General features: G+C 42.7%; 3 protein-coding genes across 5 annotated transcripts; 2 read left to right on the top strand and 1 right to left on the bottom strand.

The window, feature by feature from the left end:
• Nucleotides 1–32081: 32081 nt before the first annotated feature.
• MSRB2 (methionine sulfoxide reductase B2) lies at nucleotides 32082–61780 on the top strand. 3 transcript variants are annotated; one of them, XM_055428370.2, is made up of 6 exons: nucleotides 32082–32220; nucleotides 41191–41291; nucleotides 48190–48266; nucleotides 54645–54792; nucleotides 58880–58960; nucleotides 60243–61780. In XM_055428370.2, exons 1-5 carry the CDS (start codon nucleotides 32103–32105, stop codon nucleotides 58946–58948), a joined length of 513 nt encoding a protein of 170 aa, XP_055284345.1. In that variant the 5' UTR covers nucleotides 32082–32102; the 3' UTR covers nucleotides 58949–58960; nucleotides 60243–61780. The 3 variants fall into 3 exon arrangements, with proteins under 3 accessions (XP_055284345.1, XP_055284354.1, XP_055284336.1); XM_055428379.2 differs by lacking the exons at nucleotides 58880–58960; nucleotides 60243–61780 and adding an exon at nucleotides 58044–58348; XM_055428361.2 differs by lacking the exons at nucleotides 58880–58960; nucleotides 60243–61780 and adding an exon at nucleotides 55799–56661.
• A 62728-nt stretch (nucleotides 61781–124508) lies between these two features.
• PTF1A (pancreas associated transcription factor 1a) lies at nucleotides 124509–125891 on the top strand. Its single transcript, XM_055424458.2, has 2 exons — nucleotides 124509–125286; nucleotides 125689–125891. Exons 1-2 carry the CDS (start codon nucleotides 124509–124511, stop codon nucleotides 125889–125891), a joined length of 981 nt encoding a protein of 326 aa, XP_055280433.1.
• Nucleotides 125892–135878: 9987 nt separating this feature from the next.
• Nucleotides 135879–244592, bottom strand: C15H10orf67 (chromosome 15 C10orf67 homolog). Its single transcript, XM_088843666.1, has 18 exons — nucleotides 244495–244592; nucleotides 227776–227896; nucleotides 224201–224344; nucleotides 220709–220783; nucleotides 205257–205412; nucleotides 197696–197843; nucleotides 196560–196618; nucleotides 185890–185955; nucleotides 175791–175850; nucleotides 174963–175133; nucleotides 164843–164902; nucleotides 164097–164179; nucleotides 163949–164014; nucleotides 160102–160189; nucleotides 156512–156595; nucleotides 156365–156425; nucleotides 136203–136290; nucleotides 135879–136062 (listed from the first exon to the last, which is right to left on the bottom strand). The coding sequence occupies exons 1-18, from the start codon at nucleotides 244590–244592 to the stop codon at nucleotides 135879–135881; spliced, it is 1812 nt and encodes a 603-aa protein (XP_088699792.1).
• Between the last annotated feature and the right edge of the window lie 43766 nt (nucleotides 244593–288358).

Here is a 288358-nt window from a genome sequence, read left to right as displayed (position 1 = left end):
CATTTTGAATACTTGCATTCCAGATACTGTTCTAGGCATTTGTATACATTCCTTATTAAATTATAGTTACAATTCTTTGAAGGTACTATTATTATCTTCCCCATAGAAATGAAACCTGAGGCTGGAAATTTCGATAACCTGTCCAATTCAGGGTCACTTAGATTGTAAATGATGGGTCTGTGATTCCAACCTGTTTATGCAGAAATATGTGGCCAAAAGTCATTCACTTTCCCCTACAGGTCTTAGCTCAGCCTTGAGATATCCCACTCTGATTTTGTATGAATTTCTTAATTGGTGCAATTTAAGTTACTATTTTAGTGTCTGGAAGACACGATGTCTGGAATTTATAGTCTTTAAGGGAGACTGGAACAATATACAAAAACTATTCACTGTAGTTCACTTTTAGGTGGTGGGGTTTCAAAGGATTTTTACTTTTTTCCCTTTTCTTTGTGCTTTTCTATTATCACAAAGTTTTCTGTATCAATAATATTACCTTTATATTGAATAGAAAATTGAATTTTCCTCATAATTTTTAAATAGATAGAACTTGCAGGGAATTTTCTATTAGTTTTAGATGTACAGTGTAATATATACATACATATATAATGATCACTACAATCAGTTTGTTAACATTCATCACCTCACATAGTTACAAATTTATTATTAATATTTGAAATTATTTCAGAAACTAGATATTTTTGGTAAAAATGTGTTATTTATACACATGAATGGATTTGTTACTATTATTTTTAATGAACCTTATTCTTTATCTTGTGGCTCAAAACTGTCCATAATATTAATAACTACGTGTGATTCTCAAGGGCTAGAAGCGGTAAGAATGCCCTTCTCCGTCTTCACGCCTTGCTTCTGTCAGGCACGCATGGAAGTCAAATGGGCATTGTTATTTTCCAGGAGGACGTGAGCAAGGCAAGTCGTGACTCTAAAACAGAAAAATCAGGGAGCTTGCAGGTTGACACAGGGGCCTGGAAGGACCCTGGAGAGATCCGGACAGCCAGGCCCACAGGCTACCTGAGACCTCCTGCACCTGGGACACACATCCTAGTCTCCTAATTCAGCTCATACCTGGTTCCTTCACTATCTCCTCCCCACTTCCCAATATGGTCCACCAATATACCATATCCCAAGGTCTCTCGAGCGCCCCAGTCCTACAAAAATCATCCTTCCTGCCCATCCTCCCTTCCCTTCTCTGAATCCCCCTCCTCACCCTCCCATCTCGGGGCTGGCAGCGCTCTTCTCTGTCAAACCCATTAACAGACAGATGAAGGCCTTCCAGGAGCAGCTCCAGAGCCTCTGGAGTTAAGAGGCCTCCCAGCACCAGGGCTGGCAACCGGCCTTCTCGGCACAGAGACGAGCTATCCTGAGGCTCTCAGCGCCCCCTAGTGGGCCCTTCCTTGTACTAAATCCCACAGACACCAGCGAAGATGACTTTCCTTAGGAGGAAGAAAGTTACAAAATAATAATTCTGTCTCAATAATACAACAAAGCCCTGAAATCTCTGCTCCCTCTCCAAAATGTTTTTCTAAGTAGGTAAGAAGAAGAAAAGGTTGTTAAGAGTCACCTCACTCTACAACAGTGTTCAATTTGTCCAGTGTGCTCACTCAGTCATGTCCAACTCTTTGTGACCCCATGAGCTGTCGCCCGCCAGGCTCCTCTGTCCATGGGATTTTCCAGGCAAGGATACTGGAGTGGGTTGCCATTTCCTTCTTCAGGGGCTCTTCCCAACCCAGGGATCAAACCTGCATCTCTTGTGTCTCCTGCATTGGCAGGCAGGTTCTTTACCACTAGCACCACCCAGGAAGCCCCCCAGTTTGTGTAAAGTTCCTAGTAAGATTCCCCAACACAAAAACACAGTGAGACAGACTATGGAGTAAACAGGGACGCAGAGATGGTACCGGAAAAAGCAAAGGCAGGAGAGATGTGGATTCAACAATAGCGGAGGCTGGACCCAGCTCTGGCGCTTTGAGCTGCTGCTGTATATTTGAACATGAGTTTAAGATCAGTGAATGGAAGATGGAAGTTCAAGAGCATTAAGAATGCTCTTTGGGGAGATGCACAAGCAGGACAATCAGGATTTCCTCTACACCCTGCTTTTCTGTAGTTGCCCTCCTCAGGCAGTAAAACTAACCACTTCCAGACTAGAAGAGAAAATGTTTCTGAGTATAACACCCAGTCTTTCAGGCTACAGCTGCCTCAGGAGGCGCTGAAGAAATCCTAGCCACAAATTCCAGCCCCTTCCACTGCCAGAGACCCCCCAGTCTCTTTAAATGTCATATTGTTTCGATGGAAAACCTCTTCTGTACCGTCAGCTCAGGATGATAATAGAGTGCTTTCAAAGTCAGGTTGTTATAACCTAGAACTCTGGGAAGCATCGTCATGAAATCATAAGAGCCTGTGTTTAGCCAAAGTGAGGTATGTTCTCGTATCAATCATTCATGCAATCCCATACAAATGCAATTTTAACAGCTGTTAGTATGTACATGAGCTGGGTGAGCACGTCCATTAATAACTGTCTGCTTGTTCTGGGAGAATGGGAAGACCTCTTCTCGGCTACAGGCTCAAGTTCCAGGCAGGCTGGGAATAGTATTTCCACTTAGACATTTTTAAAGTAACATTAGTAGAGGCTTGAAAGTGTCTGACAAATGGCAGGACATAAATATGTGACTTAGTATGATTGTTTTTAACCCATTCATGCAGGCAGTCATTTCTCCTCGGTCTTGGATGTGTGCTAATTCCTACCTTTTCCAAATTGATTTGATTTGAGGTCCCTTGGTCTCTTAGTGACAACAGGGCAACTAAGAGGAAAGGTGACATTTCCTGAGAAAGAATAACAATTTCCACATGAAGAGGCTGCTGTTGGGGCCAGGTGGTGGCTGCTCTGTTTCAGACACAGGGAGAAACCTAGGGCAGGTGGTCAGGGGCTGGAATATCCTGGTTCCAACCTTCTCCTTGGCAATTGCCCATTTCATTAATAGGAAAAAGCTCATGGAGTGAGAAAGACCTCTACTGGGTATAGATGTGGGTTTTTTTTTTAAGATTTTTTTGATGTGGACCATTTTCAAAGTTTTTATTGAATTTGCTGCAATATTGCTTCTGCTGTTCATGTTCTGTTTTGTTGTTGTTGTTTTTGCCACAAGGCATGAGGGATCTAGTTCCCTGACCAGGGATTGAACTGGCACACTCCCCATCGGAAGGCGAAGTCTTAACCACTGGACCACCAGGGAAGTCCCTAGACACTCTTCTGACTATTCCTAAAGGTGAAGGCCCAGGAAGAATCTGTTAAATATGCTGATGTCAGCACTTATCTTTCAATTGCACATTTGATGTACAGTTCTTGTCAAAATGTTATAGGAACCATTGTAAAATGCAGGAATGGACAAATGTTTAAAATGAGGGTCAGGGAGTCTGCTAGAAAGAACAGATAGGGGTCAGAGAGACTGGGTGATTCAAGTGCTAAACTACTTCTGTCTGCAGTATCAAGTTTACTGCAGTTCAAGGAATTTTGCAAGAAAAAAAATATTCTTTTTTAAAAGAAAGAATTTACCCTATAAGATCTGGTTCTTTGTCACCTGTCAGAGTGGCTCTCATCAAAAAGAAGTGCTGGAAAGAATGTGCAGAAAAGAGAATGCTCCAACACTGTTGATGGGAATGTAAACTGGTACAACTACTGTGGAAAGAGTATGGAAGTTTTTCAAAAAATTAAAACCAGAACCACCATACGACTCAGCAATTCTGTTTCCAGGTACCTATCTGAAAGATACAAAACCACTGTTTCAAAAAAATCTGCACCCCAGTGTTTTTAATGACACTATTTACAACAGCCAAGGTATGGAAGCAACAGAACAAATGAATAGATAAACACACACACACACACACACATACACACACACACAATGGAATACTACTCAGTAGAAAAAAGAATGAAATGTTACCATTTGCAGTAACATGGATGGACTTGGAGGGCCTTATGCTAATGAAATAAGTCAGACAGAGACAGACAAATACTATATGTTATCACATGTGTGGCATCTAAAAAAATAACAACAAACTAGAGAATATAACAAAAAAGAAGCTTATTCACAGATACAGAGAAAAAATTAGTGATTACCAGTGGGAAGAGAGGTGCAGGGAGGGGAGAAGGGAAATATAGGGGTAGGGGATCAAGAGGTACAAACTATTAGGTATAAAATAAGCTACAGATATATGTTGTACAACACAAGGAATATAGCCAATATTTTATAATAACTATAAGTGGAGTATAAACTTTAAATATTATGAATCACTATATAGTATACCTGTAACTTATAAAATATTATACAGCAATTATACTTCAATTCGAAAAAGAGATCTGGTCATTTTTCTCTGAAGTGCCCTTGGTCATGACTGAGGAATCAGCTGTGGGCTGTGCCCAGGTTCAGGCATGTCTCCAGAATATTGGCTACTAACCACTGAATTTGTTGACATCATTGTCTAACTATAAACAGTTAAGTAATTACAGATGCCATTAACTTAGGCCACGGAGTTGTGGCCCCAAAACCACAAGGCACTTTAAAGGAAAAGCAATCCTTTATGCTCCATTCATTAACTACTACTTTGCATTCACTAAACCTGGACATACTCCAGTACCAGAAAGGGAAATGAGTTCACTGCTCTCATACCGGGATTCAATTCTGGGCACTTGTTCTCCTACTAGACTCAGAGCAGTGGTGTCAAACATTAGCAGCATCAGAATCACGTATCCTCTTGTGATTACTGGGCCTCACTCTCAGAGTTCTTCATTTGGTAGGTTTGGGGTAAAACCAGAGGATCTGTGGTTGCAACAAGCTCCAGGTTGTACTGATTCTGCTGGTCTGGAGCCACCCTTTGGAAACCAGTGACCTAGAACTGGAAGATATCTCCCACTTAGGCTAAGCTCTTTCTTTCCCAGCATATGGTAATAACAGATACTACTCAATTCTGAAACGTTAACTACTATTTTGACTCATAACTGAAGGATACAGGCAGTTTTGAGAATTTCTAAAGTCTCTTTGCTAATAACCCACAGGGACCTACAGTTTAGCCTTCTTCATGCCCTGGAAAGACTGTTTAATTATATGTGTACGTAATGAGTAACTGTATGCTCAGGGTGCAGCTTTAGCTGAGTCCCTTGCATCAGGAAGATGCCCTCAACCATGAACTCTGCAGTCAGGGTTGTGCAGGTCTGACAACCTCAGCAAAGAGCTTAGCCTACATCTATGTTCATTCACTGATAATTTTCATTGTCACAGTTAATGATGGTGACAATATACCAAAGGCCACCCCTATAAATATGTGGGACTTCATGATTGGATCATTTTTTAAAAAATGACAGAACGAACACATCCAAATTCAGGTGGAGGTGTAAGTTCTAGTGTCTGTTAAAAATTCTGTTAAACTGCTTCACAGTAAAAAACACATTATACTGTTCTACATATTCAATTATATTGATTCATATGGTGAGATTGGGTTTTTAGAGAGGAATGGCCATGTTTTCCTTGAATCTCAAGACTGTGTATGTAACAGTCTAGTAAGGTCATGAAGTCTGGGGTCCTGCTCTTCAGAACTGAAAGGAGGAAGAGGAAAGAAGAAATCATCAGATTCCAGGAAGAGCGTGGAGCTCCAAGCTGGGGGTTCTCATGGGTGCAGACTGGGCAGAAGATGGAAGAGCATGGAAATCCACAGAGGAAACAACTCTGGTGTTCCTGCCACATATAAGGTGATTACATGCAAAGTCCAGACTTACACCTGTTCCCAGCAGGAATTTCCTCAACACTGAAGGGAAAGATGTTTTCTGTCTGAACCCAAATACTATGAGCCCATCTCTTGGCACCTCCAGCAGTCCTGTGTTCACAGCACTCAATATAAAGCAGTTGTTATAATGAAATTTTTCCAGGAACTGACCCTCCAATGCTTTGCAACATCACTAAACATAGCTGGATATTCATCAAAGCACAGGTGAAACGGTAGATGTAGATTTTGTTTTCTAAGACTCAGAACGATAGCTCTGCCTCCAGAAACCTAAAGTTGTCAAATGCCACAAATTTGCCTTTTTTCATTGGTACTTTATATCCTACTTTGTTCCACAAGTAATTTGAAGAGGTTTATAATATGCATGCCACCTTAAAATAAGAAAATGTGAATGAAAAGAATGAGGAACAATGAGGATAGAATGGAAAGGTCTTGTGCGATCTCCAAAATCGGAGACTAGACCAGAAATTGGGCCCTGAGCTTTTCAGCAGCCGTAATATTAATGGAAAATCCGTACTGTCTATCAAACAAAAGCATACCAATTCACCAGAAGAAAGGCTTTTTCCCAATTTTGGGGATGAAAGTACATATCTATGGGAGATGGCCTGGCCATGGTGGGTTTATCTCACCCTTCCGAGTCAAGCCTGTCAGGGAAAATAACAAACAGAATTGATGTCAGAAGATGTGCATCTGAGTGGTGGTTCTAATTGATCTAGGGTTAGTCACTTGTCTCTTATAAAGCAGAAAAACATACTCCACAGCTGGCATGAGTATTAAGATGAGATAAACAAAAATCACTAAGTGCTGTTCAAGGGGAAAGCATTTTAAAATCATGTTTTATTACTCTTGTAGCTTTCCTTGCCATGAGATCAAGCATGCCCTCCCATGCATCCTCCTGGGTCCCTGAGATCTACAGGTGCATCTCTTGTCTCAAAACTAGCCTACATCCTGGAGAGCTGATTTACTTTGGGGGCTTGCTCTCAGTAATCAGTAACTGTGAACAGCCCCTGATTTATTACTGCCCTTCTCAAACTCAGTCTCTTCACCAGCAAGTCAGAGATTAATCTGAGAAACCCAGTCTGTGCTCATTTGTCACAATTTCTGCTTTTCGCCCAGCTCACTCCATCGTCCTTTCTCACCATCCTTTCTTCCTGGGAGCCTGACACATCCGAGAAAACCCCTGCGTGTATCCACAGTTGAGGGCAGAACACTGGCAATGAACTCAATTTTATTTTGTATATTCAATTCTTTAAAAGCCATTACCCTTTGTTACTAAAGCTATGTAGAAATGACATCAGTTGCTTAATGTGAAATGTTCGATATAATGAAAGATTGTTTTTAATCCCAAATTTTCAAATACAAACTATAAGAAAAGTGCTACAAAGCCAAGGTGAAAATTTTACCAAAAGACCATCAAAAACAGAGGCTCCAACTTGTAATATGCTAACATTATGGGAATTTGTCTATATTTACTTTGATATTGTTGGTGGTGACTGGACCATTTAAGATGATAAAATCTCTTTACTCAAAGCAAAGGAATTCACACAAAAGAAAAGAAGGGGTTATCCATTTCTTGTTCTGTAATTTTTCATCAGGTCTACTTCATATTTTTCATGACACATGGGGACAGGTCCTCCAGGTGAGAGGGGGCTCAAGGGCTCAAGTTGTTAAGATACTTGAGTGCATTTCCTCCATGAGATCACCATACGGAAAACTGCTGTTTCAAGACACTGACCATAGGTGAACGAACGTAAGTGGTACTTTCTTCATATTTAAACAGATAAGATGTCTTCTATTTGAAGAATCTACTACTGAACTGAACTTCACTTATTAATAGGACACTATCCATCCCAGATCCCAGTAATTTCTCTGTATTTTATTTTTCAAGACAAGTGATGAAGTAGGAACTGTATTAATACTTTCTCTGAAAAAAAATTGATAACTTATAAATTAACTTTCTAGATAGAGTAATCTTGCTGCTTTAAAATCCCAAACTTAGAAAAAAAAATTCTGCCAACTTGGATGGCAATCTTTCTAAAATGAAGTATATGTGTAAATGATTTACCAAAGAATTTCAATTCTTTGAGAATATAAGGATAGTATTTTTCAATTTCAGTGGTGCTATGTCAACTGAGCTTTTCCCCTTTAATGATGTCCTTCGGCAGAACCTGTCATTGCTGGTTACTTTCAGTCATCAGAACATAGCTAAATTCAAAGCTCCTCCCTGTACCTAACACAGGCTAGACGTTTGGGGGCCAAGAGCTAGGAGTGGGGTCTGGACCATGGTTTGCTTATTCTTTCTTTCTCCCACCCTAGCAAGGTGGATTTGAGTAGTGGCCCCACTCCTGGGTCCAGCTGCTTCCTGGCGGGAAGGGGAGGAAAGATAAAGAAAGTACCGCTGCAGCACTGTGCTCACAGCACTTAATAAGCAGCAGTTGTTGTGATAATAAAATGTTTTTTAGGAACTGATGTTTCAGTGCCTTGCAATAACCCTATATATAGCTGGGGCTGTGCTGTGTGCTCAGTTGCTCAGTCGTGTCCAACTCTTTGCAACCCCATGGACTACAGCAGGCCAGGTGCTCTTCTGTCCATGGAGCTCTCCAGGCAAGAATACTGGAGTGGGTTGCCATGCCCTCCTCCAGGGGATCTTCCAAACCCAGGGATCGAACTGAGGTCTCCCACATTGCAGTCAGATTCTTAACCACCTGAGCCACTAGGGAAGCCCACATATAGCTGGATATTCACCCAATTGCAAATGAACAGATGGGTTTGACATGTTGTTTTATAGAATTCAGAAAGGCAGCTCTCTGACTTGCCTTTGGTTTAGTCTGATAGTTGGTGACTTGGATTGATGGGGTACACTCCTCACAGGGGAATTCCCCCCTTTAGATGGATGGTGTTCAGTTCCATCTCAGCCCCTCTGTTACAGAAGACCCCTCAGAGCAACAGCTCAGCTCCCTCTCTGCCTCTCTAGCAGTCCACATGTCTGACCCCTTCTCAGAATGGACCGCCCCATCATTTGGCTTGAGGACTTCCTGAGAAGCCTCACAGCCCTTACCCTTCCTCCAGGTTCCATATTCCTTCATGTGGAGCCATGGGAATAACTAGAATACTTTCCCCCTTCTCTCAAGAAGCACAGAGAAGTTGGTTGGGGTGGGGCTGCACCCTACTTCTTCCAGGCCACCATCATGGTTCAAGACTTGCCAGTACAGAGTACTCTACTGGGCACCCCGACCTAAAACTGACAACAGCCCTCTTGTGCTTGTACACCCCAAACTCCAGAGAATGCACGCTAAGTATTCTTATGAATTCTCTCGGCATCCTTTGCTCTAACTTGTTAAGCCTCCAGCGAGGGGATCAGAATCAAGTCTATTGCAAGCACTGCAAGTTCTATAAATAATTATCTTGAGGGAAAAGAGACAGTTAAGTTAAAAAACAGATGAAGAAGGCAGAGTTTGCTTAAGTCCTCTTCTGGAATCTATTTGACTTGATTGAAAAAGGGAATAGAGTTAAAATCCTCAGGGAAAGAACTAGAATACTGTTTCACTTCTCTTAGAGTAACTCCTAAAAAGTTCACTATGCAGAAGAAAAAGAGACATATGTGATCTTCAGATTTCCACTAGTGATCAATGAGGTACGTGCTATGGTTTTCTCTTTCGTTATCTCTTAACCCTAGAGAAGAAAGTTCCTTATGCATCATGTCATATGACATGGAAATATTGTCTCATGGCCAAAAGACAACCTTCAACTACCTTGACTTGTCTGGCATTAGTATGTCAGGATTGATGGAGTGTTCCTCAGGGGGCATACGTGACTAAAACTTTTCATTAGTTGTGTGTGTGTGAGTGTGTGTGTATGGTAGTGGGTTAAATACTTTGACTTATACAGTTTGGTCAATGACTCAAGTCTAATTGGAAAACTAAGTAACAGAACTTTCAATTGAAGAGATGGCCTAACAAACCAGAGTTTATACAAGAATTTCATATCATCTATTAAATACACATATACCTCCCAGTATAGTATGGCACCCTCAAAAATACTGCTGACTCGTTATTAGTCCACATGGATACTCATACCCTATACTTTCTCATAGAAAAAGTCTTCTTACTCTTGTGTGTACTTGTTTCCTAAGTGCTAGGATAATTTTACATCCATGAATAAATATCCACAGTTTTGGTAGATTAAAGTATTAAATAATGTATTGTCTTTTGGAGACTAATTAAATACTAGCTAGTATGATGGTATTATTTGTTGGCAATCTTATTATCCTCAGATATCCATCTGAGAGTTCAGTGTTCTTTGTTTGTATATAATGTGACACGTCTGCAAAATATAGGTCGAAATTCAGATGTGATCAAATCTCAGGTTTTACTCTTTATCATAACAGAGTAAAGCAGGACAGTAGGATCCTACTAAAGCCACATTAAACTTTGGCTGCAAGTAGTTCCGGAGAAGGCAACGGCAAGCCACTCCAGTACTCTTGCCTAGAAAATCCCATGGACGGAGGAGCCTGGTAGGCTGCAGTCCATGGGGTCGCTACGAGTCAGACATGACTGAGCGACTTCACTTTCACTTTTCACTTTCACACATTGGAGAAGGAAATGGCAACCCACTCCAGTGTTTTTGCCTGGAGAATCCCAGGGACGGGGGAGCCTGGTGGGCTGCTGTCTATGGGGTCACACAGAGTTGGACACGACTGAAGTGACTTAGCAGCAGCAGCAGCAGCAAGTAGTTCTGACCACCTAATCAGAAGGAATGATTTCCAGCATATATTAACCTGGATGTAAATTTGTACAGCAAAACAAAAATTTAATGCCAGCAAAAAGATTTTTCATGTAACAGGTCCAACCAAAGCTTTTTTAAATTGAAGTACAGTTGATTTACAGTATTATATTAGTTTCAGGTGTACAACATAGTAATTCAGTATTTTTACAACCAGTGGGATTTGGTGAGAATTTTCCTTCATGCCTGTAATGCTTATCAATCACTCCTTCAACTTGACTTCTTCAAGACCTTTTCCAAGTCTCACCTCTTCTATGAAATGGAAGTTAGAAATTCAAAATTGGAAGCTATAATAATCACAGTTATGATAAAATTTCATCCACAACTAAGTAGTGATCTTAAAATAGTGTCGGGCAGAGGGCAGACCTGAGGCTGAAAAGTGGAGTGACGCTGAATTTAAGTCACTTCCCATTGAATGGAATCTAAAATATAATATTAAATGGGTGTAAATCTTCTCAGCCTTCTGGTTTGCAAGGCAGGCGAAAGCATATAGGGATAGTATTGGTGCTATCTGCAAAATCCTAAATCGGGATCAGTCCCATAGTCTCCCACAGTTAATAAGAATAGATATTTCACTCCTGTTATATCCGATCCCCCTTGTGGAAGCAGCATGAGAGCACAATGGTCAAGAGAACATAAAGTGGAGCCAGGCAGCTGGACCATCGAATTCCCACACCTCCCCTCCTCCCCCACCCCTGGCTGTGGAGCCTGGGGCACATCACTTCCATTTGTGAACTTCAATTTCTTCATCCATGATAGAGTGGCAGGGATAATATCTATTTCTGATAGGAGCCACATTCTTGGGGAAGTTAAACAAGATTAGCATGTACTGGAATGGGTAGAGTACCTGGATTTCAGGGAAGCCTAGATGGTATTGGTTCTTCTTGATGTTCTCAACCAATGTAGTTCTCACAGACAGCCTGCCTCCTCTTTGCTCTGCGTCTGTTTGCTGTGCTACTCTTGGTTTGAATGCTTTCCTTCCAACTTCAAAGGTCTCTCTCCATACTTACTTCAATCTCACTACTGTAAAACCATCCCTGACTCTCCCAGCTTCTCCACAGGGACGTTTCTGCTCATGCAGCTGTGCATCTTGACCGCCCAGTTTGGTTAGAGACATTATGAGGACAGAAATACTATCATGTCCTTTATTTTATGAATTTTCACAAAAGTTTATAACTAAAGACTAAATTCATAACTAACAACTAAAGACTTGTTGACTTAGTCCTTCAATGAGGTAGCAGTTACAGTGCTGAGTATCTACAGATGATGTCTCTTATATCATAATGTGAACATATGCTGCTGCTGCTGCTAAGTTGCTTCAGTCATGTCCGATTCTGTGCGACACCATAGACGGCAGCCCACCAGGCTCCTCTGTCCCTGGGATTCTCCAGGCAAGAACCCTGGAGTAGGTTGCCATGTCCTTTTCCAATGCATGAAAGTGAAAGTGAAGTCACTCAGTCCTGTCTGACTCTTCGCGACCCCATGAACTGTAGCCTACCAGGCTCTTCCGTCCATGTGATTTTCCAGGCAAGAGTACTGGAGTGGGTTGCCATTTCCTTCTCCATTGTGAACATATAAAGTTCTAGAAAATTATAAATACTACAGAATCAAGAAGTAAATGATTTTTATTCAAGTGAAGATTATTTATTTACAAAGGTATAAAAATAGATGACACCCTGTGTAGATAATTATCAAATTTGTGTGAACTTAGCTTTCAGAGAAATGATGTGTGAAGTTCTGCTTTTTAGTTTGCTATTCAGTCATTCAAAAGCCCAGACAGATCTGGGTAAGTAAAGCAAGGTAAAATATAGTGAAAATAACCTGCAATGGCCTGCTTATTCAGCTGTAAAGTGGATACTTTAAATAAAATGTATGCGTTCATTACAACAAAAATGAATATGCTCATTAAAACATAGGCCTTTAGAGCAGTAAACCGAGAATAAGGAGGTTAGGATGCATCAGGACAGTCAAGGCAAAATAGATACCATCGTCAGTCATTTCTGTCTCACCATGGCTGCCTACAGAGTTCACCAGCGAGCCAGATCTGCCTCTGATAAGGGGACCCGGAAAAGATGACTCTTCCATTTGCACAATAAAACATAATCTCCATTGTAGGTCTGGAGAAGGCAATGGCACCCCACTCCAGTACTCTTGCCTGGAAAATCCCATGGACGGAGGAACCTGGTAGGCTGCAGTCCATGGGGTCGCACAGAGTTGGACACAACTGAGTGACTTCACTTTCACTTTTCACTTTCAAGCATTGGAGAAGGAAATGGCAACCCACTCCAGCGTTCTTGCCTGGAGAATCCCAGGGACCGGGGAGCCTGGTGGGCTGCTGTCTATGGGGTCGCACAGAGTCGGACACGACTGACGCGACTTAGCAGCAGCTGCAGCAGACTGTAGGTCAGATAACAAATGCTGTCAATCTCCCTCTGATCCTTTAAGTGTGTGAGACTGGGGAAAACATCCTTCTCTCCGGACCCCATTTGACTAAAATGCAAATGAAAAGGTTGAATCTGATGACTCCTAAGCACCTTCTACTCTGATATTCAACACAATTCTTGCATAACTCTGATATAATGCACAATTCTTGCATTATCTTGGGCAGATAAACTCCTGCTATGCTATGTATTATACTCAAGTTCCTAATTATAAATGCTAAGATTACTGCACCTTTTAAAACATTATTTCATGAACTGTAATGGGTTGATTCTCTAGCTTAGTGGTGGTGTGGATAGATTTTTGGGGTGGAGCTTCACTTTAACCATGACCAAATTCAGAATATAGACCATTAAAGTCCTGCGATTCTCTTAGGATCAAGGCACTTTCCTAGACTAGAAAATGAATCAAAAGGCTCAGGGAAGTTAGGAAGCTTGAACTGGGTTCTCATGCCTTTGTCTGAAGAAAAGACAGGGTTTTGAGACCACTCTTGAATACTAAGAAATAAGAATGTGTTCATTTGGACAGGAGAATGGGAGGAAGATCAGGCAAACTAGTTTTCTGCCAGCTGTGTGTTCCTGGTCTTTCTAAAACTAGCTGTTTATATGCTGCATATACCTAAATTCCTCCCCAATTCCTTTTTAGGTATAACTCTAGTATATACAGACTTACTGTTGTATAAAATTTTTCTGTAGCTGCTAAAATTAGAGTTTGCATATAAGCAAACCTTGTGGCACTCCTATTATGGAGAATCAGAGAAAAAGAAAGAACTGGATATAGAGAAAAGGAAAGGACAGAAAAATTAAAGATCAGCAAATATATTTTCAGTACTACCTTAGGAAAATGAATAGACAAATGAAAATATAGTGTTCCTTCCCCCAAATACATGAAGGTTTATATTTCTAAAAACCTTTAAGCTGACTTTTGGGTCTGGTCATGAAGAAGTAACAAGAATCAGATTCACCCTCCCAACATAAAAACTACAAAAGTGAACAAAAACTACAAAACTGTTCTTAGGGAGTAGACAAACAGGCAGCTCGAGGCTGTGATCTCTGAAAGAAAGGAAATGGCACATCCATCCTGCAATCTCCCTCGGGGCACTTTCCAAATTGTGACACAGGGAAATCATGTTAGAGGAAGGAGACTAAAAATCACCATCGACTTCTAAGACACGTTGGAGCCAGAAGTCCATGGAGTGACATTTTAAATGTGCTAGTGTTTAGTTGGGGGACGGGGAGGGTCTGTCAACCTAGAATGTTCTAACGAGCAGAAATATTTTTCAAAACTGAAGGTGAGGACCTCCCTGGTGGTCCATTGGCTAAGAATCCGCCTCCCAATGCAGGGGACATGGGTTGGATCCCTGGTCCAGGAAGATTCTACTTGCCCAGGGTCAACTAATCTGTTGTGACACAGCTACTCTTGAGCCTGTGCAGTGCAACAAGAGAAGCCACCCCAGTGAGAAGCCCGCACACCCACCTAAAGAACGCGCGCACCCAACAACGAAGAGCCAGCAAAGCCGAAAGTAAAGATATCTATACATGTATACTAAAAGTGAAGGTGAACGGGGCAGGGACAAATTAGAAGTTTGGTACTAGCAGATACAAATTACTATGTATAAAGGAGATAAACAATAAGGCCCTACCTCAGCACAGGCAGCTATATTCAATATCTTATAGTAAACTATAATGGAAAAGAATATGAAAAAGCTATACAAATATATGCTATATATATATAAAACTGACTCACTCTGCTGTTCACCAGAAACTTAAAAAACGTTGTAAACTAACTATAGAGTAATTTTAAAAATTGTTATAAAAAATCTAATTCTTCAAAAAAAAAATGAAGGTGAAAAAAAGAAATTAAAAAGAGAGAGACTGTGTTGCTGGCATGTCTGTTTCACAATAAATACTAAAGGATGTTCTTCAAGCTAAAGGGGGAAATAATACCAGCTGGAAACTCAAATCTGCACAAAGGAATGAAGAAAACCAGAAATGATCAACTCTAAAAAAATTTTTCTGGTTGATTATAAAATTTTTCTTTACAGGTTGATTGTTTAAAGCAAAGATAAAACAATGTGCTGTGGAGTTTATAATGTATGCTGAATATGCATTACAACAGCAGCACAAAGTGAGATGGTAATAAGTGGATGCAGATGGGTGAAAATTTTATCTGGGAAATGGTATAATAAGCTGTGATAAGTTAAGGATATATATGGTAATCCCTAGGGCGACCATTAAAAAAAATAAAGAGGTATAACTTTAAGGGTCAAATATCTAAATCTAAACATTGTTTAAAACATGAGCTAACATAATGAAATTAGCACAGCTTTTAGCAAAAAAAAAAAAAACTTAAAAAGCCAACAGAAGGGGGGAAATGGAATCTCAATCCAAAAAAAAAAAAATCTCAATCCAAAAAAATTCAAGAAATGAGATTTAAAAAGAAACAAAAAACATATGGAACAATTAGAAAACAAAAGTAAACAATGCGCAGGCCAAGTGCAATAGTGGCTGGAGGTAGCCCACTTCCTGTGGAAAACGATCTTACAAATATTGTTATATTCACTAAATCACATTAGCATAGTGGCACACAAAATCAACAGCGATGTCTACGCAAACTTTAGTTTTAGTCACTAAATCTCACCCGATTCTTTGTGACCTCATGGACTGTAGCCCAACAGGCTTCTCTGTTCATGGGATAACCCAGGCAAGTATATTGGAGTGGTTTGCCATTTCCTTCTGCAGGGGATCTTCCTGATCTGGGGATGTCCCTGATCTAGGGCTCTAACCCACATCTCCTGCACTGCAGTGATTTCTTTACTGCCAAGCCATGGGGAAAGCCCATGCTAGCTGTGCTAACTTATTAACTTTAATAAGTTAACATATTAAATTAGTATGAATAGGTTCTTAGTAATTCCCATCGACTATGTTGCACTCAAGATAAATTTTTAGGACCTTCTTTCCTAGCACTTTAAACAAAAAGCTTGAAATTCTGCCTTGCCTCAGTTCAGTTCAGTTCAGTCACTCAGTCATGTCCGACTCTTTGCAACCCCATGCACTGCGCCATGCCAGGCCTCCCTGTCCATCACCAACCCCCAAAGCTTACTCAACCTCATGTCCATTGAGTCAATGACGCCATCCAACCATCTCATCCTCTGTCGTCCCCTTCTCCTCCCACCTTCAATCCTTCCCAGCATCAGGGTCTTTTCAAATGAATCAGTTCTTCGCATCAGGTGGCCAATGTATTGGAGTTTCAGATTCAGCATCAGTCCTTCCAATGAATATTCAGGACTGATTTCCTTTAGGAGGACTGGTTGGATCTCCTTGCTGTCCAAGGGACTCTCAGTCTTCTCCAACACCATAGTTCAAAAGCATCAATTTTTCAGTGCTCAGCTTTCTTTATAGTCCAACTCTCACATCCATACATGACTACTGGAAAAACCATAGCCTTGACTAGACGGACCTTTGTTGGCAAAGTAATGTCTCTGCTTTTTAATATGCTGTCTAGGTTGGTCATAACTTTCCTTCCATGGAGTAAGCGTCTTTTAATTTCATGGCTGCAGTCACCATCTGCAGTGATTTTGGAGCCCCCAAAAATAAAGTCTGTCACTGTTTCCGCTGTTTCCTCATCTATTTGCCATGAAGTGATGAGCCCAGATGCCATGATCTTAGTTTTCTGAATGTTGAGTTTTAAGCCAACTTTTTCACTCTCCTCTTTCACTTTCAAGAGGCTCTTTAGTTCTTCGCTTTCTGCCATAAGGGTGGTGTCATCTGCATATCTGAGGTTATTGATATTTCTCCCGGCAATCTTGATTCCAGCTTGTGCTCCATCCAGCCCAGAGTTTCTCATGATGTGCTCTGCATATAAGTTAAATAAGCAGGGTGACAATATACAGCCTTAATGTACTCCTTTTCCTATTTGGAACCAGTCTGTTGTTCCATGTCTAGTCTAACTGTTGTTTCCCAATCTGCATACAGATTTCTCAAGAGGCAGGTCAGGTGGTCTGGTATTCCCATCTCTTTCAGAATTTTCCACAGTTTGTTGTGATCCACACAGTCAAAGGCTTTGGCATAGTCAATAAAGCAGAAATAGATGTTTTTCTGGAACTCTCTTGCCTTTTCGATGACCCAACAGATATTGACAGTTTGATCTCTGGTTCCTCTGCTTTTTCTAAAATCAGCTTGAACATCTGGAAGTTCACGGTTCACATACTGTTGAAGCCTAGCTTGGAGAATTTTGAGCATTACTTTGCTAGTGTGTGAGATGAGTGCAATTGTGCGGTAGTTTGAGCATTCTTTGGCATTGCCTTTCTTTGGGGTTGGAATGAAAACTGACCTTTTCCAGTCCTGTGGCCACTGCTGAGTTTTCCAAATTTGCTGGCATACCAAGTGCAGCACTTTCACAGCATCATCTTTTAGGATTTGAAAAAGCTCAACTGGAATTTCATCACCTCCACTAGCTTTGTTCATAGTCATGCTTCCTAAGGCACATTGACTTCACATTCCAGGATGTCTGGCTCTAAGTGAGTGATCATACCCTCGTGATTATCTGGGTCATGAAGATTTTTTTTGTATAGTTCTTCTGTGTATTCTTGCCACCTCTTCTTAATATCTTATGCTTCTGTTAGGTCCATACCATTTCTGTCCTTTATTGTGCCCATCTTTGCATGAAATATTCCCTTGGTAGCTCTAATTTTCTTGAAGAGATTGCTAGTATTTCCTATTTTATTGTTTTCCTCTATTTCTTTGCATTGATCACTGATGAAGGCTTTCTTATCTCTCCTTGCTATTCTTTGGAACTCTGCACTCAAATGGGTATATCTTTCCTTTTGTCCTTTGCTTTTCTCTTCTCTTCGTTTCACAGCTATTTGTAAGGCCTCCTCAGACAGCCATTTTGCTTTTTTGCATTTCTTTTTCTTGGGGATGGTCTTTATCCCTGTCTCCTCTACAATGTCACAAACCTCCATCCATAGTTTATCAGGCACTGTGTCTATCAGATCTAATCCCTTGAATCTATTTGTCACTTCCACTGTATAATCGTAAGGGATTTGACTTAGGTCATATCTGAATGGTCTATTGATATTCCCCACTTTCTTCAATTTAAGTCTAAATTTGGCAATAAGGAGTTCATGATCTGAGCCATAGTCAGTTCCCGGTCTTGTTTTCGCTGACTGTATAGAGCTTCTCCTTCTTTGGCTCAAAGAATATAATCAATCTGATTCCGGTGTTGACCATCTGATGATGTCCATGTGTAGAGTCTTCTCTTGTGTTGTTGGAAGAGGGTGTTTGCTATGACCAATGCGTTCTCTTGGCAAAACTCTATTAGCCTTTAACCTGCTTCATTCTTTACTCCAAGGCCAAATTTGCCTGTTACTCCAGGTGTTTCTTGACTTCCTACTTTTGCATTCCAGTCCCCTATAATGAAAAGGACATCTTTTTTGGGTGTTAGTTCTAGAAGGTCTTGTGGGTCTTCATAGAACCACTGAACTTCAGCTTCTTCAGCATTGCTGATAGAGACATAGACTTGGATTACTGTGATACTGAAGGGTTTGCCTTGGAAACGAATAGAGATCATTCTGTCATTTTTGAGATCGCATCCAAGTACTGCATTTCAGACTCTTGTTGACCGTGATGGCTACTCCATTTCTTCTAAAGGATTCTTGCCCACAGTAGTAGATATAATGGTCATCTGAGTTAAATCCACCCATTCCAGTCCATTTTAGTTTGCTGATTCCTAAAACGTGGATGTTCACTCTTGCCATCTCCTGTTTGACCACTTCCAATTTGCGTTGATTCATGGACCTAACATTCCAGGTTTCTATGCAATATTGCTCTTTACAGCAACAGACTTTACTTCCATCACCTGTCACATCCACAATGGGGTGTTGTTTTTGCTTTGGTTCGTCTCTTCATTCTTTCTGGAGTTATTTCTCCACTGATCTCCAGTAGTATATTGCGTACCTACCAACCTGGGGAGTTCATCTTTCAATGTCCTATCTTTTTGCCTTTTCATACTGTTCATGAGGTTCTCCAGGCAAGAAAACTGAAGTGGTTTGCCATTCCGTTCTCCAGTGGACCACATTTTGACTGGTTCCTCTGCCTTTTCTAAATGCAGCTTGAATATCTGGAAGTTCTTGGTTCAGGTACTGTTGAAGCCTGGCTTGGAGAATTTTGAGCATTACTTTGCTAGCATGTGAGATAAGTGCAATTGTGCAGTAGTTTGAGCATTCTTTGACATTGCCTTTCTTTGGGATTGGAATGAAAACTGACCTTTTCCAGTCCTATGGCCACTGCTGAGTTTTCCATATTTGTTGGCATACTAAGTGCAGCACTTTCACAGCATCATCTTTTAGGACTTGAAACAGCTCAACTGGAATTTCATCACCCCCGCTAGCTTTGTTCATAGTGATGCTTCCTAAGGCCCACTTGACTTCGGACTCCAGGATGCCTGGCTTTAGGTGAGTGATCATACTATCATGATTATCTGGGTCATGAAGATCTTCTTTGTACAGTTATTCTGTGTATTCTTCCCACCTCTTCTTAATATCTTCTGCTTCTGTTAGGTCCCTACCATTTCTGTCCTTTATTGTGCCCATTTTTGCATGAATGTTCCCTTGGTATCTCTAATTTTCTTGAAGAGATCTCTAGTCTTTCCCATTCTATTGTTTCCCTCTATTTCTTTGCATTGATCATTGATCACTTAGGAAGATTTTCATGGCTCTGATTGCTATTCTTTGGAACTCTGCATTCAGATGGGTATATCTTTCCTTTTCTCCTTTGCCTTTAGCTTCTCTTCTTTTCTCAGCTATTTTTAAGGCCTCCTCAGATAACCATTTTTCCTTTTTGCATTTCTTTTCCTTGGGGTTGGTCTGATCACCGCCTCCTGTACAATGTCACGAACTTCCGTCCACAGTTCTTCAGGAACTCTATCAGATATAATCCCTTGAATCTGTTTGTCACTTCTACTGTATAATCGTAAGGGCTTTACTTCAGATAATGCATTTTAGGACTAAGAACAATTTCCCCAATCATTGAGGTATTTCTGATTCTATGTTTGGGTGTTCCAGTGGCTGCTTGAGACAAAAAGCTTCGGGTATTATCTTTTATTTAAGCTGCCAGGCTTGGTGATTGTGATGTTTTGGCCTCCTGAAGGAGGCAGAGGAAGATGTCAAACTTTGTAGCCAAACAGATCCACAGTTAGGGTGTTGAACAGTCCCCCTGTGTGAACTCAGGTTGCCCCACAGTGAGGTTAAAGAGATAGAAAAAGGGTGAGGTGCGGATGTCCTCAGTGAATGTGGGAGAGTGACCTGAAGGTTGACAGATGGCAGGACAGAGAACCAGGTCCCAGGCACTGTAGGCATAGGCAACCTGAGAACCTCAAAGCAGGGGTTTGTTTGTGGTAGAAAGAGTTCCAGAGGGCACCTCAGAAGAGCCTATGTAGAAGGGAATCCGGGGGAAGAAGGGAGAACCTGGGTACAGTGAAACTGGACTGTGGGTGACATGGGTGAATGAAAAATAATCTTTGTTTCCTTCTGATTTTCTTCTTGCATTTTCTCACACTCTTTAGAAATTGCCCTTCCATCTGTGCTGTGCTCAGGGGAACCCAACACAGTCTTTTACTGTTGTTATTTACAGCAGAGCAAGACAAAGGGGTAGAACGCATCCAATGGGACAAAATAGAGACCCATGTGTGGACTCTCTGCAGGTTGGGAGATAGCCTTTCTACAGCTCTTCTCTATCCAAACACTGGAGGGCTCCAGGTTTCACATATCGAGGCAAATTTTTCCTTTACAGATAATGTCTGCGATTTAATCCCATCACTGTTATCGTAATGTGAACAAGAGCAACTTAACATTCACATGCTTTGCTATCTCCATCTATAAACCGAGGAATAGGAGACTGACAACATTCCCAACTGGTAGGGAGTCTGGTGAAACAAAGTCGTTACAAACACTTTTATGTCATGTGTGATAAAACAGAATTAGAATTCCATTTCTCCAGCATTTAAAAACAACATGTAATAAAGTCAATGCACCATGTTACAATGACTAATAAAATCTAATTTAAATACAAACTTTAGTAATTTATAAAATTGAGAGAGATGCCAAGGACCTACTTTTTTTTTTTTTTTACTTCAGTTCAGATACACTAACACTGCTTTCTTGTTCTCCCATAATTGTTGATAGTCATTAAAAGCCAAGCCAGGTTATGACTTACATAAAAAACATACAATTTTTATAGGGTCCAGAGGTGATTTTTTAACTTCATCATCTTGGTAGTGTATCTGAGGAGGCATTTATACAAGGACTATTCTCTCCTTCATCTGCTTTGTAACGCTGAGATCTTTGTTTTTCCAGTGGAATTTAGGATGCTTCATTTTTTAACCTTGCAGCAGCCATCAAATGAAAGAAAAACATTCAACACCTAATTTTTTTTAAGATTTATTTATTTTATTTTTTAGCTGTGGTGGGTCTTTGTTGCCACATGTGTGCTTTCTCTAGTTGCGGTGGGCAGGAGCTACTCTTCGTTTTTGGTTCTCAGGCTTTTCATTGCAGTGGCACCTCTTGTTGCAGAGCACAGGCTTTAGGTAATCAGGCTTTAGTAGGTGCAGCTCTCAGGCTGTCGAGCACAGGCTCAATAGTTGTGGCACACGGATTTAGTTGCTCCACGGCATGTAGGATCTTCCAGGACCAGGGGTTAAACCAGTGTCCCTTGCATTGCAAGGTGGATTCTTAACCACTGGACCACTAACAAAGCCCCCTAATTTTTTTTGAGGTAGAACTTCCTTTTTTGTACTTGAGTATAAATTGTACTTCTACGACTTGCTGAACGTTGTCTCCAGTTTCCATTGCAGAGTTGTCCCTATAACGAGTTCTAGAAATGTCTTGCCTCAGATTGCCTTGGACCAGAAGCCAATCAAGCAGGCAAAGGCGAATCCAGTTACATGATCACTTCCCATATACAATGCTTTGATGCTTTGTTTTACTTTGAAACATTCCAATTCCAAATGCCTCTGGACTTATGAGCAAAATCAAAATAAATACACACGCTGAAGCAGAACAGAGGGCAACCTTTCTCACACTCAGATATAAGAAAACTCAATCAGACTCAGCTGTCTGCATGGCAAAGGCCCTAAAAAGGGCTCTGCACAAAGCTTTTGAGGTTGAGAAACCCAGGGCTATGTAGAATAATTTGCTCTTTTTTTTTTCCCCATGGTTCTGATTTTTAAGTGTAGAGGATTACCCATTGCCCGCAGCTCATTAATCATGGTAGCTTTTGATTATGAAAAGTGCAGTCCAAAAGATAGTAGTCTGAGGACTTGGCAGAGAAGCTGTATGCCCATACCCGAGATGTGCCAGAACACCCCGCACTCTGCCAACAGTGATTACACTTGGCATTAATTGAAGATGCTGAGAGCTATAAGCCTTCCTGAGTTTAGCCACCTGGAGCAGATTAAAATCTGGGTCCTGTTTGTGAGGAGGTTTGAGGGATTGGGAATACAAGCCTGTTTTAATCTTTTCCAAGTCAGGCTGTTTAGAAATATCCATACATCAAATGTTCGTGGATCTCATACAATTTCCTTCTCAGGGGAGAATTCAATCACCAGTAACACGAAGCGGGATTAACTTGTAGAGAGCCATCTGGAGAGAGAGGATTCACCTTCCCCTGTAAATATGCTCAGAGATTTGCCACCATGGTTCTGAAGAAGTTGCTGAAGTTGCTCAAAGGTACAAGGTACAAATGATATTTCCTCTGAAAACCTTGTTCAGTTGACCCAGTGAAATTAAAATGCAACTGAAGGAAAATCTAGTCCTTCCTTTGTGTTTTAATATTCCTCCGCCACAGGAGGGTGGTATCAGGGTTTCATGGATCGACCTGAATTCCTGCAAAGATGTGATAAAAAGCCAGTGGAAACTGTCCTGAAACTATATTGCACAGATAAAGAGAAAGGCTCATGAAATGGAACAGTGAGCAGAGGGAGGGACTAACAGGGAAATTACTATGAGTCAGAATTCACCTCTCAGGATCATGCTAGTGTGTCAGATAAGGGCTGACTCCCTTGAAGAACACAGAAACAATTGTATGTCTTCTTTTTGGATTGATCCCTTGATCATTATGTAGTGTCCTTCCTTATCTCTTGTAATATTCTTTATTTTAAGGTCTATTTTGTCTGATAAGAGGGTTGCTACTCCAGCTTTCTTTTGCTTCCCATTTGCATGCAATATATTTTTCCAACCTCTCACTTTCAGTCTATATGTGTCTTTAGGTTTGAAGTGGGTTTCTTGTAGACAGGGAGACAAGAATTCTATCAAACATTTAGAGAACAGCTAATGCCTATCCTTCTAAAACTATTTCAAAAAATTGCAGAGGAAGGAACACTCCAAACTCATTCCATGAGGCCACCATCACCCTGATGCCAAAACCAGACAAAGACAACAAGAAAAAGAAAACTACAGGCCAGTATCACTGATGAACATAGATACAAAGATCCTCAACAAAATCTTAGCAAACAAAATTCAGCAGCACATAAAAAAGCTCATACACCATGATCAATTTGGGTTTATTCCAGGGATGCAAGGATTCTTCAATATACAGAAATCAATCAATGTGATACCCCATATTAACAAATTGAAAGATAAAAGTCATATGATAATCTCAATAGATGCAGAGAAAACCTTTGACAAAATTCAGCACCCATTTATGATTAAAACTCCTCAAAAAATGGGCATAGAAGGAACCTACCTCAACATAGTAAAGGCCATATATGATAAGCCTACAGCAAACATTCTCAATGGTGAAAAACTGAAATCATTCTCCCTAAGATCAGGAATAAGACAAGGGTGTTCACTTTCACCACTGTTATTCAACATAGTTCTGGAAGTCCTACCTATAGCACTCAGAGAAGAAAGATATACAAGGAATCCAGATCAGGAAGAAGAAGTAAAGCTCTCACTGTTTGCAGATGACATGATACTGTATATAGGAAACCCTAAAGATAGTATCAGAAAATTACTAGAGCTAATCAGTGAATTTAGCAATCAATACACAGAAATCACTTGCATTTCTATATACTAACAATGAAAAATCAGAAAGAGAAATTAAGGAATCAATCCCATTCACTACTGCAACAAAAAGAATAAAATATCTAGGAATAAACTTACCTAAGGAGACAAAAGAACTGTACACAGAAAATTATAAGACACTAATGAAAGAAATCAAAGATGACATAAACAGATGGAGAGATATTCCATGTTCCTGGGTAGGAAGAATCAATATTGTGAAAATGACTATACTACCAGACTCAATTTACAGATTCCATGTGATCCCTATCAAATTACCAATGGCATTTTTCACAGAACTAGAACAAAAAATTTCACAATTCATATGGAAACACAAAAGACTCCAAATAGCCAAAGCAGTCTTGAGAAAGAAGAATGGAGCTGGATGAATCAACCTTTCTAACTTCAGATTATATTATAAAACTACAGTCATCAAGACAGAATGGTACTGGCATAAAAACAGAAATATAGATCAATGGAACAAGATAGAGAGCTCAGAAATAAACCCATACACCTATGGATACCTTATTTTTGACAAAGAAGGCAAAAATATACAATGGGGCAAAGACAGCCTTTTCAATAAATGGTGTTGGGAAAACTGGACAGCTACATGTAAAAGAATGAAATTAGAACACTTTCTAACACCATACACAAAGATAAACTCAAAATAGATTAAAAACCTAAATGTAAGGCCAGAAACTATAAAACTCTTAGAGGAAAACATAGGCAGAATGCTCAATGACATAAATCAAAGCAAGATCCTCTATGACCCACCTCCTAGAGTAATGGAAACAAAAGCAAAAGTAAACAAGTGGGACCTGATTAAACTTAAAAGCTTTTGCATGCACAGCAAAGGAAACTATAAGCAAGCCCTCAGAATGGGAGAAAATAATAGCAAATGAAACAACTGATAAAGGATTAATTTCCAAAATATACAAGCACCTCATGCAACTCAATACCAGAAAAACAAATAATCCAATCAAAAAGTGGGAAAAAGACCTAAACAGACATTTCTCCAAAGAAGACATGGTGAATAAACACATGAAAAGATGCTCAACATTGCTCATTATTCAGTTCAGTTCAGTTCAGTTCAGTCACTCAGTCGTGTCCGACTCTTTGCGACCCCATGAATCACAGCACGCTAGGCGTCCCTGTCCATCACCAACTCCCGGAGTTCACTCAAACTCATATCCATCAAGTCGGTGATGCCATCCAGCCACCTCATTCTCTGTCGTCCCCATCTCTTTCTGCCTCCAATCCCTCCCAGCATCAGAGTCTTTTCCAGTGAGTCAACTCGTCGCATGAGGTGGCCAAAGTACTGGAGTTTCAGCTTTAGCATCAGTCCTTCCAATGAACACCCAGGATTGATCTCCTTTAGAATGGCTTATTATTAGAGAAATGCAAATCAAAACTACAATGAGATATCACCTCACACCAGTAGGAATGGCCATCATCAAAAAGTCTACAAACAATAAATGTCTGGAGAGTGTGTGGAGAAAAGGGAATATTCTTGCACTGTTGGTGGGAATGTAAATTGACACAGCCACTATGGAAGATGGTACAGAGATTCCTTAAAAAACTAGGAATAAAACCACCATATGACCCAGCGATCCCACTCCTAGGCATATACCCTGAGGAAACCAAAATTGAAAAACACACGTATCCCATTGTTCATTGCAGCACTATACACAATAGCTAGAACACAGAAGCAATCTAGATGCCCATCGACAGATGAATGGATAAAGAAGTTGTGGTACATATACACAATGGAATATTACTCAGCCATAAAAACGAACGCCTTTGAGTCAGTTCTAAGGAGGTGGATGAACCTAGAACCTATTATACAGAGTGAAGTGAGTCAGAAAGAGAAAGATAAATATCATATTCTAATGCATACATATGGAATCTAGAAAAATGGTATTGAAGAATTTATTTACAGGACAGCAATAGAAAAATAGACAGAAAGAATAGACTTATGGACATGGGGAGAGGGGAGGAGAAGGTGAGATGTATGGAAAGAGTAACATGGAAACTTACATTACCATATGTAAAATAGATAGCCAATGGGAATTTGCTGTATGACTCAGGAAACTCAAACAGGGGCTCTGTATCAGTCTAGAGAGGTGAGATGGGAGGGAGATAGGAGGGAGGTTCAAAAGGGAGGGGATATATATATACCTATGGCTGAATCATGTTGAGGTTTGACAGAAAACAATTATCCTTCAATTAAAAAATTAATTAATTAAAAAAAAGAACACAGAAACAAATTTAGACTAGTCTTAGAAAGCAGAGGATCCAAAGGAGTATGGAAGGCAGAGAAAGCCTTCACATTTTAATGGAAGAAAATGAATCAGCATAATCTGGGGATAGAGAGAAGGTGGCCCAGGATGTCAAAGACCAACCTCAAGTTCCCTGGGCCAACCCAGGTCATCTGAAATGATGCCAGTCTTCAGAGCAGAAAATATGTCAGTCTTCTAGAAACAGAACTGAACCTCAATAAAAAAAAGTAAGTACCAGTCATACCAATTTAACCTGAAAACTGCTGTGATATGGAGGCAGAGTCAGATCAATCAGGAAAATAACAGATTATTTAAAGATAGGTTTTATTAAATAGTTAACATCTTCGCTATTAAAATTACAGACAAACTAGACACATAGTATTGCCTTCAATTTGTAAGTTAACTATGATATAAACAATACTGAAGCCATTAAAATTAAGATACATTGATTGATTGTGAACAATATCCATAAGCCTCTAGACCCATTTGGTAGCATAAGTTTGATATTTAGACCATGCAGTGGCACAATGAGAAAAGAAACTTATAAAGTCAACTCAGTTTTGAATATAGATGTGAAAATCCTTAACTAAATATTGGCCAACTGTCTAAAAATGTGTAAAAAAAAAATATTGAGATGGCCAAAAAGTTCATTTGGGTTCTTCTGCAAGACGTTATGGAAAAACCCGAATGAACTTTTTGGCCAACTCAATACATGACTAAACTGGGTTGATCTCAAGATTTTAGTGATGGCTTAACATTAGGAGGAAGTTTATTGATGTAATGCTCTACATTAACGTAGTAAAAGAGAAAGGCCATATCACTAGATACTGGAAAACCAGCAAATAAAATTCAACACTCACTGAAGCAAAATCTCTTAGCAAACTAAGAAGAGAAAGAAGGGAACATTCACATCTTAGTAAAGTTAACCAAAAATCTACAAAACAACATCATGTGCATTGGAGAAATGTTAGAAGCATTTTCTTTAGAGTCAGGAACAAAACAAAGGTGCCTGCTTTCACTACATCTATTCCACGTTTATTGGAAGTCCAAGCCAGTACAATAAGAAATAAAAGATATAAGGGCTGGAAAGAAAGAAAGATGATCTAACAATAAGATTGTTTTCATAGACAATTGAAGAAACTCTTCAAGAGAACTGGGAATATAAGAAGAGAATTTGTCAAGATGACTAGATAAAATAACAATGTATTAGAATTTCATTCAAAAACACAAACAACAAATAATAAGAAATTAGAACATGAAATGAAACACAAAATAGCAACAGAAGTTAAAAATTTTCTATGAATAAATCTAACAAAAGATTGGCAACTCCTTTATCAATAAACTTTATCAACTCCTTTATCAATAAAATAAACCTATAGAAAAATATAAAGTAAAACCTAAATAAATGAGCCATATTACTTTAATAAATACTATCAAAAATAGCAGTTGTCTGCCCTTTAACTTGTAAATTCAATGCAATTTCAATGAACACTTAAATAACATTGTTTTTATACAACTAAATTTCACATGAAAGGTGATCGTATATTTCATTTGGATGAATGAAGAGCCGAGAAGAGCTTTTGAAGAAGGGAGACATATATTCACTAGATAGTAAGGTTTAACATAAAGTTATAGGATTAAAACAGTGGGTATTGGCATAGAAAAAGACAAATAAGATAATGGAACAGAATAGACTGCTTATTAATAAATGGATGTTTAATAAATGGTTCTGACAATTGTCTCTCCATACAGAAAAAGACAAAATTAGATCCTTATCTCACACTAGACACAAAAATTAATTTCAGGTGGACTTAAATATGAAAACAAAACTGTAAGCTTAACAAGATAAGAGAATATCATTATTATGTAAGATCTGTTAAAAGAAATAAAATAGATTTTAAAAATCCACACAGGTAATTAAAAGATACTTGTTCCTTGGAAGAAAACCTATGACAAGCCTAGACAGCATATTAAAAAGCAAAGACATTACTTTGCCTGCAAAGTCCATATAGTCACAGCTATGGTTTTTCCAGTAGTCATGTACGGATGTGACAGTTGGACGATAAAGAAGGCTAAGCACCAAGAATTGACGTTTTTGAACTGTGGTGTTGGAGAAGACTCTTGAGAGTCCCTTGGACTGCAAGGAGATCAAATAAGTCACTCCTAAAGGAAATCAGTGACTATTCATTGGAAGGACTGATGCTGAAGCTGAAGCTCCAACACTTTGGCCACCTGATGCAAAGAGCTGACTCACTGGAAAAGACCCTGATGCTGGGAAGAAGAGGAGGCAGGAGAAGAGGAGGAGGAGGAGAAGAGGACGACAGAGGATGAGATGGTTGGATGGCATCACTGACTCAAATGACACGAGTCTGAGCAAGTTCTGGGAGTTGGTGATGGACAGGGAAGCCTGGCATGCTACAGTCCATGGGGTTGCAAAGAGTTGGACACAACTGAGCGACTGAACTGATTGACTGATACAGGTAAAATGTCAAAACAAAATATTGAGTAAGAAAAGCAAGTTGGAAAAGAATGAATACATTTTGATAACAGTAGTATGTACTGTTTGTGTAAAATTATGTACGCACATGTATGGGAACAAATGCAATAGAAGAACATAAGCAAACTCTAAAGGTATATAACTCTGACTACTTAAAACTTCTATATAAAAGATATAGAAAAAGATAATTAAATTCACACAATAGGAGAAAATAATTAAAACCCATATAATCATCAAATAATTGATATACTTAATAATAAAAAACTCCAACATGGCTGTAACTAACAATCTAAAAGAGAAAGAGACAAGAATGTAGACAATTCACAAAAATTGTGAATTGGTAACTGTCAGACATGACTGAGCGACTGAACTGAACTGAACTGAAGCATCTTCAGGAGTTGGTGATGGACAGGGAGGCCTGGCATGCTGTGATTCATGGGGTCGCAAAGAGTCGGACACGACTGAGCGACTGAACTGAACTTAAGCATCTAAAAAGAGTCTCAACCCCGATAACAATCAGGGAAATGAAAATTGAAACCTGATTTTGAAATTGAAAATGATTTTGCACCCATCATATTGGGGAAAAGTAAATCTCATAACATCAAATATTGGTGAAGATGTAGGGAAGTGGACTCATACAAATTATAGGTACCACAACTTTGGAGAGCAATTTTTGAAGTCCTAGGAAAACGGAAGATGCGTTAATCTCTGATCCAGTAGTTCTAGATGTCTTTTCTAAAGTAATCTTGGGTGAACAAAGAGGTTTGTACAAAGTCATTCATTTGTAACATGGTAGTTTGGTTTGCAATAGCAACGAATGAAAACATCTACTGTCTCTAAGTAGGAAAATGGATATCCTCTGCTTTGTCAGTACAATGCATTCTACACAGCATTTAAAATGAAGTCGATCTGTATCTGTCTGTGTCTTTCACAATAAATCTTGAAAAACCAAAATACTGAATGATAAAATCAAGTTGTAAATGCATACTGACAGATTTTAGAACATATTCCTTGGAAGGAAGGCTATGACGAACTTAGACAGCATATTAAAAAGCAAAGACATTACTTTGCCTGCAAAGGTCCGTACAGTCACAGCTATGATTTTTCCAGTAGTCATGTATGGATGTGACAGCTGGACCATAAGAAGGCTGAGGGACAAAGAATTGATCCTTTTGAACTTTTTTTTTTTTTTTAAAGTTCTTGTAGGGCTTCCCTGGTGGCTCAGACAGTAAAGAATCCGCCTGCAAGGCGGGAAACCTGGGTTCAGTCCCTGGGTCAGGAAGATCCCTTGGAGAAGGAAATGGCAACCCACTTCAGTATTCTTGCCTGGAAAATCCCATGGATGGAGGAGCCTGGCAGGCTACAGTCCATGGGGTTGCAAAGAGTCGGACACGACTGAGTGACTTCACTTTATGAAAAGCATAAATATAAACATCGATGCAAAAATCAGGTGTTTCCCCTTACTGAATTCTTTCCTTGGGATTTGCTCCCCAGAACAGATTTGCCACATGGAAGGATATGATGAATTCTATAATGTTGCAGATTTCTTTCCAGAAAAATTATGCCTCTAAATAGAGGCAATGCATGGGTATGCCTGAGTTTCCAAAGCACTGTTAATTTTGGTTTTAAAAAAAATCTATTATTTAATATATAGGAAGTAGTGTATTAGGCTGTTCCAATTTGCAACTCTTTAATTACTAGGGAAGCTAAACATTTTCCCAAGTGTTTGTTCACTATTTGTATTTTCTCCTGTGCAAAACATCTGCTCATATCCTTTAGCCATCGATCCAATCAGAGCTGAGTATTGTCCACATAGATAATATTAATTTTCCTTACATTCATAACAGTAAATCTTTGTAGATTATTACATCACTCCCCTTATTGTTTTCCTATTTATTTTTCCAATTTGGGACTGTGATGGTTAATTAAACGGGTCAATTTGACCGAGCCAGCAGATTTTCAGGCAATGGGTTAAATATAATTTGGGTGTATCTGTGACGGTGTTTCTGGAAGACAGGAGCCTTGGTGGAGTCTGTAAGACTGGTGGCCCTCCCTAGAATGGAAGATGAAACAACCACTTTGGAAAACATTTAGTAGTTTTTAAAAGTTACACTTATAACCTAGTCATTCAATTCCCAGTTATTTACCCAAGAGAAAGGAAATCACATGTTCATACAAATGAGACAGGCTGGGACCTGGGGCTTGGAACACTTTGCTTGCACCTGGACAAACGTCTCCTCCAGGAACAAAATACAAAGAAACTGTAAGGGACTAAAAAATAAGTGCATGCAATTGGGACAAATTATGAACAACAAGGTACAAAAAGACCAAAATCTCAACTTCCATTGCTGAGGAGCCAGGAGCAAAAGGTACTGCACATACACCCTGCATATAGCACCATCAAGAGAGTGGGCAAACCACCCAAAGAACCCGTCCAGCATGACCCCTGGACCCGCCCCTACCCTCACTCCATATAAGGAAGCAGCTCACTCCTGCTCAGGGAGGGATCAAGGGCACCTGTTACTTGTTTTCACTCTCTCGTGTTGCAGCACAAGTCCCAGTTAAGCCTTGTCTGAATTTTTTATCTGGCCTCTTTATCAATTTCTAGTCCAAGAACTGTGGTCAGTAACACAAAGATTTGTACAGAAATGTTCCCAGCAGCTTTATCTCTAATAAGGAAAAATTGGAAACTGTATACATATCAGCAAGTTACTAGATAAGTACATGTGGTATGGCTATAAATAGAATAGTACTCAGCACTAACAAGGAGTGAACGGTTGCTCCATGCAAAAACTGAAAGGCGCGTCAAGACATTTATTCTGCATGAAAGAAACCAGACCCCCCAAAATGGTTCCATTTACAAGCAATTCTAGAAAATGCAAACCAATTAAAACAGATTAGTCGGCTGGGGGTGGGGAGCAGAGTGGGAATGCATGCAGTTAGCTGGGACCAGAGGAGGAGCCGCAACAGAGAAGGCCAAGGGGAGACAGGTAGGGACAGGAGCAGAAAGGGATTAGGAGGAGGGATGGAGCAGGGGAGGAGTGCGGCAGCAGGAGCTCAGGAAAGTAAAAAAAGGCGGAGCGTCCTGGTGGCTGGAGCGTCGTAGTGGCTGCAGCACCGACAGGAGCGGAAAAGGGGAGGAGGCGGAGCCGAGTCTCGAGGACGGGGGCGGGTTCTACGCGAGTGGGCGGGGCCGTGGCGTGGGCGGGTTCTACGCGAGTGGGCGGGGCTGTCACATGGGCTCCGCCCGGCCGCGCTCAGCGTCATGGCGCGCCTCCTGCGGGCTCTGCGGGGCCTGCCCCTCCGAGAGGCGCCCGGGTGGGCTGCGCGGGGCCGAGCGGACTGCGGCGGCCTCCGCGCAGGTGCTGGATCCCCGCGAGCAGGTAGGCCTCGCAGGCCCCGTCCCCACCTCCCGGCTTTCGATTTTTGTTCTCCCCAGCCGGCCGGTCCTGGACCTGACTCGTCCATTCTCCGGAGGCTCCGTTGGGGCGCTCCTGCCCGCCCACCCCCTGCCATCTAAGGACCGACCGCGGGCTGTAAACTTGCAGGGGCGTGGGCGGGGGAGTCCCTGCCCCGTATGAGCGTTTGTGGAAAAGTATAGGTCCTCTCCTCCCACGTGCACACATACTTGTTTAGTTTTTTTGTATAAAATGTACTCTGGAGCCGGGCTTCCAGGTGAAGGACGGCGGGGTTGGGTCAGCAGCCCGCCCAGAGCGCTCTCTGCTGCAGCCACCCCCTGCTCTGTTAATTACACTGGCCCCCTCGTCCAGTCATGCCTGCTGCTTTCCGCGTCTCAGAAGCAGGCAGTTCTAACTTTGCATGCCTGTGGATCTGCTCCCTGACCTCTATTTCTGTGTTTCCAGGACCCAGGGGAAACGTGGGGACTCGTAATCCCTCCCCCACCTCTAACCTGATAACCATCGTTAGTCAGTGGCTGTGACACAGACCGGGGAAAAGTGTGCATTTCTTCTACGACATGGCTTTGGCTGCTCTGTGGGGTTGGGGCACGCTGACACGTCATCCTTTAGTACAGTCACTAAAGGGGACTCTAATGGGATCTTGGGTCAGTTGGCACTGTATTTCATGTCCAGTTTGGGGGAACACAGTGCCATGTGTTGATTGCCTTTCTGGGCAACTGCCCCAGCTAGCCCATCTTGGAATCCATTTGTTTTATGTCCATTGAAGATATTTAAAGATAAATATCTGTGCTATAAATGTACCCAGTCACTCGGAATTCTTTTTATCCCCTGAAAATTTCAAAATATAGTATTAAATAAATAAAAACCCTGGCAGGGTGCAATGCGAGCTAATCAAATATGACTTGGGGTCACGGACTTCAGACCCCTCCTCGTGTCTCTAGTCAGCCAATCTCCTATTTGTTCTTTGCCCACTCAGTGCTAAGTGTTGATTTCCTGAGAACTACAGGTGGTGGTTCAGGCATCACAGATCTGGGCTGGAGCCCTCCTCACTCCCCTTTAGAGGGTGGTGGTTTCAGCGGAAATTTGCCCTTTATGTTTGTACTTAGTGCTGTCGGAAACAGCCTAATAAATTGCCCTGGAATCTGAGGTTCTTCAGCAACATTAAAATTTGGCCAGACACCAATACTTAACAGGAACTGCTCACTTATCAGACACCCACTCTTGGGAATTTATTCTAAGGAAATAATTCAAAAGAAGAACAAAGTTATATTTGCAGAGATGCTTTTAACAGCACTACTCTCAAGAAGGAGAAACTGGCTATAACCCAAATATCTATCAGTTAAGGAATGCTTAAGTAAACCATGAAAGTTCAATTCAACAAACTAGTAGGCAACCATTGAGAATGATAGGCAGCTAATAGTTTTGTGGTTAAGGGGCTCCAGTGTTGACAGTACCACACCCACTGTGTGTCTTTGAGCATGTCTTAAACTTGGTAAGTGTAAGCCTGTTTTTTTCTTTATAAAATAAGGATAATGATAATAGTAGGGTTATTACACAGAATAAATGAAAAAAACTAAACATGTTTTTTCACAATATTGGTGCTTAGTAGGTATACAATAAGCATTAGTTATAATTACATAAATAAATGGAAAGGATCAAAGTGTAGCTATATTCAACCCTTTGCTGTGGACTTAATTATCCACTTTAAAGGAAAACTAATCAGACATAACAAATACAGAGATATGCTGACAGGGAGACATTTTATAGTCTATACATTTTATCACTTATATACAGTTGTCACACAAGCATTGTACATGTACTTTTAGCAGTAAACTTAAAACCAGCAGTGGTACACATAGTAAGTGATTATACTCTGTGATAACTTCCATCCCAAACACTGGGGTCAAAAATATGCTTTGAAGCAAAACAATACCTTCCATGAGAATTCTTTAAATTTCTTACCCAGTTCAGCATTATGACCTGAAAGTTAATCAAATGTTTTCTATATAATTTACATACCAAATAATCCTAGTTACTTTAACATTTCTTCTGAGATGCCTATAGGCCCTTTGGGATACTCAAAGTTAGCTAGGGATAGAAACTTACAATCTGTTGTCTAAAGCACCTCAATATTCCAGGAAAGTTTTGATCTCTTAACAAGGAGAAAGAAAACCAAATTCTACTTTTATACCAGCTTACTATTAATAACGAAGTATATTTGCCTAGTTAAATCCAGTCTAATCTAACCAGTCCATTCTAAAGGAGATCAATCCTGGGTGTTCATTGGAAGGACTGATGCTAAAGCTGAAACTCCAATACTTTGGCCACCTCATGCGATGAGTTGACTCACTGGAAAAGACTCTGATGCTGGGAAAGGTTGGGGGCAGGAGGAGAAAGGGACGACCGAGAATGAGATGGCTGGATGGCATCACCGACTCTGTGGACATGAGTTTGAGTGAACTCCGGGAGTTGGTGATGGACAGGGAGGCCTGGCGTGCTGTGATTCATGGGGTCGCGGAGAGTCGGACATGACTGAGCAACTGAACTGAACTGAACTGAGTCTTAATCACTCCTGACAACATATAAAACTCTTCTCAGTTCAGTTCAGTTCAGTCGCTCAGTCGTGTCCAACTCTTTGCAACCCCATGAACCACAGCACGCCAGGCCTCCCTGTCCATCACCAACTCCCGGAGTTCACTCAAACTCATGTCCATCGAGTCATTGATGCCATCCAGCCATCTCATTCTCTGTCGTCCCCTTCTCCTCCTACCCCCAATCCCTCCCAGCATCAAGGTCTTTTCCAGTGAGTCAACTCGTCACATGAGCTGGCCAAAGTATTGGAGTTTCAGCTTTAGCATCAGTCCTTCCAATGAACACCCAGTACTGATCTCCTTTAGAATTGACTGGTTGGATCTCCTTGCAGTCCAAGGGACTCTCAAGAGTCTTCTCCAGCACCACAGTTCAGAAGCATCAATTCTTCGGCGATCAGCTTTCTTCACAGTCCAACTCTCACATCCATACATGACCACTGGAAAAACCATAGCCTTGACTAGACGGACCTTGGTTGACAAAGTAATGTCTCTGCAAACTCTTCTCAAAGTTCCCTTTTTTCACAAACCTTTTATCACTTTTTGTATCCATATGAGTTGTCCCCATCCAGAAACAACTGAGGTAGGAGATACATAGGCCCCTGGGTTAGACAGCTGGTGTTTGTCAAGTGGAATAAAATTCAAACTTTTTTCTCACCCAAAGCCTCCAGTGACAAAGCTAGTGGCAAAAACTGAGGTCGGCTAAAGAGATAAGGTGTCGACTCCTGAGGTCAAAGAAAACTTCCCTGTCTACACATGCTCAGGAAGGCTTCTTGGGGGTCGAAAAGGGAGGGGGCCCCACCCTATAATAAGCATGGACATGCACCCCCTGGTCTCTGAGATGGGATCCATCTTAGCAAAAAGTTGTGCACTCATCATGGGGAGGGTCCAAGGACCAGTCAGTTGTGGAAAAAAAAATAATTGGCCAAAAGTAAACAAAGATGGGGAAGGACTGTCCAATTAAGGGATTTAAATCACCTTTTTACTGGCTTCTCATTCAGGAAACCAAATTCTACTCCTCTCTGGGTGTGTATTTCTGCCTTACTTCTTCTGCCCCCCTCCTTGTTAGAGAGAGTACCCATGCCCCTTCTCTCCAGCTGTGTATTTCTTCTTCTGTCTTTAAATAACAAATGATTTATCTGTATGCCCTCCCACTTACTGTGCTGTGTACTCTAATGATAAACTTTATACCTGTTTTTACAGTTTCTGCCTCCTTGAAACATTCTTGCTTTCAAATGAGGGAAGGAGCCAGGACCACTTTGCTTCTAAGCTCTTACCCCTGGTGGTCTGCTGGCTAGGATTCCTGGCTTTCATCCAGGTGAAAGTGAAACTGAAGTCGCTCAGTCATGTCCGACTCTGCGACCCCGTGTACTGTAGCCCACCAGGCTCCTCCATCCATGGGATTCTCCAGGCAAGACACTGGAGTGGGTTGCCATTTTCTTCTCCAGGGGATCTTCCCAACCCAGGAATCGAACCGAGGTCTCCCACATTGCGGGCAGACTCTTTAACCTCTGAGCCACCAGGGAAGCTGGGCAGGAAACTAAGCTTTCTCTTCAGAGCCACTCACTGCTCTCCCCTCCGAGATCACAACCAGCTCCAGGACAAAATTACTATCATTTTTCCTCAACAAAAAACACCTCCATTCTTTATACCTTCTCTCACCAACAACACGTATCCCACTTGCTTTACACACTGAAGTGCCCCCTCATCATTTTTAGTAACTTTAATTACATATTATAATTTTTAACCCTTTAAAGCCTTCAGTTCAGTTCAGTTCAGTTGCTCAGTCATGTCCGACTCTCTGCGACTCCATGAACCACAGCACGCCAGGCCTCCCTGTCCATCACCAACTCCCAGAGTTCACCCAAACTCATGTCCATCAAGTCGGTGATGCCATCCAGCCATCTCATTCTCTGTCGTCCCCGTCTCCTCCTACCCCCAATCCCTCCTAGCATCAGACTCTTTTCCAGTGAGTCAACTCGTCGCATGAGGTGGCCAAAGTATTGGAGTTTCAGCTTTAGCATCAGTCTTTCCAATGAACACCCAGGATTGATCTCCTTTAGAATTGACTGGTTGGATCTCCTTGCAGTCCAAGGGACTCTCAAGAGTCTTCTCCAGCACCACAGTTCAAAAGCATCAATTCTTTGGTGATCAGCTTTCTTCACAGTCCAACTCTCACATCCATACATGACCACAGGAAAAACCATAGCCTTGACTAGACGGACCTTGGTTGGCAAAGTAATGTCTCTGCTTTTTAATATGCTATCTAGACTGGTCATAACTTTCCTTCCAAGGCCTTAAACCCCCCCCCCCCAAAAGTAATTGAACTGTTATACCAACACTTACGTAAGGCAGACTTATGGACATATTTCATAACTGCATATGCAAAAAGAACCAGTTTTGGAATTTCAGAAGAGTTTCATCTTAACCCATTTTTTTCTTGGAGTCTAAAGAATACTGTTGCCATATGTTGTTGAAAAAAATTTCTTTCTTTTCCTTTAATTAGAATCCCAGGGATGGCGGAGCCTGGTGGGCTGCCGTCTATGGGGTCACACAGAGTCGGACACGACTGAAGTGACTTAGCAGCAGCAGCAGCTAAAATTTTTCAAATAAATTGAACCACATCTCCCATTTTATAAAAGGCAAGAAAGATATCAGTCACGCAAATGGAATATACACTCACACACCAGAAGACGGAACTGCTACAAATCCTTCAAGACAATAACCAATACAGAGTCCCCAACACAAACGCTCCTCGACATCACACCCATGTCAGAGCCAATTGGCAAAATGCCCAAACAGTACTTTGTGCTCAAAGAGAAGTTGGCCCAGCTGCACACCGGTGGACTGACTTACTGAGTCTTGGAGTCTTCAGCTCATCCAGACACGTTTCGATTCCACCGAGGAAAAGTGTACGAGCCACGGAGAAACAGGGAGGATGCCCGAAATTGCAAAATGGATTCGGCAGCTGCTGGGAACATTCCCTCATACCCGCCTCTTGGGGCAGCAAGCCAGAGCAGCAGCTCCTCTCGGCCTCCCTGGCGCGTCGTCTTGGCCGCAGCGCTGCTCAGGAAAGCCCTGCGGGCCAGGTGTTGCGAGAACGCGGTGGTGCCCTAATGAGAACCGAAAAGTCTAGCTGCGAGTAGGCTCCCAGTAAAGAGGCGAGAATGGTGGGAAGTTTGCTTGATTTCAGAGGCCAGCAACCTGGGCTTGGCGGGGCAGCGGCGAGGAGGACTCCTGTCCGAAGGTTGACTCCCCCGCCACCCCTTCAGTGCGCAAGAGCTTTTGTAGGTGATGGGAGGGGGCCACATGCAGAAACAGCACGGTCAGCTCTGACAGTCATCTTGAAATTGCTTATGTGGTGATCTAATCAGTGTCACTGATTGTTTCAAGTACAGTTCATCTTCAGCTCCAGGGTAGGTCTGTTCCTATTTCCAGGCCAGCTCTGAGAACTGTGGTGGTTTATGTCATGGCTGCAGTCTGATCACCATGTTTACTTCTTGCACCTGGTGGGGGTTTTGGTCTAAGCTCACAGGCTACATGGCTCAGAATATTACCTGTATCCCTTGAGAAGGAACTAAAAGTCCTTCACTTTGCTTAATGACTAAATTATTATTTTGTCTCATTTGACTCTTGTTTCTGTATTTTCTCACTTCTCTTGATTAAATGTTGTTGTTGCTGTTAATATACTTATTTATTTGGCTCTTCTGGGATCTTAGTTGTGACAGGTAGAATCTAGTTCTACCTGCTACCTGCACTGGGAGCTCAGAGTCCAGGGAAGTTCCTGATTAAACTTATTCTTTGGCTAAAGTTATTTCACAGACAAAAGGCAGACAGGACATGTTAGGGAAGGACCATAGGGCCCTGCTCCATTTCACCAGGACACTGCCTCTCACAGTTTCCTTCCCAGCTCTCTGCTTGCCTCCATGTATCTTCAACCTGTGGATCGAGGAGAGCCTCAGAGTACAATCCTCAGGCCTTTCTGTTTTGTCTACACTCACTGACTTGAGGCTCTTCCAGCCCCCAAGATAAAAAACAGCTTCAGGCTGAGGAATCCTAAAGTTCACATTTCCACCTTAGACTTCTCCCTCTGTGTATCTATATAGCCAACTGCCTACTTGACACCTGCACCTGAATACCTGATTGGCATTTTAAAAGTTAACAAATTCAAAACCATGTTTCCAAACCTACTCCTCCTGAAGTCTTCCCCATCTTCCAGAGCCCAGAAGCTGTGGCTTATGACTCTCAACCTTTGCTTTCTCTCATCTCCACAACTGGCCCGTCGGCAGATTCCCCGGCTCCACCATCAGACTGTGTCCACCGACTGATCACTTCTAAGCCACTGCACTGCTGCAACCCCAATGCAGGTCTCTGCCTTTCAGCAAGGGATACAGATAATATTCTGAGCCATAGCCTGTGAGCTGTCTTACAGATACTGAAACCCCCACCAGATGGAAGAAGTAAACATGATGATCAGACTGCAGCCATGACATACGCTGCCACAGTTCTCAGAGCTGGCCTGCCTCTGTAATGGTTCTTCTGTTTCAGCCTTTACCCTGCTTCATTTTTTTTTTTTTTTTTTGAATGTCTGCCACTAATTCTTTTAAAATATGTTTGATCATTCCATGCCTCTGCTAACCTTCCACTGCCTTCCAAACTCATTGAGAACAAAAGCCAATGTTCTTACAAAAGCCTTCAAGGCCTGAACATCCCTGGTGGGCCAGTGATTAAGAATCCACCTGCCAGTGCAGGGGACATGAGTTCGATCCCTGGTCTGGGAAGATCCCACATGGCTTGGAGCAGCTAAGCCTGTGCACCAGAACTACTGAGCCCACGTGCTGCAACTACTGAAACCCACGCATCTAGAGCCCGTGCTCTGCAACTCAGTGACAAACCCACGCACAATAATAAAACATAGCCTCCACTCACCGCAATTAGAGAAAATCCAGCGCAGCCTCGAAGACCCAGCTCAGCCTTAACTGAAATAATAGTCTTCAAGGCCCTAAGTGATCTGGCCCCCAGATCCCCCAGATCTGTCTGTTCTCATTTCTATTAACCTTCCCTGCTGACTCCACCCAAGTCACTCCGGGCTCCTTGCTGTTCATAGGACATGCCAGGCACACCCAGCCTGTTGCTTCTCTTGCCTGCAATGGTCTTCCAGGTATTCATCTGATGTGTTTGTTTAAATTTCCTTCAACTCTGTGCCGAAATGCCACCTTCCAAGCCTTCTATCACTACTCTGTTTTCTCTTGTGTAAGTTGAGGTGTGCAGATGATACGATCCTTTCATATTAACATTGGATGATTAGAACTATAATAGACGTTAGACTTCCCACCTTCTCCCCACCACCCCGCACCCTTTGGCCAAAGAGAGTATTGTCCTAGTTACTTTGTTTATACTCATTGGAATAAAAGTAACATAGAAGCTGTAGGAAGCAGAAGAAAGGAAGACACAAGTGGATAAAAACCATGAAGCCCAATCATAGATTATGGTAGGTCTCAGTTTCCCTTTCAGGAATGTGTGCTGTAGGAGTCTTCTTTTTTTCACACCAGAAGAATTTTTAATAGAGACCTGCTTTGATGAACAAAATCAGAGATATCTTTATAAACCACCAAGGAAGAGAGCATTAATAACCCAGTGGCTCAATGATCTTTTCTCTCTAGTCTCACAGCTACTCGCAGCTGTATCCTGACAGGAAATACTCCTTTGAACGTAGTAAAGGAAGAGGGACTGATTTCTACCCTTAGCAAACCAAGGAGAATTTATTCTGCTTTATTTCATATTTCAGCCGTCCCTTTAACTTCTGTGCCCCAGTAACTGGAAAACTGGCTCTCTGCTTGTTACTCATCTCTTACTAAACTAATGAGTCAATTACAGCATTTTGTACCTGAACCTTCTGGTCTCTGTGAAGAAGGAAAGGTTGGGAGTGGGCAGGGGGGGATGTTATGGTGTGTTCTGCTGGCAACTGGTGCACTTGAGGAGAGAGGCTTAGCAAGAAAAGGTCATTGTGCCTTCCTGGTTTTTTTCTTGAAGCAAAATATATTTTAATAATATAGAAATATATAAAATCCGTAACTTGATCAAAGACTTCATTTGAAGCCAATAGCACCCATCTAATAATTTGCAGTTTGTCAACCACTGCTATTAAGTACATTCTTACAGAGTAGTTGTTTTGAAAGTCTAATCAATGCAATGAAATACAAAGAAACAAAATACAAATATCTGTAGTGAAGGCATGACTCTCATTCTTTGGGAAACAACTAAATTTTCTTAGACAAATCCAAGGAAGTCAACCTCAGTATTCCTTGCTTTTTTCATTTTTTGAAATTCCTGTTTAACAATACAGGGTCTCTTACAAAACGTCAGCCGGCTCTCTCCAAGAGTGAGTGGCAGAAGAAGCTGACACCAGAGCAGTTCCATGTCACGAGAGAAAAAGGGACGGAGCCGGTAAGCTACACTCATTTCAGTTTCTGAGTAGATGTGTTGGGTGCGGTGCATGACCAATTGGAATCGCTCTCACTACAAAACCTAACTTGTTGCTGTTCTCTCAGATCATCCCACCTTCTCCTTACCATATGTAAAATAGATAGCCAGTGGGAGTTTGATGTATGAAGCAGGGCATCCAAAGCCAGTGCTGGAGGGATGAGGGAAGTGGGAGGGTGGGTTCAGGCGAGAGGGAACACATGTATGCCTATGGCTGATTCATGGTGATGTATGGTAAAAACCATCATGAGGTAATTACCCTCCTGCTGCTGCTACTGCTGCTAAGTCGCTTCCGTCGTGTCCGACTCTGTGTGACCCCATAGATGGCAGCCCAGCAGGCTCCCCCGTCCCTGGGATTCTCCAGGCAAGAACACTGGAGTGGGTTGCCATTTCCTTCTCCAATGCGTGAAAGTGAAGTCGCTCAGTCGTGTCTGACTCTTAGCGACCCCATGGACTGCAGCCTACCAGGCTCCTCCATCCATGGGATTTTCCAGGCAAGAGTGCTGGAGTGGGGTACCATTGCCTTCTCCGAATTATCCTCCAATTGAAATTTAAAAAGCTCATCATTTTATATACTAATCTGGCACCCTCCACAGTTCTCCTCTGGCCATGAATATTCATCCAGTTATGCAAGCCAGAAACCTCTCTCTGAACACTGCCCTCCGGCGGCCAGTCCACCCACTCAGCCTCCTGAATGACCTTCTCATCACCCTGCTTCTCACCGCCGCTCTCCCCTGTAGGCTGGTCCAGGCCCCACCATCCCTGCTCAAAAGCAGCTGCCTCAGCTGTGCTCCTCACAGCTGTCCTTGCTCCTCACCTCGCCTTTCTCCTCCCGGCTCTCAGAGATCTTTTGAAAACAGATCTGACCACATCACCCCCTACTCTAAATTCTTGTTTTCAAAGTAAAAGAAAAAAGTTTAAAAGTGGCTAATAAGGCCCTGAAGCTCTGGCCCCTACCTCCCACCCCCATCCTCAGATCTGGCCATCTTTCCTCATTCAGCTCCAAGACCCTGGGCTTTCCCCCACTTCAGGCCCTTTCACCCTGTGTCCTCCTCCAACTCCAATTCATTCAAACCCACCTTTCAGCTCTTGGCCCCAATCTCACCCCCAACTGGAAGCCTTCCCCCAGCCCAGGCTGGGTTTTCCCTGCTCAGTACCTGCTGTCCTAGCACATGACATATCCTGCAGATAGTGGGTGCTCAAAAAAATCAAGCGTTGGGACTGTTGAATGACTGTAGGCCAAGAGGGGGACATATTACTGAAACTGTCTTCAATAACCTTGGCTTTCTTTCCTTTCCTGAGAAAGCAGCCCTCAGTGGCTACTCAGTATAGTACCATTTTTACCATGCTGCATTTCACAGCAAGTCATTTGTCTTAGGCCCAAATATGACCACTGGAAAATAGCTACTGAGCCAGGTTAGTAGATATTTTCATTTGTGAAGCAGACCCCCTAGAGTGGACCACAGCACAGCGGATTTGAATGTTGTAGGATATTTATATCTTTGAAGTTAGCGGTTCCTGCAAAATTCAGGTAAGCTATCCATGTGCTGGAGCCATATAATCATGGTCTCACCTTCAACTTCACTGCCAATCCAAAGTCATTAGATAGACCAGAAGATCCCATAGATTCTGGTGAAATACTGGTATTATTGAAAACTTCCTGTGGGTGGGATTTTAGTAAAGGCTTCCCTCAGAAAGAGACTGTTGTTGTTGTTTAGCTGGTCAGTTTTGTTGTTGATGGCTGGGTCTCCAGTGCCTGGAAAAGAGCCCAGCATAGGGCAGGTACTCCTTATGTGTGTGTGCGCTCAGTCGTTTCTGACTCTTTGCAACCCCATGGACTGTAGCCTACCAGGCTCCTCTGTCCATGGGATTCTCCAGGCAAGAATACTGGAGCAGGTTGCCACTTCCTCCTCCATGGGATCTTCGTGACCCAGGATGTGAACCTGAATCTCTTGCATTGGCAGATGGATTCTTTACCACTGAGCCACCACGTAAGCCCAGGAAAGACACTTATACTAGCCATTATGCAGATAGCACAAGAGAGCTACCTGTGATTCCCTGAGCAGTTGTGTGTCTTCCCAGAGCATTGTAAGTCAGCCCTATTCTGAAGGATAGAGCCACACAGGGTTTGGAGTTGGAAGTGGCAGCCTGAAGATAAGCTGCCAGATGTTTAGGAGAATAAATACATGGGATTCTCAAACAGATGGTGTGTTATACTCTGCATTTGGCCATTTTACAAAATGAGCATCATCCATTATTTTAAGTAATGTTATAAATCCCTTTCAGTTGATTCATTTCCACATGTAACTTTTTAGAATGCTGCAGAACGATAAGCCTCCATAAGCTCCATGAGGCTAAGAAAAGAGAAGGGAAACACCTCAGCCTTCTATTTGGTGACTCAAAATTAAAATTCAGTTGCATGTGCTTTTTGTTGGGCAGCAGTAACCTGCTAGCCCTCTGCCAGGTACGAAAAGGAGGTTCACAGACTAGTTGAGCAGTAACTAAAAATCAAATATCAGGGACTTCCCCAGTGGTCCAGTGGCTAAGGCTCCGCATACCCAATGTAGGGGGCCCAGGTTCGATCCCTGGTCAGGGAACTAGATCCCATATGCCCCAACTGAGTTCACATGTCACAACTAAAGATCTCATGTGCCACAACTAAGATCCAGTGCAGTCAAATAAATAAATATTTTTTTAAAGTCAAATGTCAGTAGAAGCTAGGTTTTGTGCAGGTTACTGTTTGCCTTCCAGATCTGCCATCCACATGGTTCCCTCTGCTCTGAACTCTGGGAAGGCTAAGCAGCTCCCTTGCCCTCTTGACTCCTGATTGAGTTTGGCCCCTGGGAGATGCCAGCAAGATCAGAGGACACAGTAGAAAAACAGGCATTGAGGGTCCCCTGGGGCTGTGTTCCTCCCACACAGCTTGCAGCCTCCCCGCCCCCCACTCCCACAGGCAGCCCGCCCCTCCAGCTTTGGCCCCATGGGTTCTGCCCACTCTGTGCCCCACAGGCCAGTAGGGCAGTGTGTTCTCAGTCACTGGCCCAGGGATGCTTCACCTTCCCTGGCTGGTATCCACTGGCCCTGTCCCCATCTTTGTAAATAGTTCTCTGTGAAATAACCTGCACGTCATTTAAGTGTATCATCTGTTTCCAACAGGTGTGTAGTATTGACAAGACCAAAGAAGGGAAAGGCTGCGTTGGTGCACACAGAGTCTTAGTCAGTTTGGGGCTTCTCTAGCAGGATGTCCTCGGAGAAGGCAATGGCAAGCCACTCCAGTACTCTTGCCTAGAAATTCCCATGGATGGAGGAGCCTGGTAGGCTGCAGTCCATGGGGTCGCTAAGGGTTGGACATGACTGAGCGACTTCACTTTCACTTTTCACTTTCACACATTGGAGAAGGAAATGGCAACCCACTCCAGTGTTCTTGCCTGGAGAATCCCAGGGACGGGGGAGCCTGGTGGGCTTCCGTCTATGGGATCACACAGAGTCGGACACGACTGAAGTGACTTAGCAGCAGCAGCAGCAGCAGGATGTCACCAGAGAAGGCAATGGCAACCCACTCCAGTACTCTTGCCTGGAAAATCCCACGGACGGAGGAGGAGCCTGGTGGGCTGCAGTCCATGGGGGTTGCGAAGAGTCGGACATGACTGAGCGGCTTCACTTTCACTTTTCACTTTCATGCATTGGAGAAGGAAATGGCAACCCACTCCGGTGTTCTTGCCTGGAGAATCCCGGGGATGGCAGAGCCTGGTGGCCTGCCGTCTATGGGGTCGCACAGAGTTGGACACGACTGAAGTGACTTAGCAGCAGCAGCAGCAGCAGGATGTCACAGACGGGGAGGCTTAAACAACAAACATTTGTTGCTCACAGTTCTGGGGGCTGAGAAATCCGAGATCAAGGTGCCAAGCAATTTGGTTCTGATAAGGACTCTCTTCTTGGTTTGCAGATGGTCACCTTCTTGCTGTGTCCCGACGTGGGGAGAAAGAGGTCATCCCTCCCATGTCTCTTCTTCCCCAGGCACTAATCCCACTCTTGAGGGCTCCACCCTCATGAACTAATCACCTCCCAAAGGCCCCATGTCCAATACCATCACCTTGGGGGTTAGGGCTTAAACATGAATTTGGGGGGGATACACAAACATTTAGGGGTTTCCCTGTGGTAAAGCAGTAAAGAATCCATCTGCCAAAAAAAAAAAAGAATCCATCTGCAATGCAGGAGACACAGGTTCAATCCCTGGGTCAGGAAGATTCCCTGGAAGAGAAAATGACAACCCACTCCAGTATTCTTGCCTGGAAAATTCCATGGACAGAGGAACCTGGAGGACTACAGTCCGTGGCATTGCAGAAGAGTCAGACGTGACTTATCAACTAAACAACACAAACATTTAGTCCATAGGATAGACTTTGAAAACCCAGGGATGGGGATATCTTTCTGCCTCAGTCTCTGTCTCTGACCCCCTCCCTGTACAGTCACTCATTTCAGTTCTCTCTTCAAAACAATTCTTAAATCCATCCTCATCTTTTTATTTCCACTGTTCTTGCCATAGTTAAATCCAGGCCTGAACTGGTGGCCGTTTGACTGTCCTTTGAGTGCTCCTTCTAAAAACCAGCTCTGATTGTGTATGCACCCAGTTTAAAAGTTTCCAATGGCTTTCCATTTTCAGGAAGATGGCACTTAAACTCTTTAGCATCATCGACTCAACGGACATGAGTTTGAGCAAACTCCAGGAGACAGTAAAGGACAGAGCAGCCTGGTGTGCTGCAGTCCATGGGGTGGCAAAGAGTCGGACATGACTGAGCGCCTGAATAACAACGAGAAGCATGGTCTGATCAACGCTGCTATGATCTGGCCCTCCCTGCCTTTCCAGCAACCCCGTCTTCCTTCTCCTCATTGCTCTGTTCTGTGACGTGAGCCCAGCCCAGGCTGCTCTGTGTGAAATTTCTTTATCTGATTAACTCCTTTATCTGATTAACTCCTTCTCATCCTTCAAAACTCACTTTAGTGTCTTGGCATTTTCCTGTAATAAACACCAGTCAGCCATGCAATAAAAAATAATGATGATAAAGGTTAAAGAAAAAGAAAACCCTGATCTCAGACATCTCATACATTACCTGGTCCAGAAAGGTTTCATGGAGACTTCCCTAGTAGTAAAGGGACTAGTGGTACCCCCTACTCCCTGCCAACCTCCCCATCAGAACTGTGGTCACATGGTGTGACCACTGCCAGCTCACATCTCTTCCTGACTTGATAGCAAATTCCTAGTGCAGAAAACATGGGTTAGTTTAGTTCTGTTTTGTTTTTCCATCTCTGCAACCATAGTACCCAGTGCAGCATTGGATACACACTTGGTTTTCAACTAATATTGGAATGAGCACGTGAAATAGAAGCTGAATGTGGCCCTAACTAATATGACAGGACTTGTATACAATTAGGGAGAAAGGATGAGAGGGTGGACAGTAGGAAATCAGGCCAGGAGGCAGAGGAGAGATGTCAATTCAATATGTCAGTGAAGGATTCTTTTATGTCTGATTTTTTTTTTAACTTACTGTGGTACCAGTTCCCTGTCACTTCCTCTGTCCAATTGTCCCTGCAATAACAAACATTATATTGTGAATATTAGCATGCTGTCCGGATCTCATAAGTAGGCCTTTCCAGATCAGCTTCACATCTGGGTAGCCCTTTGGCGTGTTTGTCTCTTCAGCCCAGGTGGGAGGGAGGCGAAACTTCCTCTTCATTCCACATACCCCTTTGTGCCAGCGTGAGGTACAACCCGTCAGGGGGACAGGCCAGAAAAAGACCAGCTCACCACTGTTTGATGTCTGCAGCCAAGTTTAGGGATTTTAAAGAGGGAAACATCCAAGTGTGCCCAGATGGTGGGCTCAGTAGGTTAATTTGAAATTGACTGTTATGCTGCTCCCTGAAAATGTGCTGTTACTCCTACCACAGGGAATGTGAATGTTTGACTGGGCATTTGTCTAGAGAGGGAAGGGTCCACTTGTTTCCTGAATCAGCTCTGGGACTCAGTGACCCATCCCATCCGTGTTCAGCTTCTCTTCCAAAGAGTAGGACAGTGCCTGCCACCAGCCACTGCTTATGGATTTTCACAGGAGGCTCATGCAACAGTTTCTCTTTCTTGAAATTTCTTTGATAGAGAAGATGGAATTGGGCAAAAATGGTCTTTTGTTGTTGTTCCAAACAATGAGATCAGTTTACCAAATAACATTTAAAAAATATATAGTAGTCTTGGCTCACTCATTGATTCAAGTCTCCTGTTCTCGGAACCTGCAAACTCCTTAAGCCACAATTGACGTGGTAATTTCATCTAAGTAGTAACTTAGGCACTGGGAGAATCTCGCTCATTATTTAACATTTATTCAGTATGAAGTATCCTAAACACCATGTGAAGCATATTAAAGGCACAACCCCAACCTCACTGAGCTTTGCTTTTTAATGTAGCTATATCCTGTCTTTAATTGGAGATTTCAGAGTGTTTTAGTCAGTGGACTAGATTCCTCTTGTATTAACTTTTAAAATGGAGGCCGAGATGTAACACAGTCCAGAGGCCCATTCTCTTGCTTTTTCACAGCCTTTGATGTTCTTGGATGAAAGGTGCTATATAAATACAAAGCATTATTAATGTCATAATTTGAATATTTGACACAACAAAGGCCGGTCGTAAACAAGCCTGCAGACTGCTTCACTGGGCATGTTGTAATTTTCTCTCCAGTGATACTTGCACTTTGTGAAATTAGTACAAAAATTCCTTTATTGGAGAACTTAATCTTGGATTTAGATCTGCTATATCATGTCCTGCTGGTGTTATGAGAAAACCTGAACAGTGATATATTTCACTTACTTTCAGCCTTTCAGTGGGATCTACCTGAATAACAAGGAACCAGGGATGTATCACTGTGTGTGTTGCGACAGCCCACTCTTCAGGTGAGATAAAGACCAAGAGGTACCAAAGGAGAGTAGGCCTCAAAATTCACACTGCTCTGTCTTTTGGGGCCTTGGGTAAACATTGGATTGGCTAGAAAATTCATTTGGGTTTTTCCATAGGACCTTACAAACTTTTTGACCAACCCAATACATACCATGTTTTTCATTGCCCTTCCCGATTAACTTGGTTACCATAAGGAGGGCTGTTCATTTAAGATTCTTGCCTGTCTTATTATTATTTATAGTATTAACATCTTAGCCTATATTCTTTCTTTCTGTATCCGCAAGAAATAGCAAAAAGCAAACCAAAAAAAAAAAAAAAAAAACAAAACACTTGGTGGGTACCTTAAGATAAAGCTATTAGTTTTTTCCCTGGGAAAGTATTTAAAGACATCTAAACCATAATGGTATTTGCTTGACCCATGTGATTAAAACTATATCTCTCCCAGGGAAAAAATGGGTTTATAATTTAATTTAGGAAATGTAGAATTTTATGAGGATAGATTCCCCACAGTGCTTGACAGTAGTGAATACCATGCCTTTTCTATGTAGCTAAAAGTAAATTTAATTGTCCCTTGATTTCAAAGCCTCTTTTAAGTCAATCAGGATCTGAAATCTCTCAACAAAGGCTTTTTTGTTTAGACATGCAGGAAACAGTCTAAAAAAAGTGATTCGATGAAGAAGAAAGGAAAACATCTTTGAAGTCCCATTTTTCAGAAGTTCAAAGATGTTTTTTATTTCTTTTGCATCAACCCTAAATTGGTTTAGAATAAAATATAAATCAAGCCAGCTCTGTGAATCTTCCATTAGGCAGTGCTTCATTATGTGCTCTGGGCTTTCAGCAGGCTGTGCTTTCCTGGGCTGCTGGCTGCTAATGGGGGCTGAATTTGGAAAGCCCAGCCCCGCCTACAAAGATGAGCAACAATCAGGATTGATTTTCCTTCATGCTCACAGAAGGGCAGGCCTTTGCCGGGATTCATTCACTCTGTCAGTGGCTGGTGAAGAGACAGCAAAGATGGCAGTCAGGCTGAGAAGATGGCCTGGGGGAAGCTGGGAATGGTAAAATGCATGCAGATTTCTGAACCGTTAGTTACTGTTTGACCTTTGGTTCTGTTTAAAGGGGGAGAGGTGGGACCTTGGGATGGCCAACCTGCTTTTAGCCAAACAACCGTGTTGTGAACATATAAACAATGGCTTTGTGATTGTGCAGTAAGCAGCCAGAGGTTCTGTTTCTAGCTTTTGACTGTCATCCTTGCGAGAACATGTTCCTACATTTTAGTCTTTGTTATTTTGACTTCATTGGTGTTCCAGTTTCTGCACCTGTAAAGATGACACTTTCTTCCTACCCAGTGCCCAGCATGGGCACCTCGCAGGCTCTGTTGGGGAATCAGAGTGTTGGGGCAGGGAGGGACTGGAGAGACCAGAGCAAAAAGCTCTGTCCAGTAGAACTTTCTGCAGTGATGGAAATGTTCTATATCTGCTCCATCCACTTTGGTGGCCACTAATCACGTGTGGCTGTTGAACACCTGAAATGTGGCTGATGTGACTAAAAAACTGAATTTTTTATCTTATTTCATTTAAGGTAATTGAAACTTGAAAGACCACCATGAGTAGTAGCTACTGTATTAGCACAATGCTAGTCCAAATTAAGGAAGTTGAGTGACCATCCCCACGGCAGCCAAGACTAATAAAACCAGCCAGGTCTCCAAAAGCCCTTTCAGCAAGTGGCCAGTTTACTGACCTGCCAATCTGCCAACCTATTTGTTTCTTTTTAATCATTTAGTTTTAGTTGCAGTTTCCATTTTCATTTCTTAAGGACTTTTGAGTTTGTTCTATTTTTTTTCCTCCTCCAGCTTAGTCCGCAAAAAATAAGAATATATTCATAAGAATCTTTTATGTTCTAGAATCTTCTGTGTGGTTAAAGATGCATTTGTTTATAAGAGAGACAATGTAGTGGAGTGGCAAAGTATGTAGATATACATCCTGGCTTAATTGCTGTGTGACCTTGGGCAAGTTTCTTAACCCCTCTGTGCCTTGATTTCTCCACTGGTAAAATAAGCATGTTAGTAGTACTGAGCTCATAAAGCTATTGGGAAGAGTAAGTGAGGTATGCGTTAATACACATGAAAGCACCAGAGCAATGCCTGACACATGCCAAGCACCAGATACATGTTAGCAATGAGATTCTTACAGACAGAGCCTTCTTAGGGCCTTGTACATGAAAGTGTTTTTGCTAATGAGGAACTCCTAAGCAGTCTCTGCTAACTGATGAGAATCTATAAATGAAGACTATATTCCTGACAGTGCTTCCCGTTCAAGAGGGTAGATAACTGTCAGGACTCCTGCTGGGCCTGTCGCTTTCCCGCTCTTCCTGTCCCCAGTTGCCATGCTCAGTAACAGAGAGCAAGGGTAGAGAGGAAATGAACAGCCCTTCAAATACATCCAGACTGGGTTCTCTGCAATCCCTTTTCTTTCCCAAGGGTTCAAAAATATTCATTTGAGCCACTTTGGTCCAGGGGAAAACATTTTAAATATCCTTTAATCATAGCTTTTCCATCCTCAACATTATATATAAACTAGTGATCATTAAAGCAAATCTGATGGAGAATTATGAATATAATAATAGGAGGTGAAAAGTCAACCAAAACTAAACAGTTAAGAAATCAAGTGGATGAGGGATCACAGCCACTTGGCCACTGGGCTCCTCGCTGCCTGCAGACTTCCCTTCGTGCTGAACCAGGGGAGCTGCTGACTGTCCAACTCAGAGTCATTTGATCCAGGGTTTCCAGGTCAAGAGCACTGGACTCCAGACTGTCACTTCATTAACCTTGGAATTATGTGACTTCGACCCCTTCCTCTATTCCCCTTCCTTCCTCCTCTCCAATTCTGGATGTGTTTATTAAAATCTACTGTGAGATCACATGTTTCACAGTCATAAATCTTTTTAGAATAGGAGGAAACCAAGAGCCTGGTGTTAGTTCCCGTTTTACAGTATATCCTGGCATAGTACATGTTGTAGGAACTAGGTAATATTGTTAACCTTTTCTGTGCTCCTTTTCCTTGAAGTGAATGGTAATTCTTCTACCATGAGGACTGTCAGTTATCACCAAATGCCTCTGCTGCTGGTTTGGGGGCCATGGAGTTTCTAGAAACAATGACAAAAACAAAGCAAATAAACATATAACAAAACTAAATAAAAGGAACCCCTTAAAGAGTATACATGATATACAGCTTTACTCCCTTTAAGGGTAAAGATGGTACAGAATGGTTTTAGTTTCTCAAGGGCGGGCCTTACAATCTGCTAATCATTTAAATATTTATATTGAAATTTCTAATTGCCCTTAATATTTAAGTTTTCCCTCTTAAATGATATATGATGGGCCTCTTATATTACCTGTAAAATATCCAGATTCTGTTAATTGCATCAATAAAAGTTTATTGTTTCCCATAAAACTTTTTAAATGACTTTTTATTAGTCTTAGATTCATTCATTAAAAAAATTATTATATTCATAATTCTCCATCAGATTTGCTTTAATGATCACTAGTTTATATATAATGTTGAGGATGGAAAAGCTATGATTAAAGGATATTTAAAATGGTTTTCCCTGGACCAAAGTGGCTCAGATGAATATTTTTGAACCCTTGGGAAAGAAAAGGGGTTGCAGAGAACCCAGTCTGAATTTACGTGTGTGTGCACGTGCTCAGTTGTATCCAACTCTGCAACCCTGTGGACTGTAGCCTGCCAGGCTTCTCTGTCCATAGGATTCTCCAGGCAAGAATACTGGAGTGGTTGCTGTTTCCTTCTCCAGGGGATCTTCCCAACCCAGGGCTCGAACCCACATCTCCTGCATTGGCAGGCAGATTCTTAACCACTGAGCCACCTAGGAAGCCCCAGTCTGAATGTGCAGACACTTCTAATTGGACCAACAGCTGCACAAATTTCATGGATACCTGTTACTACTAGTAATAATGATATTTTTTAAATCATAACCACTAACTTAGGTACCATGTGTCCAACACGATGGTAAAAACGCTAAATGAAGAAAGCATCTCAGTCAATCCTCAGCAACCCTGTGAGGTCACAATGCTGTTATATTCTGTGGACGAGGGAACAGAGACTTTACAAGGTTAAATAACTTGCCAAGGTTGTACAGACATACTAGAGCCCAGATTCACTCCCCAGGCTCTCAGAAGTCATCCTCAGAGCTGTACCTGAGTTCCTGGGATCTTTCCAGGGCTCTTTGAGGTGCTTTCTTTTCTAACTGTGTATCCAGAAGACTGGGGCTTCCCTAGTGGCTCAGACGGTAACAAATCTGCTGGCAACGCAGGAGACCCGCGTTTGATCTCTGTGTTGGGAAGATCTCCTGGAGAAGGGCATGGCAACCCACTCTAGTACTCATGGCTGGAGAATCCCATGGGCAGAGGAACCTGGCAGGCTATAGTCCATAGGGTTACAGAGTCGGACGTGACTGAAGCAACTTAGCACACACCCACACATCCCAGAGACTACATCCTCTTCCTACACTTCAGTCAAAACAATGTTGCAGCAGATTGAATGCATGAGCACATCTGGAGATTCAATTGTCATTTGTTTAAGGCTAGACCTTAAAGAGATTTGCAAAAAGTAGAAATAGCGACAGACATAGAGATCAAACATATGGATACCGAGGGGGAAAGGGGGAGTGGGAGGAACTGGGAGATTGGGGTTGACACATACACACTATTGATACTATGTGTAAAACAGATAACCAGTGAGAACCCACTGTATAGCACAGGGAACTTTATCCAGTGCTCTGTGGTGACCTGAATGGGAAGGAAATCCAGAAAAAGAAAGAACGTTTGTATATGTTTGGCCAATTCATTTTGCTCTACAGTAGAAACTAACACAGCACTGTAAAGCAACTATAGTCCAATAAAAATTAACTTTTTAAAAAGAGATTTGCAAAGTTATAAAACAGTGCAACTTGTCTCACTAAATGTTTGTTTCAGTTTGGAAAACAGAATTATCTGTTGTAACAATAGGTTGTGTTAGCTTGTAATGAATTTATTATTTCTAAAAATAATTCAATGCATAAATGTCTTTAAAACTCTCACTTATAATTTCTAATTTGTTAAGTGCTAATGGGCACAACTCATGTAAACCAAGCTCTCAGAGATAATGTTTTAGTAACAGATGGGTCCCAAGACCGGAGTGTTTGAGTCACTGACTTACCCTAGACTCTTTCTGCTGGGTTTGTGCTCTAAACTGAGCTTCCTTCTGAGTTCATAGTCTAGGGGTTTGGTTATTTGCCACTTTGCCCCTTTTCACTCTTTTTTTTTTTCAGAATTTACAATTCATTTCTTGTCTCTCCCTCAGATAGAGAGAGCCATTTCCCTGCCATTTAAATTTCTGAAATTTGTTCTTCTAGCATGATGTAAAGGAGTTCATCTTTGGGGACTTCCCTGGCAGTTCAGTAGTTGAGACTCTGTACTTCCAATGCAGGGGATGCAGGTCCGATCCCTAGTTAGGGAAACTAGGATCCCACGTGCTGCAAAGTGTGGCCAAAATTTTTTTTAAAAAGAAAGAAAAGGAGTTCACCTAACAAAGTACTTAGAGAGTGGGTCTCTGATGAGTAGATTTGCTTGTTGCCCTCCTGCTCCTTGTGTTGGCGCCTCTGTTCTCCCCACCCCGTACCCCCAGCATCATTCATTCCTGTGGGGCTTTCCCAGGAAGGTCACTGCACTGCAGTGATGAGCCTGGGTACCCCGGCCTATTAATCACTATGTGCTCCACTGCACATAGCTCCCTAAGCTCTCAGAGCATCTCTATAATGTAGATGTTATTGTCCCCATGTTACAGGTAAGAAAACTATGACTTGGACAGGGTAAGCAGCCCATCCAGTTTCACACAGCTAAGAAGTGGCAGAGGCAACTCTTGAATCCCCAAAGGCAGTCAGGCTCTGTGTTCAGATAACCAAAAGTTCCTGTGGCTGAACACGGCTGTTTGATCAGTTCTCACGTTTCTCTGATTCGCTGAACCCACGATACGCTAAACCCTTTGACCACTCATTTCATTCCCTACGTTTCGAACACAGGCATTTAATCTGTTTCCTAACGTGGAGCAGTTCACAAAGCTCCTTGTGTTTTTGGTCCTTGTTGAAGCTTGAGAGGGATGCCTTCAACATCAAAGGAACAAGAAATCTTTGACGTGAAGAGACAGCATCTTGAAGAGTGGAGGTGCAGTGGGCAGATCCCTGTGGTTCAGAGAACTGGCCTTGAGCTCTGGCAGAGAAGGGAATCAATTTGCGCTCTGTAGAGACGTGGGTTGGGGCACACAGTGCTCTTTCTTTGTTCATAGCGATTTTCACAGCTGTAGGTGTCGTGATTTCTAACACAGCTCTGAGAAGAAGTTCTGCTCTGGCACGGGATGGCCTTCGTTCTCTGAGGCTCATGGGACATCTGGTTCTGATGAGAGTAACACGGGGATCCTGAGACGTGCGGACACCTCATTGGGACTAGCTCGCACAGAGGTCGTCTGTAAGCAGGTGGGTGCCTTTGTTTTGTGTGTTTTGTTTTCCCCTGTGCCTCCTGAGTGCAGCGGAGAGCTCACTTGTCCTTGCACATCTGGTGTGAGGGGCAGGAGCACTTTTGTCCTGGAAGCACTTTGGGTTTCTCCTGAGCTGCTGCCAGTTTCTCTCTCCCATCACTCCCGGCACTGCAGACCAGAGAAGGAGCCTTGCCTGGTTCTAGCCTTGCAGAGATGGGAGTGAGCGAGGGTCTGAAAGAAAGAGCTGGCCCTTCACATTCTGTTGTGCAGGGAGAGCGGAAGGAAGGTCCAGGGTGGCTGGCATCTCTCTGCCCCCTTCCTGCTCTTCAGCATGTTGCCTACAAGCAGAGCAGAGCAGTACTAAAGGTGACATCAGGGCTTATTTCTTCTGGGAGCCTGGCAGGAGAGAGTGACTTAAATCCAGACAGCAGATTCAACTGGATATCTTTGGGTGCTCAAATGTTCTGGTTTTGTAAGCAGATAAATATAGCTTAGTCTTGTGTTCAGTGAAAAAAACAATAATAATATACTCACTATAAGATTCACTCACTCAGGAACTGTGCTACTGCCTTTTTTTTTTTTTAATATTTATCTGTTTGGCTGCCCCTGGTCTTACTTTTGGCATGTGGGATCTAGTTCCCTGACCAGGGATCGAATCCAGGCCCCCTGCATTGGGACCAGGGAAGTCCCAATGCATTGTATCAATGAATCATAATAACACCTCTGTTACGTAGGTGTAATTATCATCCCCATTTCATGGATAAGTAAATCAAGGCCTAAGTTAAATCACTTGCTCACATTCTCACTGATCAAGTAGAAAGCTATTTACCACCCCATGCGCTCTACATCCTTTCATTTCTGAATCAAATTCTGATACAATAGACTTGCCCCCAACACCGAGGTCAAAGACAGGAGTGGGCCTGCCATGTGGGGTTCATCTGTCTGAGTTTTACTTAAAGAGCCTTGTCCCTGGTGAGAGATGACGGAGGCTGCTCTCCTTGCAGTGTGAAGCTCACCTCGGCCATGTGTTCCCCGATGGACCTGGGCCTGCTGGGCAGAGGTTCTGCATCAACAGTGTGGCGCTCAGGTTCAAGCCAAGGAAACACTAACCACCTCCAAGAGTTCCCTTCCCTCCCTCGCCACTCCCTCACTTCCAAACTCAATTTGCCGAACTTATGTGAATGACTTTTTGTGACCCCATGAGGTGTAGCCCGCCAGCCTCCTTGTCCGTGGAATTCTCCAGCCAATAATACTGGAGTGGGTAGCCATTCCCTTCTCCAGATCTTCCCATCCCAGGGATCAAACCCAGATCTCCCGCATTGCAGGCAGATCCTTTACTGTCTGAGCCACCAGGGAAGCCCGATGTGAATGACTACCCATTGTGAATGGTAGTTTTATTAACTACCAAACCAAGGCTAAGTTTGCTGCTGGTACCACGCAAACCACACCTTTAATTTACTATCTGGAGTCAACTCAGCCCTGGCTCTGGCTTTGACTGGAATTTCACAAAATGACAGAGGGAGAACTAGTTCCATTAAATCGACTTCTGTGGGCTTTGCCGAGACCAGAGGACATGACTCTAGGGATGCTTGGAGGTAGATGGATAAACCAAAAAAACATTCCTACAAAACGACCCTGAACTTTCCATCGCAGTTAAGTTCTTCCCAGACATATACAGGTGAGAGATGAAGTGAAAAGAGGAAGGAAAACACGGCATTGGAGTACTCCACGGTTCCAGCATGGAAGGAGGCGCTGAGGGGAAGGAGGAGGAGGTTGTGGACAAGGTGGGTTTCAGGAGCACGCCTGCAGATCATGGGATGCGTGATTTTTTCCCCCAAAACGTTAATAAACTATCTTGAACATTCTAGTTCCAACCTCTCTACCTGCAACTGAATTTCAATGGGAATCTGCTAGATTTCAGTGATAATGAATACAAGTGGCTACAAAGTTAAACTTTAAAATGTCCAAATAAAAGGTTTGCTAAAATTTGTTTGCTTTTTGTCTAAATCTGTGAATTTTCTCTCTTACAAAAGTGACTAAATCAAATGCCAAAAAATAATTCGATCACCTGGTAGTAGGTATTGATTACATCAATGGTAATAGCAACTCAAGTGTTTTTTACAAACTGAGTTTTTAATAATTTGTTACTGAAAACATTTACATCATTTTCCTTGAGACTTTATGGACAGAAAGGAAGCTTAAGTGTTCCATTTTTCTCTGTATTACTGTGCAGGTATAAATGAATTAAAGACCTTGATGCAGGGAAATAGATTATCCTGGATTCTCTGATGGGTCCATTCTAATCACGAGTCCTTAGAAGTAGAGAGCCTTTCCTGGCTGGGGTCAGAGAGAGAGATGGTGATGGAATATGGGTCAGAGAGATGCTGCTTTGCTGGCTGTAAAGATGAAGGAAGAGAACCATGAGCTTAAGAATGGGAACAGCTTCGAGGAGATGGTAAAGGCCAGAAAACGGCTTCTCCGCTAGAGCGTCCCTAAAGGAACGCAGCCCCACCAACATCTATTTTATAACCCAGCGAGATGCTCTTCAGACTTCTGTGTAACTGCAAGATAATAAATGTGTTGTCATAAACCACCCAGCTTGTGGTTGGTTGGCACAGCAGCAACAGGAAGCTAATACAAGAATCTTATCCACTTTAGTTCTGGTCACCTCAGAAATGTTCTGCTGCCTGTGGAGATAATAATTTATCATTAATAATTTATAATCTAATAGATTTAGTACATATTTATAAGTTAACAAATAATTCCTTGTTCTGCCTGGCTCTTCTTATTGTCCTGGATGGGAGTGCTGGTATGCTGCTAGCCACTCACTGCCCATGGATAACAGCTCACAATTTTAGAATCTAAAGCCTTTTAACTTTGCTTTGGGTATAATTTATTCTTATTTTTGTAGTTTCTTAAAGTAGAAGCTTACATCATTGAGTTTTAGACTTTGCTTTTCCCACATAGGTATTTAAAATTCCAGATTTCCCTGTGGGACCCTGGAGTTCAGTGGTGGAGAGCCCACCTTGCAATGCAGGGGGCTCGGGTTTGATCCCTGATTGGGGAACTAAGATCCCACGTGTGTGTGTTCTCAGTTGTGTCCAACTCTTTGCAACCCATGGACTGTAGCCCACCAGGCTCCTCTGTCTCTGGAATTTTCCAGGCAAGAATACTGGAGTGGGTTGCCATTTCCTCCTCCAGTGGATCTGCCTGACCCAGGGATTGAACCTGTGTCTCCTTCATTGGCAGGCGGATTCTTTACCACTGAGCCACCTGGGAAGCCCAAGATCCCACAAACCTCAGAGCAACTAAGTCCACTCACTGCAACTCCTGAGCCCGAGTGCCACAACTAAGACCCAACACAGTCAAATAAATATTTTAAAAATAAAAATTAAAAAATAAATTTCCCTGTTTACCTTATTTTTGCCATCTCACAAATTTTGATATGCATATTTTAATTATCATATTTATGATATACTATCAACATATTTTCTAATATTCCCATGACTCCTCTTGGATATTTCTTGTTCCCTGCCCCTGCTAGGGTACACCACAGGCTTTTTTCTTAGCCTCGGGCTAAAATCTGGGCAGATGAGACTTGCTGGTGTGGTTCCACTGTGCCTTCTTCAAGCAAGCTGGCGTTCTTCACTGGAGGTCATCTGCTTCCTTTTACTCTCTGGCACCTCCAGGTTATTGCTCTTTGTATGATGTCCAGTTTTGTAGTTTTCTGCAGAAGCACAATCATCTGAAGGCGTTTTAGTCGTTATTCTTGGAAGTGGAGACTGGCAACTCTCAGTTGCCAGTACTTTTCTTAGTGGTGTATCTTCCTTTCTGGCATAGTCTCCAGAACTTTAATTGGATTTTTGTTCAATGATGTTATACATTCTTCAGCTGATATGTCCTGGGGAATTTGCCAGAAAGCTACACAGATTCAAAATTGATGTTTCAGAGGCTCATCATTGAGAAATTTTTCTAAAGCCAAAGGTTGTTAATTTAAATATTTTCCAGCCTATAAACAAACTCCCATGGCTATGCTTTGTGGCTTCACTTGTTAACCTGGGATCATTTTTCTCCTAAATTCTCAGGAAACGGGTTCTAGCAGCTCAGCCTCCTTTCCACTGGTTCTCATGAAGTGGGCTTCCTGGGTGGAGTAGCATGGGCTTCAGGTAAACCATGTGTCTTTGTTTTTAGCTTTCTTCTTTTTCTGATCATTTTCCTTCATGTGTTTCGGGAAGCTGTCTCAGGTCTGGGAGTGCATAATAGGCTCAGTATGTACATTGATTCTCTTGGCAAGAATCTTGCCCTTGTCAGTTTTCAACACCAAAGTCATGCTAGTGACACTGTAGAATCTTCCAGTTTTGCAATGGGAGCACTGGTGGATGAACATACACATGCACAAACAAAAAAGAATGTGTTGTTTGTTTAATTTTTTGGCCACACCTCATGGCTTGCATCAGGAGAAGGCAATGACAACCCACTCCAGGACTCTTGCCTGGAAAATCCCATGGACGGAGGAGCCTGGTAGGCTGCAGTCCATGGGGTCACTAAGAGTCGGATACAACTGAGTGACTTCACTTTCACTTTTCACTTTCATGCATTGGAGAAGGAAATGGCAACCCACTCCAGTGTTCTTGCCTGGAGAATCCCAGGGACAGGAGAGCCTGATGGGCTGCCACCTATGGGGTAGCACAGAGTCGGACATGACTGAAGCGACTTAGCAACAGCAACAACATGGCGTGCAGAATCTTATTTTCCCAACCAGGGATCGAACCTGAGCCCACTACCGTGGAGTCTCGGAGTGCATTTTTAACAGTCCCCATTCCCCTGACCTCTGCAGTATCACCTTTCTGGCAGATTTGTGTGTACATGGCCAAAGAAACAACTCCATGCTTTCTAAAGGTCTAAAGAACGTATAGCAGGTTCCTCCTCTCTTTTGCTTGAGCCCATCATTTTGGCAAATTACTGGCAGGTGGAGGTTCCAGCCAAAGGCCTTTCAATTCCTCCTGTTGTGTCTGATGAATCAAGATATTTTGTGCTAGATGCTGGCTATGAATACAATTAATGTGCTATATTCTGGCTCCTAAACTTTTTGTGGGTTTTAAAATATGTTCATTATATTACAGCCAGTTCAGATCACATTACAAAAATATAAATCACCATTAACAGCTGGCTATTATCATATTATAAAAAATATAAATCATTATTAAGGATCACAGATTACATTTGCTAGATATTATGTTGTCGGTTAAAAAAAGAATCCCTGGTGCCAATTTCATTGTGCCTGTCAGTTGGGTTCTAATATTTTATTTTTTCATCCCTCTATAAGAGTTTGAGGAAATGTATTTATTTTAGAAAAGAAGGAAGTCCAGGAAGACAAGTTGTATATTTATCTGGTGGCCATTTTTCCTTGATATTAAATGTTTATTTCCATTTTCTTTTCACTTCCAGGGGGCATATTCTGCTTGTCTCTGCTCCTTCTCTTTTTCTTTGCATCTCTCAACTTAAAGAAATAGAAGTTGCTCTAATTGTCAGAGACTATGATTCAAGCTCTTGGGCTCTCATAGCATTTCAGATAGAATCTCCTGGACCAAGAGGGTGGGAAAGACCCATTAGAAAATAATAACTCATCAGAAAAGATCCTTTGCCTCATTCAGAGCCAAGGCAAGTTCCCTGATTTCAGGCATGTTTGCCACATATCTGTTATGTTTCCACTCTGACCATATTTTCATTTAAGACCTTTACTAAAAAATAGAAACAGTGGTTAAGATTTCATGCATCCAATGCAGGGGTTGTGTGGGTTTGATCCCCAGTGGGTGAACTAAGATCCCACATGCCATGTAGCATGGCCAAAATTTTTTTTTAAATAAAATAAATTTGAAAACTAGAAATAGTGATTTCTGCCCTAGTCTACTTTGCTTTCTGGACGCCTCCGACGACACTCATTCCAACCAAGTACTAACTGTGTGAGCATTCTCCCACTGAAGCGCCAAGTCATGCATGCAGAGGAATAATAGCAATTTAATAGAAAGTCATTTTCATTTCCTCTCCAGGCATGTTTTTCTTTGGTCACCGAAGAGAATCTCAATCATTTTTTTTTATTGGATTAGCAACTTTATCGATTAACCTCATATCCAGGAACATGCCTACCCATCACCATCAAATCAGCACATATACACACAGTGTGGAGAAATAGAAGAAAGAGTCATAAAGAAGTTGAAACTCGTTTGAATAGCTACAGAGACTTATGACTGATGAAATGATCATTGGACTGGTGGGCTGGTTACACCTCTGCTCCTCTTTGTTCACAAAACAGCAACAAATAAAAAACAAAACACCCCATGACTATTTCGAATTATATCGAGAATCTGAAAGGAATATCAAACAACTCTTAGAGCAAAGAGATTAAAATATATACTTGTGTTAGAAAATAAAATATTAAATAATGCATAGACTGCAACTCTGCAGTGCAGCTCTGACACAAGCCATCCAGAATTAGCACCCTTTCCACAGGTTCGGGGCATGATCCCCAACGAGGCTGCCCTCATGTCAGATTCCGGTGGCAAATTTTAGGGATCCCTAGCCACCTGCACTTCTGACCAACTGGCTACAATCCAGGGGTGCTCTTACGACGTCACACTCAGCTTCAGCAGTTCACTAGCAACACTCACTGAATTCAGGAATGTGCTATGCTTATTGTTACGGCTTTATTCTAAATGACACAAACCAAGACCAGTCAGTGAAGAGACAATAGGGGAGGTCCCAGCACAGAGCTTCGGCGCCCTCTCCCTGTGCAGTCAGGATGCACTGCCATCCTGGCACATCTCACCCAAGCTCCGGTCTTCAGAGTTTTTATTGGGGTTTCACTACCTGGCATGACTGATTGCATTGCTCAAGTGATTGAGCTCAATCTCTCTTCCTCCTTCCCTACCTGGAGGGCAGGAGCCTGGGCTGGCTGGTATCTCATGGCTCAAAAGAGAAACCCACTAATCACATGGTTGATCTTTCCAGCAAGACCAGCCCCCACCTGAGTCACCTCTTTGGCACAAACTAAGGTAGAATCCAGTGCTCATCATGAATAACAAAGACTCAGACATCACTTGGGAATTTCCAAGAGTTTAGGAGCTCCAGCCCAGGAACCCAGGACAAAGATCAGACAAGTTCCTTATTATAGGACTTTTAGGCAGTAACACTACATATAAAAAATATAGATTTTTAAATACTATATTCATAGATTTAAATGCTTTATTTATAAGAGAAAATAAATGAAGTTAAAAGTGCATATAAAGAAGTTAGAAGAAAAGAGTAAGGTTACCTTAAGGAAAATAGGATAAAGAAATAACAAATTAAAAGGAGACATTAATGAATTAAGAAAGAAACCCAGCAGAGTAAAACATTAAAGAAATGTAGAGTAAAATATCAATGAAACACAACAGTATAAAACAAACTTCTAGTGGTTAATCTAGAAGAAAAGAATATCTGAACTAAAATTAGATATGAAATGTATTAAAACAGATACAGGAAATTTTAAAATTGTTAACATATGCTCTGTAGAGCTCAAATGAAAAATATAGGTGAAATAGATAATTTTAGCAGAAAATATTACATTATCAAAATTACTGTAATAAAATCTATAATACCGGAACAGACTACTGTGCGCGAAGGAGACTAGAAATTACTCACAGTCGCCTGCAAAACTGACTGGGCCTGGAGAATTTCCTGAGTGAGTTCTTTCAGACATCCAGTAATTCCTGTGTCATAACATAGATCCCGGAAGCGGGGCAGAGGGAGAGAAAGTCAACTTAATGTTTGGGAAAATAACATAACAATGAGCATTAAATCATGTCACAGGTAGAGTATAGCACAAAGGAAGGAGATCTATAACCCATTTCACCCAAGAAAATGGGTGTGAAAACATGAAGCAAATTTCTAACAAGATAATTTCAAAGGGTATTAGAATCATTCAGCTTTTACTCTGATCAGTATGAAAAATTAGATTCTTTGGATGTCCCTCCCAGTTCAAGACTAAACAAAACAAAACAAAAATAGAACTTGCATGAAACACTCATGTCTTGAATTACATTGCTTGGCCTACAGGACCTACCAGAGGGCACATTGGGACTGGTGGGGGTGGGGCTCTAACAGGAAGTTAGACAGTGAGCATTCAGAAAAGGCTGGGTTGCCTGGGGGTGGAGAGTAATTAAGCCCACATCATTCATCATTCAGTCATTTATTTAACTAATATTTAAAGGGTACCTGGGCTTCCCTGGTAACCTAGTCGGTAAAGAAACTGCCTGCAGTGCAGGAGACCCAGTTCAATCTCTGGGTCAGGAAGATCCCCTGGAGAAGGAAATGGCAACACACTCCAGTATTCTTGCCTGGAGAACCCCATGGACAGAGGAACCTGTCAGGCTACAGTCCATGGGGTCGCAAATCGGACATGACTTGGTGACTAAACCACCACCACCACCAAAGGGTACCTGCCCTGTGCTGGGCTCTTTTCTAGGCACTGGAGACCCAGCCATCACCAGCACAGTAACTGATCCCTGCCCTCATTTGGAGCATCAATTCTAATAAAGGAGACAGGCAACAGAATCAGTTAATAAATACAATAAAAATTTAGGTGGTTCAAAGAGTCGGACACGACTGAGTGACTGAACTGAACTGAACTGAACTGAAGTGCAATGGAGAAAAGCCTAGAAAGAGGATAGAATGGGTTGAGTGGATTACAGGTTTATGTTTTTATTTAATATTTATTTGGCTTCCTCGGGTCTTAATTGTGTCATGATCTTTCCTTGTGATGCATGGAGGGCTACAAAGCCCATGGGCTCAGTAGCTCCAAGGCATATGGGATCTTAGTTCCTTGATTAGGGATCAAACCCACATCCCCTGCATTGCAAGGCTGGTTCTTACCCACTGGACCAGCAGGGAAGTCCTAGGTTATAGTTTTAGATAGCATAGTCAGGAGATGCATCACTAAGAAGTACCATGAAAAGACCTGGAGCTGAGGGGAGCCATTCCAGGCAGAGGGAGCTACACCCTGTAAAGGTTGCATGGAGGTATTTTCTTTAGAAACAGAGACTTGTGTGACTGAAAAGGAGCCAGGAGAAGAATGGCTTCGAGTCTGAATACACAGTGATGTCTGCTCTTTTCAATGAAAGAAGTAAAAGTTGCTCAGTCGTGTCCAACTCTTTGCGACCCCATGGACTATACAGTACCTGGAGGTCTCCAGGCCAGAATACTGGAGTGGGCAGCCACTCCCTTCTCCAGGAGATCTTCCCAACCCAGGGATCAAACCCAGGTCTCTCACATTGCAGGCGGATTCTTTACCAGCTGAGCCATCAGAGAAGCCCTTTTCAATAGACGGCATTAAATGGAGATGAACTGGGGACACCACCCCACATCCTTCAAGTCTCTGAAAAAAGTGAAAACGTTCATTGCTCAGTCATGTCTGACTCTTTGCAACCCCATGGACTGCAGCCCACCAGGCTCCTCTGTCCCTGGAATTCTCCATGCAAGAATACTGGAGTGGGTGACCATTCCCTTCTCCAGGGGATCTTCCAGGCCCAGGGATCAAACCTGGGTCTCCCGCATTGCAAGCAGATTCCTTATTATCTGAGACAAGTCTCTGAGGGTGGTACTAATTCCCCTAATCTTTCCCCAGAGAGAAATAGAGTCTTGTGCTGTGGTCACTGAACACTGGGGAGGAGAAAACCTTGAACTTTTGAGGTCTGTTGGAGATGGGATCTGAGCTGTCACTGATTCCAGGGACCCCAGAAGCACCGTGGTCACAGGGTATACAGAGCACGTGGGCCTGGTCCAGATTCATTCAACAGGGGATCACTGAGCCCACAGGCCCACCCTGCGGCCATTGCCAGTCCTTACTTACTCAGGATGCATATACCTCCCAGCTGGCAGGACCCCATCTGTGGAGCAAGGGCAACCGTGATAGGAAGGTTCAAACTGTGCCCCCATCTCATCCCAACCAAGACAGTAAACCAGAAGAATACTATCTCCCAGGGAAAATGGCAAAGATCCATTACACTTGGAAACAAATAATTAAAGAATAAAACAGCAGTGAAGCCGAGGAGGAAGGGCTGCTTTTTGTACAGAGAGGTCCATTTTGCCTGTCTCTGACATTCTTCTTGCTCTGTGTATGTTCCTCTGAACTGTGGTTTCCTTTGAGGCAATGGAAGACCTGAATAGTTCTGTGGGCTAATACTGGACTTAGGAAAGGAGGGAGCAGACACAGGTCACATTGCCACCTGCGTATACATCTTGTCCTGACGTTAGGCTTGGCTAAAAAACTGAGCTTAAAAAGTGACCCAGTTTGAGAGTCCCTTGGACTGCAAGGAGATCAGACCAGTCAATCCTAAAGGAAATCAAACCTGCATATTCTTTGGAAGGACTGATGCTGTAGCTCCAACACTTTGACCACCTGATGCGAAGAGCTGACTCATTGGAAAAGACCCTGATGCTGGGAAAGATTGAGGGCAAAAGGAGAAGGGGGTAGCAGAGGATGAGATGGTTAGATAGCATCACTGACTCAATGGTCATGAATTTGAGCAAACTCCAGGAGACAATGGAGGACAGAGGAGCCTGGCGAGCTGCAGTCCATGAGGTCACAAAGAGTCGGACACAACTTAGCAACTGAACAAGACACTCATGCCCTAAAAAGGTGTAGACCTCAGTCTGAAGGCTGGTTGATGACTGGAGAGGTTCTTTCTGTATGTTGGAAAACCCCATTGCTCTGAGGGGTTTTAAGACCACCTATCCTGAGAAATAGCCCAAGGATGTTTCTCAAGGGTCACCATGGCTTGATTCTGCCCTGGCGTAGGTGGGTGAACAGCGTTATCCATCCTCCAAAATGCAAGGGCAATCTGAACACATTATATTACCAGTGACCTTGAGGTTCCCAGGCCTGTCAACCCACTGACATTGTAAGGTGTCCCACAAGATACTCCTGGGGCTGCAGGACTCCAGGAAAAGGCTATTTTCTCAATACCCCAGCAAGAGAGGAATTCTTCCAAGAATAGGCATTCTGCAGACTGGCTGTCTATGTCAGCTCAATTTCCTCATGCTATCTGATCTTTCTCCTATATTAAAACGCACCATCGAGGAGTCCCCGGAGTCTAGTTCTGGGGAGCAGGGATGGAAGACAAAGAGGCTTCTGTTCTTTTCACCTGAATTGGAGGTAATCCCATGAGGCTGCCTCCCTGCCCGGGTCAGGGAGGAGGTTTGTGTGTGTGAAGGTATCCAAGCCAGGGAACTGGAGTCTCAGAGCTCGGGACACCCTTAAGTCTGACCCTTTATCCCCTCCCCACCAAGAGTCGTGAACAAAAGAATAATTCCTGTTGCATTTATATGCTGATTATGGGGGAGGGGTGGTAAGAAATGAGGGTGGGAGGGGGAGATATTCTTAGTAATCGGAGTATTTGACTGATTGGTAACTGTTTACAGCTTATTTCTTTCTAGCGTGTACCCCTTGAAATCATTTTCTTTGTAAATGTTAAAAGCCATATGCAAAAAACAAAACCAACCTTGATTACCCTGCTTTGTACTTCAATCAGCAGCATGTCAGCCTCTGAATAAACTGTAATTCCTTCACCCATGCCTGCGAGGAGAACATTTAGGCCACATTAAAAAAAAAAAAAATTTAGTAGGGGTCTTAAGAACAATTAGCAATTAAAAGCATCTATTTTCTACACGTTACTCTATAAACACGGCTGCTTGATTGATTTCGATCTCAGGCTTTGCTTGGGATCAGCATCTTCATTGATGGCCCAGCTCTCGGAATCACTGAAGGCTTCTCAAATGATGAGGATGCTCTGGTCTGCGAATCTCTTAGCGCATCATTAACTTGAGAACCGGACTTGATGCCTTTTCCTGACGTGCTTCTAGGGGTCACTGGACTCCCCTCAAATCTCCACTACTGGGGACTGATGTCTTGGTAAGAAACCACCTGCCAGGGGGAGTGCTGGCAGAAGGCCAGGGGTATCCATGTTCTCCCTGGTCCCTGACCATAGCCTGCAAAGCCCTTCCTTTGCCTACACAGAATATCCTGTCATCAGGACTGTTGCCCCCGACACCAAGAGACTCCAAACACCGTGAAATGCCACTGAGAGAAGATAATGAGAAGGCACTAGGTCCAGTCCCTGTACATTTTCAGTCAGTTCAGTTCAGTCTCTCAGTCGTGTCTGACTCTGCAGCCCCAGGGACTGCAGCACTCCAGGCTTCCCTGTCCATCACCAACTCCTGGAGTTCACTCAAACTCACGTCCATCGAGTCGGTCATGCCATCCAACCATCTCATCTTCTGTCATCACCTTCTGCCTTCAATCTTTCCCAGCATCAGAGGCTTTTCAAAAGAATCAGTTCTTTGCAAGTATTGGAGTTTCAGCTTCAGCATCAGTCTTTCCAGTGAATATTCAGGAATGATTTCCTTTAGGATGGACTGGTTGGATCTCCTTGCAGTCCAAGGGACTCTTAAGAGTCTTCTCCAACACCAGAGTTCAAAAGAATCAAATTTTTGGCACTTAGCTTTCTTTATAGTCCAACTCTCACATCCATACATGACTACTGGAAAAACCACAGCTTTAACTAGACAGACCTTTGTTGGCAAAGTAATGTCTCTGCTTTTTAATATGCTGTCTAGGTTGGTCATAACTTTTCTTCCAAGGAGCAAGCATCTTTCTGTTAAGCCAACTGAATCCCAGAGAGACTGAACTAGCTCATGATGACTGGGATACCCAAGGTTCCTGAGTCTTCACACCTTACAGGCTCTCCCAAGGTGATCTTCATGGGTGGAAACTGCATTAGGTGGCCTCTCTAGGATGTTAAATTTGCATAACGACTCAGCTACAATCCTGATTTCAGGCAGAAGAATGGACTTGAGGACTTTGCAAGGCTACCATCAGGGGTCACCAGGAGTCTCTGAGACCTTCAAGCTCTGTGCTCCATTTTCAGCCGTGTTCCCCCATGTAAATGGGTGGCCATCCTGCACCCCCTCAGACCCACCTTCCTGGAGTCAGAACACTGAGGACTGAGGCCAAGATCTGCCTCAGCGTCTGGACAGTGTGAGATGGGAGAGGCCCTGCCCTGGAGAAGAGACCATGAGATGCAGCCCATGCTGAAATTCTGCCTCCAGGTGCCTTTCTGACCGCATGCTTGTTCCTGCAGGTACCCCGGAGGGTGTAGGAACAGGGGGATGAACAGGACAAGGGACAGGGTGACCTGCACTGGGGGTGGGCACTGAGGAGGGTCACTAAGAGAAGGGGCAATGGAGAAGAATCGTCCCCAGCAGGAGGGAGCCTCCCTCACCTGGGTCTGGGGTCTGAGCCAGGACTGGCAGGAGGAGCCCCTTTGAGAGGTCCTTGGGGTGGCCATTTCCACTGAGTGTGAAACATGCCGCCTCCCCAGATCCTAGGCTAACACGTGGTTCCAGGACGGGAACAATGACCACAGGGGCAGAGCTGCTCCCTGAGGTCTCCTCCCTGGGCCAGAGACCCTCAGGAAATCCACAAGCAGGGAGGATGGGCAGGAGCACCCTGAGGGGTCCCAGCCCCCATGGCACCCATGGTGATCACACCCCCCAAAATGGCTTCAGTGACACCTCGACCGTGGTTCAGTCTAAGTTCAGCAATGCTTCTAGAATGGCTGAGCAACATGTCACATGTTTTGCCACAGACAGGAAGCAGCCAGGAGCCCAGGGAACCCCCATGGTGGTCTCCACTTAACAAAAGTGGCTCCACCTCCAGACCAAATATGTGATAGCTTTATGACACTGGATAACCAATTGTAAAAGCTAGAGAAGTAAAAAATAGTAAAATAAATAAATAAAAATAAATACAGGGACTTCCCTGGTGGCACAGTGGGTAAGACTCTGCCTGCCAATGCAGGGGACATGGGTGCGATCCCTGGTCTTGGAAGATTCCAAGTGTGGCAAAGCAACTAAGCCCTTGAGCCACAACTATAGGGCCTGTAGGAAGCAACTACTGAAGCCCAAGCACCCCTAGAACCTATGCTCCACAATGAGAAGCCCTCGAACTGCAACTAATGGCCCCCACTTGCCAAAACTAGAGAACGCCCACGTGGGGCAATCCAGACCCAGTGCAACCAGTAAATAAATTAAAAAATCATCAATGCAAACAAAATTCTGGCAAACTTTTATAAGCCTTTCAGTATTCTTTTAATTTACCATGATTTTTTTTTTAATGTAAGAGTTTGAATGAGGATGATCACATTTACAAGTCCTATGAATTTTCTGTATTTTTTAAGAAAATTGTTTCTAAATTGGGGGATATTTTTCCCAATGCTTTTGAAACATTGCGCTTACTCTGCTTGCCTAACACTGTTTTCCATGAATTTAAAATTTCCTCCTTGCTTCTTGGTAAACCTCTGAAAGACTGTTGATCAAAATGAATCTTTCAGATCACTAGTATTTTTTTATTATTAATGTTTGTGCACTCCAGAATAATCTACATTTAAATGTATTTTCCAGTAATTTTGTCTACTTTTGTCAATTATTTTGCCTTTTAAAATGATGTGGGACTTCCCTGGTGGTCCAGTTTTCAGAATCTGCCTTGCAATGGAGGGGACTTGGGTTCCATCCATACCCAGTCTAGGAATTACGATCCCACATGCCCCATAAGCCTGCGTGCTGCAGCTACCAAAGCCTGCCCACCAGAACTAGAGAGTCCATGCGCCACAGTGAAAGATCCTGCATGACGCAATGAAGACCCAACTTGGCTAACTAAATAAATATGGAAAAAAAGATATGGGTGATTCAGTTTACCTTTAATCAATAAATAAACTGATGTAAGTTGGTTTTCAATTACTAATTCCTGCCTATTATAAATCAGAGCCAGCTAACTGTGTATTCTGCTGTGCACTCATGAGACACACAGAGGTGCCCCTGGGATGGGACATTTGGCGTGGGGCAAAACCAGATGCTGTTAGTATAGGTGATGCTGTCAGTATAGGGAACTCATGTTCCTGTATCTGCTTGCGTTCATCCATATGCATGAGAGCATTTGTGTTACAGAGGAAGGCCTCCTGGATGGGGTTTGAACCATCCAGGGAAGGAACTCTTTTCATGAAAATCTCTGTAAGATTTTGGACAAGGATCAGAAGCAGGTCTTCTGGAGATAGTTAAGGAGAATAGTACAAACTAGGAGAGAGGGGAGGAAACAGTCCAGCACAGTGTTGGGTAGCAGCCTTTACACCAGCCTCTTCAGGGGCTCTAGCGGTGTCTCGTTCGCTCCCAGTCAGTGGCAGGGTGAGGGAGTGGTCCGTGTTGGTGTCCTCACAGCAGCCACCACTGATACATCACTGCACCCTGCATCCCAAGACCCTGCATCAGGAGCTGCACAGCAGAGGGGAGGGTGGGGCAGCAGCCGGCTTGGTGACTGCACCAGAGACTGGCTGAGGGCTGCCTCCTTGATCCCTTTCAGAGACTGCCCAGAACAACTGGGAGACATAAAGATAGCTGTGTTCCTTTTAAGGTGTATTTAAGTGTTAGTCGCTCAGTCGTGTCCAACTCTTTGCAACCCCATGGATTGTAGCCTAACAGGCTCCTCTGTCCATGAGATTTTTCCCAAGGCAAGAATGCAGAAGTGGGCTGCCATTCGCTTCTCCAGGGTATCTTCTCAACTCAGGGATTGTACCTAGGTCTCCTGCATCGCAGGCAGATTCTTTACTGTCTGCACCACCAGGAAAGGCACCAAAGAACCTCGAATTATTGTAATTTGGGCATTCGAAGTTAAGAGAGAGACTTCCCTGGGTCCAGTGGTTAAGAATCTGCCATACAAGTGAGGGACGTGGGTTCCATCCCTGGTGGAGGAACTAAGATCCCACATGCTAGGGAGAAACTAAGCCTGTGTGGCAAATAGTCTGTGCGTTGTAACAAAAGATTCAACGAAAGGTGTGCTGCAACTGAGACCCAACCCAATAAACCCAATTTATTTATAAATAAAAAATAAACATTGTAAAAAGATCTTTAAGGAGACTTCGGACTTCCCTGGTGGTCCAGTGGCTAAGACTCCACGTTCCCAATGCAGGGGCCTGGGTCCGATCCCTGGTCAGGGAATTAAATCCCACATGCTGCAACTAAGACCCAGGGCAGTCAAAAAAGTTAATTAAAAAAAAAAAGAACTCATTTTATCTTAAGCAAAATTAATTCCCTAACTGTCCACAAACAGTCCTAGAAATAAGGAGCACGCCAGAGATAGAAGGTAAGATCCCAGCGTCCCTGGTCAGTCATGAATCCTGCATCAAACATTCCAGGCTGATTCCCAGGAAGATCATGGCAGTGAAACTACTGCCCCAGAGGAAAGGGCAGAGCCAGCCCGGCAGAGGCAAGAAGACTGTTTTCATCAGCACCGGATTTGCCCCTGTCTCGTGATGATGCCAGCTGGGTCCCATCACTGTGGGCTCCTCCGCATACAGAATTCCGGGGACACTTGAAAGATAAAACCCTAACACAGGAAGCAGCAAGCAGGAGCTGGGAACATCAAAACCAGTCAGCTCATAAAAAGACACAGAGGGGCCCTGACAGAACACAGCTTCTGGCCCGCGGTGGCATGAGGCCACCAGCAGCACACATCCCAGGACTCCCGGAGTGGGTGCTGGAGCAGGGGTGGGTCCGTCCCCAGGGTCAGCATCAGGAAGGGATTCTCCCCACTCTCTGGCTGCCGTGGAACTCTGGGCACATCCCAGGAAACCAGTGAGTCTGCAGACTGCTTTACTCGAAACCGCCAGGAAGCCTTTTATGTTTTATTGATGTGCTTTGATTTACAATATTGTGTCAGTTTCAGGTAAGCATAGTGATTCAGTATTTTTGCAGATTATATTCTGCTGTAGGCTATTACAAGACACCAGGTATGATTACCTGTGCTTGCTTAGGGTTTATCTTTGTTGCCTTTTTTTTTTTTAATATTTATTATTTGGCTGCACCGGCTCTTCGGAGAAGGCAATGGCAAGCCACTCCAGTACTCTTGCCTAGAAAATCCCATGGACAGAGGAGCCTGGTGGCCTACAGTCCATGGGGTCGTTACTAGTCAGACACAACTGAGCAACTTCACTTTCACTTTTCACTTTCACGCATTGGAGAAGGAAATGGCAACCCACTCCAGTGTTCTTGCCTGGAGAATCCCAGGGATGGCGGAGCCTGGTGGGCTGCCGTCTATGGGGTCGCACAGAGTCGGGCACGACTGAAGCGACTTAGCAGCAGCAGCAGCAGCACCGGCTCTTAGTTGCAGCATGTGGGATCTAGTTCCCTGACCAGGGATCGAATCCAGGCCCCCTGCACTGGGAGCATGAAGTCTTAGCCACTGGACCACCAGGGAAGTCCCCTTTGTTGCCTTTTATTGCCAAGTCAAATACTCACAATGAAATGCAGCTTTCAAGAGCAGGATGGGATTTTTTTTTTCTAATAATATAGGAAAATAAAAAATAAACCAGGCACATGAACTTCTCGTTTGAATCCACAGACATGCTGTGTGCTCATTCTTTTCAACGTGAGAAGGGCCTCTTCTTAGAATCCCCTTTATCCCTCCCACTGGCTTCATTCTTATCTCCCCCTTAAGTCTCAGCTTCTAGTCACTTCCTTGGGAAAACCTGTGAGTTCCTGGGCAGGGTCAGATTCTCCCATTCATGCACCCTGGACTCTCTGAAATCACTTATTACATTTGCAGTTCATATATAATTACTTATTTAACATTCTTCCCCTCTTAGGATATATGTATACGTATGATGCTGGGAAGGATTGGGGGTGGGAGGAGAAGGGGACGACAGAGAATGAGATGGCTGGATGGCATCACCGACCTGATGGACATGAGTTTGAGTGAACTCCGGGTGTTGGTGATGGACAGGGAGGCCTGGCGTGCTGTGATTCATGGGGTCGCAAAGAGTCAGTCACGACTGAGCGGCTGAACTGAACTGAACTGATAGCTGATTTACTTTGCTGTACAGTACAAACTAACACAACGTTGTAAAGCGATTATACTCTAATAAAAATTAATTATAAAAATGTTAAAGTAAATATTGATAGAAAAAAAAGAATGTTTTTATTCTTCCTGTCACAATGATGGACTGCAGACACCTCCATGACGGTTTCCTGGCTTCCATTCAGCTGCAGTCCCTCCCCACCCACTTCCCTTCGCTGGTGTAAACAGCCAGTCTCACGTGTAGCCTGAAAAACCACAGTCTGCCTTGGAGCAGTGGGCCCTAGGCAGGGCCAGTCCGCTCAGTGAAGGTGAGGGGGGGGCCCCTTAGCTCAGAGGGGCCACAAAAGCTGTCAAGGTCACTGCAGTTTTTTCGGGACCTACATGTGTCTGATTCGCAGTAGGTGCCCAGTAAGTACCCCACTGGATGACAATGCATGTTGGGTGGCTGGCCGTCTGGGTCATGGCCGCACAAAGTACTTCTGATGGTTGTCCTTAGAATGACCTTATGTCCCATGTGCTTGGCTGTACTGATCTGTCAGTTGTCCCTTCCCTCCTAAGACTGTCCTAGTTTGGATGACAACATATTTGGACTACTCTGCAGAAATGTCAGTCAAGTCAACATCTTCTTCCTATTAAATAAAAACATCTTAATAAAGAAATGAAAATCCTTTCAAGGTGTTCATATTTTTGAACTAACTTTTATGCAGGTTAACGACAGGTCTGTGTAGTACTGTTGTATGAATACAGCACCTTAGTTCTTCCTCTATTATTAAAATTTAGGTTGTTCCCAACATTTTACTCTTACAGTTGATGCTGCAGGAAATCCCATGCACAAACCACCTCCTGCACTTCTTCAAGAGTTTCTTAAAACTGGAATTTCTGAGTTGAAGGGTATAAATATTTCAAGACTGACCAGCTAGCTGACTTTCAAAGTAATTTTGCCAATATACACTCCCTCCCGTAATACATACGAGTTCCCACACATCTACTGCTGCTTCGTTGACTACACTAAAGCCCTTAACTGTGTGGATTACAACAAACTGTGGAAAATGCTTAGAGATGGGAATACCAGACTACCTTACCTGTCTCCTGTGAAACCTGTATGCAGGTCAAGAAGTAACAGTTAGAACCAGACATGGAAGAACAGACTGGCTCCAAATTGTGAAAGGACTATATCAAGGCTGTATATTGTCACCCTGCTTATTTAACTTATATACAGAGTATATCATGTGAAATGCTGGGATGGATGAATCACAAGCAGGAATCAAGATTGCCAGGAGAAATATCAACAACCTCAGATATACAGATGATACCATTCTAATGGCAGAAAGCGAAGAGTCACTTGATGAGGTTGAAAAAGGAGAATGAAAAATCTGGCTTAAAACTCATCATTAAAAAAACCAAGATCATGACATCCGGTCCCATCATTTTTTGACAAATGAAAAGGGGAAACGTGGCAGCAGTGACATATTATTTTCCTGGGCTCCAAAATCACTGTGGATGGTGATTGCAGCCACGAAATTAAAAGACGTTTCCTGCTTGTTTCTTAGAAGGAAAGCTATGACAAACCTAGACAGCATATTTAAAAGCAGGGACATCACTTTGCTGACAAATGTTCATATAGTCAAAGCGATGTTTTTTTCCAGTAGTCATGTATGAATGTGACAGTTGGACCATAAAGAAGACTGAGCACAGAAGAATCGATGCTTTCTAATTATGGTGCTAGAGAAGACTCTGGAGAGTCCCTTGGACTGCAAGATTAAACCACTGAATCCTAAAGGATATTGCGAGGGTAACAGGCAGGAAGACTAGACGTCTCCAAATGGAGGAAACAGGCTGCAAGTTTCAGACATTTTTTATCTCTCTCTTAAGCAGCAGGAGGAAACAAGCTACAAGTGTCAGGTTTTTTCCCCTTCTCTATACAAAATTAAGGGGCTTCCCTGGTATTCTTGCCTGGAAAATCCCATGGACAGAGGACCCTGCTGGGCTACATACAGTCCACGGGGTCATAAGAAGTCAGACATGACTTCACATGATCCTTTGTATACAAAATTAAAAGGAAGTTTCTCTTAAAATTCTGTATTATACCAATACAGTATATTAGCATATATATGGAATTTAGAAAGGTGGTAACGATGACCCTATATGTGAGACAGCAAAAGAGACACAGATGTAAAGTATAGTCTTTTGGACTCTGTGGGAGAAGGCGAGGGTGGGATGATCTGAGAGAATAGCATTGAAACATGAATATTATCATATGTGAAACAGATCACCAGTCCAGGTTTGATGCATGAGACAGGATGCTCAGGGCTGGTGCACTGGGACGACGCTGAGGGATGGGATGGGGAGGGAGGTGGGAGGGAGGGTCAGGATGGGGATCACATGTACACCCGTGGTGGATTCATGTGAATGCATGGCAAAACCACTACAATACTGTAAAGTAAATAGCCTCCAATTAAAAAAATTTTTAATGTAAAAAAAAATTTTTTGTGTTGCCATGACAATACCTCACTCCACCTGAACTTAATGTTTCTCAAACCTTGAGCTAATGAATGCGTTTTTCTTATGGAAATGTTTTCCTCAAGCTATGTTAATCAACTATGTATTTACCCTAGACTCTGTCTTTCTTCAAGTCTGTTCACTTAAGACTCAGAACTGATAAGGGCTGAACAAATCTGTGTTTTACTCATACATTGTTCTCCTCATCTATTTTAATGAAACCATATATCTACTTGGAAACCTGCCTTTCTTCAAGATTCATGTCATTCATTTTATGGCCCAGGATGACTCACCTGGTGCCAATGTTATCTCAAAATGCATCTTGTGGGTGAGCGGCGTGGTTCCATTCTGAGTTTTGAGATGTCTCCTTTCTCTAATTAGCAGCTTGCTGATAGGTATATAACATATTGCTAAAGGCTAGCAGGGGTGGGCGGGGGAATGCAAAGAAATAGAGGAAAACAACAGAATAGGAAAAACAAGAAAACCAGAGACACCAAGGGAACATTTCATGCAAAGATGGGCTCGATAAAGGGCAGAAATGGTATGGACCTAACAGAAGCAGAAGATATTAAGAAGAGGTGGCAAGAATACACAGAAGAACTGTACAAAAAAGATCTTCACGAATAAGATAATCACGATGGCGTGATCACTCACCTAGAGCCAGACATCTTAGAATGTGAAGTCAAGTGGGCCTTAGAAAGCATCACTACGAACAAAGCTAGTGGAGGTGATGGAATTCCAGTTGAGCTATTTCAAATCCTGAAAGATACTGCTGTGAAAGTGCTGCACTCAATATGCCAGCAAATTTGGAAAACTCAGCAGTGGCTACAGGACTGGAAAAGGTCAGTCTTCATTCCAATCCCAAAGAAAGGCAATGCCAAAGAATGCTCAAACTACCACACAATTGCACTCATCTCACACGCTAGTAAAGTCATGCTCAAAATTCTCCAAGCCAGGCTTCAGCAATATGTGAACCGTGAACTCCCAGATGTTTAAGCAGGTTTTAGAAAAGGCAGAGGCACCAGAGATCAAATTTCCAACATCCGCTGGATCATGGAGAAAGCAAGAGAGTTCCAGAAAAACATCTATTTCTGCTTCATTGACTATGCCAAAGCCTTTGACTGTGTCGATCACAATAAACTGTGGAACATTCTGAAAGAGATGGGAATACCAGACCACCTGACCTGCCTCTTGAGAAACCTGTATGCAGGTCAGGAAGCAACAATTAGAACTGGACATGGAACAACAGACTGGTTCCAAATAGGAAAAGGAGTACGTCAAGGCTGTATATTGTCACCCTGCTTATTTAACTTATATGCAGAGTACACCATGAGGAACACTGGGCTGGAAGAAGCACAAGCTGGAATCAAGATTGCCAGGAGAAATATCAATAACCTCAGATATGCAGATGACACCACCCTTATGGCAGAAAGTGAAGAGGAACTCAAAAGCCTCTTGATGAAAGTGAAAGAGGAGAGTGAAAAGGTTGGCTTGAAGCTCAACATTCAGAAAACAAAGATCATGGCAAATAGATGGGGAAACAGTGGAAACAGTGTCAGACTTTATTTTGGGGGGCTCCAAAATCACTCCGGATGCTGATTGCAGCCAGAAAATTAAAAGATGCTTACTCCTTGGAAGGAAAGTTATGACCAACCTAGATAGTATATTAAAAAGCAGAGACATTACTTTGCCAACAAAGGTCTGTCTAGTCAAGGCTATGGTTTTTCCCCTGGTCATGTATGGATGTGAGAGTTGGACTATGAAGAAAGCTGATCGCCGAAGAATTGATGCTTTTGAACTGTGGCGCTGGAGAAGACTCTTGAGAGTCCCTTGGACGGCAAGGAGATCCAACCAGTCCATTCTAAAGGAGATCAATCCTGGGTGTTCATTGGAAGGATGGATGCTAAAGCTGAAACTCCAATACTTTGTCCACCTCATGCGACAAGTTGACTCACTGGAAAAGATTCTGATGCTGGGAGGGATTGGGGGTGGGAGGAGACGGGGACAACAGAGAATGAGATGCCTGGATGGCATTACTGACTCGATGGACATGAGTTTGAGTGAACTCTGGGAGTTGGTGATGGACAGGGAGGCCTGGCGCACTGTGATTCATGGGGTCGCAAAGAGTCAGACACGACTGAGCGACTGAACTGAACTGAGCAGGGCTGGGGGGCACTCTTTCTGCCTCCTTATGATATGTATGTCAGAAGCTTTCTCTGTTTCTTTATTCTTTAATAAAACTTCATTACACAAAAGCTCTGAGCGATCAAGCCTCATCACTGGCCCCAGATTGAATTCGTCTCCTCCAGAAGCAAAGAATCCTGGCATCTTTCACAGCTCAGCAACAGCCTTTCAATATCAACCCTGAATATTCATTAGAAGGACTGATGCTGAAGATGAAGCTCCAATATTTTGGCCACTTGATGCAAACAGCCAAATCATTAGAAAAGACCCTGATTCTGGGAAAGACTGAAAGCAAAAGGAAAGCAGGCAGCAGAGGGTAAGATGGTTAGATAGCATCATCGACTCAACGGACATGAATCTGAGCAAACTCTGGGAGACGGTGAAGCACAGGGAAGCTTCATGTGTTGCAGTCTGTGGGGTCACAAACAGATGGACATGACTTAGCACCTGAACAACAGCAGCAACACCGTCCACATACCACCAGGATCAGTATTGCCAGAACATTTGCATGTTTACAAGCTAATAGGCTAGAAATCATATTTCATTATTTTTTTCATGACCCTTTCTAGGACTGCACATAAATCTAAGCCACACACTGTTTTGTAACTGCTTGCTGCACTTAATATATCATAAACACCTTCCCGTGTAAATAAATATTCTCCCATGTAATGTTAAAGTGTATTGTTTTGCATGGCTATGCCACTGTTTATTTAACTAACAAATGCCCTGCCCTTAGACGTTTGCCTTTATGTTTACAAGAGTTTGCTACCAGAAACAGCACTTGAGAGCTGGTACAGCAGGGCTCCTTTATATTCAGAAGAAATCTGGCTTTCATTCGGAATCTTTCACTTGCCCTCTGTGCAGCCCAGGGCAGGTCCCTGCAGGATCTCATGGCACAGCAGGTGGCTGAAGTTCAGCCTCCAAAGCCAGCTACTATTTGAATCCTGATTCTGACTCTCAACAGCTGTGTGGCCTTAAGAAAGTCCTTTAACTTCTCTGTGCCACAGTTTCCTCACCTGTAAAATTGGACACAATAATAATAGGACCTAACTCAGAGGGCTGTTGGAAGGAGGGTGCAACATAGCAGAGGGCTTCTCCACCGTGTGGCATATATGAGTAACTAGCATTTAGTTTATACCTATAATTCAAGTCTAACTGAAACCAAATAGAATGTGGGTACCCAAGTGGATCAGCACAGTCAAGTTCGATTTGCCCTGAAGGAGGAAATGCAGCTCAGAAGAATTAATAACTGGTCCCAGGTCACACAGCTAGATGCCAGTCAGCTTGATTTGTGGAAACAAAACAAGGGAGGCCACAGGTGTGCATTGGCTGGTGCTTCAAGCCATTTTGAGACAGGATAACTGGAATCTCGAAAAGTGGTAAATGAGAAGTCCTGTCCCTTCAGCACGCTCCATTCCCTGAAGTCCACACCGCAGTTCTCTGTGGATTCCTGGGCCGCCTTTGCTGGTTCCCCAGTCACCGCTTTCTGGATGCAGATTTGCTCCAGGCACAACCAGTGGGTGTCAACCTGAGGTTTTATCGAACTTTTTGTCACCAAGCCCAGGTGCCAAGGCAGTGGAGGTGCACAGGCCATGTGTTCCGCTCACGGCGGGGTAATAGGAGAGCCTGATCTGTGACTCAGGCCACTGACTAATAGAAAGCTCTAACTATCTGTCAGAGAATCCTCAGGGGTGGAGGGTGGGCACTGTTAAAACATGCAAGTTTTCGGACAGCATGCGACCTGTGTGACCCCCAACATCTTGTTCAGATGACGCACCATCTGGCCCGGAGCAGGCTGGGGCGCACCTGACTGGGTACCTGGTCAGCCTGGGCCAGGCCCCAGGCCCCGGGACGTTGCCAGCAGTCGGGTGGAGAACCTGGGCTGGGGGTCCTTCCTCTGCGTGAGCGCGGGGTTCTCTCGTACTCCTTTTATTCACTCCAGTTTTGGAATAATTCACGTGAACAACAAGGACTTATCAAAAAAGCAATAGATACAGTTTTCCTTTAAGGGGGAGATCACTGGGGCATCCAGAAGATTAGCAGGATCTGGCCAACAAGATTTCTGAAGATTCCTTTCAACCCTGTATCCCTATTTGAGGAAATCTAGGAAAGTGATCTAAGCATCTGTAAACCCCTAGACATCTTAATCACTGTCAACACTTTTCTTTGTGTTTACAATCATAAGAAGTACTGGAACTCATATTTAGATAAATTGAAAAAGTCTCCCCCTTTCAAGACCTTTCTGGAGGAAAAGAGAATATATATATACATTTTTTCTATGTACATGTTATATATATATATATATGTACATTTTGTTTATAGATCCTATTACACCCATGCATATGTGTGTATATAAATTGTTTAATTAAAATCTCTGTCACCCTGCTTCCTTCCTCTTGGGTCATTCTCCTTCTCTGTTGGATCTGAGATCAACTTTATAATTCAGAGTTGATCACTAAAAATATATTTAACAGCCCAAATGCTTAGTGTGTCTCCTTTAAGTTTTCTGTACTTTCTCCCACTGCAGTTAGAAGTTGTATGGGGGTAGGGGTAGAGGGCAGCCCCGGTGAGGTTAGAGAAGACACATGTGGGGCTGAGGAGAAGAGAACGCATGAGAAACTAGCCTCCGGTTTGCCCTGAGTCAGTGGACTGAAGCCAAGGTCTGTGGACAGCGAGACGCCACCAATGACAAACACCCCTTCCCTGGAGTCCCATGGCTCAGCCATCACAGTGGGCTCCAGGCACAACTGGTCCCATCTAATAACATAGCTTCACAGAGAGGTGGGCAGGAAATGGCCCTGGCCCTGGGGGCTGAGGGGGGAGTTCAGAGGACCCCACAGGTAGAAGGAAATACCCAGGGGGTGAGCAGTGTCTTACCCCACCCATTTTTGTCCTCCAGGGGGCATTCCTTGGACCCCAGAAAGCCTTGGCTCCCCTGTGATCTTCCACCTCTGTGATATTCCACCAACAAGCTAAATGCACACACAAGGCAAGAATGCATATTATGCATGAACTTCACTGACTGTTTATAATTAAATATCTTTTATCAAACAATTAGAAACATATAACTAATGGGGGGGGGGCGATCCTGGAAGTCTAAAAGCCTCAGAAACAGCTCTGTTTAGGCATAGATTCTGTCTGAGTATTCCAAATGAAGGGGAAAAAAAATCTCACAAATGTGACTTATCTGAGCCAATAGAGGGCATCATTCACTTTTACAAGTCCCTTGAACACTTTTTTTTTTTTTTTAAGAGGGCTGAGGGGTGCAAGGAGATCCAACCAGTCCATTCTTAAGGAGATCAATCCTGGGCATTCACTGGAAGGACTGATGCTAAAGCTGAAACTCCAATACTTTGGCCACCTCATGCGACGAGTTGACTCACTGGAAAAGAGTCTGATGCTGGGAGGGATTGGGGGCGGGAGGAGACGGGGACGACAGAGAATGAGATGGATGGATGGCATCACCGACTCGATGGACATGAGTTTGAATGAACTCCGGGAGTTGGTGATGGACAGGGAGGCCTGGCGTGTTGTGATTCATGGGGTCGCAAAGAGTCAGACACGACTGAGCGACTGAACTGAACTGAACTGAGGGGTAGTGAGACCCTGAGATGTACTGAATCTGAATGGGCTTTTTGCTGTAGACAAGAATGCTCAAACTACCGCACAATTGCACTCATCTCACATGCTAGTAAAGTCATGCTCAAAATTCTCCAAGCCAGGCTTCAGCAGTATGTAAACCATGAACTCCCAGATGTTCAAGCAGGTTTTAGAAAAGGCAGAGGCACCAGAGATCAAATTGCCAACATCCGCTGGATCATGGAGAAAGCAAGAGAGTTCCAGAGAAACATCTATTTCTGCTTCATTGACTATGCCAAAGCCTTTGACTGTGTCGATCACAATAAACTGTGGAATATTCTGAAAGAGATGGAAATCCCAGACCACCTGACCTGCCTCTTGAGAAACCTAGATGCAGGTCAGGAAGCAACAGTTAGAACTGGACATGGAACAACAGACTGGTTCCAAATAGGAAAAGGTGTACGTCAAGGTTGTATATTGTCACCTTGCTTATTTAACTTCTATGCAGAGTACATCATGAGGAACGCTGGGCTGGAAGAAGCACAAGCTGGAATCAAGATTGCTGGGAGAAATATCAATAACCTCAGATATGCAGATGACACTACCCTTATGGCAGAAAGTGAAAAGGAACTCAAAAGCCTCGATGAAAGTGAAAGAGGAGAGTGAAAAGGTTGGTTTGAAGCTCAACATTGAGAAAACAAAGATCATGGCATCTGGTCCCATCACTTCATGGGAAATAGATGGAAAAACAGTGGAAACAGTGTCAGACTTTGTTTTTTTGGGCTCCAAAATCACTGCAGATGCTGATTGCAGCCATGAAATTAAAAGACGCTTGCTCCTTGGAAGGAAAGTTATGACCAACCTTGATAGTATATTAACAAGCAGAGGCACTTTGCCAACCAAGGTCCGTCTAGTCAAGGCAATGGTTTTTCCCGTGGTCATGTATGGATGTGAGAGTTGGACTGTGAAGAAGGCTGATCGCCGAAGAATCGATGCTTTTGAACTGTGGTGTTGGAGAAGACTCTTGAGAGTCCCTTATACTGCAAGGAGATCCAACCAGTCCATTCTAAGGGAGATCAATCCTGGATGTTCATTGGAGGGACTGATGCTAAAGCTGAAACTGCAATACTTTGGCCACCTCATGCGACGAGTTGACTCACTGGAAAAGACTCTGATGCTGGGAAAGGTTGGGGGCGGGAGGAGAAGGGGACGACAGAGAATGAGAGGGCTGGATGGCATCACTGACTCTGTGGACATGAGTTTGAGTGTACTCCGGGAGTTGGTGATGGACAGGGAGGCCTGGCGTGCTGTGATTCATGGGGTCGCGGAGAGTCGGACACGACTGAGCGACTGAACTGAACTGAACTGAGGGTGGTAGGGTGTAGGAAAGATTGGTAACTAGAAAACTGATATATGAATATTGCTAAAATGCTACATCTCTGTTTCATGGGACAGAGTTTAATCAATTTTATCTCTTCCATTAAGCTCTTTCTCTGGCTAGATTGACCTAAAGACATCAGCCAATTCCCCCCACCCTTGACATACAACTGAGAGTTTGGGTTGGTAACTGTTACATTGCATTTTTCCATTTTCCAAACAAGTGTGAGTTGTTTGCAACAAGGTTTTAGTAGGGGGAATGAGTAATTCTGAAAAAGTCCACCAGAGGGAACCAAATGACTGCTTTAGAATCATTCACTGAGGTTTGGGAAGCTGCTGGCCAACCTCCTCCCTCTTCATCTCTCCCCCTCCCCCAGACATTAAAAAAAAAATAAAATCAGAAGTAATCATAGCGCTAGAAATATGTATTCTGTATCTTCTTACCTAGCAACCCACAGACTTCAAACAAACAAATAATACTACTGTTGTGATGTATTTAACAATGTAAAGATTCTCTGCCTTCTTAACAGGGAGTAGAATAATTAGAGAAATCTTGCCTTAGAAAGACCATTAACGGGATGCACAGTGAGGAATAAATCCTCAAGAATGCTGGGGGTGGGGTGGGGTAGGGGATGGGAGAATGGTTTATGAGTATAAGCAATTTACCAGATTGAGCTGATCACTTTACATATATTTTCAACAGACAACATTTTAAGGATCTGTTTTTAAGGGGACTTGACTGTGATTTTTTTCTTCTGCTGGGAAAGACTGAAGGCAGGAGAAGGGGACGACAGAGGATGAGATGGTTGGATGGCATCACCGACTCAGTGGACATGAGTTTGAGGAAACTCCAGAAGATGGTGAAGGACACAGAAGCCTGGCGTGCGCAGTCCATGGGGTCGCAAAGAGTTGGACACAACTGAGCCACTGGACAACAACAGCAACACTGTAGGGGTTGGCTCTGCATTAAGAACCACCTAGACAAATACATCTTTTCTGCTTCTCTTGTGCTTTAGGCCTAGCAGACTGTCCATCGAGGGCAACAACATCCTCTTGTTGGCATTGGCTATGACTGGCCACTCTGTAGCCAGGAACTGCTGGGAAAACAGTGCCTCTGAATTTCAACCGAATTCTTAAAACACCCTCCCTCCTTCTTGGTGCCCACCCTTAAACCTTTTCAACCCACAGCCAGGGGCTAGTGGGTCCTTCTGAGATCCCACGCACTTTGTAAAAAATTATATCTCAAAGTCCATTATATGATTACTTAAAATCTGAATTACTTATTAAACTGTTAATGTCTTGAGGAAGGAAATTTGTCTTAATTTTCTCCAGAAAGTTTTAGCCTCAGAATCCAACAGTGCAAGGTGCACATTAGGAGTTAATCAGTTTTTATGGAATAAATAATATTCTCATGAACAGGGTGTAAAATAAGAAAAGTTAGGAACAAGCAAGGGCTTGTCTCTGTGTCTGCCTCTCGCTAAGCACTAGATATGTATTAACTCATTTCATCCTCAGAAATGCCCTATGAAATCAGTAATAAGTACTACTATTACCTGGGACTTCCCTGGTGGCTCAGATGGTAAAGAATCCACCTGCAATGCAGGAGACCTGGCTTCAATCCCTGGGTCAGGAAGATCCCCTGGAGAAGGGCATGGCAACCCACTCGGGTATTCTTGCCTGGAGAATCCCTGTAGACAGAGGAGCCTTGCAGGCTACAGTCTATGGGTTCGTAAAGAGTTAGACATGACTGAGTGACAAGCACTTTTACGTTCACTACTATTACCTACATTTTAAAGTTGAGAAGACTGACCTTAGATTGATGAGGAGGATTGAGTACCTTGCCCAAGGTCATGAATAATATAAGCTGAGAATGGGATTTGAACCCCAGGATGGTGCTGCCACTGCCTGGACCTCCCCCCCCACCACCACTGCATTAGCGTAGAGTTCTGTCCGGAAATAAGAGACAGGGTGGTTACACAGGTGTGTGCCTGCTTACTGACTATACACTATGTGAAAGTCGCTCAGCCATGTCCAACTCTCTGCAACTCAGTGGATTATACAGTCCATGGGATTCTCCAGGCCAGAATACTGGAGTGGGTAGCTGTTCCCTTGTCCAAGGGAATTTCCCAACCCGGGGATTGAACCCAGGTGTCCTGCATCACAGGCAGATTCTTTACCAGCTGAGTCACCAGGGAAGCCCAAGAATACTGGAGTGGGTATTACTCACTTTCATAAGGATAGACATTATCAGCTTGTTAAATTAGAGGATGACACCAGTATGGAAAAGAGAAAATATATGTTGGATGACAGATGAAGATTTTTAAAGATTTTTATTTATGTATTTTTGGCTGCGCTGGGTCTTCATTGCGCTTGGGCTTTCCTCCAGGCGTGGAGAGCAGGAGCTACTCTCTCGGTGTGGTGAGCAGGCTTCTCGTTGCAGTGGCCGCTCTTGTTGCAGCACGTGGGCTCAGTAGTTGCAGCTCCTGAGCTCTAGAGCACAGGGTCAGTAGTTGTGGTACGCGGGCTGAGCTAGTCTGCAGGCATGTGGGATCTTCCCAGACCAGGGATTGAACGCCAGACTCCTGCATGGGCAGCTCACCACTGAGCCACCAGGGAAGCCCTGATGAAGATTTTTTCAACTCATAAACTTAGGAAACGGTTCTTAGATATGACACCCAAAACACAGGCAATGAATGAAGAATAAACCGGATATCATCAAATTTAAAACTTTTATGTTTCCAAGGATATCAAGAAAGTGTACAGAATAGGAGAAACGTTTTGCAAATTATATATCCGGTGAGGGACTTGTCAAGTGGGCCTGAGGAAGCATCACTACAAACAAAGCTAGTGGAGGTGATGGAATTCCAGTTGAGCTATTTCAAATCCTAAAAGATAATACTGTTAAAGTGCTGCACTCAATACGCCAGCAACTTTGGAAAACAGCAGTGGCCACAGGACTGGAAAAGGTCAGTTTTCATTCCAATCCCAAAGAAAAGCAATGCCAAAGAATGTTCAAACTACCACGCAATTGTACTTGCACTCATCTCACACGCTAGCAAAGTAATGCTCAAAATTCTCCAAGCTAGGCTTCAACAGTACATGAACTGAGAACTTCCAGATGTTCAAGCTGGATTTAGAAAAAGCAGAGGAACCAGAGATCAAATTGCCAACATCTGTTGGATCACTGAAAAAGCAAGAGAGTTCCAGAAAAACATCTATTTCTGCTTCACTGACTACACTAAAGCCTTTGACTGTGTGGATCACAACAAACTGTGGAAAATTCTTAAAGAGATGGAACCATCTTACTTGCCTCCTGAGAAATCTGTATGCAGGTCAAGAAGCAACAGTTAGAACTGCACATGGAACAACAAACTGATTTAAAATTGGGAAAGGAGTACATCAAGGCTGTATATTGTCACCCTATTTATTTAACTTATATGCAGAGTACATCAAGCAAAATGCCAGGCTGGATGAAGCACAAGCTGGAATCAAGATTGCCAGGAGAAATATCAATAACCTCAGATATGCAGATGACACCACCCTTATGGCAGAAAGAAGAACTAAAGAACCTCTTGCTGAAAGTGAAAGAGGAGAGTGAAAAAGTTGGCTTAAAACTCAACATTCAAAAAACAGATCATGGCATCCAGTCCCATCACCTCATGGCAAATAGATGGGGAAACAATGAAAACTGTGACAGACTTTATTTTCTTGGGCTCCAAAATCACTGCAGATGGTGACTGCAGCCATGAAATTAAGATGCTTGCTCCTTGGAAGAAAAGCTATGACCAACCTAGACATCATATTAAAAAGCAGAGACATTACTTTGCCAACAAAGGTCCATCTGGTCAAAGCTATGGTTTTTCTAGTAGTCATGTATGGATGTGAGAGCTGGACCATAAAGAAGGCTGAGCACCGAAGAATTGATGCTTTTTGAACTGAGGTGTTGGAGAAGACTCTTGAGAGTCCCTTGGACTGCAAGAAGATCCAACCAGTCAATCCTAAAGGAAATCAGTCCTGAGTGTTCACTGGAAGGACTGATGTTGAAGCTGAAGCTGCAATACTTTGGCCACCTGATGTGAAGAAGTAACTCATTGGAAAAGACCATGATGCTGGGAAAGACTGAAGACAGGAGGAGAAGGGGACAACAGAGGATGAGATCTTTAGATGGCATCACCGACTCGATGGACGCGAGTTTAAGCAAGCTCCAGGAATTGGTGATGGACAGGAAACCCTGGCGTGCTACAGTCCATGGGGGTCACAAAGAGTCTGATATGACTGAGTGACTGAACTAAACTGAAGGGACTTCTATCTAGAATATATAAAGAACTATTACATCTTATTATTATTTAAAAATTAACCCAATTTTTAAAATTGGCAAACTACTGGAATAGCTAATTCTCCAGAGAAGATATACAAATGTCCAATAAGCATATGAAAAGTGCTCAAAACCATCAGCCAGCAGGGAAATGCAAATCAAACCCATGAGACAGCTCCCCAAACCCACTAGGGGGTCTATTCTCAGACAGACAGATAATAACAAGTGTTGGAGAGGGTGTGGAGGAACTGTAACTCTTATATACTGCTGGTTGTTGTTGTTTAGTCACTAAGTCACGTCTGACTCTTTGAGACCCTGTGGACTGTAGCCCTCCAGGATCCTCCCCCATGGGACTTCCCAGGCTTGAATACTGGAGTGGGTTGCCATTTCCTCCCCCCAGAGGATCTTCCCAACCCAGGGATTGAACCCAGGTCTCCTGTATTGGCAGGCAGATTCTTTACCGCTGAGCCACCAGGGAAGTCCATACTGCTGGTAAAGACAGAAAATGGTGCAGCCACTTTGGAAAATAGTCTGGCAGTTCCTCAAATGTGTAAACATAAAATTACCCTAGTCTGCTCCTAGGTGTACATGTAAGAGAAATATGTCGACACAAAAATCTGTCCACAAGTGTTCACAGGAGAATCATTCACAATCGCCAAAATGGGAAAATAACCCAAGTGTCCATCAACTGATGTGATACATTTGTATCATGGAATATTATTTGAAAAAAGGAATAATATTTTATAATAATTTTATACGGAGTATAATCTAAAATGTAGTGAATCAGTATGTTGTACAGCTGAAACTAATGTACTATTGTAAGCCAATTACATTCCCACTTTTAAAAGTTAAAAATAAATTATACAACGTATGCCCAAATTTTAAAAAAGAAGTAAAAGACAAATACATGTAGAATATGGATAAACCTTGTAAGCATTAAGCTTAGAGGAGAAAGCCAGTTACATGGACCACATGTCGCATGATTCCAATTGTAAGGCATGTCCAGAACACACAGATGTACAGAGACAGAAAGGACATTAGTGGTTATCTAGAGCTGGAGGGATGAGGCGGCTGGGGAGAGGTGTGACAGTTAAGGGGTGTGGAGTTGCTTTGGAGATTATAAAAATGTTCAAAATTGACTCTGGCGGTGGATACAGTATATAGTATATTAAAGTATAGTATATAGTATATTATAGTATAGAGTATATTAAATATTCTAAAAGCCACAGAATTGTACACTTTAAATGGGCTTGTATGGTATGTTCATTAATCCTCAGTAAAGCTGTTAAAAAAAATCACGGGAATTCCCTGGTGGTCCAGTGGTTAGGCCTCCAATCTTCCACTGCAGGGGGCATGGGTTCCATCCCTGGTTGGGGAACTAAGGCCCTGCATGCCACAGGCCAAAAACAAACAAAACAAAATACAAGCAGGTAGAACGATGGGCTCCCACCAATCAATGAAATGTACTGCTGCCCTGTCTAACATCCAGCTCGCAGATTCTGAAAACCCTCTGCACAAGTGTGGGATGGGGAGACAGGTGTTGATAGTGACAGCAGGGGAAGGTGGCGGGGAGTCAGGACTGCAGTATATCCTAAGCTCACTATGAGCAAACAGCAGGGTGGGGCTGCCAGAACAGCTAAACATGCTGAAGTGAAGGCTGTCCTCTCCCAGCAGAACTTCCAGGGGCTGTTATGAGCTTTAAAGCCCCGAGTACTATGGAAAAGAGCCCACTCACAGCTCTAAACACACAACTGGGAAGACAAGAAAGGGGGAAAGATGGAAATCCTAATGGCAGCTATTGCCAGGGCTTCTGGTGTCAGAGGAGTCTTCTGCCCTGGCCTCAGGCTTTCTGACTCACTGGTGTCAGCTGGCCTGTGACTCCCATCACCAGGTCGGGTGAGGAGAGGCTTCACAGATCTGGGTGGAAGGTCCCATTCATTCAGGGCTGTTGGCTGGGGGGCCGCAATGGCAACCATCTTGCCAGGCTCCCTGTGAATGCCAGTGAAGGAAATTAGGGGAGGAGATCAGGAATCAAGTGGCTCTGACAAGAAGACAATCATCTTTAAAACATAGGTATAATGCTTTAAAAACCTCTCCCTGTGATGCTTCCTTGTCAGGAAGCCAGTCTCACACTCCCTAAGCTTCCCATAACATCCACTTTCCCTTCTTCATAAGCACGCTACTCCTCACCAAAAGCGATCTGAGGACAGAATGGAAAGTTTGAGCCCCCCAGGGAGGACTTAATATCACTGCTTTAAGTTTGGGGGTCTCTCTGAGATTGCTGACAAAAGGAAAACAGAATTGCCTGAATTGTTTTCATTTTCAAGAAGGAGAAGGCATACCACATTAACAAAATATAAAGGAGTTACTGACACAACAGCTGAAAGAATTTTTTGACATGATTCTTCATTTCAGTGGATAAAATGTACATGATGGAAAATCATTTTTCAGTAGAGCAGGAAAAGCATTTTATATTTATACATGTTACTCATAAGTTGCTGATCTATTATTTCTACCAGATGTCCATGTATGTCAGCAATCCAGACAGCTTAATTTCTGCTAGAATTCAGCAGAATAAATAAATAAATGAGCAACTATATATGTGCTTCTTCTGTTTCAGCACTGGGGTGAATGAAGAGATAGCAAAGAGTAAGGATGGTATTTGCCTTGTAGAAAATTCCATGAGTGGTAACAGTAACATGCAGGAAATAATTTGAACCCGGAAACAGTACAAACTTAGATACTGAGGTAGGCGGAAGCCAGGAACCTTACCTTGGTCATGTGGGGGTTCCAGCAGGAGAGACCAGTAAGAACCATAGTAGTAAAAAGAAGCGTCAGAATGAAGGTCTGGAAAGCCAGTCTCCAGAACTCTGCCCTTCCTCCTCCAAAAAGAGGGCACCAGGCTCACACCCATCCTGGAAAGGCTGGTCCCATGCCAACGAGGCCAGGGAGCAGAAACGGCCGCACCACAAGCCTCATTACAGGACAGCCATCCCCCACAACAGATGCCGCCCCACCCAAACAAGAGAGTTTGGGGACAAAGGAGACCTAAATCCCTCGGCCACTCCCGACCCCCGCCCCTCTCGGCCTCGCTGAGGCCTCAAAGGGGCCAGGTGGCACCTAGGGCCAGTCTGCCATCAGTTCCTGGGAACTGGCATTTTTTTAATCCAGTCAATTAGAAATGTAACGACTTCTTGCTTCCATTTGCCAGGCTGGCAGGAAGAAGGTACAGACAGCCAAGTGCACTCCACGAGGCTTAGCAAAAGCTGAGAAAGCACAACCCCAAAGCCTCCTGGTTCAGAGAGGTAAGCATTCTCCAGAAAAGACCCAGATGTGGTCTTGCCTGCGGGAGAGTGAAGGCCAGCGGGGTGGGCTACCTGCCTCTTTCCCTCATCTCTAAATCTGTGTAATAATAGATGATGCCTACTTTTGCAAAGATTAAGACAGAGCCTATGAAGGACTTACGGCTGACGTCTGACACATAGCAGTTTCACTGTAGCTGTTATGACCACGTATTTCTGGACTTCTCTGGTGGTTCAGACGGTAAAGAGCCTGCCTGCAATGCAGGAGACCCCGGTTCCATGCCTGGGTCCGGAAGATTCTCTGGAGAAGGGAATGGCTACCCACTCCAGTACTCTTGCCTGGAAAATTCCAGGGACAGGGAGCCTGGTGGGGAGCCAGTCCATGGGGTTGCAAGGAGTCAGATGTGACTGAGCGACTAACACACACACACACACACACACACACAGTCCCTCCATCACCCAGAAACATTCCAGACAATATGTCTCCTGAGATGCAAGAGGAGAGGGCTCAAACATACCATGACCCAGAACATCGGTGTCTCAGCAGTAAGTCAGGCAGTGGCCTGAAAACACCTGGAGAGTCGGTAGATAACTCAGTTAACCCAAGGATGTCCCTTCCAGGACAGCAGTGCACAGTCAGGTCATTTACGGGACTTGCTCCTCTTTCTATGCCTCTGCCTGATCAGGAGCAAGCAGGGAGGCAGTTGTTTTTATACTTTCCCGCCTCTGTCCAGGGCCCCTCCCCGATGGAGACCCGCCCCACGTCAATCAAGCCTTGTCAGGAATGGTCTGCAGTAGACAAAATAATAGCAAGCTGAGAATAGCTATACCCTAGTTCCTGCAACATATGACTATGGTAGGTTCCACATCTAGGGGCAGCTAAGGTGGCAGATGGAATTAGAGCTGATAATAAGATAGAGAGATGGCTCCAGAGAATGCTAGAGGGACTCATGTGACCACAGGGTTCTTAAAAGTGGGGAAAGGATGCAGAAGGTGTGACAAGGGGGAAAATTGGTTAGAGGCATGCTATGTCACTGGAAAGATGGGCAACAAACCAAGGAATGTGGGAGCCTCCAGAATCCAGAAAAGGCAAGAAAACAGATTCCTCCCCCATCACCCACTCCCCACCCCTCACCAGCCTCCGAAAGGGATGTAGCTTTGCTGACATCTTGATTTAGGTCAGTGAGACCTGTGTCGGGCTGGACCTACAGACCATAAGACAATACATTCGCACTGTTGGAAGCCACCAAGTTTGCAGTCATTTGAATGACAGCCACAGAAAATGAATACAGCCTTTCCACTCATCATCTGGTGACATCCATTCTGTCTCCCAAGGTGTATTTCCTACAGAGGTACCATCCCCGTGATTTTTACTGTACTTTGATGGAACAGGCCAGTTAAAGGCTAAGACCCTGTGACCCCCAAGTATAGTTTAAAATCATCATCACACGAGGGAATCCCAGGGTGACCCTGCCCAAGGAAGTAAGAATGACCAAGAAGGAGTTATTGGAGCCAGCAGTTGTGAGCGTGTTCGGGGGTTGCCAAGAGCTCCCATCTTCTGCCTGATAAACCCTTCCATGCTTCCCAACCTCTTCATCATCACGGACCTCATGGGCCCAAGGCTTAAGGGATTATGCATAGGGATTTCCCTGGCAGTCCAGAAGTTAAGACTCCCCACTTCCACTGCAGGGGGCAAGGGTTCCATCCCTGGTCAGGGAACTAGGATCCCATGTGCTGCACAGCCCAAAAAAGGGGGTGGGGGAGGAGAGAAATTATGCATATGTTAATTTTTAGCAAATTTTTCTATTTTTATTCATCAGAGATACATCTGACTTTCAGTCAAAACTCATAATGAGCATGAATTAACCAGACTCTCTCTATGAATTCATCCATTAATAATTCCAGGCAAGAGTCAAGCTGGAAAGCTTAGAAATCCTACCCTTTTCAATCCTCAGTAAATGGTTGGTTTCTCTTTTATTTCACATTGAAATACTCAATGAACCCCAGTTATCACCTCTATGGCCTCCTAAAGGCCCCAGATTGAGAACTACTGAAAAAGATTTCATCTGTGAGATCCATTTAGATCCAGAGTTTTACTCTTTCTTCAGCATCTAAGTCTTTTCACCCCAGTGTTATTTCCAACTGTCTTCAGTTCTCTGGCTGGAGAACTGCTTTCTCTGTGTTGGCAGATTTACTGTGAGGTCAGCTTAGATGTTGGTCAGCCAACATACAGTGGTGGTGGCCCCCATGGTGAACCCTGGAGACCCTATGATCTGATACAAAAACTTTCCCCACTCTGTCCCTGGAAAGGAAAGGGCTGAAAACCAATTCCTTGAATCTCCTTTTATGAACCATATGCTCCCACTTCAAAAAGAGTTCAAGTACATGCCTCCTGCTCCCAGGAGTATAAACTGTCAGAACCACTGTGAAAAATAGTTTGGAGTTATCTCCTGAAGTGAAAGACACACATACTCCATGACCCAGAAGTTCCATGTCTAGGTTTATAGTCAAAGAAGTGTCTGCAGGTGTGCACTAAGGGACTTGTTCAAGAGGGCTCATAGCATCACTCATAGCAGTGCACACTGGAACCATCTATGGCAGCATGCTACAGAAGGACGGGTGTATGCACACGAATACAATGCAATGCCACACAGCAGTGAACGCAGCGCCGTGGATAATACACTTGCTCAGAGTGCGCGAGGAAAGAAAGCAGACAGAAAGGAAGGTTCTCTGATTCCACTTACATGACATCCAAAAAACAGATGAAATCAGAGTGTTTATGGATTCCGTCTTAGAGACAAAATTCTAAAGAAAAGAAAGGAGTTCCCAGAGAGTTTAAAATGCATAGCTCCTAGGGGCCAGAAAGGGGTTGATGAGGGGGCGGGGACACAAGGGGGCAGGCCATGCTCTGTTTCTTCACCCTGGTGTTGACCACCTGGGTGCTTTTCTGACAAATTCTTGAGTTGTATATTTTACACATTTTACTGTCTGTGTGCTGTGTTTCATGCTTCTAAGATGAAAAGTTTGAAGTGTTAATTCTTAACGATTTCTCTAAAAACAAATTCCTCGCACTTGAAGTTTTCTTTCTTTTTTTTTAAGTACATTTCAAATTTTATTTAAAAAAATGAGAAGAAACATTAAGCTATGTCTAAATGCAAGTTGAAGTCTGAGATAGATTAAATTGTATGCACCAGAATCAATTTTTAGGATGAACCAGAGGTATTCAGGTCTCTTCAAGTCTCACTACAACTATCATATTTCTAATATTATTGCTTTTCTGTTATAGAGTATTTTAGTTTTCAGTCAATCTGAGATTATTGTAATAGTCAATCTATCGATTTTAGTTCTGGTGAGTTAGTAGTAGCCAAACTAAAATCACTTATCTGAGCTCTGAAACTAAGGCAACAATCTCATAGATATCAAATTATGCCACTACATATGGAATAAAATAATAGCTATAGAACTAGACACCCCCAATATAAGCAAGGAAAAGAAGAAGAAAAAGAAAAAAGGGCCCAGACTACTCATTAGTAATTGGAATTCAATAAGCAATTATAAAAATGGACTTAATGATTTCTGTTTCTTTCAAGTAGCTTCTTTATCAACCTCATTATAGTTAGCAAAAGCCAACTATATATAATGAAAGGTGTACTTTCAAAACACTAGAATGGAACACATAATAAAAAAATTATAAATTAACTTGAAGTTTTCTTTTTAATGTTTTGGCTGCACCACACAACATGTGGGATCTGAGTTCCCCGACCAGGGATCAAACTCATGCCCCTGGATTTGGCAGCACAGAGCCTTAACCACTGGACTGCCAGAGAATTCCCTGAAGTTTTCCTTTTTTATGAATTTCCATTAGAAAACATATTCAAAATCTTAAGAGAACATTTGAAAAACATCAGATAAGGGGGGAGGATCACCTCTAAATTCTTTCTCCTAAAGACAAATACTGTTAATATCTTGGTATATTTCTTTCCCATCTTTTCTTCAAGACTAGTTTTGATGTTTTATTTTTCAAAGTAATCAGATTTATTCAAACCTGTATATTAATATCTTTCACTTCATATTATCCCGTAAGCATTTTCAAAGTTCTTATACCCTCTCCATGTAATTATTTTAATGACCACATATTTCACTTAGTTGTGCATCAGTAAGTGGCATATCGACTTGAACAATATTTAGGTTATTTCCTCTTTTTCTATCTATAGGCAGTGTTATGGCAGAGCTTTTCATGTACAGCCTTTTGCCTATTTCAAACAGATTGATTAGAATTGATCCCTAGAGAAGGATTTTTCAAGAGCCAAAAATAGTGCCTTTCTAAGTCTCTTTATACAAAACATGTCCCTTTCCCAGGATCAGAGTTCAAGCGGGTTATCAAGTCCAAACAGGCTCATCTTGGGTCCCTTTGGAATAGCTCCTCCCACAACCAGGTCAGTTAATCTGTTTATCTCCCCAAACTGCTTTTTGAGTCCACAGATGCCACTAAACATTAGTTTATACCCCTTTATCTTCCCATTGAGAAGATGCACAGCTCAGGGTTACTTCTAGCACCAAGCAAGATTCCTTAAAAGAGCAGAGCTATAAGCTTACCTGTAAGTTTCCAAACGCTTAGAGCAATAATTCCAACAAAGCCTTAGCGTCTTCAATGTAAAATGAGAATATGAATGTCAGATTTGAAGGAATATATGTGAGCATAAATGAAAGGATGCATGGAAAGTATTAAATACAGTATCTGCCCCATAACAGTCTGTATTCATATATGAGTGCTTCTTCTTCCCTTTTTCCTGAGACCCATCTTTCTCCCTCAGTGGTTACAGGATCAAGGACAAGAGAGAAAGAAGAGGGAAATATTCAGGAAACATAAAAATCATGACTTCCAAGTATATGGGCTTCCCAGTTGGAACTAGTGGTAAAGAACCCGCCTGCTAAAACAGGAGACATAAGAGACATAGGTTCAATCCCTGGGTCAGGAAGATCCCCAGGAGGAGGGCATGGCAACCTGCTACAGTATTCTTGCCTGGAGAACCCCATGGACAGAGGAGCCTGGTGGGCCACTTTGCATGGGGTCTCAAAGAGTCGGATATGGCTGAGTGACTACATCTGGCAGCCTTTATCATCTGAGTTATTCTTACAAGCTAATGAATCCCCTGGTGACTCAGATAGTAAAGAATCTGCCTGCAGTGTGGGAGACCTGGGTTTGATCCCTGGGTTGGGAAGATCCCCTGAAGAAGGGAATGGCTACCCACTCCAGTATTCTTGCCTGGAGAATTCCATGGACAGAGAAGCCTGGTGGGCCACTTTCCATGGGGTCTCAAAGAGTCGGATATGACTGAGTGACTACAGTTTCACTTTCAATGAATGGTCATCAGAAGGCTGAATGAGCTTCTTCTCCGTAGTTTTGTCTAAGGTAGTGCTTCACTGAATATGGTTATGGGACCTTTTTAGAATCAACCTGGTGTATTAGGGCCAGTAAAGCTAGAAGCTGTAATAAACAGTCCCCAAGTCTCAGTATCTTAACAGCATGAAGATCTAGTCATTGCTCATTTCATAGTCCAGGAGTCTTTAACAACATGTAAAGGATGGTCTTCCCACCCAGCAGCTGAAGTTCTCTCCACCTAATGTCTCTGCAGTCATCCAAGGCCATAGAGTCCTCTGCCAGATGCTCTGTAGCCAGCTGCAGATAACGAGACAGGGGAAAAGCTAACTTAGAGGATTCAAGAGTGGTATTAAGGGGCTTCCCTGGCCATCCAATGGTTAGGACTCCATGTTTTCACTGCCATGGGCAGGGGTTCAATCCCTAGTCAGGGAATTAAGATCCCACAAGCCAAAGTGGGGAAAAGTGGTTTTAGGGACCAGTGCTAGAAGGGAGCTACATCATTTTGCTGACATTCTATTGGTTACGACTCAATTACCCAGTCTCACACAGTTGTGGAAGAGGCTGGGAACTGTGGTTTAACTCTGTCCCAGAGGAAATGGAAATGATGTTGGCGATCTCATTGCATACCTAGAGTGAGTGTAAATATATATATATATATTTAATAGGTCTGGGTAGTCTCAGATCTGATGTATGTTTGAGGCAACCCAGACCTACTAAATCAGAATGCTAGGGGCCTAGGAATGTGAAGTTTAAACAGATGATTTTTATCAGCACTAAAGTTGGAGCCCAGAGATGGCTACAAGGGCTCCAGCACAAACACATCTTCTTCAAGGGCAGCCATGCCATTGATCTTCCTTTAGATCCCAGGCTGGGTAACCACAGCTTTTTTGCAAATTTTTCAGAAGCTGCAACAACTGTACTGTAAGGACTCCCAGAACAGTTTGTCTTCAACACTCAGATTCCAGTATCCCTTTTAAAATGTGGGTAGGCATGACATTCGGAGAAGGCACTGGCAAGCCACTCCAGTACTCTTGCCTAGAAAATCTCATGGACGGAGGAGCCTGGTAGGCTGCAGTCCATGGGATCGCTACGAGTCAGACATGACTGAGCGACTTCACTTTCACTTTTCACTTTTCACTTTCACACATTGGAAAAGGAAATGGCAACCCACTCCAGTGTTCTTGCCTGGAGAATCCCAGGGGCGGGGAAGCCTGGTGGACTGCCGTCTATGGGGTCACACAGAGTTGGACACGACTGAAGTGACTTAGCAGCAGCAGCAGCAGCAGGCATGACATTTGCTGGGTTCCTTTCTCAGCACTTTTATCCTTACTCAGACAAAGAGGATAGTGCAGGGCTACAATGAACAGCAAAAATAGGAGCCAGTCCTCACAGCCTAAATGTATCTGCTTTAGGGACATTGTTGAGGTCAATATTCATGGCATCATCATTTTATGGGGACACATGGAAGAAATTCTCTCAGGCATCAATAACTTAAATAGCTGTTTTTTTTGTGTGTGTGAATCATAGGATTTATTGTGTTTCCTCTTTGTACTGACTGCTGGGAAATTGGAAGCCAGAACTTAAGACCACCTCTAGCCAAGTATACAGAACTTAATCCCAAATACATCTTATTTTTCCTGCTTTCAACCCAAACATTCACATTTATTTTCTTATCTTACTAAAATACACATATGTCCACATTCCACTTGATATCTATTTTGAATGAGCAGGTTGATTTTTAATGGTTGAATAGATCTTGTGACAGAAAAGTGAGCAGATATTGGTTCTTAGTTTTCTGACCATATTTTAGCCCAAGGGAAATATTCCCCACAAATGACATGCATGAAGCCTTAATCATCAGTGTAACTCAGTACAAACTGTTTTCTCAGAGACCTCAGAAAAAAATCACTAATTAAAACCACATGTACCTTTCTAACAACTCTCTGCCCCAGTCATCATCTCTTTTCTTGAGATAGAATCACCATATTCTGCACCCACAGATAGTACAGAACCGAATTACCATTCAAAAGTAGAACATTGGATGAACAGCTCTTGAATTTGATAAATGTTGCTCTCTATCCAAACTCTCCCAAAATAATGTTTAAATCCAATGGACAGAAAGCTAGAAAAAAATTCATGTACTTTTAAGATATCCTAAGACTATTACCCGGAGAAGGCAATGGCAAGCCACTCCAGTACTATTGCCTAGAAAATCCCATGGATGGAGGATCCATGGGGTCGCTAAGGGTCGGACACGACTGAGCGACTTCACTTTCACTTTTTACTTTCACACATTGGAGAAGGAAATGGCCACCCACTCCAGTGTTCTTGCCTGGAGAATCCCAGGGACGGGGGAGCCTGGTGGGCTTCCGTCTATGGGGTCACACAGAGTCGGACACGACTGAAGTGACTTAGCAGCAGCAGCAGCAGCAAGACTATTACTTATTAAAAAGTTTCCCACATTGAATTTAATAAGTAACTCATGGAAGGGGATAAGAGAAAGGTGTCCAAGTATTAACTGAAATTTAGTAACTAAAATTTATTGAGCTCCTGTTTATATTCCAGGCACTACGCTTTAACATGCGGTTCCCATTTTAAACACACACACACACACACACACACACACGAAATAAGCTCACACTCTCGGCAGGAGGTAGTAAGAGGGTGTGATGACGTTTCTTTGAGCAGCCCCTAACAATGGCCCTTGATCTGAGGGACTCTGCCTCCAGAGGCCTGGCTGTTACCTTCAGCACCAAGGCCAGCGTACCTGGCTCTTCCGGGATCCTCCAACTTTCCCCATTTCAGAACTCTCACGCCCTAGAACTGCAATAAAGAAATGCCCTTTCTCAATGAAACATGTTATCTTAACTCTTGAAATGAGCTTCATAAGTTTCTGTTCATGGAATAGTCACTGCTACCAGTAGAAAAGCTTTTGACAATGAGACATGAAAATGGTCGATTTATTGGAGATCTCCTCCTTCTGAACACACGCGTGCGCCTACGCGCGCGCACACACACACAAACGCTGTCAGATGGGCTGTATATTGGTTAAACTCTCTTCCTGTCACTCCCAGCACCTCTTCTCACGTAGAAGCAGTTGGGGAAAGCATTCTTGGCCTCCTGTCCCAACTAGGCGAGTCTTCTCTGCCGGGACAGGGAGGGGAGATGGGTGAGAAGCCCTCCGCCCCGCGCCCAGCACTTTATATTTTTCCGAGATCCGTGTTTGTGAGAGATTTTATCTTGGAGTTTATGCAAAGCTCTTGACTTTAAGGCTAACAAACAATAACAATCTACCATAAAGATTGACCTTCCCATCTAAGTAATAAAAATCCTCGAAGGCAAACATCGCTCGTTGGTAATACTATTCCCATTTCACAGATAAAGAAGCTAAACCCGAGATTAAGCTACTTGACCAAGAGAACACAGTGAATAAGTGACAAAAGCCAACCAAAACAGTCAGATTTCTAGTCCTCCTTTCTGCAGGTCCTTCCTCAGCAAGATACATAGATATATATCTGCCAGTTGTCCCCAGGATCCAGGTTGTGCACCCCTCCCTTTGGCCCAATTATCTGAAAACCAAAAGAGTAGAAAATCGAAAATGAGATGGAGGTCGGCAACGACGTGAGGCAGCGGATTGCTGCCGCTTCCTTGCCCCCTTTTTCAGAAGCTAAAATCGACTGTGCTCTTCCTCGGTGACAGCCCCTCGCCTGAGGCGCAGCTCCCGGCCTCGGCGGGGATCCGAGCAATCTGGGCGCCTCCAGCTGCCCCTTCTCCAGAGTCGCCAGCCGCAGAGAGCAGGGCCAAGCTGGGGCGGAGCGAGGGTGCCCGGGGTGCCCCCGAAGCCAGTGCTGTTGCCGGAGCCTCCCTGGGCGCACTGAGCAGGGCTCTGCTCGCTTGTGCTAACTCGGCGCGCTGTTCCTTCCGGAGCACAGCCGGCGTTGGGGAGGCCTGTGGGCAGCCGGGGAGCCTCCGGCTGCGCCCCAGGCCCAGAGTCTGGGCTGTGTGGAGCGCGGAGCCCCGGCTTCCCCCAGCCAGCTCCCTCCTGTGTTAGCACTCAGTGCCAGGCAGAAGCGCGGGTCTCTCTCCACCCCTCCCTAAAGCGCACCGGGCCAGCTTCCATCTGATTAGAATGTTTGGCCCATCTGATTAGAATGACAGTAGCTTTCAAGTCATTCATTATAAGAATTTTAGTCTTAAAAGAAAAAGAGGGTCCCACTGTAATTGTGAGTTGTAATAAATGCGAACTTCTGGTGCCGTCCTCTGCAGTATGTAAGACAGTAAAAAATGTGTCTCATGAAAATGCGCCCCCTCCCCAAGCCCATTGTGAAGTCAATCTCTAACAAAGGGGACGTGTGAATATTCAACACCGAGGCTTTCAGTCGTATTTTCCGGAATCCCTGAGTCGTCTTTTTTTTTTTTAAATCAGCGAATACCTGTTTAAGTTTTAAAAGCACATGGAAATCGCCCGCGAGCGACCATATAATTTGATTTGCCAGGCAATCTGCAGAGCGATCGCACATCATTTATAATGTTCATTGAGCATTTTGCCTAATTGTGTCTGTCTCTGAAAGGGCGGCGCACCCCCTCCCGACCGCGAGCGGCACAAGTGGCGACATTCCCATGGAGCGGCCGCGCCGCAGCTTGTCGCATTCAGCGCGGGCGGCCTGGCCGCGCGCTTCCCTGCCCGGCGCCCGGGCGCGCCTGACACTAATAGCTCGCGGCTCAGGTACGAGCGGGCGCCGCGTTTGACTCCATTCAATTCACAACCGGCCGCGCTTGCAGGTGTCGCCTTTTGAAACTGCCATTCAGGCGGCCGCTGTTCACTTCTCGCTGCGCCGCGGGTTTTGTGGAAGCGCAAGAATGGCGCTGATTATTCCCGTGCCCACGGGCTGCCCCTACCCCCGCCGGACGCGAGCCTTCCCTCCGCCAAAAGAGACGTTTAATTAGTTCTGGGGCCGCCGACAGCCAGTGCGGCCGACAAAGCCCGGCTCCCCAGGTAACCCCGGGGTTCCTGCGGCCCCAGGAGGGGGCGCCCCGCGCCTGAGCACTGGCCTCTAGCCGTGCGCTCCCTCCCGCGCCGCCGCCGCCCGCCCACCTGCCCTCCGGGACGGCTCTCCAGCTGGCCGAAGGCTCGCTCGCCGGACTTGAGTGGCCTTGGCCAGCGGCGCCCGCGGATCCCGGACGCCGAGCAGTTTTCGGACGCTTGCTATGTCTTCTCGCCTCTCTGTCCCCATTGCCAGCCGGGGAGATGGAAACTTGGTTGGCAAGACAGGTGGTCCTAACTGTCTTGCGAGGGGGTGTCCTCTCCATAACATGTCATCTCCTCACCCCATTTCGGGGAAATATCGGGACAAGGTTTTGAGGAAACACTAGAGACACTCCCCTTTATCCACCTTTGCGTCTCAGCGCCGCGTGCGCTAAAAGGGCGCAAAGTTGCCCTGGGAGATGGCGAATGGCTGCCTCGCCTCCACTGCCATTGACCTTCGCAACAGCGCCTCCGGCGCCGGAGCTGGCCCCGAATACGCAGGTCTGCGGACAGCCTCGGCCTGGGTCGCACACTCCAGGTCACCGGAGCCACAGGTACCGCCACTACCCTCTAACGCCCCTAAAGGGATCGCGCCCCTGGGAGCCCGGCCTCTGGCTGCAGGCCGCGCACGCCGTTAGGGGAGAGGGACGGAGGGAGGCCCAGTCCGGGCGGGCATCCCGTACCTTTCGAGGGGGTAGTGGGCGTCGGCCGCGGGGCGGGGGCCCCTCCCGCCTCATCATTTGGTTTCCGCGAGCGTCCGAGGACGCCAGCACCCATTCGTTCCACTCACTGCGCCCTGTGAACGAGCGCGGGGCGGGCGGGGGAGGCCGGGCCCGGGGCGGGCGGGTGGTCTCCCTCCCCCGCCCGCCCTGCCGGTCGAGCCGTGGCACAAGTGTTGCGATTCCCACGGGCCGGCGGGCTCTGCGGCTGGAGGCCCGGGCACCCGGGGCCCGGGAGACGGGGCGGACACAGAGGGGTTTGTAGACACGCTGACCTCCGCGGTCCCGCTCTGAAAGGGCCTGAAAGGAGCCGTTTATGGTACATTACCAGTCAAGGGCTCAGGTACCAGCGCCTTGTGTCGGGAAGCCCCGGCGGCCGCCCGTGCTGCAGGTGTCCACTATACAAACGCCCCGGAGGAGGCAGGACGCCGGGGAGGGTCGGGGAGGGGCTCCAGGCCGCGCAGCGCCAGCCGCTCGCACAATTTCGCTCTTTCTCTTCTGCGGCGAGAGCAGCCGGCCTGGGGCGCAGACCCAGGTCCTGGGGGTTGGGGGTGGCAGAGAAAGCAGCCGGGGTGGGGGTGGGGGAGGGGGTCGGGCAGAGCCTACAGTACGTTATTTATGGGCTGCATTTGATGGAGAGGGGGGTCGGGAGAGGCTTTGAGCCTCTGTCCAGCCCCGACCCAGTTTCAAGGCTGAGGGCACAGAGAGGTCACGGGAGACTGGAACTCCCCAGTGGAGGCCGGCGCTGGGCCAGGTAAGGAAGAGGCATTTTGCCGGCCTGTTGGGCTGTTTGGGCCACTTGGGCCCCCAGGGGCCTGCCCGGATTTAATTCGAACTTTCCCCATTTCGGTCTATCGTCTCCCTGTCTATCTTCCTGTGCACAGATGGGCCTGAGGCCTCTCCCCAGCGCCAGAGTCACTTCCGACCCAGAGGAAACCAAGGAAGACCTTACCCTCAGTAGGTAACCTCGTGGGCCCCTCTGCCCCCGCAAGACCCGGCAAGTCGAGAATTGGCTTCTATAAAGGAACACCTGGAAATGTTTTTTCCCTTGGGGAAGAGATTGTTAATGGAGTTTACTACCTAAGTCGGTCTTTAAGCCTTCACGGGGCCAAAATTCTAATAAAGAAAAATTAGTACCGCAAGACAACCCAAACACCACTGCCAGGATATTAAGCAAGACAATTTTTAAAAAATAGCAAATGATTTAATGATTTTCAGAGCCAACTAGAAAAAGAGAATGAGCAGACAGAAACCTTAGGTGTGTCTGTAGGAAGCCTCTAGATACTCCCAAAAGTTTCAGAGGTTGTCTGCCTTGCTTCATTATCTAATACTATCTGGAAACGTCCTCCTTCTGCAGGTCCATCATCATTATCATTTTTACATGTCACCTCTGATTAAAATTAACCTCTGAATATGACTGAGTGCTTTTTTCTTAAAGTAAGAGAAATTGGACAAGGAATGGTGAAGAGGATGAAGTGTGTGTGTCTGAAAAGAATAGTTTGAGAGAATGAAGGAGAAGGAATAGATTCCTCAAGGTGAAAGGAAGCCTTTCCCATCTGAAAAACAAATAAAAAATGACCACTGTTCTATCATCACGGTCACAACTGAACTCCTTGAATAAGTTATCCAAAGGAGGAGGTTTCTCTTCCCTCACCTTTGTTTGGTCCTCAGCACACTCACTCTGGAACGCTCACTCATTTAGTCATTTCCACCAGGAACTTCCATGGCCCCCAGTTTAAGGACACTTTTTGACCTTGTCATACCTAAAACTGCAGGAAACAGGCCCACCATTCATCCTGATACCAAAAGCAGAATCCTCAGTACTATCTTTTGTTTCTCTGTCTCCTCCAAGCCCACAGTCAGTAAGACACTGGGTCCTAAAATTCTGTTTGCAAACCATTTCTCCAACCTGCTCAACCACTACCTACTTCTAGTCTTCATAATCTCTCAGCTGTTCTTCTGCAGCTTTCTGATCAGACTCCCTGCCTTTAATCTTGCTTTGCTTCAATCTGTTTTCCAATCCTGCAGCTTCTGTATCCTTTCTAAGTGGAAGACTTGATCATGCTACCTCCGGCTTGGAACCCTTCTCTGGTTAATTACATATGAATTATAAACATGTGCTACTATACTAATTGATTACATAATCATAAAGAATCAGACCGACAGATTTTAAAAGAATGAGATACTGCTTCCCTGGTGGTCCAGTGGTTAAGAATCTGTCTTGCAATGCAGGAGACACAGGTTAAATCCCTGGTCTGGGAAGATCCCACACGCCTCAGAACAACTAAGCCCATGTGCCACAACTACTGAAGCCCACGAGCTCTAGAGCCTGGGCTCCACAATAAGAGAAGTCACCACAATGAGAAGCTGCACCCTGCCCCCTTTGCTACAACTAGAGGAAACCCTGCTCAGCAGCGAGGACCCAGTTCAGCCAATAAATAAATAATAAAATATTATATATATATATATAAGAATAAGATAAAAATACAGATGACAGTTCACATATTTTCTTCCAAAACCCCAGTGGATCTACTTCTACACTCTGGAAATATCTGGTCCATATTTTATGCCAATATCGTTAACACAGCTTAGAAACTTCCTTCATCTAGACCCTGCCTACAATTCCATTCTCATATCTTTCTTTACTTGATCCTTAACAAACTTCTCTTATATTTCCAAATGCCATGATAATCATTCTCTGTCTTTCCTTTGTGTTTATTTCAACCTTACTCTCTGTTCCCTCTAGTCTGTAAGCTCCATGAAAAAAGGATCTGTTCTATTTATTGTTCTGTGACTAGTGCTTATCACAGTTCTCAGCACAGAATTGGTTGTCAACATTTGTTCTGTAAGTAAACATGGTACTTCTTGGAAGAAGCCATGTTTTCTATAAAGAGATTGGAAAGCAGAGAAAACTGATCCATAGAAAAAGAAGAGAATGAAGCAGGGACGCAGAGGGGAGCAGAAAGAAGCACAAAGAAGATGGAGAAATGTCCCAGCGTCTTTCCAGATCATGCTGTGTTAACTAGGATACAAGTTAGACTGCTCTATAAAAGAGCGGACATGTAGAGTGGTTTAAATTAGATAATTCATTGCCCTCTCACAAAACTAAAACAAAACTGAATAGGTATTCCAGGCTTTGTGTGGGATCTAAATGATGTAGGAGACTCAGACTCCTTTAGCTGGTTACTTTTCCATCCTAAATATGTAGCTTTCTACTAATGGTTCAAAATGGCTGCTCCAACTCCTGCCATTGTATTGGCATTCCAACCAGTAGGAAGAGAGAAAGTAGCAAAGTGGCACATGTCCTTCCTCTTCAAAGAACCCCAAAGGTGAATATCACTTATACCCCAAAGTCAGTTTCATCACTACACTGAGCAGCAAGAATGATTAGAAAATGTGGTTTTTATTCTGAGTGTCCATGTGCCCAGCTAAAATTATGGGTTTCTATTCATATTGATCATTCTGTCGTTTTTAAGATTGCATCCAAGTAACTCCAATACTTTGGCCACCTCATGCAAAGAGTTGACTCACTGGAAAAGACTGATGCTGGGAGGGATTGGGGGCAGGAAGAGAAGGGGATGACAGAGAATGAGATGGCTGGATGGCATCACCGACTCGATGAACATGAGTCTGAGTGAACTCCGGGGGTTGGTGATGGACAGGGAGGCCTGGCGTGCTGTGATTCATGAGGTTGCAAAGAGTTGGACATGACTGAGTGAGTGAACTGAACTGATTCATATTGATATGGAGGAGAATTTTCAGTCTCCAAGACTCCTGGTACTACTGCCTTCCTGAGGCCTAGCTACATTCCTGTTCATGGATTCTAGGACATACCCTGAATCCCATATCATAGCTCCTTTTAATGTTTGTTAGTTCATGTTGATTTCCATTACCTGAAACCAAGAGATTTAAAACTGACACAGGTACATCAGATAAGCCAATTTATGCTTGAGTAGCCACCCCCCAAATCTCAGTGGCCTCACAAAACAGAAGTTTATTTCTAGTCCAGGTTCCCTGTTCCACTCAAGTTTGCAGGGGGACCCTGTTCATCGTTAGTCATTTAAGGTCCCAGGATGACAGATGTTTGGCCTTAAGCTGTGTTTCTGCCATCTTCTGGAAAAGAGAAGCATCAGAGCCAAATAGTACACAGGCTCTTAAAGCTTCTTCCTGGGGGTTTCCCTGGTGGAAAATATTAGAACTGTCATCTGTGTTTTTATCTCATTTTTATATATGTATATATAAAAGATTTTCACTTACATAAGTTTATATTTTATTATTTATTTGTTGGCTATACTAGGTTCTAGCAGCAACAAAAACCCAGCACAGCCCAAAAAAAGAAAGAAATCTTAAAAAAAAAAAAAAAAAGCTTCCTCCTGGTCTGCCCCTGCCCAGAATCAGCCATTTCTCTAAGGATCTCTGGAACCTGTAAGTGGAGAATGGTTTTTAGAAACCAAGATCTAAGAACAAAATGTGTTCACTGCTACAAGGGCCCTTTTAGCAGACAGAGCTGGGAGAAAACAAAAAAAAAAAAGAATGAACATATACAGATACAAGTGCTTCTGTGTTTATATCCATATCCACATGTCTCTCTCTATACCTTCTAGTCTTTCTCCACACTTGCAACTTCTTCTCTAACAGTGAAAAACCCAGTTCTCATTATTCTCAATATATTTACTCATTTATTCACTCCTAGATCACACAGAAAGTTGTTTTAAAATTGCTAACCTATACCACTGTGAAAATTAAACCTACTAAAGCAGTTTAGAATTTATTTATAGTTCTTTTTGCCCTGGGTCTGAATATAATGTGTTCAAAATTTACTTGGATCACTACTAATAGAAGTGAAAGTCGCTCAGTCGTGTCCGACTCTCTGTGACCCCATGGACTATACAGTCCATAGAATTCTCCAGGCCAGAATACTGGAGTGGGTAGCTGCTCCCTTCTCCAGGGGATCTTCCCAACCCAGGGATCAAATCCAGGTCTCCCACATTGCAGGCAGATTCTTTACCAGATGAGTCACCAGGGAAGCCCAAATATTATCACTACTAATAATACTAATAAGTACCAGGGAAATTACAACAATAAAATTTCACTATTGAACATGAAAGAAAAGAAAAGCTTCCTCCTGAAAGTGACATGGCATTTTCACTCATATTTTACTAACCCAAGCAAATTACATGGCCACATCTCATCTCAAAGAAGAGAGGGAAATACAAGCTTATGACCCACCTGGAAGAAGACAGAGATCTGTGACTTCTCTGCCCAGCTCCCATGGACAGAGGGGACATCCTATGATGGAAGGGGATGTCCTGTTCTGGAGGGGATGTCTTACAATGGAAGCCTTTTGGATTAATTCTTACTGCAAAGCACCTAGACAGCATAATATCATCCTTCCACACCGTCCCTTCTTCTCTGCTCACACCTGCCTGGCTGAAGAGGAAAAGTGTTCCTTAAGGACTGGGGACCTGTAAGGTCAATGACACAGAAATCTCTCACGTCACTAAATCAGGGCAGGGAAAAGTCATAAAACGGATACCGGTGTGCAGAGCTTAGCCTTCCCCAGGACATCTCAACACTCTTCGCGGTCTCTGCCGTTTTCCTAACTCCGTCTTGGATGTTCAGAGTGGCTTTGTACTCTGGTCTGGTAGTTTCAAATGTCTGAAAAAGATACAAGATGAAAAAGCAGGAAGACATTCTACCATAAGGTAAACTCTGGGAAATGGGTTTCCAAGGCTGGCTGAAGGCTACATAAAGGTGAGATTCAAGGTTCTTGAGGCAGACTGACTATCCCCCAAGTAGTGATTGCAATAGGCTACATGGTAAGAACTCAGCCCTGCGATGGATGGCATTACCTTTCAAGGACACTAATAAAATGCCAGAGAGATGACTATCTGGTAGCTATATGTTGTTTACACTTTAGTGGCCTCTGACGGAGATGGACGACCCAGAAGAAATTGGCTTTTAAAGGGGCAAAAAGGAAAATTTGAAGCACTGGGCCTTCTCGGAGGACACTGGTCTTGGTGGGGCACAGATGTGATCACCATAAGGCCACACCATGCCTGGCATGGAAACGTGGATGGAGGCAGGACCAAGAAAGGAGATGGGTAAAGGGCCATTGAGAGGTGCTGACCCTGGCTTGCTTGCAGTGGGTCTATAGCATCCCACAGATTTGCTGGTAAACACATCCTTAAACCACAGGAAACCGTGCTATTGCAGGCCTTCCATATTCATCAACCTATTCAGTTTCCTAGGGACATACTTCTGCTCCTCTTCTTGAGGTCAGACTCACTCAAGACTCAACTAACTCAATACTGTTCCCTTTATGAACCACTCCCACCCCCCGCAACCCCTCACCCTCATGCTGAGCCTTTAAACCTCAACAATAGCCGTTACTAGGCTGGTTTATAATACTCTCTCCCCTCTCTCTTACTACCCTAAGAATGCACTAAGGCAGTAGTCCTCAACCTTCTTGGCACCTGGGACCGGTTTCATGGAAGACAATTTTCCCTTGGACTGAGGGGGCGGGGAGGATGGCTTCAGGATGATTCAAGCACATAACATTTATTGTGCACTTTATTACTATTACACCAGCTCCACCTCATATCATCAGACACTAGATCCTGGAGGTTTGGGACCCCTGTCCTGTGTTAAAGCACAGAGACTATCTCTGATCCCCAACATTTAACACAATGACTGAACATAGTTGATGCATAAAACATCTTTCTCAAAGAGATAAACAAATTAAGCGTTAAAACAGGGTGCCTTTACATTTTCTCAGGATTTCCACATTGCTTTTAACTTTGTATGCTTTTAACATGACATGACAATTCAGCTTGAAAAAATGTAATTGATTGGCAAGTATAGACTAAGAATCTCCAAAGTGAACAAGATGTTCCTCTGGGATACAGGAAAACATTTAGGATACCTAATATAGTTATCGGAGAAGGCAATGGCAAGCCACTCCAGTACTCTTGCCTAGAAAATCCCATGGACGGAGGAGCCTGGTAGGCTGCAGTCCATGGGGTCGCTACGAGTCAGACATGACTGAGCAACTTCACTTTCCCTTTTCACTTTCACACATTGGAGAAGGAAATGGCAACCCACTCCAGTGTTCTTGCCTGGAGAATCCCAGGGACGGGGGAGCCTGGTGGGCTGCCGTCTATGGGGTCACACAGAGTCGGACACGACTGAAGTGACTTAGCAGCAGCAGCAATATAGTTATACTCATCTTCCTAAAATTTCTTTTGGTATGGGGCATGTTTAAAAATGTAATGTGTGCATGCTACATTGCTTCAGTCATGTCCAACTCTTTGTGACCCCATGGACCGTAGCTTGCCAGGTTCCTCTGTCCATGGGATTCTCTAAAGCAAGAATATTGGAGTGAGTTGCCATGCCCTCCTACAGGGGACCTTCTTGACCCAGGGTTCGAACTCACGTCTCTTATGTCTCCTGCCCTGGCAGGCAGGTTCTTTACCACTAGCACATACAGTATATTAATACTGTCTTATTTCTATGCGATTTTCTATATCTATATTTATCTATTTCTTTACATAAATAGATAAATTCACTGGTACAGTGGATAATCAAAAATGGTAATGATAAGGTGTTACCAACTCAATGGACATGAGTTTGAGCAAACTCCAGAGACGGTAAAGGACGGGGAAGCCTGGTTTGCTGCAGGCCATGGGGTCGCAGAGACAGACATGACTGAGCAACTGAACAAAGGGGTGCTAATCCTCCCCATTCCATGGACACACAGAATACTTCTCTCTCCTTATTTGCTGACATCCCAAGTACTAACTGGGAATATGGTCACTGAACTCAGGACCACATTTGTCACCTTCCCTTGTAGCTAGATGTGGTCATGTGATGGCTCAGGCCAATTGAATGTGAACTGCAATGATATGCAACATTCAGGCCATGATCTTGAAAGAAGCATACCCTTTCTGTTTCCTTCTTGCTGGCTGAGATGCAAACATAATGGCAGGAGCTGGAGCAGCCATTTTGGACTCAGGGTTTGAAGCCATGTTTCAGGAAGATAGAACAACAAATTACAAGGAAGTTTGATCCTACCCCTTAGGCATTTAGCCATCATATAAACTTCAGGTTGCTTATGCTTGGACCTTTACTAGAAAGACAAAAATGTTATATTGTCTTTATATATTTGTTACAGAAGCCAGAATTTTATCCAGAATAATGCAAGGTTTGTGGTAAAAATAAATAGACAATTTTTTAAATGATTCCTTTATACAGACAATTGGGGCTCAAGGTGAAAACTACCAATGGTATAGAACCCTTCAGGTTTTTTTAATGCCTATGACTATGCCAAAGCTTTTGACTGTGTGGATCACAATAAACTGTGGAAAATTCTGAAAGAGATGGGACTACCAGATCACCTGACCTGCCTCTTGAGAAACCTGTATGCAGGTCAGGAAGCAACAGTTAGAACTGGACATGGAACAACAGACTGGTTCCAAACAGGAAAAGGAGTACGTCAAGGCTGTATATTGTCACTCTGCTTATTTAACTTATATGCAGAGTACATCATGAGAAATGCTGGGCTGGAAGAAGCACAAGCTGGAATCAAGATTGCCAGGAGAAATATCAATAATCTCAGATATGCAGATGACACCACCCTTATGGCAGAAAGTGAAGAGGAAGTGAAAGAGGAGAGTGAAAAAGTTGGCTTAAAGCTCAACATTCAGAAAACTAAGATCATGGCATCTGGGCCCATCACTTCATGGCAAATAGATGGGGAAACAGTGGAAACAGTGTCAGACTTTATTTTTGGGGGCTCCAAAATCACTGCAGATGGTGACTGTAGCCATGAAATTAAAAGACGCTTACTCCTTGGAAGGAAAGTTATGAGTAACCTAGATAGAATATTAAAAAGCAGAGACATTATTTTGCCAACAAAGGTCCATCTAGTCAAAGCTATGGCTTTTCCAGTGGTCATGTATGGATGTGACAGTTGGACTGTGAAGAAAGCTGATCACCGATGAATTCATGCTTTTGAACTGTGGTGTTGGAGAAGACTCTTGAGAGTCCCTTGGACCGAAAGGAGGTCCAGCCAGTCCATCCTAAAGGAGATCAATCCTGGGTGTTCATTGGAAGGACTGATGCTGAGGCTGAAACTCCAGTACTTTGGCCACCTCATGCGAAGAGTTGACTCATGATGCTGGGAGGGATTGGGGGCAGGAGGAGAAGGGGACGACAGAGAATGAGATGGCTGGATGGCATCACCGACTCGATGGACATGAGTTTGAGTGAACTCCGGGAGTTGGTGATGGACAGGGAGGCCTGGCATGCTGTGATTCATGGGGTCGCAAAGAATTGGACACGACTGAGCGACTGAACTGACTGACTGATGATATTACCTCTTATTCATATCATTTTCTCTTGTACTTTATAGACATTTAATAAAAACTTATTCAATACTGTATTGTATACTTGAAAGTTGGTACAAGAACAGAGTATTAATGTTCCCACTATAATAGAAAAAAACAGGATGTGTTAACTCACCTTATTTAGGTAATTTTGCAATATATGCATATATCAGATAATCACATTGAACACATTAAACTTATATGATGTTATATGTCAATTATATTTTTATAAAGCTTGAGGGGGGAAGGAAAAAAACCTATTGATTAACCCACTGAGTATAGAGGGAAGCAGGATGAAACTGGCCTTTTTTGAGTGCCTACTTTATATCAGATATTTTACATACATAATTTCACTTCCCACAGCAATCCTTAAGGTAGATATTATTATTTCTTCCCATATCTATAGCCAATGAAACTAAAGCTCAGCAAGTTTAAATAACATATATGGTAAAACACAACTGGAAGAAGTGGGGCAGATACTTGAATTTGAACTCAGAACTATGTGAGTCAAATGTTCATGCTTGTCCATTCCCACACACAAATATTTCAAATACTTCCTCTTTCAAACTTTCAAACTCATCCTCCTGTCTCTTTCCCTTTCTAATTCTGCTCCATGTCCTTGTTACTTAACTCCCCTGCCCCTTTCCTCTCCGCTGTTTAATCCTTCACCTGACGTCAAACACATGTATTTGATAATCACCTAGAACAGTATTCCTCAAACTTGACTGAATATATGTATGCATTTATATGTGTGTGTGTGTGTGTGTTAGTTGCTTAGTCGTGTCCGACTCTGTGCAACCCCATAGACCACAACCCACCAGGCCCCTCCATCCATGGGATTCTCCAGGTAAGAACACTAGAGTAGGTTGCCATTTCCTTCTCCATTATATATGTGTATACACATTTATATAACACATAGATGCATATATGTCCTTATATATAGTCCCCACACTTTCCATAGAAAAATCAAGCAAAGCAACAACAATAAGAGCGTTCATGAGTCCCTCAAGTCATCTTAAATGATCATTAAAATGAAATTGGTGAAAGCTAAAGAAGATGTGGTATATATACACAATAGAGTACTACTCAGCCATAAAAAAGAATGAAATAGTGCCATTTGCAACAACATGAATGGACCTGGAGATTATCATACTAATTAAAGTAAGCCAAAGACAAATGTATGATATCACTTATATGTGGAATCTAAAAAAATGATACAAATGAACTAACTTACAAAATAGAAATAGAGAAACAGAAAACAAACTTATGGTAACCAAAGGGGAAAGGGGAGGAGGGATTGATTAGGAATATGGAGTTAAAATGTACACACTGCTGCTGCTGCTGCTGCTAAGTAACTTCAGTCATGTCCGGCTCTGTGTGACCCCATAGATGGAAGCCCACCAGGCTCCCCCTTCCCTGGGATTCTCCAGGCAAGAACACTGGAGTGGGTTGCCATTTCCTTCTCCAATGTGCGAAAGTGAAAAGGGAAAGTGAAGTTGCTCAGTCGTGTCCGACCCCTAGCGACCCCACGGACTGCAGCCTACCAGGCTCCTCCATCCATGGGAGGATGGATCCTCAGTTCAGTTCAGTCGCTCAGTCGTGTCCGACTCTTTGCGACCCCATGAATCACAGCACGCCAGGCCTCCCTGTCCATCACCAACTCCCGGAGTTCAATCAAACTCATGTCCATCGAGTCGGTGATGCCATCCAGCCATCTCATTCTCTGTCGTCCCCGTCTCCTCCCACCCCCAATCCCTCCCAGCATCAGAGTCTTTTCCAGTGAGTCAACTCGTCTCATGAGGTGGCCAAAGTATTGGAGTTTCAGCTTTAGCATCAGTATCTTCTAATAACCTATAATGGAAGAGAAAGTAAGAAATGAATGTATATATCTGAATATAAATCATTTTGCTGTATGTATACCTGAAACAAGCACAACATTGTAAACTATTTCAATAAAAACTTTAAACAGATTTGCTTAAATGTTTGCAGACATAATATTGGTATAAACTCTTTATGTGTGTTTTTCTTATATAACTACAAAACTAAACACATTGAAATATTTGTAAATCTTCAAGTCAATAAATTTCTAATTAACTTTAATTTAACGTGATACAACCTAGTTGTAATGACATTTGCCCCTTACAAAGCTGACATGACGTTGGTCCCAGTCTTCAGCCCACTATGGGTCTCATTAATTTCTCCACCAGTTTAATTAAACTACCATGATAGCTTTGTTTATCTAGCTTGTTTTGTAGTTATTTGGTTTCTTGGCACCAGCACAATGTCTGTATATCTTCTTTAGGCCAGAGCAATTAAAACAGACTGGCCCCACCATGGTCTTCCCCTGGAGGAGGAAATGGCAATTCACTCCCATATTCTTGCCTGGAAAATGCCATGGACAGAGGAACCTGGTGGGCTATAGTCCATGGTGTTGCAAAGAGTAGGACACGACTGAAGCAACTTAGAACATAAAGCACACACCACAGTCTTAAATATAAATTCAGGTTCAGACTCCAAGTTCAAGGTAGTGCTAAGTTTTCAGGTGGCCATCCAGGTGGACCAGAATATGCTCACCCTTTGTTGTCAGTGTTTTTTAAGATTATCACCTCCAGGGACTTCCCTGATGGTCCAGTGGCTAACGACTCCTTGCCCCCTCTGCAGGGGGCTCATGTTCGATCCCTGGTCAGGGAAGTAGATTCCGCATGCCCAAGAGTTCACATGCCACAGCTAAAGATCCCACATGCCACAACTAAAACCCGGTGCAGCCAAGTGAACAAATATGTCTAAAAAACAATTACCATCTACACATGTTCACAAGATTGGGGAAGAAACTGTTATAATTGGACTTCCCTGGTGGCCCAGTGTATAACAGTCTGCCTTCCAATACGGGGGACCTGGGTTCCGTCTTTGGTCAGAGAAGACCCCACATGCCTTGGGGCAAGTAAGCCAGTGCACCACAGCTACTGAGCCTGCACTCTAGAGCCCCTGCTCCTTAACAAGAGAAGCCAGAGCAATGAGAAGCCCCAGCAATGAGAAGCCCATGCACTGCAACTAAAGAGTAGCCCTAGTGCAGCAGATGCAGAGCAGCCAAAAGTAAGTATATATTTTTAAAAGTTATAATTAACTTGTGAAGCCTTCCTTTGAGAAGTATGGATCTGCAGAAATGAGAGAGGTCCAGTGATAGGACCCTCCCCAGGAAAATCAAACTCCTGGGTATGGAAAGTGTCTGTTAGTTATGAAGAGGGAAAAATCTATAAAAAATACGAGCCATTGATTACAGAGGGAGGGGCGGATTACAAAGCGACAGCTTTCTGTAACAAGCCTAGCTAGTTTTTCCTTGCAGGTAAGGAGAGGTGTCTGGCTTCTCTCTGCAGGTATGGTGAGGATGGAGCAAGAGAGGAATTCCAGCTCTCGCCCTGTTCCTGCCTTCCAGACCCTGGTGTTTGTTCAGCTAACCAGTGTCTCTGGGGAGGACAATGCAAAAGAGAAGCAGCAGAGATGGGCCTGCATGAATGCCCCCAGCTAAGGGCTGGCATCCTGCTCCATGCCTTCCCAGGCTTTGCTGTGGGGGCATCCTCTGTGAATGACCATTTTTCCAGCTCCCCCCACTCATAACCAAGAGCATTAGCAAGACACTGTCACCAGGCCTAATCCTAACTGCCTCCCAAAGCTGTGAGAACAGCTGAATAGAGATGCAGTACTTCTTCCAGTGTGTGTGGTGAGTCAATTTCAGTGTTGGGTGATAGATCTGTTGATATTTGCTGTTGTTCTTATTGCTTAGTTGCTCAGTCATGTCCAGCTTTTTGTGACCCCATGGACTGTAGCCCACCAGGTTCCTCTGTCCATGGGCTTCTCCAGGCAAGAATACTAGAGTGGGTTGCCATTTCCTTCTCCAGGGAAGCTTCCAGACCCAGGGATCAAACATGCATCTTCTGAACTGGCAGGCAGACTCTTTATCACTGAGCTACCTGGGAAGCCCTTGTTGATATTCAGTTCAGTTCAGTTCAGTTCAGTCGCTCAGTCGTGTCTGACTCTCCGCGACCCCATGAATCACAGCATGCCAGGCCTCCCTGTCCATCACCAACTCCCGGAGTTCACTCAAACTCATGTCCACAGAGTCGGTGATGCCATCCAGCCATCTCATTCTCTGTCGTCCCCTTCTCCTCCTGCCCCCAACCTTTCCTAACATCAGAGTCTTTTCCAGTGAGTCAACTCGTCACATGAGGTGGCCAAAGTATTGGAGTTTCAGCTTTAGCATCAGTCCTTCCAATGAACACCCAGGATTGATCTCCTTTAGAATGGACTGGTTGGATCTCCTTGCAGTACAAGGGACTCTCAAGAGTCTTCTCCAACACCACAGTTCAAAAGCATCAATTCTTCGGCGATCAGCTTTCTTCACAGTCCAACTCTCACATCCATACATGACCACGGGAAAAACCATAGCCTTGACTAGACGGACCTTGGTTGGCAAAGTAATGTCTCTGCTTTTTAATATACTATCAAGGTTGGTCATAACTTTCCTTCCAAGGAGTAAGCGTCTTTTAATTTCATGGCTGCAATCAGCATCTGCAGTGATTTTGGAGCCCAGAAAAATAAAGTCTGACACTGTTTCCACTGTTTTTCCATCTATTTCCCATGAAGTGATGGGACCAGATGCCATGATCTTTGTTTTCTGAATGTTGAGCTTCAAGCCAACCTTTTCACTCTCCTCTTTCACTTTCATCAAGAGGCTTTTGAGTTCCTCTTCACTTTCTGCCATAAGGGTGGTGTCATCTGCATATCTGAGGTTATTGATATTTCTCCCGGCAATCTTGATTCCAGCTTGTGCTTCTTCCAGCCCAGCGTTCCTCATGATGTACTCTGCATATAAGTTAAATAAGCAAGGTGACAATATACAGCCTTGACGTACTCCTTTTCCTATTTGGAACCAGTCTGTTGTTCCATGTCCAGTTCTGACTGTTGCTTCCTGACCTGCATACAGGTTTCTCAAGAGGCAGGTCAGGTGGTCTGGTATTCCCATCTCTTTCAGAATTTTCCACAGTTTATTGTGATCCACACAGTCAAAGGCTTTGGCATAGTCAATGAAGCAGAAATAGATGTTTTTCTGGAACTCTCTTGCTTTCTCCATGATCCAGCGGATGTTGGCAATTTGATCTCTGGTGCCTCTGCCTTTTCTAAAACCTGCTTAAACATCTGGGAGTTCACAGTTCACATATTGCTATATCGGTCCACTATAAATCTAGGAGATCACACAGAGGTGGGTGAAGCCGAGAGGAATGACTCCTACTTGACTAATGACTCCTATGCATAATTAATGATACATTCTCATCCACTCCACCAGTGTTTACTGAGCCTACAAACCTGCTTTGTGTTAGTCACTCAGTTGTGTCCGGCTCTTTGTGATCCCATGGACTGTAGCCCTCCAGGTTCCTCCATCCATGGAATGCTCCAGGCCAGAATACTTGAGTGGGTTGCCATTCCCTTCTCCAGGGGATCTTCCCGACCCAGGAATCGAACCCAGGTCTCCTGCATTGCAGGCAGATTCTTCACCATCTGAGCCACCAGAGAAGCCCAACAAACCTACTACTGCTAAATAAATAAATAGAAATGAGCAAATAGATAAAATCAGACAAACACATACTCTGTGCCTGGCACTGAGTATATGTTTGCATTTGTAAACTCACTTAATCCTCACAATAACCCAATGAGATTTCAGATCTTTTAAAAATGTGGACCGTTTTTAAAGTCTGTATTAAATTTGTTACAGTATTGCTTCTGTTTTTTATGTTTAGTTTTTTGATCTCAGAGCTCATAGCATCTTAGCTCGCTGACCAGGGACTGAACCCGAAATCCCTGCATTGGAAGGTGAAGTCTTAACCGCTAGATCACCAGGGAAGTCCTGAGATAGTAGTGTTATATTAATAATTTCTTCTTGTATATGCAGGCGTGGAGGCTCAGGGATGGATGTTAGCTAACTTGCCCAAACAGCTAGTCAGTGTCAGAGCAGCGGGAATCCAGGCAGCCGGGCTTCGGAGCACATACTTATGAGCTCTGTGCTTCCCGGCCTCTCCAGGGGGCCAGTAGATAGTGGGATGCTCTTTTCTCTGCAACAAAAATAGGCTCAAACCTCTAGCAGGGTCCAATCTGAGAGGGGTCTTGTGGTGGCAAAACCTGAGGCCTGGGGACTGTCCCGGTGGTCCAGTGGCTAAGACTGCATGCTCCCAATGCAAGGGGCATGAGTTCAATTCCTGGTCGGGGACTAGGTCCCATGTGCCACAGTTAAGACCTGCTGCAGCCAAATAAATAAATAAATATTAAAAAACACACACACACACACCTATGGTCTGTGTAAAGTGCTTATTTCTTGGAATGATCAAGCATGAAAACTGTATTCCAGACTTACCGGCAACTTTTCTAAATAACTGGAATTGCTTCCCAGATGGTGCTAGTGGTAAAGAGCCTGCCTGCCAGTACAGAAGACCTAAGAAATGTGGGTTCAATCCCTGGGACAGGAAGATCTCCTAGAGAAAGACATAGCAACCCACTCTAGTATTCTTGCCTGCAGAATGCCCTGGACAGAGGAGCCTGGAGGGCTACAGTCCATAGTGTTGCAAAGAGTTGGACACGACTCAGTGACTAAGCACATACACACACTTGACTGATAGTAGGCACTTGCCTGCTTGAACCGGGCACGGGTCAGCATAAGCTTCTTCAAGTACAGGTTAACCTGGCTGAGGAAAAGTTTTGCTCTAGGCAGGATTTTAAGGAACAAGAAAAAATGCCACTGTAATACCCTATATTTTCAGGACCACTAAAAAGAGTGAAAGCTATGATTGAGAAGAGGTAGAAAAATTTCCAAGGAATCACAATCAGTGGCCTGCTAGGCAAGGAAGAAAGTCAGTCCACAAGCAAAACACAAAGGCTGATCTGAGAGACACTCAACTGTGAGTTCTTAGGAGTGAGTGGTCCTTCGAGTGAAAATGAAATTATCTGATGGTAAAGTCCTACAATGAACCATCATGCCACCGTTAAAACCTGGCTGTTAAAGTAAAGATATGGGAAAATGGTGATGAGAGATGATCAAGTGAAAAGTGCAAGATATGAAACTAAAAACACCAGAGGAAAGAGACCAAAGCAGTCACGTGGAGGCTGTGGACCACGCAAACAATGTGGTGGGTTTAATGAATGATTGAAAATTTCTTTTAGGACTTCCCTGGCAGTCCAGTGGTTAAGAATCTGCCTGACAATGCAGGGAACACGGGTTCGATCCCTGGACTGGGAAGATATCACATGCTGCAGGACAGCTAAGCCCATGCACCACAATTACTAAGCCTGTACTCTAGAGCCAGTGTTCCAAAACAAGAGAAGACACTGCAGTGAGAGCCCTGCACACCACAACTAGGGAGCAGTCCCCGCTTGCCACAACCAGAGAAAGCCCGCACGCAGTAATGAAGACTCGGCACAGCCAAAAAAAGTGTTTCCTTTTTTAAAGAAAAAGTCTATCCAGTAGCCACTCAGTTCCTTTCTCAGTGCAGCTAATGTCATCAGTTTCTGGCATCTCCATCTAGAGATATTGGATGGCTGCATAAACAAAGGCTTTCACATATACTCACTACTCACTGCCTTCTTATATTTTTTTTTAAATGCAGAAATACTAGCTATTCTTGTTCCTTTCACTTTAATGATGTATCCTGGAGATCATTTCACATTGTTACATCAAAAGCATTCTTATTTTAATATGGCAGCTGAATATTCCACAATGCGTGCATGCTAAGTGGCTTCAGTCATGTCTGACTCTGTGACCCCATGGACTGTAACCCACCCGGTTCCTCTGTCCATGTGATTCTCCAGGCAAGAATACGGGAGTGGGTTGCTGTGCCCTTCTCCAGGAGATCTTCCTGACCCAGGGATTGAACCCATGTTTCTTACATCTTCTCAAATGGCAGGAGGGTTCTTTACCACGAGTGCCACGTGGGAAGCCCAAATATTCCACAATATAGAACCATAATTCACTTAAGGCCCTATGGATGGACATGAAATAAACAAACAAAAAAAAATATAGCTTTAAAGAGAAACAAACAGAAAAAAGCTCCAAATTTCTATTAATTTTTTTTTTTTTTTTTTGCCTTCTCACTGCTCACCATGGAGGCCAAAACACAGAAGTCTGATTATAAAGACCTGCAATGTTTACCTTACTAAAGACCAAACACCTTTTGGAATAACAAGACTGAAGGACAAAGCTCAGAAGCTTTATTCATCAAACAAACCACGGTATGCCAGAAAACACTTATTTGGAGAAGTATATCAGCGTTTTGGTGTTTCTCCCTCCAAAGATTAATGTTTAACAATGGGAAATGCAAGAAGGAATGTAGTGGGTGTTGGGTGTTGGGCTTTTCACTCTGTTTCATGGCAGCCATGGCAGCCACGTGCGTCCTGCCCTCATTCCCAGGTGGGACACAGCTCAGCTTCTTCTTCTTCATTTTTCTTTTTAAGGCTGAGTAGCTTCCGAGTGGATAATGTCTGGTGGAAACCCTGGAAAACAATGCTGACACCTCCCCCCTCCCTCGTGCTGGAAATCTACATTTCTGCTCTTATGGCTCCATGGTGCCAGCTGTATCACTCCGGGATGCTCACTGAGTCTTTCTGAATCTAACTGCTTGCAAGCAATTCAAACACCTTACCAGTTCATCTCCCAGAGCTGTGTTAGCAAATAAGAGGGTCCGTGTGAAAATCATATTACATTGGCTACATTCACTGTAGAGACAGAGGAAGGGCAGGAAGATGCTACGTAAGGCAAGTGAGATATGGAGTCAGCCAGCCTGGGCGGAATTTGGTGCCCTTCTCTGATGGGCCATTGTAGCTCTAGGTTTATGCCCGAGTTTCTTCTGGTCAGCAGTTGAAATAAGGAGGATGTCCTCCAGCAGCATTTTGAGGATAAGTGATAAACAGAAGTGAAAGCCCTCCAAAATGCTCATCTCCATCTTTTCTACCTTTGTATTATTCCTTCTACCCATCTTACGATAAACATAAGAGCTTCAAACCAAACCAAGGAGCTCAGGCTAGTAGGAAGGACAGTAGAAAGCCAGAGAGAGGGACTTCCCTCGTGGTCCAGGGGCTGAGACTCAGGGCCCAGCTCCAATTCCTGGTGGGAGAACTAGATCCCACATGCAGCAAAGCAGACTTCGCATGCCAAGACTAAAGACTCCACATGCTATAACTAGAACAACTAGCACCCTTGTGAGGCAACAAAGATTCCACATATGGCAACTAGACCTGGTGCAGCCAAATTAATTGATTTAATGCAAGAAAATTTTAAAAAGAAAACCAGAGAGAGGTCACTGTGGCATTGCAAGACATGGTAAGTTAATAAAGGGTAAGGTAAAGAGAAGATGGAGAAGGAAAGGGTAACCCACTCCAGTATTCTTCCCTGGAGAATCCCATGGACAGAGAAGCCTGGTAGGCTACAGTCCACGGGGTCGCAAAGAGTCGGACACGACTGAGCGACGGAACGGAAGGGAGCGGAAAGAGAACATGAGGAGGATGCCAGGTAGGCGGGGCTAGTTCAAGGCAGGCCTCTGAAGTCACGCCAAGGAGTTTGGCATCCACTAGGCCAGTCCTTTCCAGGATGGAATAAGATGGCACCTGGTCAGGGTACACTTTCTGAGTGGAAAGATCATCCATAATCTATATAGTGTGACTTTGGGGGGCAGAGAAAGTCCCATGAGCCCATATTTAATTCTGTATTCTTTGTCTTACGCTGGAAATTGCATCATTCAGTGATTCCTTTCTCAGCACATCGGAACGTATGGTGATATCCACAGCGTAGCCAGGACTCTGGAGAGGCCAGGAAGGCGGTGTGTGGTAATCTGGGCTGCCTCAGAATGGGACCCAGACCGACTACATTGCACATCAATATAAATTCACCTTTTATGAGTCTGCTCTCAGCAGCCAGTGGAACCAGCACTGGGCTGGTGTGGACTGGGATTGATAGTAACCTGCTGTGTGACCTTAGGGAAGTCACCAGACTTTTCTGGGCTTCAGAGGCCTTTCAGCATCATCATTCCCATGATTCTATTTTTCAAACCTTTCCTAAGAATATAGGGATAAAGGGTGAGTTTAATTCTGTATTCTTTGTCTTACGCTGGAAATTGAGTGCCCTCAAGTGAAAAGAGAAAGTTTTCATAGCATGGGGGAGGGGAATGCTAAAGAAAGGGGAAACAAGACACTTGTGAGGACAGTTCAGCCACCTGGTATCACCTCTGTGTTCAAGAATGGGGAACGGGGACAATTTAGGTCAATGAGAAATTAACATGGACCCATTTTCAGGTTGGGAGACAGACCATGAGTCACACCTGCTTGCAAGCACTAAGTGAGGAGCGTGGGACGCTGGTGGGGAGACAGCCGCACCCTATTTCTGGAGAGCTGGGGCTCCCGCAGGGAGGACGTGTGTCAAGCAGTGTCCAGCACTGTGGAGCCATACGAAGGGGGGACGAAGGATGGAAAACCTGGAGCCCCAGCCTTCATGGCTGCTTTGCCAAGAATCCATCTGGGCAGGAGACGGGGATCTGGGCTCCAACCCTCCAGTCATGGTTCTGAAAAGCCAGGGGAAGACTCTGGAAATGTTTTCTGGGAAAGCAAGAAGCAAGTATTCAGGTCGGTGACCCTTGGGACAGAGAGAGAGAGCTGAGAGAGACAGAGATGATGGACACAAGGGCAGACGGACACAGCAATGCCCCACAGCCCTTGCCAGACATTCTCCTGAAACCGAGAAACTTAAAGACGGCCTGAGGCTTCTGGCAGCCCCAAAGGCAGTGTCGTAGGAAACTTCTGGGCCTAGGAGGACAGATGCCACTGAGAGACTTGAAAACAATCTCAAGGCTTCACCAGGATCTGACCCTGAAAAAAGAGTCAAGCACCTCGCCACTGTCCAACCTTAAGGGCCAGATGTTACTTCATACTGAGGCAGGAGCAAGGTTAGGGGACGTCTCTCTGGAGGACAGAGGGTGGAGCAGAGAAGCTCAGAGCTTAGCAGAGGGTGGAGGAACTTTTGGCTCTGGGACCAGCCCTGTCCTTCTGCCCTGAAGTACCTGAAACCTTGTGTTCTTGTTCCATTCCACACTCCCCCACTGCCTAGAGGACCAGGGGTGTGCAGAACTGGGGGGTGTGGGTGGCGGTGCAGGGGAGGAATGAGAGCTGGAGTCTGTAGAGGGCTCTGTCCCAGCCATCTCCTCCGCCAACCTGTTGCTTCGAGAGGCAGAGGGCAGCGGTCCACACTGTTGTGACCTCCAGTGACCCAGAGAAAATTCCCTTTATTACCAGTGAAGCCTTTCTTCTTTTTAGTAGAGAAAAGAACAATCATGTCTTACTTAAGGACGGAGTGTGTGTGTGTGCATGGGTGTGTGTGTGTGCGCGCATGTGTGTGTGAGCATGCCAGCCCACACCAGCACTCCAGTACCAACATCTGCAGGCCTGACCCTTGCTTCCCCAAAGGACCAGTCAGCAGACAGTTCTCTAAGGGAAAAAGTGGTGGGGGTGGGGAGGGAAAGGGTGAGGAGGGAACAAGTGACTATCTTTTCTTTTCCTCTTCCTCCAGGCTCATCTATGCAGCCCTAGGAGCTTCCCAGAACCTCCACACTAGCTCTGCTCAGCTTCCCAGGACAGTAAACTTTCCCACCAGTCCTGGATGTGCCCATAGTTCACTTGGGTGCCCAAGGTAAAGTTCTGGGCCCTTCTATAAACTCACCAAGCATACAGAAGATGGTTTTCTGTGGACTCTGTTAAAATCACACTGGGTATAAAGATCCCCCAAATATACACTTACAGACTCTCTGTGTCCCCCAGCGCCTGCTCCCTGACATATGCATGACACAAACATTTTCTCAAGAGCCATCTGTATCCATCAGAGAAGGTCTCTCAGCCTCTTAAAGAGTGCCTATGTAGGCTGGAACCCCAGTCTTTCCTCCACTGAATGATTATCAATACTTTGGATAAGGCTTTGAAGTCTGGTCATTTGCTATGCCTCCAAGTCCTCAGACTGATCCAAGAGCATGTCCGTACTGGGTTTTAGTCTAACCAAGTGAGGGGAGGGGAGGAAGGGCCACCAAGAGCTGGCTAGATCTTGGGTCTTGAACTCCTCTTCCCAAACAGCTTCCCTTTCGTTGGGGTGAGAAAGATAAATCTAAATACAGGAAATTGCAGCCCAGTCTTGAACACAGGAAAACTGTCCACATTTGCCTCAGTTTAACTTAATCCCCTCACTAGGAAGGATGTGCTAACAAAGGAAAGAACTTGCTGGAAAACAGTAAGTCTGGGTTAAAATTCTCTGTGTCCTTGGCGGTTCAAGGTCATCTCTGGTGTTCTTATGTATCTTTTGCCCTTAACTTTCTTTGGTTTCAGGATTCAGGTAAATACAATGTAAATGTCTAAAACCAGGATGCCTGTTAAAATCGCTGTTCTGTGAGACATGGACCTGGCTTTTGAGAGGAGTTCAAACACCCACTAGAAGAATCCTCTGGTGGGACAAGTGTCTGAAAAAGGAAGCGTCTGACCCAGGAAGGCGGTGGCTCTCTGTCTTCTGTTGAAAGAACTCGCGCGGTCGGCGGCACTTATGAACCCTCTGGAACTTGGCTTTTAACAGAATTGCCTCGACCTTGAAAGTGTTTCTTTGTTACTTTTCAACTGAGGAATTCGTGTCGCATGGCTGTCTGTAATACTTCATGGGCCAGAGCACAAATGTTTTGTGTTTGGTATATATTTATGTGTGTGTTTATTTTTTTTTAAGGTCGGGAAGGAAAGGGAAAAAATCGTTCAAGGATGGGCCCGATGGTCAGTCGGAAAGGTGAGCGACTCTGGCTTTGAAAACGGTTCACACTCTGGGCATTTACTTCCACGCCCTCCCTCGGACTGCAAAGCAGACGATGCAACGGAGTCCCTTTGTATCCGGTTTTATTGCTCTGGACCCCTAGGGTCTCAGAAGAAACGTGCCCTGCTGAGCCGCTCTCGGAGGCGGCCTCTCCAGCGTTCCCATTTCTCCTTCGGGGAGGGGAAAGGTAGGGGAGGAGAGGCCGGCCGCAGAGCACCGGGCACCGGAGTCAGGATCCTGAGCAGCGCCGGGCAGGCGCGCGCCCCTCAACCTCGCGCCGCGCCTGGAGAGGCGCCGCATCGCCTTCCAACCCCAGCGGCACACACTGTGCAAACTCGACCAGAGTCCTGGAAAGGTTCGGCGGCGAGACAGAAGGCCGGAATGGAACCCAGGCCGGAGGCCCGCTCGCTCTCCGGGGGTGGGGGTGGCGAAACCCACCGCCGGAACTGTCCAGGCTGCCCGCAGTTGCTGCGCCACCGCCGGAGGAGCAGCGAGCTCAGTCTGAGACTCGCTCCCGCCGTCTGGGCCGCGGACGCGCCCCGCTAGGGCGTTTTGTGGCTGCGCGGAGAGGCCGCGCGCCACTAGCCCAGTCCCAGGGCGGAAGGGCCCAGTTGGGCGCATCGCGCGCCGGCTGGCGGAGGCCGCCGGGGGCCGCAGGTGCCCCTGGAGCCGCTGGCCCGGCAGGTACTCGCCCGAGGAGCGGGCGGGGAGGGGCGTGAGGAGCCCCGGGCCGCGCGGCCCCGCCTCCCCTTCGCCCCGGGAGCTCCCTTCGGGAGGAAAGCCTCCCCGGCCCCAGCCGGCCTCCCGGCCCCCTCCCCGCCGGCACCCCGCACTTGGTGATTGGCTGGCGCCGCGGGTCCCTGGCACGCGCCTGTGGATGTAGTTATAAGAATCCTCGCGTGCCGGCCCTCAGCTTCAGCCGGTCGCCACAGCCCTCCCCAACGCCGCGCGGGCGCCGTCCAGAGCGCAGCGGCCGCGGGCACTCCAGGGAGGCCGGGGCGGGGGGGGGCGGTCCTCGTTGCCTCCCGTGCCGGACCGGGAGGGCGGGGGCTGCCCGACGAGCCCGAACTGCAGCCGCAAACTTCCAGAGAACACTCCTACCCTAGGCCAGCAGTCCCCCGGGCCCTCGGCGGCGCAGAGCATGGACGCGGTGCTGCTAGAGCACTTCCCCGGGGGCCTGGACGCCTTCCCGTCCTCTTACTTTGACGAGGAGGACTTCTTCACCGACCAGTCTTCTCGGGACCCTCTGGAGGACGGCGATGAGCTACTGGCCGACGAACAGGCCGAGGTGGAGTTCCTCAGCCACCAGCTGCACGAGTACTGCTACCGCGACGAGGCGTGCCTGCTGCTGCAGCCCGCGCCTCCCGCGGCCCCCCACGCACTCGCCCCGCCGCCCCCGGGGGGCCTGGCAGAGCCGGAGGACGGCGGCGGCGGCGGCTACTGCTGCGAGGCGGGGGCGCCCCCCGGCGGCTTCCCCTACTCGCCGGGCTCTCCGCCCTCATGCCTGGCCTACCGGTGCGCCGGGGCGGCCGCGCTGTCCCCCAGGGCGCGGCTGCGTGGCTTGAGCGGGGCGGCGGCTGCGCGGCGGCGGCGGCGGGTGCGCTCCGAGGCGGAGCTGCAGCAGCTGCGGCAGGCTGCCAACGTGCGCGAGCGGCGGCGCATGCAGTCCATCAACGACGCCTTCGAGGGGCTGCGCTCGCACATCCCCACCCTGCCCTACGAAAAGCGCCTCTCCAAGGTGGACACGCTGCGCCTGGCCATCGGCTACATCAACTTCCTCAGCGAGCTGGTGCAGGCAGACCTGCCCCTGCGCGGCGGCGGCGCGGGCGGCGGCAGGGGTCCGGGCAGCGGAGGGCGCCTTGGCGCGGACAGCCCGAGCAGCCAGGCCCAGAAGGTCATCATCTGCCACCGGGGTACTCGTAAGTGCGTCCGCCTCCCAGCTCGTAGCGGGTGGGGGGCGACGGGAACGGGAAGGTCCCGGGGCGGGGGCTGGGTGAACGGACCGACCAGCTGACTGACGGACGGACAGACGGGCGGGTTGTGGGTACCGGCCACCTTGAACTGGAGTTGGCGTTTCTGAGGTTTTTTCCGCCACTCTGACGGCGTCCCAGAGGGTGCGCGTCCAGGATAGACTTGCAACTTCTGGGATTGCGGGATGAGGGCGCTGGGGGCTCGCGGGGTGGAGAAAGAGTGTTGTTCAGAGTAACCAAAGACGCCTGTCTGTCAAAGCGCCCAAAAGGGGATCCCAGAGGACCGGAGGGGCACTGCTGGGAGCAGTTGGACATTCACAATCTTTTTTTTCCTTCTTCTCACCCCCTCAGGGTCCCCCTCCCCCAGCGACCCGGATTATGGCCTCCCTCCCCTTGCGGGACACTCTCTCTCTTGGACTGATGAAAAACAACTCAAAGAACAAAATATTATCCGAACAGCCAAAGTGTGGACCCCAGAGGATCCCAGAAAACTCAACAGCAAGCCTTCCTTCAACAACATAGAAAACGAACCGCCCTTTGAGTTTGTGTCCTGAGAAGTCCCAGACCTGCCTGAGGACGTGATTCTGTGTGCATATTGTACATGTCAATATCTATAATGTAAATGTAACTTAAGAATCACATTTTTCTAATGGCAATCAACTGTTATTTATCTATTTATTATCCTGTCGAGTTAATGAAATAGATGATCTCTTTTTAAATATATAATTTATATAATTTATCCTGATTTTCTTAAAATATGCAATAGTCTATGATCTCCCCCAGCACCTTTGGCAGAACTCTGCATTATTGGAAGAACTCTGACCAGAAAACGTCATGCTAATTTATTGCCAGATGCGGTTTATTTCTAAGCAATGTTAATAAATGCTATTCATACCGTTTTCTAAAAGTTGTTTTATACTTAATGGGTGTAGCTGTATTTTTAAATTAAAGATGAATTAACCTACTTTGTAAAAAGAAGAAAAAACAAAAAACTGAACCAGAGACCCCAAATGGAGCTATACAGTAAGAACCACCTTCTAGATTTAGCTTAAAGGGAGTGGGTTAGAGGATTAGGCCTCCTTTCTCTGGGAGAGCCCTTCATCTGCATCCCAGTCCTAACACCCTAGGAAGCAAATGGGTCATGGAGTATTTGTTGCTCTCATTCTTTCAGATGGGAAAGCTAAGGCTGGGAGACATTTGACTTATCCAAGGTCATGGGCACCCTGCGTAATCACAGTGTATAAAGTGGACACTGTGGGTCCGGTGGCGACAGTGGGCTAACTGGGCTAGTAAAGGGAAGACGCCTTTCTGCTTCCAAGGGCTGGGGAGAAGGGGTTGCTGTTAAGCTGCCCTGTGACCCATCCCTTCTACAGTTACAGCATCAGGTACATGGAACTCAGATATACTCAAAGGAAATGAGAAAAGCCACCAGGTTGAGGCCGGAGACCCCTCTCAGATGTTTCCCAACAAAACCCAGGGTCTTTGAGATAAGACAAGAAAGGCGCATGCCCTCTCTGCCGCTTTTGCAACTGGGTAATTTCTGAAATTGACTCGGTTTTGCCTCCAGCAGAAGCTAGTCCCTTGAGGCAAGCAGCCTGGGGCGAAGGCGAGGCTCCGGCAGAGAGCCGCCCCCTAGCGAAGGGGAGAAGCGCAAGGGCGCAGCGGGGAGCGCCCAGGAAGCTAGGGTTCGGACTAATCTCCGAGGCCGCTACGGGCACCTCCCTGGCCCTCAGGGAGCGCTCGGCTGCGAGCGGGAGTCGGGGCGCCCGGCTCAGAGTGCGGGACCCCGCGCGCGCTCGGACCGCGCGGGTGCGGAGCGGGAGGCGCGGAGCAAGGTCTCGCGCGTCCGGCGCGCTCTTCCTGGCTGATCCACAACGCCGCGCCCCGCAGGCCCTGGGGAACCGAGATGCCACTCCCCGGCCCGCAGCCGCCTGGTCGGCCAAGGTACGATGGCGCATCTCCCTTGGTACCCAAGGCCCTGCCGAGGGACAGTATGTCGGCAGCATGCTAATTGCTTTAACCTAGTTTCAGACCCACCGAGGGGTTCCCCGCGCGCCGCGGGTGCCATGGACGTCATCCAAGAGCAATTAAAGCGAGGCCGCGAGCCCGACCCGCAGCGCGGCCTGGCCAGACGCGCGGAGATTCTGGGTCGCCAAGCTCCCAGGAGGCCCTTGACCATGGACCCTCTCACCCCTTCCAGCCCCACCCGTCCCTCCCCCTAAAAGATGGAGATTTCACACTGGAGGAAGAATTTGGGAACGAGAGAAAATAATTCGATTTTGTCCTGTATTAGGGCCTCATTAAACACGAAAGTTGCTTTTGCACAAGTGCTTCTATCAGGCATGTAATCTCATTACACTCATTAGAAAGTCAAATAGTAGGCAGACTTCAACTTAATTATAAGTTATGTAAGTTCTGTACCGTTTACTTCGGCTGCATAGACCTGCGTTTCAATTGGATTACGGGATGTGGCACTCTGCCCTTCAAACACTACCATCATTGTGATGTGGCACCTTTTATTTTGCGTGCCACTTTTTTTGTGATTCAATGCTTCAACGACACCCTTTAGTGCGGTGCAGATGAAGCGGAAGAGCCAGGCTGAGCATGTAAAACACCAGGGTCTCTATCTTGTCACTCTTCTGTCCTGACTTGGCAAGTCCCTTTAAACACAACCTTCAAAGAGACTGACAGCTTCTTTTTATTTACTCATAATCCATTCATCCTAGTGTAGCAATTCTTTTTTTTTTTTTTAAATGCAGCAGTAGCAGCAGAACAAACATATCATTTCAGAGTCTCCTTTGGCGTCGGAGAGGCCGGAGCTGCGCCCTGCTTGGTGCAGGAGCAGCTCTCCCGGTGGCAGCGCCAGGCTGGAGAGCCTCTGGCCTGGGACAGCTCTGGCCAGTAAATCCAGCCTGGCACTGGAAAGATTGTTGTGGGGGCAGCTTGAGTGGCAGGTATTCAGTGTTTCTTCTAAGTCCAGACTTTTCTTCCAACTTAAACAAAAATGCATATGAAAATAACCCAGTAAGCCAAGCTTCCGGATGGCTGTGGAGAACCTTTGCTTGGCCTTCCTATTCTGAATACTCACCAGCCCCTGCCCTGAAACCCAGCCTGGGACCACCAGGAGAAAGAGTTTAAAGGCCTTCCTGGCTGCCCTTGTCCATTTAGCATAATAAAGAAGCTGCAAGCCCAGAAGGGAGGCCTTTTCTGATCTCCACTGGCAAGCTGGCTGAATCATTCTCTAGTGGCCCAGACTCCATTGCAAGCAGCCATGGGGTGGGGATGGGGGTGGGGGTGGCATACAGAAGAGGGTTTGGTAAAGCCAAAGATTGGAATTTGAGTAGTTTCTCCCTATATCTTAGCACCTCCCACCAGACACACATCCTTAATTCCAGTCCATTCATCCTCCTGGTGTCCACCCCAGGTTCTTAGTCATTCTGCCTTGGTGTCAGAGTGCCTAGGGTTCTAGTCCATAAAAGCCCTTTCTCCCATCCCTCTCGCTCCCCTACATTTCTGGTGAGCGTGGGGGTCAGGGTCTTCTCGGTGTGGGTCTTAAAAGATATTACATGTCACAAAAAGGCAGCTTTCCATTTTCAGAAGCTGGGAGCCAAGGCAGCAAACCTCCGCACTGTTTTTCCATCAGGAGGTTCTTGTGTTGGAGGTGAGGTGAAGTGGGGTGGCTCCTGAGTGGGGGAGGAGGATGGGGACAAGAACAGGGGAGCCCTCTTCCTCATCCTGAACTGGCTGGCCTCTGCAAAGGAGCCCCCTTGTAAAGCCTCTCCCTTCCCAGAGAGGGCACACTATGGATTAATTAAAAGCCCTCATAAAAAAAGTTGAATTCTGGAGCCCATCGGTCACGTAAGGTAGAAAAAAAGTAGGTGGGAAAGAGGGTGAACTCCCCGCCCCTCCTCAGGCTGGGAGCAGGGCGCATAAAGAGCCGTGTGGGAACTCCTGTGAAATCGGCTGAGGGTGATTCCCAGGACTGCTCATCTGCCACGACCAGGATTAACGCCCCTCGGTGGAGAGGGTGTGAAGCCTCTTAAATCCATAAACTCATCCCATTTCCATTAATGGGCCTTTGCGGTGGCACCGAGTACCAGCTGCGGGGTTGAACAAACACCAGTTGAGCACTCCCTGGCGAGAACCTCTCTGGGAAGCGCCCTTGCCCTCCCTCTCTCCCTCGCCCTCCCCTCCCACCGCCTCCCAAAGCCTTCTGCAGCCTGTGGGAATGGTCCTAAATAATTCTACAACCAATTGCGTTTTTTGAGATCTGGAACCACTGGGAGGAAGCGATTCCCACGATGGGGATGTGGGGTCTGGCCAACAGGTGTTCGGATTTGGCCCAGGGAGATGGGGAAACCCAGGGAGGGAGACTGGGGCTGCCAGAATGCAGGCCGCTCAGGGCCTCCCGGCTTTACAGGCCGTGGAAGCCGCAGACAATTGCAATGATATCTTTATTGCTAGGTTCATGTCCTGGGCTATAACATATCAATCCCTGTCGTGGTTCTCCAGGGTGCACCTGGTATTTCAAACTTGTTCTTTTTGTGCTTCTGGGTCCTGGGCTGCAGCTGCCTAAAACAAGCAAAGAGAGAGGCCCTTACAATGTCTCCAAGACGTGTTGGCATGGTTTGCCTGTCTTTAATGTACCATTAACTATTGTCTTTAGACAATATGGGAACTGTAAAGCATGACATGTGTTATAATAAAACACATTTTCAATGATACACTTGGACTTGAGGCTGGGGTGCAGAAAACAAACAGGCCCAAATCTTGTTTTGTCTCCCTTGCTAAGCCTACTGGCAATTAAACTTAAGACCACCGTTTCCCCCCCTCCTGATCAGCCAATTAAATTTTATGTCTCCTAATTTTTCACATAGAAAAAAAGTCTCCGTGCTGGCCCCTAAAGACATTGATTTTCTTGCTATCACCTGGCGCTCAGACCTTAGTTCCATTTATCAAGAAGGGAAACGTCAGGCGTTACATAAAGTGACTCTGTTACCATAAGGCTCTCACCATCCTGGCCTATTGTTTTCCCTTGTTAATAACTCATTACCAGGATTTAACAAATCAACCATTACATATGTTTTGTGTCTCCATATTTTGATCCGTACGATTAAGCAGATGTTACGATTGAAAATTGAAAAGTCCAAGGCTACTCTAGTCTGAAAGAAAGAGGGCAGCCTCAAACAACGAGCTAACAATGAGATTCAGAAGATCTTCAGAAAAACATTTACCACCAATAAACAGACTCCAACCTGCTCCATTTCAACCATTGTGTGCTTTGGGGGAATAATTAAGTTTAATAGGAATAGGTCTGGAGGGTTTTCAATGCCAAGACCACAGGTGCGGGGTGGCATGATGAATGATTTGCCTGATTTTTGCCAAGCTCAAGGGCTCTTCTCTTGGACTTTCAAGCAGATAGAAAATATTGTCATTTCTTTTAATTCACAGCATTACTTTCAAGCCGAACAAAGGCCGGGGCCGGGGGGAGGAGGGGGAAGGGCTCGGCTGTAATGAAGCGCCTCGGAGGCGGAGGTGCAGCGGCGGAGGCTGAGGCGGCGGCGGAGCGCGCTGCTGCGTTTGTGCGCAAGCGACTCTCCTGTGCCACACACAAAAGGCCTCCCTTTCCCCACCTTCTGCCGCCTTTCAGCCCTCGGGCCCCCGCCGAGCCGGCTCCCGGGACTCCGGGGGCCTCCTGGTCCCATCCCCAGGGCAACTCGGCCTTTGGGACATCCGCCGCTGCCAAGGCAAACCTCGCCAAACTTTCCCCAAACTCGGCGGGCTGGGGAGGGACCCTGGCCGGAGGCGCGCATGCGCCCAGCCCGCTGCTCTGCGTTCCCAGGGTTCCGGAGAGCTGGGGTGGAGTCGGACCGGAATCCCCCGAGGCCCGCCTAGCCCGTGCTCCCGGGGCAGTCGGGGCTCGGGGGCTGTCTGTCTTCCCTCGAGGCTGGAAGTGGCTGTCCGGCACCGGGCTCTCCGCAGCCCTGCAATCTTTGCGCATGGAAGTCTCCAAGAGGGGCTCCAGGAAGCGGCGAGCAGAGAGGGGTCCGAACGGCCTGAAGGAGGGCAGGAGATGGGATCCAAGGCTTCCTTTGGGGAGACCCGGGGTAATAATGCCCCCTGGCCCGGAGGGAAGCCCTCGGACGGCCGCCTGCAGAGGGTCCCGTGGCCCGGGGCGCAGGCTGCGGCGAGCTGGTTTTGCCTCTGGGCCGAGGCGCTAGCGCCAACAGCGGCAGTGGTCGGGGTGCGGGTTTCTAGCCCGCCCCTACTTTCGGACAACTGAGAATCTCCCCTGCTCCACTGGGGGGTCTTGGGTTTTGGCAGACCCCCGCCGCTTCACGCCAACGCTTTCCCTGGTGGGGGGGTCGGCACCTGTTCCAAACAAGCTGTTGCGCTGACGTCGCTTTGGAGAGGCGCCGGCGCGTTGCTTGGTGGTGGCGGGCTGTGCAGAAGCCCCCAGGCGCCAGGGAAGAATTTAGGGTCCCTGCTAATGAGAGGCACCCTTCCCTGCCTCTCGTGGCACGCGGTGTGCTTTACCCCTGCCTTTGTCCAGGGAAACCAAGGCGTCCCGGGCACTTCTGCATTTGGCCACTCTGGGGACTTCTGTATCTCTTTCTGCGTTGAGTGGTAGGACTTAGACAAAGGTCTGGATTAGGAACACACCATGGACTCATTGAACCCTCCCTTGTTTCCTTCTCGTCCCCCAACCCCTTGCCGCCAGAGAGGACTCTTTAGTCCCCCACACCACTCCCAAGTGCTCCTAGAGAACGGTAGTTCCTTTCCCGCTCCTATCTGGGAGGAACTGGAGCCTGAAACATTCCCACCCTTAGAGTGAATTTTCCTGAATTATTTCTGGTTTTACCGATTTCTTTCCAGCAATTGCACAGGATCCCCTTTAGCTCCTCTCTTGTTTGGGCTACAGTGCCAGCCTATGGAATTGGTTTCCTGGGAGAGGGCTAGCTAGTGGATGTTTCTAGAAGGAGTTTTATTATGAAATCTAGTTGAGCAAGCGTTGTGAAATGGATAGCAACAATGTGTTGGCATTTGGATTTTCAAAAAGTGATGTGGACTCGAATTGAGACGGTCCTGGGAGGTAAAAAAATTATCTCCTGACCTTGGTCAGTGACAAGCTAACTCCAAGTAAAATTTATAAAAGAACCACTTCTCAAGGAAGGACTCTGTGCTGCACCCTCCACCCCCGCCACAACACACACCTAACACTGGTGCATAAATCTAAATACTGGGGTTCAACAGAATGTGTGGAAATAACAAATGTGAGATGTCTTTAAGCAATTATTTGGAAGTTTTTCCATACTTTTGAAAACATTCTTGATGCCTTGGTTCTTTGATGGCTGCTCAATAGACACCACAAGGGGCTGGCTGAACTGTCCCCTCCCCAGCCTTCCTCTTGCGTGCAGTGCTTTCATCCAGTGCTTGAATTGTGTTGTCAAAATTTAGTAGAGGAAGGAGGAGGGGGGCATGAGAACTGGGGAGGAGTTCCTTGAAAAGTCTTGGAAATCGGTATTTTTGCAGGTGTAGAATGTGCCTAATAACCATAGCTAGTGCGTGCTCCCCAATGGCGAGGGTGTGACAGGGACAGCTGGCTCAGTTTTCAGCGTGAAAACACCCCCTCGGTGGACCAAACACAACGACACTGACCTTTCTGCAGGGGGAACAGAGATGTGCCTGTGACTGAATTGGCCATAAAGACGTCTTGCTATGACTTTTGTTCCCCACGAAAGCAAAGAAATATTGCGTTTAATATGAGAAGTACTGTTCACAGCTTTTCTGTGCCCCTTAAGAAATATTACAGTGCTGATTTACTGGCCTTCTTCCTCTGAGTTAGCCCCAAGGCTGGAGGGTGGAGGGGTAGGGTTGGGGTTGGGGGGGGGGGTGAGGACCGAGGAGGAGGCTGCAGAGGGAGTGCGGTAAATTGCCTGTTTCCAAAGTTTTCCCTTCGCAGCAGCAAATTTATCAATCTTTTCATCTGACAATACTTTGAAATATATCATTGTCATCCACACTTGTTTGATAGATTATCTGCAGGCACACAGCCTTTTTCAAGGTCAAGTTGAAGATTCTTGTTTGCTGTTTAACTGGGTTGTTTAAAAACTCAGAACAATGCCTGCCTGTTAAATTTTCACTTGTTCTCATGGGGCATTCCAAAGCAAGTTTTCCTATTGACCGGATGTTGGGATATTGCATCCCTTTGAGCTTCTAAATTCGGCAACCAGGGCTTGGCAATGAAATCAACAGAAGAAGAAATGAAATTTAACCTTAGCATTTGCAGACACCAGGGAGATTGAACCATCTTTCACATCTCCTCAAAGTGTGTGCTAATTTTGCTCTGCGTGTCGCGGGCTGGTTATAGCCACACATCTATTCAACTTTCTGCCTTTATTACAGTGGAAGCTGCACATACACTCTCCTAAAGTAGAAGCACAAAGAAATGGCGGACACTCTGTCAGCACATAACCTGTTGCTCTAAGGACATTTTATAAAAAAAAAATCACCCTCTAAATCATCATGTTTCATGGACATATTTATTTATGCTTTTAATGGAGACAGACTTCACAGTTTCCACTATATCTGCGATGATTGATTTTTTTTATTCAGCCAACTTTTATTTACCTTGCAAAAATGTTCTGGACCAATGTGATAAATTACAGATATGCAAATTTCTTTGAATGGTGTCGTAAGTGTGTCTAGCTGGAGCTGAATAACGCCTTGCAAGTCAGTCTGTGCGCGCTCAGGACCCCAGGGAGCTGATCAAAGCACCCATTCTCTTTCATCCCCGGTATTCTCCTCCAAACTATTTCGATACAATATGTTTCCATGATGCACTTAATGTGCTAGGGACATAGAACTCATTACAACCTAGCTAGTTCTGCCGACCTCTTTGTTCCGAGGCAGAAAGTCAAAGAAAAAAGGAAAAGCGCTGCCAGTTGCCAGCTTTCTGAAATGCTAAAGCATGCGTCATTTTTCACCAGGTCTCGTCTTGATATCCTCAAAAGACAAACTATGAAACCGGCCTCAGCCCTTTCTGGCATTAATTACACTGCTGTCCAGCCGATCTGTTTTTCCTATTATATGCATTTCTCAGCAGGGATTTTTTTTTTTTTTGCAAGAGTAATGCAGCTGCAAGTTAAACTATGAATGCATTTTTATCACTATGGAAAAAATAAGTGAAAAGGCTGCAGAACACACAACTGAAGTTTGTAAAAGGTTTCTGGTAGATAAGATTTAGGGTGGAACTTAGAAGGTTTGCACAACTTCTGTAAAACCTGAAATTGATTAAGAGCCTCACAGGAGTCTTCAGTGCGCCCTCAGTGTTCTGTGGAGTCACTCATTGTGCCATGTGAAATTCCTTTTTGGTACCCAGATAAATCTTGAAGGTGAAACCTTTCGAAGTTTGTCTGAAAATTCTGAAGTGAAACAGTCCATCCTACACCCAAACAGGAGGCTGCTTCCAAGGAATTTCCGTCCAGGATAACAGCCCAGAGAATATAAATTCTATTTCACTTCCTCCGCTTCTTGTAGGGTTGATTGGTTGGTGGAAATGGCTGGCAGCCAGTTCTGGGAAAGCTTCCAGACCTGACTCCGATTAACCCTCTCTGGTGAAACTCTGCTGGAAACCAACTCACCAGCAATTGCCATTAATCTACTTACTAATTAAGCCAATTCATTTCTAAAGGAGAAAAATTCCTTTCTTTAGCCAAACTGATGGGAGGAAATTTGAAAGAAGCGCCAAACTGTGTAACTGTAATTCAGCCAAGGACTGCTAAAACAAGGTGTTGATATATAGCAGCAGATTAAAACAAGTTTCTAGGGCAACACTCCTTTGGAGACGGTGGCAAATAGTGCATAGTAGATGAAGCTCGAATAATGCTTCAGGGCGCTATGCCACCCCGCGTCCTCGTGTTGAAAATACCACGTCTCTCTCCAATTAAATCTGGTGCCTTTTACGCACAAACAAATCGCCTCTGTAGCTTTCTTTTGCACCAGAGTACATCAGCTTTATGTGATAGCCACCACAAGTATATTTCTTGAGACTTAATAACGTCTTTGGAAATCTGTAAGCCAGAGCTTACGATCTTGAAACTGGGCTGCAGACCGGGCCTGACTTGTAGACAAGGGAACCAAAAGAGCTGGTTTGACCATTACGCACGGATGAAAGCAAACCGGCCTTTCAGAAAATGGTGCCTGACATTCGGAAAGAAGAGATGCGTGAATCTTCATCTTGATGCTTACCAAGAAACACAACCCCAAAGAGTTTCCACACTTACTAAAGAATTGTTTGCGGCGTTTAATATATGTCTAGGAGCCCCGCGCCTATGTAAGAGTGGACCTGCTTGGAAGACATTTAAAGTCTCCTTCGAGGTTTTCTGGTACGCCTTTATGGATCAGTTGGTGGATGAGTAAACAGCAAATCACTTTGACTTAGCGTTATACGGCTTCCAGGTGGATTAATTAGAGAGGGAATGACACAGGGTTAGTGCCTCAGGCTTTTAAATTTTAATTGAAGTTCGTTCCTTCCCACCCTAAGGCGCTGGGGCGCCCCACTGAGTCCAGGGAGCGCCCGGATGGATGTGGCGGCGGCTCAGGGTCTGTGCGCCCCGCTCACCACGCACCAGCCAGCGGTTTCTTGAAGGGTTTGGAAAGGTGCGCACAGAGCGCGCACTAAGCGTTCTCTTCAAGTGCGATGCGCCAGTGAGTATGCGGCATCTGAAGACGATACAGTTAGGTTAGAAACGCCTTGAAGACAGTGTCCCTCGTCAGGAGGCAGGCCTTAGGCCAGGGTGGTAAGGGCCCTCTTCCTGCCCCGCGTCCCCCGCTCTGAGCAGCGCAGTGTTCTTTGCCGCTACTCGGGAGCACCCGTGTCCCTCTCTGCGGTGTTCCGGGGCGTCGACTGCTCCTCCTCCGGAGATTCTTCCTCCAGATTTTCTGACCTCACTAAACAGAGGGAGAGATGAAGACAGGTGTCATTTGCTTTACTTACTGTACGTAAACCACTCCCCACACACTTACACTGTTTGCCTCACTTTTAGTGGGTTCTCCAAGGCCTGGCCCCGGCCCGGGGGGCCTCCTCAGTAACCTGGAGGGGAGGGCGGGGGCAGGTCAGTCTGGCGGTCAGCTCCTCCAAGGCCTTTAAAGGAGCGTGTGCCGGTGAAGTTTCCCCTGAGATAGTGTTCCTGCTGTCCCAGACTGGAGAAACGGTGTGAGGTGCCTGTGACCAGGGCCAGTAAATGATCTTCTTCCCGGAGTTACCGCCCTAGAATTAGGAGCCGTTGTAAGAGAATAAAACAAGGCAGGGGTGGACTTGTGTTTGGGTTCAAGGACCTAACTCAGGTTTACATTTCCATTTGTGTTTTCAAACTCTCCTCCTTATGAAATAGAAAATTTTGAGTAAGAAAGAAAATCAACTTGGGGTGGTTCTGAAGCTGGGGATGGGGAGGTTTTGCCCTCCCCACCCCTCACCCCAGGCTGGGCTCTCTGCTCCCTAGGGAGGGACATTTACCTGGTGTGAAAATTGTGATGAAAGCGTTGGGGGTCTGAGACAGGAAAGCCACAACATGGGATGTGATGTTCCAGCTTTGAAGGGGAACAAAGGCCCTGAGCTAATCCCAGTGAAAGCCAGGAGCGTGGAGAAGGCAACAAAGAATTGCAGCCTGCGGTCACCGGTAGGTGTCAATGTGGACACTTACGGCTGGCGGGGGCAGTGGGAGAGGGGAACACAGAGCCGGGCTGTCATTCCAAGGCTTAACATGAACAAAGATAAAAACGTGACAAGCTCAGCTTTCAATGGTTGGGAGGTTCAAAGTGGAGTACTAGGGAGAGTATCTGGGTCAAGTCTTTTCTGAAGCAGGGCTCCTCTTTCTCTCCTCCCATTATCAGCCAGGGAAGTTCTGAGGCCTTCTTCCTGAGGTAACTTTTCTTACTGATAGAATTCTTCAAAATAATGTCTGATTCTACCCACTGCCTAAGGTGAAGAGATGGAGTTTTCAAGACTTCCAGACCTCAGAAACCCAAGTGGCTGTATTAAGACTTATGAACTTGAACATCCTACCTTAACTTTCAGGATAAAGTTCATGGACTCTTGTGTGCACTTCATGAAAAGAAATAACATTTTCTTTTGTGAAACTGTTCATACATGTAGATGAATCGAAAGGTAACATAATTTAAAAAGTATTCATCCAACGAAGAAGTTTCATTAGTAAACCATTGAAGGGATAATGGAGACCTGGGAGAATTAAATATGCCTGTGGTTTCAGATTCCCTATTAGAAATCCAGCAGACAAGACATCAACCAGCATATGAATCTCTTCTAGAATCTGGGAAAGATAATTGGGAATCCTCCACTAATGCAACTGATTAGCAAAGATCATCTTACAGAATGAATAAGTGGAAATGACAACAAATTATGTTTATCCTAAGAACATGGACACATTGTGTTCCTTAAATTCTGATACTAGAACCAAAACACAAGTTTAAAAAAATGATCATATAATAAAATTCTGATTTTCCTTACTTGAAGTAAGCCTCCTAAATAATAATTTTAAAAAAGGATGTAAATATCCTTAAAAGACTAATGACATTTCACAGGTAATGCAATTTAGAAAGAAACACTTCCATGTTTTCTTTTCCAACAATGTGCATTTTTGTAAACTGCTATAAATTGCAATTCAAAAGCACTGCTCTCACCATCCCCAATCATTTTTTATACTGATCAAATGAATGCAGATACTCCCATTTGGGAGGGGCGACATGACATTTCACTTGGCAGTTCTAAACAGGTCACAGACCTTTCACAGACCCTAAGGCAGTGGGAGGGAGTGCTTTACTAAACCGTGTAACCAAATCAAACCAATGGTTACCCCTTTTCAAAACCATTGGAATGGTCTGCACAATGCTATTCACATAGCGGCACAGAAACTGAAAGGATGGTCATCCAATGGAAATTTCTTTCCTTTTGTTTACACTTACAGAGCTCAAAAAGTATACTAGGAGGAAAACAATTACATTTGCTATGATAAAAGTCATAAACACTTAACACGCGCTCTGGCTGGTGTAACCGGCATAGATACGGCCATCCCTTGGTATGTATATATATGCACATGTATGTATGTATATGCATGTATATTTATTGGAGATGTCCCTTTGTTTGAAACCTTAGGCACAAAGACACAACATGGCTGCCCTCAAGATGACCTATTGCTTTCAAGTTGCTTGAACACATCAGAATTTCCATTGTTAAGGTTGATTAATTGAAACTGATAAGTTACCATGAATAAAGATTGTTTTTCTGTTTAATGTGGTGGGCCTGATTTGGTAAATGCCTCATTCATGTAGCTTTGCAGTGCAGCATATGGGCAAGAGTCATTCAGTATCACAAACATATACAATTTATTATGCTTGTATGGGCACAACCAAAAGGCCTTTCTATTTTAATGACAAAGTTTCGATGAAAAATTCCACTTAAAGAGTCACTAGGAACATGATGTGGGATTTTGTTATTTATTCTTAAGAGTTTACATCTCTGAGTTTCTCTGAGTCGTTTTAAAACTATCATATTTAAATACAGTTTTTAAAAAAGATGCAAATGTCCAAATTACACCTTTGCACTAGTCATTGGGAATACAGCAGAATTTATGTTAAATGTTAACAGACAGATGAAGAGAAAGCACCTTTTCATCAGATGCTACCTTGTGTGCTCTGTAATTGATAAAGTGATCTTAAATGTTTCATTGAGGTGCCATCAACAAAAGTTCCCAAGTTTACAAAGAAAATGTGAAGGGTGTTAGCTTCCTGAAGTCTTTTTTCCCTTTAATAAATGAAATCAGAAGACAACATTTAAAAATAATTTAGGGACTATCACATGAAAATACAGCAGATTTATTAATTTGCCCACAATTTCATTACTGTTAGCTTCCTTTCCTTGAAAGCTGATGTCACTTTTCAGACTACATTAAAAACTGTCATGAGTATTTACCAATAAAGGTAAGTTTTAAAATTTTTTCTAGTGATGTTGTACAGAAACATTCATTTTTCATCTCAGCTGTTCACATAATCACCCGAAGAATAATAACGACAACAAAAATCTATGAGAGACTTGCTAATGAACTAAAGAAATGACTGTATCAAACCATCAAAGAGATAGTTACCATATTCAGCCTTTAATGTCTTATCAAATAAATTCTCTGGTCATTCATGTCCATGAAACAGTTCAAGTTCACCCAACATTTCTCAATTAAATTAGATGGGTAATCTCAGTTCAGCTCTTCGGAGAGTAATAAACCACATTGGTCACAGTTGACCACAGCTAGTATGCGATTCATGAAGGGCTGGATGTCCATTGGAAAGCTAATCAGTGCACCGTCACTTGTAAAATTCCCTCCTGCATTTTGAAGCGATAATCTGTATCTAATTTTTAAAGAAAAATTTACTCTTCTTTCACTCTTCTGAGGCCAATTTCTTTTCTGGACCTGAATAGAGATTATTGGTGAACAGTACCAAATAGCTTTGGTATGTGTACAACAAAAACCCACCTCTTTGTAGAACATAACAAATTATGCAATGTTCACAGATGTGCTTTGCATTGTGCCTTTTGTGAGAAAATGAAGGCCCAAGTCAATTCCCACCCCCCTCTTTATGAAAGCCTGGGCTCCCCATGCAATCTGTCCTAATCCTTGGGGAAAAAAAAATCATTATACCTAATATGGAAGCTTCAGACAGTTATCCGAAAACGGATTTTTTTTTCATTTGCACTTTTGGTCTCTGTAATATGCAGAAGTATGAGTTTGAAGTTGCAAGCAAATTTGTCCCTAGAAATAAGCAGGGAAGATTAAAATGTTAACTGCCCCTCTAACCCACATCTGATGTTTAGAGGAAATGCTGTGTTCACATGATCTCATGCTTGAATTTATAGGCCACCAAATAAATAGAGTCATTTTTCAATTACAGTTTGAAAAAATCTACACACTAAAAATATTTTAAATCTTGTTTCTGTATTTGGCTTTTTATGATTTTTATTGAGGAAGAGGTTAATCCTATTACCACGAGGTAGCCATTGCTACAGTAATGATGACAAATGCAGAGGCATTCTCAAGTTCACCCTGCTTCATGGGACCTCTGTAAATACAGGTGTTACTTTTACTGAATGTGCTAGTCTTTGGGAGTCAGTCTTAGAATAGACGCTTCAAGCACTGAGGAGATTCTCTGCATCCTCAGTATTTAGCCCAGTTCAGTTCAGTTCAGTCGCTCAGTCGTGTCCGACTCTCTGCGACCCCATGAATCACAGCACGCCAGGCCTCCCTGTCCATCACCAACTCCCGGAGTTCACCCAAACTCATGTCCATCGAGTCGGTGCTGCCATCCAGCCATCTCATTCTCTGTCATCCCCTTCTCCTCCTGCCCCCAACCTTTCCCGGCATCAGAGTCTTTTCCAGTGAGTCAACTCGTCGCATGAGGTGGCCAAAGTATTGCAGTCTCAGCTTTAGCATCAGTCCCTCCAATGAACACCCAGGATTGATCTCCTCTCGAATGGACTGGTTGGATCTCCTTGCAGTACAAGGGACTCTCAAGAGTCTTCTCCAGCACCACAGTTCAAAAGCATCAATTCTTCGCCCATCAGCCTTCTTCATAGTCCAACTCTCACATCCATACATGACCACGGGAAAAACCATAGCTTTGACTAGACAGACCTTGGTTGACAAAGTAATGTCTCTGCTTTTTAATATGCTATCTAGGTTGGTCATAACTTTCCTTCCAAGGAGTAAGCGTCTTTTAATTTCATGGCTGCAGTCAGCATCTGCAGTGATTTTGGAGCCCAAAAAAAGAAAGTCTGACACTGTCTCCACTGTTTTTCCATCTATTTGCCATGAAGTGATGGGCCCAGATGCCATGATCTTTTTTTTCTGAATGTTGAGCTTCAAGCCAACCTTTTCACTCTCCTCTTTCACTTTCATCAAGAGGCTTTTGAGTTCCTCTTCACTTTCTGCCATAAGGGTGGTGTCATCCTGCATATCTGAGGTTATTGATATTTCTCCCAGCAATCTTGATTCCAGCTTGTGCTTCTTCCAGCCCAGCGTTCCTCATGATGTACTCTGCATAGAAGTTAAATAAGCAGGGTGACAATATACAGCCTTGACGTACTCCTTTTCCTATTTGGAACCAGTCTGTTGTCCTATGTACAGTTCTGACTGTTGCTTCCTGACCTGCATACAGGTTTCTCAAGAGGCAGGTCAGGTGGTCTGGGATTCCCATCTCTTTAAGAATGTTCCACAGTTTATTGTGATCCACACAGTCAAAGGCTTCGGCATAGTCAATAAAACAGAAATAGATGTTTTTCTGGAACTCTCTTGCTTTCTCCATGATCCAGTGGATGTTGGCAATTTGATCTCTGGTTCCTCTGCCTTTTCTAAAACCAGCTTGAACATCTGGAAGTTCACGGTTCACGTATTGCTGAAGCCTGGCTTGGAGAATTTTGAGCATGACTTTACTAGCGTGTGAGATGAGTGCAATTGTGTGGTAGTTTGAGCATTTTTTGGCATTGCCTTTCTTTGGGATTGGGGTGAAGACTGACCTTTTCCAGTCCTGTGGCCACTGCTGAGTTTTCCAAATTTGCTGGCATATTGAGTGCAGCACTTTCACAGCATCATCTTTCAGGATTTGAAATAGCTCAACTGGAATTCCATCACCTTTGTTCGTAGTGATGCTCTCTAAGGCCCACTTGACTTCACATTCCAAGATGTCTGGCTCTAGGTCAGTGATCACGTTATCGTGATTATCTTGGTCGTGAAGATCTTTTTCGTACAGTTCTTCTGTGTATTCCTGCCGCCTCTTCTTAATCTCTTCTGCTTCTGTTAGGGCCATACCATTTCTGTCCTTTATCGAGCCCACCTTTGCATGAAATGTTCCCTTGATATCTCTAATTTTCTTGAAGAGATCTCTTGTCTTTCCTGTTCTGTTGTTTTCCTCTATTTCTTTGCATTGATCACTGAGGAAGGCTTTCTTATCTCTCCTTGCTATTCTTTGGAACTCTGCATTCAGATGCTTATATCTTTCCTTTTCTCCTTTGCTTTTCGCTTCTCTTCTTTTCACAGTTATTTGTAAGGCCTCCTCAGACAGCCATGTTGCCTTTTTGCATTTCTTTTCCATGGGGATGGTCTTGATCCCTGTCTCCTGTACGATGTCACGAACCTCCATCCATAGTTCATCAGGCACTCTATATATCAGATCTAGTCCTTTAAATCTATTTCTCACTTCCACTGTATAATCATAAGGGATTTGATTTAGGTCATATCTGAATGGTCCAGTGGTTTTCCCTACTTTCTTCAATTTAAGTCTGAATTTGACAATAAGGAGTTCATGATCTGAGCCACAGTCAGCTCCTGGTCTTGTTTTCGCTAACTGTATACAGCTTCTCCATCTTTGGCTGCAAAGAATATAATCAATCTGATTTCGGTGTTGACCATCTGGTGATGTCCATGTGTAGAGTGTTCTCCTGTGTTGTTGGAAGAGGGTGTTTGCTATGACCATTGTGTTCTCTTGACAAAACTCTATTAGCCTTTGCCCTGCTTCATTCCGTGCTCCAAGGCCAAATTTGCCTGTTACTGCTGGTGTTTCTTGACTTCCTACTTTTGCATTCCAGTCCCCGATAATGAAAAGGACATCTTTTTTGGGTGTTAGTTCTAAAAGGACTCGTAGGTCTTCATAGAACCATTCAACTTCAGCTTCTTCAGCGTTACTGATTGGGGCATAGGCCTGGATTACTGTGATATTGAATGGTTTGCCTTGGAAACGAACAGAGATCATTCTGTCATTTCTGACATTGCATCTCTTGAGATATCTTGCTAAACTACCCTCAAAAGGGAGATAAAATTAAGACAAACAGAATTTCCCAAATTACTGAAGTAATGATATGTTTTAGCATGCACATACCCTAAAATGTACACACACACAAGGGGTATTTAACATGTAATTCTGTGTTGTCTGAATATTTGAAAAAGTTCATAGAAAAAAAGTTTCTAAATTAAATAAGGCTATAAGCCTTCCCTCAATGCATTCTTACTAATATGAGAACACAAGCAATAAGATTACTTTATAATTTTTTATCACTCTAGTTTACGTTTGTGTAGAATGCAACAGTGCACAACTTACTTCTTCCTATGACCTTTTTTTTTTTTTTATGTGATTGTTTCATTCAAGATGAGGAACGTACATTAAAGAAGCTGAACCAGCCAGGAATGGGACAGGCTGAGGACTAGAGTCCTGTGATACTTCTTTACACTCACTTACAAATATCTGCTTTTGGTTCTCAATTTATTCCCTCAAACTCCAAACCTGGCATTCCTCCTGCTGAAAGGAATATTCATATGGTTTCTTTCACATACAAATGAGAGAGTCGTTTCCTAGGCAGGTTGATAAGAAGTCTAGGGGTCCCCAAAGTGAGAGGGGTCTTGAATTCTCGAAGAGGAAGAAAGAACAAACTTTTTCCTCTACATTCCTTAGGATTATATAACAATAATGTATCCTGCCTGAGAAGAGTCTCTGGATTAAACTTTCTGGCTAATCCTGTTATCTTAAAATGTAAATTATGGGAGTAGGTCTGCTGATGTCTTTACAAACTCCAGACATTCTTTTAATTCATTGTAATGACTAATTGGAGAGTATACAACTCCATTGCTAACACTAGCAAGAGGGTACTCTTTCTGTCCCCTTCTGATACCTATGTCAGAAGCTTTCTCTGTCTCCTTTATACTTTAATAAAACTTTATTACACAAAAGCTCTGAGCGATCAAGCCTCGTCTCTGGCTCCGGATTGAATTCTTCTCCTCCAGAGGCCAAGAATCCTGGCGTCCTTTCGTGGTTCAGCCACAACCTTTCACAAAATGTCACTCCCAGTTCACTTAATAGTGTACTTGATATGTACATGAATTTGTGTGAATCCATACATAATATCTTGCAACATTTTGCCATTTCTCTAACAGAAACATTACTAAATGAAAAAATTAATACACACTCTCAGTTCTACACTACCTAAAACCTTTCTCAATATTTTGTTCAGTTCAGTTCATTTCAGTTGCTCAGTCGTGTCCAACTCTTTGCGACCGCATGAATCACAGCACGCCAGGCCTCCCTGTCCATCACCAACTCCCGGAGTTCAGTCAAACTCATGTCCATCGAGTCGGTGATGCCATCCAGCCATCTCATTCTCTGTCGTCCCCTTCTCCTCCTGCCCCCAATCCTTCCCAGCATCAGAGTCTTTTCCAGTGAGTCAACTCGTCATAAAAGGCTTATATGGTTTATAATGACCCTTAAGTAACCAGGCAGCAATGGGCCTCTGGGGTTTGGGATGAAATCAGTGGCCACAGGATTCAGAGAGGCAGCTGGAATCCAATTCATGGCCCAGTAAATGAATAACACACCAGAAAGTATTCTTGCCTCATGCTTCATGTTTCGGAAACCTCTGAGTACCAGTTTAGGGCATAATTAGGAATATGCTTTGTGGCATTTATTCAATGAAATTCTGCCTGTGCTGTGCTTAGTCGCTCAGTCCTGTCTGAGTCTTTGCGACCCCCTGGACTGTAGCCCACCAGGCACTTCTGTCCATGGGGATTCTCCAGGCAAGAATACTGAAGTGGGTTGCCATGCCTTCCTCCAGGGGGTCTTCCCAACCCAGGGATCGAACCCAGGTCTCCTGCATTGCAGGCGGATTCTTTACTGTCTGAGGAAATTCTGTCTACATATACTTAATACTTAAAAGCAGGCTTCCCAGGTGATACAGTGGTAAAGAATCAGCCTGCCAATACACGTATCACCAGAGACTTGTGTTTGATCCTTGGGTCAGGAAGACCCCCTGGAGGAGGAAATGGTGATCTATTCTAGTATTCTTGCCTGGAAAATTCCATGGACAGGGGAGCCTGGTGGGCTACAGTCCATAGTGTTGCAGAGTTGGATACAACTGAGTGACTGAGCACACATGCATACTTAAAAGCATCACTAGACTGAATTAATATGAGACAGTCCATCAAATTAATAAAATACATGTATTAGTTGTGACATTTTTTCTGCTAAGTTGTTATGATCTTATTTACAAATTCAAAGTCTTTTGCCTGCCTATTTGTTTTTAAAAAAATAATTTTATTGATTTATTTTTGGCTGTGTTGGTCTTTGTTGCTGCACAGGATTTTCTCTAGCTGAAGTGAGAGGGGGCTGCTCTCCAGTTGCAATGTGCGAGCTTCTCATTGCGGTAGCTTCTCTTACTGCAGAGCATGGGCTCTAAGGCACATGGACTCGGTAGCTGCGGCTCTCAGTCTCTAGGGCACAGACTCAGTAGTTGTGCAAAATGAGCTTAGTTGCCCTGCGGCATGTGGGATCCTCCCAGATCAGAGATAAAATCCGTGTCTCCTGCAGTGGTAGGCAGATTCTTTAACACTGAACAACCAGGGAAGCCCCTATTTCAACTATTAACACCATTTTCAAAGTATTGCTATCATTCAGCTACTAAGTTGTGTCCGACTCTTTGCAACCCCATGAACTACAGCACGCCTGGCTTCCCTATCCTTCACGAAGTTTGCTCAAACTCATGTTCATTGAGTCAGTGATGCCATCCAACCATCTCATCTTCTGTCATCCCCTTCTCCTACTGCCTTCAGTCTTTCCCAGCATCAGGGTCTTTTCCAGTGAGTCAGCTCTTTGCATTCAGCTTCAGTATCAGTCCTCCCAATGAATATTCAGGGTTGATTTCCTTTAAGATTGACTGGTTTGATCTCCTTGCAGTCCAAGAGACTCTTAAGAATTTTCTCCAGTTCAAAAGCATCCATTTTTCGGTGCTCAGCCTTCTTTATGGTCCACCTCTCACATCCATACATGACTACTGGAAAAACCATGGCTTTCACTATATGGACCTTTGTCAACAAAATGATGTCTCAGTTTTTTAATATGCTGTCTAGGCTGGTCATAGCTTTTCTTTCAAGTAGCAAGTGTCTTTTAATTTCGTGGCTGCAGTCACCCACTGCAGTGATTTTGGAGCCCAAGAAAATAAAATCTGTCACTGTTTCCACTTTTTCCCTGTCTACTTGTCATGAAGTAATGAGACCAGATGCCACAATCTAGTTTTTTGAATGTTGAGTTTAAGCCAGCTTTTTCACTCTCATGTTTCACCTTCAAGAGGCTCTTTAGTTCTTCTTCAGTTTCTACCATTAAAGTGGTACTATTTGCATATATGAGGTTGTTGATATTTTACCCAGCAATCTTGATTTCAACTTGTGAGTCATCCAGCCCAGCATTTCACATGATATATTCTGCATATAAGTTAAATAAGCAGGGTGACAATATACAGTCTTGATATACTCCTTTCCCAATCTGGAACCAGTCCATTGTTCCATGTCCTGTTCTAAATGTTGCTTCTTGTCCCGTATACAGGTTTCTCAGGAGACAGGTAAGGTTGTCTGGTATTCCCATATCTTTCAGAATTTTCCACAGTTTATTGTGATCCATACAGTCAAAGGCTTAGCAGAAGTAGATTTTTTAAAAAATTCCCTTGCTTTTTCTATGATCCAGAGGATGTTGGCAGTTTGATCTCTGGTTCCTCTGCCTTTTCTAAATCCAACTTGTACACACACAAGTTCTCGGTTCATGTACTGCTGAAGCCTAGCTTGAAGGATTTTGAGCATTACCTTGCTAGCATGTGAAATGAGCGCAATTTTACGGTAATTTGAACATTCTTTGGCATTGCCTTTCTTTGGGACTGGAATGAAAACTGATCTTTTCCAGTCCTGTGACCACTGCTGAGTTTTCCAAATTTGCTGGCATACCAAATGCAGCACTTTAACAGCATCATCTTTTAGGATTTAAAATAGCTCGGCTGGAATTCTATCACCTTCACTAGCTTTGTTTGTAGTAATGCTTCCTGAGGCCCACTTGACTTCACAATCTAGGATGTCTGGTTCTAGGTGAGTGACCACACCATCATGGTTATCCAGGTAATTAAGATCTTTTTTGTACAGTTCTTTTGTGTATTCTTGACACCTCTTCTGCTTCTGTTACATCCATACCATTTCTGTCCTTTATTGTGCCCACCTTTGCATGAAATGTTCCCTTGATATCTCCAATTTTCTTGAAGAGATCTCTAGACTTTCCCATTCTATTGTTTTCTTCTATTTTTTTGCATTGTTCACTTAAGAAGGCTTACCTCTCCTTGCTATTCTTTGAAACTCTGCATTCAGATGGGTATATCTTTCCCTTTCTTCTTTGCCTTTTGTTTTCAAAGCATGGATTATCCATTTTAATTTTTCACATGTCGCAATCCCCTATCTGATCAATCGACAAAGCTTCAGTTAGAAAGAAAACTTTGGAGTTTTGTGATGAATTCTCAAATCCAATTAGTCATTTTGACTCTTCCCTATGCCACTGAAAATTCCCTGCATTTGGAAAGGTATGTTAAGAGACACACTGCTGGTCTTCCAGACTTTAATTTGTCATTCAATATCTTAAATCTCATGCCTCAAATAGAAAGTATCAAAAAGAACAAAGGCATAAAGAGCAAGGAAAATTCCCAGGAAAAGGTAGTGAAGAGTCAGCCCAAATCTGAAAGACAAGGATGACATACATAACCTAGAAATAGAACATCTGAATTATAAGTAATTGGTGACAATAAGGGAAGTAGGAGAAAAGTTGGTGGCAGTGACATCATAAACATTAATAGATACCTTAATACATTATATTTAGTACATCAGGAGAGTCCCTTTTTAACATTTTTAATAGCCATCAGTTACATGTGAAGTGATGTTACATACCATCAGTTATGTATATTGTTTGTGTACGAATGTACATATGTAGCAATATTATAAAATATGCATTTGAGTATGAATACCTTACTAAATTATATTAATTATAGCTGAAGTCTAGAAAGTCTAGTTAGCATTTAAAACAATGCTAACACTTATGCCTAAAATACTTTCCTTTTTATCTTTTAAGCTACTTCTCTTGTGTGATTTTTAAAATTATTTTTGTGTTTAAGACAAAAATGGGGGAACTGAACTCTACTTTTGGTGCATACTACAATTGCTTAAGAATGAAACACTTTTCAGGTCTAAAGTTTCAAACGGTGAAAAGAAAGATTTTAAAAACCTATCCAAAGTACTACAATAGTTCTACCATTCTTTAAAAACCTTTAAGATCATCTCTTCCATGTTTCTTCACTAAAAGTCTCAGAGAATTAATAATACAATGTAATCTAGGTTTAAATTTGGGTTTCTCCTGTGTTTCAGATATTTATGTTTGAGGTTTCTCTTACCGACAAGCCACTTAAAGGGTCACTGTTACTTTGAGGTTTTATCAATGAGATTCGTGTCTTTGGGACCCATTAGGAACGTTTTCGAAGATTACAATGTCAATAGCACCTAATTACTGGACTGTGAGAAAGGTCTTCTTAAGTACATAAAATCTGTGGCAGTGCACAGTACACAATGGGCTGCTCAGATCCCAAATTTTATCACAGCTAAGTAGCAAACAAATTAATAATGTTACCTGGGATCTCCTGGGATAATTACTACTGTGTAAAAAAGACTGCTTTGAAATTCTGCCAATAGTATCGTACCTCATTTTTAAAAATTTCTTTATATTCATGAGGATTTCTTTATCTCTTAAATTTTCTTTGTTGCAAGAGCAACTCTCTGCTTCACACTAGAATTTTTTGGAGTAAAGCTTGCAACGTAACAAAGAGTAAATTTCAATTTGCTTGGGAAACATATCCTCTGATGCTATTTTAAGTTATGTTTTATGTTTTATTTTGCCCTTTTCAAAATATCTACAGTACGATCTGATACTAATGACAAATTTTATTCTTTCTTATGCATGGTGAACATAAGAATTAAAGGAGACACCAGTTCTTTTAAATCACTAGCCTACTTCTGAGGCCATTATAATTGTCATGTAATGGGTTAAAAAGCAGGTTTGCCAGACTTTATTTTCAGAACCCAGGGATTGTATTATCCATAGGTCAGGAGGAAAGGAAGGGATGGGGTTAGCTAGGCAAGTCACCTCACTTAATCCTCATAACAAAGCTAGGAGTTAGAGTCACCACCTCCATTTTACACAGCAGAAGGAGCTGAGGTGAAGTCACCCAGGGAGTAAGTGGCTGGAATGAGATGGGAACCAAAGTCTGTCCACCTGCAAAGCCTTTCTGCTACATCACATGTTTTCCCACTGTGTGTTTTTGAAAATGGGACCACACATTGTCATTCATGTGTCTTGGAGTAAGTCAGTATAACTGACTGGTGAAAAACCTGGCCCCTGGGGCCACATTGTCTGAGTCTGAACCCAGCCTTTTTTGTAAAAATAATAATCTATTTATTTGCGGTCATAACCTTGGCAGCTTACTAGGCCCCTCTGTATCCAACTGTCTCCTTTATAGACTTGAGAAGGCAAGAGTGATGACCTTATAGGGTTTTTGTGAGGGTTAGAGCTAAAACCTGAAAAGTATTTAGAATAGTTGGTGTTGTTTAGTCACTAAGTCATGTCCAACTCTTTGCTACCCCATTGCCTATAGTCCACCAGGCTCCTCTGTCCATGGGATTTCCCAGGCAAGAATGCTGGAGTGGGTTGCCATTTCCTTCTCCAGGGGATCTTTCTAATTCAGGAATCAAACCTGTGTCTCCTGCATTGGCAGGTGGATTCTTTACCACTGAGGCACCAGGGAAGCTCATTAGAATAGTACCTACACCCATTAAATGTTCAGTTCAGTTCAGTTCAGTTGCTCAGTCATGTCCAACTCTTTGCGACCCCATGAATCACAGCATGCCAGGCCTCCCTGTCCATCACCAACTCCCGGAGTTCACTTAAACCCACTTCCATTGAGTCGGTGATGCCATCCAGCCATCTCATTCTCTGTCGTCCCCGTCTCCTCCCAACCCCAATCCCTCCCAACATCAGAGTCTTTTCCAGTGAGTCAACTCGTCGCATGAGGTGGCCAAAGTATTGGAGTTTCAGCTTCAGTATCAGTCCTTCAAATGAACATCCAGGATTGATCTCCTTTAGAATGGAATGGTTGGCTCTCCTTGTAGTCCAAGGGACTCTCGAAGAGTCTTCTCCAACACCAAAGTTCAAAAGCATCAATTCTTCAGCGATCAGCTTTCTTCACAGTCCAACTCTCACATCCATACATGACCACTGGAAAAACCATAGCCTTGACTAGACGGACCTTGGTTGGCAAAGTAATGTCTCTGCTTTTTAATATGCTATCTAGGTTGCTCATAACTTTCCTTCCAAGGAGTAAGTGTCTTTTAATTTCCTGGCTGCAATCAGCATCCGCAGTGATTTGGGAGCCCAAACAAATAAAGTCTGACACTGTTTCCACTATTTCCCCATCTATTTGCATGAAGTGATGGGACCAGATGCCAAGATCTTAGTTTTCTGAATGTTGAGCTTCAAGCCAACTTTTTCACTCTCCTCTTTCACTTTCATCAAGAGGCTTTTTAGTTCTTCTTCACTTTCTGCCATAAGTGTGGTGTCATCTGCATATCTGAGGTTATTGATATTTCTCCCAGCAATCTTGATTCCAGCTTATGCTTCTTCCAGCCCAGCGTTCCTCATGATGTACTCTGCACATAAGTTAAATAAGCAGGGTGACAATATACAACCTTGACGTACTCCTTTTCCTATTTGGAACCAGTCTGTTGTTCCATGTCCGGTTCTAACTGTTGCTTCCTGACCTGCATATAGGTTTCTCAAGAGGCAGGTCAGGTGGTCTGGTATTCCCGTCTCTTTCAGAATTTTCCACAGTTTATTGTGGTCCACACAGTCAAAGGCTTTGGCATAGTCAATAAAGAAGAAATAGATGTTTTTTTTCTGGAACTCTCTTGCTTTTTCCATGATCCAGCAGATGTTGGCAATTTGATCTCTGGTTCCTCTGCCTTTTATAAAACCATCTTGAACATCTGGAAGTTCACGGTTCACGTATTCCTGAATGTTAGCTATCCATAATTTTCAGAAGTATCTTATTGTATAAATATACAATATAAAAACCTCGATCTTTAAAGCAACACTGAGGATTCTGGTGAGGAACGCTGGGCTGGAAGAAGCACAAGCTGGAATCAAGATTGCTGGGAGAAATATCAATAACCTCAGATATGCAGATGACACTACCCTTATGGCAGAAAGTGAAGAGGAACTCAAAAGCCTCTTGATGAAAGTGAAAGAGGAGAGTGAAAAGTTTGGCTTGAAGCTCAACATTCAGAAAACAAAGATCATGGCATCTGGTCCCATCACTTCATGGGAAATAGATGGAAAAACAGTGGAAACAGTGTCAGACTTTGTTTTTTTGGGCTCCAAAATCACTGCAGATGCTGATTGCAGCCAGGAAATTAAAAGACGCTTGCTCCTTGGAAGGAAAGTTATGACCAACCTTGATAGTATATTAAAAAGCAGAGACATTACTTTGCCAACCAAGGTCCGTCTAGTCAAGGCAATGGTTTTTCCCGTGGTCATGTATGGATGTGAGAGTTGGACTGTGAAGAAGGCTGATCGCCGAAGAATCGATGCTTTTGAACTGTGGTGTTGGAGAAGACTCTTGAGAGTCCCTTATACTGCAAGGAGATCCAACCAGTCCATTCTAAAGGAGATCAATCCTGGATGTTCATTGGAGGGACTGATGCTAAAGCTGAAACTGCAATACTTTGGCCACCTCATGCGACGAGTTGACTCACTGGAAAAGACTCTGATGCTGGGAAAGGTTGGGGGCGGGAGGAGAAGGGGACGACGGAGAATGAGATGGCTGGATGGCATCACCGACTCTGTGGACATGAGTTTGAGTGTACTCCGGGAGTTGGTGATGGACAGGGAGGCCTGGCGTGCTGTGATTCATGGGGTCGCGGAGAGTCGGACACGACTGAGCGACTGAACTGAACTGAACTGAACTGAACTGAGGATTCTGGTAACAAGGAGGATAAATATTCAGTAGGGTATTTAAAATATTAATATTCCATCTACATAATTTAAAATACAGACCTCAATAACCCTCAGTGACTTTAAAGGGTTCAATTTGGTGTCTGTCACCAGATAGGTTACAATCACCCTCATGTTATAGAAAGTAATGATTTGTCTATTGGTTCACATGAGTCATGTAGCTAAACACCTCCTTGAAAACGAATCTGTGAATTAGTGCTTAAAAACACTGATAATGTAATGAACTATTTCCTACGTGCCTGGAGGGGTTTCTCCACCTTCTGAAGCACCTGAGAAGCTTGGAGTGACTTGTTTTGTGAAGATAGTTTGGCCTTTTGAACATCTAGTGTGCATACTGTTCCATCCCCATAACCATGAAAGACAGCTTTCCAATGAAAAAAATCCATTTACTTTTTGAATTAGTAAATTTTTAATTCAATTTCCTCCTGGCATTTATGTGTTGTTTTTTTGGGCCATTACAAGTAGAAAATTTATTTCTCGTTGATTTGGGATTAACTGGAACCCAATTAACCAGAAACTTTCATTAACTGAATGATTTCCCCACACTGTCTTCAGAGGGGAGAATGTGACACGGCAAAGTTAAATCAGAGATTTTGTAAAAAGAAATGTCAGGGTTATGCCCAGAGACTTTCTGTGTGACACTCTCACCCACTCCTTCTCTGCAGTTCAGAGTCATATTCAGTATGATGCGCTTTGTGGCATCCTGCAAAATTATGGATCATAAAATAGCGTTTACTTTCAATTTTATTAGTAAGCTGGAAAAAGGGGGCTAATGAATTTTAGGAAGGTTTTCAGTAGACAGGGTGGAAATAACTCTACACTTTGCATTTTCAGAACAGAAGAAAGGGAATGCCAGTGTTTGTTTTGGCTGAGGCTCCCTCATGGCCCAGGTAGCCATCAAAGTTGGTTTGTATGACTACAAATGGATCTTCAAAAAATGGTTTGTTTGGCTCAGAAAAATAATTTTTGGATGTAAATTCTCAACTGGATTTTTTGCTGTTAATTAAGGCTCTAATTAAAATGTCAGGTAGAACAAAGATTGCAAATTGAACAATTTACATTTTAAGATAAATCATGAAAGTCTCTCTTCCCCAGGCTTCCCTGTCCTTCACCATCTCTTGGAGCTTGCTCAAACTCATGTCCATTGAGTCGGTGATGCCATCCAACCATCTCATCCTCTGTTGTCCCCTTCCCCTACTGCCTTCAATCTTTCCCAGCATCAGGGTCTTTTCCACCCAAGATGGATGGATCATGGTGGAGAGTTCTGACAAAACATTGTCCCCTGGAGAAGGAAATGGCAAACCACTTCAGCATTCTTCCCTTGAGAACCCCATGAACAGTATGAAAAGGCAAAAAGATAGGAAACTGAAAGATGAACCCCTCCCCAGGTTGGTAGGTGCCCAATATGCTACTGGAGAAGAGTGGAGAAATAGCTCCAGAAGGAATGAAGAGGCTGAGCCAAAGCGGAAACAATGCCCACTTGTGGATGTGACTGGTGATGGAAGTAAAGTCTGATGCTGTAAAGAACAATAGTGCATAGGAACCTGGAATATTAGGTTCATGAATCAAGGTAAATCAGAAGTGGTCAAGCAGGAGATGGCAAGAGTGAATGTCAACATTTTAGAAGTCAGTGAACTAAAATGGACAGGAATGGGTGAATTTAACTCAGATGACCATTTTATCTACTACTGTGGGCAAGAATCCCTTAGAAGAAATGGAGTAGTCCCATAGTCAACAAAAGAGCCTGAAATGCAGTACTTGGGTGTAGTCTCAAAAACAATAGAATGATTTCAGTTCGTTTCTAAGGCAAACCATTCAATATCACAGCAATTCAAGTCTCCTCCAACCATTAATGCCGAAGAAGCTGAAGTTGAACAGTTCTATGAAGACCTACAAGACCTTCTAGAACTAACACCAAAAAAAGATGTCCTTTTCATCATAGGGGACTGGAATGCAAAAGGAGGAAATCAAGAGATACCTGGAGTAACAGGCAAGTTTGGCCTTGAAGTACAAAATGAAGCACGGCAAAGGCTAACGGAGTTTTGCCAAGATGGTCATAGAAAATGCACTGGTCATAGAAAACACCCTCTTTCAACAACACAAGAGATGAACTTACACATGGACATCACCAAAATCAGATTGAGTATATTCTTTCTTCCCCTAATGCATTATGATATTTTAGAAATAACTTACTGTAGGGATTGGAATTTCCAACAGTCTACAGATCTAGCCCTTTATTTAAATGCTGACATCTTTGGGGACTTCTCTGGTTGTCCAGTGGTTAGGACTCTGTGTTTCCACAGCAGGGACCTGGGTCTGATCACTGGTGAGGGAACTAAGATCCCCAAGCTATATGGTGTGGCAAAAAAAAAAAAAAAAATTGCTGATGTCTTTAAAAGATTGCCATGCTTTAAGCTAGCAGCCACTCTAGAATTCAGTCTGGGTGTTGTCACTGTTCAGTCACTCAATCATGTCCAACTCTGCAACCCCATAGACTGAAGCATGCCAGGCTTCCCTGTCCTTCACCTTCTTCCAGAGTTTGCTCAAACTCATGTCCATTGAGTATGTGATGCCATCTGACCATTTTATCCTCTGTTGCCCCTTTTCCTCCTTCCCTCAATCTTCCCCAGAATCTTTTCCAGTGAGTTGGTTCTTCACATCCAGTGGCCAAAGTATTGGAGCTTCAGTTTTAGCATCAGTGCTTCCAATGAATATTTAGGGTTGATTTCCTTTAGGATTGAGTGGTTTGGTCTCCTTGCAGTCCAAGGGACTCTCCAGAGTCCTCCAACACCACAGTTCGAAAGCATCAATTCTTCAGCGCTCATCCTTCTTTATGGTCCAACTCTCACATCCATACATGACTACTGGAAAACCCATAGCTTTCACTATATGGACCTTTGTCAGCAAAGTGATGTCTCTGCACTTGAATAAACTGTCTAGGTTTATTCTTCTAAGGAGCAAATGCCTTTTAATTTCATGGTTGCAGTTACTGTCTGTAGTGATTTTGGAGCTCAAGAAAATAAAATCTGTCACTGTTTTCATTTTTCCCCCCTATCTATTTGCCACGAAGTGATGGGACTGGATACCATGATCTTAGTTTTCTGAATGTTGAATTTTAAGCCAGTTTTTTCACTCTCCTCTTTCACCTGCACAAGATGCTCTTTAGGTCCTCTTCACCTTCTGCTATTAGGGTGGTGTCATCTGCATATCTGGGTGTTACTATGATCAAAAATGTCATTCCAGGAAGCAGAGAGGACTGTGGCTGCCAAAAGATTCCCAGCATCCAGGCAGGCACCTCTGGAAAAGATACTACCTACACCTGTAAACACTACAGAAAAAGTCTCTCCATTGCGTGGAGGCCCAGGAGAGAGGTTCCTTTCTCAATCTTGTTTTCAAAAAGTAGATGATTTTAAAATTAAGGTCTAGGATTTAAACTCATTTCACACACTTCTCCATGTATAAATATTCATGATAAAACTTTACTTTTAAAGATTCCAAGAAATGAAAATCAGAAATTACTGACACCCTTTGATTACTGTCTATAATTCAAATGAAGAACATTGCATTTTGTTAATACAACATGTTCATTAAAGAAAAGCAAGCATGGTTGCTTCCTAAAGACGTATAGAAACTCGTGAACAAATGTACCTCCACCTCCCAAACAGTCCAATTTGAGGCCCTGCAAGGACTGATGGGAGATAAAGAATGCTAGAAATGGCCAGATTTTTCTTCTATTATTAAACTGGAAACTAGGAATTTAACAGGAGCCTCAGGTTTGTTGGCAGTTTAAAAAAAAAAAGGAACAGGATTCCAACCGAGACAGTTTCTAGTTTTGATGTATGACTCTCATTTTCAATTAACAGAGATCAATATTCAGAAATACATATTAACATTCTAATATTCATTGTATCTATGCATTAGTCTTATAAAGTGGCTAAAAAAAACCATGCATTCACCCAGAAACCAAACATCTCAGTATGACAAAGAAAAATGCTACTATTCTTGATTCATTACCCATCCTGTGTATGTGCACCTTTTCTCCAACAATGAGGATCCTTACCTTGTGGTGAAAGTGGGAGGGAAATCTGATTGCTGCCTACGTCATCACTCTTGATGTCTACCTGTAGGTAAAACGAGACGTTTAATTACTGACGCTGAATAATACTGACTGATTAAATGTTAAATAGGAAAAAAGTAATCTACCTACCGAAGGTGAATGATCAACACTTGTAGAAGATGTCGTCTCTGTTGCCAAGTTCATTTTGGATTGCACAAATAAAGGTTTAACTTTCTGAAAGACACAAAGGGTACGTACCATTCTTATCCAGGGGAAATAAAGATCAACTCAAATGGAGGTAGAATGCTCTTCAGTCCTTAGTTAACTGAGATATGAAAATTATGCTTCTAACTTAATTGCTCAAATATCACTGGGGAAATAATTTCCTTTAAACCCAAGGAATGTCAGACTCTTTGTGACCCTATGGACTGATGCCTGCCAGGCTCCTCTATCCATGGGATTTCCCAGGCAAGAATACTGGAGAGGGTTGCCATTTCCTCCTCCAGGAGATCTTCCTGATTCAGGGATCGAACCTGTGTCTCCTGCAACTCCTGCATTGCAGATGGATTCTTTCCCCACTGAGCCACAAGGAATAGATCCCTTCCTAATTCAGGCTACTTTGTGAGAAAATTCAAGCAAAAATGTTTTCCTCAATGTCTCTTCTGACTCTACTTCCTTTTGATTCTCCCAGATGCTGATTGTAGCCATGAAATTAAAAGACACTTACTCCTTGGAAGGAAAGTTATGACCAGCCTAGATAGCATATTAAAAAGCAGAGACATTACTTTGCCAACCAAGGTCCGTCTAGTCAAGGCTATGGTTTTTCCCATGGTCATGTATGGATGTGAGAGTTGGACTGTGAAGAAGGCTGATCGCCGAAGAATTGATGCTTTTGAACTGTGGTGTTGGAGAAGACTCTTGAGAGTCCCTTGGACTGCAAGGAGATCCAACCAGTCCATTCTAAAGGAGATCAATCCTGGGTGTTCATTGGAAGGACTGAAACTAAAGCTGAAACTCTAATACTTTGGCCACCTCATGCGACGAGTTGACTCACTGGAAAAGACTCTGATGCTGGGAGGGATTGGGGGTGGGAGGAGAAGGGGACTACAGAGAATGAGATGGCTGGATGTCATCACCGACTCGATGGACATGAGTTTGAGTGAACTCTGGGAGTTGGTGATGGACAGGAAGGCCTGGCGTGCTGTGATTCATGGGGTTGCAGAGTCGGACACGACTGAGCGACTGAACTGAACTGAACTGATGCCATTTGGGATTTACTCCTTGTAACTGGTCAAGTATCACAAGGTCATCCCCAGCACCACTCAGTTCCTGGAAGCTACACAGTAGTCGTCCTGGTACCCAGGAACTGAAGAGTGAAAACACAAAAGCATCTCTTCTAGGAGTTCAGAAGCAGCAGCACATAAGCAGAGCAGCCACCAACATCATATATTGCACAGTAAATCACGACATTAAAAATATGCTGGTGAAAATGACCAAAAGCACACCAAGCATTATTATCAAAAAGAGGTCTGAAGTCTGTGGGTGCACCCTGGGAATTTATGTGACGTTTTCCCTATTCAAGGCTTCTCTCTTCTTGGTTTGTATGTATGCATACACATTTGCATGCATTTTTCTATCCCCCTACACCCTGCTCCCACTCCCTTTTTGCTCCCCTCAACAAATAAACCATTTAAACATTTATATGAGGACTCCCTTGGTGGCCCAGTGGTTAAGACTCCGAGATCTCAATGCAGGAGGCCCGGGTTTGATCCCTGGTCAGGGAACTAGATCCCATATGTTGCAACTAAAGATCCTGCATGCTACAACTAAGACCCAGCACAGCCAAACAAATATAAACAAATAAAAAGAAATATCTAAAAAATTGTAATCTTTGGTTGAGAAGAGAAAAAAACAGAAGGAGAAGAGACTATTACATATATAGACCAGTTCTGGAACACTTTGGGGGAGTCAATTACTAAAAATCCTAAGCAAGTTTCGTGCATGCAAGAAAGTCGCTTCAGTCATGTGGGACTCTTTGTTACCCCATGGACTATAGCCCATCAGGCTTCTCTGTCCATGGGATTCTTGAGGCAAGAATACTGGAGTGGATTTTCCCAACCCAGGAATCAAACCCATGTCTCTTATGTCTCCTGTATTGGCAGGCAGGTTTTTTACTACTAGTGCTACTTGCGAAGCACAGCAAGGTTCATTTTGCTATGTCAATTTAGTTAAAAATTAGAAATAATATAATCTTATCAGTGTTCTTAAGTTCTTGGATCTCTTGCAGCAACTTGGATTTAAAAAATCATCCTAAAGTGAAAATTGTGGAAAAAAATTTAAAAAGAAAGTGATTTTAGATTGTAAGCCTTTTGAAGCAAGAAACCAAAATTTATATTTCTTGTGACCTTTCCCACAAACCTTATTTGTCCCCAGAACACTTAGCATCACAACAGTTTCTAAATAGCATTTATAGTATGTTAATTTACTCATTGTTTACAATTTACTGATTACATTTCTACACTGGGCATCATTACTTTTACAACTCCCAAGCAAAAACATTAAACAGGTTTAAAAATAGTCTATTTTATATCTATGATAGTCATAGATATAGTATATATCATAGATATAGTTTATTTTGTCTATGATATCACTTATACATAGAATCTTAAAAAATGATACAAATGAACTTATTTACAAAACAGATATAGACTCAGACATAGACAACAAACATGATTACTAAAGGGGAGAGGCGGGGAGGGATAAGATAGAAGTTTGGGATTAAACAGATACTCACTAGCACATGTAAAATAAACAATAAGGACCTACTTATATTACAGGGAACTATACTTAATATCTTGTAATAACCTATAATGGAAAAGAACCTTAAAAAGAACAATATATATACACTGTGTATATGTTCAGTTATATATATATGTGTGTGTGTATATATATATATACACGTGTGTATGTGTGCTCAGTCGCAAGTCATATCCATCTCTTTGCGACCTCATGGACTGTAGCCTGCCAGGCTCCTTTGTCCATGGGATTTGCCAGGCAAGAATACTGGAGTGGGTTGCCATGCCCTCCTCCAGGGCATCTTCCTCACCCAGGGGTAGAACTTGAGTCTCCTATGTCTCCTGCATTGACAGGTGGATTCTTTACCACTGAGTCACCTGAGAAGCTCCCTGCCACCACATATGTATATATATAATAACTGAATCACTTTGCTGTACACCAGAAATTAACACAACATTGTAAATCAACTATACTTCAATTTTTAAAAAGTCTATTTTAGAATTGGGCTTTTTCTATAGGTTACTTCTGGTGTGAAAATGAATGACCTGGTACTAGGAACAGATTCTTTTACCTCCTTTTTCCATTTGGAAGTGACTAGATACTTGGATCTTCAGCTGTGATTGTTCCTAGGTTCCATCCATGCCCACGGTGGTCAGGTTAATAGATTCCTCCCAGGACGAATGAGTCACCCTCCCCTAAACTGTTCACTTGCCTCCACTATAGCTCAGCCATATTGCACGGGAGCCATCTGTTTACACATCTGTGTCTCATACTACACTGAGCTCTTTGGGTTCAAACACTGTCCTATGACGTCAGCATCTAGCAGAGCACCTCCTGTACTATCTCCAGGGCTAAGATCAGGGATTCTAAAAAAGCTAAGTTCAAAAAGGCATGTTACAGCTGCCTCAAAGAGACAAAGTACATCTACCCCAATATGTACTTACAACATAATTGAAGGATGTATCAGCCAGCACTGCAAACTGACGAAATAATGTGTGCCTAGTAAACATCTCATTCTTGAGGACATGAAAGCTGAAATAAAATATGCAATGGAATTAAAATGAGAAGAAATCATAGGAAAGAGCAAATTGGTTTTATGTTCATGTGATGAGAAACTAGAATTTTCAATATAAGAGCAAAAAAATGCAAGTAAAAACTTTTAAATATTAATATAAACTTATCAGTCTTTGGTTTCTAAAATTATATATTTTCCATTCCTGAAAAGCAAATAAGGAGGAATAGCCTTATTAATACTAGATATTAACATATATCACAAAATAATAGTATAATAATCTCCTGGAAAGGAAAAATAAATGGAATAGACTAGGAACACTGAAACAGATTCAGGAATATACTAGAACATAGTATGTGACCAAAGTGGCACCACAACCCACTCCAGAAAGAACTGGAATAAAGACCTAAATAGGAGAGGTAAGTCAAGAAGGCTTGTTTAAAAAAGTGGGAGAATATCTTAGTGAAGATGGAGAAAGATTTTCTAAATACATCTAAGGAAAAAATATTGATGGATAAAGATTAAGAATTACTGTACAATAAAGGACAACATGCACAAAGTTCATAAACTGGGAAAAGGTATTTGTAACATCTAAAATTGACAAGGAATTAAAAATAAGAATACACAAACACATTTCATAAGCTGAGAAGAAAGCAAAAAGATTTCACAAAAGAGGGACATCCTTTAAAGGGAAAACATCAGATCAATACCAGCTTTTGAAAGTCAGATACCACCAAATATTAGAACTCAGTCCTTGTATCTCTCCATTTTTCTCCAACACTTATTCTTAGCTAATCTCATTTAATCCCATGACTTTAAATAGCACCTATACAAATGCACCCCAAATGTATGCCCCCAGCCTCAACTTTCTTCTGAGTTCCAGACTCATATTCATCTGCCACTAAGAGGCATCTTGAATTTCACATATCAAAACTGATTTCCTGACAAAATGCGCTTGCTTGTTTGAAGTTGAAAGCAACTTCATCTTTCCTGTTGTAAAAAATCTTTGCAATCAAACTTGACTTCTTTCTTTCCCCCCTTACTGCCAATCTTTCAATACCTCCTACTTTCAAAACATGCTGCTGCTAAGTCACTTCCGTCGTGTCTGACTCTGTGTGATCCCATAGACGACTTTCAAAACGTATCCCACATTTAATCATTTCTCAACACCTCCACGTCTCCCATCCCAGTCAAATCACCATCATGTTTTGCCTAAAAGAAGCTTATTCTTTCTGGAGCTCCTAACTTTTCTCTCTTTCCTTTGGTTTCCCTATGGCCTTGAATCAATACAGAAGTCAGAATTATTCTTTCAAGACATCAGATCATTTGGATCTTTCCTTAGTTCAAGACTCTCCAATGAGGTTTCAGGGTACCAACTCATTATTCTGAATATTGACAAATAAAGAGGATCAAGCATTTATCTTGCCTTATCTCATCTGAAATTATATTTCAGGGTAACCAGTTGAGGGGAATGTTTGATAGAACTTAACTAAGAAATTAAAAGACACTTACTCCTTGGAAGGAAAGTTATGACCAACCTTGATAGTATATTAAAAAGCAGAGACATTACTTTGCCAACCAAGGTCCGTCTAGTCAAGGCTATGGTTTTTCCCGTGGTCATGTATGGATGTGAGAGTTGGACTGTGAAGAAAGCTGATCGCTGAAGAATTGATGCTTTTGAACTGTGGTGTTGGAGAAGACTCTTGAGAGTCCCTTGGACTGTAAGGAGATCCAACCAGTCCATTCTAAAGGAGATCAATCCTGGGTGTTCATTGGAGGGACTGATGCTGAAGCTGAAACTCTAATACTTTGGCCACCTCATGCGACGAGTTGACTCACTGGAAAAGACTCTGATGCTGGGAAGGATTGGGGGCGGGAGGAGAAGGGGACAACAGAGAATGAGATGGCTGGATGGCATCACCGACTCTGTGGACATGAGTTTGAGTGAACTCCGGGAGTTGGTGATGGACAGGGAGTCCTGGCGTGCTGTGATTCATGGGGTCGCGGAGAGTCGGACACGACTGAGCGACTGAACTGAACTGAACTGAACTGAACTAAGAAATGCAGAAGGAAAGATAAAATTGAAGTATTAACAATTTGCCATCCTAATGAAATCTTGACACAGGGTTTGTGATTATTAATGGATGTTAAGATTATTTGGAGAAAGGTCAATTGGTAAACCTTGAAATTCATGAATCAGGCTGATACCATGATTAAAATAACAAAGTCAGACACTAAAGTGCCCTATGATGGGATGTATAAGAATTACCTAGTAGTTCATGTGAAGTAGTCTTGCCTAAAATATTGAATCTGAATCTAATCAACTCTCTAGATTTAAGATCAGTTTTTAGGAAATACAGACTGAAGAACATGCTAAAAGGTGCCACACACACATTCGTGTAAACAATTAGCCAAATCCAGAATGGGGGACATTGTACATAAGAAATGAACACATTTCTCTAGCAAATCAATGGATTAGAAAGAAAAGGGCTTATGTGGGATCAGTACAGAAAAAAAAAAAAAAAAGATTTAAAGGATGTAACACCCACACGCAGTGGTCTACTTATTCCAGATCCCGATTTAAACAAACAACTATAAAAGATTCCCTTGAGATAATCAAGAAATTTGAATATGACTTGGTTAATAAGAAATACTAAAGGATTTATATTGCTAGGTTTATTAAGTGTGGTAATGACCTAGTAGGCATGTAAAAGAGATTTTCTTATCAATTAAAAACAAGAGCTCCTGGGTTGGTGAATGCGTGGAGATATGAGGAGAGCAGCATTGCCCAAGGGAGCATGAGTTTTGAGAGCCCTCCCACAAACTTTGCCCTGTGCATCTCTTCCGTTTGGCTGTTCCTGAGTTATATCCTTTTAAAATAAACTGGCAATATGAAGTCCCAGAGTGGACTTCCCTCAGGGCCAAAATGTTGGAGAAATTTATTCAGGGGACATGGGTTCGATCCTTGGTCCGGGAAGATTCCACATGCCATGGGGCAACTAACCCTGTGTGCCACAACTACTGAGCCCGTGTGCCACAACCACTGAAGCCCGGGTATCTAGAACCCATGTTCTGCAACAAGAGAAGCTCATGGCGCGCTGCAACTGAGTGGCCCCTGCTTGCCTCAACTAGAAGCCGGTACACAGTAAGAAGACCCAGCTCAGGGAGAAAAGCAAAAATGAAAAACGAAGCTTCTAGTGATTTCCCATCTCAGAGCAAAACCTCAAATGTTCTTCTTCTCTGAGCTCTTCTACCACCCGCCCCTGCTCACGTCACTCCAGCCAGCCGGTGTCCTCACTGTTCTTGAACACATGAGCCAATGCTCCTCCTAGCACTTCTGCACGTGAGCTACTTCGCGGGAAGGAGGGGAGTCTCTTCTAAGCAACCAGACAGCACGCCCCCCTCACTCATTCAGATCTCTATATCTGAAGATAACTATTGTCATGTGCAAATAAGCAGGAAAACGTTTTAATAGGCCTATGCGGGAAGATGACAGCGTGGGTCCGATTAAGCCAGTTATCAAGAGAGTCTGTCCATCCTGTCGATTATTTACACTTAAACACTGAGATCAGGAATAAAACAGAATTTGGAATTTAGTTTTTATTTGAAGTGACTTTGACTACTCTTCTACTTTAGGTCAATTATTTTGCATTTCTTATTAGAAGCATGTGATGGCATTTTATATCACTTAATACACACAGAAAAATGCTAGGTTCCCAGTTTCCTTAAAAGATGATTGTTTACTACAAATAGAATTTGTATATATCACCACACTATACCTGTTCCTGAGAATCAAGAATTTCTTTTCCCAGTTTTTGTTGATATGTTCTGATTCCTTCTTAATCCTGTAATAAATTTATAGATGGTTATACATATACAGTATGTATTAGCTGCAAATGAACAATTATGAATTATTATTACCAGTACCTTTCTGACTTCTTTTTCTCTTTCTCTAACTTAGACTTTAATGCTTGTATTCGCTCTTCCAAAACACATTTCTCTTCTTCAATCTTTCAATAGAAAATGCATCACAAAGTTAATGATATGAATCCTGTTTGCATTGTTTTATCCACAAATCTGAAATGTTATTTCTATGAAATAGCATACCATCAAAAATAATTCGAGAGAACAATGAGTTACATTTACTTGCAAATTCCCATAAATTGGAAGAATGTAAGATCCCATGCCTCCATTTCCCGTAAATGATTCACTTCAAAGCAGCCACTGTGAGACAACATTACGAAGCAACCAAAATTTTTCTTCACCACCCCTCCCCTACTAATTGTCACTTTTTCTTCATTATAGCAGCAGCTGCCCCCAGCTCCTGTATTTCCTCTATCAAAACTAGCCTCAGGAAGGGATCTGACCAACTCAAACACATTAGAGCTATATGTTATTTCTCAGTATTGTTTATATTTTACAAGGGGATGAAGTTTTGGCAAAGGAATGCCTCTATAACAGTGGAGTTATAGGCATGTCATGAAGGAGATTTCTTTGGATGTGGCAGGGAGATACCCCAGAATCGTACTACAGAGACAGTCAGGTGCTCTGTCTCTTCATTAGATTGATTCTTGGTGTAGCTTTCAAAGTCACTGCTACTTTCTCAGAATAGTCAGCACCCATATAAACAATATTTAGGTTAATAATAACGGTTACATTAGTCATTACTATACCTTAGCCATTGACAGTTGCATCTTTTCCCCTTGCGTCATAGCAGGTACTACATGTGGAGCCTGGAGAGAAAATAAACTAAGGCAAATATAACATTGCAAATCAAGGCATAAAGATGTGTTTTTTCTGTAATTTAGAGAAAAGCAAATGAGAAAAATTATCCCAACACTAGTTCCATAGGGATCTTGACTGCCTCAGTTAATTTACAAGACTCAGGGTTTACACACTGTATTTGCAATTGGACAGTTATAACCGATTAACACCAATGTTCTCACTCTGGCTTTTTTAAAATTTTGTTTTTTTAATGCATTACTCTGCAACTGTATATGGGTCAAATTGTACCACTATGTATAAATTTTTAAATAAGCAGGCAGTTATCACCCAGTGAAGTCACAAGCTTTAAAAAAAAATTATTTTCCTCAACTATCTTTTGGATTACATCAAATGAATCCCAGTTATAGATATAAAAATGCTGCATTTCAAAATACTTAAGTAAATCACTTGTACTTTTTTGTTTTTTAGACTGTAATGCATTATTTGCTCATTTATTTAATAATAAATAAACTTTATTTTTAAATTTATTTACTTATTTGGCTATGCCAGGTCTTTTGACCTATTGCCTGTCTTGAGGGGGTCAGTTCAGCCAAGCAGGGTCTGAAGCCAGGTCTGCTGAATAAAGTGAAAGGAATCCAGCACTCCCCTGAGCAATGAGAAGAGCTATAGAAGGAGAGGAGGGCCAGGCAGTACCCTAAGGCAAGAGGCGCTAGTGTGTGGTGAAGGCACAAGCTGACCTGTGCCCGGGGTGGTGCCCAACATTCAATGTGAAATGGTATCTGGGTGACTCAAACTGTCCCTGTCACTCACCTTCGGCACCCTTGTCCATCTAAAAGGTGTCCTGTGAGTGAGTGGTTTTAGTAGCAATTGAAGAATTGGGTTGAGCTCAGAATCTGATTCAACAAAATGTGAACTGGCATGACACAGAGGGCCATGAAACTCAGGAACTGACTTGTTTCAGTAGGAGAAGGAGCCTAAACACAGCAGTAGCCATGAGAAGATGCCATGGACATCTGTGGAAACCAGTGGACAGCCTTTTGGCTTCCATAAAGCAAAGAATGTAGGCTTGAGCCAACTTTACTTACATTTGAAGGGACAGTGAGAATGCAGCTGACATTAGTTGCCACATATAAAAAATGACAAAATTTGTAATTAACAGTCATAAAAGTTATAATATTTTGAGTGTCTACTATGTGCCAGGTATGTCACACATATTGCCATTTATTCTACATACTAACATTAATTTCATCATCCCTGTTACTTTAGATATTTAACAATGGAGAAAGCATGCACATTTAAAAAATATAAACAGCAGATAGTATATATGAACATAAACTCTCACTTCCAAGAAGCCAAAGATTTTGTTTTTAGTTTTTCTCATTGTTATAATTATAAATAAATAGTGGCCTTTATTGCTTTGGGCTCTCCACAAATAAAGATTAAGATTTAGAGCATTTATTTACTATATAGCACAGGGAACTATATTCACTATCTTGAAATAACCTGCAATGGAAGAATAATCTGAAAAAATACAGCTGAATCATTTTGCCATACACCTGAAACTAACACAATACTGTAGTGTTATACTTTAATTTTTAATCAATTTTACTTTACAAATATTATTTTTTTACAATGGTACTTTACAAATTTACTTTTAATCAATTATACTTTAATTTTAAAAAGTAAATAGAAATAAAACCAATGGAAAAAATTTTAATTAAAACAAATAATTTAGAGCATTCAAATTACCTTCTACCTTCTCTCTTTCCTCACATGCTCTATTTTTTATTTGCAAATGTTTAGCTCTTACTGTGGTTGCCTTTATTATGATTTCAATATATGAACGTCTATATCATGATCTATGAACCCTCTGCTGATAATTTCTGATTATCCCCTGGCTGACAGGTGAATTCTCAGCAGAGACTTTATCCTGAACTTGACCCTAACCCTCTGCTCTTACCTTAGTTCACTAAACTGTAACTCCTGTTCCATCAGTCCCCGCATCCTGCAGAGTTTTCTGGTGGTCTTCAGTTCAGTTCAGTCGCTCAGTCGTATCCGACTCTTTGCAACCCCATGAATCACAGCATGCCAGGCCTCCCTGTCCATCACCTGGAGTTCACTCAAACCCATGTCCATTGAGTCGGTGATGCCATCCAGCCATCTCATTCTTGGTCGTCCCCTTCTCCTCCCGCTCCCAATCCCTCCCAGCATCAGAGTCTTTTCCAATGAGTCAACTCATCGCATGAGGTGGCCAAAGTATTGCAGTTTCAGCTTTAGCATCAGTCCTTCCAATGAACACCCAGGATTGATCTCCTTTAGAATGGACTGGTTGAATCTCCTTGCAGTCCAAGGGACTCTCGAGTCTTCTCCAGCACCACAGTTCAAAAGCATCAATTCTTCGGCGATTAGCTTTCTTCACAGTCCAACTCTCACATCCATACATGACCACTGGAAAAACCATAGCCTTGACTAGATGGACCTTGGTTGGCAAAGTAATGTCTCTGCTTTTTAATATGCTCTCTAGGTTGGTCATAACTTTCCTTCCAAGGAATAAGTGTCTTTTAATTTCATGGCTGCAATTAGCATCCACAGTGATTTTGGAGCCCCCCAAAATAAAGTCTGACACTATTTCTACTGTTTCCCCATCTGGTCCTAGAACTACCCAAATTATTGTTCCCTTGGTTGTCTCCACACCTTCCTGGAGAAAACTACCACCTACCATCACCAGCATAATGACTCAGTCTCCCCAAGGCCCATGGGGCAGGAAAGGAACCAAAAACAAAACCGGAGGCACAGCAACACTAATTTAACAAAACAGTGAAAGTCTTCATTCTCATCAGGCTTCCTTGGCTTCCAATATGTGGGAATCACTCAAGTTATGGGAGGCATGCACATTGGGGGCTACCCCCATCTATCTGTTCTCAAAGAACACAATCCACTTGAAGTGCCTCTCTGACCAGGGCACAAGGAGTACACACTGTGTGCACTGCCATTTGGTTAACAGGGAACCAAAGAAACCGTAGGAATAAGAGCCCCAAGCTTTGGAGGGGCTGTATGCAAATGGATCTGCCTGCCAATGCAGGAGACACAGGTTGGATCTCTGGTCCAGGAAGATTCCACATGCCACAGGGCAATTAAGTACCAACAAGAGAAACCACCGCAATGAGAAGCCCCAAACTATCAAGTAGCCCCCACTTGCCACAACTAGCAAAAGTCCACACACAGTAGCAAAGACCCAGTGTGGCCAAAAGTAAAAATAAGTGAATAAATAAATTAATTAAATGAAATAAAAAGAATCCACAGAAAGTTAGGAAAACAAACTGGCAAAGCAAAATAAGTTTCCACTGAGAAGGACATTTATATTTATTTCACTCTATCTGAAGTCATATCAGTAGTTCAAAGTTTATTTTAAAAATTGATTCTGTGTTTAAATTCGTGTACAGTAAAAATTGGTTCCAACTTTCAAGGCTCCCTTTTCCTGACTCTCATATAATAATCAACTTTGTAATAACTAGAGATAAAACCCTGCTAAAGCATATCTTATGTAAAGCAAATAATTATTCAATCTCTCCCAAAGACAATACTCTTAGCATGACAAAGATAGCTTCTCTTTTCATTAAAAAAAAAAAAAAAGTACCGCGTGTAGACTAGAGTGTTTGCTCTCCAGTTTGAGTTGAACTTTCAACTCTGCTGTAGCACGTTATATTGAATCCTGACTCTGTCCACATTAAACTGTCATTTTGTTTTGCCAGCTGCTGGCATTCCACTTTCACTGGAATACATGAGCTGGTCTTTATGTGGTTACTTCATTGACAGGTGCAAACACCGGACTGCTAAACAATAGATAGAGGTGAAAATGAGTGGTAATAGAAAGTAGATAACTTCCTAAGTAGGAAAATGTACATTAAATTATTACAAGGAAAACCAAACACTGTGACTAGAAATAACTCATAAATATTTTCCATATTCTCTTGAATCTACTTCAGGGAGATTCTTTTACCATCTGAGTCACCAAGGCTCTTTATACATATACATATATATATATATATATATATAATATATACATATAAAACTAAAATTCATAAAATTAAGAATTAAGTTTTGTTTATAACATAAATCATGATTCTTAAATGTTTCCCATATTTAAGCATTTACAACAGGTTAAAAACCAACATTCAATAAATATAATCTAAATCTGGAATCAGTAGACAAGGTTTCTATTAATAATAACAGAAACACAATTATGTTTATTAGCTGTCATAAGATCAACCGTATTCCTCATCATACCCCCTTTCTCCTTTTGTTCTCAATCAAAGAATCATTACATTCTTTAATTTCTCCCAATTTCCACAGACATCCCTCTTCTTAACCTTGGCCATTCATTCTGGATTTAATACCTCCTTGAATCTCTCCTTTAAACCATCAAATATATTATCATCAAAACGATGTTTCTAACTCAGGAAGAAAGATGATCTTCTATCTCTAAAATTTCATTAATCTTGACTTTTATATTATCATTTTTTTCTAACTATCTTCTAAGCAAACTGCTATTTTTGAACACTAGTAACGTGCCAGTGTGTGGTGGGTAGTGCAGTGGGGCAGGAAGGGCATGGGATGGAGAATGACGCAAGCATAGGAAGAGAGGAGGAGCAGCCTCTGAATAGAAACAAAATATTAAGAAACTATGAGCAAATTGACAGAAATTGCTTAACGAAACTTACTTCTGTGGAGTGAAATACTGTATGTAATTGATTACCTATATATTCTATACTCAGTGGCACTGAACAGCCGTGTGACTGGTGGGATCTCAGTTCCCCGATGAGGGATTGAACCTAGGCATCAGCAGTAAAAGCCGGAATCCCAGACAAAAATGTTGTGTATCTTAATCAGAATTCATTTGTATATTTTCAGCTAGAGAGACAGATCACCAGAATTACTCCCTAGGTTGTTCAGGCTCATGTCTATCAGTTCTGGTGGCGTGAAGTCCAATATGAATTCACCATAATGCTTTCAGCCACTGGATTAACTGGACTCCATAACACTTCAGGGCCCTGGTTACAATAACTCCTTGTTCTATTCTGGATAGAACAGAGCAATATTTCCCACATAGAAATTGGTGAAGGAGATCTTCAGGGTATTTTCAAAATTTTCAAAAAGCCTAAAGATCAGTGTACCCTGATTCCCTAATAAGGTTGCATAGGTTAACAAAATGAAAGAACTCTTCGGATTTGGCTGATATAGAATCAATTCAGTGGGCTATCCTTAGTTACCTAACGCTGATTGGAAATGCAAATTAGCAGTCATATGTAACAGGTGAATCAGGGGAAACCAGTAGCCTTCCTTTAGACTATACTGAGGCATTCCTTGAAGAAAAGTCCATGAAAATTCATTCTTAAAGAAAAGGAAATTGACGTATGCTGTAATTTATAAAAACGAAACCCTAGGATTTGAGGAGAAACCTGGGACCTAGGACTGCAGAGGTCAGGGCTGCAGAAACTGACAAGGTGGAAGAACTGGCTCCAAAGAGGATGGCCAACAGTCCAATGCTAGCGTCCGGGGTAGGGGTAGCGACCTCAGGTTGATGCTGGGGAGTGTTGGTACTGAAGCTGTTCTAGGACGTCTGTCTGTGATTGAATTCACAGCAGAACTGGAGGATGGAATAATGGCAGTTAGATGAGTGACAGCATGTCAAATGTTCAGGGGGTGAGACCCAAGTCTGAACAGTGTCTGGACTCTGATCAAATGATCCGGTGTTCGAGACTGGCCCCGATTTCCAGGGAGAACTAACGAGAAACCCACAGCTAAAACCCAGGAAAATGGAATAAAGCAACACGATGCAGTGAGGAGTCAGAAGACTGCCCTGGGAGCTCCTGAGTGACATTTCCTGTTACTACCAGGTGATATTATTAATTAATATTATTAATAGTTAATATTATTAATACATGTCAGGACCTTGTGTCTGCCCCATGCTTCAGAGTGTCACAGAAGAATAGAAATTGACACAAATCTCTTTTTCCCCCTGGTTTCCATAGCAATATCTTAGGGCTTTAAATTAAATAACCCTAAGACATAGTAAATTTTACAAGTAAAATGTTATCATTGTTCCCCAATGAAAATAAACAAGAAGCAAAGCATAAAACCTTTCAAGTGATTTTCTAACAAAAAAATTTTTCATTCGTGCAAGAAATGTTGGAGGTTATTTTCACCAAAATATTTTCAGTTCCAAATATACTGTAAGTACTTATTTATCATCAAGCTATTTAGAATAATATAATACAAAAGCCAAAGCCACCTTTCGGCTGAATTTTAAATATGATATTTCTCCAGTTTTTCCATTTTGGTCTCTGACAGCCGAATCTAAAGATGCAATCATTTTAGTGGCAAATGACAAATTTGATTTTAAAATAAAAACAAGTAATTGTAGTGTATGATTTCAGTTATCTCTACATTTTAAAGTTATTTCTATTTGGGACTTCCCTGGTGGTCCAGTGGTCAGGACTCGGCGCTTTCACTGCCATCACCCCCAGGTTCAGTCCCTGGTGGGGGAATTAAGATCCTGCAAGCCTCTTGGCATGGCCAAAAAAATAAAAGAGTTATTCCTACTAGGAAACAAAGATTCAGTATGATTAGGAAAAATTTTGTTGTGTCAACATAATCAGTGGGCTTCCCAGGTGGCTCCAGTGGTAAAGAAGCTGTCTTATGCAGGAGACATAAGAGACACTGGTTCAGTCCCTGGGTTGGGAAGATTCTCTGGAGGAGGGCATGGCAACCCACTGCATTCTTGCCTGGAGAATCCCATGGACAGAGGAGTCTTGTGGGCTACAGTCCCGTGGGCTACAGGATTGCAAAGAGTTAAACACGACTAAAGCAACTTAGCATGCAATCTATCAAAATACAGTAAATTCCCTCTGACAGCCTCTGAAGACTGTACATGTGTCCAGAACAGTCCCAGCTCTGTATTACTCCACCACCTTGCGGAGGCATTGGGGTACAGATCAACAAGGAGCAAAATGCTGGCTTTTTCACATAGCTCTGCAGAACTACGAACTGCCTGCTTTATCAAGCCAAGCCCAGAGGGAAAAAAATAACAAAATAATGAAACAATGAACAGATTATATGATTTTCTTCTCTGATGGAGTTTATTTTCCACTTCACGTGCTATTCAATCCAGTAAAAGGAATGTATAGGAGAGGAATAGGGAAAGATCTTCTTTTCATCCACCTTAGCTATAATACTCTATACCCATAATAATTCCATATCCCATAATAATTTTAAAAAATTACTAGCTTGCAGGATGACTATGGTCATACTTATAAAACTATTGAAAAGTACTTCACCTTGCAGTTCTTGAATTGTTTAAAGAATAGTGTTCCAGAGTTTTTACGAAAGTTTTTTTATGCTGCCCAAATTGCTTTGTATCGAGTGAAGTTTACAGATGGGAACATGACTGACTGTCCCCTGTCCCACTTCCCACACGGGAAGGTCCTGATGCTTTCTGAAGATCTAAGCACATGCCATATGTTCCATCAGCACAGACAGGTGACCCCGTGGAAGCTCAGAAGTCTTCCAGAGAAGCATTTACTGGGTGCAGCCTTAATTCACTAATTACCCTGGAGCAGGGATGGGGGTGTGGGGTGGGGGAAGCTAGGAACCCAGTTTTAACCTTGTTCTGTGAAACCTCAGTATTTGAAATGTTTTACACCTATCAAAAAATAAACTTTACACAAAAGCGCTGTCCAAACACAAATTTCACGTTGTGAAATCTTTCATAAATGGAAATCAGACAGCAATGTTCCTATCACACTCTTCAGACTGGCTAAATACTCCGTTTATCGCCGTGCGCGCCGCTGGGTAAAGCATGTGTGCTGTTCCCACAGAATGACACAGATTTCAAAAAATAAGTATGATTAATTAGATAAGGTAAATGACTGATGTAACATGTTCCTGCAGCAAGCCCTCTGTTTGGTCATCCACACATGGTCAAGATGATAAAACCCTTTAGAGACACTTTTTAAGAAGTCCAACTACCTCGGTATTGACAAAATATTCAAGAGTTCTGAGAAACAGGAAAATGATAACCAGAGTACATATATGGAGAATTCATCTACAATGAAGAACATACTGCATGGGGAGGTGATGGAAGGGAACACTCACTATAATAGGATTATCATTAACAAAAGTGTATATGAAAGTAATAACAGTGTGCTAGAAAATTATATTTCACATTAAAATCAAGTCAGTTCCTATGAAAATGTTAAGTCCAGCTTACATCATCTCTCTCCTCCCCCAGTCCAATTTCTACTTACTGTTACACATTAACTTCTGAGTCTCTGCAGCTGACAAAATGTACTGTTAAGCTTCAGAAACATCTAGATAACAATCATTACAGTCAGAAGGAAAGCCTGGGACACTTAAGAGAAAATCCTCATGACACTTTCTCAGATATCCTTTCTCCTCATTATGGTGTATTTTTTTTGTCTCCCCTTCATGATACATTTTCCCTGGGGGAGAACGGGAAGTATTTTTGCCCCTTGTAGCTGGGACTTTGGAAGCTCAGTTTTGATCTGTAAATTGGGGACAATGGAGTGTCTAGTCTGCAATGCTAGGATTGAGTTAGAGCCCTGGGCTTGCTGCAGGGACCAGGCTGCTCTGTCTGGGTTTCTGACCCCACTCTGCAATTCTCCCACCATCAACTCAGAGCCTCAGAACACAGACCCCTGGCACGCACCCCGATTTCATGGCAGCTCAGAGGTTTCTGGAACAGGATGCCACCGTGGCCACAGGCTCCCTAAGTCTCAGGCTTGAACTAGAGCCCCTCACCCAGTAAGGCTGGGCCCCCCACCCAGGTTAGCAGGCATCACTGCAAACTCAAGCCCAGCACTTGCTTTTTGCCTTTGTTTTTTTCTTGTGTGTGTGGGCTTCTCCCTGTCCTGCCTCCCACAACCCCCACTGCCCAAAATACTTCCCAGACCTGGATTCCAAAAAATCTTACTTCTGGAACCTAGTCACTGGTCAGGCATGCGCCATATTCTCCAAGTGTCATTCTCCTCATTGAAATTACATTGGTTTCCGGTTGTTGATACTTTCTAACTCTCTGCAGAGTGGAAGTGCTTGCAGAGGAGAATGTTTTTTTTTCAGCTTCTGGGCTTTCCATCCAAGTGGAGTGACTCCCCACTAAGCATCACACCTGGCCTCCCTCCACCTCTGCTCCACTGCACTCCTTCCCCTCTGCTGGGCTCAAGTGGTGAGCCTCCTGCCTGGTGAGTGATGCAGAGAGGTTGATGCCTTTTCCTGCCCTGTCTGGAGTCAGAATAACACAGTGACCAAGATTCTACTCTGTCCTCCTGCCCCGAGTGTTGGAGCGGTAGACTCTGTCCTCTGTGAGAGAAGGAGGAAGAATGTGGGGACACATAGCAACAAGAGTCTGGGAAACCAAAATGTGCTAGTGGATGGACTCTCTCCAGGAAATGCTGTACCTTGCAAGTATGTGTCACCAATCAGCAGCTAAGCTTCCAAATGGTGTGAAAAAGGAGTTATGACCGGTTGCACAATTCACAGTGCCCACAGGATAGATCAATTGCTCAGAGAAATGCAACTATTCCCACAACTAGGACTACCCTGGCAGTCCAGTGGTAAGGATTCTGCACTTTTGCTGCTGAGGACACGGGTTCAATACCTGGTCAGGAAACTAAGATCCTGCAAGCCTCTGATAGATACTGGGCAGTCATGAGTTAGAGATTTTACACCTTGAAAGTGCTTGGAAGGTGGCTTCTCTATCTTACTAATTTAACGGAGATCCAGGAAGGCTTGGTGACCAAGCCAAATAAACCACCAAGCTAAGCACAGAAGTGGCATCCTCCTGGGTAAGGTAAGGGGCCTGATGAGGACACGCTGGCGTGGAAAGAGCTGCCAGAGCCTCCTGTCCAGATGCCCACAGAGGGGGCAAGGAGAATCTAGTGTTTGAGACACTGGCCTTGCTGCTGGACCAGAGGAGCAACGCTGAGATTGCAGCGGTGCTAACAGCGCCCTCTGCAGGTGAGGGTGTCTCGGGTTGTGAACCAGTCTCACCGTGGGTGGCTCCTCCTTTAAAGTCTTCTTTGGACTCTTGACCCTCTTGATCTTAGAAGGCGATGATCCGATGGAGGAAGAACGTGGCCTCAGAGAACTTACAGCTGCACTCTTGGGCTGTGAGGGCCACTGGGATGAAGGGGTCTCTTTCCCCTTGGTGCTTCTGGGGCTCTGGCACAGAAGAAGAACCATTCTGTTATTAACCATAATGTTATTCTCATTATTCGTGTTCAGATTCACCTCCCTCTCTTTTGCTCCCTTGCCCTCCTCTCTTGAGCTAGAACCACAGGGTGGAAGTCTTCAGTCCCAAGGGCCCTAGATCTATTCTTGCTCCCAGTTCCACCATCCTTTATCCCCCAGGCCCAAACCCTGCCTGATTTAGTCTGTGGGTGGGGCCTGTTTTTCCATCCCTCCCACTGATGCTCAAGTACTGAGACAAACATACCAACAGATCGTTGATTTCTGAAAGTTCCTGGGAAGGTGGGATCTTTGTGGGGTGGGATGAGGTGGTAGATTGAGGAGTGTTTCATATTCCTCAGAAGGCAGTGGGGGCAGGGCTGGCAGGTAGAAGCCGTGGGCCAGGGCACTGAGCCTGGGGGTCGGGACACCAGTGATGCCTCCTGCTCTCACTCTGCCCTCACTGCGCTAACCCCCAGGCCCTCGTCTCCCGCTTACATGCCTCGCCTCACTTTTAAGCATTTTCTCCTTCAAACTCAGATGCAAGAAAGTGAAAAGCCTCTGGATGGTGTGTACAGGTTCTTCAACTCAGATGCCCAAATATGAGATGAACAGAATAAAAGAAAAGAAATAAAGAACTTAAATACCAACCTTGGCAACTATGGCGTCATACTTTCTTCTCATTTCAAGTTCCTCTTTCTGCTTATTAACCTGTGAAATTAAAGACCCGTGTCATTTGTTATCATTGGCAAAGATGAAAAAAGAGAGTTTGCGGGAAACCTTCCTTTAGCAATGAAAGAGTAGCATTTTAAACCATTTCACTGCCCAAACTGTTATGGGAATATAAGTCACAATATTGAATGTAAATAAATTAGGAGAGAAAATAAATTCGCTCCCAGAAGAAAAAATACTTTGTAATAGAGCTTATAGGAAAACACGCAATTGTTTGCTTATGTGTTTTTATTTACACTATTGTGTACCACGCACTGCACTGTGTTGCTATTCAGCCACACTGTATTAGGCTCTTAGAATAAATAATACAGAGGAGGCTTGCTGGCTACAGTCCAGGGGATTCTCAAAGAGTCAGACACAAATGAAGTGACTTAGCATACACACAAACCTTGCCTTCAAGCATTTAGGTTCTAGCAGAAAATTAGTTTCTAAAATGCTTTAATTAAAAAAAAAATTATATATACCAAAAATGTATGCAGTGCAAATATAAGTTAGAAGTAAAATTAATATGACCATCTGACTTGAGAAAGAGAACAATAGCCATAGTATTAAAGCTCCCTGTGTAATTGTCACAATCCTATAACTAACTCCAAACCAGAAAAGCACTATTCTGAATTTCGTGCTTAGAATTCCCTTTTATTTTCTTGATTAATTTTTTGTCAGTTTTATAGACTTACCACTTCATCCCATTGGTATCCTTAAACAATATACAAATTTAGTTTTGCTTACTTTTAAACTTTTTTTAAAAATCATAATTTATGTGTTCTCCCTTAATGTGTTCACTTCATAGTTTCTGAGATTAACCCATGCTGATACTGGAAGCAGTTCACTCATATTCGCTGCTGTATACTATTCAAGAGTACGAGTACAGCATAATGTATTTATCCATTCCCTGTCAATGAACATTTGGGAAATCCCAGGTTTCTTCTTTTATATATAATATGGTTTTAAATATTCTTGAATGTGTTCCTCTAGGCACATGCGCTAGGATCTCCTTGGTGATGTTATATGCCTAGGAACAGAACTTTGGGGCATATTTTAAGAGAATGATCAGCTTCAGCAGATAACCCAAATTTGTTTTCCAAAGTTTCTGTAACAACATACATATTCCCCAGCAGTTTATGAGAATTCTTTACATACTTAACAACATTTGGTACTGTTATATTATTCATGAAACCAAGCACATTTTCAGTCAATGTTCATTGGTCACTGGGTTTCTTCTTTGGTGAAGGGCCTGTTAAAAACTTCAGCCCAGATTTCTATTGGGTGGTCTTTTCTTTATTGATTTGAAGGAGTTACTCACATATTCTTGAAAACAGCTTTGTGAATACATAAATGGTGTGAATATTTTTGCAAATTTGTGGCTAGATCTTTAAATTTTCTTTGAGACATGTTCTGATGAAAAGGGGCCCGTAATTTTCATGGGGTTGAATTTTTTTAATTAATCAATTTATTTGGCTGTACCAGGTCTTAATAGGGGCACGTGAGATCTTTAGTTGTGGCATGTTGGGTCTAGTTCCCTGACCAGGGACTGAACTCGGGTCCCTACATTGGAAGTATGGAGTCCTAGCCACTGGACCACCAGGGAAGTCTCTGGAACTTTTAATTTTCCATTTACACCGTGTTTATTTTGTGTCTTGTTTAGGTAATAATTTCTACTTTGAGCTTATACGATTATCCCCTAAAATTAAAATCTCCCTTTATATGTGAATCTTTAATTCATACAAAATGGATATGCATGGTATGAGGCAGGGAGCCAGTTTCATTTTAGGCAATTGTTTAATCAATTGTCAAGCATCTTTAGTGAAAATTCAACCCTGTTTGCATTGATCTGTGGTACTGACAGACACTGAGTATTTACATATGTCTGGTTCTACTACTGGGTTCTCAATTTCCTCCCAAAGCTCTGTGCGTGTCCCAGGACCATGATGTCTTAATTACCTTAAATTTATATTAATAACTCACAGAAGTCTCTCCCTACTCCATCATGTCCTTATATCACCTTGTTTCTTAGCTATTCTTGACCCTTGTTCTTCCATATTAATTTCATTTTTAAAAATTTTATTTATTTATTTTTGGCTATGCTAGGTCTTCATTGCTGCTTGAGGGCTTTCTCTAGTTGAGGCAAGCAGGAGCTAGCTGCAGTGCGTGGGTTTCTCTTGTGGTGGCTTCTCTTGTTGCAGAGTTCTGGCTCTAGGTGCGCAGGCTTCAGCAGTTGTAGCTCCTGAGCTCTAGAGTTGTGGTGCATGGGCTTAGTTGCTACATGGCACGTGGGATCTTCCTGGACCAGAGACTGAACCTATGTCCCCTGCGTTGGCAAGTGAATTCTTAATCACTGGACCATCAGGGAAGTCCCTTCCATACTAATTTTAAAATAGGCCTGTCAATTCCATGAAAAATCTTATAGTAATTTTGGTTGGAATTTTATTGCATATAGAGATCCGTTTGGCGAAAGCTATTGCTAAGATAATCCAACTCTGTAGCTCACCTTTTCTGTTTTCTTTCAATATTTGGAAGAGGAAAAGTTTTTAATTTTGATAAAATGTAGCTTACACTATTTAAAGAAATCTCTGCCAAATTTGATATCACTAAGTTGCAACTCAGCAATGGCCACAGGACTGGAAAAGGTCAGTCTTCATTCCAATCCCAAAGAAAGGGAATGCCAAAGAATGCTCAAACTACCGCACAATTGCACTCATCTCACAGGCTAGTAAAGTCATGCTCAAAATTCTCCAAGCCAGGCTTCAGCAATATGTGAATCGTGAACTTCCAGATGTTCAAGCAGGTTTTAGAAAAGGCAGAGGCACCAGAGATCAAATTGCCAACATCCGCTGGATTATGGAGAAAGCAAGAGAGTTCCAGAAAAACATCTATTTCTGCTTCATTGACTATGCCAAAGCTTTTGACTGTGTGGATCACAATAAACTGTGGAAAATTCTGAAAGAGATGGGAATACCAGACCACCTGACCTGCCTCTTGAGAAACCTATATGCAGGTCAGGAAGCAATAGTTAGAAATGGACATGGAACAACAGACTGGTTCCAAATAGGAAAAGGAGTACGTCAAGGTTGTATATTGTCACCCTGTTTATTTAACTTATATGCAGAGTACATCATGAGGAATGCTGGGCTGGAAGAAGCACAAGCTGGAATCAAGATTGCTGGGAGAAATATCAATAACCTCAGATATGCAGATGACACCAGCCTTATGGCAGAAAATGAAGAGGAACTCAAAAGCCTCTTGATGAAAGTGAAAGAGGAGAGTGAAAAGGTTGGCTTGAAGCTCATCATTCAGAAAACGAAGATCATGGCATCTGGTCCCATCACTTCATGGGAAACAGATGGGAAAACAGTGGAAACAGTGTCAGACTTTATTTTTGGGGGCTCCAAAATCACTTCGGACGCTGATTGCAGCCATGAAATTAAAAGACGCTTACTCCTTGGAAGGAAAGTTATGACCAACCTAGATAGCATATTAAAAAGCAGAGACATTACTTTGCCAACCAAGGTCCGTCTAGTCAAGGCTATGGTTTTTCCCGTGGTCATGTATGGATGTGAGAGTTGGACTGTGAAGAAAGCTGATAGCCGAAGAATTGATGCTTTTGAACTGTGGTGCTGGAGAAGACTCTTGAGAGTCCCTTGGACTGCAAGGAGATCCAACCAGTCCATTCTAAAGGAGATCAATCCTGGGTGTTCATTGGAAGGACTGATGCTAAAGCTGAAACTCCAATACTTTGGCCACCTCATGCGACGAGTTGACTCACTGGAAAAGAGTCTGCTGCTGGGAGGGATTGGGGGTAGGAGGAGATGGGGACGGCAGAGAATGAGATGGCTGGATGGCATCACCAACTCTGTGGACATGAGTTTGAGTGAACTTCGGGAGTTGGTGATGGACAGGGAGGCCTGGCGTGCTGTGGTTCATGGGGTCGCAAAAGAGTCGGACACGACTAAGCGACTGAACTGAACTGAACTGAAGATACCTTGGCCTTGTTCTATTAATTTGTGGCTTTAACTATTACATTTATACTCATGAATCATCTCAAGTAAATTTTTATATGAGGTGTGAGGTAAGCATTAAGGTTCATTTTTTGCCTAGAACTATCCAATTATACCGGCATCACTTGTTGAGAAGATTATCCTTTCCTGCTTGAATTGTCTTGGTACTTTTGTTAGATATCAGTTCATCATATAGGACCCAAAGAGTCTATTTCCTGGCTTTCTATTCTATTCCATCAATCTATATGTTTATTCATATACTAGTAGTATGTTATCTTGACTAGTGTGTCTTTACAGTAAGTCTTAAAATCAGGTTACAGGAGTTCTTTCTCTAGCTGTGCTCTTTTTCAAAATTGTTTTAGCTAACCAAGGTCTGTGAATTTCCATATATATTTTACAGAAGATTGTTTGTTTAAAAAAAAAAAAGGCCTATTAGGATTTTGATTAGGCTTGTATATACAAACCAATTCAGAGACAACAGTTAAACAACATGGATCTTCTGAATCATGAACATGGTATGTTTCTCCATCTATTTAAGTCTTTGACTTCAGTGTTTCATATGGTTTTGTTAATAATTAATCAAATTTATCCATAACTATTTCATACTTTTATGCTATTGTAAATAGAGTTTTTTAAAGTTTCAGTTTTTGATTGTTCATTGCTAGTATATAGAAACACATTATTTTGATCTTTGCATTCTTGCTAAATTCACTTTATAATTTTAGTAGGTTTTTGTAGATTCCTTGAAAGTGAAAGTTGCTCAGTCGTGTCCAGCTCTTTGCAATTCCATGGACTATACAGTCCATGGAATTCTCCAGGCCAGAATACTGGAGTGGGTAGCCTTTCCCTTCTCCAGGGGATCTTCCCAACTCAGGGATCAAACCCAGGTCTCCTGCATTGCAGGCAGATTCTTTACCAGCTGAGGGACTTCCTATATAAATTATTGCCATTATCTGGGGAATAAAAACAGTTGTACTTTTTCCTTTCTAATCTGTATGCCATTTCTTTTTCTTGAATATTGTACTAGCTAGGACCTAAATAACAATGTCTAATGGAAGTTATAAGAACAGAGTCTTGTCTCATTTTTCACTTTAGACTTAAAACATTGTCTTTCACTATGAAATATACTAACAGTTATGTTTCACAGGTATTCATGATCAACTTTAGAAGGTTTCCTTCTATTCCAAGTTTGCTGAGAGCTTTAATCATAAATGTATATTAGACTTTCTCAAATGCTTTATATATATATATATTTGCCCTCTGTCTCCAACATTTTCCATTTTTACCATATGCAAAATACGTTCATCCCCATTCAAGGCCTCAAAAAATCTCATTCTCTGAGAGCATCTACTTGAGGTCAAAATCTCATTACACAAATTAGGTTCAAGTACTGATGAAGCTCCTTGAGTAAGTTTATCTTGATCGAAAGACCCCGGAATTAAAGAGACAAGTTATCTGACCCCATAGTCAACATACCATGGTGAGACATAGGATAACCACTAAAGATTCTCCCCTTGGGCCAAGGACTCATCTATTTCCATTGGAAATGTGTTATGGCTCCTAGGCACAGAAAATCAGACATGTATTTTATAAGAGTAAATGATTGGGTTACCAAAATATGACTTTTCTAGCTAAATGGCCAAACGCTGGCATGTTACATGTAACATACAGATTTGAAGTATGTCTCAGAGGGAACTTGGGCAACAAGGAACCCAGTATGAGATCAAGGCCACTGCAGAGATAAGTCAGTACTGTGCCCTGACATCATAATTCCTTTCTATCTGAAGTCTGGATTGTTTCCTAGAAATAAGGTGCACTGAGATGAAACAGATGGAAAATTAGTTAAGGGTAAGAGTTCAGTTATGGTTGTTTTCTGATAGGGACCTTCTTTTTGTTAGCTTCAGGATAAATGAAAGTTCAATATACAAAATCTGCATATAAAAATCAGTAGCATTTCTATACATGAATAACGAATTATCTGTGAGAGTAAAAAGAAAGGCATCTCATTTATAATATCACCGAAGGCAGTAAAATATTTAGGAATAAATGTAACCAAGGGAGTGAAAGCTACAAGACGTTGATGAAAGAAATCAAAGAGCATACAAGTAAAGGGAAAAAAACTTCATGTTCATGGACTGCAAGAATTAATGTTGTTAAAATGTCCACACTACTCAAAGCCATCTACATATTCAATATAATCTCTATTAAGATTTCAACAGTACTTTTTACAGAAGTATAAAAAACAATCACAAAATTTATATGGAGCCACAAAGTCCCCCCCAAACCAAAGCAATCCTAAGGAAGAAGAGTAAATCTAGAGGAATCATACCTCCTGATTTCAAACTACATTATAAAGCTATAGAGTCAAAACAGTATGGTAGTAGTATTAAAAACAGAGACATAATGGAACAGAATCAAGAATATGGTCAACTAATCACTTGATGAGGCAGCCAAGAAATTCCATGGAGAAAAGACAATCTCTTCAATAAATGGTGCTCGGAAAATTGAATAGTCACATAGAAAAGGATAGAACTAGACTTCCATCTTATACGACTCACAAAATTACCCCGGAATGGATAAGACTTAAATGTAAGACAGGAAAATATAAAAGTAGAAGAAAATATAGGGGAAAAGCTCTTGCCATAGCTCTTGGCAACAGTGTTTTTTAAAATATGACTTCTAAAGCACAAGTGAAGAAATAAGCAATTTGGGACTACACTGAACTAAAAATCTGCACAGCAAAAGAACCAACCAACAAAATGAAAAGGAAAACTATGGGATGGGAGAAAATATATAAAATCATATATGTAACAAGGGGTTAATATTCACCATACAAAATGATCTCATACAACTCAATAGCAAAAACCCAGATAATCTAATTTAAAAATGGGCAGATGATCTGGGTAGATGCTTTTCCAAAGAAGATATTCAAATGGTCAACAGATACATGAAAAGGTGCTCAGCATCACTAATCATCAAGAAAACATGAATTGAAACCACAATGAGAGATCATCTCCCTCTTGTTAGAATGGTTGTCACCAAAAAGACAAGAGATAACAAGTGTTGGCAAGGATGTGGAGAAAAGGGAACTCTTGTGCACTTGTTGGTGGAATGAAAATTAGTGCAGCTGCTATGTGAAACAATACAGAGGTGTTTCTCAAAAAAATTAAAAATAGAACTACCATATGATCCAGCATTTCCACTTCTGTATATTCATCCAGAGGAATCAAAACACTATCTTAAAAGGATGTATGCAGTCCATGTTCACTGTTAATTACAACAGCCAAGACACAGAAGCAACCTAAGAGTCTATCAATAGATGAACGGATAAAGGAGATGAGGTATATTTACATAACAGAACATTATGCTGCCATAAAAAGAAAGCAGTCTTGCCATTTGAGACACTATGGATGGGCCTGGAGGGCATTTTGCTGAGTGAAATAAGTCAGAGAGAGAAAGACAAATGATCTCACTTATATGTGGAACCTTAAAAAACATAGATAATAACAACAAAAAAAGTCAAACTCAGAACAGATTGGTGGTTGCCTGAGGTGGAGGACAAAATGACTAAAGGAGCTCAAAAGGTACAAACTTCCAGATAAATAAGTCCTGGGGATGTAACATACAGCAGGGTGATTCTAGTTAACAATACTATGTTGTATATTTGAAAGTTGCTAAGAGAATAAATCAAGTTCTCACCACAAGAGAAAAAATGGTGTAAGTTTATGTGATGATGGATATTAACTAACTAGACTTATGGTTCTGATGATTTTGCAATATATGCATGTATCAAATCATCATGCTGTATTCCTGAAACCAATATTATGTTAAATGGCAATTATATCTCTATTGGAACAAAACAAGGATAAATAAAAGCCACAGAGCACAGGAATCATAGAAAGATTCAAAACTATTTCATATTCTTCTTCTAAAGCTAATCCAAGGGTACATCATCCACACTTTATTGCTTACCTATACTTACCGATCCTGCGTTTTTACTACAAGCTCCTTGACTTTGAAACTAGGCTCTTAAAAGGTCAGAACATAAACTGTATTGAAAAGAGCAACAGACGAGGGAGGGTGAAAGTCTTTTAATTTTTGCAAAGTGACTCTGGTCAACTCTATCTTCTTCCACTCCTCCATCTGGCCCCCATCGCAAATCTTCATTTCTGGGGGAGCGGGGCGGGGGAAGCACTGTAGCAACAAAGTTCAGATGCCACAAAGCCAGTCTCCCTCCAAGTGAATAACAGAATCCCTTGGTTGGGGGGAGGGAGTGTCAAATAGTGACCTTGTTGGGCCCGAAGGTATGCCATAGAAACCCAGTCATGAGAAGGGCACTCCCTCTACTGAAAAAAATGACCCTCCAGACCAGTTTTGAACATGCTGGAGGTTCTTGTGCTGTCATGAGGTTTGCAATGCAAGATCTTGCTGCTTGGCAACAAACATGGTGCTCAACTTCTAAACAACAAAATAAACCAGTTGGTTCCCCCATGGGCAATATAAGAGCACCAGCTTACCACTTACAGTTCAAATAAAGAGGCAAAGTAATTCACAAACCGTGGGGTCTGTTCCTAGCATAGGCATGAACTCACTGATGAAGTAGTTCAGTGTCTTCTCTACTACTGATAACAGACTGACGGTTTAACATTTGCTTCTCATTCCATAAAGACACTTTCCATTTTAATGACAATGTACACATTTAGTTGTTTGTTTTCAGAAGCAACTCTGAAACTGGGACTTGGGGCGGGGCGAATGACAGAAGGAGAAGAGGGTAAGGCAGAAATTGACCAAGTATACTCAATTCATGGAGATGATTTTTATATACCAGGCATTTAAAAGCAAACAATTCACACTTCTATATTGAAAGTGGATAAACAACAAGCACCTACTGTAGAGCACATGGAACTCTGCTCAGTGTTATGTGGCAGCCTGGATGGGAGGAGATTTCAGGGGAGAATGGATACAGGTATATGTAGGGCTGAGTCCCTTTGCTGTTCACCTGAAACTATCACAGCATTATTTGTTAATCGGCTATACCCCAAAACAAAATAAAAATTTTAGAAAAAAAAGTTCAAAACAACACATTTGTTAACACATGGTTTTTGTAGATTGCTAGCCATAATTATTTTTTTCCTTGCCTGCATTCCCAAGTTGGTTTCATAGAAGGCTTTATTGTAATCCCAGAGCATTGTTTTGCATTAATTTCTATGACAAGGCACCCAAAACACATGGTGCTGAGAGCAACAAAACACAGTTAGGGAAACAGTCATGACTTGGCACAAAGTGTGACAAGCTGTAAAAAAGGGAATGTTTCAATATCTGAAGTGGCGCTGATTTCCTATGAACAACCTTTTCTCTTCTAAACAGTATCATATTCTTTTCAAGCACATTTAGAACGCAAGTCAAGCTGTGTTTTATTTCTGATTATAATAAACACAGTCAGTTTACTGTAACAAAGACATAGTAGTGGTGATTGGTTTGAAAGCCAAAGTAAGACACCATAAGCTGGGTGGGGGGTGAGGTGGGGGAGCCTGGGGTGGGGGTGGGTAGTCAACTGATAAAATAAAAGACCAGCCGTCTGGAAAGTTCTCTTAAAAGAACATAAAAAGGCAGTGTTTTCTTATGAGACAAACACAGAATGCCAAAATATCTGGCTGGGCTGTTTTTTGTTGTCGCTTATGGCAATTTGTAACTAAAAATAGCAAATCCTTCAAAATATTGGGCTTTCATATTTGCTTTTTAATCCCCAAAATAAAATACAAAAATTTTGTACACTGCTTTAAATTGTAATACTGTTTCTTGTATAAGACTCTTCTACATAGTAAGCATATTTATTATAACACTATTCAAATTGTTTTCTACAAAACAGTCATTAAAAATGTTTATAATTATGCATGCATTTAGGCTGTTGATAAAAGTGAAATAAAAAGTTCACAGTAAACAGTTAAAAATAAAGTTTATAAAACTGTAATGATCAAATTCCTGGATTCAAATTTATTAAGAAATAATATAAATCCCCTTACCATATCTTGAACTAATGATTTTTCAAGCTCAAGCTCACTGATTAATCTGTCTCTGCCATCAATTAGCTGAAAGAGAAGAACATTATATTCTGATTAAAGATAACAAAACACCTGAGATTTCCCTTCAATGAAATTTAGTGAAAGATCTTGATTCCAAATGTGAGAAAAATGGATCCCAATATGATCAAAGCAAAAATTAAATGGCCACAGATTACCATGTAATAATAAAATACTATTATATAATTATTTCTTAACTATATCAGTAGGCAAAACACATACAGAGAATGCCAGTTTATTTATTTACAACCTTTCTCACCTTAATCGCCCCTCAAATGTGACATCAATATATAATAAAGTAAGTCTGTCTATCAAAAAGAACAATTTTGCTTTACCCTTTATATGACCATTTCTCTTATTTTAGGTTTTGGTACTGTATTTATATACATATCAAGCCATATTCATATCAATTGAAAACAACCGTCAAAGTATATACTGTAGGGCCTTTGTACCAACTTGACTTGCCTCAGTATTTTAAATGGTAGTGTGTGTGCAGTATATAACACTGACAAAATTCAACCCTTCATTCTGACATCCATTCAATTCAATTAATGCATATATTCACTAATCTAATAAACATGTATGGAACACCTTTGAGACGCTAGATATTTTGTTTGGCTGTGGAGGTACAGAAGTGAAGTAGAACAATTCCCTTCCCTACAGCATCTACAGTATACTAGGAGAACAATGAGAAAAAATGACTGCAGTATGCAAGAAAAAAGTTAATACATAAAGTCTTCAGAGTCAAAAAAGCCTAAAAATCCACATAACTTGGTAATCCCGTAATTATAAACAGATAGGCTATCCCTGGTGTTAATGGCACAGAAGGGCTGTTTGACAAAGGTCTTGAAGGATCTGTAGAAGTTCAACAAGTTGGAGAAAGAAAAAGGCCAAGAAAACGGTAATAAAGACAGCAAAGTAACCACAGCGAAGCCTGAAGTAATGTAGGAACTGGGGAAGCTTTGGTGTTTGTGGACCCAGGGTGCATATAGACGAGAATGGCAGGAAATGAAGGGAGACAGAAATTCAGGGTGATATTATGAGGGGCCTTGCTTACCAGAAAAACATCTATTTCTGCTCCATTGACTATGCCAAAGCCTTTGACTGTGTGGATCACAATAAACTGTGGAAAATTCTGAAAGAGATGGGCATACCAGACCACCTGACCTGCCTCTTGAGAAACCTGTATGCAGGTCAGGAAGCAACAGTCAGAACTGGACATGGAACAACAGACTGGTTCCAAACAGGAAAAGGAGTACGTCAAGGTTGTATATTGTCACCCTGTTTATTTAACTTCTATGCAGAGTACATCATGAGGAACGCTGGGCTGGAAGAAGCACAAGCTGGAATCAAGATTGCTGGGAGAAATATCAATAACCTCAGATATGCAGATGACACCAGCCTTATGGCAGAAAGTGAAGAGGAACTCAAAGGCCTCTTGATGAAAGTGAAAGAGGAGAGTGAAAAGGTTGGCTTGAAGCTCAACATTCAGAAAACGAAGATCATGGCATCTGGTCCCATCACTCCATGGGAAATAGATGGGGAAACAGTGAAAACAGTGTCAGACTTTATTATTTTGGGCTCCAGAATCACTGTAGATGCTGATTGCAGCCGTGAAATTAAAAGACGCTTACTCCTTGGAAGGAAAGTTATGACCAACCTAGATAGAATATTAAAAAGCAGAGACGTTACTTTGCCAACCAAGGTCCGTCTAGTCAAGGCTATGGTTTTTCCAATGGTCATGTATGGATGTGAGAGTTGGACTGTGAAGAAAGCTGATCGCCAAAGAATTGATGCTTTTGAACTGTGGTGCTGGAGAAGACTCTTGAGAGTCCCTTGGACTGCAAGGAGATCCAACCAGTCCATTCTAAAGGAGATCAATCCTGGGTGTTCACTGGAAGGACTGATACTAAAGCTGAAACTGCAATACTTTGGCCACCTCATGTGACAAGTTGACTCACTGGAAAAGACTCTAATGCTGGGAGGGATTGGGGGCGGGAGGAGACGGGGATAACAGAGAATGAGATGGCTGGATGGCATCACCGACTCGATGGACATGAGTTTGAGTGAACTCCGGGAGTTGGTGATGGACAGGGAGGCCTGGCGTGCTGTGATTCATGGGGTCGCAAAGAGTCGGACACGACTGAGCGACTGAACTGAATTGAACTGATGCTTCAAGTCTGTTTTCTCATCTATAAAGTTAGGATAATAAAACCTACTTTGAAGAGTTCTTCTGGAAAGAATTTGAGACAGCAAATGTGAAAGGGCTTAGTGGCTCCCAGCACATAAAAATCATGTAGAACACTTTGAGACAGTCTGATGTTATGTTGAAGACAATAGGAAAGAAAGCACTGAAGGCTGTAGCATGTAAGTGAGACTGGGGTATTAGACAACCATGGCAGCAGCGTGGAAGCTAGGTTGGAAAGGGAAGAGAGTGGAGATGGGAAAATGAGGTAGGAATCTACACAAATGGGCGGATGGGGCCTCAACGAACTCTGTGACTACGCTGCTGTGGAGAAAACGGACGAGAGGTAAATTTTGGAAAGAAAGTCTCTAGACCTAGTGACCAACCAGATATAAGGTACAAAGGAGAGAGTGGATGGAAACTACCCAGCAGTCCAGTGGTTAAGACTTGGCCCTCAGGTTCAAACCCTGGTCAGGAAACTAGGATCCCTCCCACAAGTCACACAGAGCAGCCAAAAAGAAATGAAGAAGAAAGCAGAGAAGGACCCTTGATCTGTCAGTGGGTCCTCTGGGACAGATGTCAATGTCATTCATTTAAGTGGGAAACACAGCTGAGTCCAGATTTGAGGAGTAAGGAGATCAAGTTTTGACACGGACTTTGATGAACATGTAAGGATTTTTTTTCCAGCAGACATTTTTGAGGGCTCATATAAAGGTAATAAAGGATAAGACATAGTTCTTGACCTCAAGGATTGAGGGCAAGATGAATCTCACTGTGAACTTATCAACAGCGGCAGTGTGAAGAAGAGACTAGTAGACACATAGACAAGTTTACTTTAGTTGAAATTCAAAGAGTGAATGGTAATGGCTTCAGGGGTGACCAGAGTCAAGGAACACCACCCAGAATGATGGCGTGGCTATGTATATCGGCTAGTGGGGGATGCTTAAGGGCATGAGAGGGGGAGAAAGAGAGAGAGTTTGGCTGATGAAGAGAAGGAAGGAGAAGATGGAGTCAGGCAAGTAAGTGGAAGGATGGGTCAGGGCAAAGAGGAAGGTCCCCTCTTCTGATGAGAAGGAAGAGAGGTTAGGCTAAGTGACAGGGTGAGCAAGAGAGTGCAGAGGTGAAAAAATCCACATGTCTACTGTGTTCTCTGTGAATTAGAGAACAGCACAGAGGAATGGAACTGGGGAAAGCAGTAATGATGGGAAGAGAGGCACTGGGAGGTTAGAAAGGGAGCTGATATAAAATGGATAGATAACTAGGTCCTACTGAATAGCACAGGAAACTATATTCCATATCCTGCAATAAACCACAATGGAAAAGAATATAAAAAAGAATATATATATGTACAGATGAATCACTTTGTTGTAGAGCAGAAACTAACATAACATTGCAAACCAACTGGACTTGAATAAATTAATAAATGTGCTTTTGTCAAAGGGTGCTAATTAGTCCAAGTGAAGGGATGAGTAGAAGGAGGGAGCAGTGACTCTGAGTTAAAAATCCCATAACCATCATGCAATGTCACCTGAAGGCTCCAATGGTAGGGTTGGGGAACGCTGGGTCTGGGTACATGAGAGCCTCAGAATGGGAGGAGGTGGTGGTGGTGTTGAAGATGTGAAAGGCTGAACAGCAGGTTTAGAGAAAGTAAAGGAAGGAGAAATGGAAGGAAAGGAAAAGACTTTTTGTTGAGTCATTATACCTTGGTCTGAAAAGAAGTGTCATTAAGTTTCCAACAGGCGTCAATTACTGGCAAACACCAAAGCCACTGGCCCCAACTCTTCCTGCCTCCTTAGTTAGGTCTCTTATCAGTGATCACTTCTCTCTGTTGTACTTTTACCCGCTCATTCTTCTTTCCACTGATGTCATTTAAAAATCCTCCAGCTTCATCTTTTAAAAAATTCCTTCTTCAACCCCACGTCCCCCTCCTACCACTCTCTGACCTCTCTTTGGCCATCCACAATCAAACTTCTAGAGAGCTGCCCATGCACACTGTCTCCACGTCTGCATTCACTCCATCCTGTTGCTACCATGTTCCAGCAAAACGACCTCATTAATAACCAGACTCACTGGAAAGGACCCTGATGCTGGGAAAGATTTAAGGCAGGAGGAGAAGGGGATGACAGAGAATGAGATGGTTGGAGGGCATCACTGACTCAACGGACGTGAGTTTGAGCAGACTCTGGGAGTTGGTGATGGACAGGGGGTTGTAAAGAGTCGGACACAACTGAGTGACTGAACTGAAGTGAATTACCAGGCTCATTTTAACTGCCAAAGCTAATTGTCCGATCCTCCGTTTCTAGTCTTCCGCACACCTGGCCTCTGGGAGGTGCTGGAATGGGTCCCCTCTTCTCGAGTCTTTTGCTTTTTTGTTATTGTTGTTCAGTCGCTAAGCTGTGGCCGACTCTGCAGCCCCCATGGACTGCAGCAGGCCAGGCTTCCCCGTCCTTCACTGTCTCCCAGAGTTTGCTGAGTCTGCTCAAATTCACGTCCACTGACTCCAACCATCTCATCCTCTGCCACCCTCTTCTCCTCCTGCCCTCAATCTTTCCCAGCATCAGAGTCTTTTCTGATGAGTTGGCTCATCTCATCAGGTGGCCAAAGTACTGGAGCTTCAGCTTCAGCATCAGTCCTTCCAATGAATATTCAGAGTTGATTTCCTTTAGGATGGACTGGTTAGATCTCCTTGCAGTCCAGGGGACTCTCAAGCCTCCTGCTTGGTTTCTGTGAAATCCACTCTCTGCTGTTCTACCACTGTACTCATTTTCATCTGAGTGTCAGCCTTCCACTTTTCTTCCTTTATCTCTCCCACTTTCAATCTTATCAAAGACTATGGCTTTTATTGCCTAATCATCTCTTGAATTCATCTACCCCCTTCTTCATCCCCGTGTCACTGTCTTCTTCCTGTTTCAGGACTTTCTATTAAGTTATCCTGGTTTATACAAGAAATCTTTTAATTGGTGTCTCTCTGGCCCTGGATTTTCCTTTCTTCCATTCGTTCTTTCTCTGAATCATGAATCCCATCCTGCCCCAGTGTCCAAGGTGCCCCATTCACTCAGGAGGCAACTCACACTCCCCCGGAAACACATAACAATCCTCAGCCATGTGCCCTGCTTCTAGCCACCCCCGTTCCCACACATCCTCCTGCCATAATCAGTCACATACCCTCTCCCTACACGTCCTGGCTCTTCCCACTTCTCTCCCTTTCGTCCTTTCCTGGCAAACTCTAACCTTTCTTCTGAGGGTCAGCTCAGTGCCCTTCCTCTGAACTTCCCCGATCTCTTATGATCCAGTCTGGCTGTGCCCCCAAGTATCCTCATAGCAACCAATGCTGCCCTGCATCCTGACACCTGGGATATAATCTCTGACTGCTGGTCTGTCCCCTCTCAGAAGGAAATTAATCTTGTAGCCACAGCTGAAACAGATTCAGCTGTCATTCGACTACTAAAAGTTAAACATAAAAGCTGCTGAATCTTAACAGTGTTTCAGTCCCATTTTCAACTCATTTTTAATTGTATCCAGGGATGAAAGTCTTCCCAGGTGGCTCAGTGGTAAAAGAAAGTCTTCCCAGGTGGCTCAGCGGTAAAAGAATCTGCCTGTCAATGCACACAGGAGATGCCAGTTTGATCCTTGGGTTGGGAAGATCCCCTGGAGGAGGAAATGGCAATCCACTCCAGTATTTTTGCCTGGAAAACCCCATGGACAGAGGAGCTTGGTGGGTTACAGTCCATGGAGTCACAAAGAGTCAGACACGACTGCAAGCAGAGAGAGGGCTGCAAAGGGGAACATGTAGCTTGCCCAAAGGCTTCTGAGCTGCTCCTTTACACTCTCCTGGTTTCTGTTTACTCCTTCCTCACTCCCCAAACTGGCCCCTCTTCTGTACTCACACAAATCTCACCACGTGGTCTCACTAGATCCCACGTCCTGCTCCAGGCACACCAGAGTTCCATGGGCATAACTTACACTTTACACATTCACAATCTGTTTGCAGCCTTCCACCTTCCTACATGTATGCCTGCTAAGTTGCTTGAGTCATGTCCAACTCTTTGCAACCCCATGGACTGTAGCCCATCAGGCTCCTCTGTCAATGGGATTTTCCAGGCAAGATTACTGGAGTGGGTAGCCATTCCCTTCTCCAGGGGATCTTCCTGACTCGGGGATCAAACCCAGGTCTCCTGCATTGCAGGCAGATTCTTTACCGTCTGAACCACCAGGGAAACCCTAAACACCTGGAATCAGTTCAAGAGAAGGAGTAGGAGATAGGTGTGGAACAATTTGTGAAGCCTTTCTAGAACCTTCCAGGTCAATTTTCAGTTCAGTCACTCAGGCATGTCTGACTCTCAGGGATCCCACGGACTGCAGCATGCCAGGCTTCCCTGTCCATCACCAACTCCCAGAGGATGCTCAAACACATGTCCATCGAGTCGGTGATACCATCCAACCATCTCATCCTCTGTCATCCCCTTCTCCTCCTGCCTTCAATCTTTCCCAGCATCAGGGTCTTTTAAAATGAGTCAGCTCTTCACATCAGGTGGACAAAATATTAGCGTTTCAGCTTCAGCATCAGTCCTTCCAATGAATATTCAGGACTGATTTCCTTTAGGATTGACTGGTTGGATCTCCTGGCAGTCCAAGGGACTTTCAAGAGACTTCTCCAACACCACAGTTCAAAAGCATCAATTCTTCAATGCTCAGCTTTCTTTGTTGTCCAACTCTCACATTCATACAAGACTCTTCCCTGGTGGCTCAGACGGTAAAGCATCTGCCTACAATGCAGGAAACCCAGGTTCAATCCCTGGGTTGGGAAGATCTTCTGGAGAAGGAAATGGCAACCCACTCCAGTACTCTTGCCTGGAAAATCCCATGGACGGAGAGCATGGTAGGCTACAGTCCATGGGGTTGCAAAGAGTCGGACATGACTGAGCGACTTCACTTTCTTTCGTTCTTTCACATTCATAAGTGACTACTGGAAAAACCATAGCTTTGACTAGATGGACCTTTGTTGGCAAAGCAGTGTCTCTGCTTTTTAATATGCTGTCTAGGTTGGTCATAGCTTTTCTTTCAAGGAGCAAACGTCTTTTAATTTCATGGCTGCAGTCACCATCTGCAGTGATTTTGGAGCCCAAGAAAATAAAGTTTCTCACTGTTTTCATTGTTTCCCATCTATTTGCCATGAAAGCATCTCTTCTTTATGTCCATACGTCTATTACAGCCCCATCACACTCCCCTGTGGTTACTGTCTCTCTCTCTAGATTTGATCTCTTTCACAAAAAGGCCATGTGTGTGTGTGTGTGTATAAAATTTCTGTATCTCAGCAGTGTCTGGCACTAAAAGACATCTAATGAACATTGCAAGGGGTCGTGGAGAGTCAGACACGACTGAGCGACTGAACTGAACTGAACTGAACTGAACTGAATGAACATTGCTGAATCAATTGATTTAATGAAGGATATTGGAAACAAACCAGTAAATATTAGCTCTTATTTTGGTCACCAACTCCTGGTCTGCTTTCCAATTGGCAAAGCCTTTTGACATACATTATCTAATTCTATCCACACAGTAAGCCTGTGAGACTCAGGAATAAGGAGAATGAGAAACCGGCCCAAGTAACTATAGTGTCAGAAATGGAACAGAGACCCAAGGGTCTAGATTTTTCCTGCTCAAAACCAAATCATGTCTACATTCAACATCTGTGTGGAGGCCCAGTGCATATAAAGAAAAAAAGAATAGAGACAGGATAAAAAATATGATCAAACAAACTACAGATTTGCTATATTTGTCTAGAACAAAACTGTCAAATAAAAATATGTGTCATATATATAACTGAATTTTAAATAGCTTTCTTAAAAAGGTAAAAAAAGGTGATGTTAACTTTAATAATATATTTTATTTATACCAATAGCTACGCAAAATAGCTTAAATATATAATAATCAATATTAAAAATCATTAGCAAAATATTTCACATTTCTTACAGCAGATAAGTCTTTGAAATCCAGTGTGTACTTTTCACTTAGAGTACATCTCAATTTGAAGGGCAAAATTTTATGGCAGATACTTGATCTGCATTTAGATTTCATAAAATTTACAAATAGAAATGTACATTCACATGCTCAAATTATTCAAAATATACATAAAAGTTTTTCAGTAACTGAAACAAATATCAGTATTTCATATTGAAATTTAAAAATTAAAAGTAAACATAATTTAAAATTCAGTTTCTCAGTTGTCCTAGACATAGGCTTTCAATAGCCACACGTGGCTAACGCTGGGGAGTGCAGCTCTAGAGAATGAAGGCAGCATTTAATCAAAATACGTGAGCTCACACAAGGTATGACCAGCCACTCAGGATGTTTCTTTCTAATTGATGCCTTAATGGTGAGACTTTTTTTAAATCCTTGAACTCCTCCCAGAGAAGAGTAGGCTTGTCCGACTCATCTTTACCAGTGATAGCACAGACTGAGAAACTGGAGAAATATTTACATAAACTGAATGATGCCCTTGCAGGTTATTAAGTAAAACTAGAAGGCTGAGATTTCATTTTTAGCCTTAAAAGTTGATGCCAAGAAGGTTAAACTGGTCTATTCTTATACTCTCATTATCTCTGTAAGAATGACACTTGCACCCTCACCATTGAAAACAGGCTCAAGCACCAGAAAATGACTTCATCTTGTGAAAACCAATGCTGGATTCAATGATCATTGGAAACATCTCCCAACTTTGACCCATTACAGTATCCATTTCTTTAGAAAATAGTTCTTGGGACTTCCCTGGCAGCCCAGTGATTAAGACTCCACACTGCCAATCCAGGGAGCTCAGATTCAAACCCTGGTAGGGGAACTAAGATATCCGAACAGTTCAGTTCAGTTCAGTCGCTCAGTCGTGTCTGACTCTCTGCAACCCCATGAATCACAGCACGCCAGGCCTCCCTGTCCATCACCAACTCCCAGAGTTCACTCAAACCCATCTCCATTGAGTCAGTGATGCCATCCAGCCATCTCATTCTCTGTCGTCCCCTTCTCCTCCCACCCCCAATCCCTCCCAGCATCAGAGTCTTTTCCAGTGAGTCAACTCTTCGCATGAGGTGGCCAAAGTATTGGAGTTTCAGCTTTAGCATCAGTCCTTCCAATGAACACCCAGGACTGATCTCCTTTAGAATGCACTGGTTGGATCTCCTTGTAGTCCAAGGGACTCTCAAGAGTCTTCTCCAGCACCACAGTTCAAAAGCATCAATTCTTTGGCGATCAGCTTTCTTCACAGTCCAACTCTCACATCCATACATGACCACTGGAAAAACCATAGCCTTGACCAGACAGATACCATGTGGCCAAAAAATAAAAAGCAGTTCTTGGAAGTAATGTTATCTAAAACCCAAGAATAGGACTTCCCTAGTGGTTAAGTGGTTAAGACTCCACCCTTCCACTGCAGGGGTGTGAGTTTAATCCTTGGTCTGAGGACTAAGATCCTATATGTGCATGGCACCACCGAAAGTAAATAAGTACATAAATAAAATTTTAAAACTTTTTTTAATGAAAAATAAAACCTAAGAATACCAGAAGTGCAAAATCTAGGTTGAAATCTGAATCTTAAGCTTTATGAACTCTAGATATGAGGCCAGCATGACTGAGGAACTCAATTTTTATCTAACTTTAATTTTCATTTAAAAATTGATACTCGATTCAGTTTGTGAAAAACTTTATTTGGAATGTAAATTCCAAATAAACAAGGATGTAAATTCACATTTTTATCTGTAAATTTTATGAACTCTAGAGATACATTCTTATTCTATGAAATCACTCAAAGAATATTTTTAAGTGTACCAGTGCTCAGCACTGGGAAAAGATCAGAGACCAGTGCTGTCTTCGGGTTGTAGGGCCTTTGGCAGTGCAGACTGACCATCACAGAAGAGGGTTTTGAGAGCTGAGAAAGCTGAAAGCAGGAGCCCCTGAGCTGGGTGTGGGGGGCAGGAATTGCCATGGTTCTGTGATTTCGGATGCCCCAGGAAATCTTGATCTTTATGATATCAAAAGCATTCCCTGCTCTAAATACAAATTTTCTGCAAAATACAAACCCAGTTCATTCACATACAGAGAAATGAAGATAAAACAACATCTGATATGAAAATAGGCTGCCCATTCCTAATATCATTTTTCCACAAGCATATCTTTGGACTCCCTGTGTCATATGATTTTTCAATTCCTTGCAGTCAACAAGGTAGACACTCAGTTATGCCAAATGAAAGAAAACATGAGTTCATTTTCAAGATGGAATCCTTTCTCATTACTAGAGAAATAATCCCAAACAACACTAAATACAGGAATCGACTTTTCTCGACATCACAAGACAAGGTGGGGGCAAAGTGTTATTTCACTAATTATGCTGATTTTCCATTGAAAAGAGTCATTCATCAATGTAAAAAAGTTACAGTACCTTTTGAATAGTTTTATGATCCTTTTCTGCCATCTCTTTCAGACTTATAATTTCATCTTCTGTAAACAAAAGGAGAGAGAGGCCAACCATGAAATTACAAGCTTATGGCCCTGTATTCAATCTGCCTGCTTTGGGGCAGGCTATACACCGCTGGCAGGCATGGTGGACGCAAGTCTTAGCAGGACTATGACCTTCACAACTGCCCTTGACATTCACAGCCTTCTTCCTGCTGTTCAGACGGCTGGTCAGATAGGGATTAAGAACTAAGTTCAAGATCCAAGTGTGGCTGAAGGCTGAAAGCTTTTCATCGAGTCTAGCAAGGGACATTTTTGCTGTTAGTCACAGCCAACACAAACTCCTTTAGCAGGTGGCACTTTGTGGACCAAGGAAGAACTACCAAAACCTGAAGACGCGTTATTGCACCACATCAGGAGAGAAATGGAACGACACTGGCGTGGTAGAACTTACATTCAAGAAACACTGCCCCGTATCTGATTTTATCAATGTTTCGCTACAAACTTTAGATTGCCTACTCAAGGGCAAAACTGTATAACTAACATAAATACAATGATAGCAGTGCCTGTAAATGCTTTAAAGCAATCCAACTTCAATCACTTAAATGCAATGTTTACCAGTGTTTATGGTATGTAAGAAGGGGGTATAGGGTCAACAAATGGAAATTTGTACTTAAAATTTGTGCCAAAAATTGAAGATAAGGCAGTAAGTAGGAGCATATTTTCCTGAAGGGCCAATTCTGTTTCTTCACAAAGCACACCTCAATATATATGCTCAAGTACTAAAATGTTAGACATTTTAGGTTTTAGATTAGCACATGAAATTTTGTTTAATATTTATAATATTTCTAAGTGATATTGAGCACTGATGAGCACATTTTTCAAAGGCCAATGCTTGGATTTAAAAACAACCACCCTGAGTTAAAAAGGCATGGCTAGGGGGGTATGACCAATTTCTGTCCCAAGAAAAGAATGAAAATTAGAAGCGGCTAACAAGCTGATATTTTAAATGTAAATATGGTTTGGTAACAAACACAAGTTTGAAAAAGACAAGCATGACCATGAATTTTATAAAAGTGCCCAATGTATAGAGTTTTCTCAAAAATGACTCTAAAATGTTACCTAACACTGAATTTTCTTTTACATTGAGCTGGATTTCTTCTTCGAGTTCTGAAATGACTTGAAGCAGCCTCTCATTTTCCATCTTGAACTCCAAATTTTCCTTTTCTAGAGTTGTTCTCAGAGGGCTGCTCTCTTTGATAAAAGAATCCTAAAAGAGGGAGAATTCCATATTTCTAAGTAGGGAGCCAAGGATTTAAATATGCAAGAAGAGACAATACAGATACAGAAGAGCTATCATATAATTTTCTGAATTCTATTACACACTTATAATATGAATAGGAAAAAGGGAAGGAGAGTAAAATAGAGCTTGCTGGAAGAAAGGCTGCAGTACCTTCTGTACAAAGACCACAGCACATGGGGACAGTTTATTGACAGGAATAATGCATATCATACTGTTTGTGTGCCCTCATCATTCAGGTCAATTCATTATGGAGGCTGTGTCCGGGGAGGCAGCTGGGGCCCCTCCACCCACACTTCCCTCTGTGTGTGTGTGTCTGAAGTGCTGTCCGCCCAGTAACCAGGCAGGCTGGGGAGACCGTGGACGGGCAGCAGCGCCGGGGGGAAGGGGGTGCGGGCGGGGGTGGGCAGAGTGCACAGCTATGGAGGGGGGCTTGTTGCCTTTGTGGCATTTCCCAGTGTCAGCGCTGCCAGTGTCAAGAGGAGCACACCACATGTCAAAGTGGTGACGTTTTCAGGCTGGGAGCCGCATGGAGCCCATCAGGCACACGGATATCCACACAGTTGGGTTTTCTGCTTGGTGGAGGAGCCACCCAGAGGCAATTCATATTCTGAACATTAACGTGGCTTTGCATGCCTGTCACACTGGGACTGTGCAGGCGTTGAATGCTATTGAAGACTTCGGTTTAAATCTCTATGCAAACAGTGATTACCTTGTAAGAAGGTTTCAGGATAACTTACAACAAAAGACTTTAAAGTTATAGTTTTGGTAAAGCAAACTCATTTACATTTTTATTATGTGCGTCTTTTGTTTAAATCTTGCCATGTCCATTACGGGAGACGCTTTTTCTTACGCAATAGAAGCTTATTGGGACAGCTACTCTTCTTTTCTTCTTCTCATCTGTTTCAAAGCTATTGAAAACATCTGACTATACTTGCTTATGGCTGTCTAGATTTTACTTGCTACACTTCTTTTTAAAATTAAGATGTAATGAGTTGGAGAAGCTGATGCAGAACTTTATATTTCATGATGGTAAAATATTAAACTGATTATGCAATCTCAAAATAGTAAAGAACATGCTTGAAAGTCATTGTATTATTACATTAAAAAAGACAGAAGTATTTATATGCCTTTGTTCAAAATCAATATGGACACTAGAAATACTTTTAAACTTTAATTTTCAGATGAATTATAAGCTATTCTTTTAGTAGCAATGCCATCATTGCAAATACATATGAATAAAATCTCCTCTCAAAAACAAAATCATTCCTCCCCAAAAGTCATTCCTCCCAATATAACTAGTGTCCTTTTGAAAGAATACTTTTCTTTAACTGATAACTGAAAGTAAATTATTAAAATAAAGGTTTCCTCTGTGGTCATAATGGTTCAAAAGAAAACAATGTAGCAATCATGTTGTATAGTACATGAATAAACCCTTGAAAAATAAGGGACTTTTTAATGAATTAGTTAAACCAGTTAAATCAGTTATACCAGACTTAATATTTATAATGATGTTAAATTTTGCACTAAGCCTAATCGTGAATCTTCATGATTTTGATTCACCATTCCAGTTAAATTATTTAAGCCCAATTCATTCTTAACTAATGAGAACTAACAAATTTAATAACTAATAACACTATTTTCTTAATAAGAAAGAATCCCAGTCATTATTTTTCTTGTCCCACATGGTTCAACTTGAGAACGTCAAAGAATGAATTTCTAGACTGAAAAAGCTTTTTAAAAAGCAAACAGCGTTTGCCTTAATTGGCTTAAATGTACATTTCCTAACAGTGGCAGAAAATGAACATCCATTGCAGATTACGTGAGCATCCATTATAATAAACTAAGCGAGAACTACTTGAATAATCAGATGAAGTGTAAAATTTACAAGAGGTGGCAGCTAGCACCTAAATGGGTTTTCTAAAAATCTCATAGAAAAGCAGGAAACAAGGCAACACTTCCAACTCAAGGGTTTCCCCCTCCCACAAATCCATGGACAGCCCCGTTCCTGAGAGGTTAACCTTTAGCTCTGTCCCCACCATCTGTCAGCTGCAGGAACTGCAAGTAATTAACTATTCAGATTCCCACAGCAATGAGGACACTCATTAGCAAAATGAACAAAGGGATAGTTCTGGGCGGCTACGGTCATCTGTTACACTCTGAGTGGCAGGTTTTGTGGTGGTGTTTCTCCTACCATCTGCCCACACCACTAGCTTGGGCTCACTGAAACCACGAGACTTCTTTAAAACAAGCTGTGTTAATAAACCGAAGTTAAGAAGGATGGAGATCATTAAAAGGTGGTTAACTAGTTAAAGCTATTTAAAGCTACATTATTGCCCGAGACAGTCTGCAGTGTGATCCATGGTCACTCTGGGATTTAAAATTTATAAAGGAACTTGTCAATTTAGAGTTCTTTTATCACACAGTAGATGCTAGGACTTCAAGTGCCGGCTCACATGCTATTTCTCTTGTGAACAGCCACAGGATTTTCAGTATCCCTGTCCGAGGCCTCAGAATCCCAAACAGTAGTGAAAGAACCATTTCTGGAAATGGGTGTTCTCCAGAGCCTCAGTACTCCAAACATGGTCCAAGGAGCAGGAGCCTCGGCATCACCTGGGAGTTTTTTGAAAATGCAGAATCTCCGGCCCCAACTCAGACCTGTCTGAATCTACATCTTAACAGGAGCTGCAGGTGACCCATACACACAAAAAGCCAATAAAGGCTGAGAAGCACTGTTTGGGGCACCGCAGGTGCCTTCCCAGCAGTCTCCCCTTTGCCACATTGGCGTCTCAATTCTGCAGGCTCCGTGTACAGTGCTTGGACATCTCAATTTGATGCTGGGGGTGGGGAGTAGGGGTTTCTGCTGCATGCCCATGCTGTGTGACAGTCACAGAGATGAGCAGGTGCTTTCCCAGTGAGTGACAGCCAAGAAAGTGGCCCACTGGGGCAGTGCAGCCCTGCAGAGCTGCCGCTCTTGAATGACAGCTCTGTTTCAAAACTGTCAGCAACAGTCAAGTTTACGTATTGGTGGCGGCGGGGGTGGGTGGGCATGATTGTTGCATAGCTCATCCATGTTGAGGTAAGAAAGAAAAATGAAGTCTTTTCAAAACAATTGCAATTGAAGCACACAGGCATGTATGTGGGTACACAGACACACAGGCACACTACCCTGACCAGCTAGCTCCTTCAGCAATTCTTGAGTGGATTTATCAGCATATAGCACGGTAACCTGAAAACTATACCATTAACTCATTGAGGGGGTTCACAGAGCCTGAAAAGACACTCAGCCCTTGAATGTGTTTGTGTGTGTTAGTCGCTCAGGCACGTCCGACTCTTTTCGACCCCGTGGACTGTAGACTGCCAGGCTCCTCCATCCAAGGGATTTTCCAGGCAAGAATACTGGAGTGGATTGCGATTTCCTTCTCCAGGGGATCTTCCCAACCCAGAGACTGAACTTGGGTTTCCCACATTGCAGGCAGACTCTTTACCATCTGAGACACCAAGTGAAGCCCTCTCGGGGAAAATTCAACATTAAGGATGTTGTGACCTGGAGAGATGAGGCTTCTGTAACTTGACGAGATTCTTTTGTCTGATTTCCATCTTGGCATAAATACAAGCTAAGCTAGATGTTTACAAAATCTTCCTTTTCCTGTCATTCTTAGATTTTACTCTAAAACAATCTGGAGAGAGATTATGACTAGTAACGATGAAGTAATTTATGTGATCAGACTATGAGGAAGAACAAACTAGAGTATTCCCTTATTGTTTATTCAATTTTCTTATTTCAATGTGTTTTTGCGAGTTATTTCGACTGCTGCTTTGAGAATTTCTGTTTCTCCAAATTTGGTTTTCCAAATCTAATTTCAGATACTTGCTGTATTGAGCTTTTCATACCGCTAGAGGGAGGAGTCGTATTAGATGAAATTTCAAATTTAGGGCTTCTCTGGCGGCTCAAATGGTAAAGAATCCACCTGCAATGCGGGAGACCCGGGTCCGATCCTGGGTCAGGAAGATCCCTTGGAGAAAGAAATGGCAACCCACTCTAGTATTCTTGCCTGGAAAATCCCATGGATGGAGGAACCTGGCAGGCTACAGTCTATCGGGTAGCAGAGAGTTGGCCATGACTGAGTGACTTCACTTCACCTAGAACTTGAGTGGCATAGAGTTCTAGGAAAACTAGCTCTTAGAAGATTTTTTAAGAGAAATTTCAGGTATTTTTTAATATAACCTGCTTTTGCAGTGTTCATGTCCATCCTACCAAAAGGTACACTAGCGCTGCTCTGCATTGCCCTAGCATGGTGTTTCACTAGGGTCCTCGGGTGCTGGGGAAAAGGTATACACTCAGTTAATCTCACCTTCCTCAAATCTTAAGTTGTTTACAGCAATACTGATGTGGTGTCCATGGAGACAAATTACAGTGAAACAACCAAGGTCTTCTGCTGGAGAAGACTCTTGAGAGTCCCTTGGACAGCAGAGAGGTCAAACCAGTCAATCTGAAAGGATATCAACCCTGAATATTCAATGGAAGGACTGATGCTGAAGGTGAAGCTCCAATTCTTTGGCCACTTGATACAAAGAGCTGACCTACTGGAAAAGACCCTGATGCTGGGAAAGACTGAGGGCAGAAGGAGAAGGGGGTGACAGAGGATGAGATAACTGGATGGCATCACCGACTCAATGGACATGAGTCTGAGTAAACTCTGGCAGACAGCGAAGGACAGGCGTGCTGCAGTCCGTGGGGTCACAAAGAGCTGGACACGGCTGAGCAGCCACCACCACCAAGGTCTTCAGAATGTCACCAGAGGCAGAGGACGCCTGCTTATACAACAGCAGGGCTGGGCCCTCCCACCACCTGCGGTCCTCACCAAGCCCCGCCCACCTCATCTTGTTCTTTACCCGGGATGTCCAGGCAGACCAGTTAGCAGGCTGAGGACAATCGGAGGTGTAAACACGCCAGGAAAGTCCTCGTGTTGGAAGCTCAGCTACAGAACTGGGATATTTTCAACAGTGCGTTTCATGGAATGTAAACCAGATGGTAGTAAGGACTTGTGTATTTCCCCATCATGATAGCTAGAATTTATATGCATGCCTTTCTTCAAAGAACTCACAGCGATTCATGTTCACAACAAATCCTCCTCATAACACTGTTGGCTAGGCAGAGATCACTCTTCATTTCACAAGTGGGAAATAATTGGATCAAAATTGCCTTGCTAATCAATGCTGGATATCGTTAGTCAAGGGCAGGAGTAAAAGCCAAAACTATTACAACTTTTCTATTAAATTTTCTACTAATAATTTTATTAAATTATTTTCTCCAAAAACCTAAGAGTAAATGTAGATCCAAGATAAGAAAAGTAAACGCAAAAATTGAATGTGTCTCTTCCTCCAAGGCAATCAGAATATGTAAAAAGAAATAATATTCAATTATATTAGATCTATGACAAGAATACTTAATACTAAATTCTTAGAAGATGCTTTCTTTTTTTTTTAGAACACATAGAATTCTTCTTTTGCTTGTTTATTTTTTGTTGTTGTTGTTGTTTTTGTAGAACATAGAGAATTCTGATAGATTAAACAAAGTATTCTTTCCCCAGCTAGTAAACAAAGTCCTTTAGAATGGTGCAAGTTCAATTCCTTATCTTTTCTAACTTTGGGGGTTTTAAGTAAGACTACTAGTGTGGGACTTAGATAAACCAAGGACTGCACTTAAATAGCCCAGCAACCTGGAACCTGGCGTATTTCTTCCCAGCATTCACATATTTTGATATGTTACTTCTCAGAGTTTTCCAAAGTATGTGTTTCTATATATATATGTATATATATATATATATATACACATGAGTCAATATTTATGTGTATCTACACAGGGATCACTATACACTTAGTGATGTACACTTAGTGACCAGGGCTTCCCTAATAGCTCAGGTAAAGAATCCACCTGCAATGCAGGAGAACCTAGTTCGATTCCCGGGTCGGGAAGATTCTCTGGAGAAGGGATGGGCTACCCAGTCCAGTATTCTTGGGCTTCCCTCATGGCTCAGCTGGTAAAGAATCACCCTGCAATGCGGGAGACCTAAGTTCGATCCCTGGGTTGGGAAGATCCCCTGGAGAAGGGAAAAGCTACCCATTCCAGTATTCTGGCCTAGAGAATTCCATGGACTATATAGTCCAAGGGGTTGCAAAGAGTCACACACAATTGAGAAACTTTCACTTTCATACACAGGGATCACTATACACTTAATTATAATTTTAATAATTATATATGTTATATTGATTTATATATATACTATAATACCATAATCCATTATAATAATATAATGCACATATAAGAAATATATAAGTTATATAAGAGTGTATATATTGGGTTGGCCAAAATGTTAATTTGGGTTTTCCATAACAGTCTATGGAAAAACCCAAACTTTTTTTGGCCAACCCTATATATATGTGTGTATCTGTGTGTATACATATATATATATATATATATGTATGTTGCAACCTTTAATTCTTACTCTATAGAGGAAAAAGCTACACCTCCTTATGTGGGACTTTGGATTCAGATGGACCTTGGTTTTCATGCCACGTCAGCATTTGGCCAGCTGCATGCTATGGGTAAGTTTCTGCTTCCTCGTCGGTAAACTGAGTGCTGAGGAAAGGAACTACCTCTGCCAAGTTGACACTCAGCAGGTTGTGATTCTCTGGCTTCTCTGGTCACCTCTCCTACTCAAACAATCCACTTCTTGCTCTTAGAACCTAATATGAAAACCCCTCTATGGCTATTTGAGTTGATTTGAGATTAAAACAAACGTGTGTTCAGGGTCCACAGCTTCAAGATCTTTCTCATTCATCTCCTCAGCAAGTAGCCAAACTCCCCTTTCTGCTTTCTCTCTCTCCCCACTTTTGTTCTGTTCAGTCCTTGGAGCAGTAAAGCAGCTCCTGGCTCCCCTACAACAGGGAGGGGTGCAACTCCTCTTGAGAATTTTCCTTCTTGACATTCCTATGGAAGGTCATCCTGTTACAAGCTGGTTTCTTGAAAGCCTCTGACTTGAGATTGTTTTGTGTCTTTCAGATTAACTGGACTGAAAAAAGAAGGGTGGGACTCTTCTGTATTAAAACAAAAATGTATTTACATGCTTTTCTAGGGTGGGAGATAGGTTATTTCCCTTACAAATAAAAATTGAGAACAATTATACTGCTCCTATTTATAATTATTATGGGTTTTCTAGACTATGTTGTTGAGCAAAAAAGGGTTGAACTGTTTTATTTTATGAAGAAGATACCCAAGATACATCCACTGTAGTCCCTTTATTCCAAACTCAAGCTTTTAGACAGCCATAACTTCATTTACATATATTAACATAAATTATTCTTTGCTGTGAAACTTACAACTTTTTGAAATCCATATTCTTCATATTGGTCTAGCTCTTCTCTTAATTCCTTAATGACTTCTTCTTTCTCCCTCAGTCTTTTTGACAAAATGTTCATTTTGACAGTCATTGCATCATGCAGGGATGTCTTCTCTTCTTCTACCTCAAAGTATTGCTGGGGGGAGAAAGATACTAGTCAGATACTATGTCAGCAGAAACCGTTTCATGCTTTATTTAAGCTCCTGTAAAGTGGTTTTACTTTTGCAACTTGCATGCAAGTTTTAGTAAATTATGATATTTATATTGACCAATACACTAAAAGTGTCAATGGCATTACAGCACACTATTACCCTATAAGAGACAAAGCACAATATCTTACACTGTATTAGTCTGCCAATAATAAAAATAGTAAGCCTTAGCAGTAAATCTACATCATGACTGTGAATGTCCTACTTCAATCTTCCTCTAGAAAGGAAACTAGTAAAAATTTTGACTATGTAAAACAGAAAAGAAATGTACTTCAGTGGTGCAACTAATTCCCTCATTGGTTTGGAATGGAGAGGTGGAAAAAAAGAACCATTTCTTGAACCTATTTTAAGCATTGAGGTGCTAGCCTATTCACAGTCAGTACTCTGAAGAATTGTGTCACAAAATCAAAGCAAGGAAAATGCTATAAAATGGATGCTGCTATTTACTTCAACATATAAAAATCTCATTTTCAACACAGACATGCAAAAGCATTTTGCCCATTTTGGACTCTTTGGGGAATTATGGGAGAATTTTTTATTTTCATCATCTATGTGTTACTAATATATTTGGACACATGGACTTACAATAAACATAGTAAAACTGAATCATAACTGTTAATATACATAATATTGTATTTAAAAGAGTTAAATTTTAAAACTAAAATTGTTCTAATATTATATGATGGATACTGGCAGACTGAGAAGAATAATATTATGTCCGGGTAGCATTTAAGAGTCAAGCTAGGGCATCCCTAGTGGCTCAGTGGTAAAGAATCTGCCTGTCAATCCAGGAGACACGGGTTCCATTTCTGGTCCGGGACACTCCCACATGCTGCGGAGCACCTCAGCTGGGTCCCAGAGTCCAGGAGTCACAACTACTGAGCCCACGCGCCGCAACTAAGGAAGCCCACACACCCGCGAGCCCATGTTGCACAACAGGAGAAGGCGCCGCCGTGAGAAGCCCGCACGCCACAACTAGAGAAAAGCCTGCCCAGGAGGGAAGACCAGCACACCCAAAATAACTGACAGTCTATGCCACACCAGTGAAAAAGATCAGTAAACGAACACGCAGAGTTTGAAAGAGTGAAAACAGAGCAACCGTATGACAATATTAGGTTTTTGATTGGGGGATTCTAGAGAACAGTATTGAGTGTGTAGCTCTGTTCTTCACATCTATTCTGCTTTATGTCTCCAGCTTAAATGCTCTGCAGAGGTTAAGACACTTACCCCACTGGTGCCCTGAGTCTAAGTTCCTGGGCATCTCAAATTCAACAGGTCCAAACAGAGGTCCCCATCTTCACTCTCCTCCTCTCTGCCTCTCCCATCAACATCAGCCCAAGCCAGAAACCCATTTTCTGTCATTTTCAGCACCGTCTGTTCACTCACCGACTCACCAAATCTGTTCAATGCACCTCTAAGTCACTCCCGAACCTACCCTCTCCTTCCCTGATCCACCGCCTTGATGTTACCACCAAAATTTGGGCCTGCCAATCTACTGACATCAGGCTTCCCTGGTGGCTCAAATGGTGAAGACTCTGCCTGCAATTCTTTAGGAGACCTGGGTCTGATCCCTGGTCAGGAAGCTCCCCTGGAGGAGGGCATGGCAACCCACTCCAGTATTCTTGCCTAGAGAATCCCAGGGACAGAGAAGCCTGGAGGGTTACAGTCCACGGGGTTGCAAAGAGTCGGACATGACTGAAGCTACTTAGCACACACAATCTGCTGACACCAGGTTGTGGTAAAGGAAGGTTCAGTGTTTATTGTTAAGTGCCAAGCAAGGAGTCCAGCACAGTTAATGCTCAAAAGCCTGAACTCCCCAATGGGTTTCAACAGTTTTTTAAAAATGCATTTATTTGTTTGACAATGCTGTGCACAGTCCATGGGCTCTTAGTTCCCCAACCTGGGACTGAACCCTGGCCCCTAGCAGTGAAAGCAGAGAGCCCTAACCACTGGACTACCAGGGAATTCCCCAGCAAGGTATTTTTAAAGGCCAGGTGAGGGAGGGGAGCTCCAGGGTGTGTGATCAGCTTGTGCAAAATTCTCAGATTGGTTGATGGTGAGGTAACTGGGAGGTGTCACGGGGATTAATATTATTATTCCTTAGGATCCAGGAGGCCGGCAGGCTGTGTCATGGTCATTAAGTAGTTAACAGCTTCCATTTGGTGAAGGTTTTAGCATCTGTTTAACAGCTCAGGAAGCGTGCATCAGATACTGTTATCTGGGTGCTTCAGAGATGAGCTGCCGCAGAGAACATGGGGGAGGGGGTCTGTTCCAGAAAGGCCCCACAGGGTCCTGTTCAGTTATAACTAGACTCCGTCTTGCTCACTTGCACTGTTGCACTAGCTCTTAACTCACCTCCCTCTTTTTTTTTTAAATGCCTATATAATTTTTAAAAATTAATTTTTATTGGAGTGTAGTTGCTTTACAATGTTGTGTTAGTTTCTGCTGTACAGCAACGTGAATTAGCTATACAAATACATATAGCCCCTCTTTTTTTTGGACTTCCTTCTCATTTAGGTCACCACAGGCTTCCCTTGTGGCTCAGCTGGTAAAAATCCGCCTGCAATGCAGGAGACCTGGGTTCAGTCCCTGGGTTGTGAAGATCCCCTGGAGAAGGGAAAGGCTACCCACTCCAGTATTCTGGCCTGGAGAATCCCACTCACTGTATAGTCCATGGGGTCGCAAAGAGTCAGACATGACTGAGTGACTTTCACTAAGGTTACCACAGAGCACTGAGATGAATTGGGAGATTGGATTGACATATATACACTAGTGATGCATGCACAAAACAGATAACTAATGAGAATCTACTGGATAGCACAGGGACTTCCCTGACTCTTCTTTTGTCCTCTCCAACCAATCTGCACCCTGTGACTGAACTGATCTTTCTGAAATGCAGTTCTCCTTGTCCTCACAGGCTTAAGTCTAACTCCCTTAGCACCATGGACAAAATAGCATCCCTGACTTGTGCTGGCCTTCTCTCTCCTTCCCTCACCAGACTGGGAATTTTATCAGTGCTGATACTCAACACGCAGTTTCTCAGAAGTCCTGTGGGACCACACATTTGGAATTTCTAGGCCGCCTGTTAAGCTCTTACTTGTCAATCTCCTGAATGGCATTAGAATAGGTTGGCTTGGGTCTGCAGATGAATCTGCCACTTAGTAGTAGCTTTGCTGCCTTGAACAAGTTTCTTAAGTTCACTGGGTTTGTTTTATCATCTGTAAAATGGGAAATGTTGAATTTGACTTGCTGGTAATTTGTTGAGGATTTTTGCATCTCAATCGGGCAACAATATGCCTGTTCATCAGGCATATTCACGTGTGAGTGTGTGTGTGTGCGCTCAGTTGCTTCAGATGTGTCCCACTCTTTGTGACCCATGGACTATAGCTCCTCTGTCCATGGGATTCTCCAGACAAGAATACTGGAATGGGTTGCCAAGCCCTCCTCCAGGGAATCTCCCAAACCCACGGATCAAACCCTGGTCTACCGCATTGTAGGCAGATTCTTTACCATCTGAGCCACCAGGGCATGTGATGTGACTGTGGATTATAGTGCTTCCTATAGCATGTGTGCGTGCATGCTGAGTCGTGTCCGACTCTTTGAGACCCCATGTACTACAGCCCACCAGGCTCCTCCTCTGTCCATGGAATTTTCCAGGCAAGAATACTGGAATGGGTTGCTATTTCCCTCTCCAGGATATCTGCCCAACCCAGGGATCAAACCCACGTCTCTTGGGTCTCTTGCACTGGCAGGCGAGTTCTTTACCACTGTGCCACCTGGGAAGCCCTAACAAAGATGCTTGTGATAAACTGGCTGAGTCGTCTCCTTGATAACATGACAAAAACCACTGGCAGCTCATTTAAAATCCCACCATGGGACTTCCCTGGTGGTCCAGGGGTAAGAATCTGCCTTGCAATGTAGGAGATGTGGGTTCCATCCCTGGTTGGGGAACGAAGGTTCCAAAGGCCTTGGGGCAATCGAGCCTGCACGCTACACCTACTGCAGCCATGTGCCCTGCAGTCCAGGAGAAGCGAATGGAGCCCACGAGCACCCCAGCTAAAGACTCCAGTGAGCTGCAAAGAAAGATTCTGCAGGCCACACAAAAACCAGACACAGCCAAATAAATACATATTCAAAAAAAAAAAAATCCCACTGGGGGGGCTTCCTATGGGTCAGTGGTAAAGAATCTGCCTGCTGGGCTTTCCCAGTGGTTCAGTGGTAGGGAGTCCACCTGCCAATGCAGGACACATGGGTTCAATTTCTGATCCAGGAATATCCCACGTGTCAAGGGGCAACTAAGCCCGTGAACCACAACTACTGAAGCCTGCGTGCCCTGGAGCCCGTGCTCCACAACAAGAGAAACCACCTCAATCAGAAGCTCGCGCAGCACAACCAGAGAGTCGCCCAAACTAACGTCTGAGCAGCAACAAAGACCCAGGGCAACCAGAAACAAAAATAAATTAAAAAACCCCACCAGAAACTGTGCTCTGATGCTGTACACACTTCGCATCACTGGGGCCAGCCTGCCTTTAGGACGTGCTCAGCCCCTCTGGACTTCAGGGTCGGGGGGGGGCGGTGAGGTGAAGGGAGGGAGGGCACAGTTATTTAAAAGAACAGGAAGTTTCGCTTTTTGACATTTCATAAAGTAACTGTAAGGCCCAAACACACTGGATTCATTTCTCTTCATCTCCAGGAATGCTTCTGATGTTTTATGAGTACTGAATGAGCTGGGCTCAAGAGGAGGTAAGCAGAAAGCAGTTGTTGTTTTTTTCACCACCCCTTCAAATCTGATATCCTGTCCCATGTTTCAACCTCTTAGAAGAACTCTCAGGAAAGTGCCATGGCTTTTTTAAAAAAACTCTTACATAGCAATAACCATGTTGAATAAAAGAAAGAAAGGAATGAAGAAAGGAAAGAAGGGCAAGCCAAAAAAAACCCCTCAAAGTCCCAAATCCCTATCCAGCCTACTCTTACACATCAAATCTGAACTTTCCCAGCTCTGGCCTCCCTTAGACTTGCAGCCCAAAAGGGAGGAGAGGGGTTGAGCCTGGGTCCCTTTTCTGGTTGCCACAGATTTAGGCAAACACCAGCCTAGATATTGCTGTGAGGGTATTTTTTATATGAGATTAACATTTAAATCATTAGACTTTGAGTAAAGCAGATTACCCTCCATATTGTGGGTGGGCCTCATCCAATCAGTTGAAGACCTTGGGAGAAAGACTGAGATTCCCAGCGGGAAGACGGAATTCTCAGAGTGTCTTCAGAGTAACATCAGTTCTTCCCTGGGTCACCAGCCTGTCAGTCTACTTTTCAGATTTCAGATTTGCCAGCCTCTACAACCACAGGAGTCAATTTCTTAAAACTCCATCTCTTTCTCTCCATACAACCTATTGGTTCTCTCTTAATACAATTTCTTCTAATACAATATCTACATCTAAATAACATATATTCACACAAATACCTTCCTCTCCAGTCCAACACCACAGCATTGATAATGGCTTGTCTCCTTTCCATAGTGCAGCCCCTTCCTCTGGCAGTAAGAAAGCTGGCACCTGTGGTGCTTGATGCGCTGACATCCGCTCCATCCTCCCTTCATGTCACCCATCTCCTGACTGCAATGCACCCTGAGAACTTGGCTCTGATGCAGGGAACAGGGACGGGGAAGGATGCAGGGGTGTGTCTTTGGTGTTTTAATTCACAATGGCAAGAAAATGTTATTTTGGACTTTCATTCTTTTGGTCTTACAAGAAAATTAATATTTTTCCTTTGGCAGCTGAAAGTAAGGAGTTCATATTCAAATCTGGGATATAACTATTGGTTTTTTATTATTAGAATAATTTTATGATGTTATTTGACCTCACAGGCACAACCTCTTGACAGATAATATTGGTCAACACAGCTGGACATAATCTGGGGTGAGAAACAGACCAGAGGTAAATTCTCAGTATAGGGAGCAAAATGACCTTGGAGTTTAATGTAAATGAGGCACTCTTCTAACCTAATGCTAAGTCTTCCAGGGCACCAGTGGTCTCAGGATGCCCAGAGGAGCGGGGGATGGTACTGGGGGGTCTGCATCATGAAGGTGGGAGCAGGGCTTTCCTCTCCCCACCCCCCAAGGCTCAGACACACGCCTAGTTGGTCACAGGCTAAGTGGTGAAGTTCAATGTGTTAAGAGAAGAAGAAAAACCTAAGAAACGTTGTTTCCTTCCATGTGAGTGACGCCTCCATTTATCTGATTAAAACCTGAGCAGAAGGAATATGGTCACATCTTGGCAGTCTCCTGCCTCTTGCCTTTCTCTTTGGGGAGCCGATGCTCTGCCCTGGCAGACAGAAACCACCCTAGTGCCTGTGAGGGGAGTTAATCTGCCAGGTTCTGGGTTTCGGTACCGCGTATTCTATTTTATTAGTGAAGCAGATGACCTTCGCCTGCTGGCTCCCTGACTTTATTTTACCAGGTCCAGAACCTGAGTGGGGAGGACAAATATTATTTATCAAGTCCCATAAATACTCCAGTAACACTTATCTCTCAGGTTTGCAAATATAAAGCAGGTCATGAAAGCTGCTTGTAGAACAGAGGGGAGGAATAAACAGGGAGATTGGGGTTGACATATACACACACACACATTTATATACATAAAATATATAATATATATAAAATAGATAACTAGTAAGAATCTACTGTATAGCACAGGGAACTCTACTCAATACTCTGTAATGGCCTATATGAGGAAAGAATCCAAAAAGGAGTGGATATATGTATATGTACAATATAACAGATTCACTTTGCTGTACAGCAGAAAGTAACACAACACTCTCAATCATCTATACTCCAGTAAAAATTAATTCACAAAAAAAAGCTGCTTAGAATTCTATAATGATTCTTTGATGTCTTCGAGATAAAATATAAGTTCCATGGACTTCCCTGGATGTCCAGTGGCTAAAACTTTGCCTTCCAATGCAGGGTCTGTGGGTTTGATCCCTGGTCGGGGAGCTGAGATCCCACACACCACACGGTCAAAAAACCGAAACACAAAACAAAAGCAGTATTGTGTCACAAATTCAATAGACTTAAAAAATAAAAAACCATGGGTTCCCTTTCCTATATCAGCTCTCACTACTTTCTCAGCCCTCTTATACCAAAGGACTGGCAGTTCCCTGGCTGTGCCCTGAACATTAATGCCTCTATCATGTCAAGTGGGCCACTTCCCTGTCTTTTCCCCATTTTCCCTACACTTGTCAAAATTTCATTATCCTTTGTTGGGGGCCCAGTGCAACCCACCCTAAAATGTGCCTCCATGGCATATTGATTATTTTGAATTAAAGTTACTTAAGAAATGGTCAATGCAAGAGGGACACTCTGACCCTCCTTTCTGTGTTCCTGAAAGCAGAAAATCAACCTCGCATAAGAAGGGTGCTCTCCCAGCATCTGGAGGTAGAAGGACACCCTAATCACAAGGGTACCCACATCCTGCTGCCCGCACTCAAGGACACAAGGGGGTGATCACTCAGGAGAAAGGGCAGAGTTAAGGGGGAAGATGCTTCGTACAGCTTGTGTCATAGTGAGTATGGGATGACCTATTTTGCAATTCTTTTCTTTATAGTCTTTATTTTCTTGTCATTTCATCTAAGCAGTTTTCTCTCTCGCTGTCTTTTCAACAAAAGCCTCATTCAGGCCATTGCTCCATTACTGGTGATCCAAGAGGATGCGCCCTGCCCTTGGCGGAAGCCCACCTTGGTTTCATAAATCAAAGTCTAGAAAATTTAATCCCCTCCAAACACCAAAATGTTGGTATCTTATTGCATTAGGGATTTTTTTTTTTAAATCTGAAATAAAAATTATTTAACACCTGGATAGTATTTGCTGCATCAAAATTTGGAATCTAAAGTTAGTGCTCTCATTAGAATGGGATCTTCTATACTTCTGCAGTCCTCCAAAGGTGGAAGACAATGAAAACACAGCAAGGCTTCTATTTAAGAATACATACTATCTGCCTTCAGAGACTTAATTATAATTTTACTATTTTGCCATTTTAACAGACTCATGTTTAACATAATAGCCTTGAAATGGATTTGGGTAATTCTTCCTTGAAGTTTCATCCATAATGGAAGAAGACAAACCTGAAATGCTGTCCCTGCTACTTGCTATCCATAGAAGCGTTGTGGTCCTGAAAAATGAACTAAGAGCTGTTTGCAACAATCTCTTCAAAGTTACCAAAAAAGATGTGATTATTTGATGGGGAAGATATCGTGGGAGAATATTTGAAGTCAATTGATAATGATTTTCATTCCAGGAGATGGCGGCTTAGCCAGAGGGGAGAAGACACGAGATATTAGGGTCTTATCCACATATTCGCGGAGAAGGCAATGGCAAGCCACTCCAGTACTCTTGCCTAGAAAATCCCATGGAGGGAGGAGCCTGGTAGGCTGCAGTCCATGGGGTCACTAAGAGTCAGGCACGACTGAGTGACTTCACTTTTCACTTTCACACATTGGAGAAGGAAATGGCAACCCACTCCAGTGTTCTTGCCTGGAGAATCCCAGGGATGGGTGAGCCTAGTGGGCTGCCATCTATGGGGTCGCACAGAGTCAGACACGACTGAAGCGACTTAGCAGCAGCAGCAGCAGCAGCATCCACATATTCGAGTGAGGACACATGGAAGAAGAGGGTTAGTTCTGTCCACCTTTCCTTCTGAATGCTGATTACAGTCCCACCAAAAAGGAAGGCACTGAGATAAAAACTTAGGTATTAAAATGTACATTTTTCTGCAATCCATTTGAGCCAATGAGTCTTTTTTGTCTTTTTGCAGAAATATAAAAGCACATGAAGCACTTTGCATAGTGCCTCAGTTCAGTTCAGTTCAGTTTCGTCGCTCAGTCGTGTCCAACTCTTTGCGACCCCATGAATCACAGCACATCAGGCCTCCCTGTCCACCACCAACTCCCGGAGTTCACTCAAACTCATGTCCATCGAGTTGGTAATGCCATCCAGCCATCTCATTCTCTGTCGTCTCCGTCTCCTCCCGCCCTCAATCCCTCCCAGCATCAGAGTCTTTTCCAGTGAGTCAACTCGTCGCATGAGTGCCTAGGCCATAGTAAATAAGTCACTAAGTGATAGCTGCTTTCACTGTCATTAATTATCTGCCCTGGGAAAAGGAGGAAGTTTCCCCAAGCATTGCTAATTACAGTTCTATAAATAATGCTCTGTCACCAGTGCTGCCTAAGACAAAGAACTGGAGCCCCAACTATGTCAGATTCAAAGAGATCAGGTCTGTGCAGAACGATATATGTATAAGTTATGCAGGGCTCCCTCTACTCCTCTGTGTCCTTTCTCAGTGTAAACATCCCTCCAGCTCCCTCTTCTCCAAAGTCCCCTCAACACTCAGTTCCCTAAGGCTCTCTATCTAGCCCGAATTTTCCTCCAGAAGAAAAAATACCCAGTAAGGAAATAGTGACTTCATTCCTTAGCCCCCTGTATACAACCCATAACTTACTTATTTTTGCTCAAACTCTTAAAAATTTAATATGCCTCAGTTTATCATTTCACATGAGGAAAACATAAATCAATAGAAAAAGCAGAGATATTCAATAAGTGATGTTGGAAAAATTGCTTATTGATTTGAAAGCTAGTGGCAGTCTCCCAAACTTTTATTCCTCCAGTCTCTCTAAAGGGTTTTGCTGCTGCTGCTGCTGCTTATTTGCTTCTAAATCCCTCAGTGTCTGAGCAACCTAGAGTAAAGTGTTTTCCTATCTGAATCAGAGCTGATACGTTTCCAGGACCAAAAGAAGCTAAATAAAGTGCGAGTTTTAACAAAACATTTTCTTTTATCTGAAAATAAGATACTATAATAGTACACAAGAACTTGTTTTAATAGTTAAATAGATTTAAAACCTTGTTCCATAGCTGAAAAAGCACTTGGACCTGTATCCTGAACTGGTCTCCAGAGGGCAGCAGAGAGTCATTTACATTAACAAACGTTCCCTCTTAACCAAAAGTTTGTGTACCCAGGCTGTTTTTTCAACTCTTCTGTTCTTTCTTATGACTAAGCCTTAACAAACTGGGTGGCCAGGATTTGGAAAGCTGTCTGAGGTCATGGATCAAAGTGATGCCAACAAGCCAAAGCAAAGATTCAAAGAATCACTTTCATATCTTTAAAATAATTATTTAATTAGATAAACCAACGAACCACAATTAATACACTGTTGACTAAGCATATTTAACCAGCACATGTTCATGAAACACTGATGCATATAAAGCATCTAATCCTTTCAGGGCTTTCTACTCCTAGACATACAAAAAGTATATAGAAAAAAGTAATAGTCACTTATTCTGCCATATATTTTTTGAGCATTTGATACACACTAAAAGTTTATTAGTGACCCAGAAATTGTTAAAGACACAAAGACTTATAAAAGCATGTTTCTGGAGAAGGAAATGGCAACCTACTCCAGTATTCTTGCCTGGGAAATCCCATGGACAGAGGACCCTGGTGGGCTATAGTCCATGGGGTCACAAAGAGTCCTACATGACTTGGTGACTGAGCATGCACGCATATATACATGTATATATAACTGAATCACTTTTCTGTATACCAGACCCTAACACAACACTGTAAAGCAGCTATACTTTAATAAATATAAACAAGTAAATAATCTGGAAAAAAAAAAGCTGTTTCAAAAAAAATCAGGACTTCATTGGTGCCGTGAATAGGAATCCACCTGCCAATGTAGGGGGCCCGGGTTCCATCCCTCATCTGGGAAGATTCCACATGTAAAGGGGCAACTAAGCTGGTGTGCCAAAACTACTAAGCCTGCACACCACAACCACTGAACCTGAGCACCCTAGAGCCCATGCTCTGGAACAAGAGAAGCCACCACGATGAGAAGCTCGCATACCTGAAGTAGAAAGTAGTCCCCTGCAACTAGAGAAAGCCCAAGTGTATAAGACCTAGCACAGCCAAAAATAAATAAAATTAAAAAGAAGAAAAAAAAAAGAATCATGTTTAAAAAAACATGTTATTCTGACTTTTACTTTGTAAACAGAAAATCTGGATATGCTATGTAAAATGCTTCTATGAACTGACAAAGTAAGGAATAGTTAGGCCAAAATTAAGTGAATGCAGGCATCCAGAGAAGTATGTGGAACACTGAAGGTGGCCTGGACTCCAGGGCATTGCTATACCAAGGAAACATTTAAACTTTGGTTTACGTGTCTTTAGAGGGCACAGAGAAAAGGCATCACAAAGGTCCCCTCAAAATGGTGATTCTCAATAATAGGAGACCACCTCAAGAAGGCTGAGACACCAAAGGGCGATCTCTTCAGTGTGAGAACGAATTAGAAGTAACCACCTTGAACCCTCTACCTCCTCCCACCCGAGTGAAAGTGAAATTGCCTCCTATCTGGAAACTTGGCTCAAAGTATGGAGGAGGGAAGAAAATGTCTTCTGACTTCTATAAGTTGAGATGGCCCACATTCGTACATCTGGGTGGTCTAAAATGCCTCAAGTTGAAAATTAGGTTAAGGTGGTCACAGACACAGCAGTCTCACAGAAGCAAACAGAAATCTTCTCTGTAGAGACTCACCTCTATTCCAGGCCTCAAAGAGTTTCCATAGGAATATGAGTTTGCAATCAAACACCACGAAACCCAAAAGTAAAGGACATATCATGAGCCACAGCCAGTACTTATCAGACCCTCAAAGATGAAAGACGTGGAATATCGATCAAATACATTGAAATATATGTATAGAAATAACAGGATGAGTTAAGGTAGAGCAAGAACCATTAAAAAGTAACCAGACAAGCCAAACATAGGACCTCGTTTCATAAAAAACATAGTAAGTGATATTTTAAAACTTAATCAAGGAACTTCTCTGGCGGTCCAGTAGTAAAGAATCCGCCTTCTAACACAGCAGACCAGGGTTCAATGCTTGGGTGGCGAACTAAGATTCCATCTGCCACAGGGCAACTAGAGCGCCTGCAAGTCACAAGGGAAGAGCCTGAGCATTACAACGGAGACCAGAGCGGTGCCCTCCCCTCCAAAAAACCTCAATGAAAACAGACAACACAGTGATACTAATGAAAACAGGCGGTAGGGTTGCTGCTGCTGCTGCTGCTGCTAAGTCACTTCAGTCGTGACCGACTCTGTGCAACCCCATAGACGGTAGCCCACCAGGCTCCTCTGTCCATGGGATTTTCCAGGCAAGAGTACTGGAGTGGGTTGCCATTGCCTTCTCCGGTAGGGTTAGTGGGATTCAAATATTTGAGAGCAGTAAGATAATATTAAGACTTTATTCCAACAAAGTTTTAAGTGTAAAGGAAAGACAAATGCCCTAGACAAATAATACTTCACTGTATCTGACTCGAAAAGAATACAGAACCCAAATTGTCTCATAATCAGTTAAGGAAATTGAAAGGGGACTTCAAAATATGTCAGTATATCCATCAATCAACGCCTCTAGGCCCAGGTGGCTTTCCTGGCAGTTTAAAATATTGAAGGAAGAAATAGTTCTAATTTTACACAGATGCTGCCAGGGATGCAGATAATAATATCCTGCAACTCATTTTGTGAAGCTACCATAATCCTGATACCCAAATCCAATAAGAACAGCATAAAAAAAGAAAAGTACAGCTTACCACACTGATGAACACAGAGTTAAAATATCCTAAGCAAAATATAAACACACTAAGTTCAGAAACAAATTTGAGAGACAAACAAAAGGACATTATGATCAAGTTTGGCTTATACAAAGAAAGGTTGACTTAACATTCAAATAAAAATTAAGTAATTAATTTTACCAGACCAAGAGATTAAGGAAAAAAATAGATTTTTAGATAGATTAGATTCAATAAATTCATAAAACCCCACATTTTACAAAATTAAAATGCATTTGTAATTTTTTTTCAAGTCGTATAGCAAAAGAAATAGCCTGAAAGCTCCTATAGCAAGTGCTGTGTGTAATGCTGAAATACTGTATTCACTCCCTGTAAGATTAGATAGAAAATAAGGATGTAAAAAAAGAAAAGAAGGATGCTTGCTGTCATCCCTTTTATTTAACATTTTATTTATTTATTTATTTTTGCTGTCCTCTCTTTTTTTAAAAGAAATTATTTATTTTAATTGGAGGCTAATTACTTTATAATATTATATTGGTTTTGCCATACATTGACATGAATCCACCCCGGGTGTACATGTGTTCCGCATCTTGAACCCCCCCTCCCACCTCCCTCACCATATCATCCCTCTGGGTCATCCCAGTGCACCAGCCCCGAGCATCCTGTATCATGCATTGAACCTGGACTAGCGATTCATATATGTATGATAATATACATGTTTCAATGCCATTCTCCCAAATCATCCCACCCTCGCCCTCTCCCACAGAGTCCAAAAGACTGTTCTATGCCTCTTACACTGTTTGTGGGAATGCAAACTAGTACAGCCACTATGGAGAACAGTGTGGAGATTCCTTAAAAAACTGGAAATAGAACTGCCATACGACCCAGCAATCCCATTCCAGGGCATACACACCGAGGAAACCAGAATTGAAAGAGACACATGTACTCCAATATTCATCGCAGCACTCTTTATAATAGCCAGGACATGGAAGCAACCTAGATGTCCATCTGCAGACGAATGGATAAGAAAGCTGTGGTACATATACACAATGGAGTATTACTCAGGAATTAAAAAGGATACATTTGAATCTGTTCTAATGAAGTGGATGAAAATGGAGCCTATCATACAGAGTGAAGTAAGCCAGAAAGAAAAACACCAATACAATATAGTAACGCATATATATGGAATTTAGAAAGATGGTAATGATAACCCTGTATACGAGACAGCAAAAGAGACACAGGTGTATTTAATACTTTACTAGGTGCTCCAACAGTGCAGCTGGCAGAGATGAATGACTAAATGAAGAAATGGTAGGAGAAAATCGTAGCAGACCAGAATTTGCCTTCCCCAAAATGTGTCCCTTTGACATGAGGGCTAATTGGGATAATTATTTTTAAGAAACAGAAAACTCAGAAAGTTTTTCTTGTTATTTTCCCTTTAGCTGCCTAAGGAATTTACATAAAGGGCCTGTTTCCATATTTTGTAAAAAATATAGACAACGTGTGGTGGGGGAAACTTGGCAGGGCCTAGAGATCAGGGTCCTCTCTGTGTCTCATTGACTCGGTAGGCCCAGCAAACATTTGTTTACCAAACATTTGCTTTCCATCTTCATTTCCTTCCTCCCCCAACCCCCTTTATAAAAAATTATTTATTTTTGGTTGCACTGGGTCTTAAGTACTGTTCTTGGGCTTTCTCTGGTTGTGGCAAGCGGGACTACTCTTTGCTGCAACGCTCAGGTTTCTTATTGTAGTGGTTGTCTTGTTGCAGAGCACAGGCTCCAGGGCACTCAGGCTTCAGTACATCAGCACGTAGGCTTAGTAGCTGCAGTGTGCAGCTACAGAGCACAGGGGCTTCAGTGGCTCAGGGGTTTACTTGCTCCGTGGCATGTGGGATCTTCCCGATCCAGGGAACCTGTGTTCCCTGCATTGGCAGGCAGATTCCTATCTACTGTGTCACTTGGGAAGTCCCCACTTCCTCCCCTTTGAAGTCCCAAATTAGAGAATCTGTGTGCAACAAAAAGATCCTGCATGTTGCAATAAGACAGGATGCAGCCAAATAAATAAATAACAATGTTTCTTTATGGAAACATACCGCAATGAAAGACAACATGATAGTTACAAAGACTAAAAGAATCTCCAGATCCTCACTAAGATGAAAATATAATAATGGGAAATGATGAATTTCCCTATCATGTAGGAGAGGGATGCTCAGTTTCTGACAGATAGACGTGTCCCCGTCATTAGAGAAGTTACTCCACTGAGGATCCGAGACTGCTCCCTGGGATTTACTACAGACCTGATGAACTTTCTCTTGAGACTCCCTGACCTCCTTCTGTCGAACTGCACGCTCACCAAGCAAACTGCATCACTTGCCCAGGTGTGCTAGATACCAGACTGGAAGTTTCCAGTCTCTGGAAACGTCTGTCACCATCAAGTGGTCATTTAAAGTGAGCATGAACAGTTGAGGACCTGGTCCCTTTTTGGTGACCTCAAGATCAAGGACTCAGATCTTGAAAGCTAAAAAATGCTGACTGGCAATTCATGATGAGCCCCATACTGGGCACTCCCAGGATATCAAGTTGTTCTCGCCCCTGACAGCACTCAAAACTCACCTGGTACATTCCTTTGATGGTACCTATGGCATCGGCCAGCTGCTGATTGTAGCATTTTCGTAAGCTGTCTCCATTCTGCAAATGAAAAATAAATACAAAGAGTACCACAATTCCAAATATAATAATTATCACACCTACAAGGGGCGGGGGGTGGGGGTGGGGGACTAAGTATCCACCATTCAAATCATCACGTTCTCTTGAAACTTCACTATAAAATCATCTCCCTTACGCTTCCACCTAAAACAACACATTCCATTTTCTCTTACACTTAACCAAAGCAATAGAGAGTGTGTGTGGATAAAATGAACAGTTAATGCGAACATATTCTCTCATCTTCACAGATTTTTAGTGTCTTAGTTGTTGTAGTTGTTTAGTTGCTAAGTCTTTCCTGACTCTTTTGAGACCCCATGGACTACAGCCTGCCAGGCTCCTCTGTCCATGGGATTCTCTAGGCAAGAAGACTGGAGTGGGTTGCCATTTTCTACTGCAGGGGAATCTTTCTGACCCAGGCATGCAATCCGCATCTTCCTGCATCTCCTGAATTGGCAGGCAGATTCTTTACTACTGAGCCACCTGAGAAGCCCCCATGTATACATTGCTGCTGCTGCTGCTGCTAAGTCGCTTCAGTCATGTCCGACTCTGTGCGACCCCATAGACGGCAGCCCACCAGGCTGTCCCATTCTTGGGATTCTCCAGGCAAGAACACTGGAGTGGGTTGCCATTTCCTTCTCCAATGCGTGAAAGTGAAAACTACTCTGTCTAAAATAGATAACTAATGAGAACCTAACGTATAGCACAGGCAACTCTACTTAAAGTTCTGTGTTGACCTAAATGGAAAGGAAATCTGAAAAGGGGGATATATGTGTGTGTGTGTGTATAACTGACTCACTTTGCTGCACAGCAGAAACTAACACAGCATTGTTAAGCAACTATACTCCAATAAAAATTTAATTAGAAAATAAATAAAATAGTGAAGTACATTTGGAATCCATATCCTCTTCTGGTCCTGGTCGTTTTTCGATGACTCATGCTCATGAAAAGAAATCTAGGGCCACTAATCCACAAACTAGAGTCATTTTCTGATTCAGTTCAGTTCAGTCGCTCAGTCGTGTCCAACTCTTTGTGACCCCATGAATCACAGCACGTCAGGCCCCGCTGTCCATCACCAACTCCCGGAGTTCACTCTAACTCATGTCCATTGAGTCAGTGATGCCATCCAGCCATCTCATTCTCTGTCGTCCCCGTCTCCTCCCACCCCCAACCCCTCCCAGCATTAGAGTCTTTTCCAGTGAGTCAACTCGTCGCATGAGGTGGCCAAAGTATTGCAGTTTCAGCTTTAGCATCAGTCCTTCCAATGAACACCCAGGACTGATCTCCTTTAGAATGGACTGGTTGGATCTCCTTGCAGTCCAAGGGACTCTCAAGAGTCTTCTCCAGCACCACAGTTCAAAAGCATCAATTCTTTGGCGATCAGCTTTCTTCACAGTCCAACTCTCACATCCATACATGACTACTGGAAAAACCATAGCCTTGACTAGATGGACCTTTGCTGGTAAAGTAATGTCTCTGCTTTTTAATATGCTCTCTAGGTTGGTCATAACTTTCCTTCCAAGGAGTAAGCGTCTTTTAATTTCATGGCTGCGGTCACCATCCACAGTGATTTTGGAGCCCAGAAAAATAAAGTCTGAGACTGTTTCCCCATCTATTTGCCATGAAGTGATGGGACCAGATGCCATGATCTTTGTTTTCTGAATGTTGAGCTTCAAGCCAACCTTTTCACTTTCCTCTTTCACTTTCATCAAGAGGCTTTTGAGTTCCTCTTCACTTTCTGCCATAAGGGTGGTGTCATCTGCATATCTGAGGTTATTGATATTTCTCCCGGCAATCTTGATTCCAGCTTGTGCTTCTTCCAGCCCAGCGTTCCTCATGATGTACTCTGCATAGAAGTTAAATAAGCAGGGTGACAATATACAGCCTTGACATACTCCTTTTCCTATTTGGAACCAGTCTGTTGTTCCATGTCCAGTTCTCACTGTTGCTTCTTGACCTGTATATAGGTTTCTCAAGAGGCAGATGGTCTGGTATTCCCATCTCTTTCAGAATTTTCCACAGTTTATTGTGATCCACACAGTCAAAGGCTTTGGCATAGTTAATAAAGCAGAAATAGATTTTATGATTAATCAAATTATTTAATCCTGTTATGCATAAAAATGAAAGATAGAAAATCTTTAAAAAATACTGTTGATTCTGTTATCAGTTTTGCTTCCAGCATGGAGTGTAAACAATCAGTGGGCTTCAGAATCAGACAGAACTGGATTTCAATGTCACTGTGCAGCTTACCATCTTTCTGACTTTAAGCAAGGATTTAACCTGCCTGACTTTAAGCAAGCTTAAATTTTAAGCAAGTTTCCTTATCTGTAAGGTAGGGATAACAGGATTTCCACTTGAGGATTGTTGGGGGACTTAAAGAGGAAATGCATTAAAGGAGACTTCCCTGGCGGTCCAGTGGTTAAGGCTTCACCTTAAATGTAAGGGGTGCGCGTTTGATCCCTGGTCAGAGAGCTAAGATCCCATATGCCTTGGGACCAACCCCCTCACCCCCAAGAAACAGAGGCAATATTGTAACAAATTCACTTTAAAAATGATCCATATTTTTAAAAATACTTTTAAAAAAATGGTGGGGCCAACAACACGTGGGTATTTTGTTTTATAGCAGAAAAGCAACACTAATACCCATTTTTAATGACAGATAAATATGCTAACATGATCAAAGATTTGCGGGAATTCCTCAGAACAGCAGAGTTTTCATGTCTTTGGCTTCTACAGAGCCATTAAAGCACAAATAAGATCATATAAAATTATAGTTAAAGGCTGGAACTCAAGCATGAAACTGTCTGACCTAGAACCCAAATGCCGGTGGTTTCTTAACCAGTGACACTGAGCAGGTGAATTAACTTTTCTGTGCCTTGGTTTCCTCATCTGTATCTGTATAATACAGATCTCATCTGTATAATAATTGTATGTACTTCATCGGGTTAGTTGTGAGGCTTAAATGAGTTTGTACACAGACTACACACAAACGTTCCTGTACATAGTAAAGTTATAGGTGCCACACAGCTTTATGTAACTATCATGTGCTGTGCTTAGTCACTCAGTCGTGTCCGACTCTTTGTGACCCCATGCGCTGTAGCCCACCAGGCTCCTCTGTCCATGGGGATTCTCCAGGCAAGAATACTGCAGTGGGTTGCCATTTCCTTCTCCAGGGGATCTTCCCAACCCAAGGATCGAACCCAGGTCTCCCACATTGCAGGAGGATTCTTAACCATCTGAGCCACTAGGGAAGCCCTGTAACTATCATTAGAGACAACGTATGCAAATTAAATTACCCTCATAAGTTGCCAAGCTAAAAACTGTAGTGCCTACACAACTAAGCACAAAATTAATTCACAAAATTAATTACTTTTAAAACAGAGGAAATGAGAGAACTTCTACCTGTTGGTAACGTTTTTCAATAGTCATGATCCTGTCATGTAGAGAGTTGAAGAGTCTGTAAGATTCCTCTTTAAGACGGTCCTCAAACTTCAGTTGAATCAATTGCTTGAGGAACCCAAAATCCACCTGAAGGGATTTAGTAATCTAAAAGTGGAAAAACATAGGTCATTATAGAGCTTAAGAGCACTCTGTGTAAAGATTCCAACACCTGGTTCTGGGCAGATAACTTGGGCACCTGGTCAGGGGTGTGTCCTGAATCTAAGATTACATCTCCAGAGTCCTGTACATTGGTGAACTCCAGTTAATCTGCAGAACTAACAGATGCTGATGGAGGAAGGTAGAGGAGGCTCCCAGCAGTTTCCTCCCATAGTTACATCCGACTCTTTGCACCCCTATGGACTGTAACCTGCCAGGCTCCTCTGTCCATGGAATTCTCCAGGCAAGAATACTGGAGTGGGTTGCCATTCTCTTCTCCAGGGGAATCTTCCCGACCCAGGGATCGAAAAACCCATGTCTCCTACATTGCAGGCAGATTCTTTACCATCTGAGCCACCAAGGGAGAATAAGTTATCCCTTGGGACTTCCCTGGCAGTCCAGTGGTTAAGACCGCACTTCCACTGCAGGGGCCACTGGTTCTATCCCTGGTCTGGGAAATAAGAACCCCCATGCCACAGAACGCAGTAAAAAAAAAAAAAAAGACAATACATTGGGAAGTGTGTGGGAAAAGAGACACCCTCCAAAGTGGGAGTGTAATTGGTACAATTTCTATGCAGGGCAATTTGGCAACATCCTCCAAAATGACTAATGCATGCATCCTCTGACTCAGACGTTTCACTTTTAAAAATTTACACCCCAGATTTACTGGCATGTGAGTATGTACAGAATTATTCATCATGATAAGAGATCTGAAATGACCAAAATGTCCATCAGGAGGGGATAGCTAAATAAATGATGCCAGTTTGTGGTATGATGTACTTGTAAAATTGATGAAGAAGCTCTTTATGCACCAATGTATATAACTGATTTCCAAGTTATGTTACTAAGTGAAAAAACAGAAGCAAAATACTATTTACAGTAGTATACCGCCCTATGTCATTGTTTTATTGGTTAGGACTTTTAATAATAACTCTTAATATCTGATGTCTATGAAATGTTCTGTTTCTTTACAATCAAAAAAAGCACCAAGGCTTTGCTGTATAGAAGAAAGAAACACAACATGGTAAATCAACTATACTTCAATAAAATTTTATTTTTTATTTACTTATTTTATTTTTAAAAAAACTTTTTTGGCTGCACTGGGTCTTTAGTTGTGGCACGTGGGATCTAGTTCCCTGATCAGGGATCGAACTTGGACCTTCTGCACTGGGAGCTTGGAGTCCCAGCCACTGGACCACCACAGAAGTACCACTTCAATAAAATTTTTAAAAATTAAAAGAAAGTTTTTTTAAAGTCCCAAAAGAAATATGATAGAATATTGAGATTTGGGGCTTCCCAGGTGGCGCGAGTGGTAAAGAACCGGCCTGCCAGTGCTGGATTCGTTAAGAAATGAGGGTTTGATCCCTGGGTCAGGAAGTTCCCTTGGAGGAGGGCATGGCAACCCACTCTTGTATTCTTGCCTGGAGAATCCCATAAACAGAGGAGTCTGGCAAGCTACAGAGCTGCTCACACATGGGATTGCAGAGTGAGACATGTCTGAAGCGACTTGGGGTGGACATATGCATCAAGATTTGACAAAGGTGTATGGTGGTAAAGGGGAGCAAAATTTGCCATCACAAACTGTTTCTTTGGCAAGAGTATTTATTTAGGCTGATTATTTTTAAGGACCCAAAGACTCAGGAAGAACCCATAAACTTTCCCTTAACTTCCTAATAGAATGAGATGGAGGACCTGCTTCAGGAAGGGAGTTAGCATCATAGATACCTGTATTATAACATGAACTAGGTATGCAGACAGAGGATGAGATGGTTGGATGGCATCACTGATTCACTGGACATGAACTTGGGCAAACTCTGGGAGACAGTGAAGGACAGGGAAGCCTGGAGTGCTGCAGTCCATGGGGTCAAGAACAGCTGGACACAACTTGGCAACTGACAAACAAAAGGTATGTCGACAGATAGGAGCCCAGCAAAGTGTGCTAAAGTGTCTCTCCATATCCCACTGTCTCTGCAGGCCCAGCAAACGTTAGTTTACAGACATTTGCTTTTCCATCTTCATGTGAATTGCCTTCCTCTCCTTGAAGTCCCATACCATTACCCTCAACATCTTCTTCTGTCTTTACGTGAAGGTGAGACCTTTGGCTATTTAGACAACTTACTCAATTTTCCTGGGTTTCCCCCATGCATATGGTATTTAAGTTTTTGTTGGATTTTCTGTTAATCTGTCTCATGTCAATTCAATTTTTAGCTTAGCCAGAAGAATTTAGAGGGATAGAGGAAAATTTCTTCCTCCCTGACAATGGGTGACACAGTTATTCATTATATTAGTCTCGACATTTTTCTATATGCCAATAATATTTTATAAAGAGTCCTAAACAGAAAAAGTTCACAGATGGCAAAAGAATTACAGAGAGAGTAAGAAAACATTTTAGGAGGGACTGATGCTAAAGCTGAAACTCCAATACTTTGGCCACCTCATGCGAAGAGTTGACTCACTGGAAAAGACTCTGATGCTGGGAAGGATTGGGGGCGGGAGGAGAAGGGGACGACAGAGAATGAGATGGCTGGATGGCATCACCGACTCGATGGACATGAGTTTGAGTGAACTCTGGGAGTTGGTGATGGACAGGGAGGCCTGGCGCGCTGTGATTCATGGGGTTGCAGAGAGTCGGACACGACTGAGCGACTGAACTGAACTGAAACAAGTTAACACAGGGACTTCGCTGGTGGCCCAGTGGTTAGGACTCTAAATTCCACTGTCAGAGTCCAGGCTTAATCTCTCTCTGGTCAGGGAACTAAGATCCTGCAAGCCATACAGTGCAGGAAGAAAAAAAAGTTAACATACACGAAATAAATAGGATGCAAATAGAAGTGGTGTGTGTGTGCTAAGTTGCTTCAGTTGTGTCCGACTCTTTGCACCCCTATGGACTGTATCCCACCAGGCTTCTTTGTCTATGGGATTTTCCAGGCAAAAGTAATGGAGTGGGTTACCGTTTCCTCCTCCAGGGGATCTTCTCGACTCAGGGATCAATCACACATCTCTTATGTCTCCTGCGTAGGCAGGCGGGTTCTTTACTACTAGGGCCACCTGGGAACCCCAAACAGGAGTAGTGTGTATGCTGTATGCTCAGTTGCTTCAGTTGTCTCTGACTCTTTGTGACCCGATGGACTGTGGCCTGCTAGGCTCCTCTGTCCATGGGATTCTCCAGACAAGAACACTGGAGTGGGTAGCCATGCCCTGAAGTAGTTGTTTATACTAATAATTAGAAAAACACACACACACACAACTGTTATCCACCTCAGTTTATAGAAGATGCTAATATTTTTTAAATGTTAATCATTTCACTTTTGTCAAGGAAAGAAACATGAAGGCAAATAATACAAATTATCTCAGGAGTTTCTAAATAAATCCAGATTTACCTGCACTAGATTTTGTGTAGCTGAGCTCAACTCTTTTAATGGCAGAATCTCACTGGAATCTGTTTGAGTGGCATGGTCTGTGCTGAAAAAGCCAACCTTCAAATCATCTGAAATGGTAAATCTGAAAAATAAAAGAGGGAGGAGATTAAATGTGCTTTATATAATATATATTACCTTAAAGATATATTTAATGATATATATTTACACATATTTTGTGTAAATCATATTTTAAAGATTGAAAGGATTGGTGAAATGAGAAACCCACTTAATTATCTGCTCATGATTTTGGGTTTTTCCTAGGTCTCTGTTGGATTATCAGATTCTCTGAACTATTTCACATTGCTACACTGATCTTACTTCCATTTTCTGAGACATAACCAATTTATGAGCCTCCTTTTAAAATCTCATTCACTGTTTTATGTATGCTGCTGCTTGAGGTCATTGTAAATCATGCGTGGGCATAGCAAGCAAAATTCCTTTTAGGCAGAGGTTCTGAAAACGTGGTCTGAGAACTCCTGGAGGTTCCAGAACACTCAGGGAATCCACAGGTCAAAATTATTTTCATAATATTATTAAGATTGGATTTATCTTTTCTCCTATCATTCTCTCACAAGTGTTCAGTGGAGTTCCAGAGGCTATAGGTTATGTGCCTGGATGACAGATGAATGCAGAAGCAGAGAGGAGAATTCAGCTGTTTTCCATTAAACCAGGCATTGAAAAGATTTGCAAAAATGTAAAAATGTAAATGATACTATTCTCATTAAAGATTCTGTTTTGAAAAGAGTTCCATTTTCTTTAAAATATATTCCTTATACTAGTACAGAATTGGTTTACCATTATTTTAAATGTTTCTCCTTTAAAATTTCTAATATGGTAACTATGAATAAATAAAACATAAACTAAAGATCTTTGAGGGCCTCAATAATTTTTAAGACTGTAAAGAGATCCCGAAACCAAAAAAAAACAATTGAGAACTACTTCTTTAAGATAATCACACCACTCTACTGTATTTGGTTTTAAACTCAATTCCCACCCCCCACCCCCAAAATCAAAGTGGAAAGAAGTATTTTGTAAAATCCTCCTAGAGACTTTTAATGACGGACATCTCAAACCGTAACAAGAAGGCTAAGTTTCTGGATGTCCTTTCTTTGTCAATTTGACCAAACTTACCACAAGCATTGGTTTCTAAAATGTCAGCTAAAAAAAGAGAGCCATGAAAGCCTAAGGAACATTCCCAGGATCTTCAATGCAGCCTCCGTAGTGAGAGTATCCAGCATCTACCCTCCCTTGTCTGCTGAGCAGGTGGAGCAGACCGTGATGGGGGGACCCCATGGCAATCTCCCTCTTTTTACTGCTGGCAGAGCCTCAGACTTATCTCCTACAGAGCTTAGGGAAGGGTGAGAAAATTCCCAGTATCAAGGGCAACACTGTGTGGTTCTGGGCAGGTATTTTAGGAGTGGGAATGGGACTCGGTTCTGAGGAGTGTGATAAGAGAAAAGACCTGTCAGGGGCATGGAAAGCTTTTTACACAGGAGCACCAAGGGAGAGGTCTCCTCTGTGACTCTGGACACTGCCACGTGTGGAAATGAGGCCAGGAACTGGCACAGTTGTCTGGTGACCACAGGGGGGTCAGCCAGAGGGCAAAGCCACTGCACAGATGATGCGCTTTTAAAAAGATGGACATAGGCACTTCCCTGTCGGTCCAGTGGTTAAAACCCCAGGCTTCCAATGCAAGGGAAGTAGTCTCCGTCTCTGGTTGGGGAACTAAGATCCTGCGTGCCTAGTGGTGGGACCAAAAACAAAACAAAGCAACATGGTTGGGAGACTGAATAAATTGAACAAATATGTAAATGTACTAAAGACGACAGAAGTTCTCCAGTCCCAGAAATGAAATTTACAAACATAAAAAAGAAGCAGAATAGGACATACCCTGAGACAATGTAATGGAACTGGAAGTTTTGGTATGGAGGCATGGTTTTATAATTCTGCACATAGATAAATAGTGATAGGTACAAATATGTGCATACGTATGTGTGCATATACTTATGGACATTTGTTTCTAGTTCTGTCCATTGTGAGAACCTAGAAGCGATGACACCCCAGTAGCAATGAACACACCAAAAACACAGATGTTGATTCTTTAAATACCATTCTGCATTAAAAGGAACCAGGGCTTCTTGGGAAAATGACTGGTTTCAAAGCTGGGAGAACAAAAACATAAAATGAGCCTGGAACATCTTGTTATTCCAAAAAGCGGGGAGTGAAAAAAAAATGATAGAGACAGAAACTAGACTGAAGAGATTCCCACTGGCCATACCTGGGACAATCTGAGCATCAAAATAAAGGACGAAAGTATCAGATTACAGCCTATTGAATAAAACAGGAATCTAGCAGTCCAAATGAGAATGAGACGCTCTAGTAAACGTAGAAAAAAATGGTGAATAGAGAGTCACCAGTGGGCAGCCACTACAGAGGTGATGGATTCGGGTGGGAGTTATCAATGGCAGCCAGGGTTAAGCTTAGTTAAAAGGCTACAGCTCGTCAGTGGAAGTTTGCTTAGGAAAAGGAAATTTTGTTGAAAAATTGAACAAGACTACTATAGAATCCAGCAGTCTCCCTTCTGAGTGTATATCCAAAGGAAACAAAATCACTATCCCAAGGAGCTACCTGCCCTCTCACGTTCACTGTGACGTTACTCACAACAGCCAGGGGTCCACTGACAGATGAATGATAAGGAAAATGTAGTGGACTTCCCTGGTGGTCCAGTGGATAAGACTGCATGCTCCCAATAGGGGGCCAGGGTTTAATCCCTGATCGGGGAACTAGATCCCACATGCCACAACTGAAAGATCTCATATGCCTCAGCTATAGATCTCTCAGGCTTCAATGAGGATCGAAGATCCCACGAGCCTCAGCTAAGTCCTGGTGCGACCAAATAGACAGATAAATAAAAAATAAACATTAAAAAATAGAAAATGTAGTATGTGCATATGTGTGTATAATGAAAAGTCATGAAAAAAGAAAATGAATTCCTGTTATTTGCAATCACACAGATGAACCTTGAGGCCATTCCATAAGTGAAATAAGGCAGACTGAGAAAGACAACTGTTTGATTGCACTTATATGTGGAATCTAAAAAAGTCAGACTCATAGAAACAGTGCAGAGACAGTTGCCACAGGCTGAGGGTAAAGAAAGTGGGGGGATATTAGTCAAAGGGTAAAAAGTTTCAGTTATAAGATGAATAAGCACTGGGATATAACATACAGCATGACGACTGCAGTTAATAATACTGTACTGTATACTTGAAAGTTGCTAAGAGAGTCAATTTGAAATGTTTTCATACACACAAAAGTAACTATGTGAGATGATGAATGTGTCAACTAACCTTACTGTGAAAATTATTTACAATATAAAAACATGCCAAATCCTCACATTGTACAGCTCAGACTTACAGTGTTCTGAGTCAGTTATATCTCAAGAAAGTTGGAGGCAGGGGAGGAAATTTTGTAATACTTAGGCCCTACAGGTGGTGCTAATGGTAAAGAACCTGCCTGCCAATGTTGGAGATGTAAGAGACATGGGTTCGATCTCTGGGTCCGGAAGATACCCTGGAAGAGGGCACGACAGCCCTCTCCAGTATTCTTGCTGGAGAATCCCATGGACAGAGGAGTGTGGCGGGATACAGTCCACAGGGTCGCTAAGAGTCAGACATAACTGAAGCAACTTACTACACACGCACACACTCCCTACACACGAAATAGTAATTTATTACAAAGGGAAGAATGGTGAGTTTATGGCAGACCTGGGAGACACCGACCCAGCAAGGTCAAGGTTAAAGCACCAATGAGGAAATAGACCGAATGACGTGCAGTGGCTAAACTGATGCCCTGAGAATACACAGCTTCATTTCTGTGGCATTCCTGCCAAGAACGCATGACCTGAGTCTGGTTACAAGGAAACAGAAGATGGACCCAGGTAGCGCTGGTCACGCTACAGAAGGTCTGTACTTTTAAAAGAAGTGTCAAGGACATGAACAGTGGGGAGAGGCTGAGCAACTCTTCCTGCCAGACGTGTCTGGGGCGACAGGATAGCTAAAGACAATGCACACTGCTAGATAGGATCCTGGACCAGAAAGGAAAAAAAAAGTCATTGCTGGTACTCTTGGCCCAGCTTGAAAGGAGGCTGTGATAAGGCTGTGCAGAGTGGATCTGCTGATTTCAGAGTGTGTGCTGGTCATGCAGGAAAAAGTATCCATTTTAGGAAAAACACACTTGAATGCTTAGGAAATTCACACTTAATGGGAAACATGTCTGTAACATTCTCTCAGAAGGTTCTAAAAAGACTGATGATAATGAATATCTGGGTGAGTGTGAGTATGTGTGTGTGTGTACAGAGGCAGGGCTGAGGAGGAAGAAGAGAGATAAAACAAACATGGGAAAATGTTAAGAACTGAAGAATCTGGGTGTAAGAGTCCATAGTTCTGTTCTGACAACTTTTGTGTATATTTGAAATTATTTCAAAGTAAACTAGATGTAACCTTCAGCAAGCTCAGATTCTGCCAATTTCACTCAGTAAGAACTGTCAGTATTTTAGGTGTAAATCTCTAGAAACTCTTATCAATGGAGAAGGCATGAGCTTAAATTTGCATTACAACCATCCCCTTGTTTACTGTGCTTTTTCTGGAACTTTCCTAACTGGCTCCCAACATCTGTTTTTGTCTTTAGGTAGAGATTCTATTTAAGGTAGTGGTTTGAACCATTTCAAGGAGTTACTCCGTTTTCCTGGGTATCTCCCTCAGTTCAGTTCAGTCGCTCAGTCGTGTCCGACTCAGCGACCCCATGAACCACAGCACGCCAGGCCTCCCTGTCCATCACCAACTCCCGGAGTTCACTCAAACTCATGTCCATCGAGTCGGTGATGCCATCCAGCCACCTCGTTCTCTGTCTTCCCCGTCTCCTCCTACCCCCAATCGCTCCCAGCATCAGAGTCTTTTCCAGTGAGTCAACTCATAGCATGAGATCTGTTGCTTTTTTCTCCAGTTATTCTGTCTTTTATTATGGGGAGAGGGGGGCTCAGCCAAGAATGCAAAAATGGTAGGAGACATATTCTTCTTCTCCTCCACTCAGCACATGGGACCATCTCTCCCACAGCTGTAGGTCCAGGAATCTTGGTAAAAATGCAAGAGGCACCTCTCACTATTACACCTAATAACCCACTCCTGAAATCATTGCTTCCTTTCCCAGAAACTTTACGACCTGCTGGCTTGGAGGTCTTAGTTCCCAAAGGGAGATTGCTTCTACTGGGAAGCACAACAATGGTTCTACTGAGTTAGACGAGAGTGAATTGAACTGGTACCTGGCCACTGTGTGATCCCTACACCACTAAGCCAAAGGCAGAGAAAGGGGGCACAACACTGGTTGAAGTGATTGATTTTGATCATCAAGAAAGAAGGTTGTTGGTACACAGTGGAGTCAAGGACTACGTCTGGAACTCAGGAGATTATCTGGAGTGACTCTGAGCATTTTCACATCCAATAGTAAAGATTAATGATAAAATACAACCAACTCCCCTGAAAAGGCAGGACTTTTGAGGGCTCAGAACCTTCAGGAATGACTATTTGGATTTCCCAGCTACATAAAGAACCTTGGCCCGCCTTGATCTTTCACCAAGTTCACCATGGCCACTCAACAAGTCATGCCCATGGACCGGCTCTGGCCGGCACCCTCTGGCAAGTGTCTCTACCACCAGCCACATCCTCTCCCAAGAGGTCTTAATCTCAGCATTTGGTGGGAGTGGGGGACCTTTTAAATTCTTAGTTCTGGCCACATTTACTCTTCTTCTGCCCTCGGGGTCACAGCTACATTTGCTATTGCAATGCTGCTTAGAGGTTTTTTTAAATTGAGCTAAAAATCCTTGCTAATATTTAATAAGAAACAAGAAATAGGACTTCCCTGGTGGCACAGTGGATATCTGTCTGCCAATGCAGGGGACATGGGTTCGATCCCTGGTCAGAGAATATTCCACATGCGGCAGAGCAACTAAGTTCATGTGCCACGACTACTGAGCCTATGCTTTAGAGTCTGGGAGCCACAACTACTGGGCCTGCATGCCTAGACCCCGTGCTCCACAACAAAAGAAGCCACTGCAATGAAAAGCCGATGGATCTCAACAAAAAATAGTCCCCGCCTACCTAGAGAAAGCTGCGCAAAGCACCGAAGACCCAGCACAGCCAAAAACAAATAAATAACATTAAAGAAACATGAAATATTTGTTCCTTGTTCAAACACTGGTGAGGTTTCTATCTCCTGTTTGAACCCAGAGTGCTGCATCAATAATACAAACACCACCTAAACTTAAAACTGTTTCTTTCTGCAATGCCTTCCACTTAACAGACCTCCATGATTCATCACTCCAGCTGAGAAATGCAGTTCCTCCCCTTCCCTAGCACCAAGCAGCTCCTATTTATTATTCAGCTTCATCTGTCAATAAGCTTGACCATGTATGTTCTTTCCTTCCTTCCCATTTTAAGCTAAAGATCTAGGGTGGGTGGTAAGTTATGAATGTGAGCAGGTTTTATGATAAATATACAATGTTACATGTCAGTTATATCTCAAGCTGGAGAAAAAATAGAAGTGCAAAAAAAAATTACTCCCAATGCATGTATCTTTAGGATATGATTTAGAAACTTAGAATAATGTTTTCAGTTATTCCCTCTGGTGCCATAATATTACAGTAATACAGTATGATATTTTAAAACCAGTTTGAAAAATTTTATAATACCTCCTCCAGGTGGTAAAAAAATTAGTGCCTATTTATTGTGTTAAACAGAAAACCACAGGCTCAAAATGGCATTACTTATCCTAAAGCGCATGATACCAAACCCAGACTTAATACCTGACTTAATTTCGGTTTCAACCTTCCCCAGAAATGTTAACCTTAATTCAGTTCAGCAAAATCACTGCAGATGCTGATTGCAGCCATGAAATTAAAAGACGCTTGCTCCTTGGAAGGAAAGTTATGACCAACCTTGATAGTATTTTAAAAAGCAGAGACATTACTTTGCCGACCAAGGTCCGTCTAGTCAAGGCAATGGTTTTTCCCGTGGTCATGTATGGATGTGAGAGTTGGACTGTGAAGAAAGCTGATCGCCGAAGAATCGATGCTTTTGAACTGTGGTGTTGGAGAAGACTCTTGAGAGTCCCTTATACTGCAAGGAGATCCAACCAGTCCATTCTAAAGGAGATCAATCCTGGATGTTCATTGGAGGGACTGATGCTAAAGCTGAAGCTCCAATACTTTGGCCACCTCATGCGACGAGTTGACTCACTGGAAAAGACTCTGATGCTGGGAAAGGTTGGGGGCGGGAGGAGAAGGGGACGACGGAGAATGAGATGGCTGGATGGCATCACCGACTCTGTGGACATGAGTTTGGGTGTACTCCGGGAGTTGGTGATGGACAGGGAGGCCTGGCGTGCTGTGATTCATGGGGTCGCGGAGAGTCGGACACGACTGAGCGACTGAACTGAACTGAACTGAACTGTGCACCAAAACGCTAATCTGTCGCGTGGGCCCTCTCCACTCTGCCCCCAGAGGAAGAAGAGGCAATCTGCATGATAAGACCCCTGCCTTGCCCTTTCCCCTGCAAAGATAAGTCCTGGCCTAAAAACAATTCTTTTTTTTCTTCTTGCTTTTTTCCCTTTATGCTAACATCTCCCTTGTCCCACCCTTTTCCCTATAAAAACCTCCCATTTTGTACAGCCCCCTTGGAGCACCCTTATAATTGCTGGACGGGATGCTGTCCAATTCACGAATCACCTAACAAAGCCAATCAGATCTTCAAAGCTACTCAGTTGAATTTTGTTTTTTGACAACTGAATGCTTAACTTGGCCCCTGTGCTTAGTCAAAGAATCTGTCTTAATACACACAATCTTTTCTCAGGTTATCTACCTTTCTTTGTTTTGAGGATATGGAAGCTGAGGCTCAAAGATTGTAAGTAATTCATCTAAAAATCACAAGCCTGTAAATTCCCTGGCGGTTCAGGGGTTAAGACTCTACATTCTCACTGCCAAGGGCACTGGTTCGATCCCTGATTGGGCAACTATGATACCACAAGCTACACAGTGCAGCCAAAAAGAAAAAATCATAAGCCTGAAGTGAGAGTCTTATCCTCCATCCTTTGTAAGAACAGGTCTATGCTCTACTATCCCTAACTGGTCCTAACCTTCTGAATGAATGATTCAGAAAGTTCTGACTCATTCAGAATCCAAGTGAAACATGAAAGTTCATTCTTCAGCTTCCCCTTAAATTCCAAATGTCTCTAATTTTAGATGACAACCCCTCTGCCTAGAATGGAAACCCACATCACAACAAACTAGCTAAGTGGTTCCTACACAGTCCTTATTTATAGCCTCAGCAATTTGATTTCTGAATAATAGCTTGGTTGTTATGCATAAAATACACATATTGGAAAAATAGCAATTACAGGTTCTTTTTTTAAATAAATGAGATACAAAATTAATGTTAACTTATTACAGAAAACAGATCCATGAATATTTATTAACAGAAGGCAATGACACTTCTCACTAAATCCTAGAATAGTCTATCTTAACAAATGCTCATTAATGAATTAGTCAAAGAAAGTGGCATTAAGTGCACTAAATTTTCACAACAGTGTATTGCTCAGTTTAAATTTTTTATTTATTTTCAGCCATACTATTAGGTATGTAGGATCTTAGTTCCTTGATCAGGGATCGAACTTGCACCCACTGCACTGGAAGTTCAGTCTTAACCACAGGACCACTAGGGACATCCCTGCTCAATTTCAAATAAGGAAAGAAAAAAAGCACTCTTGCTTCCACTTTTTTCCTCTTGAAAGAACATACAAGTTTGAGGTGTCCCAAGGTTCACACACTTCTTTTCAGTCATTTCCTGGGTGATCTCACCAAGTCTCCCATTTCTAGGTGCATCTGTGTGCCCATTACTCCCACACTGGTATATCCAACCTGGCTGAACCTCTCTTCTGAACTTTAGGCTTGAAGAGTAGCAGAATATAGCACCCTTGGCCACCTCATGCGAAGAGCTGACTCACTGGAAAAGACTCTGATGCTGGGAGGGATTGGGGGCGGGAGGAGAAGGGGACGACAGAGAATGAGATGGCTGGATGGCATCACTGGCTGGATGGCATCACCGACTCGATGGACATGAGTTTGAGTGAACTCCGGGAGTTGGTGATGGACAGGGAGGCCTGGCGTGCTGTGATTCATGGGGTCGCAAAGAGCCGGACATGACTGAGCGACTGAACTGAACTGAAATATGATGCTTCAGCATAAGGATTGTTTCGAGTCAATTGTTTTGAGAAACTGCAGACACAGGAGAAATCCTGGAAGCAGAGCAGAAGTTATCTGTTTGTAAGAGAAATTTACATTTATAAGGAAATGTAAATGAAATTTCCACTTACAAGTGTCTTCCTCTCCTACCGGGAAGATGATTCTAATTCACAAGAGAATCTTACTAATGGAGAAGGCACCCATTCACATTTGCATAACAAACCTTACCCTTGTTTACTGCTCTTCTTGGTAACCTCCCATAACTGGCTTCCCTCCACTCAACATCTTTTGTCTTTAGCTGAAGACAGGTATTCAAGGTGGTGGTTTGGGCCATTTTAGAGTTTTAGTCATTTTTCCTAGGTAACTCCTATGTACACATGAGATATGCACGTTAATAAGCTTTTTAGGTGTCTTAGCCAAGAATTGAGAAGAATACAGGGTAAATTATTGCTCTTGCCCTAAAGACTCATAGAACCAAAGAGCCTAAATGGATGACTAAGAGTTACTGCCAAGATATTATGTCCAAATGTAAGCTTCTGAGGGACTTCCCTTGTGGTCCAATGGTTAAAATTCTGAGCTCCCAATGCAGGGGGCACAGGTTTGAGCCCTGGTCAGGGAAACAGATCCTGCATGCCACAACTAAGCCCTGGTGCAGCCAAATTAGGAAAAAAAAAAAGTAAGCTTATGATATTCCCCACAAAGCTATTCGTCTCAATCTTCTTCATCCCAGCTCATGGCACTTCCATCCTTCCAGTTAGTCAGTTCAAAAAATCAGAATCTTATGCACCCTGTGCCTATCAGTTCTGCTGCTGCTGCTAAGTCACTTCAGTCGTGTCCAACTCTGTGTGACCCCATAGATGGAAGGCTACCAGGCTCCCCCGTCCCTGGGATTCTCCAGGCTACTTTCAGCATAAATCTAGAATCTGGCTAGTCTTGTGACCTCCAACCACTTCTGCCATCACAGTCATTTTCCACGAGGCTTACTGTCATCATCCCCTAACTGGTTTCCCATTTCTGCCCCTGTCCTCACTCAGTTGTGTTTGACTCGGCCACCCCATGGACTGCAGCACACCCATCCAGAAGCTCGTTCAAACTCATGTCCATCGAGTCGGTGATGCTGTCCAACCATCTCATCCTCTGTGTCCCCTTCTCCTCCTGCCTTCAATCTTTCTTGGCATCAGGGTCTTTTCCAGTGAGTCAGTTCTTTGCATCAGGTGGCCAAAGTATTGGAGCTTCAGCTTCAGCATCAGTCCTTCCAATGAATATTCAGGACTGATTTCCTTTAGGGTGAACTGTTGGATCTCCCTGAAGTCCAAGGGACTCTTATGAGTCTTCTCCATGAGAAACCCCATGAACAGTATGAAAAGGCAAAATAATGGGATACTGAATGAGGAACTCCCCAGGTCGGTAGGTGCCCAATATGCTACAGGAGATCAGTGGAGAAAGAAGGGACGGAGCCAAAGCAAAAACACCACCCAGTTGTGGATGTGACTGGTGACAGAAGCAAGGTCCGATACTGCAAAGAGCAATATTGCATAGGAACCTGGAATGTTAGGTCCATGAATCAAAGCAAATTGGAAGTGGTCAAACAGGAGATGGCAAGAGTAAACGTAGACATTCTAGGAATCAGTGAGCTAAAATGAACTAGAATGGGTGAATTTAACTCAGATGGCCATTATATCTACTACTGTGGTCAGGAGTCCCTCAGAAGAAATGGAATAGCCATTATGGTCAACAAAAGAGTCCGTAATGCAGTACTTGGATGCAATCTCAAAAACGACAGAATGATCTCTGTTTGTTTCCAAGGCAAACCATTCAATATTACAGTAATCCAAGCCTACGCCCCAACCAGTAATGCTGAAGAAGCCGAAGTTGAATGGTTCTATGAACACCTGCAAGACCTTTTAGAACTAACACCCAAAAAAGATGTCTTTTTCATTATAGGGGACTGGAATGCAAAAGTAGGAAGTCAAGAAACACCTGGGGTGACAGGCAAATTTGGCCTTGGAGAACGGAATGAAGCAGGGCAAAGGCCAATGGAGTTTTGCCAAGAGAACGCACTGGTCATAGCAAACACCCTCTTCCAACAACACAAGAGAAGACTCTACACATGGACATCATCAGACGGTCAACACCAAAATCAGACTGATTGTATTCTTTGCAGCCAAAGACGGAGAGGCTCTATACAGTTAGCAAAAACAAGACCGGGAGCTGACTGTGACTCAGATCATGAACTCCTTATTGCCAAATTCAGACTTAAATTGAAGAGAGTAGGGAAAACCACTAGACCATTCAGATATGACCTAAATCAAATTCCTTGTGATTATACAGTGGAAGTGAGAAATAGATTTAAGGGACTAGATCTGATAGAGTGCCTGATGAACTATGGATGGAGGTTCGTGACATTGTACAGGAGACAGGGACCAAGACCATCCCCATGGAAAAGAAATGCAAAAAAGCAAAATGGCTCTCTGAGGAGGCCTTACAAATAGCTGTGAAAAGAAGAGAGGCGAAAAGCAAAGGAGGAAAGGAAAGATATAAGCATCTGAATGCAGAGTTCCAAAGAATAGCAAGGAGAGATAAGAAAGCCTTCCTCAGCGATCAATGCAAAGAAATAGAGGAAAACAACAGAATAGGAAAGACAAGAGATCTCTTCAAGAAAGTCAGAGATACCAAGGGAATATTTCATGCAATGATGGGCTCGATAATGGACAGAATGGTGTGGACCTAACAGAAGCAGAAGATATTAAGAAGAGGTGGCAAGAATACACAGAAGAAATGTACAAAAATTATCTTCACAACCAAGATAATCACGATGGTGTGATCACTCACCTGGAGCCAGACATCTGGAATGTGAAGTCAAGTGGGTCTTAAAAAGCATCACTACGAACAAAGCTAGTGGAGGTGATGGAATTCCAGTTGAGCTATTTCAAATCTTGAAAGATGATGCTATGAAAGTGCTGCACTCAATATGCCAACAAATTTGGAAAACTTAGCAGTGGCCACAGTACTGGAAAAGGTCAGTCTTCATTCCAATCCCAAAGAAAGGCAATGCCAAAGAATGCTCAAACTACCTCACAATTGCACTCATCTCACACGCTAGGAAGGTCATGCTCAAAATTCTCCAAGCCAGGCTTCAGCAATACGTGAACCGTGAACTCCCAGATGTTCAAGCAGGTTTTAGAAAAGGAAGAGGCACCAGAGATCAAATTGCCAACATCTGCTGGATCATGGGGAAAGCAAGAGAGTTCCAGAAAAACATCTATTTCTGCTTCATTGACTATGCCAAAGCCTTTGACTGTGTGGATCACAATAAACTGTGGAAAATTCTGAAAGAGATGGGAATACCAGACCACCTGACCTGCCTCTTGAGAAACCTGTATGCAGGTCAGGAAGCAACAGTTAGAACTGGACATGGAACAACAGACTGGTTCCAAATAGGAAAAGGAGTATGTCAAGGTTGTATATTGTCACCCTGCTCATTTAACTTCTATGCAGAGTACATCATGAGGAACACTGGGCTGGAAGAAGCACAAGCTGGAATCAAGATTGCTGGGAGAAATATTAATAACCTCAGATATGCAGATGACACTGCCCTTATGGCAGAAAGTGAAGAGGAACTCAAAAGCCTCTTGATGAAAGTGAAAGAGGAGAGTGAAAAGGTTGGCTTGAAGCTCAACATTCAGAAAACAAAGATCATGGCATCTGGTCCCATCACTTCATGAGAAATAGACGGGGAAACGGTGCAAACAGTGTCAGACTTTATTTTTGGGGGCTCCAAAATCACTGCAGATGCTGATTGCAGCCATGAAATTAAAAGACACTTACTTCTTGGAAGGAAAGTTATGACCAACCTAGACAGCATATTAAAAAGCAGAGACATTACTTTGCCAACCAAGGTCTGTCTAGTCAAGGCTATGGTTTTTCCCGTGGTCATGTATGGATGTGAGAGTTGGACTGTGAAGAAAGCTGAGCGCTGAAGAACTGATGCTTTTGAACTGTGGTGTTGGAGAAGACTCTTGAGAGTCCCTTGGACTGCAAGGAGATCCAACCAGTCCATTCTAAAGGAGATCAGTCCCGGGTGTTCATTGGAAGGACTGATGCTAAAGCTGAAACTGCAATACTTTGGCCACCTCATGCGACAAGTTGACTCACTGGAAAAGACTCTGATGCTGGGAGGGACTGGGGGCAGGAGAAGAAGGGGACGACAGAGAATGAGATGGCTGGATGGCATCACCGACTCGATGGAGGTGGGTTTGAGTGAATTCCGGGAGTTGGTAATGGACAGGGAGGCCTGGCGTGCTGTTTTTCATGGGGTCGCAAAGAGTCGGACACAACTGAGTGACTGAACTGAACTAAATAGGGTTTAGAGAACTTCTAGGTTGGTAAACAAGAATTAATTTACGGGGTGCACCCCAAATTCACATGGACAGAATCCCCCGTGCCCCAGACCCTTCTAGACCTCACCCTATGTATCTCTTCCTCTGGCTGTTTATTCATGTCCTTTAATAGTCTTTGTAATAAACCAGTGGCCAAGTAAGTAAACTGGTTTCTTGAGTTCTATGAGCCACTTAGCAAATTAACTGAACTCGAGGAACCTCTGAGTTAGCCCTGTTTGTCAAAAGCACAGGTGACAACCTGGACCTACAATAGCCTCTGAAGGAGGACAGGGACAGTCTTGTGGGACTGAATCCTTAATCTGTGGAATCTGACACTATCTCCAGTTAAACTGCAGGACACAAGAACAAGCTAGTGGTTACCAGTGGGGAGAGGGAAAGAGGGAGGGGCAAGATAGGGGTAGAGGATTAAGCAGTATAATACAAACTATCCGGTCCCATCACTTCATGGCAAATAGATAGGGAAACAATGGAAACAGTGAGAGATTTTATTTTTGGGAGGCTCCAAAATCACTGCAGATGGTGACTGCAGCCATGAAACTAAAAGACGCTTGCTCCTTGGAAGAAAAGCTATGATCAACCTAGATAGCATATTAAAAAGCTGAGACATTACTTTACCAACAAAGATCCTTCTAGTCAAAACTATGGTTTTTCCAGTAGTCATGTATGGATGTGAGAGTTGAATTATAAAGAAAGTTGAGCATCGAAGAGTTGATATTTTTGAACTGTGGTATTGGAGAAGACTCTTGAGAGTCCCTTGGACTGCAAGGAGATCCAACCAGTACATCCTAAAGGCAATCATTCCTGAATATTCATTGGAAGCACTGATGCTGAAGCTGAAACTCCAATACTTTGGCCACCTGATGTGAAGAACCGACTCATTGGAAAAGACCCTGATGCTGGGAAAGACTGAAAGAGGGAGGAGAATGGGATGACAGAGGATGAGATGGTTGAATGGCACCACCGACTCAATGGACATGAATTTGAGCAAGCTTTGGGAGTTAGTGATGGACAGGGAAGCCTGGTGTTCTGCATACCATGGGGTCACAAAGTGTTGGCCATTTCTGAGCGACTGGACTGAACTAACCTACAAGGATATACAACATGGGGAATATAGCCAACATTTTATAATAACTATAAATGGAGTATAACCTTTAAAAATTAGGAATAACTCTATTGTTCACCTGTGACTTATAATACATAATATTGTACAGCAACCATACTTTAAGTAAAATAAATAAATAAGCAGACTACAAGACACACCCAATCACTGTCCGCTGAGAATCAGAGAATTGCTTGGGGGTGTTGGAAAAACCACATCTGACCACCTCATTCAAGGTCAGTGCTGCAATCCTTGCAATGATCTAGGTTCCACACCATGAGCACCATCCATCCTCTTACCTCTGATCTCATTCATCACCCCTGCTCTCCCCCATCACACTTCTCCAGCCACACCAGCTTCATTGCTGGTCCTGTGACACCTATGCCCACTCTCCTTTACTTCTTGTCCTCTGCCTGGAACACTTGCTCCCTGATAGAGCAGAAAGGTCCCCCCTCAAGTGTATTCTTCCCCCTAAAGTCATTTCCAAGAAATCTTCCTTGACCACAGAATCTAAAATTATAACCCTGTAAGAATTACGTGGTGGTCCAGAGGTTAAGACTCAGCACTTCCAATGCAGGGGTCTGGGTTCCATTCTTGGTAGATCCCCACACTCCACGTGGTACGACCAAAAAAAAAAAAAAAATTACAACCCCCTTCTCCACTCCACACGTTATTTCTTCTGCTCTGTTTCCTCCTTAGCACTCACCACCACTTAACTGACTTTATTATGGAGTCGGTTTGTTTATCGCTGGTTTCCTGCCTACCATGTAAACTTCAGAAAGGACAGGCTTCTGTCGGTTTGTTGACTGGTGCCTCCCCAGTGCCTGATTCTCTCCTCACCCCAAGACTGCAGCATCTCCCGTGCACACCAGATACCAGAGCACCAACACCGGCCTGGGTCCTGCCGATGAAGAGAAACTCACAGGGGCATCCGCGGCTCCTTTATTCAGACAACGAGCACTGACTGAGCCCCAGGCACTGTCAGTTTGGCCGCTGAGCTCAGCCAGTGCATTTTGCAGGAGACGCTCCCCACCTGGAACACCAAGGAATCCAGGGTAGGAAGTCATCTCTCTTAGTCAACAACTAGAGCAGTTCAACACCGTGCCCACCATCCGCTACCGCCAATATGTGCTTTCACACCACCAATTAACCGGGTTCTGAGTGCACCCCCATCCCTTTTCATAAAGGCACTCACTTAATACAGTTCAGCGGGGCAGCTGGGCTGGCAGCGCCATCTCACTGCGTCAGTCCCCACCACGGAGCTCTGGGCCCTTCATCCTACCCTAGAGAGACGCCAGCTGCAGGGCTGGTGTCTCAGCCAGCCCACCTGGCACCACGAGGCTCCCTGTCTTAGGGCACCTAGAGCAGTTAACCTAATGAGGGCCATTTACGGGATTTCAAAAGGTTTTTAGAAAGAAAAATACTTCCCTCCCCGTTCCCTCACCCCAAGCATCAGGTCTACATTATCCAAATAAAACTGGGACAGAGGAGGGCAAAGGATTATAAGATGAAAAAACTGTCCAAAAGGGTCAAGAACAAGATAGTTATATTGGCAAACACTTCCACGGTACTATGTACCCTATATGTATGTCGATCTTCCAGACTGACTCGTTGAATGTTCGCTATGAACTATGAAGGAGGCGCTGTGTATCTCCATCTTGGCTGTTTTCCTGAAGCGATAAGGCGGCACAGAGAAGTTGACTAACTCGCCCAAGTCTTGGGCCCTTAGAGTGTCAGGAGGATTTGAACCCAGGCAGTCTGGCCTCAGAGTCCGAGCTTGGTACACGGTAGTATATTTAGATATCAAAACAGCTGCCTTGGGGCTTGGAGCTAGAGAACTCGGGAGCGCCGGCAGGGGCGTGGGCCCGGGCGCCGCAGGTCGCGCCTGTCACCTGGGACTGAGCCGGAATTGTTCAAGAGTGGACTCGACATTCTTGATAATCCTCCAGCACTCCTCGGTCTCGGGCGCCGAGTCGCCACAGACCTCCATGGGAGCCGCGGAGGTGGCCGCTGGGCTGTGCGGCGCCCGCGGAGTCCAGAACCCGGCGTCCGTTGCCATGGCGACTCCCGGGCAACCGGCCTTGCGCCAGAATCCCGGGGCGCTGGCGCGGCGGGAGGCCTGGGGTCTGCGGGGCCGGGAGTCTCCCGACTGCCGCTTCCACTGCCCACCTGGCTCAGGGCTTCCTGTCCTGGACGTGTACGGGCCAGGCTGCCGCTGACGTGTCCCCAGAAGAGCTGGATTCCTGAAGATAACCCGGCGGTAGCCCACCACACTCCGTACCCTCTGTACCTTCTCCTGTGCGAAAGCTCTGAGCTCAGCCTCCTGCAAGGCCCATGCATTAGGGGGCGTGGATTCCTGAGCTGTGTTCCTGCGTCAACAATCCTCTGCAGGCGACGTTCAACGAGGCTCTACAATCCTCGTTTTAGTGACCTTCTGCCCAATGCTAAAGGTCAACCTCCAAGAGGATGAAAAATAGTGTACCTGGCTAATAAGGATGCCCTTTACATAATGAGCCCTGGGTTCTCAGAGCAATCCCATAATAAGAGGGAAACAGGCAGCTGATTAATTGCCTACACCTGCCACTTGCCCATAAACGTAGGCGTTTGTAGACAAAAAATTATTTACAGAAATTAAGTGTTAAAATTTATATTTAACGTAAAGTGTCAGAACCAATGTGTTGTTTTAAACTATACCGTATTTATTATTTCTTTGGTCTCGTCTTGGGGCATGTGGGATCCATCTTGGTTCCCAACCAAGGATCCAAGAGGTGTCCCTTGCACTGGCAGCGGGGAGGCTTAACTGGCAGCGGGGAGGCTTCACCAGCTAAGCCCCACCAGGTAAGTCACTAAGTTATAAGGTGTTGTGTGGAATTCATTATTACTGTTTCTATAATAATAAGAGAAGTTCCTTAGAGTGAAATTGTTGCTTATCCTTTATTTTAAATCATGTAGTACCACCCTGATATGATAGCAAACATATTTCTGATATCATCCACATGTCATTGCCTGGTCTTCAGTTCAGTGACTCAGTCGTGTCTGACTCTTCGTCACCCATGGACCACAGCACACCAGGCCTCCCTGTGCATCACCAACTCCCAGAGTCTGCTCAAACTCATCTCCACTGAGTCGGTGATGCCATCCAACCATCTCATCCTCTGTCATCTACTTCTCCACCTGCCTTCAATCTTTCCCAGCATCAGGGTCTTTTCCAATGAGTCAGCTCTTCCCATCAGGTGACCAAAGTATTTGAGTTTCAGCTTCAGCATCAGTCTTTCCAATGAATATTGAGGACTGATTTCCTTTAGGATGGATTTGGAAATCCTTGCATTCCAAGGGACTTTCAAGAGTCTTCCCGAACACCACAATTCAAAAGCATCAATTCTTTGGTGCTCAGCTTTCTTTATAGTCCAACTCTCACATCCATTCATGACTACTGGAAAAACCATAGCCTCGACTACATAAACCTTTGTTGGCAAAGTAATGTCTCTGCTTTTTAATATGCTGTCTAGGTTGGTCACAGCTTTTCTTCCAAGGAGTAAGCGTCTTTTAATTTCATAACTGCAGTCACCATCTGCAGTGATTTTGGAGCCCAGAAAAATAAAGTCAGCCAACTTTCCACTGTTTTCGCATCTATTTGCCATGAAGTGATGGGACCAGATGCCATGATCTTAGTTTTCTGAATGTTGAGCTTTACGCTAACTTTTTCACTCTCTTCTTTCACTTTCATCAAGAGACTCTTTAGTTCATCTTCACTTTCTGCCATAAGGGTGGTGTCATCTGCATATCTGAGGTTATTGATATTTTTCCAGGCAATCTTGATTCCAGCTTGTACTTCATCCAGCCCAGCGTTTCTCATGATGTACTCTGCATATAAGTTAAATAAGCAGGGTGATAGTATACAGCCTTGATGTACTCCTTTCCTGATTTGGAACCAGTCTGTTGTTCCATGTCCAGTTCTAACTGTTGCTTCCTGACCTGCATACAGGTTTCTCAAGAGGCAGGTCAGGTGGTCTGGTATTCCCATCTCTTTCAGAATTTTCCACAGTTTATTGTAATCCACATAGTCAAAGGCTTTAGCACAGTCAATGAAGCAGAAATAGATGTTTTTCTGGAACTCTCTTCTTTTTCAATGATCCAGCATACGTTGGCAATTTGATCTGTGGTTCCTCTGCCTTTTCTAAATCCAGCTTGAACATCTGGAAGTCCACGGTTCATGTATTGCTGAAGCCTGGCTTGGAGAATTTTGAGCATTACTTTACTAGAATGTGAGATGAGTGCAATTGTGCGGTAGTTTGAGCATTCTTTGGCATTGCCTTTCTTTGGGATTGGAATGAAGACTGACCTCTTCCAGTCCTGTGGCCACTGCTGAGTTTTCCAAATTTGTTGGCATATTGAGTGCAGCACTTTCACAGCATCATCTTTTAGGATTTGAAATAGCTCAACTGGAATTCCATCACCTCCATTAGCTTTGTTCATAGTGATGCTTCCTAAGGCCCACTTGACTTCACATTCCAAGATGTCTGGCTCTAGGTCAGTGATCACACCATCATGAATATCTTGGTCATGAAGATCTTTTTTGTACAGTTCATCTCTGTATTCTTGCCACCTCTTCTTAATATCTTCTGCTTCTGTTAGATCCATACCATTTGTCCTTTATGGAGCCCATCATTGCATGAAATGTTCCCTTGGTATCTCTAATTTTCTTGAAGAGATATCTAGTCATTCCCATTCTATTGTTTTCCTCTATTTCTTTGCATTGATCGCCAAGGAAGGCTTTCTTATCTCTCCTTGCTATTCTTTGGAACTCTGCATTCAAATGGGTATATCTTTCCTTTTCTCCTTTGCTTTCCGCTTCTCTTCTTTTCACAGCTATTTGTAAGGCCTCCTTAGACAGACATTCTGCTTTTTTGCATTTCTTTTCCATGGGGATCGTCTTGATTCCTGTCTCCTGTACAATGTCATGAACCTCCATCGATAGTTCATCAGGCACTCTATCAGATCTAGTCCCTTGAATCTATTTCTCACTTCCACTGTATAATCATAAGGAGTTTGATTTAGGTCATACCTGATGGACATGAGTTTGAGTGAACTCCGGGATTTGGTGATGGACAGGGAGGCCTGGTGTGCTGTGATTCATGGGGTCGCAAAGAGTTGGACACGACTGAGCGACTGAACTGAACTGAACTGAACTGAATGGTATAGTGATTTTCCCAAATTTCTTCAATTTAAGTCTGAATTTGGCAACAAGGAGTTCATGATCTGAGCCACAATCAGCTTCCAGTCTGTTTTTTGCTGACTGTATAGAGCTTCTCCATCTTTGGCCGCAAAGAATATAATCAATATTATTTTGGTGTTGTCCATCTAGTGATGTCCATTTGTAGAGTCTTCTATTGTGTTGTTGGAAGAGGGTGTTTGCTATGACTAGTTCGTTCTCTTGGAAAAACTCTATTAGCCTTTGCCCTGCTTCATTTTGTACTCCAAGGCCAAATTTGCCTGTTACTCCAGGTATTTCTTGACTTCCTACTTTTGCATTCCAGTCCCCTATAATGAAAAGGACATCTTTTTTTGGGTGTTAATTCTAAAGGTATTTTTAGTATTATTTAGTTCTTTGTAGTTCTTCAAAGAACCATTCAATTTCAACTTCTTCAGTGTTAGTGGTTGGGGCACAGACTTGGATTACCGTGATATTGAATGGTTTGCCTTAGAAATGAACAGAGATCATTCTGTCGTTTTTGAGATTACATCCAAGTACTGCATTTCGTACTCTTTTGTTGACCATGATGGCTACTGCATTTCTTTTAAGGGATTCCTGCCCACAGTAGTAGATATAATGGTCATCTGAGTTGAATTCACCCATTCCAGTCCATTTTAGTTCGGTGATTCCTAAAATGTCAATATTCACTCTTGCCATCTCCTGTTTGACCACTTCCAATTTGCCTCGATTCATGGACCTAACATTCCAGGTTCCTATGCAATAGTGCTCTTTACAGCATCAGACCTTGCTTCTGTCACCAGTCACATCCACAACTGGGTGTTGTTTTTGCTTTGGCGCCATCTCTCTTGCTTTTAACTCCGTCTGAAATTATTTCTCCACTGATCTCCAGTAGCATCTTGGTTGCCCACTGACCTTGGGAATTCATCATTTAGTGTCCTATCTTTTTGCCTTTTCATACTGTTCATGGGGTTCTCAAGGCAAGAATACTGAAGCAGTTTGCCATTCCCTTCTCTAGTGAACCACATTTTGTCAGAACTCTCCACCAAGACCTGTCCGTCTTGGGTGGCCCTACATGGTATGGCTTAGTTTCATTGAGTTAGACAAGGCTGTGGTCAATGTGATTAGATTGCCTGGTCTTAGAACTAAATAATTTCAATTTAGAACGAAGCATTTCAAACTGTTGTCCCCAGGAAAACAAAATATTTTCTTCTATCTCATAATAATATGTAAAAAGAAGTTAGTTTGGTATTCAAAGCTCAAAATACAAATAATAAATCACTATAACATTATCACTACCCTTAAAGACAAAGGTGAAAAGACCCAAATGCCCGACAAAGTTCATAAACAGTGCCAAGATAATCTCCTGTGAAGGTTCATTTTCCTTCTGGAAGTTGAAGGAAAGAGAAAAAGAGCTACTTTTACTGTATAGTGGCTTTTAAAAATTTTATTAATTTCAATTTATGTCTTTGGCTGTGCCAGGTCTTAGTTGTGGCATGGGATCTTTAGTTGCAGTACTTGAAGACTTAGTTGCACCACATGAGATCTAGTTCCCAGACCAGGGAATGAACCTAGGCCCCCTGCATTGGGAGCATGGAGTCTTAGCCACTGGACCACCAGGGAAATCCCTATGTTGGTTTTTCTTTTCAAAATCTAACTTCTAAGTCTACTTATGAAAATTTTACTATTAATCAAAACCGTATTTAAAAAATATATATTAAGTATAATACATATATATATAAATAAATACATTGTCTTGTCTTAGGTGAATTTTTATTTTACCTAAATGTATATGAAATTTTTTAAATAAGTTAAATTCCAAGTTAAAGTAAAAAGCCTAATCTGTTCAGAACCCAGGTCAAGATAGGGAAAAGACTGACAAGCTGTTGGCTATTTCGCTAATACAGTGCTAAATGAATGTTTTTAAACTGAGGAGGGAGATCTCAGGATAGATTTCATGAGTCATTGGTCAGCTCTGTCCTGTATTTGTTGACCTATAGGGGCTGCATAGTTACACTGTTCCCACAAAAACATGTACTGAACAAAACCTTTTTGTTTGAAACCATGTTAGATAGCATATCAAGGAGCTTCTGATTTCAGTGTCTAGGAGACCAAGTTATGATGATGTTGTTTTTGAAACTATTAATTACATAACACTTCTTACCAGTTACTTACACTGATCTCTCAGGTATTCTGACTTGTAAAATTGTTCATTTCACATCACATTCCCACGTTCAGTACCTGGGGTTGGCACTGTCAGAGTATTTATCATACTAAGTGCAGACCTTTTGTATAACATGTTGAATTCATTGATGGTTGCTACAAGTCAGGCATGACTGAGCAACTTCACTTTCACTTTTCACTTTCACACGTTGGAGAAGGAAATGGCAACCCACTCCAGTGTTCTTGCCTGGAGAATCCCAGGGACGGGGGAGCCTGGTGGGCTGCCATCTGTGGGGTCGCACAGAGTCAGACACAACTGAAGTGACTCAGCAGCAGCAGCAGCAGCAGTGGAAAGCTCATGAGCTCTGGGTTAAATGTTAAGACAAAAAAATAGTAGTTCTGAAACTGGCTTTAGTATATGGGACAAATTTTCTGTTTTTGTTTTAATGTCTCTGAGCCTCTCTTTTTTCACCATTATAGACAAGATAATCAACCTTTCCCAGGGTGATTGGGAATAACCCAAAAAGCAAGAAAAGCAGGCAGCATGGAACACACTGCAAATCCAGTGCTAACCAGGCCCAGGCCTTCAGAGAGTGTGTTCTTTCCTTCTAAACCACAATTGAGGAATGGATTCTTTAAAGTTTTCCATTTTTTAAAAAGTTGAATATTTCATTAGCTACAATAATTTTTACTTGCTAAATTAATAGGACTTGGACTCAAATTGTAAATTTTCAAGTGCTTCTCTGAACCATATATAAATATAATGTGTCCTTATAGGAAAAGATCACCTACCAATTATTAAAAGTGTTAACATCTCAGATTAAATAGCATGAGGATTTGATTAAGAGTCAAGTGCTGGCTCTAAACATAGTAATTTATACATTGCAGTTGGGTATTATCAGTTCTAGAGCCTAGTAAAAGCCAAGATGGTTTCAGTGTAGGTTTGTAATTTAAATTTTTTCTAGAGCGTCATCCTATGTAAAGTCCTTATTTTTCTTTTATCATCAGCTGTAATCTATGATTATGTGGTGCAGGCTCTGTTATGTAAACTTGTTTTATGTCATGCTTCATCCAAAACCAGAGTTCTTAAATAAAGAGTTAGAAAAAGAAATAGCAAGTCCCTTAGCCAGGACATGCATGCGTGCTCAGTTTCTCAGTCGTGTTCAACTCTTTGTGACCCCATGGACTGCAACCTGCCAGGTTCCTCTTCCATGAGATTTCCCAGGCAAGAATTCTGGCATGGGTTGCCAATTCCTACTCCAGGGGATGTTCCTGACCCAGGATTGAACCTGAGTCTCCTGCACTGGCAGATGGATTCTTTATCACTTAGCCACCTGGGAAGCAATGACAATATTATGGTATTAAATCCATCATGGAAAAACTCCTGAGACTCGATCATTTTAATGTGTTAAATTTTGCTGCAATGAGATAACATGTCCACTCTTGTAAAAGTGCATCAATAAGTGTTTGTTGCCTGGCTAAAGCTTAAAACAAAGATAAGAACCTTGATAGGGAGTTTGGACAGGAGTAACTTTGATATATAGGCTTTAGATCTTACTGCCAAATGTTTTTGACCACTGTACTAAAGGTATAATTTATTTAAAGCTAAGTTTAGATCTTTAAAAGGGAGATCAATAAAGAAAGAAATGAAGAAAATGGTAGAGTTTAGCCATCTGCAGAAGTGAATCCATCTAAGGTAGGAATTCCCTGGTGGTCCAGTGGTTAGGACTCCAAGCTTCTACTGCAGGGGTACAGGCTTGATCACTAGTCAGGGAACTAAGATTTACCCAACCTTATGGCACACACCAAAAAAAATGGGAAAAAAAAAAAAAAGAGTTCATCTGAGAGAAGATTTATGTACCTGGGGATGAAGGGAATTTGGGAAATCTCCAGGTCTGATCATGTGACCAGAATGGATCTTCATGGTTGGGACACAAGATATCTGTAACGTGCATTACAGTATAGTGAAATGATTCTGGAAAGGTAGAAGTCTGAATGGAGAGTAACAAAAAGGCAGTTACCATATTTCATGCAATATATTGAAAGATATTAAAAATGTGGATCTTAGAATCAGTGAAATAAGGTATAATAAGAATTTATCAGACCAAAATTTGTTCAGGGGGCTCTGTTTCATCAGATCATAGAGGGATCTGATCTCATGAGACATGGAACACTCAAGAGATTATTTTTATCCAAGTTATGTTTTTTCCATAACTTGAATAAAATACTCACATATTACCATCTATATCTGTTCTTTTTCTGGAGTCACAAGGCAGCTTGCCAATAACTATTTCAGACTTACAGGTACATAGATTACCAAGAAAACTTGGTCTAGGCAGCAAAACTGTGATTTTGATTGGTTTGAGAGTATTCCCCTGTAGCCTGACCTAATGAACTGATAAAATAAGCATTTAGATTTAGCTTCTCATGGACTAGACTCAGAGGCAAGGCTTTTCCCACAACAAACCTGCAAGTCAGGCTTTGCCTGGGCAGTGAACTCAGCTCATTGACATCCTATAACTGCAACATAGGCACTTAAGCTTCAAACCCTATCTTGGAAAAGTAGAAAAAAATTTCAAATTTAGCAATTTTGAGAACAAGAGAAGCACGATGGACATAGGTGAATACAGTAGCATAAAATTCAGGCTGTCATTCTCCCGATGTATGTTTATTTACCTAGTGCACACTGAGAGGTATTATATTCATATAACATGAGTTATCCTATAGCATATAACCAAGGTGCTGATCAGGACACATAGTCCAGGGATGGTCCACCCACTGTCGCTTAAATCAGGAAGCCCACATGACAGGAGGGACTCCAGGTTCTGTTGTTAACAGCTCTGGACCAACAAGCCATGTTGTGCCAGTTAAATACACTAAACGTCAGCAGTGGGTTTTTATTGAATGTTATGGTTTATTGACTATCACAGTAGATGTTAGAAGCAAGCTTGAATTGGTGACTTTAAAGACCTTCAAGATATGTCAGCCAAAATCATTCCGAAATCCTCCCATGCTTGCAGAAATAGTACGCAAGAACCTCAGGAAGGTTGTAACTTAAACCCTGAGGAATCAGGCTTGATATTCTAATAGCCTTCTGTCTAGCCCTTGCTGTATAGTTTCCTCATCCCCACCGGAAAGGCTTAGGATATTGCTTCTGGAAAGTTACCAAAGAAACCATCCACACCTGACAGTAGTCAGAACACTTGAAAGAACAGGAAGGTGGGACTTTGTGAACCTCTCTGAGCCAGGTTGCATAAACTATCTGGGCTCTGCTTACTAATGAGAGATTTTTATTTCTCTTTCTCTCTTTTTTAAAATTTGTTTTAGTTTTGTTTTTATTTTTTGAGTGTTTGTTTAAATAAATGTCTGAGACGCTTTTGTTGTAAACTGAAAGCAAGGTTGTGGGGAAATAGCTAACCTTGACTTTCATCAAACTTATTTCAAGGATGCAGCATCTATCCAAAGAAACCTAATAATTGCATGTAACCAAAGTTTTCTGGGAGGCCAGAGGAACTCATAAAAGCTGCTTTAATATGACTGATTTTGATGTATAAAATCTGTATCTTATTCATCTTTGTATCCCCAGGACATGCATGCCATCCACATAGCAGGTGTTTACTTAAGTATTTATCAAGTAAATCAATGACTAACAAAAGAGTCGGACACGACTGAGCAACTGAACTGAACTGAACTCTGTTTAGTCTTTTTTTGGAACAGACTGGTTCCAAATAGGAAAAGGAGTACGTCAAGGCTGTATATTGTCACCCTGCTTATTTAACTTATATGCAGAGTACATCATAAGAAACGCTGGGCTGGATGAAGCACAAGCTAGAATCAAGATTGCTGGGAGAAATATCAATAACCTCAGATATGCAGATGACACCACCCTCATGGCAGAAAGCGAAGAACTAAAGAGTCTCTTGATGAAAGTGAAAGAGGAGAGTGAAAAAGTTGGCTTAAAGCTCAACATTCAAAAAACAAATATCATGGCATCTGGTCCCATCACTTCATGGAAAATAGATGGAGAAACAGTGGAAAGAGTGACTGACTTTATTTTTTGGGGCTCCAAAATCACTGCAGATGGTGATTGCAGCCATGAAATTAAAAGATGCTTACTCCTTGGAAAGAAAGTTATGACCAACCTAGACAGCATATTTAAAAGCAGAGACATTACTTTGCCAACAAAGGTCCGTCTAGTCAAGGCTATGGTTTTTCCAGTGGTCATGTATGGATGTGAGAGTTGGACTATAAAGAAAGCTGAGCACTGAAGAATTGATGCTTTTGAACTGTGGTGTTGGAGAAGACTCTTGAGGGTCCCTTGGACTGCAAGGAGATCCAACTAGTCCATCCTAAAGGAAATCAGTCTTGAATGTTCACTGGAAGGACTGATGTTGAAGCTGAAACTCCAATACTTTGGCCATCTGATGTGAAAAGCTGACTCATTTGAAAAGACCCTGATGCTGGGAAAGATTGAAAGTGAGAGGAGAAGGGGACATCAGAGGATGAGATGGCTGGATGGCATCACCAACTCAATGGATGTGAGTTTGAGTAAACTCCGGGAGTTGGTGATGGACAGGGAGGCCTGGCATGCTGCAGTCCATGTGATCACAAAGAGTTGGACATGACTGAGCGACTGAACTGACTGACTGAACTCTGTTTAAGTTATTTTATTTTTAATCTTTATTTATTTGATTGCACTGGATCTCAGTTGTGATGTACGGGATCTTCAATCTTTGTTGTGGCATGAAGAATCTTTAGTTTATGGCCCCCAAACTCTTAGTTAGGATCTAGTTCCCTAACCAAGGATCAAACCTTGGCCCCCTGCATTGGGAGCATGCCACTGGACCACCAGGGATGTCTCTGTTATTCCTAATTGTTGTACATCTATCTCTATCTCACAGATTATGATCATCTCCAGGAAAGGGCTTTATTTATCTTTGTATAAGTGGAACAGGCATTGCATGTGACACATAAAAGATGCTCAAAATGCTTTCATAGAGCGTTCCCTGGTGGCCTAAGGGTTAGGATTCCAGGCTTTCACTGCTGGGGGCCAGTGTTCAATCCCTGGTCAGGGAACTATTAATAAGATCCAACAAGCCTCACTACCCACCCCTCCCCAAAAAAGGCATTTCAAGAGTCGTAAGTAGTATCACCTCAAAGACAGGAAGCAGATGATGACACCTTCTCAGACACAGTTGTTAGGGACCTTTCTGCTGCATTGCTAATGAAATGTTGGTTTAATGAACTTTTATCTCTGAATCCAGTTTTCTGAGACATAATCTATATTTTAATGGCCTTTAGGCAGGTCAATAGAGGAAAGACTGAACAGGTAATTTACCTCCTTAATCAGGAAATCTTTCTGACTAAATAGGCTTCTTAATAAAGCACAGTATCTTAGTCAGTCTTTACTTCCTCTCCTTTGGCACAAAGGAAATGTTCAGCTCTTATTTTCCAAAACCTCAAGGTGTCTCAGTTAACCAGCTTCCCGTATGTGGCTTTGCTGGTTTGTGGACTGCTACTGAATTATAAAAGGTTTAAAAAAAAAAAGGAAGAAAGAGAAGTGATTGTAGTATTAATAAAAAATCCATCCTTGTTTAGAAAAAATTTCATCCTTGTTTAGAAACTCTAGTGGTAGTAGAGGCCACTCAACACCTACCTGATTTTTTTTTCTTAAAAGAAAACTCCTTTGCTTTAGGGATCAAAACATTTAATTGTTTTCGCCAACACTTTGTTCTGTGGATCCCTCTCAATCCATTTTCTCACGAAGATTTAGTAACAAAAGTTCTGATTAGGTATCACGTTCCCAAGACTTTCCTCTTAGACAGCATTGAGTCAGGTGGTGTAAGTGCTCACAGCCTACCACCTGGACATCAGCAAAACATCTGAGGGAAATGCGTGGATCCTTCAGTGGGTTGCTGCACCAGACATTTTAAAAAGCACATTTTCCTTGCAAAGTCACAGAATAGAAAGCACATGGGCTGATCTGGAGAAGCACAGATTATACTAGATTTCTATGTGGTTTGGGCTTCCCTGGTGGCTCAGACAGTAAAGCATCTGCCTACAATGTGGGAGACCTGGGTTCAGTCCCTGGGTCGGGAAGATCCCCTGGAGAAGGAAATGGCAACGCACTCCAGTATTCATGCCTGGAAAATCCCATGGACTGAGGAGCCTGGTAGGCTACAGTCCACAGGGTCGCAAAGAGTTGGATACGACTGAACGACTTCAATTTGGGCTTCCATGGTAACTCAGCTGGTAAAGAATTCGCCTGCATTGTATGAAATCCTGATTTGATTCCTGAGTCGGGAAGTTCCCCTGGAGAAGTGATAGGCTACCCATTGCCATATTCTCAGGCTTTCCTGGTGGCTCAAACTGTAAAGAATCCACCTACAATGCAGGAGACCTGGGTTTGATCCCTGGGTCGGGAAGATCCCCTGGAGGAGGCATGGCAACCCACTCCAGTATTTTTGCCTGGAGAATCCCCACAGACAGAGGAGCCTAATGGGCTTGCAAAGAGTTGGACACACCTGAGTGACTAAGCACTGCTATTTGGTTTAACGAATCAGAGATGCATTTATCTGTTTATATAGTATGGAGATCTCAGTTCCCTGACCAGGGATCAAACCCATGCTCTGTGCACTGAAAGCTCAGAGTCCTAACCACTGGACTGCCAGGGAATTCCCCAGAGGTGAATTTAACTGGTGATGGTTGTGTTCTTTGGTTGGCACTGCTTCCCACCTGGAGCCTGGTGGGACCATGCAGTCAAGGGCACCCCAGTCAACCAGTCAAAGACAGAGGAGTACTTCTGGGCCGACTTATTGCCAATACCCAGGAATTTAGAACAACCACAGCTATGCTGTGTAAAATGACCTCCCAGGTTATTTTGCTGCTTTCTCCAGCCCTGGGCTTGTAAGAAGCTTTAATAAATGTTTGATTTTAATTTTATCTTCTCAGATCCTTTTAATGGAACCATTTATTTCTCAGTCATCTCTATATCTTCTCTTTGACTTAAATCCTCAGCTATTAGACATAGCTCTCCTAATAAAGCCTTGCCTGATCACACTGGCAGAAACTTGCTTTTTTCTCTGTCTTCCTCTCCTGCTTTATTTTCTGACCAGCTGACATAGTATATCTTCATTTGTTGATTATCTCATGGGCTGGCAACTCAGGTGCACACACACACACTAATATAAGCTACGAGAAAAGCAAATTGTTTCATCTGTACCTTATTCCAAATGCCTAAAAGAATAGATGGATAATTTTCCACAGGATAAATAATTCAAAGAATCTGCCTCTTTATTCACTGATTCATCTATTTAAATAGCTTAGCTTGCATACAGTTTAGGATCTTGGGCTCAGAACACAGATTGCTTGAATCCTGTATCCTCCACTTAGAAGCTGCGTAGCCTTGGGCAATCACATAACCTCTCTGTGCCTCGGTTGCTTTTTCTTTTTTTTTTGTCATTAATGTAACAGAAATAAAAATATTGTCTCATTTATGAGTATTAAATGAGATGTTTGACCGAAAGAACTGAGGACAATGTCTGGACCATACATAGCCCATGAGTGCAGTGAGTGCCTATGAAATCTCATGTACTTAACAATCACGACTCATTTACTCAGCAAATATGTATATAATGTTTACCACAGGTCAGGTACTAAACTAGGTGCTGGAAATACAATGATGAACAAAACCAAAAATAGACCATGCCCTTACAGAGCTTATAATACAGTGGGAGAGACAATTACTAATCCAAGTAACCACACACATGAATGCAGAATTAAAACTGCCTTATATGTTAGGAAGAACTTGGGCAAGAGTATATTTACAGGGTCATTTCATCTGGTCAGAGATGGAGGAGGAAAAATTTCTGAGGGAAGTTGTGTATCAGTCAGTCAGTCAGTTAGTTCAGTTGCTCAGTCGTGTCCGATTCTTTGGGACCCCATGAATCACAGCATGCCAGGCCTCCCTGTCCATCACCAACTCCCGGAGTTCACTCAAACTCACGTCCATCAAGTCGGTGATGCCATCCAGCCATCTCATTCTCTGTCGTCCCCGTCTCCTCCTGCCCCCAATCCCTCCCAGCATCAGACTCTTTTCCAGTGTATGCTGCTGCTGCTAAATCACTTTAGTCTCCAACTCTGTGCAACCCCACAGATGGCAGCCCACCAGGCTCCCCCATCCCTGGGATTCTCCAGGCAAGAACACTGGAGTGGGTTGCCATTTCCTTCTCCAATGTGTGAAAGTGAAGTCGCTCAGTCGTGTATAGTGGGGTGAAAATAGATATAATATGCAAATTTCAAGTTGTTTTGTGTTCTGTGCTGTTTTGTCACCCTCTCTTTCTCTTCAAAGAGTCAGCAAGATAAGAATGAATGAATAGCCTTGAGTTAATGGTGATTCTGCCTTGAAGAAGAGGCTGGTCTCTGCTCAGGGAGCTGTGCTGAGGATGGGCTTCTGCTTCAGGCAGGGGGGCAAATGGAAATGGACAGGAGAATGAAATCTCTCCCCTCATCTAAGCTGGGGGTTTAAAAATATCATAGGAAAATATTGGGATGTATAATTAAGCCATTTTATTTGGACATAAAAGGAAAGTTGGAGTGCTGAAGTCTAGAGGGGTTTTGAACATCTGTTCATTTATAAATAAACATTTGTTTATAAAACAGTGTTCAGAGAAATTTTAGAGGAAAGATTAAGCTCATTCATAATCCCACCTCTGTAAAAATTAATTGCTTTTCCTTTTTTGTTTTCCCTTTCATTTTTGGGCTGTTATAACTGCAGGCATCCTTAAATGGTTGTATTCATGGGTTACACATAATTTCATGTCTTACAATTATGTGGTGGTGAATAGTCTTCATAATTATTCATATTAATCATTGTCCTCTTTTTATAAGTGGAGAAACTGAGCCTCATAAAGCTGCTAATGGCCATCCTCAACAAATTAAAGGTTAACCACCCTTTGTAAGAAAGGCAAGTCTTTGGACTGAAGAATTCAGTTAGTTGTATATTATCCCCTCAACTAACCCAGCACTTCAGCTGGATGACTACACAGGTACATAAAAAAAATTGGCCACACCTCAAGGCATGTGGGACCTTAGTTCTCCCACCAGGGTTCGAATCTACATCCCCTGTTTGGAAGGCAGAGTCTTAACCACTGGTGTGTCAGGGAAAGAGATGGGGCTTAAGGAGGCTAAAGGAAACCTCCTTAAAAGCTCCTGTATATCTCCTCTGTTCTCGATATTCTACTACAACACTACTTCACTCTGATACTGCATGTGTGGGTTTTCTGCTCATCAAGCCATTCTGCAACACCAGGTGGGTGTTGTTGAAACCTACAAGTTCATTCTGACACTATTTACCTGGAGACAGCACCAGATCCCACAGGCTGAGGGCTCAGTCTCAGAAGATGGTTCCTGACCTCCCTGCTTCAGAGGCCAAATGCAAGTGCAGGTTGTCACTTGTGATTCTGACTAACCAGCTATAAATCAGAAATTCCCACACTCCCCTCCTCAGTTCAGTTCATTTGCTAGAGTGGCTCACTGAGCTCAGGAAAACAGAGTACTTTACTCGATTATTATAAATGGAAGAGAGGCTATGGCAAAGGTCTGGGGAAAGGAGCAAAGATGACTTCTCCAGAACCAGCTCCCAGTACCTCCATGTACTCCAACCGGAAAACTCTCCAGACCTTTCTTATTAGGTTCTCTCAGATATGCAGATGACACCACTCTTAGGGCAGAAAGAGAAGAGAAAATAAACAGCTTCTTGATGTAGGTGAAAGAGGAGAGTGAAAAAGCTGGCTTAAAACTCAGCATGCAAAAAACTAAGATCATGGCATCCGGTCCCATCACTTCATGGCAAATAGGTGGGAAAACAGTGACAGACTTTATTTTCTTGGGCTCCAAAATTACCCTCCATGGCTAGACACTGTACTAGCTCTTAGGGATACTCGGAGACCCTTGAATTCAAGGAGCTTGTGCTTTAGTAAAGGAAAGAAGGAAGACAATGATAATATGTTAATATTATGATAATACATTATAATAGGATAAGAGCATATAACGAGATCAAACCAGTCAATCCTAAAGGAAATCAACCCTGATTATTTGTTGGAATGACTGATGCTGAAGCCAAAGCTCCAATTCTTGGGCTACCTGGTGCGAAGAGCCAACTTACTGAAAAAGACCCTGATGGTGGGAAAGACTGAGGGCAGGAGGAGAAGGGGGTGACAGAGGATAAGATGGTTTGATAATATCACCAACTCAATGGACATGAGTTTGAGCACACTCCGGGACATAGTGACGGACAGGGAAGCCTGGCATGCATGCTGCAGTCCGTGGGGTTTGCAAAGAGTTGGACACCACTGAGCAACTGAACAACAGTGTGGAGCTTCATCAAAAGAGAAAGTGTTAGTTGCTTACTGGTGTCAGACTCCTGTGATCCTGTGGACTGTAGCCCTCCAGGCTATTCTGTCCATGGAAGTCTCCAGGCAAGAATACTGGAGTGGGTTGCTATTCCCTTCTCCAGAGGGATCTTCTCAATCCAAGGACGGAACCTGGGTCTCCTGCATTTCAGGAAGATTCTTTACATCTGAGCTACCAGGGAAGCCCTGGAGCTTCATTGCATAGCTATAATGAATTAAATCTCTGACCACTGGTGACTAATTTAACTTCCAGCTCCTCTCCCCTTCCCAGAAGTTGGTGGTTGGATTGAAAATTCTAATCTACTAATTTGATTTAATCCTGATTGGCTCCCCTGGCAACCAGCCCCCATCCTTAGGGCTTTCCAAAAGTCACTTCTTTTTTCTTTTTTTTGCCATGTGGAATCTTAGTTCCCCCACCAGAAAATGAACCCATGCCCCCTGTAGTGAATGAATGTCTTTACCATTGGACTGCTGGTGCCCCCAAAGTCACTTACTGACATAAATTCAGGTGTGTTGTAAAGGGACTTGTTATAAATAACAAAAGACATCTTTATCACTCTTATCCTTCAGGAAGTTCCAAGAGTTTTAAAGAACCATGCCAGAAATGAAGTGAAGACCAACATTTGCTTCTCTTATTACAAATAACAATATGGGGTGAGGTTGAGGGTGGTCAGAGTGACAAGCCATGGCCAGAGAGAAGGCATCGCTAGCCAAGCCCATGATTTTGGACACATTAGTCTCATTAGCTTATCCATTGAGCTAAGTAGTTTGAGAAGACAAAGAAAACAAAACACGAAACTACAAATTGTTTCAAGCTTCGGAGTCTGAAGAATTATGAATAGTGATAAAAATATAGTCATAAATAAGACAATGTTGACATAAAGATAAGGAGGGGTACAATTAAAATTCATTATGACACAATAAGAAGCTCTGGTCTAGGCTTGTTGCAGTAAAAAGGACTTTGCCAAATGAATTATTCAAGGAGAAATGAGCTGAATGAGGGAATCCTCCCTTGACTTGGCCATAGTTCAGACTTAATTCAGACTTTCTCCCCATGTAATAATATAGCAAACAGTAATGAATAAGCATGTGTCATTTGTTACTTGAGTACTTTGCACTGAGTGCAAAGCTTGGCATTAGTCCTCTTTGGATATCTGAACCTTTCATAGTAACTGAGGGAGAGGAGCATCATGAATGTAATCTTCCATTTAAAATTAATCAATAACAGATTCAAGAAAAGTGTATGGAATCCATGATCAATAACAGATTCAAGAAAAGTGTATGGAATCCATGTGAATCCTTTTCCTGATATTCTAAGCAAAAAAATTTAAGTAATTTTAATGAATGAGTATTTGTGTGTGAATTTGTTGTTGGCAGTGTTGTGCAGAGTCCTAACCACTGGACTGCCAGAGAAGTTCCTGAAGGTTAGTTCTTAAACTCTATTATTTGATTGGCAAAGAAGGTAACATTTAAGACTTCCCCTCTCTCAGGCTGGATTTGGTACCTGTACTGTTTAGGAGGGGGCTTCCCAAGTGGCATTAGTGGTAAAGAATCTGCCTACTAATGCAGAAGACACAAGAGATGTGGGTTTGATCCCTGGGTTGGGAAGACGCCCTGGAGAAGGAAATGGCAATGCACTCCAGCATCTTGTCTGGAATATTCCATGGACAGAGGAACCTCGTGGGCTACAGTTTATGGGGGTCATAGAGAGCTGGACATGACTGAGAGATTGAGCACACACATTGTTTAGGAGACTTTCAGCTGGTAACTGAACGACACAATTAAACACTAAGTCAATGTACTGGCTCATGAACTGGGGAGCTGAGAGATAAGATAAAAGTTTCCCCCAAGCATTGGCTCAATCCAGTAGTTCCAACTCTATGTCTCTGCAATTTCTCAGCTCATTTTCTGGCCTCTAGCAGGCTGGCTGCAACCAGTCAATTATGTCAACAAGCAGAGGGACACCTTAAACTTACACAGTGCTGTATGTCAGTGATATCTCAAGAAAACTGGAAGGAAAAAATACTGGAAGAAAGAAAAGCACAGATGCACGTGGAGAGGAAAGAGGGTCATATGCAAGAGTTCTCTCAAAAGAGCACAAACAGATAACCCACAATACATGGGGTGGAAGGTCTGCAAATCATATATCTGATCAAGGTCTGGTATCCAGAATATATAAAGAACTCTTACAACTCAACAGCCCAATTTAAAAATGGAAAAAGGATTTGAATAGACATTTTTCCAAAGATGTTATTTAGTTGCTAAGTCATGTCTGACTCTTTGCGACCCTGTGAACTACAACATACCATGCTTCCCTATCCGTCACTATCTCCAGGAGTTTGCTCAAACTCATGTCCGTTGAGTTGGTGATACTATCCAACCATCTCATCTTCTGTCACTCCCTTCTCCTGCACTCAATCTTTCCCACCATAGGGTCTTTTTCGATAAGTCATCTCTTTGCATCAGGTGGCGAAAGTATTGGAGCTTCAGCTTCAGCATCAGTCATTCCAACAAATACTCAGGGTTGATTTCCTTTAGGATTGACTGGTTTGATCTCCTTATATGTGCTTATCCTATTATAATGTATTATCATAATATTAATGTATTATCTTTGTCTCCTTGCTGTGTCCTTTACTAAATCACAAGCTCCTTGAATTCAAGGCCTCTGAGTATCCCTAACAGTTAGTACAGTGTCTAGCCATGGAGGGTAATCACTAAGTGCTTATAGTTTGCTTTATCAGCTCCTCTCTGATCCAGGGAAGAGAACTAAGCACAGGCTTCCCAGAAGTAGAAAAATGTGGACAGGAACTTGTCCACCTGGTCTTTTAATTTGGACTGGCTTATGTGGCAAGATCATGACCTGTTAGTGTGTGTGTGTGTGTTTTCCTGTGTGTGTGTTTAAAACATGAATTTCCGATTGTTTAAGAAATACCAATGCTGAAACTTCTCTGGTTGGTACAGTGGTTAAGACTGAGCTTTTCCTGCATGGGTCTTGGGTTCAATCCCTGGTCAGGGAACCAAGATCCCATATACAAAAAAAAAAGAAGAAAGAAGAAAGAAATACTAATACCTTATCCAACTTGTTACATCTTTCAAACACACATACATAGAGTCACATCCTCAGAGATAACTCCAATTTATGAACCAGAAAAAGATGTATTAGGCATCTTGAAGCAAAGATAAAGGAGAAATCAGGCCTTAGTAATTTAAAATGTTCTTTGAGATGGTAAATGAGCATGGACAAAGTGGAAAAGATAGAGATAATTTCTATTTTGTTTGAATTCCAGGGGCTTCTGATAAGGAGCTTTTGATTAGACTTATAAGGATCCTTTTAGCTCTAAAGCCTTCAAGTTGTGGGATTCCTCACAGAACAGCTTGTTGGGGGAAAGCATTTAAAGAAAGGTCATAGAAAATAATCTACAGCTTCAATTCTTTAGCTAAAAGTTATAATAGTGTTTTAATTAATTTGCAGGAGCCAGTATAACATGAGTTCTGAGATTTGTGGCTATAGTAAACTCACTAAGGAGAAATTAAGACATCAAGGAAGGGAAGAAATTTCAAGCTCACATTTGTAGGCAGAAAAGTGACACAGGAGCTTTATTAAGGGCAAGTGACAAGTAATGCAATTAGAGAAAAGTAATTCAATCTGAGTCCATAAAATGACAAATTTTGAGCTGTCAGATACAGCCTGGGGAAAGGATTAAACATTATCATGGATATGAAAACTATATTCTACAGAAACATATACAAAATTGGATGTTGACCTCAATATTAAATCGATATGATTTATAACATTGAAAAACTGGAATGCTAATTGTTTTAATTTTAATTGGAGTAGAGTTGCTTTACAATGTTGTATTAGATTCTACTGTATAGCAAAGTGAATCAGCTATACATATATATTCATCCCCTCTCTTTTGGATTTCCTTCCCATTCAACCAAATTGTTTTTAAAAGGAAGTTGTTTTAAGAAGCTATTGTCCATGTACCCATGAAATAATATACACGTAAGAAGATACATTGTTCTAATAGCAATCTTCAAGTTGATGAATTACTTTTAGGCATGAAATATTGTCTTGTGAATCCATGATGTCTGTACAAGTGGTAGGGATTATTAAAAAAAATAATAATAAATTAAAACATGTCCAGTGATTCGGGGTTTTAGTGGATTATCTCAGGCCAGTTATAGTACTGCTAGGAGAATTGTTGGGGACACAGGAAAAGGTCTTCTGGAAAGTCACGTGGGAGATGGAGGACCAGGTGGAAGAGAAGGAAGCTCTTTGGTCATTTCCATCTTTCTCAGAACACATCCCTTAACACAAGACAACAAGGCAGAGGGTTCAGGGGCGATACTCGGAAACCCCGTAGGACCAGGGGCCTGAGCCACCGGCAGTGCCTTCTCTTAGAATTCCAGCCCAAAGGTTTTCAAAAGACACTTCAGAAGATACAATTACACAGACAACAACCCATTTTTAAGCACATAGATAAAACAATCTTTCCTCCAGAGGCCTTCCCAGTGAGCCCACTTGGATCAAAAGTTCAGTCAATTCAGTGTGTTTCCTGCAGGCTCAGAAATTCAGTAGCCAATTACTTCCACAGAGAACAAAGCACAAAAGTGAAGGGAAGAAGGGAAAGGCACTGAACAGCCATTTCTACTTGCTCATGAACACTCAGAATGAAATGTAAGCTGTTCCAAGTGGCTCCAGATTGACAGTATCTTGCTCCATCTTTATCTTGGCTGTTCGGACAACACATTTTATTTGGGATTTAACTGTCCTTTACTTTCTTATACCTTCTTATCCCAATCAATTAATAATCAGTTAGCATTTAATTAGGCATTCCTATATATAGTGTATAAGATCTTTTGATAAAGATGCTATTGAATAAAATGTAACAAGGGAAGGTACATTTCATTTGGGAACATATGTTGACTATGACTCCTGAGTTATTCTTTTCTTCCTTTCTCTTTCTTTCCTTTAATGATTTCCTGAGTTGTTCTTATCCACTAATGTCAAAATGACCCATGAAGGGAAATGGTGCCCAACTGATAAATCTGTTCCCTGCAATGTTTCCATTCAATTCCCAAACCTTATGTACTGGAGTGGCCTTTTCTTGTGCAAAATTGCTATTGTTATTCCTGATATCTGATCTATGCCATATTGCATAACAAATAATTGGCTACAGATGTATCCATGGCACAAATCTTGATTTCGCCAAGAAAGAAAGTACATCATACTGTAATTATTAGGTTTCTCCTTGGTGATTAATCATAGAACTTTGAGCTTGCCTGCCACAAAACATAGAGGAATACTCCTATGCCATTGTAAAATACTGTGTATCTCATTGCAAGAATGGGTTGCATGTTCCTGAAATATTTTAACAGCCTCTGACTCTGCCAAATTGTTTCATATCTTATAGGAGACCACAAAAGAATTTGAATATTGTATCAATTATAAATGCTTCAGAAGAAATCTGGTAATGTGAATATTACAAGAAACAAAATCCACGGACCGTGTATTGAATCTGATGTGAAATAGGCACACTGCAAACAGTTGCTCTGAGTCATGTCTCAAGCCTGTTCTCCTTAAGCAAGCTCTCAAGATCCAACAAGTCACCTAGTGATTCAGGCAAGTGCTGAGCAGAAAACAAGATCACTCTGTCCAACCTGTGTTTCTGAAGCATTTACTGGGTGTAGCCTTTTATGATCCAGTTGAATCCTTTTTCTGCAAGACTCAAAACAAAGAATTGGAGCAACAAAGCAAGACAAGTCTGTAGCATCTAAAAGAATTCCCTAATCCTGGTGTAAAATATGCAAGTTACAACTGATCTACACAAATGCACACAGGGAGAACTGTGATAGATCAAGATGATAAAAAGGTTAATGTTGGCAAAGCGCATTGAATTGGGTACAGTTTCATCAATTATTTATACTTCACAAAATCAGAACATAAAAATAAAAATTGTGGCAGTTTGGATTAACGGAATCAACTCAGTGGACAATCTGCTTAAATGAATTTTATGCACTACTAAGGTTATTAAGAAAATTAAACGCTTTGGTCCATAGTCTGACATCTTATAGAACAGGAACTCAGAGCATTTTTATAATTACTCCCTAAAACTTTATTCATCTTTTTACTATTGGGTATGATCACATAGGGAAACATAGATGAGATTTCTGAAAACCCAGGAATAAAGAGTTGTGAGTTATGAGACAATGGCTCTACATTTTAATTTCTATGGTACTTATTTTCCCCCAGTTTTATTGAGGTATAATTGACATAGAGCTCTGTATAAATTTAAGGCATTCCACATAATGACTTAACATATATAATGACTTTTTATAAATATATATTGCCAAATGACAGTACTTTTTATATTTGTATTTAATTTCTTCAGTTCAGTCGGTCAGTTGTGTCCGACTCTTTGTGACCCCATGGGCTGTAGTACGCCAGGCTTCCCTGTCCATCACCAACTCCCGGAGTTTACTCACTCATGATGACTCATGAGTTGGTGATGCCGTCTAACCATCTCATCCTCTGTTGTCCCCTTCTCCTCCTGCCCTCAATCTTTCCCAGCATCAGGGTCTTTTCAAATGAGTTAGCTCTTCGCATCAGGTGGCCAAAGTTTTGGAGTTTCAGCTTCAACATCAGTCCTTCCAATGAACACCCAGGACTGATATCCTTTGGGATGGACTGGTTGGATCTCCTTGCAGTCCAAGGGACTCTCAAGAGTCTTCTCCAACACCACAGTTCAAAAGCATCAATTCTTCAGTGCTCAGCTTTCTTTATAGTCCAACTCTCTTATCCATATATGACCACAGGAAAAACCATAGCCTTGACTAGACGGACCTTTGTTGGCAAAGTAATATCTCTGCTTTTTAATATCTTAGCTTTGGAAATTTTTGTACTGGAAGCAAATATTTCTCAAATGGCAATTATTAAATTGAGAATAAGAAAGTCTACTAGAAAATAATGACACAAAAAGAAGCTCACTTCTTTTTTTATGTCAAATACTATACAGATTCTTAACTATATGTTGGGATTTGTTAACTGCACTGTTTTGAAGCAATTCCATACATTCCCCACATTTTTATTTTGAAAACAAAGCTACAGAGAAGTTGAAAGAATAGTACAATGAATACGTATCTTCTTTACCTAAATTCATCACTTTCTACTTTAAAAATTTTTTTATTCATCACTTTTTAATGTTTTATCACATTTGCCTCATTTATCTATGCACATATTCATACAAATATATACCTGAAATATTTTGACTTCTTGATTAAATTCTTTGTTATTCATATATATACACACAGATACACACATGCGGAAGGAAAGAGATAGAGGGAGAATTGTTTAACAATAAAGGTATATTTTCTATAACCAATCCCAGTATTATGATCATACTTAAAAAAATTAGGGACTTCCTGGAGTCCAGTGGTTAGGACTCTGTTTCCAAAAGAGGGGACACACGTTTGATCCCTGGTCAGGGAACTGAGATTCCTGCATGATGTGTGGTGTGGTCAAATAAAATAAATTTTTTTAATGACAATTAACAGTAGTTATATACCGTCATTTAACATACAGTCTCTATTTGAATTTCCTCAGTTGTTCCAAAAAATGTCTCCATTGTTCCAACAAATAGTTGTTGCTTTTCTCCAATCTTCACTTTTTACATTCCAGTTGTTTTTTCTTCTTTGGGTCTTCCCTAGTGGCTCAGACAGTAAAGAATCAGACAGTAAAGGGACTGACCTAGGTCCAATTCCTGGGTCGAAAAGATTCCCTGGAGAAAGGAATGACAACCGGCTCCAGTATTCTTGCCTGGAGAATTCCATGGACAGAGGAGCCTGGCAGGCTACAGTCCATGGGGTCAATCCCTGGGTCAGGAAGATCCCCTGGAGAAGGAATGGCAAACCACTCCAGTGTTCTTGCCTGGAAAATCCATTGAACAGAGGATCCTGGCAGGTTACAGTTCATGGGGTCACAAAGAGTCAGACACGACTGAACGTGCATGCACATTCATTTACAGAAATAGAAATAATCCTAGAATACTGAAACTAAAAGAAATTTCAAAAGGACATTTTATACATTTCTTATCATTAGGTCAAAACTCTGACAGTTGAAAATCTACTATATTTGTAATAGTTCTTTGAACATGGGTTTTCTATGGCCTTTTAGGTAAAGTACTCCATTGTCAGGATATTTCATGTTTACCTTGAATTCTTTCTAATCGGTGGCTTAGAGACAGCAGCTGTCCTTAAGCTGAAATTTCTTCTCAAGTTTAGATTCACACTTGTGGCTACAGACAGAATAAGCAACATCTCGTTAGCCTTTTCTCATGGGTCTTGCTTCTCCAACCTTTAATCATTTTTTATGACTCTCCTTTAAACTTTCTCCAAGTTTTTCTGTCTCCTTTTAGAGACAAAGCCGAGAATTAAATATAGTATTTGCAAGGATATGATTAGTACCAAATTTAGAGGACAATTACTGCTCAGTTCTTACATTCTGTGCTCTAAGATTTGTTAATTGTTTTCAAAAATGATCAATCTTTCCATAAAAAAACAACCAAGATTTCAAGGGGTAGTCTTGAATAGTATACTGTCATGTTTTAAAACTGGTTCACTTTAGTGGAACAAGACCTCAAAGCCCACCTCAGTATCACTTTTCATGAAAAAGTTATTCAAAACTACAGAAACATCTTAGAAAAAAGAATAATGATAATTCCTTTGAGGCACAATGTGTTCATGTCTTAAGGTCTAGTTATTGCAAAATTACAGGTCCAGAATAGCTGATGCAAATTTACATTATTGCTTGTGTATGTGTCCTATCCGACTTTGTGGGATCCCATGGACTGCAGCCTGCCAGGCCCCTCTTCCCATGAAATTCTGTAGGCATGAATATTGGAGTGGGTTGCCGTGCCCTCCTCCAGGGGATCATTCTGACCCAGGGATCAATCCCGTGTCTCTTACATCTAACTGCATTAGCATGCAGGTTCTTTATCACTAGCACCACCTGGGAAGCCCCACATTACTGCTTACTTTAGAGTTAACGAAACAACCCACAACAAACACACTCATTCTGAAGAAGCTATACCCAAAGTGTTTTATATTTAAAAGGAGGACGACCTGACATTAAAAATCACAATGAACTCAAAACTCTGTTGACCTGATAACAAGGTAACCCCTGGAAAATTGTGAAAATTTCAGTCATCTGCGAGTATGAATTTGCAGTGAGAGTCTTTGCATCATTGCCATCCATTTTATAGCAGGGGAAGTTCTGATGGAAAAGTGAGGACTGTCTTTGGGAAACTCGAGCGATATGTTGATTTTTTTCTTGCTAGTAATATTAGCCAAGTTATCATTTACTGAATGCTTACTATGTGCCAGACAGTTTATTACATCTTTTCTACACATTCTCTCCTTTGAATCATATCAACTTTGTGAGGAACATTTTATTAGCTTAGCCTATTTATAGATGACCTGACTGAGGCCAAAATTCATGTGGTTAGTGAATGTCAGAATGAAGATTCACACCTAAGTATTTCCAACCCAGTATAATTACTATTCCCATGGACAGAGGAGCCTGGCAGGGTAGAGTCCATAGGGTCACATGACTGAAGTGACTTAGCACACACACATGCGTAACTACTGTTCCACTGCCCAATATAACAGTAACCTAATAGTTTCCTAAAAGCAGAACTCATTTTAAAGTGAAGTTCTCTGAAAATGGATGGCATTCATGTGTAAAATCAGAAAGAAAGGACTAGCATTTTTAGATGCTGGCCTCAGGAGAATGTTTTAAAACCAGTGCTCTTTATATTTTAAGTAGATAAACAAGGATTTACTGTATAGTACAGGGAAACATGGGTATACTCGGTAAGTTATAATGGAAAGAATCTGAAAAAAATTTGTGTATATAACTGAATCACTTTGCTGAATACCTGAAAGTAATACAATATTTTAAGTCAACTATACTTCAATGTATGTAAATAAATAAGATTTATTGCTGGGATTTCTGTACTGGACGACATTTAATGTTTTAGAACAGAAGCAAGTTTAAAAGACTGGAATTCTTTTTATTTTTCACTGTGCTGGGTCTTCACTGTGGTACAAAGGCTTAGTTGCCCCACAGAATGTGGGATCTTAGTTCCCTAACCAGGGTTAGAAACTGCATCCTTGGCAAAGGAAGGCAGACTCTTAACCACTGGACCTCCAGGGAAGTCCCTGGAATTCATTTTAAAAGGCATTGTTGGCTGTTTGAAGGATGCTCCTTTGAAAGTGGCTCTGAGGACCACAGGCAGTACCTCCTGCACATAAACCCCAGAAGGAGGGGTCCTGTACATGGGAGCCTTAGCCCGATATCCTCTGGCTATAGCCTCTAGGTAAGGAGATGGAGCCAAAGAGATGGGTCCACCCAACACCCATGCCTCCTTCTTTTAGATTATGCTTCAAAGTACTCGGGACCCCATTTATGGATAGCTTCTCAGTGAGTACTTGGGACTCACTGAGAAGAGCAGTGACCCTGGGTTCACTCAAAGGAACACAGAGACACACAGAGCTTGGCTCAGCCCATAGGAATTCTACAGATGCATGGAGTCCAAGAACCAGAGCTAGTCGGATACGGGCTGACACTACATTTGGAGTGTGACTAGTACAGTTTGGAGAGATAGAGCACCAGGGGACTCAGATTCACTTTTCTTTTCCTCCTTCCTCTTCCAAAGAGATTACTTAATAGTCTGTTTACACATCTAGCACTTGCTTACTCTAATAATAGCCCCTGAGCCTGAATCATCCTGCGTCACTGCCTGTCATGCCATGTCCTCAGCTGTTGCCAGGACTTCTGTGGCCGGCTCCCAGTGCTATCTGGAAACCTCTAAGAATGTGCAGGGTAATCAGTTATTTTAATTTTAGCTGTACATGATGTGAGAGATCTTCTATTTATCTCCAGTGACCTGTCTTTGGCTTCCCAGGTTGTGCTAGTGGTAAAGAACCCTCCTGCCAATGCAGAAGATGCAAGAGATGTGGTTTGACCCCTGGGTTGGGAAGATCCCTTGGAGAAGGGAATGGCAACCTACTCCAGTATCCCATGGACAGAGGAGTGTGGCGGGCTACAGTCCATGGGATCACAAAGAGGCAGACCTGTGTTAAAATACAGAGTGTAATGGTGAAAGAAAGTGGTATGAATCAAAATTCATACGTACAACAGTATATGTGGAGCATATGAAGGTATTTTAAATATATTTATAAAAAGTGCATAATATTACTATTACTAAAATATGTAGTAGTATCAATTTGCTTACACAGTCAGGACAAATATTTGTATAGATTAAAACTGCTACTTGATGGGCTTTTGCGGTGCTGAGAGTGTTGTTTCTTGATCCTGTGCTACTTACATGAGTCATTTTATTTTAAAAAAATTTTTTTGGCTACTCCCTACAGCATGTGGGAACTTAGTTCCCTGAACAGGTGTTGAACCCACACCTCCTGTGTTGGAAGTCAGAGTCTTAACCCCTGGACCTTCAGCGAAGTCCCCAAGAGTAATTTCAGTCTGTGAAAATCCACCGAACAACAAACAGTTTTAAACATTTACTGTTTAACCTACTTTTTGAGGAAAAATACAAAAAATTGCAACACCATACCATATACACATGACAATATGTATTGAGATGTATCGTAGATCAAATAATGTTTGAAAATTTTACAAAGTCCAATAGACCCAAATTTCATTTAAAGCAGATTCTACTTTTAGAAATTTCTCTCCCCTCAAACCAAAGTAACATTTCTTATCTCTTCACAATTATAGAGATGTAATGAATTAAATTTTAAAATAGCTCTTCTTTTTGGTCTTACATATTTTTGTCATAAAAAAATCTTAAAAATTAAATTGGTACATATTCCTTGCAGGGCAATTTGGCAATATCTATAAAAACACAAGATGTTCATAAATTTGATGAAGCAACTTTGCTTTAAGAATCATTCTAGAAATACACTAAGAAGTCTGTGGCAGTTTTGATATTTAATCATTCAAGCACTCAACTTGCAACTAACATACATTTATGGAGTATCTACTCTGTAGTAGGTGTGAGTTCTGGGCATACATTAGTGAACAAAACATCTGTAGGCCAGCTTTCCCCCCCAAATTTTTTAGTAATTTATTATAGAGTAAATGCTCCAAATAAAAGAAAATGATTTTAAGGTTATATAGCAAAAAACAAACAAAAAAAGTAAATGTAGTACAACATTGATAAATTAAGGACAAGCAAGCTGATATAACTACTGGTACACTTACTGATAAGCTTCAGTAAGAACTGGATGATAGGGATCCTTGTTCCTCTTTTTCTTGCCCTAAATATGGGCAAATGTCTAGGGTCCTGCTTCATTTCAATAGTAGCTTCTCCTCACCCTTGAGAAAAGTTTGCCTTACTATCTTTAACAAGTGTCATGAATCATTTTTTGAAATTGTAATGTTTGAAAGTTTAATAATTACTTAGGATTTTGCAACTGGAAAGATATTATGTACATATATAGATTTTAAAATTGCCTTCTTAAATAAACTGAGAATGATCAAAAGTAATCATGACATTAGCAAGAGTTTAATGTACTTACAGTGCTGTTATAACTGATTGACAGGTGTTATACAAATGAGGCCAAGACATGGAAGCATGACTCCACCTATGTGCAGGTAACTTAGCGCAGGGGGACTAAGCTGCTCTTAAAGAAACAACAAGGTGGGCACAGCAAGAAATAAAGAAAGAAACAAAACTACAAAGTAAGGTAAGGAGTGAAAGCTGGAGACCCTGCCAGGTAAATTCATTGACCAGAGGCAAATTAGCTTGAAAAGGCTTAGATCTGGGACACTGTCACATAGATTGATTTTTTAGATGGCTCTGCAGAAAGCCATTTCACCCTGGAACCCAGGCTTGAATAATCCCACTGGTGAAGGTTAATGGTATGAATCAGTAAGCATTAAGAAATGAATGTTAAATTGTTCCAAGATAGTTTAAGAAATGTGAAGTACAGCACTATTCTGCAAATACTCTGTATGAAGACTTTCTTACTTTAAGTTTTGTGTATTTTTAATTCAACACACCCGGCTTACTGTGCCTAAAAGACACACTATATAGGGAAAGATGTCTTATTTAAAGGTTAACATCTTAAATGTTGTTACTGATATTTGTTCATGTTTATTGGTTGCTTTTGATGGGTCAAGCACAGTACTAAGCAAGTTTATATGTACTGTCTCATGTCATTCACACAACATCTGAGGTAGATACTAATATTAAGCTCATGTCAGCTCTCCCAACAGCTTTATGAGGTGATTACTTTTTTAAAAAATATTTACTTATTTGGCTGTGCCGAGTCTTAGTTGTGGTATGTGGGATCTAGTTCCTTGACCAGGAATGGAACCGGAGGCCCCCGCATTGGTAACTTGGAGTCTTAGCCATTGAACCACCAAGGAAATACTTGGTTAATAGTATAAGATCCATTTCACAAATAAAGAACCTTCCCAAGGACGCATAGCACCTAAGTGGGCAGAAACAGGATTTGAACTCGGGTTTGTTTCCATTCCAAGCTTGAACTCTTAATCACGCTGCTTTATCTAAGAAGAAACACAGGGGAATCGTTCTTGAGAGGATGTCCTCAAGAAGGAAACCCCCTGATCACAGATGCGGAGCTGGTGGGCCTTCGCTGTCCAGATGGGGAGACTGAGTCACATGGCTCTCAGTCATCTGCTTAGCAGCTGAGGCAGAGCATGGAACCAGGGTCTCCAGGCCCACAGACCAGTCCTTTGCCCTTTGTCTCTAGGGTTTTCTTGGTGTGTGTGGTTTTTCTTTCTTGACTGTGCCTGGCAGCATGTGAAATCTTAGTTCCCCAAGCAGGGATCTAACTTGTGCCCCCTGCAGTGGAAGTGTGAGTCCTAACCACTGAATCACCAGGAAAGCCCCCCTTTCCTTTCTTTCTTTCTGCTTTTTAGCCATTTATCTCTATACTTACAGACACTTGTGTGGCGGTGATGGAAAACTTATCTGCCAACAAGAGAGCGCGCGTATATATTCCATTGTTGGTGAAAAACACCAGTCAGGTCTGTATCTTCCATGCACCTCTCACTGAATTTTGAACTGTCTGTCTCTCTGAACAAGAATTCCATGACTAAAGTTACTACTGAGCTACACCCATCATATTAAGCATCATTTAAAAAATTTTCTAAATGTATAATCTAGACAAAATGCTTGACTAAGAGCAAGTGGTTGCCATGGCACTTGTTACAGCATTCACGAAGCACAAACATCTTCCTAACATAGTTTTTCTAATAAAAATAGAAAGCTGAGAAAGCAGTGAATTTAAGGAGGGTGAGGGGACTGAAGGAAAAACCATACTTCATTATGTTTTTTTAACCATGTTTGATACCATTGTTTAAGCCTCAGTGAATATCGTAGCTGTCTTCAGATGGAGTCAGACACCTGGAACTTGCCTCTGTGTATTTGGAGTGTCTTATGCCCGTCTTACTGTTAACTATAAACAGATGATCCTCAAAACTACTTACTAATCAGGTCTGCAGGGTAACTACTCCATCACTAAACATACATGAAGTGTCTTGTCAGGGTAGAATACCACAGACAGGGTGAGAGAAATGGACTTAAAAATCACGTAGCCCAGAACGTTTTATAAACACACACACGTCTCTTTCTACATGAGACAAAGTGATATCTAGTTGTTTTCCTGATTAATGTGTTTTCCTAGAAGCCTCTCTAAGAATTGATCATGATACAATTCAGGGGAAGATTATTAATAATCCCTGAACACCCCAAATACGGTTTTCTCCCCTGTGGTCAGCTGTTGCAGCCCCCCATCTGTTTCCCCTGAAAAAGAAAAAAACAAACAAAAATGGGAAAACATCGACATCCAGACGCTGTCCTGGCATTCACAGTCCAGCCAAGTTATTCTGCCCTTAGATTATAAGCAATCTCAAGGAATATCAAGCTCAGACAAGGTCATTCTGAGACCAGAATCAAATGAAACAAAGCAAGGTCATTTCTTCATTCTGTCTCAGCACAGACAAAGCTAGGCCACTGTACAAGCCACAGAATAGAAAACACTCACTTCCCTACTGAATGAATGATGGTTGTATCTGTACTAGGCAAATGCCTCTGCTTTCTGGAAGCATCCAACATGGAGTGAAGTCCCACTTTCTTAGACCCTCCCAGAAGTCACCCAGCTGGGTTCTTCCAACCAGGTTCTAACACCCTCTCACAGAAATGCCTCGTGACTCCATGCAGTGTGTGTTCTCCTGGCTGCGATGAGTAATAAACCAGCTTGTTCAGCCACAGGTGGTCTTCCCGCTGAAAGCAACTGACTCTGTACAGCATGGACCCAATGTTTCGATTATTTTATCTGCTTACATTTTCTCTCATCTCCTCAAATAGACAGCAGGCTTCCAGAGGACAGAGAGCATCCTATACCACCCTCTCTTATATTCAAAGTACCCAGGCTTTCTCTGGACTATAGTAGATACTCGATATTTGCATATTACATGAATGAAGGTTGGCGGGTGGGGATCAGGAGTAGACTCATACTCACTGCATTCCTCCCATCTCTCCTAAAAGAAAGGAATTCAGCAGTTAGGCAGTCATCAGCCTGTGCGAAGGAAGAACTAACAACATACACTGAAAGATATATATAAAACCACATCATAAACCATACTTACTCTTATTCTAACATTACTTTTAACGGTAATAAAACTCATCCCCTGAAGTTTGGATTTCAACTTGTTCCCATCAACAACTGTGATGATGTTTTCTTAGTTCTCACCCCGCTACATTCTTTATTGCTTTATTGTTTTGCTAATTACAAAAGCAGTACCTATTTCAGTATTTGGGAACTTTGGGAAATGTAGGCTACAAAGAAGAAAGTAAGTCCATGTCCTGTTCTCAAAGCAGGGTCCTTTCCTCCAAATTCAAGTTTACATCACTTTGTGGTTTGGAGATAGAGGCTCAGTATTTAAGTATTTAGAGCTTTAAAGAGCAGTGCAGATTATGTTGGGTGATTAAGAAAGGAACTGTCAAAGGTATTGAGTGAGAGGATACAGGAATGCTGGCATCTTGCCTTGCCAGTCAGCCAGTCACCTTCCTGTCTCTTGGGTTTGTTCATCCCACCATGAATAATGGCCACAGGAAACAAGGTTTCTCTTTATTATTTGTGACTGCACTTTGGAAAAACTGAGTAAAGCAGGGTTCAAGTTGGAAGTTAGGCTGCAGAGCAATGGGACAGTTAGGGGTGGAGGGGACAGGAAAGGTGTTGGAGATGTAGAGGGAGGAGGGGAATGCTTCCTACATCAAGACCGCAGTCCAAGTCTTGTGGCCAGTCTAGCATACAGTTCAGAAACTGTTAGCCATGACCAGCAGGCTCAGAAATATATATCTATATAGATTCTTTCCATCTCTTTTCCATCCATTATAATTTCTTTTATTATCTTCTCCAACGGTTTGCAATCCTTTGAGTTTATCTGACCAAATCACATATATTGGGAAAGAATCAATTGCAACTTTCTATCTCCTTTTTCCTCTTGCAAAATTGAGCAACACATTTATCAGATAAAAATCATTATCAAAGAGTTGATAGTATAAAAACTGCACAGACCAGTACTGTACTTCTAATGCTAATAAGCAAAAATGTTGATACCAACAAACGATACTTTAAGTAATGCACAGACACTTCGGCACTATTCACTCTTCTTATTGCTCACTAAAATTTAGCAGTCACTCTCTACTTATGTGGAGAAGACAATGGCACCCCACTCCAGTACTCTTGCCTGGAAAATCCCATGGACAGAGGAGCCTGGCAGGCTGCAGTCCATGGGGTCGCTAAGGGTCGGACACGACTGAGTGACTTCACTTTCACTCTTCACTTTCATGCATTGGAGAAGGAAATGGCAACCCACTCCAGTGCTCTTGCCTGGAGAATCCCAGGGATGGGGGAGCCTGGTGGGCTGCCGTCTATGGGGTCGCACAGAGTTGGACACGACTCAAGCGACTTAGCAGCAGTAGCAGCAGCATCTGTACTTATGCATGATGTTAATTATGTGTTGTTGCTGCTGCTGCTGCTAAGTCACATCAGTCGTGTCCGACTAGGTTGATAAAATTTGGGTTGTTAAAACTCTAGCAGGTTGGAACACACTGGTAACCATCTGCTCCATCTAATAAATCTCAGGAATCCCTATGATATCATCAGCAGCCAATCAGAGCTTCTGTTGACGTTTAGTCATTCGACTAAATAACTGTTTACTTCTTACCACGTGCCAGGTATGTACTGAGAACTGTCCCAAGATAGATGAATGAAACAAGCCCTTTGTGGAGAGCTCACAGTGACTTTTTGTTGTTGCTCAGTTGCCAAGTCAGGTCCAACTCTTTGAGACCGACCCCATGAACTGCAGCACGCCAGGCTTCCCTGTCCTTCACTATGTCCTGGAGTTTGCTTAAACTCATATCCATTCAGTCAGTGATGCCATCCAACCATCTCATCCTCTGTCACCCTCTTCTCCTCTTGCCATCAATCTTTCCCAGCATCAGAGTCTTTTCCAAGGAGTCAGCTTTTCGCATCAGGTGGCCAGAGTATTGGAGTTTCATCAGTTCTTCCAATGAATATTCAGGGTTGATTTCCTTTATGATTGACTAGTTTGATCTCCTTGTTGTCCAAGGGACTCTTAAGAGTTTCTCCAACACCACAGTTCGAAAGACCAGTTCATTGGCGATCAGCCTTCTTATGGTCCAACTTTCACATCCATTTATGACTACTGGGAAAACCATAGCTTTGACTATATGGACCTTTGTTGGCAAAGTGATGTCTCTGCTTTTTAATAAGCTGTCTAGTGACCTACCAAAGCAATAACCACACTGTCAATATATTACAAAGAAAAGCGAAGAAATGGATATTTAACTAATTTGTATAACCTTATGAAATTATGATTTTTACTCATCTTGCAAAAATATTAGAAATAGCTCTAATTTCCTGTTATTATGTTCCTGGACTCCTGGTGGGGACCACTGATTATGTCACCAATTTTAGCAACTAACACCAATGTCTTGATGGATCAGAATCTCTATTTTCAGTTTTATTATTATTTGCCTATGGTTTTAAACATGTGTTAAATATGTAGAGCTCTTAGATATGTTATAAAATAAGGAAAAATATAATAAACTACTTTGAAGTTGTGAAACATATCTGATTTAAGTGATTGCTTCCAACTGGATCCCAAGGTGTTGAAGTCATTATAGTTTTTCTTCGTATGGTCTTGGATAGAAAACTCCAGTCTTTAGTGGCATAAACCTAAAGTTACTTTTTAAAGGATGCTATTTAAGAACTTTATATACTTGGAGCCTCCTTTCTATGTGTCAAAGATCATCACTCTATTTACTTAATTAATTGCTGATCTGATTAATTGGGGCTTCCCTGGTGACTCTAACAGTAATGAATCTTCCTGCAATGCAGGAGACCCGAGTTCAGTCCCTGGGTTGGGAAGATGCCCTGGAGAAGGGAATGGCTACCCACTCCAGTATTCTTGCCTTGAGAATTCCAAGGACAGAGGAACCCATGGGCTACAGTCCATGGGGTTGCAAAGAGCTGGACACGACTGAGCAACTAATACAACAACTGCTGATCTGAGTCAGCTGACACACTCCTTTTTGATAAGGTTTTCAGATGCGTCCTGAAATTTCATTCTAAAATCACCCAAAGATCTTCAGGATAAATGCTAATTAGAATCATCTTCATCACAAAGATCTACTCATAAGAGCGAATGGAGTTTCCTTTCTCCTCAGGAAAACCTTGGACCAGGGAGCAATATGGCACAATTATAAAGAGTGCTTGCTCTGGAGTGGGACTGCCTAGGCCTCAAACCTCTCTCTTGCCACTTACTGTATATTCTGTACCTTAATTTTCTCATCTGTAAAGTGGTATCAGAGAAGGCAATGGCACCCCACTCCAGTACTCTTGCCTGGAAAATCCCATGGACAGAGGAGCCTGGTGGGCTGCAGTCCATGGGGTTGCTAACAGTCGGACACGACTGAAGCGACTTAGCAGCAGCAGCAGCAGCAAAGTGGTATAAATAATAGTGCTTATCTCATAAAATGGAAAATTCTTATTAAACAGAGCCTGGAACATACTGAGGGTTCAATAATGTTAGTCATTAGTATGTGGTTTTATTCAAAACTGTTTTGTTAAAAATAGTATATCTTGATGTGCAGGTAATCAGCAAATTTCTCAAGTAGTGGCTTGAGAAGAGGTGGGCTCCCAAATAAGTTTTTTTTTTTGGCTGCCCCCGAGTTTCATGCGGGATCTTAATTCCCCTACTAGGGATCAAACCCATTTCCACTGCAGTGGAAGCATGGCGTTTTAACCACTGGACCATCAGGGTAGTAGTCCCAGGTTTTATTTTTATTTTTTTTAATTAAAAATATAGTACTTTAATCTTGGCTTATTATTGAGTAAACAGAGGTCCAGTAGGGAGTTGCTTTCTTCCTAGATGGCTTTTCAGGAGTAATGCAAAAATTTCTATGTACTTAAAACTTTGCTTCTTGAGACCAGTGGGGTTTTTTCCCCCCAAGTATCAAATAACGACCGATAGAATGATTGACAACCAACTAAGAACATTCTGCCCATGTCCTGCTATCACACTCACAAAGAATCCATTAAACAAATCAATATATATGTTCATGATAGCCAAGTTGCAAATAAATTCAATATCCCTAATGTTGTAGTGAAGGGACCACAGTTTTAGCAACGTGTATTGACCCATCTTGCATCTCTCTGAGACATTTGTAACCTTCCAAACTCTTCCTAAAGTTAATCCTCTTCTGAGAAAGTGTCCAAGTAAATGATATAGGGTGATATTTTTGAAGCTCTGATCTCACTTACAGAGCCAGAGATAGAGGGAATTTCTCTCTGGAAAAAAGAAGGAAAAAGCAAAGCACAAAACAAGCCCTATAGAAAAAGAAAAGTTTTTATTTTCCACAAAGTATTTAGAGATTTTTTTCCTGTTCTCATTTTCCTAGCCCTGGAGACACATGAGTGCCTGAAATGGGAAGGAAAATGGCATTCTGAGTTTTTGAAAAAATAAACTTAGCAATCCAAAAATGTTTAACCAGAAGCTATTTCAGTGAGCGATAAATCTTTACATGAGTGAGATTTACAGAGTGACGGTAGAAGTTTTGCAGTATGAGCAAATTTAGAATAGTGTAGGTTAGAAAGTCTCACGGGATAACAAGAATAGCTTTTTCCAGCTTGGAGGATTACTCAAATATCTCGGGGGAGATTCTTTCATTTAAGCTCTCAATTTTAGACCAGCAATCCCTGACATCAGAAAGAGAAAGATGCAGAATGCCAATTTAGTTATTAGATTTTTTTTTTTTTTACAAGAAAAACGGAAAATCCTCAGCTCAATTTACTCAGGTACAAGGGACATGTTTTTACTCAAGAATTATGGACAATTAAAGGAATGAGACCATTTTGAGGAAGTAAAAGGTTGAAAATTGTGTTGATAAAATGCCAAGTAATTCATTCTCCTTCAGCAGCTTTATTGAGATATAATTCACGTGTGATGCAATTCACCAGTTTAAAGCATGCATTCAGTGTTTAAAAATATAATTACAGAGTTGTGCAACCATCACTGTAATCTAACTTTGGAAATTTGTCACCACCTCCCAAAGAAGCCTTGTACCCAACAACAGGAACTCCCACTTCCCCATCTGTCTGCATCCCCACCCTGCTGCCCCGCAAGACCTAGGCAACCACTAATCTACTTTCTGTCTCTATGGATTGGTGTTTATTTTGATTAAAGATTGTTCAGTGATAGTTGTTTTTTTTTAATTGTTGTTTGCTTTTGACCGCACAGCACACGCAAGCCTAGTTCCCCAAAAAGGGATGGAACTCATGCCACCTGCAGTCCAAATGCAGAGCCCTAACCACTGGATCACCAGGGAAGTCTCATATCTAATTGTGGTTTTGATTCACACTTCCTTAAAGAAGTGTTGAGTATCGTTTCATGTGCTGACATTTCCTTTGGAGAAATGTTTATTAAAACCATTTGCTTATTTTTAAAATTAGGTTGTCTTTTTTATTGTTGCATAGAAGAGGTCTTTATGGGCTTCCCTGGTGGCTCAGAGGTAAGGAATCCACCTGCCACTTCAGGAGACTGGGGTTCCAACCCTGGGTCAGGAAGCTCCCCGGGAGGAGGGGATGGCAATCCACCCCAGTATTCTTGCCTGGCAAATGCCATGGACTGAGGAGCCTGGCAGGCTACAGTCCATGGGGTCGCAAAGAGTCAGGCGCGACTGACTGACTAAACAACAAGAGATCTTTACAGATTATGAAGAAACCCCTTATCAGACACGTGATTTGCAAATATTTTCTTTCATTCCGTGGGTTGTCTTTTCACTTAATATTCTTTGACCACTCCTTATTCTTGGAAACTCAGTTCAGTTCAAGGTTACCTCAATAGATCTGATTCTCCTTAAACTTGAGCATCTTTAGTTACAACCTCTCCATTTTTTTTTTCTTTCCAGTAGGCAGTCTAATAATACACTCTCACTTCATTGTATGTCTTTTCCCACACACAAAAAAGTAGTTCTGGTAAATTTGTCTCCTCTAATCCTTGGTTTCCTTCAGAAAACGTGATCTCAGAGCTCAGTGGGAAAGCCTTGGTTTAGTTCAGTTCAGTCACTCAGTATCCAACTCTTTGTGACCCCATGGACTGCAGCACGCCAGGCTTCCCTCTACTCACCAATTCCCGGAGCTTGTTCAAACTCATGTCCATCGAGTCAGTGAGGCCATCCCACCATCTCATCTTCTGTCATCCCCTTCTCCTCCTGCCTTCAATCTTTCCCAGCATCAGGGTCTTTTCCAATGAGTCAGTTATTTGCATCAGGTGGCCAAAGTATTGGAGTTCCAGCTTCAGCATCGGTCCTTCCAATGAATATTCAGGATTGATTTCCTTTAGGGTGGACTGGTTGGATCTCCTTGCAGTCTACCCAATGGGAAGCCTACCCATTGTCTAAATACAGCAACTTTCCTCTACTTGTAACAAGAAATGTATTCAAGTTTCTATTTGAGAAAAGGTTCTAGACATTTGGATCAAGAAAATATTCAGAAGGCTGAAGGCACCCTCTCTCATTTTCAGGCATTCATTTTGAATTGGGTCATTAATTAAGGCTGATCACATTGTTTTCATCAAGAATACAGAATAATTTTTCCACTCAAGAGTAGAAATATAACTAGGCATCATGGCATATATAAGTAAATTCAAAGAATATTCTTAACTAAATATGATGCAATTAATTACACTAATTATTAGTATATATTTTAAGGTGTGAGATTTATCTACCTCTTTTAGTTCTAAATGTACATATGAATTATTTATCTCTTTTTTATGGTATGATAGATGTGATTACAGGTTCCTTCAATAGAAAATATACTGACACCAACATTAATTAAAGACACTCTAATCATGACATTTAGGGAAGTGGTTGATTAAATATGGATCATCTCTTAAAAAAATAGTATAATTCAGTCATACCCTGGGCATTTTTTATATGCAAAAAAGTTTGTTGATTAATAGAGAAATAATAAATGTATAACTAGATGCATATTAACCAGGGAAAGGAACTGATCATTGCCTAAGCTTCATAAAACTTGTAATCCAGGAAATGGGCAAGTAACCCAGAATGGTACACAGACCTGTCCAGAACAAGCATCGTCTAAACTGAGATCTCGTGGGTGAATTAGAGTGACCCAGATGCAGTGTTCAGCAAAGGGAGCAGTATGGGCAAAAGCCTGGAAATGAAAGAGGGAAAGAGTTCAATTAGGGAATTTACTGTCATTTCCTATGACTGGAGGATAAAGGGAAGACAAATCAAAAGTGCTGGGAGGTGAGGGCTGAAAAGAAACCCGAGACCTTGACCACCAAGCCATGGGGAGCCGCACAAGATCTTAAGTAGGGGAGGGTAACAGGATGAGATTTGAAGTTTAGAGATATGATAAAAATGACAACAGTACCAACAATAATGATTGCTATTATTTATTGTGTTGATAACATACCAGATAGTATACTGAATGTTTTATACCATACACTCTAATGTATTTTCAAGTAAGATGACAATGGCTGACAATAAAAGCTATATACATTTTATTTTAATTGTCAGAAACTGGAAAGGAGAAACACATTTTAGTTTACTTAAGTAGGGCTTTGTTCCAGAATCACCAGTGCCAGTGCGGCTTTATGTGAAAAATGGATCCCAACTTCAGAGAACACAATTTGAAAACATTAACCAAGAGGAGACTTTTCATTTTGAGAACATAGAATTACTTGGGAAAAGAGGTTAAACTACAGAGTGTTTGTGCTTAGTCGCTCAGTCATGTCTGACTCTTTTCGACCCCATGGACTACAGCCCACCAGGCTCCTCTGTCCATGGGATTTTCCAGGCAAGAATACTGGAGTGGGTTGCCATTTCCTTCTCCAGGGGATCTTCCCAACTCAGGGATCTAACCCAAGTCTCCTGTATTGGCATATATTTTAAAAATATATTTACTTACGTGGCTGTGCTGGGTCTTAGTTGTGGCATGCAGGATCTTCCATCTTTTGTTGCAGCAAGTGGGATCTAGTTCCCTGACCAGGGATCGAACCTGGGACCCCTGCATTTGGATCATGGAGTCTCAGTTTCACTGGACCACCAGGAAAGTCCCTACAGAGTAGTTTTGAATAAGTTTGAGTTATTTTTTCTCTCTCTATAGTGCAGTTTTATATCAGTATAATAATTGTGTGTGTGTGTGTGTATGTGTAACTGATAAGTGGAGATTTCATGGGAAGGCCTTCGAAGAATGTTAAAAATGTGTGTCTCGGGTGGAAGTATACATAAAGATTTGAGAAGACATAAAACTGCCACAAGGGTAGCATCTTTACACTGAGATTTTGCTCAAAGACCTTTTCGAAATGAAATTACAGAAACTATCATGAAGTTACTTTGCCAGCCCTGGACATCCTCCCAGAAGTGACATTAAAAATATTTACTAGCCAAAGGATGCAAGTTCAGTTCAGTTCAGTTCAGTTCAGTCGCTCAGTCGTGTCCGACTCTTTGAGACCCCATGAATCACAGCACGCCAGGCCTCCCTGTCCATCACCAACTCCCGGAGTTCACTCAAACCCACCTCCATCGAGTTGGTGATGCCACCCAGCCATCTCATTCTCTGTCGTCCCCTTCTCCTCCCACCCCCAATCCCTCCCAGCATCAGACTCTTTTCCAGAGAGTCAACTCAACCCATGAGGCGGCCAAAGTATTGGAGTTTCAGCTTTAGCATCAGTCCTTCCAATGAACACCCAGGATTGATCTCCTTTAGAATGGACTGGTTGGATCTCCTTGCAGTCCAAGGGACTCTCAAGAGTCTTCTCCAGCACCACAGTCCAAAAGCATCAATTCTTTGGTGATCAGCTTTCTTCACAGTCCAACTCTCACATCCATACATGACCACGGGAAAAACCATAGCCTTGACTAGACGGACCTTGGTTGGCAAAGTAATGTCTCTGCTTTTTAATATGCTATCTAGGTTGGTCATAACTTTCCTTCCAAGGAGTAAGCGTCTTTTAATTTCATGGCTGCAATCACCATCTGCAGTGATTTTGGAGCCCAAACAAATAAAGTCTGACACTGTTTCCACTGTTTCCCCATCTATTTCCCATGAAGTGATGGGACCAGATGCCATGATCTTTGTTTTCTGAATGTTGAGCTTCAAGACAACCTTTTCACTCTCCTCTTTCACTCTCATCAAGAGGCTTTTGAGTTCTTCTTCACTTTCTGCCATAAGGGTGGTGTCATCTGCGTATCTGAGGTTATTGATATTTCCCCTGGCAATCTTGATTCCAGCTTGTGCTTCTTCCAGCCCAGCGTTCCTCATGATGTACTCTGCATAGAAGTTAAATAAGCAGGGTGACAATATACAACCTTGACGTACTCCTTTTCCTATTTGGAACCAGTCTGTTATTCCATGTCCAGTTCTGACTGTTGCTTCCTGACCTGCATACAGGTTTCTCAAGAGGCAGGTCAGGTGGTCTGGGATTCCCATCTCTTTCAGAATGTTCCACAGTCTATTGTGATCCACACAGTCAAAGGCTTTGGCAAAGTCAATGAAGCAGAAATAGATGTTTTTCTGGAACTCTCTTGCTTTCTCCATGATCCAGCGGATGTTGGCAATTTGATCTCTGGTTCCTCTGCCTTTTCTAAAACCTGCTTGAACATCTGGAAGTTCACGGTTGACATATTGCTGAAGCCTGGCTTGGAGAATTTTGAGGATGACTTTACTAGCGTGTGAGATGAGTGCAATTGTGTGGTAGTTTGAGCATTCTTTGGCATTGCCTTTCTTTGGGATTGGAATGAAGACTGACCTTTTCCAGTCCTGTGGCCACCCAAAAATGATGTCCTTTTCATTATAGGGAACTGGAATGCAAAAGTAGGAAGTCAAGAAACACATGGAGTAACAGGCAAATTTGGCCTTGGAGCACGGAATGAAGCAGGGCAAAGGCTAACATAGTTTTGCCAAGAGAACGCACTAGTCATAGCAAACACCCTCTTCGAACAGCACAAGAGAAGACTCTACACATGGACATCACCAGATGGTCAACACCAAAATGAGATTGGTTATATTCTTTGCAGCCAGAGATGGAGAAGCTCTATACAGTTAGCAAAAACAAGACCAGGAGCTGACTGTGGCTCAGATCATGAACTCCTTATTGCCAAATTAAGACTTATATTGAAAAAAGTAGGGAAAACCACTAGATTATTCAGATATGACCTAAATCAAATCCCTTATGATTATACAGTGGAAGTGAGAAATAGATTTAAGGGACTAGATCTGATAGAGTGCCTGATGAACTCTGGACGGAGGTTCGTGACATTGTACAGGAGACAGGGACCAAGACCATCCCCATGGAAAAGAAATGCAAAAAAGCAAAATGGCTGTCTGAGGAGGTCTTACAAATAGCTGTGAAAAGAAGAGAAGTGAAAAGCAAAGGAGAAAAGGAAAGATATAAGCATCTGAATGCAGAGTTCCAAAGAATAGCAAGGAGAGATAAGAAAGCCTTCCTCAGTGATCAATGCAAAGAAATAGAGGAAAACAACAGAATAGGAAAAACGAGATCTTTTCAAGAAAATTAAAGATACCAAGGGAATATTTCATGCAAAGATGGGCTCAGTAAAGGACGGAAATGGTAGGGACCTAACAGAAGCAGAAGATATTAAGAAGAGGTGGCAAGAATACACAGAAGAACTGTACAAAAAAGATCTTCACAATGAAGATAATCACGATGGCGTGATCACTCACCTGGAGCCAGACATCTTGGAATGTGAAGTCAAGTGGGCCTTAGAGAGCATCACGACGAACAAAGCTAGTGGAGGTGATGGAATTCCAGTTGAGCTACTTCAAATCCTGAAAGATGATGCCGTGAAAGTGCTGCACTCAATATGCCAGCAAATTTGGAAAACTCAGCAGTGGCAAGTAAGCACCAATTAATCAAAGAAGATTCAGATCACAGAGCTGGAGGCTCCCTGCTGGTTTCTAGGGGTGGGGGTGAGTGCTAAAGAGAAACCATAGATGCTGGAGCAGCTGCAAAACCTTAGAGGTCAGAGGTTGTTGGCTGTTTCTCAAGGAATATGGAAAATATTTCAATATTTTATTACCAACCAGTACGAAGGGTTCCCTGGTGACTGAGATGGTATAGAGTCTGCCTACAATGTAGGAGACTTGGGTTTGATCCCTGTGTCAGGAAGATCCTCTGGAGAAGGAAATGGCAACCCACTCCAGTACTCTTGCCTGGAAAATCCCATGGAAGGAGGAGCTTGGAGGACTAGAGTCTGTGGGGTCACAAAGAGTTGGACATGACTGAGCAACTTCACTTTCACTTTCATATGACCATAGCAGTAGATATTGGCTTAATATTAGCCGTACATGTTCCTATTTTTAGTATGAATAGGAAAAGCTACCTAAAAATGGCAAGATGGTAGGCATCTGCTCAAGGTATGGGAAGAACGTTCTCAGAGAGCACTGCACTTGAAAACAATCAGTAAATTTAACATCCTTCAAATAGTTTTATGTTCCAAAGAAAATGACTCAGAACCTCAAAACAGAGCATAAGCAGAGCCCAACTTTTTTTTTTTTAAAAGTGTAACATTCGTCATGATGGAGATAGATTGCACTCAACATCAGAGGAAATGTAGCTTTGGTTCTTCACTAAATAAGGACATAAAATTGTCAGAATGAACTCCAATTTTCAAATATTTATCAAGCTCTTAGGATACACAAGAACATCAAGAGCAAAAATAACATTCTGTGAGTAAGGACCTTGTCAAAGTATACATCAGGAGATGAGACAGTGGAAGAAGTTGTAAAGCAAGTGTGTCTCAGGTCTGCCACTTTGGGCTGGGTGATCTCCGACAAGTTAATGTATTAGAATACTGGTTTAACTGCTTTCATAGAGATCAAAATAACAGTGGCTTGATAATAGTAAAAAAAAAAAAATAAGTGGCTTGAATAAAATACATTACCTTGTTTTTCTTTCTTACTTAAAAGTCCAAGCTGGTAGGCAGCATCATGTGGTCATTGGAGGACTCGGGATTTGCCATGCCATAAGGTGTGGACTTACCTGCATTGTAGAAGCTGACTCAACACTGCATCTGTGCTTCTACCTGCTGGGAATGGGGGAAATGCAGGGCAGTGCAAGGTTTTCCTTTAAAAGGCAGGACCTACCAGGTACACACATCAATTCTAGTCACATCCCATTGGCCATTACAGAATCATTTGGCCATACTTAGCTGCAAGGGATTGGAGAAGGAAATGGCAACCCACTCCAGTGTTCTTGCCTGGAGAATCCCAGGGACGGGGGAGCCTGGTGGGCTTCCGTCTATGGGGTCACACAGAGTCGGACACGACTGAAGT

Source organism: Moschus berezovskii, chromosome 15 (genome assembly GCF_049115385.1).
Source record: "Moschus berezovskii isolate FMDL1 chromosome 15, NW_MosBer_1.0, whole genome shotgun sequence".
NCBI lineage: Eukaryota > Metazoa > Chordata > Mammalia > Artiodactyla > Moschidae > Moschus > Moschus berezovskii.
Note: the sequence above shows the minus strand (reverse complement) of the source record. Positions and strands in the feature narration are given on the sequence as shown.

What these genes read in the sequence shown, in the direction of transcription:
- PTF1A (XM_055424458.2), top strand. Translation starts at nt 124,509, where the DNA reads ATGGACGCGGTGCTGCTAGAGCACTTCCCCGGGGGCCTGGACGCCTTC. An exon ending in CATCTGCCACCGGGGTACTC is followed by an intron (nt 125,287 to 125,688) that starts GTAAGTGCGTCC and finishes TCACCCCCTCAG; the next exon opens with GGTCCCCCTCCCCCAGCGAC.
- MSRB2 (XM_055428361.2), top strand. Translation starts at nt 32,103, where the DNA reads ATGGCGCGCCTCCTGCGGGCTCTGCGGGGCCTGCCCCTCCGAGAGGCG. An exon ending in TGCTGGATCCCCGCGAGCAG is followed by an intron (nt 32,221 to 41,190) that starts GTAGGCCTCGCA and finishes TTAACAATACAG; the next exon opens with GGTCTCTTACAAAACGTCAG. An exon ending in CAGAGGTCGTCTGTAAGCAG is followed by an intron (nt 54,793 to 55,798) that starts GTGGGTGCCTTT and finishes CTCTCCTTGCAG; the next exon opens with TGTGAAGCTCACCTCGGCCA.
- C15H10orf67 (XM_088843666.1), bottom strand. Translation starts at nt 244,592, where the DNA reads ATGGAGGTCTGTGGCGACTCGGCGCCCGAGACCGAGGAGTGCTGGAGG. An exon ending in ATCATAAAACTATTCAAAAG is followed by an intron (nt 185,956 to 196,559) that starts GTACTGTAACTT and finishes CTTCTCTTTCAG; the next exon opens with CTAATTGATGGCAGAGACAG. An exon ending in ATGACGCCATAGTTGCCAAG is followed by an intron (nt 175,134 to 175,790) that starts GTTGGTATTTAA and finishes CTTCTGTGCCAG; the next exon opens with AGCCCCAGAAGCACCAAGGG.